This window comes from Schistocerca americana, chromosome 4 (assembly GCF_021461395.2).
Source record: "Schistocerca americana isolate TAMUIC-IGC-003095 chromosome 4, iqSchAmer2.1, whole genome shotgun sequence".
NCBI lineage: Eukaryota > Metazoa > Arthropoda > Insecta > Orthoptera > Acrididae > Schistocerca > Schistocerca americana.
In genome coordinates this window covers 486,465,230-486,674,056 of record NC_060122.1, presented here as the reverse complement: position 1 = coordinate 486,674,056, position 208,827 = coordinate 486,465,230, and the positions used below count along the sequence as shown (strand labels likewise).

Genomic DNA, 208,827 nt, shown 5'->3' with positions numbered 1-208,827 from the left:
GAGTAATATAATGATCCAAATTATGTACAAGCTAACAATTTGTTTGAAGATACTGCAGTTTTGATTTTTGTTGTCCAGATGTTAAACCATGCTTCCTCCTTTTGACTTAACTATACAAAGGAAAAAGTACCGTAGAAAGAAAGAAAGGAAAGCAGTAATATAAGTCCCTTTGGATGGCATTATTTCTCGAGTGCTTACCTATGACACAAGCCAATTTAAGTACCAGGTTTGTGTGAATACTGCACAGAAAACTGTGTGGTTATATTGTAACGAAGGTTGTATGTAGTGAATAATTTAAATCTCGGGTACATACAAAAATTTTCTATTAATTTGTAAGCAAAAGAGGTAATTATTTTTTTTTTTAAAGTCATACACAAATTTTAAATTTGTTAATGTGATGTATGTTATGTTTTATATTGTACTCTATGAACTGAGTGAATGTTGTAGATCTGGAGAAAACTCTGCCCTGCCCTATGGTGCAAGTACAGAATAAAGTTTTTAATGAAAAAGAAAACAATGTGTTAGTTGTAAACTAACAAAAGCCAACCCTTTCAAAGAACTACATCTGATTACTTATTTAATTATGATAATCTACCTCATTTTTGTAAATTATAAACAATTCCAGACCTGCTTTAATAATTCCTGTAATCAGTGCAATGTATTTCTTTTGCAAACAGAATATCAAGAAGATTCATTGCAAGAGTAGAACTATAATGCGGAACTGGCTATTCCAAAAGAGTTTGTGTCAGAAAGTCAACAAGGGGAAAACAACAGCACCATGTAAAATGAAAGTAAACAAGGAGATTCCATTAACTGAGGGGATTCAAAAACTTAATAAAACAAAAGTGCAAAAGGCATATAAGTGTACAAGAAATTATTAAAAGAAATATAGAGACACTCACAAGTTGTAACTCATACACAGATAGCTCGAGTTTGAGTCATCATCAAGGCGTCATAATCTGATATCTAGACTTCACAAAAAACATCGTAGGCAACATGCTGTAAATTACATTATCTTTACTTATAGGTGAATGCCCTGCAAAAACATTGTGTCCAACATTGTCATATTCAACAAACAATCAGCTCCAGAAAAAACTTCGTGTTAGATTTCCATTGTATGACATGAATAAAACAGTGTTCATGTTGGCAACATTTCATTCCACCAAAATCTTTCCAACTTCATTCTGTGTGTATGTAAGTGATTACAAAGGACTGTTTTTAAGGTAAGAGTTCACATAAGAGGTACACAGATTTTATGTGATGTACTGTAGAGGAAATGATGAAAATGAGTGAAGATTAGGAGTGATTTCATTCTCCAAAAATAGTTCTCTTAGTAAGAAAAGGGTAGCTACCGCACTTCCCTGACAGTTTTCAAATTACATAAAACTCAAACACAAGCTCAGTGTATTTTATAATTCCATGTGTTTCGATTTTAGGAATCGCTAACCTTCTCTGTAGTGCAACTGGAAACAGTTTAGTTTGTAAGTGGAAATATGATTTAGACTCCCACTTTTCCATAGAACATATGATCTAAATAGCCACATATTTGGCTTTGCTATGGGACTATATTCGCAATAGTAAGTAAAATCTTTCCTATTTGTAATTATTAAGAGGTTCAAATAAATGAAGTGTCACACAAACAGTAACTTCTTTGAATAAACTTACTGTAATCATAATAGGACTAAAACCAAATTTAATTGACTTCTTATCCGTTGATATCATCTAGAATGTTGAAGGGAATAGTATAGAATCTTTGTCATATAACATGTCTTATACAGTCATTTGATTAAAATATTGATAACTTGTCAATGAATACAGATGTATGCCTACAAAGTTATTTATAAAAATCACACACACATACAGTATGCATCCACAAGCAAGCATGTTACAACATAAAAATCTAAATGGCTAAATGGGTGTTTAATTTCTTCCTTGTTCTTAAATTGTTCCACATTATTATAACAATTTCTTTTAAGTATTTATAGTGTTTGTTTCTACAGTTTATAAATTTGGGCATGTATAAAAAGAACGCATCTCCATTAAAAGAGAACACACACACACACACACACACACACACACACACACACAGATTGTAAGGAAAAAGGGAAAAATATCATATCTGCTACTGGTCTTACTCATTTATAAAATCTTCCATGCTGTGATAACATAGAATTTTTTAACATTTTTCAATGTTTGCTTTGTGCTTTCTAGCTTCTAGTACTTAAACTTGGACCGTATGTTATTGCTAAGCTTCAAAGCCATGCCGCACGGGGTATTTTCAGATAAGCTAAGTCTGAGACGATGTAACATGTAGGCTGATCTGTACCTCATTTCATAAGCACGTGTAAGACAATTTCCTTTGGGAAAAATGTGGGGCCTCTTTTTTTTTTTTTTAAAAAAAGAGAGAGAGAGACAGAGCTCGAAGAAGAGTATTTGGTACATAAACATAGGATGAGCTGTCATTATGTCAGGTCTTACGAATAAAGGTTTGCTTGATTGCCTATCATTTGTTACCAATATAGCTACATTCATCCTCTGTGTGTGTGTGTGTGTGTGTGTGTGTGTGTGTGTGTGTGTGTGTGTGTGTGTGTGTGTGTGTGTTTTAGTTTGTGTTTGTATTCATTCAATGCCCCAAAAAATTATTGTGTATCTTAAAATTGATATAAAATATGGATGATAAACAATTTTCTTAACAGCTGTCAGTTACTTTATTTAAAATGCTAGTTGCATAAACAAAACTGTTCAATCATTTCACTGAGCAGCCCACATTATCAGTACATGACAAGTTTGTTTATAGTAATAGTAACTCCAAGAAATTTAATAGTCTCTGCCCTCATAATTTAACTATAATATGTATTCAGCAGTATGTCTAGACCTGAAGTGTACAATTTGTGTTTGTGTAAGGTTCAGTTTCAAAGTCCGCCTGCTTAACTGGGTGGTAACATGCTTGCCTCCCATGCTCTGGGCCCGATATCGATTCCCGGCTGTGTCTGAGATTTTCTCTGCTGAGGGATTGGGTGTTGCGTTGTTGTCATCATCATCATTTCATCCTCATCATTGGCCACAGGTCACCCAATCTGGCGTCGACTGAAATAAGACTTGTACTTGGCGGCTGAATCCGACTGGGACATCCCAGCCAACAATGCCATATGATCATTTCATTTTTTCAGTTTCAAAGCATCATTATTTATCCAATTTTCAAGTTGTTTGTACAGCAAACTACTACTTTTGAGTCATCTGCATACAGAACTGTTTCTGAAGTTACCTCAAATGACATGTCATTTATTTAATACAGGAACAGTAATGGACCTAGTATGGACTGCTAGAGTATGCCTGCATGTATTTTCTTCCAGCTAGAACAGGCTTTCTCACCCACTGTTTTCCATTTTTGAGACAGGATGATTTAAGCTCAAAGATTTTTCCATGGGAGCCATAAGGAGCCATTTTGTGAAGTAGCAGCTTATGGTTTACTGTATCAACTGGTTTAGTGAGGTCACAAAAGGTATCAGATATGAACTACTTTTTATCAAAGCATTTGCTTATTTTAGTGATTGGTTCATTAATAATGTGCACAATGCTTCACCTCTTCTTAAATGCAAATTGATTATTAAGAATAATGCTTCTTGCTGTACTTTTCTTCTTGATTTCCCACTATTGACTCAAAGACTTTTTTTAATCTCACCCTGTCTGCCCTTTTTTGGATAGGTTGAACTTCTGCATATTTCAGCCTGGAAGGAAAGCAGCCTTCATTAGATGACAGATTTATTATCTGGCAGAGTTGGGGGGATATTATGACATTCTACTTTTATTATTTTTATTAAAATTTCATGTCCGCCAACAGATTTAAGATTTTTGTAAAGGTTTTTATAATGCTAGCCACTTCATGGCAGGATACATGAAACTGATGTGTTGTTGACTTTAATTATCAGCCTATTTCTGTTGGAAAAATATGGGGAAAGGAGGAGTTTAAAAATAAGATAAAGTTCAACTCTGTTCACCCCAGTAATTTCTGCATGTATCTACAACAGAAAGCCTGTGCTTATGAAGTGCTGCTACCAGAAAAGTTATCTATAATTATTTCCTGCTGGGAAACTTTCAAATATTCTTTCAAAAATTTCAGTCATTATTATATCACCTAGCAAACCAAACAAAACAAATAATAGTTACGGAGATTTTAATATTAAATTTTCTGAAAGATTTAGATAAAACATTAGAAAACATTACTTAGCACTCATGAGTTCTGTTGTATATTTTTCCACCAGAGTTACACAGGAAAGCAGTGCACTAACAGACAAAATGTTTGTAGGTGAATGAATTATTAATCAGTGACAAAGGTGTGTCCAGTAATGAATTGCCTCCATGGCCATGACACGTAAAAATCCATACTAAATAACATAACTGACTGCAGTGAAATGTCTTCATGGGAAATGGAGAAATTAGTAACAGACAATAGAAAATTTCAAAGCAGCCTTACAGGAAGTTGACTTGAAGGACGGGGGCATATCAATTCCAACTGTATTTATGAGTGGATTGATATCAATCTGTAACAGGTGCTTACACAAGAAAACAGTAAAGTATGGCATTAAATAAAGGCATAAAAAATCTTTGGCTTATAAAATGAAATTTTATTAATTTTTTTAGGCCAAACAAGGAAGTTGGTCTGATTTCATGTTACAAGAAATACTGTACTGTCTTAAGGACAGTGATTTATTATATCAAAAACCTCTGTATAATGTTTGAAATTAATCATTCAGATAATGAAATTAAATCTGTTTGGCAATTGTTAAAACTAAAACCTATTAAGGAATGTTGGGACTTTCTTATTAAAGAGACCGGACAAATAGAGGTAAGTCAGGTAACCAGCATATTTAATAATAACTCCCTAGAAGTATAGTAGCTCAGAAGATTGACATGGACAGTTCAAGGGATAAAGTAATAGAATACATCAGCAAAGTAATGATACATATGTTCAGCCAAATCACAATAAATTTATTGCTGTATGAAAGAATTTAAGTATGTGAAGGGTCTCTGCATGAGGCTCTTCATGATTGTGCCATACCACACAGCTTCATTTGTTTGCCTTAGGTACCTCAATTGTTGGTGAAAATGGCCTATTACCCTAGATGTAAAGAAGAAAAGGGAAAAGACTGAGCAGCTGAGAGTGTTTGTGGTGACCACAGTACATTATCCATATTTAATTTTAACACTTCATTAGGTTATTGGTACTTGTCGGAGCCCCACATGCATGTTTGATACCTTTAAGTGCCATATTTCAATGTATCTGTTCTTTCCTCTTCTTGTCTGAACAGTTGAATGTATGAATGAGAGTGTGCAAGGATTTCAGTGTGTATATCCATGAGAGTGTAGTAGTCTGCCACTGTATCAGAATAGTCAACTGTAGGAAATACATACCAGGTAGCAAAGAGGTTTCTGTTTGCCTTGGATGAACCTTTTGTATAGGTTGGCACCACAATAGGGGTTCCTCTGGCCACTTCCATAGGTTCAGGGACAGTTTTACTTGGAGAGTGAATGGTTGTGGAGTGTTCCGTGGGGCGCGAGACAGGTGAGACCTTCTGGCGGTAAGTGTGTCTTTTCGAGGAGAAGTTAATGTATTTTATGTAAGTTTTTCAAAGCTAGTCAAAGTAAATGATTCCTTTCTTCATTCATAGTTTATTATCGTGTTGTTGTTGTTGTTGTGGTCTTCAGTCCTGAGACTGGTTTGATGCAGCTTTCCATGCTACTCTATCCTGTGCAAGCTTCTTCATCTCCCAGTACCTACTGCAACCTACATCCTTCTGAATCTGCTTAGTGTATTCATCTCTTGGTCTCCCTCTACGATTTTTACCCTCCAAGCTGCCCTCCAATGCTAAATTTGTGATCCCTTGATGCCTCAAAACATGTCCTACCAACCGATCCCTTCTTCTAGTCAAGTTGTGCCACAAACTTCTCTTCTCCCCAATCCTATTCAATACCTCCTCATTAGTTACGTGATCTACCCAACTTATCTTCAGCATTCTTCTGTAGCACCACATTTCGAAAGCTTCTATTCTCTTCTTGTCCAAACTGGTTATCGTCCATGTTTCACTTCCATACATGGCTACACGCCATACAAATACTTTCAGAAACGACTTCCTGACACTTAAATCTATACTCGATGATAACAAATTTCTCTTCTTCAGATTTCCTTGCCATTGCCAGTCTACATTTTATATCCTCTCTACTTCGACCATCATCAGTTATTTTACTCCCTAAATAGCAAAACTCCTTTACTACTTTAAGTGTCTCATTTCCTAATCTAATCCCCTCAGCATCACCCGATTTAATTATACTACATTCCATTATCCTCGTTTTGCTTTTGTTGATGTTCATCTTATATCCTCATTTCAAGACACTGTCCATTCCGTTCAACTGCTCTTCCAAGTCCTTTGCTGTCTCTGACAAAATTACAATGTCATCGGCGAACCTCAAAGTTTTTGCTTATTCTCCATGAATTTTAATACCTACTCCGAATTTTTCTTTTGTTTCGTTTACTGCTTGCTCAATATACAGATTGAATAACATCGGGAAGAGGCTACAACCCTGTCTCACTCCTCTCCCAACCACTGCTTCCCTTTCATGCCCCTCGACTCTCATAACTGCCATCTGGTTTCTGTACAAATTGTAAATAGCCTTTCGCTCCCTGTATTTTACCCCTGCCACCTTCAGAATTTGAAAGAGAGTATTCCAGTCAACATTGTCAAAAGCTTTCTCTAAGTCTACAAATGCTAGAAACGTAGGTTTGCCTTTTCTTAATCTTTCTTCTAAGATAAGTCGTAAGGTTAGTATTGCCTCACGTGTTCCAACATTTCTACGGAATCCAAACTGATCTTCCCCGAGGTCCGCTTCTACCAGTTTTTCCATTCGTCTGTAAAGAATTCGTGTTAGTAGGCTGCAGCTGTGACTTATTAAACTGATAGTTCGGTAATTTTCACATCTGTCAACACCTGCTTTCTTTGGGATTGGAATTATTATATTCTTCTTGAAGTCTGTGGGTATTTCGCCTGTCTCATACATCTTGCTCACCAGATGGTAGAGTTTTGTCAGGACTGGCTCTCCCAAGGCCATCAGTAGTGACAAATTTTAGTTGCTAATTCACGAGTGTTAAAAGCATTAAAATCCATGGACGGTGTAGGCTATTGTTTGACTGAACTTTTAATCAAACACATGGAGTTGTGCTGAGTTTACTGTGATTCAGTTCATTTTGTTTAGTATCCCTTTTGCGAGAGCAGGTATATTGTGCATGGTTTCTGTGATTTTATGACTGAATTTTGTGCAATTCATCTCACTTGATAACTTTCTTTGTGCACCCTTTTGTTTGTGAGGACCACGTGGTCGTGATCTAATGAGAAAGTTTACAGTGCCAAGGCCACAATGATCTTCTGCTGTAGAGCATCTGAATTAATTGTGAATCTTTATTATGCATCATTTTTATAGCAATTCACTTCAATACAAATTTTATTCATTTATCCTGCATGTTAAAATCTAGGGAACACCAATGTGTGCTGTGGTGGAGGTTTTGATTTCTTTTCCTTCTTCTTAGTCTCTCACGTGCATGTGAATGTAAGTGTTCATGATTAAACCATTCTTTGATCATTCCTCTTCCATAGATCATAGACCTTGCAGCGGACTCCGAAGTAAAGTTCTAGGGTTAATTAATACACGACGTAATAGTTTGCAGGCAACAGCAACCATCATCTTATTCACTATACACTTATAATTAAATTTATGGATCTAATAAAAGTTCTTTTGCCAGAATTTTTGTTTACGCTCTCACTGCTAAAACTCCATTCCATGCTTCATCCAGCTGTGATGTACAGTGCATCCTACATCATTGTATTTGTGCAACAGTTGTATTGAGGCCACAATTTACCCCCATATTGAGATTAATTGTAAAGATACCCCTTAATAGTAAAGATACATTTCATATGGCGACCCTGATCTCTGAGTATGCTCTTCCTAGGAATTTTCTGCGAAAAAGTCAGGTTCCGTAGAATGTATCAATGCACTAACTATTCAAAATTTTATCCCTTTAGCACTTGTAAAATTTCTGCATTGTTTCAAGTATCAGCGTGGAAACAGCGTTTGTGATCTATACAGCATTGTTCTTTCGTTTTATTTCTGCTTTTGTGTGTGTATTTTTGGTGTGTTAATTCATAGCCCGATAGTAGGATCGTGTGACAATATCAATTTCCAGGGACGTATTTTAAGTACGTACAGGCAATTTGTCATTGTTTTGCATGCGAAAGATGTTACTTGTGTTAGGCTGTTGCAATCTCGTTCTCGTCTACGTACAGTAATTTTGGTGCTAGGATCTTATGAGAATTTTTGCGTGCCGAGCAGTATTCTTGTAGTAAGTGACTGGTGCAAAGTTAGTCAGCTATAAATAATAGACACGCGTAGCCACTCTAAGAGCAACTCGAGATGCAACGAAACAGAAAATACCGTGCCTTTCAGAGAAATTTCACATAGGGAACTGGAAAACATCGCAAATGAACTAAACAATATTCCCACTTCCCAAAAGTGTTAGCGAATTAAACGACTCATTCCGTGCACCAGACTTCAGTAGTGCCACTGGAAATATACCCTCACAAAGTGCACAACAATGTGCCACACAGAGTTCCCAGAGTGCAGACAACATATTTGCTGGATCCGCCAACTGTATAGCAACGAACCATGTGCCATGTTTACATGAATGGGCACAGTTCATGGCACGATTTGATGTGCTAATGATCGCGACCAATGCGCACATGGTTGAAAATTTAGGGGCACAGATGACTGCGAATAATAGCCGATTAGAGGTGTGGATCTCCACTATCAAAGAAGACTTTGGAGCGCACATGACGGCGAATTCCAAGCAAGTGGCTAATGTACGAGGCAAATTACGAGATGTAACAACAAACATTAACACGTAGTGTGCGGCCGATGTAATATTATGTCTTCAGAAGGAAACAGAATTGTGTACCCGACATAATATTACATCTCAGCAGTTACAATGTTTCTCTGTGGTGTCAAACATATATTTACGACTCCTATGAAGTCTGAGTGGTCTGCAGGCTTCATAGTTTCAACTGCGAGTGCTAGATGGCAGCATCCCTGAATATGGAAGTTAATAGGAATATAAAAAAAGGGAGGAAGGTTTATCTGTTTAGCAAGAGTAATAGAAGGCAGATTTCAGACTACCTAACAGATCAAAACGAAAATTTCTGTTCCGACACTGACAATGTTGAGTGTTTATGGAAAAAGTTCAAGGCAATCGTAAAATGCGTTTTAGACAGGTACGTGCCGAGTAAAACTGTGAGGGACGGGAAAAACCCACCGTGGTACAACAACAAAGTTAGGAAACTACTGCGAAAGCAAAGAGAGCTCCACTCCAAGTTTAAACGCAGCCAAAACCTCTCAGACAAACAGAAGCTAAACGATGTCAAAGTTAGCGTAAGGAGGGCTATGCGTGAAGCGTTCATTGAATTCGAAAGTAAAATTCTATGTACCGACTTGACAGAAAATCCTAGGAAGTTCTGGTCTTACGTTAAATCAGTAAGTGGCTCGAAACAGCATATCCAGACACTACGGGATGATGATGGCAGTGAAACAGAGGATGACACGCGTAAAGCTGAAATACTAAACACCTTTTTCCAAAGCTGTTTCACAGAGGAAGACCGCACTGCAGTTCCTTCTCTAAATCCTCGCACAAACGAAAAAATGGCTGACATCGAAATAAGTGTCCAAGGAATAGAAAAGCAACTGGAATCACTCAATAGAGGAAAGTCCACTGGACCTGACGGGATACCAATTGGATTCTACACAGAGTACGCGAAAGAACTTGCCCCCCTTCTAACAGCCGTGTACCGCAAGTCTCTAGAGGAACGGAGGGTTCCAAATGATTGGAAAAGAGCACAGATAGTCCCAGTCTTCAAGAAGGGTTGTCGAGCAGATGCGCAAAACTATAGACCTATATCTCTTACGTCGATCTCTTGTAGAATTTTAGAACATGTTTTTTGCTCGCGTATCATGTCATTTCTGGAAACCCAGAATCTACTATGTAGGAATCAACATGGATTCCGGAAACAGCGATCGGGTGAGACCCAACTCGCCTTATTTGTTCATGAGACCCAGAAAATATTAGATACAGGCTCCCAGGTAGATGCTATTTTTCTTGACTTCCGGAAGGCGTTCGATACAGTTCCGCACTGTCGCCTGATAAACAAAGTAAGAGCCTACGGAATATCAGACCAGCTGTGTGGCTGGATTGAAGAGTTTTTAGCAAACAGAACACAGCATGTTGTTATCAATGGAGAGACGTCTACAGACGTTAAAGTAACCTCTGGCGTGCCACAGGGGAGTGTTATGGGACCATTGCTTTTCACAATATATATAAATGACTTAGTAGATAGTGTCGGAAGTTCCATGCGGCATTTCGCTGATGATGCTGTAGTATACAGAGAAGTTGCTGCATTAGAAAATTGTAGCGAAATACAGGAAGATCTGCAGCGGATAGGCACTTGGTGCAGGGAGTGGCAACTGACCCTTAACATAGACAAATGTAATGTATTGCGAATACATAGAAAGAAGGATCCTTTATTGTATGATTATATGATAGCGGAACAAACACTGGTAGCAGTTACTTCTGTAAAATATCTGGGAGTATGCGTACGGAACGATTTGAAGTGGAATGATCATATAAAATTAATTGTTGGTAAGGCGGGTACCAGGTTGAGATTCATTGGGAGAGTGCTTAGAAAATGTAGTCCATCAACAAAGGAGGTGGCTTACAAAACACTCGTTCGACCTATACTAGAGTATTGCTCATCAGTGTGGGATCCGTACCAGGTCGGGTTGACGGAGGAGATAGAAAAGATCCAAAGAAGAGCAGCGCGTTTCGTCACCGGGTTATTTGGTAACCGTGATAGCGTTACGGAGATGTTTAATAAACTCAAGTGGCAGACTCTGCAAGAGAGGCGCTCTGCATCGCGGTGTAGCTTGCTCGCCAGGTTTCGAGAGGAGGTATCGAATATATTGCTTCCCCCAACTTATACCTCCCGAGGAGATCACAAATGTAAAATTAGAGAGATTAGAGCGCGCACGGAGGCTTTCAGACAGTCGTTCTTCCCGCGAACCATACGCGACTGGAACAGGAAAGGGAGGTAATGACAGTGGCACGTAAAGTGCCCTCCGCCACACACCGTTGGGTGGCTTGCGGAGTATCAATGTAGATGTAGATGTACTTTGTAGACATTGTCTGGAGTTGGCATCTTCTCAGTTTCGTTCATTTTGAGTGTTTTCATGTTGATTTTCATTTTGATATGTGCAGTGAACAGGATAAACGTTTGGAGCAAATGATTTATGAAGTCCTTGATGAGTTTTCAGGTGGTGAAATAGGGCTTTCTGATGACGATTCGGATTGTATGTCATCTGAAAATTGTGGTAAGTGTTTCAGATTTAGTCGCTGCAAATGGTTTTTTTTTTTTTGTTAGCTTCCCAGAATTTTATATTATGAATTATGCTCCTGCAGGTACTTCAGGAAATGAATCAGGTCATGTTTTGCCTTCTACATCTATGAATCCTCAAAGTAGAAAAAGAAGTCGAAGTTACTTTAATGGTGACTGGACAGATGATCACGAAATTCCTGACGTAGCTGTATACACAGGACCTCATAGATTGGTACAGAATGTATCTATTGATGAATCAAGTGATACTTTAGATATATTCTACGTTAAAACAGTGGAAAACTGTAACAAATGCAGATATGAAAAAATTCCTTGCTGCATCTGGCAATAAGTGAGAGGCCAAACATGAAGAGCCACTGAAGTACTGATCCTGTCGTAAGCTGTAAATTTTGTCCCAGTGATTTGTCAAGAGATATACAGAGGGGTCCAAAAAAATGTATCCACTGTTTAAAAGTCCATAACTTGCAAACTAAGTGACGGAGTTGTCTCATTTTTGGTGAAAGTGTAGCTTAAAGTCCAACTTAAAGATATCACTGTAGGTGTTTGAAATGGTCACCATTAACATCCACACACAAACGCTGCCGCTGCACTGCAGCACGAACTACTGACTGCAACGTGTTCAGTTGGATATTTGCACATGAATGTACGATGGATTCTCGAAGTTCATCCAATGTGCGTGGTTTTTGTCAATAAACGACATCCTTTAGTGTTCACCACAGGTAAAAGTCCAGAGGAGTTAGGTCTGGGGAATGTGGTGGATACTCCACAGCACCTCTACGGCCTATCCATCTTCCTGGTAGATTTTCGTTGAGATACGTCCTAACATGATTTTGGTAGTGGGCTGGGACACCATCTTGTTGAAAGTAAACTCTTCCATCTCCATACAAGCCTCCGATTGCAGGTAAAATGGATGTCTGAAGCTTCTGAAGGTATACCTCACCAGTAACTGTGTCGTCAAAGAAGAATGGCCCAATCAAGCCCCGGTAAGACAACCGACACCACACATTTACTCCTGACAAAAATCATGGCTTTGTCTACATGGACGTTTGGATTTTCGGTGGCCCAGTAGATGCAATTGTGGCGATTTACTGTACCATTGAGTTTGAACTGTGCCTCATCAGACCACACAATCATCTCTGCAAACTCTTCATCATTGCGCACCATGTTAGTAAACCACTTGCAGTACTCCATTCTACAATCTGTGTCATCCTTGTTCATTGCATGTAGCAATCATGAGATGTAGCACTTCCACTTTGCTGCCTGCAAAATTCGCCAAACACTTGAGCGACTCACTCCAGTTTAATGGGCACACTGTCTCGCAGACTTCTGTGGTGAGCGAGTGAAATTGTTGTAACACACAACGGGAGTTAGCTGGACTTGTTACTGTTACAGGTCGTCCAGATCGTTGTTTGTGTACTTCTGTAACTCAGCCTTCGGCTTCAAATTTGTCTCGAATGGGACGAATCGTTAAACGTGTCGGTGGCTCTGTTTGATACTCATTTCGCCATTGCCGTTGAACCTCATTAATGTTTACGTACTTAAAATACCACTTCCAAACTGACCTCTTTTCATCGAATGTAAGCCTTGCGCCAGCTAAGTTTAGTCGAGCAACTAGGTGCAACTAAGAACAAAACACTGACTATCTGGTGACTGTCATCTGACAAAACAAAACGCAATACAACACTTGTGTGGCGATTGCTGGCACTACAAACTATTACACTACCAAAGATGAGACAACTCCGTCAACTAGTTTGCCAGTTATGGACTTTTAAACAGTGGATAAATTTTTTTGGGCCCCTCTGTATTTATGAACATTTTATCTATATTTCACCTCAATGATAAAAAAGTCAAAAAAGAAAGGTGAACCAGGTTTTGATGCACTTTATAAAATTAGACGTCTCTTCAATTCATTGAGAGAGAATTTCCAAAATACTTATTATCCAGAGGAAACAGTAACAGTCGATGACGGAATTTGTCCCTACAGAAGAAGAGTAGGCTTCAAGGTTTATATGGCCAATAAGCCAAACAATTATGGTTTGAAGCTGCATGTTTTGGCTGAATCCAGAACAGGATACATCTGGAATTTTGAGGAATGCCATGGAAGAGATGAGACTGTAGACAACAGTGCTTCTAGTGTCGTGAAGCGTTTGGCCAATAAACTTCTGGGTAAAGGGTACACTGTATGTTGATTGTTTCTACACAAGTGTTCAGTTAACTGATGATAATACTGGTCTTATTGGGCAGTGATGAAAAACAGGTCCGTCGCAAAGGGAATGTACTCGCCTTGCACTCATCTCGTCTGGATGGTCAGCACAAGGCACACAGCTACAATGCAGAGTATCAGAACAAGAAGAGCAACAGAGAAACTGAAACCTGCAGCAGTTGTTGACTATAATAAAAACAAAGCTGGGGCAGACCTATTTGACCAGTGACTATTGTATGGGGCTCTGGATCACAATACTGTGAAGTGAAGTGGTGGAGGAAACTAGCTGTACACTGCATAATAATGGTAGTATCAAATGCCTGCATACTACATAACATAATCAAAAAGAAAAAACTTGCCACCTCTCAGTTTATTCAAGAAGTATGTGCATGATTGATGTTGTCTGCTGGGGATTCAATAAGAGAGCTTTCCATGTGGATCATCAAAATTAGCATGAGTCTCAGAAAAACACCTAATTGTGTCAACATTCCAGAAGGAAAGAAAAAAGGACAAGGGAGGTGTGTGTGTCCTGTAGCGAAAAGGAGAAATGTTCAACAGGGAAGGCTGGAAGAAAGGACACCTCATATGAGTGCACTGAATGTAATGTCAGGTTGTGTATCTCCCCCTGCTTCAAAGTTTATCACACTGTTGTCCACTATGAACACTAAACTGTGTACTGAACTTACGCTTATTGTTATTTTTATGTATTTCAATTTTTTTTTTCCGGTAATAAAAATCACTGTCTTGAAATTTCATTGGTGCCTTCAAACTTTAAATTATTGACCCCAAAAATTTGAGTACTTAATGTAAAAAGTCCAATAAACATAAAAATGTTTTAGAATTCCAATAACAGTGAGCTGTGCAGTAGTAAGAAATTACAGAAAAACACTTGATTTTACCCAGTCCACAGGTGACGGCAACTACAAACTACATCAGCACTGTAAATGTTAAAGAACTTGGGCCAAGGTTTGAATGCATTGAACAGCATCTCCACACAATAGAGGCGACTCAGGAGTGCCTGACAAAGGTGAGCGAACAATGCAGCAACCGAATAGAGCAGGATTTCCAGGCTCTTAAGGAACAGTCTCAACGTGAACGCAAAGAAGTGTTAGCATTGCTGGAAAGCTCGAGGGTGATAGGTCCGCTAATGCTAGGATAGATAACAACATTGCGGCTATCTCTACGCTCAAAAATCATTGCCTACAACTCAAACTAAATTGCGAGGAGGAAATCTCCAAGATGAAGCACAACCTAGGAAAACTTACAAGTCACATAAGTGCATCTGCAGGTAGAGAACAAACCTTGCCAACACCAGAAAATGAGACAGAGGAAGTGCGGTCCCTGTTAAGATTAGAACTAGGGCAGTGTGAAGTCAACAGGAGACAAAGAGGGGCTACTGAGGATTAAGTGAGCGCATATCTTTACTAGAGAATCAGCTCGAAGGTAATGAAGCAAGGGAAAATAACAATAAAAAAGACAAGCGATACAATGAGGACAGAGACTCGGGCCATGAGGACGACTTTTACCTCGGGAACGAAAGCGAAGTGGAGCGTGGACAAATGCAATATGGTAATTTTTGCTGAGAGAGGAAATGTACGTTTTCAACCATAAACATTTCCCCACTGTCAGGTGATTTGAAGTGTTCAGAGATGATAAGAACGGAATTCGTCTCAAAGCCTGGGCTGATCAATTCTGGTTTTTGTTGCCTACCACAGATCACTCCACGAGCATACTCTCCAGCTGAAACCAACCCCAAACCAACGGAATTGGCCAGAGGAACCCATATTGTGGTAGCAACCTATACAAAAGGTTCATCCAAGGCAAACAGAAACCTCTTTGCTACCTGGTACGTGTTTCCTACAGTTGGCTATTCTGATACAGTGGCAGACTACTACACTCCCATGGATCTACACACTGAAATCCTTGCACACTCTCATTCATACATTCAACTGATCAGACATGAAGAGGAAAGAATAGATACACTGAAATGTGGCAATTAAATGTATCAAACATGCATGTGGGGCTCCGACAAGTACCAATAACCTAATGAATGTTAAAATTAAATATGGATAATGTACTGTGGCCACCACAAACACACTCAGCTGCTCAGTCTTTTCTCTTTTCTTCTTTACATCTACGGTAGTCGGCCATTTTCACCAACAATTGAGGTGCCAGAGGCAAACAAATGAAGCTGTGTGGTATGGCACAATCATGAAGAGCCTCATGCTGAGACCCTTCAAATGTAATTAATTTTCTCAAAACCAAAATGTCTCGCAGGGTTGATAATATCTCAAGTAAAGTTCTAAAATCTTGTTCTTCACTTCTATGCAGTGTACACAGTCACATAAGTAGTACATCACTATCAGAGAGAATATTTTCGTACAAACTGAAATATGCTATTCTCAGACCCATTTACAAATAATTGGCCAGGTGCGAGTAGGACTCGTGCACTGAGTGTTCCATATAAACTTAATCATGCATATAGAATCCATTCCGGGAATTGAGAATCTCAATGATTTTTACCTGTTATTGACATTGGTACTGGCAAGATATCAGTCCCAGGTATTCCAATATTTTTGAGAATGTTTTTATTTTCGATAATATAAATGTGACAAAGTCATGCAGGAGAGAGGCAACAACTATTAAAATAATTTGTAGTTCTTCATTCACACTGACTGGTTCACAATGATAGAAGTCAAACATCCGGCAAGGAATGAGTTTATTACTAATATGATGCGTTTCAGCATTTATCTGTCATCAGATATCCAGCAGCAATTACCACATGTAGATATGACGTTTCATGTTATATATGAAACAAACATTCACAGACTATTCATATAACAAATGACGAAAGCATTTTTTTCTCTGTGATATAGTTACAAATTCATAGTTTTCGGATTTTTCCCTTTGGTTGTTCTGTGTAACCTTCCTTTTTGCCAAACTTCATTATTCTAAGTGAATGGGAAGTACTCTATAGCTTTTGATGAGTGAGTATGTGAATATTGAAATATGCGAAAGGAATGGCTGTATCTTTTAATTGCATTGGGTTAGAAGTTTCTACTTTTTACACCACCAAGAGGCCATAAACTTCAGTATGTGACAAATGTCAGTTTGATACTCCTACTCCTTCCTGAGAAAAAAGGTTTTTAATGGTTGGACAGACAAACAGACGGACAATAGGGTGATCCTATAAGGGTTCTCTTTTTACCAACTGAGGCACAGAACCCTAAAAGAAGGTATATTAATAACTACCAGAGAGCCTCATTAATTACTTCCTCCTTGAAGGAGACTGTGTGCAAGGGTCATAACGCACCTGACATTCTCAGGCATCAGAAGAGTTAGTTGATGCTCATAAGTAAGTGGAAATCACCCATACTACTGTCCTGCAATTGGAAGCTGTTGCAAATGGGTGTATTTGATAGGCCACTAAGAGTTTTGTACCATACAGACCAAAAGTACCTCAAGTACTACCATGACCTGCGGATACTGCCTCCTCTGCTGGAAGCACAGGATCTGTCACTACTCATCAATTTGATTATGAGTGGCTTGTTAATGCAGGTCTAGATGCCTGGTATAGGGGACACAGGGACAGGGAGCACTCAAGAAATTGTACCCAGCCCCCAAACCAACAAGTCTGAGGGGCTTTCTTCCACTGAATCTGAAACTAAGCCAGTGAAATACAATTCACCTGTTGGGAAACCTGCTGTGTCCAGTGTCAAGACAAGAGGCAAGCACAAAAGGATAGTTGTCAATTAATCATCTGCAGTTCCATCATACCCCTTAGGGAAATTACAGCAAGGGATGGAAAGAATACCAAGCGCACTCAGCATATGAGCCTGGGGGCCACATTTCAACATCCTGAAGAGGCTGTTCTGGCAGTCATTGAGGGAACAAATTGTAACCAGGTGCAGACTGTGATGCTTGTTAGAATATCCAATGCCTGTTGTCCGGGCTCTGACAACATATATTTGTATCATTCTAGCAACTGGCAGAGAGGGTTGAGAAGACCAGCCTTGCTCACAGAATTTCTACAAAACTCATTATGGCCCCTAGTTCTGAGTCAAGTGGAAGGTCTGAACCAGAGACTTCAAAGGTTCTGCGTCAAGCTGGGCAGTGACTTCTTAGAGTTGCAGCAGTAAACTGGTGATGAGAAGACTGTACATCACTGGCTGCTGCCCAGATGTGTAGGGTGCTCACAAGGCATTCTTCAGCACAGATGACTCTCCATCCAGTAGGATGTAGATGTAGGAGACCTACTAGTACCAGTGTAAGATTAAAAGAGATAACCCACCACCCACAGGCAAGAGTATTAATATCTCAATGATTAACTGCTGAAGCATTTGTAACAGAGCCACAGAGTTTGAAATGCTCCTAGACAGCAGTAGAGCTCACTTAATACTAGGTACAGGAAACTGGTTAAATTGACAACAGTGAGCGTTTGGGGGAAATTAAAGTATATATCTAAAGCATGGATAATGGGAAATTGAGGTGGTGTCACAGTAGGCAAGAAATTAAAGTCCACTGAGATAGAAATTGAAGCTACATACAAGACTCTTTGGCCAAGGCTTAGTGACAAGTGTGGGCATAAACTTATATATAACTGAATCTATCGATCCCCAGACTCATCCCCAGTTGTAACCAAAAGTTGAAGAGGAAACTGAAGTTTACTAGTACATTAAGTTCCCCAATCATACTGTTACACTGGAGAAGACTTTAATCATCCAACAATCAATTGGGACAATTATAGTTCTGTTAGCAGAGTGTGTGACAACATTCCTGTGAAATATTACTGAATGCCTTCTCTGAAAACTATTTATAACAAATAGATTCAAGTCCACTCATGTTAGAAATGTATTGGATCAAATAGCAAAACATATACCTCACCTCTATGAGAATGTCCACGTTGAAACTCGTATAAGTGATAGTAAGGCTGTTATAACAACAATGATTATCACAGTACAGAGCACAGATAAAGCAAGTAGAAAGATTTATATTTTCTGCAAACCACAGAAAGAGGCAGTAGTGTTGTATCTCAATGAGGAGCATGAAACATTCAGTTCTGGACAGAAGCATGTAGAAGAACTACGGTTCAAGTTTAAAAGAATAGTTGACCAAGCATTTGCTAGATGTGTACCCAGTTTAACAGTTCATGATGGGAGGGACCCTCCATTGTATATAGTCACCATAAACAAACACCGACTACTGTGTAATGGATGTAAAATAAAGCACAAGGTGAAGATAAAGATCTGAATGAAATGCATTTGGCTATCAAGAGGGCAATTTGTAAAGCCTTCAGCCACTACTGTTGAAGAATATTACCAAAAGACGTATCAAAAAAACTAAAGAAATTCCGGTTATTTGTAAAGGCTGCTAGAGGCACATAAGTTGGTGCCAAATACTCCTGGACTAGATAGGATCTCAAACTGAAGGTAGCAAAACTACTGAACCCTGTTTTCAAATTTTCCAAAAATGCAGGAGTATTGCCACAATTTAATTCTTGCACCATTGCAAAGATGAGTGAATTATATATTAGTATCTACATTTATACTCCACAAGCCACCCAACGGTGTGTGGCGGAGGGCACTTTACATGCCACTGTCATTACCTCCCTCTCCTGTTGCAGTCGCGTATGGTTCACGGGAAGAACAACTGCCGGAAAGCCTCTGTGCGTGCTTGAATCTCTCTAATTTTACATTCGTGATCTCCTCGGAAGGTATAAGTAGGGGGAAGCAATGTATTCAATACCTCATCCAGAAACACACCCTCTCGAAACCTGGACAGCAAGCTACACCGCGATGCAGAGCGTCTCTCTTGCCAAGTCTGCCACTTGAGTTTGCTAAACATCTCCATAACGCTTACCAAATAACCCTGTGACGAAATGCGCCGCTCTTCTTTGGATCTTCTCTATCTCCTCTGTCAACCCGACCTGGTACGGATCCCACACTGATGAGTAATACTCAAGTACAGGTCAAACGAGTTTGTAAGCCACCTCCTTTGTTGATGGACTACATTTTCTAAGGACTCTCCCAATGACTCTCAACTTGGCACCTGCCTTACCAACAATTAATTTTATATGATCATTCCACTTCAAATCGTTCCGCACGCATACTCCCAGATATTTTACAGAAGCAACTGCTACCAGTGTTTGTTCTGCTATCATATAATCATACAATAAAGGATCCTTCTTTCTATGTATTCGCAATACATTACATGGATAGCATGTGTGACTGCTGTGTACGGACGCAGGAGGAGCTGGCCACTGTTCGCGAACAGCTGAGCGTGTTGATGGCCACAGTCAGCCGTCTTCAGGCTGCTGCCTCGGAGTGTAGCGGCAGTGGGGAGTCTGGTGCGTCGCATGGTACACCCCAGGTGTTACATGCTTCACCCACTGTCCCTGTTGTCGAGACATATTCGCGGGTACCGGGCGCGGTTGGGCCACCCTCTCCCCAACGGGAGTGGCGGGTTCAGAGGCGTACACGGCGCATGAGACGGAGGGTAAATGTGGAGGCTGGCCGTGTGGCATCGCCCGCTCTGCCTGTGAGTGGACATGTGGCTGCTCCTTCAGCAAGGTCTGAGCAGGCACACGGGGGGAGGGGTTTATTAGTTATTGGGCGCTCCAACGTTAGGCGGGTGATGGAGCCCCTTAGGGAAATAGCGGAAAGGTCGGGGAAGAAGGCCAGTGTTCACTCTGCTTGCCGGGGGGTCTCATCCGAGATGTGGAGGAGGCCCTGCCGGCGGCGATAGAGAGCACTGGGTGCACCCGACTGCAAATTGTTGCTCATGTCGGCACCAATGACTCCTGCCGTCTGGGTTCAGAGGTCATAATCAGTTCGTACAGGCGGTTGGCGGAATTGGTGAAGGCGGAAAGCCTCGCTCGCGGGGTGGAATCAGAGATAACTATTTGTAGTATCGTTCCCAGAACCGATTGCGGTCCTCTGGTTTGGAACCGAGCGGTAGGCTTAAACCAGAGGCTCAGACGATTCTGCGGAGATCTGGGGCGCAAATTTCTCGACCTCCGCTATCAGGTGGAGAAATGTAGGGTCCCCCTGAATAGGTCAGGCGAGCACTACACGCCGGAAGCGGCTACAAGGGTAGCGGAGTACGTGTGGAGTGCACATGGGGGTTTTTTAGGTTAGAGAATTCCCTCCCTAGGCCCGACAAGACACCTCCTGAGGCGCAGCAAGGTAGGAGTAGGCAAAATGCAACAGGGAATAACAATATTAATGTGCTAATAGAAAACTGCAAGAGCGTCTATAGAAAGGTCCCAGAACTGCTCTCATTAATAAACGGTCACAACGCCCATGTTGTACTAGGGACAGAAAGTTGGCTGAAACCAGACGTAAACAGTAATGAAATCCTAAACTCAGATTGGAATGTTTACCGCAGAGACAGGCTGGACAGTGAAGGGGGAGGCATGTTTATAGCGATAAGAAGTGTAATAGTATCGTAGGAAATTGACGGAGATCCGAAATGTGAAATGATTTGGGTGAAGGTCACGGTTAAAGCAGGCTCAGACATGGTAATTGGATGTCTCAATAGGCCCCCTGGCTCAGCAGCTGTTGTGGCTGAGCACCTGAAGGATAAAAACAGACCCGAACTATTTGAAACAGTTAACGCAGAACATGGAATCAGCGATCATAAAGCGGTTACGGCATCGATGATTTCAGCTGTAAATAGAAATACTAAAAAAGGTAGGAAGATTTTTCTGTTTAACAAAAGTGACAAAAAGCAGATTACAGAGTACCTGACGGCTCAACACAAAAAAAGTCTCAAGTACAGATAGTGTTGAGGATCAGTGGACAAAGTTCAAAACCATCATACAATATGTGTTAGATGAGTATGTGCCAAGCAAGATCGTAAGAGATGGAAAAGAGCCACCGTGGTACAACAACCAAGTTAGAAAACTGCTGCGGAAGCAAAGGGAACTTCACAGCAAACATAAACATAGCCAAAGCCTTGCAGACAAACAAAAATTACGCGAAGCAAAATGTAGTGTGAGGAGGGCTATGCAAGAGGCATTCAATGAATTCGAAAGTAAAGTTCTATGTACTGACTTGGCAGAAAATCCTAAGAAATTTTGGTCTTATGTCAAAGCGGTAGGTGGATCAAAACAAAATGTCCAGACACTCTGTGACCAAAATGGTACTGAAGCAGAGGATGACAGACTAAAGGCCGAAATACTAAATGTTTTTTTCCAAAGCTGTTTCACAGAGGAAGACTGCACTGTAGTTCCTTCTCTAGATTGTCGTACAGATGACAAAATGGTAGGTATTGAAATAGACGACAGAGGGATAGAGAAACAATTAAAATCGCTCAAAAGAGGGAAGGCCGCTGGACCTGATGGGATACCAGTTCGATTTTACACAGAGTACGCGAAGGAACTTGCCCCCCTTCTTGCAGCGGTGTACCGTAGGTCTCTAGAAAAGCGTAGCATTCCAAAGGATTGGAAAAGGGCACAGGTCATCCCCGTTTTCGAGAAGGGACGTCGAACAGATGTGCAGAACTATAGACCTATATCTTTAATGTCGATCAGTTGTAGAATTTTGAAACACGTATTATGTTCGAGTATAATGACTTTTCTGGAGACTAGAAATCTACTCTGTAGGAATCAGCATGGGTTTCGAAAAAGACAGTCGTGTGAAACCCAGCTCGCGCTATTCGTCCACGAGACTGAGAGGACCATAGACACGGGTTCACAGGTAGATGTCGTGTTTCTTGACTTCCGCAAGGCATTCAATACAGTTCCCCACAGTCGTTTAATGAACAAGTAAGAGCATATGGATTATCAGACCAATTGTGTGATTGGATTGAAGAATTCCTAGATAACAGAACGCAGCATGTCATTCTCAATGGAGAGAAGTCTTCCGAAGTAAGAGTGATTTCAGGTGTGCCGCAGGGGAGTGTCATAGGACCGTTGCTATTCACAATATACATAAATGACCTTGTGGATGACATTGGAAGTTCACCGAGGCTTTTTGCAGATGATGCTGTGGTGTATCGAGAGGTTGTAACAATGGAAAATTGTACTGAAATGCAGGAGGATCTGCAGCTAATTGACGCATGGTGCAGGGAATGGCAATTGAATCTCAATGTAGACAAGTGTAATGTGCTGCGAATACGTAGAAAGATAGATCCCATATCATTTAGCTAAAAAATAGCAGGTCAGCAACTGGAAGCAGTTAACTCCATAAATTATCTGCGAGTACGCATTAGGAGTGATTTAAAATGGAATGATCATATAAAGTTGATCGTCAGTAAAGCAGATTCCAGACAGATTCATTGGAAGAATCCTAAGGAAATGCAATCCGAAAACAAAGGAAGTAGGTTACAATACGCTTGTTCGCCCACTGCTTGAATACTGCTCAGCAGTGTGGGATCCGTACCAGATAGGGTTGATAGGAGAGATAGAGAAGATCCAACGGAGAGCAGCGCGCTTCGTTACAGGATCATTTAGTAATTGCGAAAGCGTTACGGAGATGATAGATTAACTCCATTGGAAGACTCTGCAGGAGAGACACTCAGTAGCTCGGTACGGGCTTTTGTTAAAGTTTCGAGAACATACTTTCACCGAAGAGTCAAGCAATATATTGCTCCCTCCTACGTATATCTCACGAAGAGACCATGAGGATAAAATCAGAGAGATTAGAGCCCACACAGAAGCATACCGACAATCCTTCTTTCCACGAACAATATGAGACTGGAATAGAAGGGAGAACCGATAGAGGTACTCAGGGTACCCTCCGCCACACACCGTCAGGTGGCTTGCGGAGTATGGATGTGGATGTAGATGTAGATGTTAAGGGTCAGTTGCCACTCGGTGCACCAAGTACCTATCTGCTGCAGGTCTTCCTGCATTTCGCTGCAATTTTCCAATGCTGCAACTTCTCTGTACACTACAGCATCATCCACAAAAAGCCGCATGGAACCTCCGACACTATCTACTAGGTCATTTATATATATTGTGAAAAGCAATGGTCCCATAACGCTCCCCTGTGGCACGCCAGAGGTTACTTTAACGTCTGTAGATGTCTCTCCATTGAGAACAACATGCTGTGTTCTGTTTGCTAAAAACTCTTCAATCCAGCCACACAGCTGGTCTGATATTCCATAGGCTCTTACTTTGTTTATCAGGCGACGGTGCGGAACTGTATGGAACGCCTCCCGGAAGTCAAGGAAAATGGCATCTACCTGGGAGCCTGTATCTAATATTTTCTGGGTCTCATGAACAAATAAAGCGAGTTTTTAGTATCAGTTCCATTGGGTAACCACTGAAACTCCTAAAACTGAACAAAGCCCATGGGCCAGGATCCCTATCAGATTCTATACTGAATTTGCAACTCAGTTAAAAAGAATGAGACACACTGTTTCACAAGGAGGATAGCATACGTGGTCCACAAAACTACTGTCCCATATGCTGAGCTCAAATGCAATGAGGTATCCCAAACAGAATGACCTCCTGCATGCCACCCTACAAAGGTTCTGAAAACATCAGTCTTGTGAAACCGAACTCGCACTTTTCTCACACAACATCCTGAAAGCCATGGATCAAGGCAGCCAGGAAAGTACAGGATTTCTTGACTTCCAAATAGCATTTGACTCATTTCCTCCCCTGTGCTCAGTATCAAAAGTACTATTGTTGGGGTATCAAGTAATTTGTGACTGGATTAAGGATTTCTTAGTAGGTAAGACCAGTATGTCATCTTGGATGGTGAGTCATCAATAGAAGTAGAATAAATTTCAGTTGTGCCTGGAGAAGTGTGAAAGGACACTTGATCTTGTTGTATATTAATTAACTTGCAGACAGTATTAACTTTAGATTTCTCGCAGATGATGCAGTTACCTCTAATGAAGTACTGTCTATAAAAAGGTGCAAAAATATTCAGTCAAATCTTGATAAAATTTCAAAGAGGTGCTAAGACTGAAAACTTGCTTTAGATGTTAAGAAATGTAAAATTGTGCAATACATGCAACAAAGAGAGGTATAATACTATTACTAAAATACCAGTGAGTCACAACTGGAAAGTATCAACTCATACAAACACCTGGATACAACAACTTGTAGCGACATGAAATGGAGTGATCATGTAGGTTCAGCTGTAGGATAATCAAGTTGCAAACTTCAATTCATTGGTAAAATACTAGCGAAATGCAGTCAGTCAACAAAGGAGATTGATTACAAAACACTCGTGACCCATCCTAGAATAATGCTCAAGTGTGTGGGACCTATACTGGGATATTGAATGTATGCAAAGAGTGGCAACCTATGTGGGAATCTCATAGAAATGCTGAAAAAAGTGAACTGTCAGACATTTGAAGATAGGTGCAAACTACCCTGTGAAAAGCTAATTACAAAACTATAAATGAACAGCATAATAATGTGTATGCTCTTCAGAATATACAATATTGTGCTTTTTATAATTATGTAGTTGTTTTACCAAGAAGCAACGTAACAATCAGTTAACCTACTTCCAAAGTTTCAAGAACCATCTTGAATTTGGGAATATACCACAACTCCCCACATATTGTTCTCATAGGGACTGCAAAGATAAGGTTAGATTAATTACAGTATATACAGAGGCATTCAAGCACACATTCCTCCAGTGCTCAGAATGTGAATGAAACAGGAAGCAGCCGTAACAACTGGTAAATGGGAAGTATCCTCTGCCATGCACTTCAGTGTTTTGCAGAGTACAGATATAGATGCAGGTACTGTCCATCACTCAGTCTAAGTGAGGCACAAAAAGTCATAAAAATCTTTTACCACCATTCCAGTGATACAAAGAATTTAATAGATAATAAAATTAAATTTAAATTGTATCTGCTTTAACAACTCCTGGTTGATAGAATAATTTCTGAATGTATAATAGATTGTGTGTGTGTGTTTTTTGTTAATGAAACTAATAAAAAATTATCTGAATGGTCACCATTTTGCCATATTTTTCACCAAGAATTGTAAAAAATGCCGGTACAAAGGGCAAGATGAGTACTTACCACTTCAGTACATTTGTATTAAATTGGGAAAAGCCCATTAATCCGGTTTAATTGCTGTAGCTATGTTTCCTTCACTTTTTGTTGAAGGGGTGGCAGCATCCAAAAACAAAGTTAAAAATAGCTACTGCAACAAGTATGAAAATTCAGATTCAGTATGAGTACCATACTTTACGGACTATAAGCCGCACCTTAATTTTTAAGCAGTTTTTTAAAGAACATCTTTATTATTAGATTGCAAAGCCAGACTGAAAAATTTTCTTAGTTTATAAAACTGAATTGACATTTAAAATCCCTGAGAATCGGCGTCATATAGTTTTGGCCATTTTGCATTCAGTCCTCTATTTGCACATTTACTCTTCCTAATTTTTTTCAGTTCTTCCTTGCTAGCCCACCAATCGTGAATGGTTTTTTTCTGTTAGCGAAAGGCCAGCTACTCTGTTTCATGTTATTCTGCATATGCTGTTACTTCCAATTTATAGCCCACACCTTTTGTTTTTTTCCATTATGAAACTAGCTACTAACAAAAATACCTTGCTGTTTCCAAAAACACAAACAACTTTAAGCTCAAGTTCACTGGCACTGTAGATTGTAATTATGCGTCATAGGCTAGACAGTGCTCGGGTTTGTGTTGGCGGGGCAGGAGTGAGACAGTGTTAGCAAGCTTGTGAATCCTCACAACTCATGTTCATCACATCAGTATACTGCTGTTGCCAATTGAAACCAATGTTGCTAGATAGAGAGAGGTTTCGCACAGCATCAAATATATGGCCATTTTTAAGATTGGCAGGAATTTCAAATCAGACATTGGACATTTTTATATTAATTTTTAGTATAAGATGCACCTGAATTTTGGAGGCAACTTTTCAAAGAAAAAGGTGCATTTCTGAGTTAGTAAAATACAGTAGGAAGAATGTATTATGTACTTTTAAAGCTTTCATGTTTGTAATGGAACTAATTGTTTTGCCCGACCATTGAGCTATGATAAATACAGAAATAAAAGAACATAATTATACTTTTTTAGTTAGTTGTAGAAACTTACAAATTACTTTGCTAAATTTTGTTCAAGTAAAAGTCAGACTATAAAACTGTATACAATAAGGCTCAGTTTAATGGTAAACAATGTCAACTGTGTGTGAAGACTATTGATACCTTTGAAAATTTCCCCAGAATGAACACTTTAGAGTCTGGAGTATTCTGTGTTCAGTTTCACTAAAAACTTGCAAGTCTGTCGGAAGTTCACTTTTTTCCTATGGTCGTATATGACAAAGGCAGCTAACATACGTGCGTTCGACAGACAGCGCTCCTCAGAGCAAGTCTGGATGCTGGTTGGTATACTTACAGGAAGGTAGTGTGCTACTGTCAGATTATAGCAGACATCACTGCTGCTGGAATGTACCAACCCAAAGCAATCTTTTAGAAGAACTGCAGGTAAACTGAAGGTTACTGTGAGTCGATTTCTCTGGATGAGTGACTGTTGCATGGCTGTGTGTGGAATGAGGGAGCCTATACAGTGGAACTCAGAGGTCTAATAAAGCTACACAATAAGCAATATCACCATATGAAAGAAAAAAACCAAGGAAAGGAAGCAAGCGCATTTAAAGACCTACTCTGTAAATTGGAATAGTTAGCCAGTTAGAAGATGTAGGTGTAGGTGTACCTGGTATATTTAAAAATAAATAGCTTCAAAACACTTTAAGTGAGAAAAAGGAACAAAATATCCACTGATAGTGCTTCAACAACACTATCAAAAGTCAGTATTAGATTTTATATGAAAGCGTGTAACTTAAATAATGAGTAGAAATGTTGATTCCAACAATTAAAATTGCATTCAAGTATAAAATAATATGCGAAACAATAACTGTAGTTGCCTTATAAATTAGAGCTGCTATCTCTGTGTGTATAGCTCTTCTTAGGTTTAAATAGTTTGATAGCGAACAGTGGTAATTTTAGCCACTGTATCGAGCGAGGTGCAAGTAACTTGTAAACTAAGTGAAAACTGAAAAAAAGTTGAAATCCTAGTTCTATTTTATGTACAGGGTGATTACAATTTAAGTTAAACTTTCAAAACTCTGTAGAAATAACACCACTGGTCAGAAGGACATCAAATTGCAACGGAATATTATCCAGGAAGGGGGAAAATGTATGGCAGAAGACAAAAAATAGTGTGAAAATTGATTGATAGATGGCGCTGTATGTGTTGAATATGTAAACGAACACACCTGTCATGCACACGACCCATTGAAGTTGGTACAAACGCGTCAGGTACATGGCTTTTCCTCCTTTTGCATCTGCGACGTTCGCCATGACTGTCTCAATGCAGGATTGTGCTCCACTTGTAAAGCCGTATTACAAGAATGACGACTGTGCACATGTTGCTCTGCAGAAGTTCCAGACATTGAAGGATTTGAAAAAAAGACATTGGTCCCATGACTGCCGTGGTCTCAAGAAAATGATTTGAAAATTTGATTTCTTTTGGTGTGCAACCTGGTAGGAGGAGGAAACGAACTGATTCCATGTCAGTGGAAGCAGTGGCCACAGCAATGCAGGAGGAGACGAGTTGTGGTGTGCAAACGTATAGTGCACGGAGAATTGCCCGAACACTGGACATACCCGTGAGTATGGTGCGTAAAATCCTACGAAACATCCTTCTTTGCTTTCTTCTCAAAATTACCTATATGCGCAAGTTGCTTCTATTGACCTGCCAACAAGAGAGACCTTTGCTTTAGAATTTCTTGCTCGCACGGAAGTGGGCAATGATTGACCATGGAAGATTTTGTGGCCAGATGAAGCCTACTTCCATTTGACAGGATACGTCAATACACAGAATTGTCAAATATGGGCAACGGAAAATCCACACGCAAATCAACCAATACCACTTCATTCTGAGGAGGTCACTGTGTGGTGTGGGTTTACAGCATTATTTATCATAGGGCCATATTTTTTCGAAGAGAGACATGCTTCCGATCCTGTTACCTTTACCGGCACCAGTAAGAGCTATAAATGCTTTTGCACAACCATGTCATTCCAGCTCTCCAACAACGTGGATGTGTGAATGGGATGATTCTTATGCAAGACGGCACACCGCCGCACATTGCAAATCCAGTTAAGCAGCTGCTGAAGTGCCATTTCAGAAATGCTAGAATTATCAGCCGCCATTTTCCTACAGCATGGCCGTCCTGATCACCTGATCTTAATCCATGTGACTTCTGGTCTATGGGTCTATCTGAAAGAGGTTGTGTTCAGTGTTCTGATTGCAAACTTAGCTGCATTCTTGGCACACATTGCGCAACACATTCTGAACGTGATCCCAGAAACACTTTGATCAGTTGTGGAATATGCTGTTTCTCGATTTCAACTTGTTGCAGAAAAAGGGTGGACAGCATGTTGAACATATTTTGCGCCAGTCACACGGAAATTAATAATTTGATTTGATTCTGACTGAGGCTTTTCATGTGGTTTTTGCCTCAGGACAATTAAAAACTAATGTGAATGATGCTTTTTATGCAGTTTTTGGCCTCAGGACAATTAAAAACCGATTTTTCCCATCCAATGTGTTATGACCTCGCCATGGTGGATGGGCTTACGTAACTAATGGTATCACACCTGTACACCCATGCACACTGAGTAGTACAGTGTGTTTAACATCAAATGTACACCATAGGCATTGACGTGTGATTCATTTGTCATTTGTAGTGACCACCATTAAATGATGATGCTTACAGTGCCATCTGTTGTTACATTTTGTAACTATTTATTTTCCTTCTGCCATATGTTTTCCCCCTTCTCCGATAATATTACATTCCAATTTGACGTCATTCTAACCAGTGGTGTTATTTCTACACTGGCCACTGTGACCGAGCAGTTCTAGGTGCTTCAGTCTGGAACCGTGCAACCGCTAGGGATGTGTGTGATATCCTTAGGTTAGTTAGGTTTAAGTAGTTCTAAGTTCTAGGGGACTGATGACCTCAGATGTTAAGTCCCATAGGCTCAGAGTCATATGAACCATTTGTTATTTCTACAGCAGTTTGAAAGTTTAACTTTAATTATAATCACCCTGTATAATACTTGTGATAGCGGTAAGGTTAAATTTTTTTATTCATTCAAAAGACAACATGTAAACAATGAGAAAACAGTACACTAGATTTACGTATGAAATACTGTCCAATGTGCATATTTCAACATTATCTGTAGTTTTAGCAGTCAAATGTGTAATAAATGATTTTTGTAAGTTTTGCAACAACAGATATAAGTCAAAGAGCACCATCCATACTGACCACTGTCAGTAGGTTAAACAAGCTTGTCAAGGCAAGACCTATCAGGTTGCCTGAAGTGCCAGTCACACATGAACTTGTAAAACTTCTGAATAGGTTTCTGGCCTTAGAACAGTTCTCCAAAGTACTTTTTTTTGGGCTTCAACTCTGAACAGAAGCGTGTTGCTGAGGAACCAGTGATTTCTTGAGCAAGCTCACAGATCAGAAATTAACCTGTGGATTTCATAGGGGGTAACATTTTGGGTACTGCACAAAATTTAAAATACACTAAACTCTCAGTAATCCGGCTCCCATCCAAAATGGCACTCAACTATGGATTATCATGCACAACAACATTATTAGTGAATTACAATGTTAAATAATGTTATACATATTTGAAATTGTGGCATTCTTTATGGTTCAGTGTCATGTCTTCTAAAGTGAAACACATTACAGTAGGCCTCAAGTAGAAACCCAAAATTTTAGAGAAGTTGAAACAAGCTTCTTCGCAAAAAGCCTATGCTGCTGAGTACGATGTTGGACGAGCACCTATTTATGACATCAACAAGAAAGATGATGTTATTAGGCACAACACAACACAAATGAATTGTGTGTTGGGAAAACAGAAGTTTATGCAAAAGAGTGAGCGTGAAGAACTGGATGTAGCTGTTTATAGGTGGTTCAGACAAAAACACAATAAAGGAATACCATGGCCCAATGGTAAAGGAAAAGGCAATTGCACTTGAAAAACTTTGTGGTAGTTAACTTGCAACGACTGTCAGTGAGGGAAGTCGTTCAGCTAAAAGAAAAGATGCAGATTACTTTATAAGCAAAATACAGAAGATAATAGAGAAAGCAGAAGTACCTCCTGATGCCTTGTATAATGCTGATGAAACAGGACTCTTTTTACATCAGGTTTTCTTCCAAAATTTTAGCAACTATGAACAAGAAGGAAGCTCATAGGCAAAAGTGGCAGACAGAGTGCGTAACATTAATGGTGTGTTGTAACGCAAATGGGTGTCATGAACTACCACTTATGGTGATTGGGAAATCCCAACATCCACAAATTTTTCTACACAGGGACACAATACCAGTGCAATATTGAACTTGGAAGGAAGCTTGGATGTACAGAGAAATATTCTCTCGGTGGTTCCACTCATTATCAACAATGCTCCAAGTCATCCTTCGAATGAGACTCTAATTCTGATTGTGTGCGACCCCTCTCTCTTCCACTCAATGCGACAGCCCTGCTTCAGCCCATGGAGCACAGAATTTTGAAATCAATTAAATGTCATCATCAATGTGCACTTCTCGCCTGCTTGTTGAATGAATGTGAAGACGACTGTGCTATAGGTATGGAAAGCAATCAACTTATGTGATGTTATTTTCCTAGCAGCCAGAGCACAGGATAAGATGTAGTGTGCTACCATAATGAAGAGTTGGAAAAAAGTGTGGCCATCCATTGATTCAGAGATGGATCCAGTACTGAGTGACAGTGATGAGCCAGTCAATTCGGAATCATCAGTTGTTGAAACTTTGTACACTGATGTGTTCTACAAGAAATTGATGAAGATGATGTTGCTAAGTGGCTGGATGCGGAAAACTGTGAGACAGACCAAACTTTAACTAACGAAGAAATAATCAAAATCTTGCAGGAAAGTATTGACGGAAGTGATGAAGAGGATATATGCAGAGGGAGCATGATGATTTCTCATATTGCTGGTGCTGAATCTGCAGACCTCTTTGTGGAGCACATTATGCAACAACTGGATACATGCAGTACTAATGTAATGCTTGTAAAGCTGTTTCATGATGAATTAAACTGCCATCGCATATCATCGTTGCTACAGTCAAAAATTGGGACATGTTTCAAAGTGAGTGATACTATCTTCATCTTCTCCTCAGGTTGGTTGGTTGGTTGTTTGGGGAAGGAGACCAGACAGCGTGGTCATCGGTCTCATCGGATTAGGGAAGGATGGGGAAGGACATCGACTGTGCCCTTTCAGAGGAACCATCCCGGCATTTGCCTGGAGTGATTTAGGGAAATCATGGAAAACCCAAATCAGGATGGCCGGACGCAGGATGGAACCGCCGTCCTCCCGAATGCGAGTCCAGTGTCTAACCACTGCGCCACCTCGCTCGGTTTCTCCTCAGGTATTATGCAGGAATTGCCTGTTACCTTACTCATCTCTGTCACGGTCTTTCTCTGTCTCTTCTCCCCTTGCACTTATAATTTCTTGGCCTTTAAGGGACGTCTCTCACTCTCCATTCTTTGTAAATGTTCATTCCATTTTCTTCTGTAATTTCAAATTTTATTATTGAGGCTAAAGGTTTGCAGTTCTTCTCTAATATCTTGATTTCTTATCCTGTCTTCTCTTGTGCAACCTTTAACACTTCCAAGGAATTTCATTCCTTTGCCTGAATCCGGCCAGCTTTCTTGCTTCTTGGTAATCACCCATGTCTTACTTCCATAGAGCAGTGTGGGAACTGCAACAGTTTTGTAAAATTTAATTTGAGTGTTTTTCCTGGTTTTGTGTTTTAGGTTCCTGTTGATTGTTCCACATACCTGACTGAATTTACTAAACTTAATTTCAATATCTCTGCTGTAGCCGTATGTCATTTCACATCCGAGGTAACTGAAATGGTTTACTTGCTCTAAAATCTTCTGATCTATCTCTATTTTGGTTCTTTCCCCATGAAGGCCATTGTCTTAGTTTTTTCTTTCGAAGTTTCCATGTTAAATTTTGCTCTTATTTGTTTTATGAAGTAGATTCCTTTTTGAAGGTCATCCTCCTTATCTGCTAGGATCACTCCTAGGTAGATGCCTTTCTGAAATTCTGATTTCCATATATCTATTATTTCATTAATGTAGATGTTAAAGTTGGAGAGATGCAGCAGCCTTGTCATACCCCCTTTGTTAGTTGGTACCTGAGTGATACTACTGCATAATTATATACGCACTCAAGGACAAAGTATTCTTTGAAAATGAATGCATCATTGGATTTAGTGAAGTATATCCACTACGTTTTTAAAATTGAATCTTTGGATTTAATAAAGAATATCCTTTGAGCTTTTAAAATAAATTTTAGATAATCTCAATTATCTGGCACTTCTGTCAGTCCAGCACCTGTATGTGCAAGGAATGACCAGATTGGCGGGAGTCTAGTGTAAATTAATAACTGTGGCAACTAGTGTTTATGGTGCAAGGTTCTCTTTTTTATATTGAACTGTAGTCCACAAGGTTATTGTTGAAGGTATAGCTGGTGAAATGCACATCTCCATCATTAACATAACAATTTATGATGTTTGTTGTAATTCATAACAATGCATTCAGCAAATTAGCTAACTCATTCTTCACCTTGGCTCTCTATTGTTTACAGACACTCTACTGACACATTGTGTGATGCTGCTCAAACTCTATTATATCCCCAGTTTGAAACTGCACAGCAGGTTTAAAACTTGAATGATATAGTGCATGCACAGCTAATGCAATATGTCTCTTGACAAAATTCAAAAGCCTCCATTTCCAAACAAACTTAAATGCAAAAACTGAAACATTTGCTGGTAAATACAAAAAGAGAGAAAGTGAGAGAAAGAGATGACAAAGTTTGTAAATGGTGAAAGCAGGGTTTCATTTTGCAAAGCATCTAAAAGGTTCTTTGGACATTGTAATGCCAGTTTACATGCAGTGGTTGGATGAAAGTGTGTTAAGTTGCTAAAGTACTTATTGCATGAAGTTCACTTCATACAGTGCACTTTCTGTAGATTTAGGCTGAGGTGTCAAACCTTTTTGCAGTTTGAAAATTTTGTTGGCAGCACTGAAATAAATTGTTCTTTCTGCTGTGTCTTTTTATTGCACTTGAATTTATGACTGGAAGTTTGTGATTTTTACATGTGTGGGATTTGGTTTAAAATGTATTTACAACATGCAGTACTCTAATATCTTGTTAGTGGAAATGAAAAAAGGTCTTTGAAGTATGATGAGAAAGGTAATAAACGAAGGTGAGAAGGAAAGCTTTACTTAGATTTTATTATGGTCTTCACTCTGAAGACTGGTTCAAAGTGGCTCCCCACACTAGTCTCATGGGCAAGCCTCTTCATTTCTGCATAATTACTGCAATGTGAATCCATTTGTACTTGGGTACTGTATTTGAGTACTGGGTTCCTTCTACATTTTTATCCTCAACATTCCCTCCATTACCATATTGACGACTCCCTGGTGCCTCAGGAAATGTCCTATCAGTTTAACCCTTATTTTGGTTGAACTTATGCTATAAATTTCTTTTCTCCCCCGATTGATTTGGTACCTCCTCATTAATTATTTAGTCTAGACCTTTCATCTGCAATACTCTTCTGCATACCAAGTTTCAAACTTGCTATTCTTTCCATATCTGGCCCAATTATTGTCAGCATTTCATTTCCAGACAAAGTTACGCTCTAGACAATTCTATTTAGCAAATATTTTACAACACACAATATTGCCCATCACCAAACTTCTCTTTTTAAAAAAATTCTTTTGTCATTGCCAGTCCTCTATTCTGATAATTGTCTTTTATTTTGCTGTGTAAATAACAAATCTCATCTACTGCTTTTAGTGTCTCATTTCCTGATAAACTTCGTCAGCATCTAACTAGACTACATTGCATTACCCTTGTTTTAGTTTTGATAATGTTCATCATATAACCTCTTTTTAAGACACAATCTATTCAATTCAACTGCTCTTCCAAATCCTTTGCCATTTCTGACAGAATTACAGTGTCATCAGCAAACACCAGAACTTCTATTTCTTCTCCTTGGTTCCCTTCACAGCTTGCTCTATGTACAAGCTGAATAATATCAGGGATAGGCTTGAATCCTGTTTCACACCCTTCTGAATGACTGCTTCCCTTTCAAATTCTTCTACCCTTGTAACTGCAGTCTGGTTTCTGTGTACACTGTATGTGATCTCTCGCTCCCTGAATTTTATCCCTGCTACCTTCAGAATTTCACTGTGTAGTCCAGTCAACATTGTCAATAGCATTCTCTAAACCTACAAATTTTATAATGTTGCCTTTCTTCAACCCACCTACTATTGCGTCTCACTGTTTAGAGGCACAAAACATAGGTGTTTTCAGCTCGTTACTAAATGTAAATAAGTAGGAGGCCGAGTTGATAGGAGCTGAAGGAGTCCAGGTTGCAATAATATGCGGTACGGCACACTGTTAGAGAGAAGGATTATTATTCAAGAAACACATAGTACAATGAAATTACTTATCTTCAGTAGTTTGTAGGACTGCAGCTGCGGCTATGAACTGACAATCTCATAACATGGAAAACCATGAACTAATGCTACATATTCTCAGGGACTAAGCCTGATGGGCCCTCCTCAGAGAATCAATGCAAACATTACAGAACTGGCTGAGGGCCGATTATGAAAGTGCATCTGCCTAGATTGAAATCTAGCTAAGAAGTGAACGAGGCACACTCCAGTTGCGTCGAGCTGCACAGCCCGCTAGAGTGCGCTGTGCTCGGCAGACGATGGGCTGCCAACCTTGTGTTGGCGTGGCGTTGTAGTAGTATCTGTGGCAATGATACTACACCTACTACTAAAAGTCGCAAGGTCAGCATGGCCTAGCATATTCCTAGATTTCTCCTTGGAACCCAAACTAACCTCCCCCAGGTCAGCTTCTATCAGTTTTTCCATTCTTCTGCAAATAATTAATAACAATATTTTGCAAGCATGACTTAGGAAAGTGATGGTTATGTAATATTCACATCTGTCTTCTGTGCTGTTGGAATTATTACACACCTCTTAACATTATAACACAGGACCACGCAGATATTAAAATTAACAATCAGCAAACTGAATTAGTTACAAACTTCGTCTTCTTTAGCTCTGATATGTCTAAAGAGAAATGCAGACTTTAAATCAAGCAACAATTCTCCCTTGGAAGGAATGTGACCATCATTTTGAAAAAAAGATAGTCCCTGCTGAATGCCAATATGAACTATATTGCTACATGCTGATGATGGATGCTGAAAACATTACAGACAGCTAGAAGCAGCAACAAGCTTGCATTAGAGCAGATCAGAGAAAAAGTATTCTTTGAAGATAAATTAATGAGACTTGGGTTAGCCCAATGGCAATTTAGTAAACATGTAATACAAGGAATGATGAGCAGTGAAAAAATAGGCAGTATGTGCATATCATGTTACGCTTGACACCAAAACAGAAATTGGTGAACTGAAGGAAGCTGTCTGAAACAATGACAGAGATGCATAATCTGTAAATAACATAGCTATTACCTATATCTATCCACATTTACACTCTGGATGTCACAGTAAGATGAGTGACTTGAGATACATGATGCACCAGAATCACTTTCCGCCACGTCTTGTTCCATTTGTGGATTGTGAGTGTGGAATAAATATTGTTACCATCTCTCAGTAATAATCTGGTACGAGAACGAGCACTGAGAAAATTAATGAGCCTAGATAGAAGGATCAAGACCCTGGCCCAAGCGAATGATGTACTTTTAATGGTACAGAATGAGCAAGGTCTGCTTCGGTTAGAGTGTTAATGGAAGAGGCAATGAGGGCAGGCTGAATATGAATACACAGCATAGTAAGCAGCAAGAATGGTGACACCTTTAGAGTTAGTTACATATTCGATAGATCATATGGATGATTCTTTTATCAAAATGATGTGGAACAAGTCAGTTTACAAGGTATGTGTATATGCTTAGTGTTCACATTAATGAACACATTTTTTAGTCCTGTTCATGCAACTAAACTTAAAAGCATTTTTTTTTCAGTTACACTTAAAAACAACAGTTGTCCAGGAGAAATGATTTTAGATTAGATTTAAAACTGCTTTGCAACCCATTAGACATTTTGTCTTATTGGGAAAATGACCAAAGATTTTTGTTGCTGCATGTTGAACTCCTTTTTGAGCCACGGTTAGGTTTAATAATGGGTAATATAGGTCTTTCTCCATCTACTGTTGTAGGTGTAGACCACACTGTTCTACTCAAATTGAGATGGATTATTTAAAATGTATAGCTCCTTGAAGAGGTACCTACTTGATGTGTGTGGGTGTACACCACATATTATTATTATTATTATTATTATTACTGATTGCTTTTAGCATTGAGTATACAAGGCCGTCAATTACCCCAGCAAATTATTTCCTTAGACATTATTGAGTGGAAATATGCAAAATATGTTGGGAGGTTAATTCATTTGTGTGCTAGATTAGAAATTATGCGAAGAGCAAAAGTAGCTGAACTTAACTGTTTTGAGTAGCTCAGTAATATGCTTCATCCAGGTGCAGTTTTCATCAATATGTACACCCAAAAATTTAAGACCATTGTATCCTATTTCCTGACTCATGTGCTACATCAGTTGTTGGTATGACTATCTGTTGTAAGGGACTGAATATACTTTTTTTAGGGTGGATCTATTTTCTGAGAACTACTTAAATACTAGTATTACTGCGTGAGAGACCCGTGTGACCAGAGCTCTCAACTTATTGAAAATCCTGAAGAGTGTGAGTGGTTCTGAAGGTATAATTGTGATACTGCTGGCACAGAACTCAGTAGGAAACTAGGGGTTATATTGAACAGAGCTTGCACTGGGCATGGATGCTGCACTGACTCCCTTTACAAATGGGGAGCTATGGAGTCTCAGGTTTGTGACTGTGGGGCTCCAATCAGGCACATTAGAGAAGACTGTCTCTTGTGTTCCTACCAGAGGAGTTGGAGCACCCTCATGGAAGCTGCTGATATGGCATTTATGTGGATTAGAAACCTAAGTTCTGTTTGTTTAGTGTAAGGTGCAATTTCACTCACATATATAAGGAACAGAGTGGGCCAAAAATTAAATTCTGTGGTACTTCCTTTATGATTTTTTTCCCAGTCATTAAAATTATCTATCCTTCCAACATTGTTTGAATTGAAACTTCCTGGCAGATTAAAACTGTGTGTCGGACCGAGACTCGAACTTGGGACCTTTGCCTTTCGCAGGCAAGTGCAGGAGAGCTTCTGTGAAGTTCGGAAAGTAGGAGATGAGGTACTGGCGGAAGTAAAGCTGTGAGGATGGGGCGTGATTTGTGCTTGAGTAGCTCAGTCGGTAGAGCACTTGCCCGCGAAAGGCAAAGGTCCCGAGTTCAAGTCTTGTTCCGGCACACAATTTTAATCTGGCTGGAAGTTTCATATCGGCGCACACTTCGATGCAGAGTGAAAATCTCATTCTGGAAACATCCCTAAGGCTGTGGAAAAGCCATGTCTTTGCAATATCCTTTCTTCCAGGAGTGCTAGTTCTGCAAGGTTAGTAGGAGATGTACTGGCAGAAGTAAAGCTGTGAGGACGGGGCGTGGGTTGTGCTTGGGTAGCTCAGTTGGTAGAGCACTTGCCCGCGAAAGGCAAAAGTCCTGAGTTCGAGTCTCGGTCCGGCACAAAGTTTTAATCTGCCAGGAAGTTTCATACCAGCGCACATTCCGCTGCAGAGTGAAAATCTCATTGTTTGAATTATTCAGCATTTTTTTTTTTTTGCATTCTATTTATTAAGTATGATTCAAACCAACTGTGTATAAGGCCATGAATTCAAAAAAAACTTGAGTTTTTCTAAAAGTGTAACAGGGTCAACACAATCAAATGCCTTGTAAAAAAAAAAAAAAAAAAAAAAAAAACACAAACACTGGCAATATTTTATTATTGAAGGCTTGTACCATTTGATGAGTGAATGTATAAATAGCATTCTCAGTCGACCAACCCTTCTCGAATTCAAACTGTGATGTGCTAAGTACATTGTTTCTACTTAAGTGCAAGTCTACTACTGAGTGCATTACTTTTTCGAATATTTTGGAAAAAGATGTCAGTGCTATGCTTGGCAATAGGTAACACAATGCTTGTGACCTGGTATTCTGCACTTCATGTTTCCTGCAGTATTTGCCCTACACCTCTCCCATGGCTGCTACCGAGCAGCAGGACTCCTCTCTACGTGACTTTTCTACAGACAGCCTTACGGTCACTCGTATGAGTCTGCTGCAATGTGCTCAAAAACTGGTTGAGGCTCTTCTCCTGTTTCAGGTAACAATTCAAACTGATTGCTAACTGGAATTTGAAATGTGTTTTCTCCTTTTGCCTATTACTTGTCACCGTTTCCCAGCTTCCATTGTCTTGTTGGGTCCTATAACAAGATTTTTTATACTTCCAACATTCAAAGAACACAGCATACAGAAAAATGTGAGAGAGTGATGTCTTTGGAAACACATAGCAACAAGGAAAAGCAAAGAATAAACAACAGTAGCTGCCATGCAAACAACAAATATCATGCATTACTCATCTCCGACTTAGAACATTTCGCATTTTCACCACTGGCAATTGACACTACAGTACACTGTAGTGGACCAGTTCTGTCATGCCAGAGAAAGCGTCTCACTAAAGAACGTTAATGGCTCCCAGCTGATTCTTCTGCTGTTGTAGCATTCCAACCACTGCTGCCGTGGAAGTGTTGACAATGAGGGCAAGAGGTGTTTGCAGACCTGGATGTGCCAGAAATGTGGCGTCTGTTATAGTGCTTCTTCATTCCACTCTACGTCATTACTGGATTTATGCTTCTCTCATAGGAACTCATTTAGTGGTGCCACTAAGAGGCCATGGTTCCGAATGAAGCAACAATAATAATTAGTGACTCCCAAAAGCCAATGTAACTCGCATATTATTGTCAGCTTTGGCTAATTGACTATTGCATTGATCCACTCCTGTGGAGGCTGTATTCCATGGCCATTAATGGTGTGAGCCAGAAACTGCACTTCTGTTGTTCTGAAAACACACTTTGCCATATAAATGAGCAAACTGTGTGCACAAAGGTGATTTAAAAGCTGTTCTAGATGTTCTCCATCTGAAATGGGTGTTATTAACACATCATCAATGTAAATGAAGCAGAATTTAAAATTAAGAGCCACTTTGTCCATAAATCTTTAAAAAGTCTGTGCAGCATTACACACATCAAACCGCATATATCGCCGCAGGGGTGACATCCATTAGTTTTCTCTGGCACCACATGGAGCGGCAAAGCCCAGCTGCTACTAGATGATTGGTGGAGTCCCTGCGCCAGAAAGAAGGCAACTCCTTGCTTCGCTGCTTTGAACTTTTTGGGTGTCAAATGTCATGGTAATGCATGAATCAGCAGGCCTGGCACTGTCAGTATGTGGTGCACTGTCAGTATGTGGTGCACTGTATTATGTTACACTGGTTCAAGTGAGAGTGATTGTCGCATAATGTCTGGAAACTGCCTACGATGTGTAATATATGGTGAATCTCCTGTTATCATTCATGCTCCAGTGCAGTCACTTAAACAAAATTGACCCTGGCTGCTTAGGCTGATTGTCGTGTCCGGATGGTGGTGGTGTCGAAGATTTGGGAGCAGTCTGAAAAATGACAGTAAGTCTGCTCCTAGTGTCACATGCACCACTTCAGTGACTATGAACTGCTATTCAAATCTATGCTAGAGACCAGGTTGATGGCTGCATCACCTATCCACACATCTGAATGATGGAGCCATTGACAGCAGGCCAATGGTAATCATCATGACTATGGCAAACAGATGGGTGGCCAGGTAAACTGACAAGCCCATTACTGTGCCCACCAAGAACGGTTGTTTCATGTACTACCACTAACAGAAGGTCATTACTGACTTACCATTACTTTCCTATTTCCCACGGTGGGCTGCACTTCCTTGCATCGGTACTGAACCATCTATGATACCAGCATAATTTTGTAGCTGATAGCAAGCAATTGCGACTCCTTGCTGAGTGATAGCACCATTGTTGGCTGGTACTCAACTGCAAAGTTGCAACTTGTGCAGTAAGTTCCACCAGATATGCTCGAAGCAATGCAAATATCAGCACAATGGTATTATCTGGTTGCAGGCCGACAGCTGCCACATTCGCACATGGATACATTTCAACAATGTGGTCAGCTGTCTGTGCAAGTGTGTCCAATCTCCCTCACACACTTGGTATCTTTTGTGCATATGATGGCAAGTGCAACAACCAAATATTTTGCATAATGTCAATGCTGACTGCTTTGTTGGCCAGTGTTCACGATCAGCGTAGCAATTGCAATGGTGTGCGATCACCTAGTCCTTCCATCCCTAACGACGTCTCTAATCTCTTAGTTTCTGTGAAATGCACTCAATCAGCACATTTTTAAGCACTATATACCACTCTGTAGCTGTAGGTAGGATGTCCTACACTTCAGTGGCCACCTCTCCATTTAGTGCTGTGATGACATAATTGTACTCTTGGTCTCGTCGACAGTACCTGGCTCCCCAGCTGAGCAAACCAAAGCACTGGACTGTGTTGCCAGAATGGAGGTGCCTTCACTGCAATGCAGCTGACTACCGTGCTCGCTGGCACCTCATCTGAGGTTATTGGTGCTGCCACTAGTAAAGTCCAGTATTTTATGTACATCAAGCAGAAAATAAATAGCACAGTTGAGCCATAGGAACAAGTAAAAAAAGAATAAACAACACTAGCAGACACACACACACACACACACACACACACACACACACACACACACACACACACACACCAAATAACATGCATTACACATCTCTGACTTGGAACACTTTGCTTCACAATAATTATTTTCACTTGGTCCACTTGTTACTACAATCTCTCTCCTCCTCAAATCTGTGTCATTCAAAATAAGTCATTTCTAATTCTGCCACAACAGCACAAATCTTTCTTCCTGTTCTACAATTTTCTTGTCTTGACTATATAATCTAGAACTCCATGTTAGAGCCTCATCTGACACTATTTCCTTCCCTACTACAATCACCCAAGTGAAACACCAACCCACAGTCCTGAAATTACTTTTACAGTAAACTAAAAAGTTCTACAACACACTTAAACTGCAATAAAGTAATAATTAGTAAAAACTTATCTTTTAGCGAGTTGTGCAGCTAACTTCTAAGCAATAAGAAGTTGTAGTAGGAGTAGACACGAAGTGAATGAAAATTAAAAATCACGATATTTTCTAGCAACAGTCTTAAACTTAGACTATCAGGAAGTTGTGAAAAGCACTAGGTGATGGACCACACCACTGATAACATAATATTTAAATCACAGATGACATGAAACAAATGAATACTCACCGACACTATCTGGAAATTAGGGAAAACACTGGAGTGTATCCAAAACAACATGGAAAGTTCCGCTACTGCTGGTGTTTATGCCAGAGCTCTTTGAGTGCGACCTTCCAATCACTGGCAACTAAATGGTTTTGGATGTGCATGGTAAAATCTTTGAAAGGGTAAAGAGAGTTCAAATATCTTGGGGCAGTGCTCAGTGAAAGAAATGACACAGACTAGGAAGTAATGCCAAGAACTAAAGCAGGGAAAAGGTCAAGGTTTCCACTTGGAAAACTGTTCAAGTCCTGGCTTCTATCTAGATCTAGAGGAGTGTAGTGCAATCCATGGTCCTATACAGAGCAGGGACATGTACTCTAACCCAAAAATAGGAAGAAAGCTCCTGACAATTGAAGGTGCTTTTCTGATATGGATTTCTGGACCAGTGAAAGATAGAGATGACTGGAGAAAAAGGAGAACTACATGAACAGCAGGAGCTGTACAAATTGCTGGACACTGCAGCAGTAGTTAAAATGTATCATTAAGGCCAGATCACTAGACAGGTGGTGGAAGAAGACAATAGAGGTAACTGACCAAAGGGAAAATCACAGCTGAGATGGACTGACAGAAACAGAAGAGAAGTACAGTGGGACTAGCTGAAGCGTACATGGATCGAAAAATGTGGAGCAGGCTGATTTGTGAGGCTAAAGACTGACTGCAGTTTGCCTGGCCAACTTAGTAAGTAATATTTTCATTGACCCAATATTGGAATACTGAAAATATTGACTGCAAGGCTCTCCACAATGCACCGAGCCTCTCTTGTAACACAGACCATGTTAGTTTGTTGAGTATATATCTGACACTATTGTGTTAACTTAGGAAACATGACAAAGAATGTAATGCTTCTTATGTTAATCCTAGTTGATAAACATTGAGGACTGATGAATATTGTTCAAGAATGGGTCAAAGTAAGGTTTTGTAAACATTTCATCTACATGGATGGATTACACCTCTTATGGTTCTACTTGTAAGTCATAGTCTGGAATCTGTCTTCCACATGGCTCAATTTACGTGGTTGCTCCACCTTAAATCACACTGGGCAGATATTCTGCGATACTTGATATTTGTCACTGATTGCTGATCATGTAGTCAGCAGTGTCTCATCTCCTAATCTATTCATGCACATCATATTAGAGTTATTTATGCCGAGTATCAGCTGTATGTCTTTGTTCAAACACCAATGAACCTCTAGTCTTCCTTCATTTTGTAAAAGTATCCTTATGACATGACCTCCCTGTATGCAATTGCAATATCTGAATACATCATGATCACTACCTGTCCTGTCACATCGGTGACTTCTGTGGATGTATCCAACAAGAATGGCATGCTCAGTTCTGCTAGCTAATAAGTCTTAAATCTAATCACTTGACTGTTCCAGCAAATAATTCACTAGGCAACAGAGTGGAGCACTATTGAAAGCCTTTTTGGAAGTCAAGAAACAACACATGAACTTGTGGCTCTGTTGTCATCAGCCTTTTGGATCTTGTGACCAGACAGACAAGCCTGAGGTTCACATTACTGGTGCAGAATTCACATTGATTCCTATAGAATAATTTTTCAGTCTCCACAAAACACTTCGTTTGCTACAAAATTCTACAGCAAATTCATGACCGCAAGATAGATCTGTATTTCTGTGTACCTATCATCCTATGAGCTTTCTTAAAGACTGGAACAACTTGCACTTTTTATCCAACCATGTCAGGTGGTCCTATACCAATAGCATAGACTGTTGTAAGAAGAGGAACCAGTTCCTCCACATAATCAATATATACTCTAATGCATCAAGCAACCATTCAATTTTGTACTCAATTTTTTCTGTATTTGCCATTGTGTTTACACAGTCAAACATCTAATTTTTGTTGTGATGTCTTCAATAAAATAATTTTGAGAGATATAATTCAGAATTTGAGCGATAGTTTAAGCATCCTCTGCTTTGGTGGCATCATAATGAAACTTCAGTAGGCGAAGACCTCATCTTCATACTTACTGAATACCTCTTGCGTATCTGTCCTACACACACACACACACACACACACACACACACACACACATCTGAACAAATACTAGGGTCTGCTAAACACAAATGTTTTATCATAAATGCCTTTTATAACAAAGAGTGAAAGTGCTAGAGAGAAAAAAATTACTAGACACCAAGACACTACATAGCTTTATAATTAAAGCCAAATTTTATTCATAAGTTTTAAATACATAACACTGAAATGCCACGGCAGCAAACATACACAGTGGCAAGTTTTTCATATGAAGTATTACATAAAACATGATAAAAATTATAAAAATAAATATAACTTATTTAAATACATTTAACAGTTACACTCTTCTTCTTTTGTCAGGATTGCGGAAGTCCTTACATCTCCACAGCTGGTAGTTATTTGCTATGTTTCCATTATTGACAATAATAATTTTTATATTGTCATGGTACTCCAAGTCTGGCAGCAACTAAATACAAAGAAACAAAAGCCATTAACTATCTCAATCACATTACAACATTAAAATGCTACTGTGGAGAGAGAGAGAGAAAGAGAGAGAGAGAACAGATGAAGAATTTAGATTTCCTGGGACACCTTATGGGATAAAAACTGACAAGTACAAATCAGTTGGGGTCTTCAAAAGCCCCAGTCATGGAGGGTGAGTAGAACGTGATGACACCAGGTAGTGTCATATGCCTTAGGCACGTACAAAAAGAATGCAACACGGTGTTGCTGTTTACAAAAAGCTTGTCAGACTGCTGTTTCCAACCTAAGCAAGTGGTCACTTCTGCACTAGGTTTACACTTCACACAAATACCTTCAAGGCTTCCTCACTCTCTACTTCAGCCATCATCCGTAATTTTACTGTGCAAACGGCAAACCTCATCTACTACTTCTGCGTTTCATTTTCTAATCTAATTTCCTCAGTATTGCCCGATTTAATTCGGCTACATTCAATTACCTTTTTCTTTCCATCTTACATCCTCATTTCAACACACTGTCCATTCTATTCTACAACTCTACCAAGTAATTTGCTGTATAACAGATTATAACTTCATCAGCAAACATCAAGCTTTTCATTTCTCCCCCTAAACTTTAATTCGTTCTCCAAACTCTTCTTTTGTTCTCTTTACAGCTTGCTCCATGTACAGATTGAGTAACATTGGGGATAGGCTACAACCATATCACTTCCTTCTCAATCACTACTTCCCTTTCATGCTCTATGGTTTCTGGACAAGGTGTACATAACATTTTGCTCCCTGTATGTTACCCTGCTCACTTCAGAATTTTGAAGAGTGTATTCGAATCAACATTGTCAACAAATGTCTAGTTTCCAAATGCTGTAAACATAGGTTTGCCTTTCTTTAACCTATTTTCTAAGTCGTAGGACCAGTACTGCCTCACGTGTACTTGTATCACTCTGCAACCCAAACTGATCTTCCCTCATGTCAGCTTCTATCACGTTTTCCATTCTTCTGCATATAATTCATGTTGGTATTTTGCACCAGGAATTATTGAACTTATAGTTTGGTAATATTCACATCTGTCAGCATCTGGTTTATTTGAAGTTGGAACAGTTATTTTTTGAAGTCTGACGGTATTCCCATTTCATATCTTGTGCAGCATGTGGAATAGTTCTGTCATGGTTGCCTCTTCCAAATATAGCAGTAGTTCTGAGGGAGTGTCATCTACTCAAAGAGGCTTGTTCTCACTTACATCTTTCAGTGCTCTGTCAGATTCTTGTTACTGTGTCATATCTCTCATGTCATTTTCATCTGCTTCCTCTTCCCTTTCTAAAATAGCACCTTCCAGTTCATTTCCCTTGTGTAGACTCTTTATATGCAGGGCGAGTCAAAAAGGACTTAACAACTTTGGAATGATGCAGAAATTTATTGAGATAACTAACAGAATTAGTAGATGTATCATTTTGTAGCAAATAACCTCACGTTTTAATCACATAGTGCATCAGTACCCCATTCCGCCACCACGAGTGCCAGGGTAACACAGTTAAAATGTCTACTTTCACTGAAGCATTTTGGTTTCATGAAAAACTCTGCCAGAACTGTTCGGCATAAATTTTCACCAAATATGCAAAAGAACCTCCAAGCAGGCCTAGAATTTAGCATAAGAACATATTTGAGACAGGTCATTTTCTGCAATATGATACATCACCATGTTGCCTGTGTGTTGTTGATTATGCCCCCCTCACTTCTCAGACTTGACACCACTGGATTTCTTTCTCGAGGGTTTTGTTGAAGACCATGTGTATGTTCCTCCCCTATCAAACAATTTAGCCAACCTGAAAAATTAAATCTATGCTGCCACTGTACAAGTTATGCCTGATTTGCTTCAACAAGTGTGGGAAGAAATTGATTACCAGTGTGGTGTTTGCCACATCACAAACGGCAGTCACATCAAAAGAAAACGACACTTGACACTTTTATATGAAACTTGAGACTGTTTACTACAAAATGACTTATCTAACAATTCTGTAGTTATCCAAATCAATTTCTATATCATTCCAAAGTTGTAAAGTACTTTTTGATTCACCTTGTATTTCCTTCACCTTTCCTCTCTTTACTTGGTGCTAGTTTTCAACCTGAGCTCTTGGTGTTCATACAGCTGCAAATATTTTCCCCAAAAGTCTCTTTAGTTTTGCTACAGGCCCATGAGCCATGGAATTTGCCTTCAGTGGGGAGGCTTGGGTGCCTCAGCAATACAGATACCCGAACCGTAGGTGCAACCACAATGGAGGGTTATCTGTTGAGAGGCCGGACAAATGTGTGGTTCCTGAAGGGGGGGCAGCAGCCTTTTCAGTAGTTGCAGGGTCAACAGTCTGGACGATTGACTGATCTGGCCTTGTAACATCGACCAAAACGGCCTTGCTGTGCTGGTACTGTGAACAGCTGAAAGCAAGGGGAAATTACAGCCATAATTTTTCCCGAGGGCATGCAGCTTTATTGTATGGTTAAATGATGATGGCGTCCTCTTGGATAAAATATACCAGAGTTAAAGTAGTCCCCCATTCGGATCACTCGGTGCAGACTACTCAGGAGGATGTTGTTATCAGGAGAAACAAAACTGGTGTTCTACGGATCAGAGTGTGGAATGACAGACCCCTTAATTGGGCAGGTAGGTTAGAAAATTTGAAAAGAGAAATGGAAAGGTTAAAGTTAGATATAGTGAGAATTAGTGAAGTTTGGTAGCAGGAGGAACAAGACTTCTGGTCAGGTGAGTACAGGGTTTTACAAATACAAAGTCAAATAACAGTAATGCACAAGTAGGTTTAGTAATGAAGAAAAAAAGCAGATAAGCTACTACGAACAGCATAGTGAACGCATTATTGTAGCCAAGATAAACACAAAGCCCACACCTACCACATTAGCGCAAGTTTATGTGCCAACTAGCCCCACAGATGATGAAAAAATTGAAGAAATGTATGATGTGATAAAAGAATTTATTCAGATAGTTAAAAGAGACGAAAAGTTAATAGCCTTGGGGGACTGGAATTCGATAGTAGGAAAAGGAAGAGAAGGAAAAGTAGTAGGTGAATATGGACTGGGAGTAAGGAATGAATAAGGAAGCCAACGGGTAGAATTTTGCACAAACCATAACTTAATCATAGCTAACACTTGGTTTAAGATTCATAGAAGGTTGTATATGTGAAAGAGGCCTGGAGATACTGGAAGGTTTCAGGTAGATTATATAATAAGACAATGATTTAGGAACAAAGTTTTAAATTGAAAGACATTTCCAGGGGCAGATGTGGACTCTGACCACAATTTATTGGTTATGGACTGTAGATTAAAACTGGAGAAACTGTACAAAGGTAGGAATTTAACGAGATTGGACATGGATAAACTGAAAGAACCAGAGGTTGTAGCGAGTTTCAGAGAGAGCATTAGGGAATGACTGACAAGAACAGGGGGAAGAAATATAGTAGAAGAAGAATGTGTAGCTTTGAGAGATGAAATAACGACAAGGGCTAGTAGAAATCCTTGGGTAACAGAAGAGAGATTGAATTTAATTAACAAAGGGAGAAAATATTAAAAATGCAGTAAATGAAGAAGGCAAAAAGTAATACAAACGTCTCAAAAATGTGATCGACAGGAAGTGCAAAATGGCTAAGCAGGGATGGCTTGAGGTCAGACGTAAGGATGTAGAAGCAAGTAGGGGTAAGATAGATAACTGCCTACAGGGAAGTTAATGAGACCTTTGGAGGAAAGAGAACCACTTGTATGAATATCAAGAGCTCATATGGAAAAACAATCCTAAGCAAAGAATGGAAAGCAGAAAGGTGGAAGTAGTATACAGAGGGTTTATACAAGGGCGATGGACTTGAGGGCAATATTATGGAAATGGAAGAGGATGTAGATGAAGATGAAATGGGAGCTATGATACGGCATGAAGAATTTGACAGAGTACTGAAAGACCTAAGTCAAAACAAGGCCCCAGGACTAGACAACTGATAGCCTTGGGAGAACCAGCCACAACAAGGCTCTTCCATCTAGGGAGCAAGATGTGTGAGACAAGCAAAATACCTTCAGACTTCAAGAAGAATATGGTAATTCCAATCCCAAAGAACGCAGGTGTTGACAGGTGTGAAAATTACCAAACTATCAGTTTAAAAAGTCATGGTTGCAAATACTAACACGAATTCTTTACAAACGAATGGAGAAACTGGAAGAAGCAGACCTCGGGGAAGATCAGTTTGGATTTTTACCTATTTGATCCTCTGCTGCCTTCACTATATCATCTCTAAAGCTACCAATTTGTCTTCTACAGTATTCCTTTCTGCTATTTCACTCAATTCTTGCCCAATGCTCCTTTTGTAACTCTTAGCAACCTCTTGTTCTTTCAACTTACCCATGTCCCAACTACTTAATTTCCTATCCTTTTGCAATTTATTCAGTTTTAATCTACAGTTCATAACCAATAAATTACAGTTAAAGAACCATGTCTGCCCCCACAAATATTTTTCAGTTTAAAATGCGGTTTTGAAATCTCTGTCTTGTTAATGTGTAATGTATTTGAAACCTGGTGCCTCCATGCCTCATCTTTCTTTCACAGTTCTTAAACCAAGTACAGTATTAGCAATGATTAATTGTGCTCAGTGCAAAATTCTACCAGGCAGCATTCATTCCTCTTACAATACATATTTTCTTACTATTTTTCTGTCTCTTCCTACTATCAAATTCCAGTCTCCAATCACATTAAAATTTTACTCTCCCTTAGCTATCTGAATAACTTCTCTTATCTGATCATACATTCTTTCAATCTCTTCATCATCTGCAGAGCTAGTTAGCATATAAACTTGTGCTACTGTGGCGAGTGTTGATTTCAGACCTATGTTGGCTACAATAATGTGTTCACTGAGCTATTCACAGTAGGTTGCCTGCATTCCAATTTTGTTATTCATTATGAGACCTCCGCTCCTGCATTTCCCCTATTTGATTTTGTATTTATAAGCTCATACTCACCTGACCAAAAGTCCTGCTCATCCTGCCTTCAAACTTCACAATTCGCAGTATATCTGACATCAACCTGCCCATTTCCCTTTCTAAATACTTATCCAATTAAGAGTTCTAATATTCCAATGACAAAAATTCCCCTGAGTAGTTCCAGTCCAGAGATCTGGAGGGGGGACTATTTTACCTACAGAATACTTTACCCATGAGGGCCAGCCATCATTTAACCAAACAGCTCTCAGGGCACCCATGGAAAAAATGACTGTAGTTTCCCATTGCTTTCAGCCATTCTCAGTACCAGCACAACTATGCCATTTTGGCTGATGTAACAAGGCCATAACTCAATCATCCATACAGTTACCCCTGCAACTACTGAAAAGGCTTTTGCCCCTCTTCAGGAGCAACATCCTTCTCTGCCCTATCCAAAGAAACTACTCCACTTTGGTTGCAACTACAGTACAGCTATCTGTATCGTTGAGTCTACCTCAGCAAGGTCTGTGGTTCGTGAGGGGTATTATTATTGGGGGTATATACACAAACCTTCTTTGTGTTTCAGCCTATCTATCAGTGAAGATCATATAAAATCCCAACACTAGTTCACATACAGACAGAAAAATGTGGCAGGAGACTTTAATTTATCATATTTACCCAAATTTACAAAGATTTTATCATAACAGAAAAAAGGTGAATACATTCTAGGCAGGCAGGGATGCAAAAGAAGGGAACTATCCCTTCAACTTATGTGATGGCTTCAAAGACATTTAAATCAAAACGTTCTGATATATTCACGCTTTTTTACTTGTTAGTATTAGTACCTATGTAACGTGATACTTGACGTCATGATTTTTAACATGACAGATTCCATCATGTCACCCAACTTGGCATTTGTCATGTCATCCAATGTGACACAAGGTGTCATTAAAGTTTGGGAGGTAAGCACCCTCACTCTGGGATACTTCCTATTCTACATGCTTCCCACTCTATAGAAGCACATACATGTGTCTATTTGTTCTTACACCCCTCAAGATTTGTATAACATATCTTGTGGTTGGGGGAGAAATTGCGCCCCCCCCCCCCTATTCCAGTCCTGTCACAGGTTCATCCTACCCCCTATCAGAGGGTAGTACAGCTGCGAAAGCAGCCATGTCCTATACCAGCTCTGCTCCAGCTGTCCACCAGGATGAATGGCCACTGCCAAACTGGGGCCAAGAGCAAAGTAGACCACCCTGTGGCACAACATGAAGCTAAACACAACATGCTTGATTTCAATAGCTTCTCTGCTACCTGAGACATCTGGATCCAGCTTTCTGAATTGCACACATTGAAGTTATCCTTACAACACATTCTCCGCTCCCATAACTGTCTGGCCTCAAACTACAGTAACATACTGTCCCCACACCTTCCAGCCAACAGTTTCCACCCCTTCTGTCATAACACGTCCTCCCCATTCTCATCTCCCATCCTCTGCCATTGCACCCGCCCACCTTTCCCCGCACCTCACCTTTTTCACTCTGTTTTCCCTACCTTCCTGCCCCATAATCTCCTGACACTGCACCTGTTGGCACTCAAGTCCTTGCACACTCCATCAGATAATGATCCCCTCTTCCCTTCCACCCATACACTGCTATCCCTTCCCTCTCCCTGATTGCTGCTTCCATTCCATGTGAAGTTGCTTTCTGGTCCGAGCTGCCGAAGTTTGCAGTCATGCGCGTGTGGCATGTGCTTGCTTTTGTGAATGAACTGTATGTGTTTCCCTTTATTTTTCTGATGAAGGCTGTGGCCAAAAGGCTATGTGTAAGTGTCTTTTAATTTATGCCTGTCAATAACTTATTGTGTCACCTTTACAGTAAGTAGGAATCTGTCTTTTCCTACATAGTTAAGTTTGATTAAAGGTGAGAGGAGGATTTCCTCTGTCTCACTATTAAGCTGTCACAACATCTTATATTACATCTGGTCAGAACCAGAAGCAGAGTGCAGAGCTTTGGATAATGCATGCACCACCTCCCACTGTAGTGATTCGAGAATTTCTGTGTAAACTCTAGAACCACTCAGACTTCTACCGTCTCAAACACACGATATTCTAGATACGGGTGTGGGATGGTAAAATCCTACCTACTGCACGTCACGTTTGTGTGTGCAGGTTTAAAATCAGTCACGAGAAGAAAGAAGACGCAGTGGTCAAACGGCATCGACAAATACCTGTCGGGCAATCCATGGAGTTTTCATACTGCTCTGTGCTTATTGTGTCATTGACTATTGTTATGTGAAACAAGAACAGTTGAAAAAGTACTCTTGTAGACTCTTGACTCAACTTTGGTAGAGGCAAGATGTATTTTCGGATTCATTTCAAGAAAGTCATGGCAGTCAAGCCAACTTTCTTTTAACTGTAACTCATTTTGTTTCTAATGTTCGGCGGTACAAGGTACATACAGAAAGTTGCGTATGTATGTTGAAAGTGTGAATTATGTTGCACATGAAAGTCAAATATACTGTTAACTGATGAAAAGTAAAGTTTGTATGTCTGCTTTCACACTTTAAGACATCACAGAACATTATAACTTGGCAACCTGTGTGAAAGGACTGAGAAAACAGGAATTTTAAGTCAAAAATGAGGAAAGAAGCTGTTGTGTGTTGCCATAGCAACCAAACATAATAAGACAAGGAAATTACTCAGAGACATTGGGATATGTTTAAGTAATCAAATGGCGAAAAATTTGAAGTGAAAGACTGAAGAAATGAAAAACTCACAACAATAAAAATAGTAAAAAAGATTTCGACGTATTTGTCCAAGAAGAAGTACACAAAGAACACTTCAACCAAGAAGATCCAGTGTGGGGAGTTATACAGCTCTCACAAACATCGTGGGGTCGCAGACACAGAAACCAACCTACATCCTCCACCACCGGCACCAGCTGCTGTTCACCGGTGCTGACCTGCCTCCACATCCGCTTACCTATGCTGCGAGAATTCTACGCCAGGTGAGCGTGAAACAAAACTTCATTACTTTAGTACAAAGTGGTACAAGGTACTGTTGAGTGAGCTTTTATTGCATCATTACCATATTTAAAGTTAGTTTTAAATGCTTCCTAGGGCTAAAGCATATAAAAGTATGGAGAATATACAACAAGTTGGGGACATTCAAGAACTGGCTATGGCCATGAAAGGTAGTGAAGTGCCTGACTGGGCTGCGTTGATAAAATTAATCACAGCTCAGAGTGCGACTCTAGGGTTGGTAAATTCTCAATTAAATACTCAAAGTCTTAAGTTAAACTCATTGGATTCACAATTAAATTCTCAGAGGGAAACTAAATATTCAAACAACAAATTTAAGTTTGTTAAGTGCCAAGGTCAACTCTCAAAGCAAAGAATTTAGTAATCTGCGTGAAGGCATGGGTGCGTTGAAGACTGAGTTTGATGCTATAAGTATCAAAGTAGAGAATTTAAAAATAGATCTAAAATGAGTTGACAATTTAAAAATAGATCTAAAAAATGAGTTGACAAACTCTGACTGCTCATATAAATTGTGTGTTTACTGACCTTAGTCAGAAACAGAACGATACCTTTCAGGATTTGTCAAAAAGGTTAGAATTTAACATTGAGTACAAATGAGATAATGTAGAATCCAAACTTACTGAAAAGTTAGGCTCTTTTGAAAATGTGTACAATATTAAGTATAATGATGTAAGATGTGCTGTACACTTTGCAAGAGAGTGTAGATAAGCACAATGAGTTAATGCTAATCATTCAATCACAAATTACAGGTGTCAGTACATGGGTAGACAATGTAGAAAGGAATTTCCAAGAGAAAATAGCCAACTCTAATATTATAAATGCAATTAGTTTGCAGGAACAATTTGGGGAAATTATAGATCAAAAAGGTTATCGAGAGAATAACATCTGGGAATGTATCACCTATTCCTTCTTCCGAACTCTTTGATGCCAGGAAGGGTACAGAAGACCCGTGGAGAGAATTTAAGATTATTCAAGACAAAGTAGAAAAAAGGGTAACTCTAACTAATGTGGTATTAACTAGTGAAACGGTTAATGACTTACAATGGGGAGCTAATTCAGGGTTATCTAGACAATTCCCTAAATTTAAGCCGGACGGAGATGTACTTCCAACCCATTTCTTAAAAAGGTTTAACCAAGCATTACCAAAAAATTTAGAAGAGTTGTTGGCTTTTGTTGATGCACCTAATGCAATAAATAAGGACTGCAACAAAACTTTACACCAAAGTGAAAGTTCGAACTATAAAAAGAATAGCAGAAATAATTTTAAAAGGCATGAGGCAAACTTTGCACAAGTACACCAGTGCAATAAGAAAGGTTGTAATGGTAATTATGAAATGAAGCATCCACATTCAAATTTAGATCCAGTAAATTCTCAAGAATTTGTACCGAATAACCAAAAAACACAAAACGGGAATGTAGTACCTCGTTACAGTAACCAACCTGTAATTAGTAGTAACATTGTTCAACCTGGATCCAGGGCCAGGGCCCAGGTCGTGGAAACACATTAGAAGGCCGTTTTCCATATAAGTATCTTAACTTTACGCACAAAATACCCACAATGGAATGGTTGTTGCTTGAAGAGACAACCTCAGCTACTAATAACTCACAGGGACATTAACATTCTGAGTTAACGGGCGGAGTGATGACCATCGGATCCCGAGTTGTTTTTGGTTTTTCTTCCGAATAGTTTCCTGCACCGAATTCCTTTAGAATCTAGAACTATACTGCAATCTTATTGCTTAAAAAACTGGACATGACCATAAAATGGAGACAAACTGAAGAGAATCACAAAAAAAGAGAGATGTCTAGACGAAATAAATTGAATGGAGCATTATATTTGTGGAAAATGTAATATGATATGACTAACGGAACAACTGTTATACCGAAGTGTATGGCCTTTCTACTTTGTATAGAGTATTTTATACCTTTTGTGAGATATGATATAGATGGGAGGGTTTGTATAAATTTTGAAATGGGTGGGTATTATAGCTAAAAGCTTGATTTACAAGAACAGATAAATCATGACTAACACAAAACACACATCACATCTTTCAAACAACACTCACAAACAAGTGTGCCCGATTCTTCTTCATCTGCCGTTTCCATAGGGTTGCTTGGATTTCCTTCGGGGGACCTCAAATGGAAAAAGTTGGACAAGTCCGTTCTGTAGGAGACGATTTAACACCAAACCTGGCATCTCGCTGAATTACCTGAGAGGTAGGGATCCTGGGGAAGTGGGGTGGGAAGGGTTTCCAGTCTTTGGGGATGTCTTCTTTCTCTTATTCGATCCTAGCAACCACACCTATATTTTTTCTTTCTTACTTCTCATCTTGAGGACCTATCTATCTTTTCCCTCTTTCCATATTCATAAACTTCTATCGCTGAAGTCCTTCCTTATTTCCGAGGTTACTAATAACCTACACCTTATCTTTAGATAAGGCGGCCGAAGAATTAGACTACACGAACACACATCCACATATACACAAATATACATTTCTATGCAAACATTAAATTATATAAGACAAAGCCTATCATGATGTGAGATCTGCCAGGTGTTGTAGGGAAAAAGGTGTATACACAGGGAATTATGTGAACATACATGGGGAGTTATGACGGTTCTACATCGCATGTACATAAGAAGAGGTGCACATACATAACGAACAACCATAAAGTAGTAATGAGTAATGGATAAATAAGAGAGAGCCATGAGCAAAGAAATAAAACGAAAGTAGGAGAAGAATACGTCAGGTTGATCACTAAGTAATGTCAGTGCAATAAAAACTCTGATGAATGAAGGATAATGGGATGTAAGTACTATATATAGACATAATATCTATTGAAAGTGTAGAAATTGATAAGTAGGGAAGGATTCTAGGGAGTGAATGATATATTAAAGAATGAATGCGAAGTTTAAAATAGATTTATATCTTTACCAGGAGATACTTAATTATGGTATACACAGAAATTTATATTAGGGTAATGAACTGTGAGGCCTACTCAGACAGGATAAGAGGGGCGTATCTGGCAATCACTAAGTATAAAGAGCAGGCGTACCTAGATAGGACAATCCGTGGCCTAGAAAATAGTGATGTTTGTAAGGGGTGTACCTATGAGAATGGAAAGAGGAAGTGCTCTCATAAGGTCAACCCACAAGCAAGGAATAGGTGCTGATCCTAGGAGAAGGGGACTGTATCGTGACAAAAGTCACAAATTTTATAGGAATTATTCTGGAAAGTGTAAATTCTATAAACGACTAGCACAAGGCTTAACAACTGGCCGGTTTTGAGCGCGAGTACTCGCGTCTGCTCAGGCATGTGCTCGCGAGCAGGTGCAAGGTCGCAGAGTAGGGAGGGAGGGGAAATGCGCGCGCACGTTTGGATAGGGCCGCAGCGTGCCTATTGGATTCGCGCCGACTGTGTAACGTTTAAAGTACTACGATCAGCTCTAACAGTCACTTCGCTGGTTAAGAATCATGTCAAGTCGCCGTTGTGTAACCCCAACCATGCTTTTGCAGTTCAACCCCCATTGGGAGGAATTGTATCTGTTTACAGAAAAAGATGGTGTTGCAAAATGTTTAGTATGTCACAAAACGCTGAATTCTTTTAGGAAATTTAATTTGCAGCGACATTATATGTCGTACCATGCGAAAGACTAGGGAAGTGGAAAATGTAATGGACTAGATCGTGCACAAAGTTATTAAACTTAAAAGGAAGCTATCCGAAGAAGATCTGGACGACGAAGAAAAATCAACTGAGTCAGCTCTCGGAGTGAGTTACAAAATTGCTTTGCTTTTAGCAAAATCCCTGCTCCCCATCACTGATGGCGATTTAATAAAAGAATGTTTGGTAGTTGCCGCGGAACATTTGTGTCCATCTCAAGTTGAACAGTTTCGGATTGTGCCATTATCTAACATGACCATTATGCGTCGCATATAGGACATGGCAGACGTCCAGAGCCAGCTTGCAAATATCCTTAAAGATTTTATGGCGTATTCTCTATCTCTGGACGAAAGTGTTGATATCACAGGAACAGCGCAGAGGTGTTAATAGAGATCTTCAGGTGAGGGAGGAGCTCCTTGATGTAGTAGCCATGAAGAACACTACAACCAGAGGTGATATTTTAAGTAGTGTTGAAGAAAGTATTGAAAATATAGGATTGTCGTGGAATTCTTTAGTTTCAGTGTCTACAGACGGTGCACCAGCGATGACAGGGAAAAAAAATCAGGTTTCGTCGCGCTGTTGAAGGAGAAAATGCAAAAACTGACCGTGCCGAATGAAACAAGGGACGTTCACTGGCTGATCCACCAGGAAAACTTATGTGCAAAGAGTATCACTCTAAAAAATGTGATGAGTGTTGTTTTTTGTACAACCAATTATATAAGGAAGCATGGGCTACAACACAGGCAATTTAAAAGCTTTCTTGAGTATGTAGAAAGCCAGTATGGTAGCCTGCCTTATTACAGCGAGGTCCGCTGGCTTAGTCGTGGCGAATTATTAAATCGATTTTTTTGCCTATTAGATGAGATAAATATGTTCATGGAAATAAATAATATGCGTGTTCCTGAATTGAAAGAGCCTTCATGGAAATGTGATCTCGCGTTCTTAGCAGATTTAATTAGCCATCTGAATGCTTTGAACATTTCACTACAAGGTAAAGATCTGCTAATTATCCATTTCATAGATTGAATACGAGCTTTTAAAATGAAATTGACACTTTGGCTGAGTCAGCTGGAAACAGGAAATCTAGCTCATTTTCCTACATTATCATCCATGCAAGATGTTCACAAAGACTGAACATTATTCACATGCCCTTAAGGAAGAATTTGATCAACACTTTAAAGATCTGACAGCATTAGACAGTGATTTTGATCTGTTCTCCTCTCCATATTCAGTGAATATTGAAGAGATTCGTCCTGAGCTGCAACTAGAAATTATTGACCTGCAGTGTGACAGAATACAGAGACAAATTTCAGAACAAGAAAAACATTTTGGAATTCTACAGAGGCTTCCCTCAGGATAGATTTCCTCGTTTGCACAAACTGGCGGCTACAATAATATCAATGATCGGTTCCACGTATGTTTGTGAACAACTGTTCTCTGCAATGAAATGTAACAAGACGCGCCTGAGAAACGCATTGTCTGATCGAAATTTAAACGGCACGCTGCGCCTACAATGCACAAGAACAATTACTCCGAACATAGACGCAATTGTAAAGGACAAAAAATACAAGATAACCGAGAACCCCACACTTCAGTGACACCTTTTATTGTGCAACAGTTCACAAATTAATACGAATGTAGAGGCATACAATAAGCTAATAAAATTATGTGGCATGTGTACATTCTCCTTTATTTGTTTCATTTGTCGCAGTAATAATTCGTGACTGATATCCCTGCAGGTGGCCGCGGATTTACATTGACTGGTGGAGCTGTTGTGTGCCCCACGTGACTCTCCCCACTCTCCGCTCTGGTCCGGTAGTGGGGGGTAGCGTGCTCGCGCTGCTCCGTGCTCGGGCCTTGCTGCTCACAGCTTGCTCCGCGAGCACGTATGTTGTGAAGCCCTGGACTAGCATTATTATGTTTTGTGGAATTAAATGAGTCTCAAACCAAAACTTTCATTTTGCCCAGAGTTCCTCCATGCTACAACTAATGATAATAGTACATACTAGGAAAAATGTAATACAGAAAGATAAGAATAGAAAATAGATTACTCATGTGTCGAACACCTTATGTTTTCGATTGCAAAAGGAAATAAAGAAAAGAGAGTGTCCTCACAATTCCTAAATATTGGTAAAGCTGACTAAAACCACAAGTAAATGCTCATGTCTTACTAACAAAGTACAATAAGAAAAGAATAGAAAGACAATAAGCGAAAGATTGTTCCAGAGAGGACAGAACTGTTATGGAAAGGAGAGAGATGTATATTAACATATGAAAAAATTGTATACTGTTAAGATATGAAATGTTATTATGAGTTATATTACTTGCATAATCATTACGTATAAATTATCACGTGTTCGATCTGGAGGGGGATATGTAGTGATCCGAGAATTTCTGTGTAAATTCTAGAACCACTCAGCCTTCTACCATCTTAAACACAAGGTATTCTAGGTATGAGTGTGGGATGGTAAAATCCTACCTACTGCGCGCGTGTGTGTGTGTGTGTGTGTGTGTGTGTGTGTGTGTGTGTGTGTGTGTGTGTGTGTGTGTGCGCGCTCAGGTTTAAAATCGGTCATGGGAAGAAAGTAGACCTGTCGGGCAATCCATATAGGTTTCAGTGCGTGTGTAAGCAAGAACCATGGAGTTTTTATCCCGCTCTGTGCTTATTGTGTCATTGACTATTGTTATGTGGAAAAAGAACAGTTGAATAAGTACTCTTGTGGACTCTTGACTCAGCTCTGATAGAGGCAAAACGTATTTTCGGATTCATTTTATGAAAGTCATGGTAGTCAAACCAACTTTCTTTTAACTGTAACTCATTTTGATTCTAATGTTCGATGGTATGAGGTACTTACAGAAAGTTGCATATGTATGTTGAACGTGTGAATTATGTTGTGCATGAAAGTCAAATACATCATTAACTGACGAAAAGGAAAGTTTGTATGTCTACTCACTTTATAAGTAGAAAAAGGCTTAAAAGTTCCTGAACCTAGCTCTATTCGACGAAGAAGAAGTAAAGAGATTTTCCAGCAGCCGACTATCCTGCAAAGAAGAGGGGGCTGCAAAATTCCAAGTAAGTCTCCTTGTAAATGTGGTTTGGGGAAATAAATCAATATAACCCACACCCACATTCACACTAAGTCATCAGAACATTAGACCACATGGAGAAACGGTAGCTGTGCTCTTTTCCTGGTTGAAAATTAAAAAACTCCACTCCCCCCCCATAATGCTAACTATGACTGTCATGCTAGCATAATGCAATGTGACTGCCTAGGGAATGTCTGCAACAATACTGCGCAGTCTCCATTGTGTCAAACAGCAAATATTGCTGACCTGTATTGTATGTTAGAATTTCCCCAAGAACTTCCCATACTTCAGTGGAACTTCTCATTAGCTTAAGTGACTACAAAAACATTGCAATGCCTCTTCTTTCTCTTCTTCATCATTCACCTTGCTTTTGTCCTGCAACTGCAGTTGTGAGGAACTCTGTGGCAGGTCTAAAACTGAACTTTCACAGTGGTGCCCACTGGTTACTGATTTCTGATGGGCAATCACCATATTCCATGAAAGAATATGGTTGATTGAGTTCTAAAGATAGATGACGGTTCAGAGTGTCAGGTGAAAACATTCTATTAACAAAAAATTCAATACACAAATTCATGAATATAGAAATACCTACCTTAGGTGTCAATAAAAAATACTGTGATGTATCTGGGCGCGTTGCAGCCTTAACCAGAAAGTTGAACACTGCACGTTCATTTCGAGGATCCATGCCCTGAAATCAGATAAAATCAAGTATAACGTATTTCAGATCTTTAGCTCATCAACACTATTAAACCAGGTAACTGCAACGAAGTCCAGATATAACTGTGAAAAATACGGTGAAAAATAATTCAGACTAACTCACTTGGTTTATTTCATCTACACAACGAAATGGCACGAATGTCAATTCTTGCAGCGCTATCATGTAAATTGCTGTTGCAACTGATCGTTCACCTCCACTTTGCAAGTTTTGGCTTAACTCGCGTAGCTGCTCTCCATCTCTGTATTTTACTCTTATATGAAGACCATACTGATCGTAATCATTCTGAAACAATAACACAAAAAATTGCAACTACTAAAATATTTCATACATCCAGGAATCAACATTACATGTCAATATGCTAACCTGGTCTTCTCCCATACTCAAAAGCACTTCACCAGCACATCCCATTTCTTCAAAGCACCTTCCAAAATTATTATTTATTTTTGCAACTAATTCTTGCAGTGGTGTCAGCCAGTCGTTTCTACACCGCTCGAGGCCAGCTTGAAGCCTTTGAAGATTATCACGCATAGTACTGACTTTTGATTTACCTTCTATAATCTTTTTTCCTCTTGCTTCAAATTCTGCAATAACCTGAAATAATTCATAAATTCTACATATACAACCTAAAACACAGAAGTATCTTGTAGGCAACTTTTCACATTTTTCTTTACATACTGTGTAAATGTTTAATTCAAGTTTGCTTTCATCTTATTCGGATACATTTAATATTGTAATTTCTCATTTGTGAAGTCACTATTTCTGTCAAGTTAAGTATGGAAAATTTCTCACCCCAGTGTCAACATCACCGATGAAATCTGCCTTTGCTTGTTCTGTTTGTATCTTCTTATCCAAATCTTGAACTGTTTGTTGCACATTTCTGAATGTATCTTTATTACCTTTCACATCTGCAATTGCCTTTTCTGCATCTCTGAGTAACTGTTTCTGCTGTGTTTGCAGTTCTGACAACTCTCCTTTCAACTTTCGAACTGTGTTCTAGAATGAGGGGAAAAAAAAAAAGGATTTTTTTCCAATCAAATTACACACAACTGCTAGCTTAGCAATATTTGGAAGGCAAACGCCACTTTTTAAGCACGTGATACGAGCTGAAACAGTGACGAAGAACAAGAAGGAGGAGAAGGAGAAGAAATACAACACTGCTAATAGTAATTAATAATGAGTGTCGTGTTGTGTCATTTCATGCACAATGACAACACACACACACACACACACACACACACACACACACACAACTGCAGTCTCTGGCAACTGAAACCCACTGCACTATGGTTTCAGTTGCTTGAGACTGTAGTCGTGTGTGGGAGTTGCGTTTGCATTTGTGTGTGTGTGTGTGTGTGTGTGTGTGTGTGTGTGTGTGTGTGTGTCTTGACGAAGGCCTTACTGGCCAAAAGCTTTGTTTGTGACAGTCTTTTTGTTGCGCCTATGTGTTACTCTCCATCTCTGTTGTATGGCGAGTAGCAACTCTTACTATATGGTGAGTAGTAACTTTTCTTTTCATAATATTGTTACATTCCATCTTGGATTTTCCATTGTTTGATTTTTACAACAATTTCAAGTACGACAAAATGATTGCACAAGAGAAAAACTAATTGAGCTTGTGAACCCGGAAATAAGCAATGTTTACAAAAATTGCAATATCTGGAAGGAATCGATACACTGTTTTAATAAACTAAAAGAAAAGGAGATGAAAGTTGAGTTTTCCTTCAACACACAAAAAAAAATGTGTTTTATCTCTGATCAGTTCTATAAATAATAACCAAGTTGGGGAAACCATCAAAAACCTAAATATGTATGATCAATAGGAGATTTCAATCACTATCCTAACAGGAGCCCCGAGTCTTAACTGTGTCACCCTAGCTGTATTTTCTCCAAATAATATTTATGAAAATAAGATTTTCTGGACAATATAATATTAGCCATACAAAACATTACAACCCACCCTCTTCCGTATGAATGAGTGCACCAGTGTTATCACACAGAGTATGTGATGCAGTGGAGGGCGGCTATTCAAACTTGAAAGAGACACTTCCAGATAAGATACGGTTGATACTGTCAAAAGAAGCTCCTGATAAATTAATGGGGTGAGAGGGGGGGGGTCAAATTACAATAATGCCTTTTCTTTCCTAACCAGAAGTTTAACCATGGTTTTTAAAAACTGATAATTTATATAGAATAATATTCATGTAATTTACAGAATTTGAAATATTAAGCATTTTAAAACTTGTGATTTATAAAGCTCAACAAAAATGCAGAATTTTCAGAGATTTAATGAAATTGCCTGAGATTTCCTTCATTTTTCCAGGTAAAATGTAATTCCCTTAGATCTCCAGGTTTTCCAGCAAGGGTGTATGACCCCCTAACACACAGTATTGAGAAAGCTGTTAATTTCGCCAACTTTGAGCATGGCTAAATTCTGATGGACCGGTAGATTTGAAAGTGAGTTCCACTATCATTAATCTCTATTTAAAACAGTCAATTCATAGTGAATCAGCACTGGATAACAAACCTTCAGATGTTCGTGGTACTTCAGCCTTCTCTTGAGCAGACCAACTCCTGATTACAGGCAAGGCAAGTGCCAGGTTAACAGTGTCTTGTAGTTTTTATATTAACCTCTACAAGTGAGGTAATAGGAACAGCATGTAGTTAATAATAAAAAGAATGACCACTCCTCACCAAACAATAAAGTACTGAATGCTGTTGTGGAGCAAACTGCAAGTCTCAGTACAATTCTTGTGCAAAATTTGCCACGCATTCACAAGAACAAAGAAGAAAAGTAAACAAAGTAACTTGTAAATATGTAATAGAAGTACAGCAAACTTAGTATAGCTTAACAAGTACCTCAAGTTCTAAACATTTCTGCTTTATTTCCTGAGCATCATGCTGATACCTTTCCACTTCAGCTGCAGTGTCTTCTGTCTCATACTGAAGCAGCCTTAAGTTGTTCATCAATTCCACATATTCTTTTAGAGTTTCGTGGGATTTACTTTCACTGTCGAAAGCATCTAAAATTATTTTCTGAAAAAAGAATTCAACTTTTATTCCGGTGCCACAAATGAATACTAATAGAAATACAATTTTATTTGCTAGAAAAGTTAACCTCCTTGTGAAATAATGAGTATTACCAACCAAATGTTCCAAGAAGGTTGAGGAGATTAAGCTATAAAGAAAAACCAAAAGAAAAAAATAGAGTTCATAAATTAGAAGCTTTAATTTTTGCTCCCATTAGTTTAAACATCCCTGATAATTGCCAAGAGTGGGTGACAATTGCAAGAAAGATTAATAATGCTAATAATAACATGACAGAATAGTTAGGAAGAATAATAATCTTAATAATTATTATTATTATTACATAATTTTTTATTTTCTGTTACCCACTGCAGTATTCCTGGGTGGAATAACATGGTACTGCTGTTACTGGTTCTCATCCGGATAAATGGGGAGGACTGGTATCAAGAAGTCATTAATACAGATGGCAAAATCAGAGTCCTACACGAGTGATAATCCTGGTTTTATTACGAAATAGTAATTACTCCAAAGCAAACTTACACTGTACAGCGTGGTGGCGCAAAGAAAACAAATAAGTAACACATGAGGTAACTCTTTAAAGGAATCCACCCTCACCAAAATACAATGCAAGCAGCCAATTGGATTCTAAGGGGGCAGGGAGTCTCATGCAAAAGGTGAGTTAGTGTGTCTTGGAAATCTTGAAGTGTACAACAATCTTACAGTTATACTTATAACTTTCTTGGCAACCATTTTTTATGAAGCAGCTGACTAAAGAGCTCTTAATAGAACTGCAACAAAACTGCTTTATGAATGAAGAAATTTCCTTAAAAGCAGAGAAGAGTGATAATGAACATCCATAGGCCTGTCTCAAACTTTGAACCTAGAAGTGATGGATACTGTTTGCTAAGAATGTGCAGTGAAAACAAAACATACATTTATTAATTCCCATGCCCAAACAAATAATAAAAATTAGAAGCATTTCTAAGAATAAGGCATATGCTGGAAAATGGTTGAGAATGGAAAAAATTCCGGGACACCAAGTAAAGAACTTATAAGGTGATTTCAATGTACAAGTTGGATGGGAAACGAAGTATAGGAATATTGTTAGGTACATAAAAAAGACCAAAAATTATGACAACTATAATTTTAAACTAACGCATTTTAAACAGCTGCTTAGAAACCAAACAATGGCAATGACTCATGACAGCAATAGGAGAGTTCCAAATAAACCTTGTAGTTGTATCTTTAAGGTATAGTTGAGAAATAATGAATGTCTAAACCAAATGGTGATAAATATAAACTCACATCATTATTTTCAATAATAAAGTTCAGATTCATTTTTCTTAACTAAAAGAGCAACACAACAGCTGTATCCTGATTCAACAGCAAGAAACTAAAAGAAAATGCACATGAATTTAAAAAGCCAGCTTGACTAGTACATAAAGACTGAAAATACGAGAGTTCAGTTGGCACAGACAACAAAAGATATGGAAGGCCTCAAGAAGAAAACACACAAAGTAATTTGATAACAGCACACAGGCACTGAAGGGTCATTTCTTTTCTTGGAGAAAATACCACACATGCAAAAAAAATTGAGCCTAGGTCATTTTTCAAATCCAACAAAAAAGCAAATATGAAACGAGAAGATAAGGATGAAAGGGGGAATTACCCAACACAATAGAACAAAACTTAACAAAATGAGTCATGAATTTTATAAAAAATTTAAAAAGATAATACAATCCCCATCTCCTCTCTGTAATCAAAGGAAAGGTGAAACTTTAGTAAAATCAAATGACAAAAACTATTAAATACTTGCTAAATAGTTTAAGAAATTTCTAAGCTATAAAAACTAATTAAACCAAGAGATAAGAATGGACTCTCCCCTCTCCTCGACTGCAATGAGATAAAATACAATACTAAGAGGCTAAAAAACAACAAAGCTATTGATGGAAATTACATTACAGCAGAAGTACGGATGCTCGCACCTAAAAAAGGAATACATGTATCGTACAAAACAACAGTAAACATATGAAAGAAAGAAGAACTAAAGGATGGCTGGAAGTTAGACTTGATTCTTCATCTTCGTAAAAGAAGAAACACTAAAGAGGTGACAAATTATTGTGGCATTTCGTTACTCCCACTAACATACAAATCCTGTCACCATCCACTTAAAGCAACTGTAACAACAAAGTAAGCATAAACTCAGATAATATCAAGATGGATTGCAAAAAAGGTTTATTGACAGCAGAAATAATACTGATCTGAAAACATTAATAAGATACTATATGCTGACAGGAAGACAATATGCTTCTGCCCTCATACATTTTAAAAAGCCGTATAGCCGTATGACTATCTACCCCCCCCCCTCCCCCCATGAACCATGACCTTGCTGTTGGTGGGGAGGCTTGCGTGCTTCAGCAATACAGATAGCCGTACCGTAGGTGCAACCACAATGGAGGGGTATCTGTTGAGAGGCCAGACAAACGCGTGGTTCCTGAAGAGGGGCAGCAGCCTTTTCAGTAGTTGCAGGGTCAACAGTCTGGATGATTGCCTGATCTGGCCTTGTAACACTAACCAAAACACGGCCTTGCTGTGCTGGTACTGCGAAAGGCTGAAAGCAAGGGGAAACTACAGCCGTAATTTTTCCCGAGGGAATGCAGCTTTACTGTATGGTTAAATGATGATGGCGTCCTCTTGGGTAAAATATTCCGGAAGTAAAATAGTCGCCCATTCGGATCTCTGAGCGGGGACTACTCAGGAGGACGTTGTTATCAGGAGAAAAAAAATTTGCGTTCTACGGCTCGGAGCGTGAATGTCAGATCACTTAAGCCGCAGGTAGGTTAGAAAATTTGAAAAGAAAAATGAATAGGTTGAAGTTAGATATAGTGGGAATTAGCGAAGATCGGTGGCAGGAGGAACAAGACTTCTGGTCACGTGAATACAGGGTTATAAATACAAAATCAAATAGGGGTAATGCAGGAGTAGGTTTAATAATGAATAGGAATGCAGGTAAACTACTACAAACAGCATAGTGAATGCATTATAGTGGCCAAGATAGATACGAAGCCCACGCCTACCACAGTAGTACAAGTTTATATGCCAACTAGCTCTGCAGATGATGAAGAAATTGAAGAAATGTATGATGAGATAAAATAAATTATTCAGGTAGTGAAGGGAGACGAAAATTTAATAGTCATGGTGACTGGAATTCGAGAGTAGGAAAAGGGAGAGAAGGAAACATAGTAGGTGAATATGGATTGGGGCTAAGAATGAAAGAGGAAGTCGCCTGGTAGAGTTTTGCACAGAGCTTAACTTAATCATAGCTAACACTTGGTTCAAGAATCATGAAAGAAGGTTGTATACATGGAAGAATCCTGGAAGTACTAGAAGGTATCAGATAGATTATATAATGGTAAGACAGAGATTTAGGAACCAGGTTTTAAATTGTAAGACATTTCCAGGGGCAGATGTGGACTGTGACCACAATCTATTGGTTATGAACTGTAGATTAAAACTGAAGAAACTGCAAAAAGGTGGGAATTTAAGGAGATGGGACCTGGATAAACTGAAAGAACCACAGGTTGTACAGAGTTTCAGGGAGAGCATAAGGGAACAATTGACAGGAATGGGGGAAGGAAGTACAGTAGAAGAAGAATGGGTAGCTCTCAGGGATGAAGTAGTGAAGGCAGCAGAGGATCAAGTAGGTAAAAAGACGAGGGCTAGTAGAACTCCTTGGGTAACAGAAGAAATATTGAATTTAATTGATGAAAGGAGAAAATATAAAAATGCAGTAAATGAAGCAGGTAAAAAGAAATTCAAACTTCTCAAAAATGAGATCGACAGGAAGTGCAAAATGGCTAAGCAGGCATGGCTAGAGGACAAATGAAAGGATGTAGAGGTGCATATCACTATGGGTAAGATAGATACCACCTACAGGAAAATTAAAGAGACCGTTGCAGAAAAGAGAACCACTTGCATGAATATCAAGAGCTCAGATGGAAACCCAGTTCAAAACAAAGAAAGGAAAGCAGAAAGGTGGAAGGAGTATATAGAGGGTCTATACAAGGGTGATGTTCTTGAGAACAATATTATAGAAATGGAAGAAAATGTACATCAAGATGAAATAGGAGATAATAATAGGAGATAAGATACTGAAACCTAAGTCGAAACAAGGCCCCGGGAGTAGACAACATTCCATTAGAAACACAGACATCCTGTGGAGAGCCAGGCCTAACAAAACTCTACCCTCTAGGGAGTAGGATGTATGAGATAGGCGAAATACCCTCAGACGTCAAGAAGAATACAGGGTGATTCAAAAAGAATACCACAACTTTAAAAATGTGTATTTAATGAAAGAAACATAATATAACCTTCTGTTATACATCATTACAAAGAGTATTTAAAAAGGTTTTTTTTCACTCAAAAACAAGTTCAGAGATGTTCAATATGGCCCCCTCCAGACACTCAAGCAATACCCGATACTCCAACTCGTTCCACACTCTCTGTAGCATATCAGGCGTAACAGTTTGGATAGCTGCTGTTATTTCTCGTTTCAAATCATCAATGGTGGCTGGGAGAGGTGGCCGAAACACCATATCCTTAACATACCCCCATAAGAAAAAATCGCAGGGGGTAAGATCAGGGCTTCTTGGAGCCCAGTGATGATGTGCTCTGTCACGGGCTGCCTGGCGGCCGATCCATCGCCTCGGGTAGTTGACGTTCAATTCAAACGATAAGGTTTCATAACTAACCTTTTTCGTAGGACTCTCCACACAGTTGATTGTGGAATTTGCAGCTCTCTGCTAGCTCTGCGAGTCCATTTTCCTGGGCTGCGAACAAATGCTTGCTGGATGCGTGCTACATTTTCATCACTCGTTCTCGGCCGTCCAGAACTTTTCCCTTTGCACAAACACCCATTCTCAGTAAACTGTTTACACCAACGTTTAATACACCACCTATCAGGAGGTTTAACACCATACTTCGTTCAAAATGCACGCTGAACAACTGTCGTCGATTCACTTCTGCCGTACTCAATAACACAAAAAGCTCTCTGTTGAGCGGTCGCTATCTTAGCATCAACTGACGCTGACGCCTAGTCAACAGCGCCTCAAGCGAACAAATGTACAACTAAATGAAACTTTATAGCTCCCTTAATTCGCCGACAGATAGTGCTTAGCTCTGCCTTTTGTCGTTGCAGAGTTTTAAATTCTTAAAGTTGTGGTATTCTTTTTGAATCACCCTGTATAATAATTCCAATCCCAAAGAAAGCAAGAGTTGACAGATGTGAAAATTACTGAACTATCAGTTTAATACGCCACAGCTGCAAAATACTAACACGAATTCTTTACAGACGAATGGAAAAACTGGTAGAAGCTGACCTCGGGGAAGATCAGTTTGGATTCTGTAGAAATGTTGGAACACTTGAGGCAATACTGACCCTACTACTTATCTCAGAAAATAGATTAAGGAAAGACAAACCTTCATTTCTAGCATTTGTAGACCTACAGAAAGGTTTTGACAAGGTTGACTGAAATTCTGAAGGTGGCAGGGGTCAAATACAAGGAGCGAAAGGCTATTTACAATTTGTACAGAAACCAGATGGCAGTTATAAGAGTTGAGGGGCATGAATGGGAAGCAGTGGTTGGGAAGGGAGTGACACAGGGTTGTAGCCTATCCCCAATGTTATTCAATCTGTATATTGAGCAAGCAGTAAAGGAAACAAAATAAAAATTGGAAGTAGGAATTAAAATCCATGGAGCAGAAATAAAAACTTTGAGGTTCGCCGATGACATTGTAATTCTGTCAGAGACAGCAAAGGACCTGGAAGAGCAGCTGAATAGCATGGACAGTGTCTTGAAAGTAGGAGATAAGATGAACATCAACAAAAGCAAAACGAGTATAATGGAATGCAGCCGAATTAAATCGGGTGATACTGCGGGAATTAGATTAGGAAATGAATTGCTTAAAGTAGTAAAGGAGTTTTGCTATTTGCGGAGCAAAATAACTGATGATGGTCGAAGTAGTGAGGATATAAAATGTAGACTGGCAATGGCAAGGAAAGTGTTTCTGAAGAAGAGAAATTTGTTAACATCGAGTATAGATTTAAGTGTCACGAAGTCATTTCTGAAAGTATTTGTATGCTGTGTAGACTTGTATGGAAGTGAAACGTGGACGATAAATAGTTTAGACAAGAAGAGAATAGAAGCTTTCAAAATTGGTGCTACAGAAGAATGCTGAAGATTAGATGGGTAGATCACATAACTAATGAGGAGGTATTGAATAGAATTGGAGAGAGGAGAAATTTGTGGCACAACTTGACTAGAAGAAGGGATCGGTTGGTAGGACATATTTTGAGGCATCAAAGGATCACCAATTTAGTATTGGATGGCAGTGTGGAGGGTAAAAATCGTAGAGGGAGACCAAGAGATGAATACACTGAACAGATTCAGCAGGATGTAGGTTGCAGTAGGTACTGGGAGATGAAGAAGCTGGAACAGGACAGAGTAGCATGGAGAGCTGCATCAAACCTGTCTCTGGACTGAAGACCTCAACAACGAATATCGACCATTATGCACTACTTAACATAATGGCTGAAATGGGACTTAACGAAAAACTACTATGAAGTAACATTAGCACAGAGACCAAAATAAAATTTCTACAAAGTTTCTCAAAACCCTTTGTAATCGGAACAAGGGTTCAACAGGAAGATGGATTACCACTACTTATCTTCATTACATGATAAAATAGTACAAGAATGGTGAGAGGAATCTGTTTAAACCTTTAAGGATTGGGGCTAAGAAGAATGGCCTGGAAGAAGACTATACAACTTTTGCAGACGATATACGTATAATGACAATATTTAGAAATGGCAGCAAAACAAATTAATATTCTGAAGTAAGAGGCAGAACAAATCGCCTGCAAGTATCTTTTGAAAGAACAGAAATAAAGTCACATATCAAAGTCAATGAAACTTAGTTTAACACCATATACGGAACAACAGAACTTATCGATGGCTTTAAATACTTGTGTAAATGGGTTACAGCAAATGGGGTACATAAAGAAGCCTTGGAAGTATGAGCGGGAGAAATGGAAACAACATTTCAAATCATGAAAAAACATTTACAGCAAAAAGTGCTTACCTGTAATTACCTAAATTTACCATTACAACTCTGTCATTGAACTAGTGTGTTTATATGAGAATTTCGGCTCAAAAATTAATGTATCATATCAAAATGTCAAAATTATTCTGAAAACTATACAAGGCTACATATGTCTCTCAATACATCTCAAAATCATCATAACCTGAAATAGAAAATCAAACCAGAAAGATCATAGAAATCCATTATCACAAAGGTCTGAATAACACTCACCTTAACAGTCTTTTTGAACTTTTCTTCTTCCTCTTTAATATTAATCTTATTCTTTTCAAGTGAATTTATGTGATTTTGCTTAATCTTAATGCGTGCACCGAGTGCCTGCCGATTCTGCACAATTTCTTGTATTTGTTTTCTCTTATTAACAAGCTCTTTCAATTTGCTCTCTTGATGCATTAATTGCTGTACCACTGTGTGATGATCATGTGAAATTTGCTGCTTCTCCTGTAATAATTTTTCTTTCCTATGAAGAAATAAACAGCCAAATACTGAATTAGGTCTTCTTTCATGTAATGGGAACTTATTGGTAGTGAAAACTTTGGCATGATCCATATACAGGGTGTACATTAAGTCCAGGAACAATTTCAATTATTTATTGCACAAGAACCAAATATTGTACAGATATCATACGTATGTCATTTTAAAGAGAAACCCTGAAAGTTTTTTTTCATGTACACCACCACAGCGTAGTTTGGCGAGCGTTGTGTGTGTTGGAGTTGGACAAAAACAAGTGTGCTACAGCTGTTCAACATATGTTTAGAACCCAGTACGGTAAGAACCCGCCAACAAGGAAGGTCACTTACCACTGGCACAACAAATTTGTTACGACAGGTTGCTTGTACCCGGCAAAGAGAAGCGGACATCCCAGTGTGAGTGAAGTGAATGTGGAGCATGTACGAGAGACACTCATTAGGAGTCCAAAGAAATCAGTGCGTTGTGCATCCCATGAACTCGAAATGGCTCCAATAAAAGTGCGGAAAGTCCTGCGGCAGAAGCTCAATGACTATGAAAAAGGCAAGCGTTTTCAGTTTTGTTCGCAGTCACAAAAACTGAATGAGAATGGGACGGCATTGTTGATTGCTTAATTTTTAGTGATGAAGCCACTTTTCACACCAATAGGAAAGTGAACAGGCGTAATTGTTGAATCTGGGGTACAAAGCATCCACACGAATGCATTGAACTTGAGCTAAATGTTTTTTGTGCCTTGTCAAGTTGAAAACTGAACGGGCCATTCTTCTTCACAGAGAGCCTACTTGGACATGATGCAGCAATGGCTGATGCCTCAAATGCAATCAGAATTTCCGTTCATCTTTCAGCAGGATGGGGCTCCACCCCATTTTCATCATGAAATTCGTGGGCACCTGAACACAGAGCTGCCGCATTGAAGGATCACCCGTGTCACAGAAGGGGACAGCTGTTTCATGAAATGGCCTCCCTGACCACCAGATCTCATTTCATTTGACTTTTTTCCATGGGGACACATTAAAGATATGGTGAATGTACCACCTCTAACATGTGATGTAGCAGAGCTCCGGGAGGGAACACGGGAAGCGACTGCCATAGTTGATGATGTCATGCTGGGACGGGTATGGCAAGAATTCGATTACCGTATTGATATCTGCCAGGTCAATCATGGTTGGTTGGTTGGCTTAAAAGAGGGGGGAAGTGACCAAACAGCTAGGTCGTCGGTGCCTTGTTCCGAATAAAACAATGCCACAAGGTTGAGAATAAAACAAGCAAGACTGACAACACAAAATGGAGAGAAAGGAAAAACCACAATAACGACAAAAGGGCAACACACACTTAAATGGAAAAAAGGGGAGATGAAAAGCACAGAAATGCAAGAAATAGGTAAAAGAGATTAAAACAACAAAACAGATTACCATTGCTGACTGACAATGAGAATAAATAGGAGACGCCAGCCCACTATGCAGCTGGCATACCAAAACAGCTGGCAGCTGGCAAAACAGCTGGAAATTGTGCAGCATGTGCTGGACAATGCAAAATGTAACTCCAATTTTCTGAACATCATTATTATAGTGGAAACATTCGACATCATTGAGACAAAAGCAGCACAGCAGGACCACAGCAATGTCAAGGTTACATTGACCATCTTCTTCAACTTTCATGGGGTGTTGCGTCATCAACCACAAGACCAAACCACTGCAAAGGAGAATGACCAGGAGGACTTTTGGCCACCTCGTGATGTGATGTGATGTTGCATAAATGATCAGATCTGTGGGCACCAAAACTTGGCAGCCCCATCATAATAGTGCACACTCACAAATTCTGTTCATCTGATTTGGACTCTCCTCATCAAACACAACATTCCTACGGTAGTTAGGCTTCTGGCTCCCCCAACACGACTCTGTGTAACAATGTTTAACTGTTTCCAAAGCTGAAAATGACCCTGAAAGGAACCCAGTTTGATTCAAGACATCTCACAGAATGCAACAGCCCAGCTGATCACCATTTGTAAAAGCACAACAATCACAGAAGTGCTGGGAGAAGTGTTTGCATTACCAAGGAGACTACTTTGTAGAGGACTGATGATGATCTTTATCTTGTGCCTCTGTGTCACATCAGCGCAGGATTACTGTAAATTTATTTTAATAATTAATTACCATTTATAGGATCCTTGTATTCTGTTTTCTTATACTGTCACCACAGACTTGCTAAAATGTCAAAATTGTGCATATGTCAACATAATTATTAGATATTCTTGGAACAGATATCAAATATCAAAATAACTTTATAGCAGTCTTGGAAATAGTTTTATACGTGTACATACATACTGTCACTAACCCCCCCCCCCACACACACACACACACACACACAGATGCACACTCAGATGGTAGAGCACTTGCCCGCAAAAGGCAAAGGTCCCAATTTCGAGTCTCAGTCTGGCACACAGTTTTAATCTGCCAGGAAGTTTCATATCTCCCTACATTGTGCTCAGTCAGCTGCCAGCTATTTCCTGGCCCATGGTGAGTGTACTGGGCTGAGATGGAGTGTGGGGTGGGGGTGAGGGATGAAGAGAGGTGGGAGGAAGTGTCTAGCAGCTTATAGGAGGGTGGGGAGTCGTCTGTGGGCTAGCTAAAGGTGCAGGTAGGGGGTATGTGGCAGACAGCTGGGCATGCAATTTCACACCTACTAAAGATGGCTCCCCACTCTCCTACTAGCCACTAGATACTTCCCACAACCCCCTGCCTGCCTCCCACCTCTCTCCATCCCTCACCTCACCCCACCCCACCCCACCCCAGGTGGTTGGGCAAAGTGTATGAAGAGATTTCTAACATACCACTTGTAAGATCTCGCAAATTCTTTTAGAACATGAAGGTGAACATTTTAACTTTGAATCCATGTCTGAAACTGAGGTCAGAGATGGAAACAATGATATTGTTTCATTGTTCAAAAATGTGCCACACTATGAGGATGTCGATGCAGAGGACATCACAGAATGGACTGCAATTGATGAAGTTGATGAACTAAGTGACTACAATACCGTAAAAAGGGTGACACAGGGGGAAGTAACACAGGGGAAGGAATGCAAGAAGAGGAGGCAAACTTACATGACAGGAAAAACCTCGTGGCGCATTTGGAAGGGTTCAAGATGATTGAGGCAGCACTGCAGTACATTAGTGAGCAGGATGAAGTGATGCCAGCTGATATTATCTGTTTGCGTAAGTGGAGGGATATTGCAGCATGGAAACAAACCCGTTAAGTTTCATCTTTTTTGTTAGGCCTGATTTTTTCACAAGTGTGTAAAGATACATTCATACTTCACAACACAGATCATTTTATGTTTTCTGTAATAATTTATGATGGGTGCAGTTAGTACATACCAGACACTTATAACCAGTGTACATTACATAAGGAATCAGAAAATGTTTTTAAAATTGTGTTTTGATATAAAAAAAGGGCATTCTGAAATGTACAGCTGATGATGGAAAGGAGAATTTATTCAAAACATGTCTACAAATCGCCTTGCACAACTGGAAAAATAAATTCAGTAGAATGGGAATTCAGTTAGAAGACTACAGTGTGCATACACTTCCCTTCACAGGTGGCAGCTGTGACCAATGAAGAGGAAATTAATAGAACTCCTCAGTAATGGTGACTGAAGTTAACCATCAAAAAGACAGAATACTTCAACATGGGAATGGAATCAGTACATCAGATAATGTAACCATCAAAAATTGTGAATGTTATAAATAATTTGGGGGGAGAAATATGTAACAGAGGTGGAGCATGTGAAGATGACCTGAGAAAGAGATTGAGCCCAGGAATAAGAGTGATATCGAAATTGGACTCCCTTTTGCGGCCCACTAAAATCAGTTTAAAAATGAAACTTCTGTTGTTATATTCGTAGATAATTTATGTGATAAATAACAGCACAGTATTGTAACATTCCACAATACCAATCAAGCATAAGCACAAATGTTAACATCTACATGTCTTACCTCTCTTCTATTACTTGTATTTCTTTAATACTAATGGATCGTGTGAAATAATTTGCTTCTGTCACACGACTATTCTCCGTAAGCTTTTCTCCGGAATATATTGAGTGAGAGGCAGAATATCTGCTGCTTTCTGAGGAAAGTAAAATTAATATTTAAGGACAAGTTTTAATGTAGTTGTGACAACACCAAAAAATACTGTACAGAATGCTATATTTAGGTTTATTATTATTACATTATTTAAATGTATCAATGTGGGGGGGGGGGGGGGCAAAACACTGTATCACTGCTCAAAACTGTGTGACTTGGAATGTGTGTAGTTTAAAGCAACACAATGGTCATTTGTGATTACAATACAAACAAGAGGAAAGATAAATTTATGCATACATCCTGGAAAGAGAGCGGAAAAATTTCTTAAGAATTTACTCATGTAGTACTGCATAACAAACCATTGTTACAGGTATTAATGAGGACTAACGAAAAGCAACAGGAAAACGATTTTACACAGGACTGTGCATGCTAATATGGTAGCTGAAAAAATAAATTTGACAACAGAGGAGGTTGAAAACTAAAAATTTACAAGATCAACTCTCATACAAAATAATGATAAACAGATTCTCAGAGTTGTCTGAAGGCTTCTCTAAACTTCAAATTGCCAGAAGCATATACTGAATACTACACTTCGAAAAATGAAAACTTCATTATGGGGATAAAGAGAGCTGAGAGACAGAACGAATTTCATACAGGGTGTTCCAGGATCATACCAATAAATTTTGGAGGAATGAATGCTCACAATGTTTTACCATCAAGCAACATATTCTTTTTAGTGTGTCATTCATAAGATATGTGCAGTTGTAGTAATATGTGCATGAATAAACTACTACTACTACTACTACTACTACTACTACTATTACTACTAGCATCATTACTGTACAGATATCACAACTCCTCCCATCCCTGGGGATTAGTCAGTAATCAATTTATTTATTTGTTTTGATATTTATTTATGCAATCTCTTAAGCATGAGTGGGATGAAAGTTACTAAGTATCAATACTCAAGTGCAGCAGATTAAAATATTTAAATTTGTGATGTCAAGGGGACATGTAGTTGATTTAAATCTAAAAGTTGCATTTTGTCTTGGTGAACCTCTTTGGAGAGCTAACTACAGCGGAGACATTTTGAACCAGGGGAGCATTGAAAAAGCAAGATCATTGGGTAGTCATAGGGACAATGAAATAAATGATCAGACATTGGGGTTGCTTGTTTGAAAATTTGACAAGATATGGTTTGTCTGGGGCCCTATTCTGTATCTTTCCCCAATTTTGCCGATCAGTTCGGCACGCTAGTGCACCATACGGTCTTGTTTTCGAAGGAGAACCCCAACATTATTCTGCAAGCATTTCAGAAGTGATGCCAAAAGGTCCTAGAAAACCGAAATGCAGTTGTCAGTTCTCCTCGCACCAACCAATCAAAAACAATCTGCCTCAGATCCGCAGATGCGCATACAGCGCCACGAACCCGAAGCGGCTAGCAGCCAACACAGGCACACTACTCTTTACAGTACCGAAAAGTGTGGTTAGAGTACGTAATACTGTTCAAATTTCGCTGACCATGTGCTTCCGTGAATGCATGACAACAATAGAATATTGACTGTGTTCTGGAAACAGTCATAAATGTGATGTTATGTCATTTTATTCTCATTCAAATCAACGCCTTGTTTTAGAATAGGATTTAGGAATGGAGTGTAGTACCACAGTGTACAAATACATGTATAGAAACACCAGAAAAATTTATCATTTTTTTATGTTTTCCATCATTCCTTATTTGATTTGCTTCAAAACTTATGGAGGTACGTTCAGTCTATAAAACTAATTTGAAGCAACTAATTTGTGAAGCATCTTCACAAATAAGAGATGTGAAACGCATATGGCAATAAATAAACTGCCTTCAGTTAGTTGCATAGACAGAACACATCTCCACGAACCCAAAAAATTGTTTAAGAGTGTGTCAAAGAATAAGAACACGCATAGAATATGGTTGTAACTCACTCCTAGAGAAACAAATGATGAAATAGCCTACTTCCCTATATGATGCATCAACAATTTGGTTCATAAAAACAAAATTAAAAAAGTCTTTTCGAGAGTGCATGGTGAGAGCAACTACAGAGGTTTGTTGTTGTCTATAACATGCATCCGATGAATCAACATGCTTCATATATGAAGGTATAGCCTAAAAACATTGTGGCGAGAATCTTTGATCTCTGTCTACTTTTGTTAACGATTTCATCGCAGATAAATACTTGTGACAAGCTAAAGTATTAATACAATTGCTGCTAGTTTCATTCGCAGTAATTTAAGTTGTGCTGTTAGATTCCTGTCTGACCACACACTCGGAAATCACTACGTATTCAGAAAAAAATGTTGAATTATTTGTGACAAGAAAAAGTATAAATTTCACTGTCAGTTGTTTCACGCAGAGCAATTTCATCTTTCATTTCTTAAACATATTGAAGTCACCAAATCGAAGATACTCAGTAATGAGAAAGTGCGCTCTTACGTGTAAACAACCACGAATACTTCAAAAATATGCTTACCAATGACGATTAACAAAGTCTCAGAATGTGTTACAAACGGAAAGGGGAGAAAAATAATGTTGATACCCAGTGGTATGCAAACCTATGACCTTTGACACGGCACTTCGTTGCCTTATCCACTGTGCTATTACAACATGCTTGACTGCAGCACTTTATTCCACATAATTCCAGGTGGGAAAACGCAGGCTGAATTCGTTGCCGAATGATGTGGGCATAAGCCATAAATGCATGACATTTTGGAAGGTTTCCTCTATCAGGCTTCACAAAATTCCTTTGCATTGTTAATTAAAAGTTTTAAACACATTTTGACAATTAATAAGTAAACCATTTGCAGAAAAAAGTAAGCAAAGTCACTAGTAATTTAAGCTAGCACTCATGTGATATACATAAGCAGAGCTGACCTTTGGAAATTTAATGATTTTTTAAACTCTTAATTACGTAAAAATAACAGGTATTTTGTGAGAATATTGACCGAAACTGGTTTTTTTTCTTTTCTTTTATGGTATAATCATTCACAGTAACAACAATACAAACCACATTTCTAACAAAGGAAAGTAGTCTATGAACTCACTTTCCACCTGGATGGGTTCTGGTGATTCTTCAGTAACACAATCACTAAATCCGAAGCTAAAACCACTCAATACGTTTAAAATAACAAATTCTAGGTGCAAATAAACCACACTGAAACGAATGAGAGTGCCATACCAAAATCCAAAACTTCTCGGTACAGCTGTAGAAAAATAGGCAGGAGGACCGATCGGTAACAGGTCCCAGCAGCTTACTAAATAGGAACTTCCGATAAAGAACCGAAAATGATGTCACTACTGAGGCTAACCTACTGTACCGATCTACATGAACGATACAGGATTTGACCCCTGGCAAGAGATTGCATAGAGCACTGCTGGCTATACACACAGGTGAGTGGAGGAAGAGTAACAGCCACATTGATGAAATGTAGGCACAAAAGACTGGTCACAATCACATGGTGTCATCACAGGAGAACACCTGCAATCAAAATCAGCACATATTTACAATAATGGTGTTTATGAGATCGCAAACAGCAGGTTAAAAATCTAAGTGACAGTGACATGTCATCAGTCAAAAAATATTCCATAGGTGAATGTAAAATTCATTACTTATAAAGTTGTTAATCTTAATAAGCACATAAATGGACCTTAATTTTGGCGCAAGTACAGATCTGTGATAAAAATTGAATTATAACAACAAAATCTGGAGTTACTTCATACTGCAATTAACCAGTTAAGTGTAACACGAAGTGAAGGTGTATGACATTACGAGAGGCCAGCTCACAGAGTGGGAAGCAGTGGTGAGTGTTTTGACAGATCACGGTGGCTAGCCGATCGACTGAGGTACACAGGTAAGCAGATGGCTGACCACTGATGCGGAGTTTTTCCCATAGGCCAGGGCATGTGCGCTTGGTTGAACCACCAAAGCAATATGATCAACACACACACACACACACACACACACACACGAGTGTCTCCCCACATTGTGCTCATTCGTCTGCCCTAGAATGAGCACAATGTAGGAAGACAGGTGTGTGTGTGTGTGTGTGTGTGTGTTTTTCTCCTACAGCTTCAGAAAGGAATTCCATTCCGAAGCAAAGTAAAGCTCTGTACCTTTTGTGTGTGCATCTGTCGACGACTCTTTAGGTGAGTCATCTCCTTTATAACAAGGTATGACACATTGTTACTTTAATGTTAAGGACTTTTCATATTAATAATTATTTAGGGTAAAATGACCAAGTGTTGTTTTTTTTTTTTTTTTTTTTTTTTTTTTTTTTTTTTTTTTTTTTGCAAGACCATCACCGTAAGCATGCAAGAAATGATGGCTGTTCTTCGAGCGGCACAAAAAATTCAAGTCACCACATTCAAATTTACCTGTTCATCGGTTGGCCACTGCAAGAAGCAGCCCAAGGCTGCACAAAATCTCCTGCAGCAATTATTAATAAATGAATTATGTACAAATGTTTGTATGACGATGTTGTAATCAGTGTTTGTTCTGGCTATGATCAAGTCACTACTATGTATGTTATGGTTGAAAAGTCTTAATATGTGGTACTGGATGGCATTCTTCAGTGTTTAATAAACCAAGCTGAAGTGATTTTTGGAGGCGAAAATTAACAAATGTGTTTTGCATATTTCCTGAAATATTTATGAAAAAATTCATCCTCAGGTGTGTCTTGATGGAAGTTTAAATCAATTGTTCACATAAACTGAAAAAAGTATTCACACTAAAACTGCGGAGTTTCTGGTATTCCTGAAACTGTGGAAAGGGGTCATTTTGAGCCCGCATAAATTTTTTTCATATATGACTGAAAGAAGTATTTATTTTAGTGTAAGTTAATCACTAACATTTAGCAAGTAATAACCATAATGATTTAAAACAATCATTAATACAGTACTCACTCACTTTTTTTTTATTAAAGTCTTACCAATTTATAGTTGCTCATGGTAACAAGTTTCCTAAATTGTAAACTTACTGTTATCAATTATTTTTAGAACCTTCTAAACACATTTAACACATACTGTATGATCCATGTTATATTCATATGTGTTCTACACATGGTTTTGTCGTAGTTTTTACTCAGATCAATGGAATCTGCACTTAGCATGGGAGATTTCTGATTTACAAGTACATTTTCCACACATGACTTCGTGACACTTTACACTGTTGTTGCCGGTCTTGTTGCTTATGCTGGATTTGGTACTACTTCTGCTTACTACATTATTTTGGTCCCATGCCTTCTTATTTTGTCTGTCCCCACTCTTTCGTTCCCTTGACTTTGTTCACCAGCTGAAGTATGAACTACTTCCTCCCCATTTTCTTGCTCTTTACTACTTTGTAGGCGACTCATGGATTTATTCCCACCATGTTCAAGTTGTAGTTGAAGACATTCACCAAGCATCTCCCACACACAACCTTAGTGGTTTTTAGAGGTCATTTGATCCACTAAATTCACCTCAAAATTTGTTGCAATCTAGAATGTTATGGTTCCAGGTTTCTTTTTCATTCTACCCTTCTTTACTTATTGCTACTTCAGCTTGTAGTGTACTCAAAGGAAAGTCATTTTTATTCTTTTTCCCTTTGTATACAGTGAGGGTTCAGTCTGTGTCGTCAGTCTGACGCTGAATGGTGATGGAGAGTATTTCAGCATCTGGCTCCTCTAATTAATTAGGAAGTTCACAACGGAACATGTTCACTGTACCAACTATTGAAGTTTTTTTGAGGGTCTTAGCAAGTTAAGGAGACATGAAGACGTTATCTGTCATCATATTTCTTCCTTGATTAGAAAATGCTCCGTGAGGTGAAAAACAATGTATTCTCTGTGTTGTTGCTTCTCTCTATGCATGCTTTTTTCTGAGGTATGGGAAAGCATTATATATTTTGTCATTACATTGGCAACAATCTAGAATTTGAGACCACATTTGTCAGGTTTGTTGGGCATGAGCTGACTGAACATGCATATTGTTTTGCTTGGTAGTAGTTGCTCATTTTTGGTTATATTTTCTCAAGGGTGTGTGAATGAATACTGTTTTCCCAAATTTCACATATAAGAGTAAATTACAAAATTTGTTGGCTGGCAGGCATTCACTTAGCATTGATTTTTCAACAAAACTACTGAAATCCCTTGGAAAACATCGTTGACGAATGTAACATTTCTGTTGCATGTTTCTATGTGTCACATATCTGTCAATAAAAGGTGAGTTGTTGTCTTCCCTTATTTTATGAAAATTAAGAAGTTTTTAGCACTGGTTTCGAAATAGTTCACTGTGATATATATGTGTAACAGGTGTTTAAACAGATCGAACCATTAACCAAATATGCATGAGAAAATGTAAGGGGCAATCAAAAAGTTTCCATCTGAAGGCTGTACAGTTGAGAATTATTACGCCAATCAGGCAGAACTGCCATGAGGACTGAGGCAATCATCTCACCAACACACCAAGTTGAAGATACCCTGTTTGGTAAAACACACTGCATGAAGAAGTCCGTAACTATATGCCACACATCCTGCTCCGACTGGTATCATCGACCCTTCAAAGCCTTTTTTAAGAGATCGAAGGTGCAATTAATGGCATGAAGGGAGATCAGGACTGTAGGGTGGGTGCTGAAGTGCTTTCCACATGAGTTGGCATAACTTCTGTGTTATGACTTATGCGATGCGGGGACATGTTATCATAAAGCAGCACAAAACGGTGTGCCCACTCGAGAGTTAATAAGAATTCACCACTGTAATTTTATGTTTTCTAGTATCTTATACATACATACATACATACATACATACATACAATTAGCTTTAAATTTGAATGGTGGTCAGTACTTAAGTTCCAAACTTGGATTCAGCAGTATGTGTCGGTACAGAAATTCTTTAGTGGCAAGTGGCAATGCATTCGATGTCTTCAGTTGGTTGGTTATCTTTGTTCTTTCCTTCGTGGGGGACCACAGTCGTATAGATTTTTTGGAAGCAATTTCCACCATGTGACTGTTAGTTGTCCATTTATTGCACACAATCGTGATTTCAGCTCTGTAGCCATTCTCAAGTGCATGTTGAAATGTTAAAAAGCATCTGACCTATCTGAGACAGGTCATCATCGAAAATACATATTTCTGGTCTTATAGACCAGTTGTCATATCACAAGATATGAGTACATATCCAAAATACAAAATATAGCTGACATTGTGCACCATGCGAAACCATTAACATGCAGTGTGGGGTACTTAACAGCTAACATATTTCTGCGACATGCATTCATCACTTCTTTTCATCAACTGTTGATGAACAGAAGTGATGAATTCAAAAATGGTTTGAGGATCAATTCTGTATTAAATGTATGGGCTTCAAAGTGATAGTGCAGGACTGATCCCTCTAACAATCATGAGTCAAGACGACAAATTAGGTAGTGCATTCTCTGCACCAATAGTAGCCAATAAAATTGCCAGTATGCTTGTACTACCTTGAGTAGTGCTCGCTCACTGAATCATTGATCTAATTCACTGGAGAAAATAACCTAAAACCCACATACAAGGCAGCCAGTATGGCAAATCTGCATTTGTTACCTACTTCCATGCTTTATGATTCACTAGTCAGTGCCAAGTTGAATGCCACAGACAACTCATTTATTGCTTTATACTAAGCCAGACTTTAATTCCTATGATTAAGTTGTACGTTTTCCATATGTGATGTCTCCAATGGGTCACACACATTCTAACATGACATGTGTTACCTCCTAGTAGGTATATTCTTCTTTATATCCCACAATGCGAAGTTCATGATGGACTTAGTGCCCAGTGACAATAATGACGTGTGCGTGAGTTATTGTTGTGTGAATGTGTGCGAGTTTTCTATTTCTGAAGAAGTACTTCGTCGGAAAGCTCACTGTTTTTCAATGTGCCTGTATGCAACTTTGTGTCACTCCTATGCCGTGAGTGGTTTTTTTACATTCTTCTCTTGTATTTCTAAGGCAGGTAGCTTTAACTCTAAATGTCAACCACAGACACATTTCAGTTTTTTATTCTGTAACACAGGTCTTTACTTGAAACTGCAGTAATCTCAGTAAATTGAAAGTAGTTTTCATTTGATGAAAATCATCTCATCACAAAAGGTATTACGTGTAAGACTTAACTTCAGTGGTATGCGACAGCCTACAAACTATGGCAGCTGAAGTATGGTAAAGATCTTACACTTAAGATGTCACTTGGTATCATATAGCTACATCACAACATAAGAAGAAAGGCAGTGAATGAGATATAATTCGAGGTCGACAAAATCTAACAGAACGAGAGATCCAGATGATGTGCATATTGATAATCTACTGTTACCTTGAAATACACTATTTATATGGCCACTGTCATATGAACATTGTATGGTATCTATCAAATTCTATAATTTGTAACCAAACAAGTGCATAAAACAAATGCTGGCAGAAGATACCAACAGTCAATTATGTGATCTTCCAATTGCAGTATGCCACACTCACCTGAGAAAAACAATCTTATACTTGCAGGCACCTTCTCAAATGTTGCATCAGTTTGTTTCGTTCCAACTGGGATATTATGTAGGCCATATGTTCTTAGAAGGTATTTAAGGATGGCTTCTGGTGCTTCAATTACATCAGAAATGTAAGTTTTGAAGCCAAACTCCCTAAAGCATATATAAGGAAATGGCTTTCACTGAATGTAGTTAGATAAACAAAAAATTAGTGAAAGTGTAAAATTAACACACATCAATAAATACAAGAAAATAAATTTCATGTTTTAAAACATGAAAACCAAAAGCAAAAGAAACTTAACTGTCATACTGAAGACAAGCAATGATTACCTACCACAAACATGAATGTCTAAAAACAATGTCATAATAGAGGGAAACATTCCACGTAGGAAATATATATCTAAAAACAAAGATGATTTGACTTACCAAATGAAAGTGCTGGCAGGTCGACAGACACACAAACAACCACAAACATACACACAAAATTCAAGCTTTCGCAACAAACTGTTGCCTCATCAGGAAAGAGGGAAGGAGAGGGAAAGACGAAAGGAAGTGGGTTTTAAGGGAGAGGGGAGTCTTTCCGCTCCCGGGATTGGAATGACTCCTTACCCTCTCCCTTAAAACCCACTTCCTTTCGTCTTTCCCTCTCCTTCCCTCTTTCCTGATGAGACAACAGTTTGTTGCGAAAGCTTGAATTTTGTGTGTATGTTTGTGGTTGTTTGTGTGTCTGTCGACCTGCCAGCACTTTCATTTGGTAAGTCAAATCATCTTTGTTTTTAGATATAAATACAATGTCATATTTGCATGCTTTTCGATTCCATAGTTTTGTTTTAAAATGCAAACTGGAATTAATAACACATTCATACAGTTTACATCTACGTACATACTCCACAAGCCACCATACTGCATAAGAAATCATGCATCACTAGTAGTCATTTCCTTTCCTACTCTACCTGCAAATGGAACAAGGAAAAAATAACTGTCTATATGCCCCCGTAAGAGCCCAAATTTTTCCTATCTTCTCTTTGTGGTCATTAAGCAAACGTATTTTGGTGGCAGCAGAATCATTCTGCAGTCTAATGCAAATGCCTATTCTCCAAACTTTCTCCACAGTGTTTTGTGGAAAGATCATCATCATACTTCCAGGGATTCTCATCTGAGTTCACAAGGCAACTTTTAACACTCACTTGCTGATCACATTTACTGATAACGAATCTAGCAGCATATTTCTGATCTGCTTTGATGCTTTACTTTACTCTGACCTTGAACAGTACCCAGGGAAGGGACACACATGTGTTCTATAAGCAGTCTCCTTTGCAGGTGAGTTGCAATTTCCTAAAACTTTTCCAGTAAACCAAAGTCAACCAAACAGCTTCCCTACTACAGTTCTTGCCTCCTCGTTCCATTTTATATCGATTTGCAACATAGGCCCAGACATTTAGTCAATGTGTCTTTGTCGAGTAGCCAAAATACTAATACTGTATTCATACATTTCCTACTTAATTCCGTTAACTTACATTTAGAGTGAGCTGCCATTCATCACACCAAATAGAAATTCTGTCTAAGTCAACCTGTATGCTTCTACAGTCACTCAACAATGATATTTTCCACCATATTGCAGTGTCATCAGCAAACAGTCAGAGATTGCTGCTCACACTATCCGTCAGATCATGTCTGTACACAGAGAACAAGATCAGTTCTCTGCGGAACTGATGATACCTGCTGTTTCTGATGAACAATCACCATCAACAACAATGTACTGGGTTCTATTACTTGAAAGTCTTTGAGCCACTTGCATGTCTGGGAACCTATGCTGAGACCTCTGTTAACAGTGTGCACTATGTCTAACACTTTCGAAAAATGTAGGTTGGTTTGTCGGATTAAAGGGACCAGACTGCTATGGTCATCGGTCCCTTTTTCCAAGTACTAAAAACACCCACAGAGAATAAAAACGATTAACAGAATAAAGCACAGACGACACAGAACAAGAAAAACTGAGACAAAGACCAGGCAAAACGAACTAAAATCACACAGAGTGTGACGGTGGTTGGCCGACCATAGAAATAAAAAAAGGAAAAGCCAACCACTTAAAACACATTACAAAAATCAGTTTAAAACCGGAGGCCAGAGGCCAGAATCAACACAAAACAATAAAAGAACACAGAAACACTCAGATTAAAGAATAAAACCCCCCTGCCCTAATAAAACGTAAAACTAAGGCAGCCATAACAGGGTCATCAGATAAAATGGCAGGGAGCGTATCAGGCAGCGCAAATGTCTGCCTGACCACAGCTAAAAGGGGGCAGGCCAACAAAATGTGGGCCACTGTCAAAGCCGCCCCGCAGCGACATACAGGAGGGTCCTCCCGGTGCAGTAAGTAACCGTGTGTCAGCCGGGAGTGGCCAATGCGGAGCCGACAAAGGACGACTGAGTCCCTGCGGTTGGCTCGCATGGATGACCGCCACACAGTCGTCGTCTCCTTAATGGCACGGAGTTTATTGGGCGTGATCCGATCGCGCCATTCAGCGTCCCAAAGCGCCAAAACATTTCGGCGGAGGACTGCCCGCAATTCAGCCCCTGGGAGGCCAACATCCAGAGATGGTTGTCTCGTGGCCTCTTTCGCCAGGCGGTCAACATGTTCATTGCCCGGGATACCGACATGACCAGGGGTCCACACAAAGACCACAGAGCGGCCGCAGCGCGCAAGAGTATGCAGGGACTCGTGGATAGCCATCACCAGACGAGAACGAGGAAAACACTGGTCGAGAGCTCGTAAATCGCTCAGGGAATCGCTACAGATAACGAAGGACTCACCTGAGCAGGAGCGGATATACTCTAGTGCTCGAAAGATGGCGACCAGCTCAGCAGTGTAAACGCTGCAGCCAGCCACCAAGGACCGTTGTTCGAAATGGTCCCCTAGAGTTAGCGCATACCCGACACAACCAGCAACCATCGAACTGTCGGTGTAAACAATTCCAGAGCCCTGATACGTGGCCAGGATGGAATAAACGCGGCGGCGGAAGGCCTCTGGAGGGACCGAGTCCTTCGAGCCCTGTGCCAAGTCGAGCCGAAGGCAAGGGCGAGGAACACACCACGCGGGTGTACGCAGAGGCGCCTGGAAAGGAGGTGGAACAGGGAAAAACCCAAGCCCGCAGAGAAGCTCCTTGATGCGTACGGCGATCGGACAACCCGACCGGGGCCGACGGTCCGGCAGATGGACGACCGACTGCGGGAACAGGACACGGTAATTTGGATGCCCGGGCAAGCTAAAAACATGGGCAGCATAAGCAGCCAGTAATTGTTGGCGTCGTAACCGCAGTGGAGGGACACCTGCCTCAACAAGGATGCTGTCCACAGGGCTGGTGCGGAAGGCACCAGTGGCAAGTCGGATCCCGCTGTGTAGTATTGGGTCCAGCACCCGCAACGCAGAGGGGGATGCTGAGCCATAAGCCAGGCTCCCATAATCCAGACGGGATTGGATTAACGCCTGGTAGAGCCGCAACAGGGTAAATCGGTCGGCGCCCCAGCGGGTGTGGCTCAAGCATCTCAGAGCGTTTACATGCTGCCAACACGCCTATTTAAGCTGCCGGATATGAGGCAGCCAAGTCAACCGGGCATCGAAAACCACCCCCAAAAACCTGTGTGATTCCACCACTGAAAGAAGTTCGCCGGCAAGATAAAGCCGCGGCTCCGAGTGGACAGTGCGTCGCAGGCAGAAATGCATTACGCAGGTCTTGGCTGCCGAAAACTGGAACCCATGAGCTACAGCCCAAGACTGCGCCTTGCGGATAGCACCCTGTAGCTGACGTTCAACAGCTGCAATGCCAGTAGAGCTGTAATAAAGGCAGAAGTCGTCAGCATACAGGGAAGCAGAGACAGAATTTCCCACGGCCGCAGCGAGCCCGTTAATGGCTGTTAAAAACAGGCAGACACTTAAAACAGAACCCTGTGGCACACCGTTCTCCTGGACGTGGGTGGAACTATATGAGGCTGCGACTTGCACGCGGAAGGTACGATACGACAGAAAATTTCTGATAAAGAGCGGCAGAGGGCCCCGAAGACCCCATCCATGAAGCGTAGAAAGGATGTGATCACGCCATGTCTTATCGTACGCCTTCCGCATGTCGAAAAAGACAGCGACCAGGCGCTGACGGCGGGCAAAGGCAGTACGGATGGCCGACTCCAGGCTCACCAGACTGTCGGCGGCGGAGCGGCCTTTACGGAACCCACCCTGAGATGGAGCCAGAAGGCCCCGAGACTCCAGTACCCAAGTCAAGCGCCGGCTCACCATCCGTTCGAGAAGCTTGCAAAGAACGTTGGTGAGGCTAATGGGGCGGTAGCTGTCCACCTCCAAAGGGTTCTTGCCTGCTTTCAGAATGGGGATAGCGATACTTGCCTGCCACTGCGACGGAAACTCACCCTCGACCCAAATACGGTTGTAAAGGTCGAGGAGCTGTCGCTGGCAGTCTACTGAGAGGTGTTTCAGCATCTGGCAGTGGATGCTATCTGGTCCAGGAGCGGTATCAGGACAAGCGGCAAGGGCACTGCGGAATTCCCACTCACTGAATGGAACATTGTACGATTCTGGATGGTGGGTGCGAAACGAAAGGCTCCGACGTTCCATCCACTCCTTAATGGAGCGGAAGGCCTTAGGGTAATTCGCAGAAGCGGAACTCATAGCAAAATGCTCTGCTAAGTGGTTTGCAATGATGTCGGAGTCAGTACAAACTGCTCCATTCAGTGAGAGCGCAGGGACGCTGACAGGTGGCCGATAGCCGTAGACGCGTCGAATCTTGGCCCAGACCTGCGATGGAGTGACATGGAGGCCAATGGTGGACACGTACCGCTCCCAGCACTCCTGCTTGCTTTGGCGGATAAGGCGGCGGGCCCGCGCACGCAGCCGTTTGAAGGTGATCAGGTGTTCAATGCAGGGATATCACTTGTTACGCTGTAGCGCCCGCCGGCGATCTGTAATCGCTGCAGCGATCTCAGGCGACCACCATGGCACAGTCCGCCGCCGAGGGGACCCAGAGGAGCGGGGAATGGCAGATTCGGCGGCAGTAACGATGCCGGTGGTGACCGACTGAACCCCCGCATCAATGACGTCATTAGAGAGAGGCTCAAGAGCGGCAGTGGAGGAGAACAAGTCCCAGTCAGCCTCATTCATAGCCCATCTGCTAGGGTGCCCAGAAGAGTGACACTGTGGTAGTGACAGAAAGATCGGAAAGTGGTCACTACCACACAGGTCGTCATGCACACTCCATTGGACAGACGGTAAGAGGCTAGGGCTACAGATTGAAAGGTCAATGGCGGAGTATGTGCCATGCGTCACACTGAAGTGTGTGAAGGCACCATCATTTAAAATTGAGAGATCGAGCTGCGACAATAAATGCTCAACGATGGCGCCTCGACCTGTTGCCACTGACCCACCCCACAGAGGGTTATGGGCATTGAAGTCGCCCAATAGCAAGAAAGGTGGCGGCAATTGGGCTATCAGCGCAGCCAGGACATGCTGCGAGACATCACCATCTGGTGGAAGGTAAAGACTGCAGACGGTAACAGCCTGTGGCGTCCACACCCGAACAGCGACAGCCTCTAAAGGTGTTTGGAGAGGGACAGACTCGCTGTGCAGAGTGTGAAGGACATAGAGGCAGACGCCACCAGACACCCTTTCATAAGCAGCCCGGTTCTTATAATAACCCCGATAGCCACGGAGGGCGGGGGTTCGCATTGCTGGAAACCAAGTTTCCTGAAGAGCAATGCAGAAGAAAGGGTGAAGGCTGATAAGTTGTTGGAGCTCAGCTAGATGGTGGAAAAAACCGCCGCAGTTCCACTGGAGGATGATATTGTCCATGGCTGAGAAAGGCGTGAAAGGACTGGGAAGGCAATTTACGCCGCTTGTTCACTCACTGCCACCGATTCAGTACCCGTACGAGAGGCATCCATGGCGTCTGAGGGACCAGCGAGATCAAGGTCCTCAGCGGACGCTAGAATCTCGACTTCATCCTCAGACGCAGAGCGCGAAAGGTGCGGTGGGGTTGGTGCCACCGCAAGTTCTTTGGCCTTAGAGGTCTTTCTCTTGGACTTCTCTCGCTGAACCTTGGGTTTCACCGGCTGGGAAGGCTTCACCGGTTCAGTCTCTGGGACAGAGGAGGATCGTGAAGCCCTACGCCGGCTGCTGGTGAGGACTTATGCCACTGGCGGCCGTCATCCTTCCCGCTGGTGGAACCCTGGGAAGGGAGGGACCCAAGGGAACTCTTACGGGCGAGAGTAGCCAAAGAAGTTAGACGCTTCTCCGGCTGAGAAGCGGGGACGGACGTCCCCGACGGGTGGGAGGAGGTTGCTCCTGAGGTAGGTGGTGCAGGAGCAACCGGTTGGGTAGAGCCCCCCACGGGCAAGGGGGCAGGAGGAGTCTTACTGCTTATCAAGCTGGCTGGAAGTCTCGAAACTGATGGGGCTAGCACAGTTGTTGTAGCAGCTGCATAAGAAGATGTCATTCTCACAGGATGGAGTCTATCATATTTCCTTTTGGCCTCAGTATAGGTCAGCCGGTCCAGGGTCTTATATTCCATGATTTTGCGCTCTTTCTGAAAGACTTTGCAGTCAGGCGAGCAAGGTGAATGGTGCTCCCCGCAGTTGACGCAGATGGGAGGCGGGGCACATGGAGTATCGGGATGAGATGGGCGTTGCCAATCTCGACATGTGAGGCTGGAAGTGCAGCGGGAAGACATATGGCCGAACTTCCAGCACTTTAAGCACCGCATCGGGGGAGGGATATAGGGCTTGACGTCACATCGGTAGACCATCACCTTGACCTTTTCCGGTAACGTATCACCCTCGAAGGCCAAGATGAAGGCACCGGTAGCAACCTGATTGTCCCTCGGACCCCGATGAACGCGCCGGACGAAATGAACACCTCTACGTTCTAAGTTGGCGCTCAGCTCGTCATCAGACTGCAAAAGGAGGTCACTATGGAAAATAACACCCTGGACCATATTTAAACTCTTATGTGGTGTAATAGTAACGTTAACATCCCCCAACTTGTCACAAGCAAGTAACCTGCGTGACTGGGCGGAGGATGCCGTTTGTATCAGTACTGACCCAGAGCGCATTTTAGACAAGCCCTCCACCTCCCCAAACTTGTCCTCTAAATGCTCGACGAAGAACTGAGGCTTTGTGGAGAGAAAAGACTCCCCATCAGCTCTCGTGCAAACTAAGAATCGGGGCGAATAACTGTTACCTCCATCCTGAGACTTATGCTCTTCCCACGGCGTGGGAAGGGAGGGGAACGTTTTCGGATCTTACTTCTGAGCATTAAATTGAGCCCGAGAACGCTTAGAGACTGCTGGCGGCTGGCCGCCAGCGAGTGATGATGTACCACGCTTCATTGCGGGTCATCCGCCCTGATGCCACCTACTCCGACCAAGGGCCCTCCCCACGGGCGCCACCCAGCCACAGCAAAGGCCACCTGGCAGGATGGCCGTTGCCGGGAGTCCCGATACCCCAGGAGGATAGGCATCTACTCCTTGGCATACGTGGGGAGTTAACGGCGCAGGCATCAGTAGAGCAATCCCTGTGTTGTCAGGGGGCTACAACCAAGAGGGTACATGACGGCCCCACCACAACGGACTGGCAACCGTGCTGGATCTTAGGTGCAAAAATGTCCAAGGTCATCGTCGCAGTTAAAAGAAACACTGCAGAGTGCAGCGTGGTAATCGCACCCAGGGATGTATCCTCGCCCAAGAGATCGAAAACGAGCGGGACACCATTGCAACGACGAGAAATCCGGCTAAAGGTCTAATTGCACGACGGATACAATGAACCATGTAAGGCGCCCTTCCCCAATTGGCTCGCTCTTCGGATAAATTTAGAAAGATGGAGGTCAAACCCGAGAGGGGACCATCACATAAGGCCGAAACATGTGAGACTCCTTTTAGTCGCCTCTTACGACAGGCAGGAATACCGCGGGCCTATTCTAACCCCCGAACCCGCAGGGGGGGCGAAAAATGTGGGGATATGGAATCTACTTGTTGCCCTTCATCCACAGTTGAACAGATATCATGTGAAAGAAGGGCAGCTGAGTTTCGGACAGGTAATGCTTTCTAATCCATGTTGATTTGTCAACAGAATCTCTTCTGTCACAAGGAAATTTATAATATTCAAACTTAAGACATGTTCAAGAATTCTGCTGCATGCCAATGTCAAGGATGTGGGTCTATAATTTTCAGGTCTGTTCTCTTACCCTTCTGCACTTTTTCCCAGTCACTTGGGATTTTGCACTGGGCTACAGATTTGTGGTAAATCCAAGCTAAGTAAGGGACCAATGCCCTATTAGAGTATACTCAAATCAGGATTCCACTTGGACGTAGCAATTTATTTGATTTCAACTCTCAATTGTTTCACAATGCCTCGGATGCCTATTTCTATGTCCTCTATATGGGAGTCTGTGCAACGCTGAAACAATAGTATCTCTGTACAGTCCTCCCGCATGAACAATTTTTTAAATGTGAAATTTCTATTGCTACACCAGACTGGTTGATGAGTGACTGGGTAGAAGCATTTGACCCATTTAGTGATTTTACACTGGACCAGACTCTATACACGACCATCAATCTTTCTATGGATGTGCAAATTTCTACTAACTTTTGCTTCTTCACATTTTTACAGGCTCTTTTGATCCAAGGGTGCAACAATCTCTGCTTCTTCAGCAATTTCTAAATTTTGTTATCAAACCACAGTAAGCTTTTTTCCACTCTTAGTCTAGTTGCTCAGAACATATTTATTCAAAACGCGATTTACAATCAGTTTAAAGTTTGTCCACAATTCCTCTATGTCCAGTCAGTGTCTACATAGGATGCTAACATCTGCTTGTCCATTCTTGTCTACTTAGGATTCTAACAACTGCTTATCAGTCCTTTCCAGCAAAAATACTCTTCTAAACTTCTTGATAGATTCATTAACTTTTGTAACCATCATCACAATGATAATTAATCCCTGTCCCTACAATGGCATTGTCATAAAGTCACACTTGTTCATAGCAACAAAGTCTAAAATATTTTCACACTCTTTTGGTTGTCAATCTTGCTGCTCAAGACAGTGTTCAGAAGTACTTCACAAGACTGTTTGTCTGTATCACTTGCAATAACTTCATAATCACAGTTTATACTTAGTAGGTTCAAGTTGTCTCCAATTAATACTGCATGATTAGGGTATTTCCACACTACTGAGCACAGACCTCCTCCGAACAATTCTGCAACTTTTATGGTGGAATAGGGTGACTGGTGAAAACATCTGATGACTGATTTGAGTTAATTCCAGCCGGTTATGAAGGTCCAGTTTACTTCACAGCTGGGCTCAATTTCAACCTCAACGGCGATAATGTTTTTGTCATCTGCAATGAACACTCCATCTCCTAGGGCACCCAACCTGTCTTTCTGATATATATTCCATGCCGGATTAAATATTTGAGAACTTTTGACTTCGAGTTACATCCAGTTCTCGGTTCCCAGAGAATAATTTGAGCTCAACAGTTTTCCTGCAGGGCAGTAAATTCATGATTTTATAACGAATGCTTCAGTAACTTACTGTTAAAATTTTTATAACTGGAGTGCCTCTACTTTGTTTCCAATTTGATTTTGTTCTCTGTGTACTGACACAAGCATTCATCAAAAGATCTAACCTATCACCTATCCTAAAAAAAAAAAAAAAACATGCACTCCACAAGTACTCTGCTACCCCAGTAGTTGCTTCCTGCATGTAGGCGTGTAGTGAACTTCTGATCTATCATGGAGAATTCTACAATTATGCATCCCATAACGCAGGTCCAGAATTCTGCAATGAAGACCGTCAGACCGTCACAAAATTGACAAGCATCTGGTTGAGACCCTCCACTTGGCTGCAAATCAAAGGACCTCAATCAATTTTGGGTATGATACTGCTGCTTGTGAGCTCAACTTGCACCCCACGCGTCCACGCTTGAGGCTAGCAGGCTTCACCACTTTTCACCAGCTGCCCATACAAACTGAGGATGGCCTCAGAACCCAAGTGACAGTTGTCATTGTTGGCAAGATGAGTCACAAGCTGCAAATGACTGCACACAGCATATTCAACAGCTGCCTGCAGGGCCTCCCCCACATCTCAGATGATACTCCCAGACAGACATATCAAGTACACACTGGATTTCTTTCAAGCCCTGGACACTATTTTCCCAGAGCGTTCCATACCTCTCCTAATAGTGGAGCTCCTGATGACTAGCAAACTCCTATACCTGTGTGCTTGCTCAGACTCTGCTGAAGAACCTGCCAGCTGTCCACTTACAGAGAGCACAGAAGAGATCAGATTGTCAGTTCCCAGAACTGACACTCTGCTTAGAGCAAAACAAATGCGTTACAAACTGCCACTCGTCCTACAGTGAGGGCAGATCCTCTGCATCAAGTAAACTGTATAAGCTGCATGGTGCCCCTGCAGCAGAACCTCTGGACCTTATTTTAACAACTGACACCTAAGATTTCCCATACTGTGAGCCTGAGTTACTGTTTCCACTACACCATGAGGCAGCAGCTTGCATAAAACTGCCCACAGCCAACACCATCTGTATATGAACTGCAACCAGCTCTTGTGTCCACACACGGCATGCACACAACCTGTCCATGCTACTATTACCAATTTGAGAATTAGACTGCAAACGTACAAAGAAAAAGTTAAATAGTTAAGTTGCTACTTTCCTGATATGTCACAAGCAGCAATTAGAGCCCGGCTCAATACACTGAAACATTCATTAGTAATTTAGCAGATTAAACTGTCCAAAACAGACAACAAACACTGCGATCAAAAGCATCCAGACATCTGGCTGAAAATGACTTACAAGTTCGTGGCACCCTCCATCAGTAATGCTGAAATTCAATATGGTGTTGGCCCACCCTTAGCCTTTATGACAGCTTCCACTCTCACAGGCATATGTTCAATCAGTTGCTGGAAGGTTTCTTGGGGAATGGTAGCCCATTCTTTACAGAGTGCTGCACTGAGGAGAGTTATCGATGTTGGTCGGTGAGGCCAGGCACAAAGTCGGCGTTCTGAAACATCCCAGAGGTGTTCTATATAACTCAGGTCAGGACTCTGTGCAGACCAGTCCATTACAGGGAATTTACTATCTTGTAACCACTAATCCACAGGCCGTGCATTATGAACAGGTGCTCGATCATGTTGTAAGACGCAATCGCCATCCCCGAATTGCTCCTCAACAGCGAGAAGAACGAAGGTGCTTAAAACATCAGTGTAGGCCTGTGCTGGGATAGTGCCACACACAACAACAAGGGGTGCAAGCCCCCTCCATGAGAAAGACGACCACACCGTAATAAAACCACCTCCAAATTTTATAGTTGGCACTACACATGCTGGTAGATGACGTTCACCGGGCATTCACTATACCCACACCCTGCCATCGGATCGCCACGATGTGTACCGTGATTCGTCACTGCATACAATGTTATTACGTCACTGCATACAATGTTATTACGTCACTGCATACAATGTTATTACGTCACTGCATACAATGTTATTACACTGTCCAATCGTCCAATGTTTACACTCCAATCGTCCAATGTTTACACTCCAATCGTCCAATGTTTACACTCCAATCGTCCAATGTTTACACTCCAATCGTCCAATGTTTACACTCCAATCGTCCAATGTTTACACTCCTTACACCAAGTGAAGCGTTGTTTGGCATTTACCAGCGTGATGTGTGGCTTATGTGCAACTGCCTGACGATGAAATCCAAGTTTTCTCACCTCCCGCCTAACTGCCATTGTACTTGCAGTTTACTCCTGATGCAGTTTGGAATTTTTGTCTGATGGTCTGGACAGATGTCTGCCTATTACTCATTACAATCCTCTTCAACTGTCGGCGGTCTGTCAGTCAACAGACAAGGTTGGCCTGTACGCTTTTGTGCTGTACGTGTCCCTTCATGTTTCCTTTTCACTATCAGGTTGGAACCAGCAGACCTAGGGATGTTCATGAGTGTGAAATCTCACACACAGATGTAGAATGCAAGTGACATCCAATCACCTGACCACGTTCGAAGTCCGTGAGTTCCACGGAGCGCCCCATTCTGCTCTCTCACGATGTCTAATGACTACTGAGGTCACTGATATGGAGTACCTGGCAGTATATAGCAGCACAATGCACCTATGGAGTACCTGGCAGTAGGTGGCAGCACAATGCACTTAATATGAAAAACGTATGTTTTGGGGGTGTCCAGATACTTTTGATCACATAGTGTAGTTTGATGGCAAAAGCTTCATTATTATATAAGCCAGACTACCTGTACACATACTGGTTATTATGGGATAATAGTGTGAATTAAGTTGATATCAAGTGACTAACACATAGAAGGATCAGCCAAAACATTATGACCACCTGACTAACAGCCGGTAAATCCACCTTTGCCAGTGGCAACAGCGTCGTCGTATGGAAGCAATGAGGGCTTGGTAGATTATTAGAGTAAGTTGGCACCACATCTGCAAATGTAAGTCACCTAGTTCCCGTAAATTCTGGAGAGGGGGGACAACTAGCTCTGATTTCATGTTCTATCACATCCCAGATGGATTCAATCACGTTCAGATCTGCTGAATGGAGGGCTAGCACATCAATTGGAACTCGCCACTGTGTTTCTCGAACCACTCCACGACACTCCTGGCACTGGTCCTGGCCCTGGCCCTGTGACACGGCACATTATCTTGTCGAAAAATGCCACTGCCATCAGGAAACATGATCGTCTTGAAGAGGTCACGTGGTCTGCAACCAGTGTAAATTACTCCTTGGCCATCATGGTGCCTTATATGAGCAACACTGGACTGCATTGCCAGCTTGTCTCCGACCCACAGTACACATGTCAAGGTGGTGTTCCCCTGGAAGACATCAGATTCACACCTTCCCATCAGTATGATGAAGAAGGTATCTGAATTCATCAAAACATGCTACACTCTACCACTGCACCTACATCCAGTGTCGATGTTCACGTGCCAATTTCAGTCATAGGTGCCAATGTCATGGTGTTAACATTGGCACATGCATGTGTCGTCAGCTGTGGAGGTCCATCATTAGGTGTGTTCAGTGCACTGTGTGATCACGCACGCACACGCACACGCGCGCGCACGCGCACGCGCACACACACACACACTTGTAGTCTGCCCTGCATTGAAGTCTGATGTTAGCTCTGCCACAGTCCACCACCTGTAATGTTTTAGTACTCTGCCCAACATACAACATCCAGTAATCTGTAATCCAACCCCATGGCATACGAACATGGTTTCACCTTGGTTTTGCCATATGTTGAAGACACTCGTCACAGCACTCCTCAAACACTCGACGAGTCATGCAGTTTTCGAAAATGTTGTGCCCAGGTTCCAGGCCATCACAATCTGCCCTCAGTAGACTCATATAGATTCTGCGCATCCGCCATTCTACAGACAGACAGACAGCATGCTCACTAATACTACATGCCCCATGCGCATGTCTGACTAGCAGTCATTCCTCGCCAACTGATGCCACTATCACCTGGGCAGGTTTATGTCGACAGTAGGTCAGTGGTGATAATGTTCTGGCTTATCAGCATCTTAGACAGTGTATGAACTTGTCATTATGTACATACGAGTAACATGCTCCAACAACAACTGTCGACTTACTTCTTGCCCTGTCCTATTGAACTGCTATTTCCTCAGAAAGACTTTCCTGCTTGTTTCCTCAGTAGCCAATTTCCTTCAGATCTTAATTCTTTTACTGAATAAAGGAATTCTTATTTATGAATGCTAGCATTAATAGCCTTTTTGCATGTGCTTCTATCTGTTGCTGCCAATGTTACTGGTGTTGACAATGCTGATGCTAATGCTTATTGATAAGTGGAAGTCTTTGTTTAACTGATTGTGAAAAAGCTTTTGGTTTTTCCCACAGCGAAGTGCCCAATGAGAACAGATGATCATAGTGTAACAGGAGTTGACAACTTCGTCTAAAACAATGCTAGGTTTCTTATAGGTGCTGTACTAATTTGGTTTAATAGACGTTAACATAAATAATATCATCAATTAATAACTGGTGTGGTTTTTAATGACTATCCTCAATTCTGAAAAAAAAAAAGCTACACCATTTACTGTACTGCAGTAACAATCAATATGACCATCCTGTGTTCCGCACTGAAAATTCACCTGATGATGTATTATACCAATTCTTAAATGTGTCTTAATGCTTTTAACAGAAAATACAAAGTGAAAATATTAATTTCCTATGACCTGTGTCTTTAGGTTCCTTGTAATTTACTAGACAGCCATTGTCATATCTCTACATGCCAGCTATGGATTAATGGCTGAAGTAAAATTGAATTATTCCTAGGTTCAACAAGCCTATGGTCTCTTTTAGAAGGGTGATAGTATAGTATTGCATCATGGGTGCCATGTGAGTTGTTCAATAGTGTCATCAAGTGAATAGAAAAAAAAATCAACAATAATCCATAAAAATCCCAAAGTAAATAAAGTGTAATGATACTATTCCATGGTCTACAAGCAGTGTTATTTCCAACTGCTTTCTAGCACCTCCAAACTCTTCTCCTTTCCTATTTCCCTCAGCTTCTTGTCTCCACATACATGGTTATTACAAATGATTGAAGCGATTTCACAGCTCTACAATAACTTTATTATTTGAGATATTTTCACAATGCTTTGCACACACATACAAAAACTCAAAAAGTTTTTTTAGGCATTCACAAATGTTCGATATGTGCCCCTTTAGTGATTCAGCAGACATCAAGCCGATAATCAAGTTCCTCCCACACTCGGCGCAGCATGTCCCCATCAATGAGTTCGAAAGCATCGTTGATGCGATCTCGCAGTTCTGGTACGTTTCTTGGTAGAGGAGGTTTAAACACTGAATCTTTCACATAACCCCACAGAAATAAATCGCATGGGGTTAAGTCGGGAGAGCATGGGGGCCATGACATGAATTGCTGATCATGATCTCCACCATGACCGATCCATCGGTTTTCCAATCTCCTGTTTAAGAAATGCCGAACATCATGATGGAAGTGCGGTGGAGCACCATCCTGTTGAAAGATGATGTTGGCGCTGTCGGTCTCCAGCTGTGGCATGAGCCAATTTTCCAGCATGTCCACATACACGTGTCCTGTAACGTTTCTTTCGCAGAAGAAAAAGGGGCCGTAAACTTTAAACCGTGAGATTGCACAAAACACGTTAACTTTTGGTGAATTGCGAATTTGCTACACGAATGCGTGAGGATTCTCTACCATCCAGATTCGCACATTGTGTCTGTTCACTTCATCATTACGAAAAAATGTTGCTTCATCACTTAAAACAAGTTTCGCACTGAACGCATCCTCTTCCATGAGGTGTTGCAACTGCGCCGAAAATTCAAAGCGTTTTACTTTGTCATCAGGTGTCAGGGCCTGTAGCAATTGTAAATGGTAAGGCTTCTGCTTTAGCCTTTTCCGTAAGATTTTCCAAACCGTCGGCTGTGGTACGTTTAGCTCCCTGCTTGCTTTATTCGTCGACTTCCGTGGGCTACGCGTGAAACTTGCCCGCACGCGTTCAACCGTTTCTTCGCTCACTGCAGGCCGACCCGTTGATTTCCCCTTACAGAGGCATCCAGAAGCTTTAAACTGCGCATACCATCGCCGAATGGAGTTAGCAGATCTGAACTTCGTCCTGAAGTGTTGTTGCACTGTTATGACTGATGTGAGTGCATTTCAAGCACGACATACGCTTTCTCGGCTCCTGTCGCCATTTTGTCTCACTGCGCTCTCGAGCGCTCTGGCGGCAGAAACCTGAAGTGCGGCTTCAGCCGAACAAAACTTTATGAGTTTTTCTACGTATCTGTAGTGTGTCGTGACCATATGTCAATGAATGGAGCTACAGTGAATTTATGAAATCGCTTCAATCATTTGTAATAGTCCTGTACTTAATTTTGTTGCCTCCTTTGTGCGCTACATTATGCTTGTGTATACTTAAGTTACATAACCCAAATTCATGTCATTCTCAGTCTACATGTGCCACTTCCATAATAATTAGGTCTCACATTATTCTATGTAAAGAGAGCACTTATACACTGAGGTGGCAATTCATGGGATAGTGAAATGCACATATACAGATGGCAGTACTAACGCATATATGAAGTATAAAAGGTCAGTGCATTGCTGGATCTGTCATTGGTACTCAAGTGATTCATGCGAAGAGATTTCCAATGAGTGGAATTAATAGACTTTGAATGCGAAGTGATAGTTGGAGTTAGTTATTGCATTTCAGGTGTCATTAAGGAATTCAATGTTCCGAGATCTGTAGTGTCAAGAGCGTGCTGAGAATACCATTGCATGCATTACCTCTAATCACAGAAAATGAAGGGTCAGCCTTCACTTAGTGACAGAATAACAGTGTTTGCATAGAGTTTTCAGAGCTAACAGCCAAGCAACACTGCACGAAATAACCACAGAAATCAATGTGGGACATATGTCAATCATATCTGTTAGTACAGAGCAGCAAAATTTGGCGTTAATGGACTATGGCAGCAGATGACCAATGTGAGTGACTCTGCTAACAGCACATTCTCTGCAGTGCATCATCTGGCCTCATGACCATACCAGTTGGACCCCTGATGACTGAAAAACTGTGGGCTGGTCATGTGAATCTTCAATTTCAGTTGGTAAAAGCTGATGGTAGGATTCAAGTGTGGCACAGACCCCATGAAGCCACGGACCCTAATTGTCAACAAAGCACTGTGCAAGCTTTCGGTGGCTCCATAATGGTGTGGGCTGCGTTTACATGGAATGGACTGTGTCCTCTGATCCAACCGAATTGATCATTGGTTGGAAATGACTTTGTTCAGCTACTTGGAGACCATTTGTAGCCATTCATTCATGGACTTCACAATCCCTAACAAAAATGGAATTTTTATGGATGACAAAGTGCCATGCCAGAACAATGTGGACAATATGAGCAAATTATTTGGTAACCCATGTTGCCAGACATGAAACCCATCCAACATTTATAGGACATAATCGAGAGATCAATGCATGCACAAAATGCTGCACCAGCAATACTTTCGCAATTACAGATGGCTATAGAAGCAGCATGGCACAATATTTCTGAAGGGGACTTCCAATGACTAGTTGAGTTGCTGTGCATTTGTCATTTCTAAATGTACTTTTATAACATTTGGTGACCTTAAACCACATTTTTGAAACACTTGCGATAACTTCTGTACTTCATTTGTATTCAATGAGCAAATGTGTGATAGTAAAATGAACTAAGGAAACCTACACTTTTATTCTACCAATATTAGTAAAAATTTCGAACAGCATCATGATTAATCTGTGGGAATGTGAACATACATTCCTTGTTGAAACTTTGGCCTTTAAAAATTTGAGTATTTCTGTATAAACAGATATTGCAGATCACTTGACATTCTACACTGTAAGGGGAAAAAATGCAAAGCCCTCAACCCTGCGTTCAGTGGCAGCAGGTTATAATATGAGCGTACTGACAGGTTGTAGTGTAGTGATTCATTTCTAACAGTCATCAGTGATCACGTGGTGCTCAGGAGGCCTGTCTGTGCACCCTCTGTTCTGACTCTGCAGGCACTACCTTACTGAGTTTAGAAGCCAACAGATTTTGCAACATTCATTTTAGGATACAACCGTGCCCCACTGACGAGTACATATTCTTGTTGAACAGCTTCAGTAACTAGAAGGGGGTCACAATGTGGGCCTGTGGGAATCAGGATGGATGTAATGACGAATTGCTGCACATGTTGGCTGCAAGGTATTATTGGTGTGTTGCTGTTTTCCAACAGTGGTCTGTGGAACATTCCCAGAACTGTAGAATAGGTTGTGGACATCTACATAGTACAGACGCATGTCAAGATCAATGCATTGTGCAAGCAGGGATGAAATCCAGCCACATGCTGAACCTCCTGTGTCATCAGGGACCATTGGGAACAGTCTGCTTGGAGCAGGGTTAAAGATACGGATGCCTCTGGATAGGGTACCACTGACACCATGATACCGCCAAGTATGGCTAACCCGCTGTTGTGAAAGAGTTGCCTGGAGCGTGGAATGGCGCTCTCTTGTTTTCAGTGATGAGAGTAGGTTCTGTGTGTATGCCAGTGATGGATGTACACGTGTATGGTGTAGACCTTGTGGGCTGCCTATTCCAGGGTACACTCAGCCACAATACACATCCCACTCCAGGATTAATGGTGTGGGGAGCCCTCAGTTACAACTATAAATCACATTTGGTGCTTCTGCAGGCTAAAGTAGCCAGTGCCCACTACACTGCACTGACTTTAAACCTGTGCTACTGCATTTCTTCAACAGAAACGGTGATGTGATTTTTCAGCAGACAATGCACATTCACATACAACTGCTGCAAAGCAACATGCTCTTCATGGTGTACAACTGTTCTGGCCAGGAAAATCACCAGACCTCTCACCAATTTAACAAATGAATACATTTGGGACATGATAAAGCGTAAAATTATTTGTTTTCTAGAACCTGCATGAACCAATGCCAAACTGCAACAAACGGCACAAGATGGTTGGGACAATCTATTACAGGTAACCATTCAGCATCTTTATGATCATTTGCATTCGAGAAGAACACCTGTTTTGACACTATACGTATACTTAGGCGACTGTTTATGCACCATTTACCGACATGTTTCATTTGGTCTGAATGTATTATCATATACTCCTATGACGATTGACTTTGTGTCACCTCACATGCCAATAAAATGACCTTGTCTTTGGAGGACTTTGCCAATCCCTTCCATTGACAGCAACAACAGACTTCTGCCAGTTGATGAAAAACATACATGCTTTATGTTTATCTCTATCATCATCACAGAGTCCCCCTTGTTCCCTTTCTGTTAATAAATTCCAACAGATCTCCTACCATCATGTCATCTAGAAGTCCTATACCACATCTTCTAGATCTCATATAATCACATTTTCTATCTTATTTTTGTAACTTTCAGAAATTATATGTGCCATAATCTTTCTGGGATGTGAAATAATTCTGATGGTCCTGTAATCACCACACTTCTTCATCCGGGAAGTGTAGACAAAGCATTAAATCCACTGGCTATTAATTCTTTCAACAGTACCAGCAGCCTCTTCTCAATTTTTTTAATGGCTTTTATCACTTCCTTCCATTACATTTCATGTCGTTTACTGTCAGCATTTATTGACTCTCTTACTTCTATTAACTTCCCATGTAGCTTATTCTTCTCGTTATGAAGATCAATGATGTATTTTACCCAGATTTTTAGAGCCATTTGCCTATCAGTAACTAACTGGCCTTGTAAATTTATGACACTATAACTACATGTTATTTTCTCTGGTACATCAGGTCATAAAAGCACTCCGTCTTCAGGCCACAAGTGGCCTACCGGGACCATCCGACCGCCATGTCATCCTCGGTGGAGGATGCGGATAGGAGGGTCTTACTTTTCGTATTTCTGAAGTTTTATTATTTCTTCTGATACTTAATGTACGTACTGTCTCCTCACTCTGTCAGTTTTCCTTTTCAGTTCATTATTTGACCTCCTGTATTCCTTATATCCCTGTTCTTTAACTTCTTGCCACCTTCTGAAGCATTACTTGTATTACCTATGGTTGCTTGCTATCACATTTAACCTTTCCAGTATCATTGGCAAGTGTATCTAATAGAACTTTCTCCATTCTTCTACAAAAGATTTCTTCAGTACCCTCTAGTCTGCTTATTTCCTTAAACCTGGTTTCTAGCCTTTCCTACACTTCCTTGTATTTCTTGGTTTCCTTAAATGTTGTTGTGGCTTCTTTCCACCCAGTTTGTGGCTGCATTAATTCCTTATGCTGATATGATATTGTGGTTTGATATATCTATTCCTGCTTCACATACTGTATGCTATTCCTGATATTGTTGAATCACTATTTAATCAATCAGGTAGCTCCTACAAACACCAGGCATTTTTCCATGCATAGTTTGGTTTCTCTCTTTCTGAACCAAGTACTCATCATCACAGATCATTTTTTCTACATATACAGGGTGGTCCATTGATAGTGACCAGGCCAAATATTTCACAAAATAGGCATCAAACTAAAAAACTACAAAGAACGAAACTCGTCTAGCTTGATGCGGGAAACCAGATGGCGCTATGGTTGGCCCGCTAGATGGCGATGCCATAGGTCAAACGGATATCAACTGCGTTTTATTAAACAGGAACCCCCATTTTTTATTACATATTCATGTAGTACGTAAAGAAATGTAAATGTTTTAGTTGGACCACTTTTTTCGCTTTGTGATAGATGGCACTGTTATAGCCACAAACGTGTAAGTACATGGTATCACGTAACATTCCGCCAGTGCGCACGGTATTTGTTTCATGATACATTACCCGTGATAAAATGGACCGTTTACCAATTGCAGAAAAGGTCGATATCATGTTGATGTATGGCTATTGTGATCAAAATGCCCAACGGGCGTGTGCTATGTATGCTGCTCGGTGTCCTGGACGACATCATCCAAGTGTCCAGACCATTCACCGGATAGTTACGTTATTTAAGGAAACAGGAAATGTTCAGTCATATGTGAAACGTCAACCACGACATGCAACAAATGATGATGCCCAAGTAGGTGTTTTAGCTGCTGTCGCGGCTAATCCGCACATCAGTAGCAGACAAATTGCGCAAGAATCAGGAATCTCAAAAACATCAGTGTTGAGAATGCTGCATCAACATCGATTGCATCCGTACCATATTTCTATGCACCAGAAATTGCATGGTGACAACTTTGAACGTCGTGTACAGTTCTGCCACTGGGCACGAGAAATTACGGGACAACGACAGATTTTTTGCACGCGTTCTATTTAGCGACGAAACGTCATTCACCAACAGCGGTAACATAAACCAGCATAATATGCGCTATTGGGCAACGGAAAACCCACGATGGCTGCGACAAGCGGTACATCAGTGACCTTCGGGATTAATGTATGGTGCAGGGTTAATGGGAGGAAGGATAATTGGTCCCCTTTTTATCGATGGCAATCTAAATGGTGCAATGTATGCTGATTTCCCACGTAATGTTCTAACGATGTTATTACAAGACATTTCCTGCATGACAGAATGGTGATGTACTTCCAACATGATGGATGTCCGGCACATAGCTCGTGTGCGGTTGAAGCGGTACTGAATAGCATATTTACATGGCCCGCACATTCACCGGATCTGACGTCCCTGGATTTCTTTCTGTGGGGAAAGTTGAAGCATATTTGCTATCATGATCCACCGACAATGCCTGAATACATGCGTCAGCTCATCGTCAACGCATGTGCGAACATTATGGAAGGCGAACTACTCGCTGTTGAGAGGAATGTCATTACACGTATTGCCAAATGCATTGAGGTTGGCAGACATCATTTTGAGCATTTATTGCATTAATTTGTTTTTACAGGTAATCACGCTGTAACATTCTCAGAAATGATAAGTTTACAAAGGTACATGTATGACATTGGAACAACCAAAATAAAATGTTCAAACGTACCTACGTTCTGTATTTTAATTTAGAAAACGTACCTGTTACCAACTGTTCGTCTAAAACTGTGAGCCATATGTTTGTGACTATTACTGCGCCACCTATCACAAAGCAAAAAAAGTGGGTCAACTAAAATAATTCATAATTTTTTTACGCACTACGCGAATATGTAATAAAAAATGGGGGTTCCTATTTCAAAAAACGCAGTTGATATCCATTTAACCTACAGCAGCACCATCTAGCGGGCCAAGCATAGCGCCCTCTGGTTTCCCCCTTCAAGTTAGACAAGTTTCGTTCTTTGTAGTGTTTTCGTTTGACGCTTATTTCTTGGGATATTTGGCCCGGTCACAAACAATGGACTACCCTGTATCTATGAGAATTCTACCTTTTCAACTTCTTTTGCATAATCCAAGTGTACCATAATTTTCTTTACCATTCCTTCCCCTGCCCCATAGTTGAAATGTCCCATCACTGTAGCGCTGACGGCACCTTCTTCTTGTTGGAAATGAATGTCACTTGTTTCTCCTTATATTGCCTCCATTACATGCTGTTTTTGATTTTCCTCACCATCATGACAACTACTCTTTCAGCTGTCGGATATCCTGAGTAGTAAAACACTGAGTACTTTCCTGCTGTCATTTCTCCCTGTTCTTATCTAATATATTTCACTCAGACTAATTACAATTGGATCATATTTTCACATAACCACTTTTAACATTTCTAATTATCCTGCTTGTTACAAATAGCCTTACATTCACGTCCATGTGTTAAAATTACATTTTTATTCTTTCTGGTGAACCTGTCAGAACTTTGGAGATGGGAACTTGCCCTTCAGTATATCCTCTCTTCTTGTTACCCACCAGGCCTCAACCTCCGCTAATTTCAAGTTGCCGCCACTCATACCTCACCTGTCACTCAACAACATCTTTGCCTCTGTACTTCCGCCTCGACTGACATCTCTGCCCAAACTCTTTGCCTTCACAAATGTCTGCCTGCTTGTGTCTGTGTATGTGCGGATGGATGTGTGTGTGTGTGTGTGTGTGTGTGTGTGTGTGTGTGTGTGTGTGGGCGCGCGTGCGCGAGTGTATACCCGTCCTCTTTTCCCCCCTAAGGTAAGTCTTTCTGCTCCCAGGATTGGAATGACTCCTTACCCTCTCCCTTAAAACCCACATCATTTCGTCTTTCCCTCTTTCCTGATGAAGCAACCGTTGGTTGCGAAAGCTTGATTTTTTGTGTGTATGTTTGTGTGTCTATCGACGTGCCAGCGCTTTCGTTTGGTAAGTCACATCTTTGTGCATAATAGAGGGAAACATTCCACGTGGGAAAAATTTATCAAAAAACAAAGATGATGTGACTTACCAAACGAAAGCGCTGGCAGGTCGAAAGACACACAAACAAACACAAACATACACACAAAATTCAAGCTGTCGCAACAAACTGTTGCCTCATCAGGAAAGAGGGAAGGAGGGAAGGAGAGGGAAAGACGAAAGGAAGTGGGTTTTAAGGGAGAGGGGAGTCTTTCCGCTCCCGGGATTGGAATGACTCCTTACCCTCTCCCTTAAAACCCACATCCTTTCGTCTTTCCCTCTCCTTCCCTCTTTCCTGATGAGGCAACAGTTTGTTGCGAAAGCAAAATTCTAACTTTCGCAACCAATGGTTGCTTCGTCAGGAAAGAGGGAAGGAGATGGAAAGACGAAAGGATGTGGGTTTTAAGGGAGAGGGTAAGGAGTCATTCCAGTCCCGGGAGCGGAAAGACTTACCTTAGGGGGGAAAAAAGGACAGGTATACACTCGCACACACACACACATATCCATTCGCACATACACAGGCACAAGCAGACATTTGTAAAGGCCTTTACAAATGTCTGCTTGTGTGTGTGTGTGTGTGTGTGTGTGTGTGTGTGTGTGTGTGTGTGTGTGTGTGTGTGTGCGTGTGCGCGAGTGTATACCTGTCCTTTTTTCCCCCTAAGGTAAGTCTTTCCGCTCCCGGGAATGGAATGATGAGATATATATATATATATCTTTTTTTTTAAGCGAGAAAGTGCTGGTACGTAGACACAATAAAAAACACACAAACACACACACATATTTCAAGCTATCGCAACCCATGGTTGCTTCATCAGGTAAGAGAGGGAAAGACAAAAGGATGTGGGTTTTAAGGGAGAGGGTAAGGAGTCATTCCAAGGTAAGTCTTTCCGCTCCCAGGATTAACTGACTGATTCAATTTATGTGAATTTTATCTCATCGGGATACATATTATTTCTCCTGCATCTCATCTCTAAAGACACCTATCTTATCCTGGTAACACCACTGACATAACATGTTAGTCTCCATTATTTCTTGCACTTTCCAGTCACTTGAAATGTATGCCTTCTTGTCTCCTCATGCATATTAACTTCTAGAGTTTGAAACAAACATTAATTTCACTTTATACATAACAAGTTCCTCTATTTCCCTGTTTCCTTATAATGTCTTCCAGTTGTGTGGGAAAATAAACGATGTCAAATGCTCAGAAAATTCTGAAAGACAGAAGGGCACAAAAAAGGTATAAGTTATTCAGGAACTTACCTCAAGTGCTTGATTGGTATGGTTGATTTATAGTGTGAAGATGGTTGATGCATTTCACCAGAATGTAAAAAATTTAGCCTTAAGTTCATTTCATCTCTTAGTATCCTCATTGCATTGTTCATATCATCTTTGTCCTCAAATGTAAAGGCTAGTAAGTCCCTGTTTGAAATGACAGCTTCCACATACTTCGCATAACTTGGATCTTTCAAATTGGTCTGGAAAAAAAAGGGATTATATGATTAACAAAGAGGTAAAATAGCATACAAGAACACCCTGAAAAATTCAAAAAATAAACCCTATTGTGTAACTTATCACTCCAGTTGAGTGACGCGTTACCCAACATCCACCTAGCCAATGAATGATGTTCACAATAGTTGGATCTGTTTATTAGTTAAGCAGTTTGGAATCAAAAGCTGTTTGGAGGTCTTTATCACCGATTTTCCATGTGAATGGATATGGATGTACACCTCATCTCTTCAACGTGAGACAGCAATTACAGTGTTACCACAAGCTGCAGTACCCGCTGGGCATGGCACTTGTTCTGTGCTTTGAAGTGCCAGGTAGAAGAAGCAGGGTACACCACACGGGAAAGAGCATGTGTGCTTTGCCCATGTTGATGGCTTCACAGCAAACAAGAGATGCATAAAGGAATGTGTGGAAAACTGATTATTCTGTTGTATTTCAATCTGTCACCTTTGCATTTACGTTAAGACTGAGATTAAAGTAATTATTTTAATGTTCCTAGAGTAAGTACTGTTCATCACAAAGAAAGCTGTATACATATTACAAGACTGTATGTCACAGTGACTGGACAAGTATCGTATTTATTTATGCAATGCATATTATGATAATTTCTATACTTCCAGGACGTATTGCATAATCTGAAGAATTAGTCCCAAGCATTTTAGTATCTACAGTCATGGAGAAATAAAAATATGAACTGAATAATATCAAATAATTAAAGCTCAACAAACAAAATACTTATCAACATCAGTGAATGTTACATTCTTGTGCCCTAATGAAAGCATACCAAATAATTATTGCTGGAAGTTAATTAAATTGATTAATAAAAGTAATAATAAACAGAAAACAGAATTATTAAAGATGATTTGCATTTTTTAACTGAAGATTTACTGAAAAGTATCACAGTTCTCATTGACAACTGAGTCCAAAGCTGAATATTATGATGAAGTGCACAATTACAAGCACAACAGCTATAGAAATCTGAGAAGAAATAGTTTGTCAATGAACACTAATTAAATTAGTCAACAATATATACAATGCATGAGAATTTCATTAAGTCCACGAGTGGAAGATCGATGGCTGAGGCTAAGGAGGGCTACTACGTCTGGTTAACAATTACAATCCAGCAACTAGTAAAATCAATGTCAGCTAATTACCTGCCAACGGCAGCGCAATTCACTAAGTACAGTGACATGGTTCATCATCATTGTCACAACACTGCAGGCCACACACACACACACACACACACACACACACACACACACACACAAAGAAAACCACTGTCTCTGGGGGTTTGCAAGTATAAGAGGGATAATTATTGGTGGTATATGATATCCTCCATCACACAACATACAGTGACTTGAGCAGTACATACGTAGATGTAGATATCTTCTCATACAGGCATACTCAGAATTTTCTACACAAATAATCGAGTAAGTGCTTTCATGATGTATGAAAACGTTATGAGTAATTATAGCATTAGAGCTGTGACAAAGAGAAAAATTTTATTTCAACTAAATTTAGCCCAAAATTTGTGGAAGTAAGAAGAAAATTAAACCACACTTAACGTCACTGTGAGATTTTCAGTTGCCCCAATGAGCTTCTTGAACTGATTATTTGAGATTTTATATATCAGGTTCCATAACTCACAAAACAAGCAAACTGCCAGCCATTTAAGGTGAAAGAAAGTAGTAATTCTGCATTGTCATTTAGAAGCTGCCAGACAATCAAAGACCTTCACCATCATGTACCAAAAAAATACTAGCAATCTTTTTCACACACACACACACACACACACACACACACACACACACACACACACACACACACGTGAACAGCAGGAGCCATTCAATAGTTACCATATGATAGCTTGTGCAATAAGAATATAGAAGAAGAAAGCAAAAGAACAGAACATAAAAACAGCAATGATGGTGATAACGTAGTAGTAGTAGTAGTAGTAGTAGTAGTAGTAGTCGTAGTAGTATTAGTAGTGGTAGTAGTACTGTAATAATATAAATGGTACTCAGTAGAAAAACTGCATAAATGTTCTGTCAAAACGAAGTAACACTATGATTATTGCATTTGGTGTGACTATATATATATATTGAAACTGGTACCTCTAAGACAATAGGGTCATAAACATTTCCAGAGAAACGATGTTTATTTTCACGTAGCCACATAGTTCCTCTGTAGACATCAGGATGCCTGTGCTGCAGCAGCGAGAGTCGTTGATTTGCTACATTTCTGAGTCTTTGCAACTCAGAGTCCTGTGCTGAAAAAGCAGTTTAACTTCAGTGGACACCTTAATGTTCCAAAAGTAGCATACTCCTTAACCCTTTGACTACTCCAGGTGTGTTAACATGTGCCGATGTGCCGCTGCTACAGTCCCCTGGTGCTCTGAATGAGTTTATGCACACCTTTAATCCTTCAGTCAGGTGCTACAAACACACACAAGTGCACTCCCTTGCTGCCACCTTTGTGCTCCCAATGTGTTAACACAGCTAGCCACTCAGGTCTCTGTGTGCTTCAGACTCACTGACACGCAGAGCACTTAGTGGTCAGGTAGAACAGCCAAATAGCTGCATTTCTGCACTTAGCGCTCAGCAGCTTTCCATTTTCAGCCCATACTTGTTTGCTGCTGTGCTCCTATTGGTGTTGCTGTTTTCATCTCATTTTTGACCGAGAAAATGGTAGCCCATTATGGTTGTACAGAGGAAGATATCATGAAGGTGGTGACAATCAGCTACACCTAGTACTTGGTATCACAGGATAAAATAAACTGGGAGTAGAGTATCAAACACCTCTCTATAAAGACCACTGCAATAGTGTTGCTGGAGGAACTAGTTGGCAACTCAATATCATTACATGTAGCTAAAGTGCATTCTGTAAGTTGTAAATAAACAAAAGATTTCATGGAATACAAAATAACTGAACATTTAGTTACTAAGCAATTATATCTTATGGCATAACAACAAACAGGTTTCAATTAATGCTGAGTATCCCACACAGAATATCACGAATATCATTGCTGCAATATTGCAATATTTATTTTTGATGAGATATTCAATGATATTGAAAGAAGTATATCTTTCCAGAATGTTACGTCTGTATCTCAACAGATAAAGTTCTTAGTATTAATCAAAAGGCAATATACACACCTCTTTGCATGCTATCATTTGCAATAAACCTCATTTCAATATCTTGAGCAGTTTATGAAATATGACGTGTTATGACCACATAATTCACACTGCGCATCGCCAGAATATTGGGCACAAGACACCAACCCTCCCATAGATATAAAACCCCAATATCTTGAGAATACTGATACAAATCACTCTGCTCTCACTTTTAAATGCAATTTTGAAATATTAGCTTAATTTCTTACACAGCAATCACTGTCCTAAAATGAACCATACACAAAGTATATGCAATGTGTTTTTACCTCTGCAAAAATCTAAAAATTTTGATCGGTGTTTTATTTAACTGGATGCAGCACAGCAGCTATCACAAATAATACAAGAAATTCAGTTCTTTATTGAACATAGATACCATACTGTAAGGTGTGAAACAATCAAATTTTTTTGCCAAACAGTGTTCTTAAAATCAGATACAAGTAGCAGCAGCCCACATGGCCACTCAACTATGTCACTGACAATTCGGTAACAGAATAAACAAATGTTGAGTGAAAAAGTTATTACTGTGGTTCTCAATGACGTCCATGTGTTAAAGCAACGATCCTGATAGATTCATATTTTACTTGAGTTATTACATTTATGAATGTATGTAGGACAGCAGGTTTAAGAAAGAGCGACAACTCACTTAAACGAATCAAAAGCAATACTCTGCTTCTGCCGCAGGCTTCTAACATGCTACTAAAAATGCCAGGAAAGATTTAAATCAACTCCAGGAAAGATGTAAATCTTAAGTGTGAAACTATACTGACTTTACTGTGTGTTTGTCTATGCAGTGATCATTTGTAGCAGAGTTTTACAGTGATAAAACTTAAGTTGTTACAGTAACTGTACTTATTTTCCATCGGGAGCGGCAACACCCAGAGTGGCAGATGAAATTGTCACCTCCAGCATTCCAAGAATATTCAGCACAGGGGATCTGGTCCATGCAGGAAAACCAGTATACAGGTAGCAGCCAGGAGGAGGTCTCCCAATGTGGGCAGCGATACAGGGCGACAACAAAGCTGCACTCTCCACTGAGTGCAGCGAGCACGTTTGTAGCAGTCAAAGGGTTAATATTTACATATTGAAATTCTACATCAGCAGCTGATTTATAATTTTTTCATTCATTTACCAGAATATATCTCAATTTAACTATTATTCTTTAATCTGTTTATTTTCCTCATTTGGTAAAACTACAAAAAATTTAAATTTCTGACTTATGGTGTATCAACAAGTTTAATTACAATGTGTCATCTGGCTTGCAGAAAATGCACTAGATGTGTAAATATATGAAAATTGAGAATCAGAATACAGTATGGGTTAGAATTTACTGTGCGTCTGTAAAATACAAGAATAGTAGAGAGTTATCTGGACTTTCTGCAATTTACATTCTCAAAATTAAGCACAAGAAATGTAGTATGGTATTAAGTGCCAGCTGTTGGTTGGTTGGTTTTGGGGAAGGAGACCAGACAGCGTGGTCATCGGTCTCATCGGATTAGGGAAGGATGGGGAAGGAAGTCGGCCGTGCCCTTTCAGAGGAACCATCCCGGCATTTGCCTGGAGTGGTTTAGGGAAATCACGGAAAACCTAAATCAGGATGGCCGGACGCGGGATTGAACCGTCGTCCTTCCGAATGTGAGTCCAGTGTCTAACCACTGCGCCACCTCGCTCGGTAAGTGCCAGCTGTAGTATATTTTTAAAATATCATGAACAATCTCAAAAATGTAACTCAATTATCATTGTTTTGTTACATGATTTCATAAATATAATTCCTTTCCAAATTATATGTACCAATGTTAGGCCATCATTGATTTTAAAATAGAATTACAGTTCATGAGTATATAATGTATTCAAACACAAAAACGAGTGGTGTCACATTTACATTGGTATCAAAAAGTTTTATCCACTGCTATTTGCTATAGTAGTGGAATGTTGCAAAGATCATCTTCAAACACAGTTTTTTATCATCAGCTGATGGTTCCAAAAAAATAGGTTGCAGTGATCTACCAGAATAATGCAATCATAACATAACGTGGAGAAAGAAGGCAATGCACTCAGATCTTGCAAAATGTTGATTCATAGCATTATTATTCTTTAGTTACTGTACTTTTAAAAATGAAAGGATTCCTCTGTTATGATTTCCTGTTTGAATGCTCACATACATACCTCTTATTTCATGGTCTATATACGACACCTTGCTTTTATAGTCTTCACACTTGTGACGAAAGATGTTGCAGGAATCACTGACTTTTGAGACCTGTTCTTGAACTTCCTTCAGCTGAGTGTGTGTAGAGTCATCTGTGTAAAAGGTTTTATACCGTAAACTATTTAGTGAACACAAATAAAGGTAAAAACTTATTCATTATCAATTTCATTGCATATCTTACCAGACTGTTTACTTAGCTCACGCAAATCATTCTGCATTTTGTTCAACTGTAACTGCAATGCAGCCAATTCTGACTCTCGAGATTTCTCTGCTTCAATTTTCTTTTTATATTCCTGATTAACATATTCTATTCTCTCAGATACAGGTTCTCTAGAAACAGATTCATTTTTCAGGGTGTTTATTTTGTCCCTTGTTCTTATTTTCTGTAAAATAAAAAATCCAATTACTTACAATCATACAAAATATTTAAAAAATTCAACTACCACTGGACATGACCAATAATATATAAATACTGATAGCTCTTTTTGTAATTTTGCAGCAGTGACACACCATGTTGGCACCGTAATCAAAACAATTCAAATTTCAAACATATAATGTAGTGAACAAGCACAGTACAAAACGTTTACTACCTATGCCAAATAGGATAGGAAAACGATGCTATGTCAAAGTAAGTATACCTCAGTATTATACTCAAACAGCATACTATCATAAGGACATATGTGAAAGTAATCTCATTACTGAAAAGGAGAGATCAAATGGCTGGTTTACTAGTTTATCATAACATGTTCTTGATAACAGAAATTCAAGAATGGAAATTACTCAGAAAAAAGAAAAAGAGAAGCCTACAGACAAAACCATATGTTTCTCTCTGTGGCTATAATAACAAAAACTGCTGATGAGTGGTTGTCAATTGACATGCATAGAGGAGAAAAATGAAATGCACACAAAGAAGGGAGAGTAAAGCCAAAATAATGGGGAGGGGAGAGGGAGGGGGGAGAGGGAGGGGGGAGAGGGAGGGGGGAGAGGGAGGGGGAGAGGGAGGGGGGAGAGGGAGGGGGGAGAGGGAGGGGGGAGAGGGAGGGGGGAGAGGGAGGGGGGAGAGGGAGGGGGGAGAGGGAGGGGGAGAGGGAGGGGGGAGAGGGAGGGGGGAGAGGGAGGGGGGAGAGGGAGGGGAGGGGGGAGAGGGAGGGGGGAGAGGGAGGGGAGGGGGGATCAGCTCTCTGCAGTAGTAGCAAAATTTTGGATTAATAGAGGTATTCATACCAAGGAGTGGTATCCTATTACCCACCCAATCTACGTAATAACCCAATATGTCACTGTGTCAATTCTGCTTCTAACTCCATGGGTAATACCTGTGAACTACTCAGATGCATCACCTGTCATTTAACAAACCAATCACCTGCAAATGAAATCCTGTCAAAGGGTGAAAGCATCCACTTCATCTACTGGCTGTGCTACTACTTGTGCAAAATTTATGTGACTGACAGAACAGCTAAATATCTTTTAACCTGTTAACCCACTGTGGTCAACTGCAAGCTCAAGCAACCTGAACATGATCACAACACTTCCTCGTCAGATTCCCTTCCTGCACACAATGACCTCTGATACTATGACTGTACTCCCCTTTACCCTTTCACACATCCTGGTTCCACACTTCAATTTTTGTTACTACTATGAATCTACAGGTTTGTTACAGACATTGAGAGCCACACCTGGTCTCTCAACACATACCTATTCCTCCCACGCTATTTATGTCTTACAGTGTCACTGCTACTACTACACATCTTCAGCACCATGATTTCCCTCCCCCCCCCCTCCCAAACTGCTTATCCTAATGACCATTCATCAATGGTTAAAGTTGCCATGGCCAAGGAAATGATCTGACTGTCTTTGTGTGTGTAATATGTTAAAGATGGAACAAGAATAGAAGTTTGAAAGCTACAAGCAATTATATCTTTTTTGTGTGACTATGCATAAAATTTTCAAATCATATGGTTTGATGTATAGGAGAAATGTAAAGATTTACAACAACAACACTCTTAAGAGAAATTCAAAGATTACATTATTTTATAAACATTTCTGATTTACTTACCAGACTGCAAGGTTTCTTCCCAAATTTGTCATTCAAAAAATGCAGGGTAATCTTATGTATGAACTATTGTTGGTGAGGTGAACATTTTTACTTTTGTGATAGATTAATATAGGGATTGTCTTACATTTACAGATGAAGCTTTGTCAAAAATTCAGAAGGGTTGGAAGGGGAACAATGACAAACATCTTGTCTGAGAACTAGGGCAAATGTTGGGAGGGGAATGTGGAGCAGGCATCAAATTTTGTCGTGCTGCCAACTGAGGGACTGTATACCATGAACCTTACCTTTCAATGAACATTTACTGTGTTTAAACTGCAATTTTTATGAATCCATTTGTAGTCAGAACTGAAATGACTTTCACGTTGAACAACTACTTAAGAACAGTAAACCTTTCTGTAGAATACAGAAAAGTCTTGATAGGAGTCAGAGGCACACTTGTGTGTTTCATGCAGCAATGTTGTCAATGCTCACTGTGAGGTATCTTGAGAATGAAAGAAGGTTTGTCAGCTGCTGTTTTCATCAATGGACAGATGACATGTTTGGAAGCAAGAGACGATGGAATATTGTTATATTCTCACGTTATTATACATGCAAAATCTGTAACGTATTTGGAAAAGAACAGGTGTTTTCTCAGGTTCCACCATAACCACATGTTCAGAAACAACATACTCAAACGAAAAAAATTAAATATTTGTGAGAAGTGAGATCAAAATTTTCAATGACCATTTCCTTTGCAGCAATTAAAGATGTGCTATTAGGTTCCACACTAACCTTCAACTAGGAAAGCATAACACATTGGGAAGTGAGAAATATTTGTGACAAGCAAGATTACAAATTTTATTGCTGCTTATATGTAGGATGTAGTGAAGGGAGACGAAAATTTAATAGTCATGGGTGACTAGAATTCAAGAGTAGGAAAAGGGAGAGAAGGATACATAGTAGGTGAATATGGATTGGGGCTAAGAAATGAAAGAGGAAGCCGTCTGGTAGAATTTTGCACAGAGCATAACTTAATCATAGCTAACACTTGGTTTAAGAATCATGAAAGAAAGTTGTATACATGGAAGAACCCCGGAGATACTGACAGGTTTCAGATAGATTATCTAATGGTAAGACAGAGATTTAGGAAACAGGTTTTAAATTTTAAGACATTTCCAGGGGCAGATGTGGACTCTGACCACAATCTATTGGTTATGAACTGTAGATTAAAACTGAAGAAACTGCAAAAAGGTGGGAATTTAGGGAGATTGGACCTGGATAAACTGAAAGAACCAGAGGCAGTACAGAGTTTCAGGGAGAGCATAAGGGAACAATTGACAAGAATGGGGGAAAGAAATACAGCAGAAGAAGAATGGGTAGCTCTGAGGGATGAAGTAGTGAAGGCAGCAGAGGATCAAGTAGGTAAAAAGACGAGGGCTAGTAGAAATCCTTGGCTGACAGAAGAAATATTGAATTTAATTGATGAAAGGAGAAAATATAAAAATGCAGTAAATGAAGCAGGCAAAAAGAAATACAAACTTCTCAAAAATGAGATCGACGGGAAGTGCAAAATGGCTAAGCAGGCATGGCTAGAGGACAAATGTAAAGATGTAGAGGTGCATATCACTAGGGGTAAGATAGATACCACCTACAGGAAAATTAAAGAGACCGTTGGAGAAAAGAGAACCACTTGCATGAATATCAAGAGCTCAAATGGAAACCCAGTTCTAAGCAAAGAAGGGAAAGCAGAAAGGTGGAAGGAGTATATAGAGGGTCTATACAAGGGCGATTTACTTGAAGGCAATGTTATAAAAATGGAAGAGGACGTAGATGAAGATGAAATGGGAGATATGATACTGCGTGAAGAGTTTGATAAAGCACTGAAAGACCTAAGTCGAAACAAGGCCCCGGGAGTAGACAACATTCCATTGAAACTACTGACAGCCTTGGATGAGCCAGTTCTGACAAAACTCTATCATCTGGTGAGCAAGATGTATGAGACAGGCGAAATACCCGCAGACTTCAAGAAGAATATAGTAATTCCAATCCCAAAGAAAGCAGGCGTTGGCAGATGTGAAAATTACCGAACTATCAGCGTAATAAGTCACGGCTCCAAAATACTAACACGAATTCTTTACAGACGAATGGAAAAACTGGTAGAAGCTGACCTCGGGGAAGATCAGTTTGGATTCCGTAGAAATATGGGAACACGTGAGGCAATACTGACCCTACGACTTATTTTAGAAGCTAGATTAAGAAAAGGCAAACCTACATTTCTAGCATTTGTAGACTTAGAGAAAGCTATTGAAAATGTTGACTGGAATACTCTCTTTCACATTCCGAAAGTGGCAGGGGTAAAATACAGGGAGCGAAAGGCTATTTACAATTTGTACAGAAAGCAGATGGCAGTTATAAGAGTCGAGGGGCATGAAAGGGAAGTAGTGGTTGGGAAGGGAGTGAGACAGGGTTGTAGCCTATCCCCGATGTTGTTCAATCTGTATATTGAGCAAGCAGTAAAGGAAACAAAAGAAAAATTTGGAGTAGGTATTAAAATCCACGGAGAAGAAATAAAAACTTTAAGGTTCGCCGATGACATTGTAATTCTGTCGGAGACAGCAAAGGACTTGGAAGAGCAGTTGAACGGAATGGACAGTGACTTGAAAGGAGGAGATAAGATGAACATCAACAAAAGCAAAACGAGGATAATGGAATGTAGTCAAATTAAATCATGTGATGATGAGGGAATTAGATTAGGAAATGAGACACTTAAAGTAGTAAAGGAGTTTTCCTATTTGGGGAGCAAAATAACTGATGATGGTTGAAGTAGAGAGGATATAAAATGTAGACTGGCAATGGCAAGGAAAGCGTTTCTGAAGAAGAGAAATTTGTTAACATCGAGCATAGATTTAAGTGTCAGGAAGTCGTTTCTGAAAGTTTTTGTATGGAATGTGGTCTTGTATGGAAGTGAAACATGGATGATAAATAGTTTGGACAAGAAGAGAATAGAAGCTTTTGAAATGTGGTGCTACAGAAGAATGCTGAAGATTACATGGGTAGAACACATAACTAATGAGGTGGTACTGAATAGGATTGGGGAGAAGAGGAGTTTGTGGCACAACTTGACTAGAAGAAGGGATCGGTTGGTAGGACATGTTCTGAGGCATCAAGGGATCACCAATTTAGTATTGGAGGGCAGCGTGGAGGGCAAAAATCGTAGAGGGAGACCAAGAGATGATGTAGGATGTAGGCTGCAGTAGGTACTGGGAGATGAAGAACCTTGCAGAGGATAGAGTAGCATGGAGAGCTGCATCAAACCAGTCTCAGGACTGAAGACCACAACAACAACAACAACAACAACAACAACATGTAGCAATAGATTGACTCTATTCTCGTGTCTCATTGGTTAGGTGAAATTATCATCCCAGACAATGATAACAGTGATGATGGTGCAAAATAATGATATCACAGACTGGTTTAGACAGTAGCAAAAAAGGAAGTTAGAATAAACATTAATGTAAACCATTTACTTTTGTTTATTTTAATTCTCCTTCTACCATCAAAATGTAGGCAATCTGAAAATAGTGTACATTTAAACTTTTTTAGGCAGATAATATATCAATAACACAGTTTTAATTTTGAAACTATAATGAAAAGGACAGATTGCTACTCACTATATAGAGGTGATGTTCAGTCGCACACAGGCACAACAAAAAGACAGCTACACATGTGGTCGTGCAGCCAAAAGGGCTGCTTCTGACATAGAAAGCACGTACACATTCATGCAAGCACAACTGCACACATGTGACAACTGCCTCTGGCCACTAAGGCCAACTTCGGTGGCCACAGACAGTGGTTGTGTGCATGTGCAAGTTGTGCTTGCATGAATGTGTGTGTATTTTCTACGTTAGGAGAAGGCATTTTGGCCAAAAGCTTACGCGTGAAGCAGTCTTTTTGTTGCGCCTGTCTGCAACTCAACATCTCCTCCATACAGATATTAGTGATCTAACGCTTCTCCACCAAAAGAGTACAGGACAATCTTTCCAGTGAAACAAGCTCGAAGTTAAATATACATGGTGTCCCAGGCGGAATGTTCAATTTTCAGGAATATGACAGGAATGACCATTCAGAACAAACATAATCTACAAAATGTGGACTCAAAGATGCATATCTTAAGAGTTATGAGTACTACTTCATCTTTGATATAGCAAAAGAAATACGTTGTATTGGAAACTCTTTGCTTTCCATATTTCTGAGAGTTTGGTATGGGTCAAAACAAGGAAAAAAGTCTAGCAAAAATGTCCTTCAAAATGCACACCTTAAAAATTATCCGCACCTATTCAGTAGTGAAGATGAGCAAGTGCTCATAGCTCTTGCGGAATGCATTTTCTACTAGATTTTTTTGCTTCGAATGACTGTTCCTGTCATATCAATGAGTACTGACCATCCCACCTGCAACACCCCTTTTATTTTTCGACCACTGATTAATGTATTACCATTCACAGAAGTCCATCTGACCATTCTAATCTGCGTATTAAGCTCCTCAAACTAATATATGGAAAGATAAGTTCTGCAGGGTTAGATTCATTCTTCCTCCGAGTGTTCAATGCTATGATCCAAGATGTCATCCCTTGAACTCTGAGCAATCATGGCCCCCTGAGAATCATGGTCCTGGGCAATGGTACACAAACAAGTGTCTGAACTGTATTATCTTTCGTGATATGGAATACTTGGTTAAGGAGATCTTTCTTATCTCCAGATCAGTGAATATTATCACTATCACTGCTATAGACATGCTTTATACATTTCACGCTGACTGTGGCGTTGCTGTGGCAGTACTGCTCACCAAATGTTGAAACTTGTGCTTGGAGACAGAGTTCTGGCCACTATGGAATACGTATCACTCAATTTGATTTTTGCACATCTTACAGTATGATATCTTTGCTTGATAAAGGGCTGATTTTCTTTTCATTATTGATCATAGTAACTGTGGTACATGAAATAAAGTAATACAGTTCAAGTATTTTAAAGAGTTTGCAGAGGCAAACACACTGCATAAACTTTCATTAGGTCTGATTTTAGCTCCGTATTGTGGTATATGAAATGTATTTGGTTGGTGCACAAGTTGTAGTGTTTTTGTTTTGCATGTTGGTATTCCAGTTGCTATGGGTTTATTTACTGATTGTCATTTTTCATTTGTGTTTCACTGTTGTTATTTGAGTTTACATATTGTCATTGGAACATTTCTGACATTTTCTTCTGTTTGAGTTCAACAGACAGGTGACAGCAGTGGAGGAAACTAAAAACATTTGCACTGTGTATGGGAATAATGCCATTGGACAGAGCATGCCACGAAAATGTTCTCATTTTTAAGGAGGATCATTCTGACGTTAGTGACTCTCCACATACAGAAAGACTTTCAGGGTTTGATGAAGATCGTTTAAACACATTAATCCACAATGATCCACATGAATGTACTCAAGAACTGGGAAATGTGATGAGCTGTGATCATTCCACCACCATATGACATTTGTATGTAATGGGGAAGGCTTTAAAAAAAAATAAATAAATAAATAAAATAAAATAAAAATCAGGCTTATGGGTAATGAGTGCTCTAAGCCAAAATCACAAAAATCAGCCAGGAGGTCATATGTGTGTGTCTGCTTGCTCATCACCAACTGGCTCGAGAACACCACCAACCGTTCCTATTCTGTGTCGTTACTAACCGTGAGAAATGGTGTCTTTGTGCTAACATAAGGAAAAGATAGGAACCGTTGAGCCCAAACAGAGCAAGAACTCCCCATACACAGACCTGTGTGCATCCACAAAAGATAAAGTTGTGCATCTGGTGGAACAGCAACAGTGTGGCGTGCTACGAGTTGCTTCCCAGAGGTGTAACCATTACTGCTAACCCATAACATCAACATGTGAGACATCTTGCAGAGACAAACAAAGAACAACATCAGGAAGTCTGTGGGAAGTGATGCTACTTCACGACAGCACCCACCCGTATTCTGACTTAACTGACGAAAAACACTAGCCAGTAGTTTGGTTAGGAAGTCATTCCATATCCACGTTATTTACCTGATCTTTGGCCTTCAGATTTCAACTTTTCTAATCTCTATCAAACAACCTTCAAGGAACTTCCTTTCTGATGAAAATGCATGCTGATCATGGCTCAACATGTTCTTTGCATCAAAACCACGTAATTTCTACAGTCTCGGAATCCGAGAGTTACTCCAGTGCTGGCAGACTACTGTAAACAGTGAAGGAGAATATCTCACTAAAGTCTCTGTTGTGTGTGTCTGTTGTGTTTATTAAACTTACAGAAAACTGTTACGAACTTAAGCACCACCCCAATAGATAAGATATCAAAGTTCTATTTAAAATTTGAAGTAGAAGGATACCTCATATCGTTCTCGAGTTACTGTTTTTATATCCTACAGATGGTCACGCGCAGTGTGCCCCATTGTGTCCATGAAGATCTGCAGGCTGCTATGAAATAACTTATTACTTAATTTCAACAAAATTCATGAAGTGTTTATTAGCAAATCTGTCACAGATGCAGTACGCATGTTTAGCAACTAGTTTCTAATCAACAGTGCTTGCTTAGCATAGTTTGATTCTGGTTTGTTAAGTAGGCATATGCTGATTGTGACAGTCATTTGAGGTCACTTTTACAGCATGTATTGCCATTTTGAAGTTTGTTATTAAGATCAGGGACCTCCAGTGCAGTCTCAATAAGTCAGGCTTGAGAATGGACCAGCTGATTCGAAATCAATCGCCAAACATATGTACTAGAACTCTGACAGATTTGTTAATAACTGTTTCGTGAAACATTAAAAAGGTTGCTGGCCCTCTATCAATAAAATTTTGAAACTAATTTTTTTCCCCACATCTTACAGTCTGATACCTTAGCTCAAGAAAGGACTGAATTTCTTTTCATTATATGTCACAGTTACCTCACTGCATCAAATGAAGTAAAACATTGCATGAAATTTTAAAGAGTTTGCAGAGGTAAAAACATAGTGCATAAACTTTGTGTATGGTTGATTTTAGCTCACACATTGCAGTATATGAAATGTAGATATGATATTGAAATTTTATTTTGAATTCAGAGCAGAATGATATCTCCTTTTGTTCTCAAGTTATTGATTTTTATATCCAACGGGTGGTCTCGTGCCATGTACCCATTTCGATCCCTGCGAATCGGGAATTATGTGGTCACAACCATTGTCATATTTCATACACAGTTCAAGATATTGAAATAAGGATTTTTGCAAATGATATCCCGCAAAGAGGCACATACGTTGTATGACAAATACTTGAAACGTTTTTATTCACCGACATATGGAAGTAACCCATCTATGGCAATGAGAGATTAGCAGCTCAGTACACGTACAGAGGTCAAGAGCACTGTAGGAAAACCCAAGCAGCACGCGTATACACACCTAAAGCACTATAGCACGTGGGGCATTGCGGAGCAGGAGAGGTATACACGTCTGCAGCAGTAAAGGGGTTAAGAAACATTTCCTGAGGAATACTACTAACAACGTACGAGTGGTACTTATATTGTATCTTACTGTAACTGCTCTTTTCCAACAATCAATATAAATGTATTACATGAGACATCAATACCCAATATTAAAGAAGTACCCTTAAAAATAGTTCTGTGAACCATTCTGCAATCAACAAATATGCTTCTACAGCCTACAGATTACCAAATGATCAACAATGAGTCACTTTACACCATCAGTTTTTTTTTATAGCTGCCCCTAAAACAGATTCTGCAGCTGCATCCTTTCAATAAAATCTTCAGCCAAACATTACCTACTAAGCTCATAACACATTACCACATACAAATACACTAAAATGTGTGATTTTACATCGACATGTGCACTAATACAATGATTCAGTAAAACTAATATTCTGAGATGTGCAGTTGAGAAATGCCATCTACAATGACTACCTCAGCAGCTCTCAAAATGTGTTAATTATATCAGTAATTAATCTGCTATTTTTCATGGTTCTTCAGTTCTGGCAAACTTACTGATTTTTTGGTTTTGCTTCACAAACTGCAATTAACATTTACAACAATATTATGAGAAGGATAGATGCCTGCAGTCGCCAGAGACAGTGGTTTTTGTGTGTGTGTGTGTGTGTGTGTGTGTGTGTGTGTGTGTGTGGGTGGGTGGGTGGGTGGGTGGGTGGGTGCGCGCGCGTTTTGTTGTGCCTGCCTGTGAATCAATGTCTCCCCCCTACAGTGAGTAGCAATCTATTCTTCTCATAAAATAGTACTGTTGTTACATCATCATAGACTTCCCATTATTTGCAATTAAAATTTATTAAGAAATAAATAACATCTTCAAATTACTTCCAAGAAAACATTTACAAAATGATAGCCCATAAAAAAAAACTTTAATGAGAAAAGACATACCTGAATAATGAGTACCACACATGGCAACCAGGATATGCAATTAGGGAATGAAGAAAACATTGTTTGTGTGGCCCATCAAGGGGAAGTAATTGGGAAATAGAAAACATCTTTAACATTTATTCACCTAATTCAAAAAATTTGCAAAAATACTTCTTAGAAGGACAATCAGTTCTTCGTTGGCATATCATCATCATCATCATCATCATCAAAGTTACTCTTTCTCCAGGTTATAATATTCAGGAGGTAAAATAGCCCCCATTCAGCTCCCCAGGCAGAGACTATTACAGATGTTGTCATCAGAAGGAACAAAACTGCAATCGTATGGGTTAGGGTGTGGAACGTTAGATCCTCAATTGGGTGGACAAGGTTGAGAATTTAAAAATGGAAATGGATAGGCAGAAGATATAAAGTGAGAATTGGTGAAATGTGGTGACAGAAAGAATAGAATTTTTTGTTAGGTGAGTACAAGTTTATCAACACAAAATCGAATAGGAGTAAAGTAGAAATAGGTTTAATAATGAAAGTTCCTAGCAGACAAAAACTGTGTGCTGGATCAAGACTCAAACTTGGGACTTATGCCTTTCACAGGCAAGTGTCCTACTGACTGAGCTACCCAAGCACAACTAAGGCCCTGTATTCACCACTTTACTTCCATCAGTACCTCATCTCCGACCTTCCAAACCTCATAGAAGCTCTGCTGTGGAACTTGCAAGACTTCCTTTCTACCACGAGTGCTAGTTATGCAAGTTTCACAGGAGAGCTTCTGTGAAGTTTGGGAAGTAGCAGATGAAGTACTGGCTGAAGTAAAGCTGTGATGACAGGATGTGAGTTGTAATCACGTAGCTCAGTCTGTAGAGTACTTGCCTGCAAAAGGCGAAGGTCCCAAGTTCGAATCTCGATCCAGCAAACAGTTTTAATCTGCCAGGAAGTTTCATATCAGCGCATGCTTTGATTTTTGCTGCTGAGTTTAAATCTCATTCAGGTTTAATAATGACTCTGAAAATATGAAAAGAGGTATGTTACTATGAACAGCATAGCCAAAGCATTATAGAAGGCAAGATAAAAAAGTACCTAACATCCATCACAGCAGTACATGTTTATATATAGGCTTACTAACTCCATAGACGATGAAGAGATTGAAAAAACATAAGATAAGCCAAAATAAATTATTCAGACAGCTAACAAAGGTGAAAAATTTAATTTTGATGAGGTCTGGAATTCAATAGCAGGAAAAGAGAAGGAAAAATAGTAGAACAAGGACTGGGAGAGAGGAATTAAATGGGAAGCTGCCTGGTAGAACTTTGCATTGAGCACAATTCAACGCTGAGGTCTATGGGGAAGGTAACATTCATTGCAGCATACCAGCCGTCAAGAGGGACACAACCTGCAAACTTCGAGACACTGCTCGCAATACACGGCAACGTCTACATGCGGCAACTTTAACGCAAAACATACGGAGTGGAAATCCAACGTAACAAACAACAGCAGACGGCAGCTACTCCGAGAGGCCACAAACCACAATGCGATCGTAGTAGGGCCCTACAACCCTACTGTATACTGTCAACATGGCCTCCCTGGTGTCCTCGCTATCACCATCATCAACGGGGCTACCCATAACGCAGTTGCATCTACCCACTGTGTCCTGTCGTCACACCAATTGCCAGTGATATTCGACCTGGACACAGACAAGGTAGCACCACCGGAGAGCCGCAAGACACTGCAATGTTAACTGAAAGCACTTCCGGGTGCACCTGGCACAGACAGTTGCCACCATACCCAACCCGGACGTCATGGAGCAGACACAGCCATTGTGGCCCTAACATATTACACACTGGATGCAGCATACATAGCCACACCACAAGGACCAAGGAAACCATGGGACCATTCCTGCCAGCTGCCTATTAACATCATAAGATGCCATCCAGGAGAAGAACTGGCTCTTTCGTGACTGGTAGGTCATGAGAGGCCCCTCCACAAAATGAGCTCAACTGATGTCGGCACCATATCACGGCCACAGTAGTCGACCACCAGAACCAAGACTGAGCTGGCCTGATCGCAGCACTCAGGACTGACAAAGGCAGCGCATGGAAGACCGTCAAGAAATTCCCGAGATGTTGCCAACGCATTCTGCCGTTGTAGGTGGGGTGTGACATCTTCACAGAGCCTGACACCAAAGTCAGCGTGTTAGCAGACGTGTTCATGACTAAATTCACGCCAGTAGACGATGTCCCTGATGAAGGCCCCATCTGCCTGATTGGGGAGCGGCTGCCTGCCTTCCTGGCCATCAGAGCTGAAGACGATGTGACTGAAAAAAATCACAAGAAGTAGTTCAACAACAGCTCATCCTCCTGCCAGCCAGGAAGACAGGTGGTTGCAACAACGTCAACAACGCGCTGTTGAAACAACTGCTGCCTGAAGCAGTGTGCATCCTGATGACAATTTTCAATGTCATTCTGAAGAGCTGCAGCTACCCCTCAGTGTGGAAGCATACTGAGGTGGTGGCCATTCCAAAGGCAGGGAAGGATACCAGGCTGGCCCAGAACTACAGATCAATCAGCCTACTGCCATCCACATCACAGATCTTCAAGCATCTCTGTGAGAGAAGATTGCGCCGCCACATCAGGGAAAACGGCCTGCTTCCTGACAAGCAGTTCAGGTTCCGCAGAAGGCACTTGATGCAACAGCAACTAATGCAACTCATGGAGCAGGCAATAGGGGTGCTGGAGAGTCTTAAGTACCTATAGGGGCGGTGCTTCTGGACGTCACCAGTGCCTTTGACTGTGTGTGGCACAACAGCCTTCTGTACAAGGTGCTTGTGCATGGGGTGCCAGTCTCATGTTCACCTGCTCCATTCGTATCAACAAGAACGCACCTTCCACAAGCAAACCGACGATGGTACATCAACAGCATGTTCAATCTGACTGACTACCACAGGAGTGTGTCCTCAGCCCCCTACTGTACTGCCTCTCCACAGCCGACATCCCAAAAACACCGTGGGTACAACAGGTGCTTTACGCAGATGACACCATGCTGTTCACAAAAAGAGTATGAATGCACAACTGCGGTGTCGCCACCTGCAGCTCACCTGCAACGAGCTTGGAGCTTAGGCCAGCAAAAGGCAGCTCAAATTCAATGTAGGCAAGAGCCAGGTGGCGATATTCACATGAAAGAAGGTGTCAGCAGACATCCGGCCATTGCAGATCATGGGTGGCCCCATCCCGTGGTCACACACTGATCGGTACCTCAGCAGGACACTAGACAGGTGCCTGACATGGAAAGTACAAGGGCAGTTCAATAAGTAATGCAACACTTTTTTTTCTGAAACAGGGGTTGTTTTATTCAGCATTGAAATACACCAGGTTATTCCCCAATCTTTTAGCTACACAACACTATTTTTCAACGTAATCTCCATTCAATGCTACAGCCTTACGCCACCTTGAAATGAGGGCCTGTATGCCTGCACGGTACCATTCCACTGGTCGATGTCGGAGCCAACGTCGTACTGCATCAATAACTTCTTCATCATCCGCGTAGTGCCTCCCACGGATTGCGTCCTTCATTGGGCCAAACGTATGGAAATCCGACGGTGCGAGATCGGGGCTGTAGGGTGCATGAGGAAGAACAGTCCACTGAAGTTTTGTGAGCTCCTCTCTGGTGCGAAGACTTGTGTGAGGTCTTGCGTTGTCATGAAGAAGGAGAAGTTCCTTCAGATTTTTGTGCCTACGAACACGCTGAAGTCGTTTCTTCAATTTCTGAAGAGTAGCACAACACACTTCAGAGTCGATCGTTTGACCATGGGGAAGGACATCGAACAGAATAACCCCTTCAGCGTCCCAGAAGACTGTAACCATGACTTTACCGGCTGAGGGTATGGCTTTAAACTTTTTCTTGGTAGGGGAGTGGGTGTGGCGCCACTCCATTGATTGCCGTTTTGTTTCATGTTCGAAGTGATGAACCCATGTTTCATCGCTTGTAACAATCTTTGACAAGAAATTGTCACCCTCAGCCACATGACGAGCAAGCAATTCCGCACAGATGGTTCTCCTTTGCTCTTTATGGTGTTCGGTTAGACAACGAGGGACCCAGCGGGAACAAACCTTTGAATATCCCAACTGGTGAACAATTGTGACAGCACTACCAACAGAGATGTCAAGTTGAGCACTGAGTTGTTTGATGGTGATTCGTCGATCATCTCGAACGAGTGTGTTCGCACACTCCGCCATTGCAGGAGTCACAGCTGTGCACAGCCGGCCCGCACGCGGAAGATCAGACAGTCTTGCTTGACCTTGCGGCGATGATGACACACGCTTTGTCCAACGACTCACCGTGCTTTTGTCCACTGCCAGATCACCGTAGACATTCTGCAAGCGCCTATGAATATCTGAGATGGCCTGGTTTTCCGCCAAAAGAAACTCGATCACTGCCCGTTGTTTGCAACGCACATCCGTTACAGACGCCATTTTAACAGCTCTGTACAGCGCTGCCACTTGTCGGAAGTCAATGAAACTATACGAGACGAAGCGGGAATGTTTGAAAATATTCCACAAGAAATTTCCGGTTTTTTCAACCAAAATTGGCCGAGAAAAAAAATGTGTTGCATTACTTATTGAACTGCCCTCGTACACAAGGATGTGTCTTCGCTACCCACTGCTCAATTCAGAGATGACTACTCCCACTCTGTAGCAGGACGCTGTACCTAACACTTATCAGACCAGTGTTGAAATACACCGGCGTGGGGTAACGCAGTTGACACATCGCTGAAGCTACTCCAAACTGCGCGGAACAAAGCCCTCAGGCTTGCACTGCATCTGCCACGAGACTTCCCCACAAGGGAACTGCACCAAATTGCCGGAATATTTCTATTCCGTTCCGAGAACTTTTCAAACAACCCTCATAATACTTGGCTTAAGAACCATGAAAGAAGGTTGTACAGATGAAAGAGACATGGAGACACCAGGAAAGTTTCAAAGAAATTATGTAATAATAAGACAATGGAAAATCCAGCAATATTTTCAAAAAGAATGTAATAATTCCACAGAAGACAGATGCTGACAGGTGTGTGAATACTGCCGATCTGTTAGCCTAATAAGTGACACAAGCAAATATTTATAGACAAATGTAAAAACTGATACAAGCTGACTCCAGGAAAGATCAGTATGGGTTGTGGAGAAATGTAGGAACACATGAGGCCACAATGACCCTACAACTTACTCATATCTTAGAAGATGGACTAAAGGAAGGTAAACACACATCCACAGCATTTGTAGAGCTAGAAAAGCTTTCAACAACATTGACTGGAATCCACTCACTGAAATTCTGAAAGTGGTGGGGGTTAAGTAGAGAGAATGAACAGTAATCTACAACATCTAAGGAAACCAGGCAGCAGTTGTAAGACCTGAAGGACATGAATGGCAAGCAGTTGTGAAAAGAGGACGACGACACTGTAACCTCTACCCACTGTTGTTCAATCTGTACATTAAGCAGGCAGTTAAGGAAATGGAGAAATTCACAAAGAGAGAAGAAATTAAAACTTTTGGGTTAGCTGATAACATTGCAGTTCTATCAAAGACAGCAAATGACTTGCAAGAGCAGATGAACGGAATGGATAATGTCTTGAAAAGGAGGTTATAAGATGAATATGAACAACAGTAAAATATGGGTCACAGAAAGTAGTCAAATTAAATTAGATGATGCTGATAGAATTAAATTAAGAAATGAGACACTAAAATTACAAGATGAGTTTTGTTATTGGGGCAGCAAGATAACTGATGATGGAAAAAAGAGAGAGGATATAAAATGCAGACTGGTAATAGCAAGAAAATAATTTCTGGAAGCTGTTCCTTTCTATGAGCTACAGTACAAACAAATAAGCCTCAATGTCTGTCTTAAGGACAATCAAATTTGGTTCATGGCAACAAAAATGTGTAACCTATAGGTAAAATGATTCTCTTCCTCCTCCTTTTCCATCAACATTTGTCCCACCTGTGGCTTGCTTTGCTAATGACTGTTAGTGCCAACCACTGTTTATCAATTATTTCCATTTTATTTTTGCAGTCCATGCCTTCCTGCCAGCGCCATTTTTGTCGTCACAGTTTAACAAAACGACATACAGGCGTTGGACAAAAATATGCAAACACTACAACAAATGTATGCTAGAACATAAATGCTGATGCTAACCAAGCCTGGAGGTGGCGGTGTTGTATTTGACCATAATCGGCACCTGTGCAATGCCTTCAATACACTGCAACTGTCAGTCATGTTTGGAACAGTGTTCTGTGTAGTTATGATTGCATTGTCACAGCTAAGCAAATTCAAATGTGGACCAATTGTTGGTGTTCTTACGGTTGCTGCTTCCATAACCAAGGTAGCAAAAGTGTGTGTTATTTCAAGAGGCACCATATTAAATATTTATACTGCATATGGGAAAAAGAAAAATGTCGCAACACGTACAAAAGTGTGTGTTGAGTATTCGTGAAAGACATTCACTGAAGAGGATTGTGATGAAAAATTAGAGAATGATAGCTGCAAAAGTCACTGCAGGAGAGAATGTTGCACTTATGAACCCTGTCAGCATCAAAATAACATGAATGGAGCTTCATAAGCTGGAAGCTGCACGGCGAGCTGAAATTTCCAATGCAAAAGCCCATAACTGGTAAACATGGTCCCAAAACCATAAAACTTGCTCTATAGAGCAATGGAAGAAAGTCATTTAGTCAGATGAATAATTTCACACTGTTTCCAACCCCCGTCTACATTAAGATCTGGTGTCCACTGTCACAAGCCTACGATTCAGACTGCTTGCAGCCATGTCTGAAATATAGTGGGAGTTCCGTGTTGATTTGGGCACCCATATTGTGATATTCCATGGGCCCATGATTACTCAGTGAGGTCAATTCACTGCCACAGATTATGTGATCATTTTGGTTGATCAGGTCCATCATATGGTGCAATGTGTGTTCCCCAATAGTGATTCTGTGTCCCAAAATGACAGGGCCCCTGAGCTTACATCATCCCAGACAGGTTTTGTGCGCACAATGATGAATTGTTGCATCTGCCCTGGCCACCAGTCACCAGGTCTCAATATTATTGAGCCTGTGTGTTCTACTTTGGAGGAAAGGGTGTGTAATTGCTATCTGCCAACATCATAGTTATCTGAACTTGCCACTATTTTGCAGGAAGAATGTTATAAGATTTGTTTGAAAACCATACAGGACCTGTGTTTATCCATTCCAAGATGAGCGGAAGCTGTTTTGAATGTCAATGAGTTTCCTCATTTCACGTGATTTGTTCGTTATTGGAACACTGAACATTGCAGTTACTAACACCCACACATAATTGTTATTCATCAAATGATTTAAAATTTGTATTAAAAAACCTTTGAAATAACAACAAGTAATGAGAGAAATATGCTATCAGACTAGTATCCAATAGTACCATAAAAACATTTAAAATTGAGACCATTAGCACAAAAATATGCTAGAGATCTAGTCATTTTGATGCATGTTACAATCTGCCTGGCATGTTTATTTTACTCACATGAACACACAAAATTACTTCGTTAGCCAGTAGTAGTCATGATATAAAACAACAAATTGAAGTGTGGCAGTTTTTGTGTCAAAATTTACACTCACCACTCATCACCTAATATGTACGGCATTCCTCAAGGCAAGTCATTCAATGGCCTATTCTTCAGTGCACATACAACATTCAGTTAAAATAAGGCACCCTACCACAGCAACACCTCATGTATCACATTCTAAAGGTTCTTTATGACTCGGTAGAAAGCCACATAGTAAAGGGCTATATCCATTATGTTTAACATTTCACTCAGAACTCACTGAAGCTAGAAAGTTTGTACACGGCCTCATAATTACTGTATTTATTTATTTACTCAGTTATTTCACTTGTCCCTCATTCTATTTTTCCCATTTTTGTCCTCCACTCCTCACTCCTTGGTTTTCCCCTCTCATTTTTGTCGTAGTTCTTGATAGCACTATTTACTTCAGTTTTCTTTTAACCATCTTTACTTCTCACCTGTCTTCCTATCATCTCTGGGCTGAAACTAGCACACTCCTTATGAATGTAATGTCTTTGACTTGCTACTCTTTGACACCATCCCCTTCATCTTAGTTTCCCCTTGTCCTTACACCACAGGAGACCCTCTCATCCTGGGTATCCGAGTGATCTGTTCCTCCTCTTTCTAAACTTCCCTAACCCATCCATCTTTCCTCCCTGAGGAGGGAACTAATAGTTTCGAAAGCAAGGATAGTTTCTTGTACTTTTGTTTATGTCTATTGGCTGTACTATGAATTTTGCGTCTTGAAAGTAAGTACTGGTTAGCCATTTATGTCTCATGATGTTATAGGTTTCTCAAGTGAATTTTCTTTTTAATAGAATTACTAAACTTCTTCCTTTAGAATAAATCCACGTGGTAAACAAAGTTATTGTTTTAACTTGTCACAGACGTTTGAAGTAGTATATAAACCACTACAGATTAAGAATGCATTACGCATTTTAGAAGTGTTGTAGAGACCTGTTCAAAGCAAACAAATTCTGCAAACAATAATGTTCATTTGCATCAAATTTTATGTAACAGAGGACTCTGTTGCTCATCAGCCTGGCAGTGTTTGAACTACAGGCAAATAAAGATAATTTGTCGCAACAAAATAGAAACGAGTTCTTTCAATTACACTGGTTTCCAGTTTTTTACAGTAACCTAATACGGTGAACGTAGTGCCAGCAAAACTACTACTCTTCAGCACAGTATTGTGGTGTCACATATCAACACAATCCCAAAGGCAACACAAAGCTGACAACGGACTGGGATGTTTCTGTCTGACACTGAGATGGCTGAACTTTGTTTGTAGCTGAATTATTTGTAATGAGTCGTCTTATGCTTGGAGAAACACAGTTCACTAATCATTTCTGCTCCTGTCCCACTTTCCTACGAGAGTCACCACACCACTCCATAGCCCAACTCTGGTTACCGTTGGATACAAAGTTGTGCACAATAATTGTATGTCTAAAAGCAAATCACAATGAAAGGCAAACTTACACATGTATTTAATTTACTCTGGGCTGTCTGCAATCTCTTGTTCGCACCATCCAGTAGAGACTCAAATGGTTCAAATTCCTTTTTACATCTCTGCAAGTCAGCAACAGCTTCTGCCATTTCCTTTTGTTTCTGTAAACACAAATGTAACGGTTTTTAAAAATGTATAAAGAAGTAAAACCCGTGTCATTTTAACCTCTGAGAGGACAACAAGGCAAACATGAATTTTACACAAAATTAATAGAATGCACATTTTTAAATAGCTACAAATTCAAAGGAATTAAAAAATCATTGTAATCAGTGCAAATGAAAACAAGTTACTAGCTTTTAGTTGCATCAAAATGAAGAGGTAAAGTATCAGGCATCTGTTTACAAAAGTATCACTTCTTACTCGTCTATTTGCACATACTGACAATGCTTATGACTGCTCAACATTGCTTGAAGTATAACACCTTCTGTGATGTTCTATGTTTATTCATGGCAAAGTAATTTCTGCTTCAAAAACTGTCATGGACAACAACATTTTGATATATGTATACAACCCTAAGGAGATGCAATATGTGAAGTGGAATAAAGTGTTATGACAAGAAAAAAAAAAATGCCAGAATAAAAACAATCAAAGACTTATTTTTCTTCTCATGGAATCATACATCAATAACAGGTTCCCAACATGCAGATGGTCAAATTCTGTTTACCAGCTACAGGTAACGAAACGTTTTTGTAAACAACTTTGTTAAAAGATGTCTGATTTCTGGTAAGACAAGTCATGGGTGATTTGCCACAATAATGCACCCATTCACATGTCCAACATTGTCAAAAAAGGTTAAGAGTAAACTGGAACTACAGTTCTCAAACACTGCCCTTCTCCCCAGATTTCATCCTCAAAAACATTTCTTTTAATACAAGAACTTAGGGGAAACATGGAAGGGCACATTTGAGGTACCTTGAGGCCATTTAGAAGACAAGGATGTTGCGAAAAGAACAATTTTGCTTTTGCTTTGAAGTCTGGAATGAGGAAATAGAGTGATGCTCTAGTTTTCAGTAAAGTGTTATACCTTGTTCACATGACTCAATCATAATGAAACATCTGTTCTAATCAGAGTTTCTTGTGCAATAGATTCTTACATATGTTACTGACCCTGTTATAAAACCTGCCCATTACCACAGACTCATACCTCACATTGTCATTTCTCTTAAGAATAGCTCTCATGCTTGACCCTAATGATTTCCCTCTCTGAAACCAAGCAAGCAGTAATTATTCTCGACTGTTTACCCATCACTTTTATTAAATAATTCCTCTGCCAGGAGAAGAGGTTCCAGAAGCTACAGATTCAATCAGGCTTTTTAAATTGTTTACCTGTCAACTGTTATTGTTTTAGCTGCTGGCATACTAGTGAAAACCTTGCATGGACATGGTAAGACGGACAGGAGAGGAGTGGTATCTGTCATCAATGAAAACAGCCACTCCACCTTCAGCCCTGTTCCCAATAGTATCGTCCTTCCTGTAGGGTTGGTAACCCGGTAATGCACATGTGTCAGTGACTTTAAGATGTGTTTCTTGTAAGCAGATGCAGACTGGTTTCTCCTGGACCAGAGGCTGTAATTCTTCCAAATGTGAACAATGCCCATTTAAATTCCACAGCAACACAGAAATCCCTGTGGAAGCCATTAGCAATGGTAGTTCTTGTGTTTCTCCCTCAGAGATGATGATTTACTGGGGAGATCAGGGTTCCTGACTCTCTGGATCCTGAAATTAGAAGACCAAATACTAAAGATCATAGCACCCTCAGAGAGGGAGAGAATTCGCAGATCCGAAGATTTAACTACTGCTTTCTTGGACTTAGAACTGCTTTTCGAAGGACGTTTTTCTTAACTGTTGGGAAGATGGCTCAGTTGGCTTCTGATGGTGGGTAGTGGTACATGGCTTAGGTGCCAAGTCCATTGCTTATGGCTTTCAAATGACTTAAGTTTCAAGTGGAGCATTGCCCCCCTAACGTACACCGACAAGTGCATGTGCTTGTACTTGAATCTGTGGTCTGAGTTTGTATGGAGGCATCACATTTAGTGATTGGTGTCATCAGGGCCAATGCAAAAGAAGTAGCAAAAACCGGAGGCTGCATAGCTTCTCGTTATCAACCTAACTCTTTCTGGTCCACAATGGGTGATCCCTGGAGCAGTTTACACATTTCGGAGGAAATGTACACGAACTGCCTGATTTGTGAGCTAAGCCTCCACAATTGCCACATGTAGCCCTCCCATTACATCCCTTAGTGGTATGGCCAAGTCTTTGACATTTGTATTATCGCACTGGGTTTAGAACAAACAGGTGAACCTAAGACAGGTATAGCCTGCAAGGATATGTTCAGGTAATTCCGGAGTACTAAACGTTAGGATAAATGTAGCCGATTTTTCCAATTTGCCACTGACTCTCCTCATATAGAACTGCACTTCCACGACAGCTATATTTTTCCATTCTTCACGTAACTCCGCAGGGTCCGCCTCAATTATGTCAGAGCAGGTAACCACACCCTTACTAAAGTTAAGGGTGTTACGCAACTCTATCTCGACTGCGTATTCAGCTAAGGCCTGACATCCCATGAGCTTGGTTATTTGGACTGAATTAGCAGTTTCAACTAGGAGAGTTCCATTATGAAATCGTTTGACACTTTGTAGAGGCCCAGCTAAACCTTTCCAATGCCTTGCAAATACAGAAAGGTGAGATCTTCTCAAAGGTTCCTCCTATTCACTTGATTACAATGAAAGTGTTATGGCACAGTAACGCCCTTTTTTCTATGATTCTGAGACTTCTTTTCGGGAGGACTGACCAACTGAGCTCTCTTTGAAGAGTGGATGCAGGTACTACCTGACGGAACACCTGTTCCGTCAGGAACAGTAGTTTGATGAGACTGTTCCATAGCGATCCCTCGAAACACTAGGGAAACAACTGTCGACCCTGGCAGAGCTCTGCATGAATGAGCAAGCCTTATACAACTGGCGGCAGCAGGTGCCCCAGCAAGTAGATAGAGGAGTTTGATATGGAGGTATGTACCTACCTCAGGGTCCAAGTAATGAAGCCAAGACCCCCATTCTCCAAAACATATAACATTCCACTGCTGTGCTGCACAGTGGTCATAGAGCTTACAGTGACCAGTCCCCAGCTCAGGAATCCTGGGGTCACCAAGCCCGTACTCAGTAAATGAATGCTGAGCCCCTGAGGGGAAGGAAAAGGACTAGAGAGATCTAGGAGGAGGGGTAAATTTCGGAAAATTCACCCAGAACCGCAGGTAGGGGAGATTTATTGGGCACAATAAGAAGAGTCTTTTCTTCTCATCCTGTCTGGTAAGCCTCCCCTGACCCATGGTTCTTGATGAATTTTCCAAAATCAACCCCCTTTCCTAGACCTCTCCAGTTCTTTTCCTTCCCCCTCTTCCTACCCCTTCAACCCTTCTACCTGAAGGAGAAGCCACTGGCTCCGAAAGCTTGCCTAATTACTACCTTCTTTTGTGTGTGTTCTGATGCCACTTGGTGAGCACATTTTTTTATCTATCCAGTCACATTATATTGTCTGAAATTGATAGTTTTCATTGTGAAACAAATCATAAAGTATAAACTCTATACTTTTCTGCTGTTCATTGCTCCTAAAGATGTTCTTAATTTGTTACAACAATGATATAATCTGAATCCCAATGCCCTGCCTATTATCAGCAATGGTAACTTTTGTTTTTCAAGAATAAAAATTTAGCAGAAGTGTTAACAGATCATGACATCCTGATTGAATTCTCAGGGTGCTGCAGGAAGTGGAGGAAGCAAGGTCCATCAACTGAAACCCAACACAAATGATAATTGCAGGGAGACTAGAGCAAGAGGGGAACATGCTGCTCTCTCCTTATACAATGCTGGCACTGTACACATGCTAACTGCTTCAGCACAGAACAGCACAACAATCATTTTGTAATGTCCACTATACATAAAGGTATTGCATTTTTAGATATCCAATGTTAGAAGTGGCAAAAAACTAGTCACTTCTGGCTCAAACTAAACTGACTTGTGCAGCCATCAGCTGATCCAGAAGAAGGGAACCCTCATTCACAATACTGTGAGCAAATCATACTTTTACTGTGCTTAAAATACCAATATTGTATACCTACAGTATCACATTTCAAGTTTGTTTTCAAATTCAAGCTGCATTTGTTTAATTTAAATAGAACTTACTGAATTCTTCAATGACTTTCATCCAAAAGAAAATTAGAGACCATAATGCATTACATAGGTCCCTTACTAAGAAGAAGAAACACATTGCACTGATAAAGTGAGAACCATATAAGTAAAGTGTGTGAGTGAAACAACAATAAATCTTAACTCTGCACTAAGTAAAAATTTATCCTTTTCAGAATGAAATTTTCACTCTGCAGCAGAGTGTGCACTCGCAGGAGAGCTTCTGTGAAGTTTGGAAGGTAGGAGATGAGAAACTGGTAGAAGTAGAGCTGTGAGGACGGGTCCTGAGTCATGCTTGGACAGATCAGTGGTTGAGCACATGCCCGTGAAAGGCAAAGGTCCCGTTCGAGCCTCGGTTCCGGCACACAATTTTAATTTGCCAGGAAGTTTCACTTATCCTTTTGGCTGCATAATGACATTAAGTAGAAAAAAAACTTTTCACTGTCAATTTATTTTTCTGTAAGTCGTTCATGTATCCTTTCAATTAACTTTGATTCCACTGTTGTGTACAGCGACCAAAGACTATAAGGAAGAAGAGGCACACAGCAATCAGTGGCAATCTCATTAATTTTTATTACTCTTGCATATCCCGATTTAGGCTATAAATAGCCATCTCCAGTGCATTTGAGTTACAATCCAACAAACTCGTGGCAGTAAATGTAACCGTATGATCTTATTGGTGTATAGGCAGAAGGAAACTCCTGACTATACACCATTAAGATCGTATAGTGACATGTACTGCTATAAATTGGTTGAATTGTAACTCAAATACACAGAGGATGGCTAGTCACAGCAGAAATCTAGATATGCAAGAGTAATAAAAACTAATCGAATTACCACTGATTGTTATGTGGCTTTCCTTCCTTTCAGTTATTCAATATCACAAAGTAAAAGGAATAACATCACACTGAGACTTGCTTCCCATAATATGTGTGATTTTCCTTAACTACCTCTATTCAACCTACACTGCCTTAAGTTTCTTAGCTAACACTGTTTTAATGCCTCTCTCATTTTACTCCCAACCACAGAATTTTTCATCACAACAACCACAGGAGTATGAGTGCATCACATCATTTCTATTATTCTATTCTGTTTCTCCTCAGTTTTCATCCTCTGAATTTCACCTTGCTTATTTAACTTCTTCATTTTACTACAAACAATCCTGTCGGAAGAACATCCACAACTGAGCATTATACTCCAGGTTGAAAATACCGCTTCAGCTGTAAATTTCTTATCATTCCGGTTTCGGGCTCTCATAAGCCCATCCTCAGGTGTCACACTGGAAATAGCAGGAGGCGGGAAATAATTTTCACATGCCACAACACATATAAAAAATATAAAAAAAATTATAAAAAAGTTTAAAAAAGTATTTCGAAACTGCTGGTCAGGCTAGGTGCTGTGAAACCTATGTCACTGCAAAAGTGACACCAGACAGTACTACGGACGACTGCCTGGGTAGGGAAATATACAAATAATACCAAGACACTTACACTGTGCTGTGGCCCCTAACTGCTATGGTGGACGTGCACTAGGCGCGGTGTGATACCTATGAGCGAACAGGGAGTAGTGGATACGAGCAAGGAAGCAAATTGGTAAACCATAGTGGCGAAGTGCTACCATCTATTGACAGAGAGAAGAATGCAGGGCCACCAGCCCGGTCGTTCACAATTTGAATTAGTGGTTTTCATTTTAAATTTAAACCATTAATTCTTTAAAACAGGCATCCATGACACAAACAAACTCGAAGTATTAGGACTGTACATGAACAATAACAGACATTAGAAAAATCAAAAATTTTGAAAAAATAAATGTAAATTGGGGGGGGGGGGGGGGGGGATGGAACTACAGACAGAAAACATGCTCTCATTTCAAAGCGACCATGTTTAGTGGATGATCAGCCATCAAAAACATTATATCATCTTTTTGTAAATATTTTAGTCATACTTTTGGTCTTTTTTTTTTTAAACATAGCTGCGCAACAGCAACGGTTCCACGTAAAGAGATTAAAAAACAGCCGACCAGTTGCAAAGGATAAAGTAATCTTTACCTAGGTTTCGATAGATTTAAATCTATCTTCTTCAGAAGGCGGCAGTATTACATTAACATGGAGTAATATGTCATTGTCGTTTTTACAAACATCTGCATAGCTCCATTAGTCCAAATAAAATATAGCCCTGAGAATAGGGTTTGTCAGACAAATAAAAATAAGTACATGGAAGTTAGAGAGCGCATAAGCGACTTCTGAAGAAGATAGATTTAAATCTATCGAAACCTAGGTAAAGATTACTTTATCCTTTGCAACTGGTCGGCTGTTTTTTAATCTCTATACTTTTGGTCCCTAATTTAATTAAGATTAGTGTCTTTGTACCTAAGGGCCAGACATTAGAAACTAAAAACTTGACAGCTGTTACAAAGACCACCTTACCAAAAACTTGACAGCTGTTACAGAAACTATCACCAGAGACACGACAGTTAATACCAAAATGCTTTCCATTCTGACTCACCAAAGAGATAACGTCTAATCCCAGGCAATGTATATTCACAGTACACTCAATCTTTCCTACCTGTTCAGTGTGCACTTTGTGTGCTTTGTATACAGCCCATACTCTCTTCTTCTTTAATAATTTCACAGCTTCTATGCAGGCCATCCTCTCCTTAATGTTGTTTACTGTCACTGCCAACCTGAAATGATTAAAAATGTAATGTGAGCTACAAATCACCAACACTGTAATTACTATTAAAGTTTTGCTAATTATTTCAATTTAAAGTAGCTACAGCAACAATTGAATTTCTCCTCAGCAGGTGGTTTCTGGTGTAGAAGAATATTTCCTGAAAAGTATGGAAGAAAGATTAGAGAATAGCATCGTGTCGATAAGATCATCAGAAATTGGGCATCTGCTCAGATGAAAGATATCAGCTATGTCCTTTTAAAAGGAACCATCCAAGAACTTGCCTTAAGCAATTTGGGGAAACCATAGAAGACCTAAATCTGTATGGCGACACAGGAATCTTCGCACAACTGCATCTCCTCATTCTGCATTGTTCCCTGATGGTACTTTCATCACTCCTTCAATATCATACTGGCTCCTCTTGCTTGCTTCATACATACAGCTTGTTCAAACACAATACAGTCATTTAACAGAACACACTAATTCAATGCAGTCTCTGGATGCTTCTATATCAATGGAAGTGAAGATAATAGTACCATGAGTGTGACAAAATTCTAGAAACAGATGTTGCTCCCTTTACCAACGACTTGTGTAGAACTGTTACCAACGATTTGTGTAGAACTACTGTTAATGTGAGCTATTCTCCATCATCTCAATTAAAAATGAGAGCATCAAGCTTCATAAATTTATTTTTTAGTTAATTTATGCAAATATGTCATTTATTACTTAAAATGTTTATCCTTTCTTTACCAAAGTCTTCTGGCTTTGTGATGCACCAATGTTTCAAAGAATAAATCAGGCTGTCATTCAGCGCAGACCAAACTTTTTCAAGTTTTCTTCCTGACCTGCAAGAAAGCACAACACAAAACAAAATGTGCCTGGATACTGAACAGTGATGAGAGATCTATGTTTGTCATGTTGCGACACAGTAAGGTGCATGAACCACGTTTCATCCACAATCACTACATCGTCCTGATACATACACACTTCGTGGTCCTCCAGTTAGTCAGGGATTATTTTGTATGCAGCTCTGAGTATGAAAATCTTCTGGGCCACATCAACTGCACACAACTGACTTGCAGCATGTTCTTCCCTGGTGACCATGTGGGACTTCAGGATGCAGCTCGATTGCAGGGAGGGGGGGAACATGGGGAAGTTTTTGGGGTCAGTAAATAATATTCTGATTAACTTCTGGACTCCAAATCAATCTATAAATGCCAACAGATAAAGCAAAACCCTCAAGGGACTTTGCTGAGCCATTCAGAACAGCTGCTGAAGGAAGTGTGTGTATCTTGCACAGTAATGCTTGGTTGCATACTGTAAGCACAGTCAAGTTTGTCATCAGTTTTTGCTTATTATGTTTAGTTTGCCCATAATCCTGACCTGAACTTCAATTGAGCACACACCTAGCCAATGTTTTTTATCAGACCACGAAGTGAATGACAATGTATGAGCGGACCAGAGTTGGCAGCAGAGGCATCTGCCGCCACCGTCATTTTCCTCATTAAATTCTTGGCCTATAGTGGCAGTTACGTATAAAAGTAATGGTACAACTGTGTAATATACGTGAAGTATCACAAACACATGAGCATCTACTTAGACATGAATTATTAACATCACTTTCCATTTCAGTATTTTATATACATACAGACACACAGAGGCGCGCACGTGCGGTACACACACACACACACACACACACACACACACACTCTCTCTCTCTCTCTCTCTCTCTCTCTCTCTCTCTCTCTCTCTCTCTCTCTTGTCTACAGGAGGATTCGAAAAAAGGACAGATATTACATTTACCCCCTTGTGAGACGAGATGGTCAATGTCTTCACGAAAAAATGTTTTCAGTTGCCTATGGTATCATGATTGTCCCCAGCCAATATCTAAGCCATTTATGTCTAAGCTAACTAAAACAAAGACACGAATAAACCCACTGACAGGTGATGAATGTATCACTAATAAACACTTAATGACGACCCAGTGACAGGTGGTAAAAGTCACCAATTGTACTGATATAAACAAAAGATTTGAAATGTGGTCATATTAGCTTGAATTCAACTGCAAAAATATTATCTCCATACACACTGACAACTACCTCACACAACATTTACCCTAGTGCAATACTTGCTATCAACAATTAGTCACAATACAGTAACTGTAACGTTCATAACATGAAACTAGAAGGAGAGGTGACACATATCCATCACTCTGCCTTTGTGCAGCACAAGACGAAGTAAGGTAGTTAACCATTAATAAGGTTGCTTACCAGTAACGTAAAAGATAATAATCATAAAGATCAATATGTCATAATTTGTAACAGGAAGGTGTATTACACAGTAAACTAACTGAAATATTTCACATTATAATAAGAAATTGCAATTATGGTTCTCACAATGTGCAGGTAATTAATGTAATTCATAAATTAGACACACCTACACCAAAATATACGGAATGTATACTGACGAGCCAAAACATTATGACCACCTGCTTAATAACTTGCTGGTTCATCTTTGGAATGCAGTATGTCGCCGACTTTGCGTATCATGGATTTGACAGTTTGTTGGTAGGTTCATGGAGGTATGTCACATCAGATTTCCATGTACAAGTAATGTAATTTGCTTACACAGTGGGCTACTGATTTGTGTATGCGGTGATGGAGCATATAGCAACCCAAATGGATTCCACGGGATTCACATCAATTGAATTTCGTGGCCAAGTCATCAACGTGAGTACACTATCCTGCTCCTCAAACCACTGCAGAACGGTTCTGGCTTTGAGACACAGACAATTATTCTGCTGGAAAATACCATCACTAGGGGGGAAGACATACATCATGGAGGGATGCAGGCGGCTCACAGCTGTCAGCATGTCTTCGATTACTGCCAGGTTCCATGCAAGTGTGGCAAAATGTCTACCATAGCATAATACTACTCCCATTCGCCTTCATCCTTGGCGTTGTGCACATTTCGAACCACCGTTCACATGGATGACAAAGTTTGAGGAGCTGACCCATCAACCTGGCATAGCAAAAATGTGATTCATCTGATGAGCCACAGTCCAATCTTGATGATCCTGTTACCACTGCAATCATAATTTACAATGTTTTTGGGCCAACATGTGAACACTTAGGGATCGTCTGCTGCAGAACCCCATGTACAATGTATGATGAGTAGTGTGTTCTGAAATACTTGTGTGTGCACCAGCATTGAGCTCTTGTGGCAGAGATGCCACAGATCGGCACCTATCCTGCTTTACAGAGCAAGCAAGCCTCCAAACCCCAAGTTCTGAGAAGAGCCGTGGACATCCAACCAATTATCGCACAATGGTAGTTTCACTGTCGTTCTACCTCTTTCCATAGATGCTCAATAGAGTAGCACATGAATATTCAAACAGCTATGCTATTTTTGAGATATCATTCCCAGGCTCTGGGTAATAATAACACCATCTTCATCAAAGTCCCTTATATCCCTGGATTTTCCCATTTGTGGCCCATGTCATCGCTAGAATGATTCCCAATCTGTCTTCCATCCACATATATGCTTTCCTTACAGGACCACATTCCTGCAACAGCACCAGGCCACATCCAACCTCATGGCATAATGTTCTGGTTTATCAGCGTACGGCATAATGTTCTGGTTTATCAGCGTAGAAGCATCAGATTCACTTTGTGCTAGATGAGTGCCTGAAGCTCAAAGAAATACTTATGTACTCCGCAAACAACTGTAAAGTGAATGGCAGAGGGCATTTCCCATTGTATCTAATATCCAGGTTTCTTCTCAGAACCATTCGCGTATGGAGAGAGCGAGAAAGAATAAAAAATTCATATGCCTCTTGAGCACTACAATTAATTTACTTTTTCTTTGCAGTCTGTATGTGAGTGACACATCGAGGGTGTAGTATTTTCCTAGATTCCTTATTTAATGCTGGCTCTTGAACTTTGTACTTGGGCTTCTTTTGGCATTTAGCAACGATGTTCAAAATCCAGCCTTTTTTTTTTTTACCTTCATGAGAAATGTCAGCACTGTTGATAAAGCAGATATAAACGTACATACGCTATTTTAACTTTCGCATCCAACAACTCTTAATTCAGGGAGTCTTGGGGCCTGAGTGACTTGCCCTTTGTTCGTAACTTCCCTCATTCTATTCTCTCTTCTCCCCAAAGAAGGAAATGTTAGTCCCAAACACTAGGATAGTACACATACAGAGGGTGGACAAAAATATGGAAACACGAAAAACGCAACATATTACCATGCTTAATACGGCGTAGGAAAACCATCGGCTTTCGAAACAGCTTCTAGTCATCTCAGAATAGATAAAAACAGCTCTTGTGTAGTTTTCAATGGAATCTTATAGCATTCTTCCTACAAAATATTGTCAAGTTCATGGAACAATGATGGAGGTGGAAACTGCATACATACCCTCCTCTCCAAAGTAGACTGAAAGGTTGATTAATACTGAGATGTGGTGACTGTGGTGGGCAATCCATCCTTGTGCTTACAAAACCAGTCCTGGATGATGAGAGTTGTGTGAAAAAGGCGGAACACAGCATCACCATTGGAGAATAAACTCTGTGCCAAGAGATTAACCTGATTTGCCAAAATGCTCACATAACCCTTGGCAGTAATGTGACCTTCCAGAGCAATCATGGGGCCCATGGCATACAACAATATGGCTGCCAAAATCATCACTGAACCCACACCATGTATCTCCCTTGGGATGTAAACTCGCCCAGAAGTTAGAAACAGTGTGAAACAAGGCACATCTGAACAAATAAGTTTCTTCCATTGCTCCATAGTGCATGTTTTATGGCTTCGGCACCACGTTCTCGTGTTGCAGGCATTTGCATCACTGACAAGTGGTTTTGCAGTTTTCAGCTCGCCTTGCAATTCCCTGCTTATGGAGCTTCAAAAATAGGGGCCAATACTGCAGGAAATTCTGTACATTAGCTCAAAGGTATTTCATTGGGGCATGGAGCACCGTTTAATTTCAGCGGTTTCAGCTATTTTTCAATGTCAATGGCAATAACAACAACAGCACATGTAATGACAAGTGCAATGGTTTCAGTTTACAATGCATGCAACACAGTCTCAAACTTAATAAAGAAGAATTAAAAAATATAAGAGCTCTGAATATCAAGGGGAATGGAGCACAAGAACTTTATCCTAAAGTGTTCATATTTCAACAGAAAACAAATAGTAATAGCAAACTGCAGCACATAAACACAAAGAATGCAGTTTTATGTTGCAGCAGTGAAATGTGTTGTTAAAGAAGAGAGTATATCCTTTTTTTCTTTCTTCTTTGAGGTTATACATCCAACAGAGTAGTGTTTGATAAACAGCTTTATGTACATTTTATTTTCAGGAAAACTTCTTAAAATTTTATCTATAGTAGGAAGCTGTACAGCCTGTTTGAATCCTGTTGCTATAAGAAATTTTCATAGATATTATTTGGCCAGCAAGGTGAGAAGATGTGCTGTCATTAAGTTTCTGAAAATCAGAGTTTGTGCCAATATTCTGGGTTAAATTCCACCTCTCTCCACAGTGTCACATTGAGTGAGGGTCTGTCCATCGGATGGGTGCATTACTACTCAAGAGGAGGAGTAGGATGTATGCCAACAGCTGTGTTTTGCCAGTCCCTCCCCTTTATCCACAACACAACATTGTGCAAGCACAATCAGCAGTAAGTCACAGATACACACTTGATACTTTATAATTGGTCAGAGGAACATAATGGCAAACCACCAGGATCTTGCCCAGGAGGGCAATGCAGGATTTCGGCATCTGCTCCATATGCTCATTTCCAGAATATGGGGCCAACTTTTTGATTTACTAAGTTATGTCCAATATTACTTGCCCAAATTCATTTTTTCTTCAAGTGTGTGATGTCCTTCAATTGCCCATTTAACTTCCTTCAAGATGTCCATATGTATTCCAAAAGTCATCACAAGACTTTTGGAAGAGGATATATAGTGTAACAGTATTATTTTGCCTCCTCGTATAGCTCACATGGCTGGTGCATTGGAAGATCAACTGTTGCCAGGTCTTCATTAAGGACTGAATTTATTTCTTGTTATTGTCATGGTGCATGATAGAAAGTAATATTTTCTTTATTCTTCTTGGAACAGTGCCTGTCAGAGTTTTGAGCGTAAGTCTTTATACGATATATAACTTTACTGTAGCATCTTCCAGAACATATTGAGTATTTCTGATGGCTAACGAAGCCCGTGATAAATCATGCAGTTCTATGTATATTCTCCTCATATTCTATCATTCTGCGTCTCTTAAATTAATCTATACTTGTAAGGGTGCCAGGCCAACATGCAGCACTCATGAATTAGTTACATAGGAGTTTTGTAACAGAGCTCAAACTGTTCTTCTACCCACCAATACCAGTTATTCTGGATTGCCCAGGTGGCAACTGTCTTTACAACATATGCTTTGTTCTCATAACAATCTGGCTGCAGCCTTCACTAGTCTCTGGCCCCACCTGTCTCTATATGCCTTTATCCACTTCCATCCCAACCCTACACACGCCCACTATCGTTCCTGTGCACCTGTGTAATTCTTGCCCCTTCTCTGCTACTCTCTTCTCCTCTTCCCCCCCCTCCCCCCCCTCCTCCCCCCATCACAGCATGCCAACGTTGCACGGTTGCAGCCCACCATCCCGCCCTAGTCACATCCCTGCACACTCCCACAGGAAACACTACAGTACATTTCCTGACTACTACTCTGCTATTCCCCAACTCTTCCCACCACACATCTCTTCTGTATCTCACTACCTATACCAGTTGAGATCACTGCTCACTGCATTCGTGCCTCAGCACCCTTACATAACAGTGACTTCTGATGCTTCTTTTCATGCTTTTGCATTATTTTAGGTAAGTAGTCTGCAGCCCAATAAAATACTTTGTTGTCTAATCTCTCTGGCATATGTAGCAGCTTTGTTTCGGAATTGCCTTACTGTTATCTATTCCTTGACAAACTGAACCAAAGACTGACCCACAGCAAGAACTAGGTTGGTCGCATGACCACTCTGAAGTAACGCATGCACAAGTACAGAGAGTAATTGCAGAAAAAGCCTTTGCAGGTATCTGCAGCAACTTGCTGTTAAGGACATTAAATTTACTGTAGATGACATTAAATTTACTGCTGAATGAAGTAGGATACAAGTATATACCCCCAAATAAGCAGAAAGAAATTTCACAGAATAAAAATACTACTGACAATATGGATAAATGTGTTATTTGGCAGCTATTTTTGCAATACTACAAACTACATAAAGCTTCTCTTTGTTAAAGCTTCACAGGTTTTGTCACAAGAAACTGGCCTTCAATGCCAGCAAGGAAATATTGAAAACATTTTTGTCTGTAAGACTTGGTTTTAAAAGATGTGAGAATAAATGAGTCACCACGGGTGAACTAGGTGACATAGTTTCAACAAAAGCCACATCAAATTAAATTTTATATAAAAAAAAAGGAAGTTTCAGAATAAAAGCAGCCAGTGATTTAATCAGATAAAACTTTGATTCAGACACATTAAACCGTGAATGAAGGTGGTGTGCAGCACAGGGTATCCAGATAAGAGTATGTGACAGCCCATAATAAGTTATAACACCAGCGTGTACTCTATTCCTATCCCCCTTTCTTGTGTGTTGAGTGTAAACTTAACTGTATTGCCATCCTTCTAAGGTCTTGAGTTTGCTTTGCCAGGTAATATAATGGTCATCCAGAAAGTAAAGAACAATTGTGCATGGAGCCTCACACTGATCCCCACCCTCCTTCCTCTGTCTCAGTGAGAGTCAAGGTTTGCTGAGTGGGGATGCCTCTTTGTTCTATAATCTTTTGTAATGGCGGCATTCCTCAAAAATCCCACAAAATGTAAAGCTTGTTGTGTCATTCATTTTCATACTGCACAAAATATTTGGCCTATCAAAATATACTGGCAAATGAAGAATTTTTATGGTGGCAATGCAATGAACTAGTCTTCAGTGAGGGAATGGTGCATTATGATTAATGAAGGAAAAACCAATGTGCACACTTAAGATTGCATTAGGAGGCCATCAGTCATTACAGATGACTTGAAGGCAAAATTCATGAAAACCAGCATTTCACTTCAAGCACATTATACGACTCTCCACAAATTTCATGATTGCTCATACATGAAATAGTGACATAGCATCTTGGATAGAAAAAAATGTGTGTTCAGTTGGGGGCAGACACTGAATTTCCTTCCAAATAAGACAATTCTGGTGACAAATTTCTCTACCGCATTATAACAGGAGATGAAACTTGGGTTTCGTACTATACTCCATAGTAAGCATCAATCTATGGAGTCACATCACTCAAATTCCGCCACAAAATCCAGGAAAGAAAACTCAAATCTAAAACCCAGTAAATTGAGAGCACCAGATCCAAGTGGAGTACATATCAATAGGAGAAACAATGAATTCTGAGTCCTATTGTGGAACTCTTCAACGAGTTTTGTACACCACCCAAAATGAGAACTAGAATGTTGTTGGCAGTGTGTGTTTCTGATTCATGACAATGCATGATGTCATGCAACAACATGAACACAGCAAGAACGTCAACATCTTAAGTGGGGAAGTTTTGGACATTCTCCTTACTGCACTGACTTGGCACCAAGTGATTTTCACTTATTCCCAAAACTAAAGGAATTTTTCGGTGGAAAACAGTTTGCAAACATTGAAGACTTCAAAAAAGCAGTGACAGAAGCCTCAAATCTTTGGGAGTAGACGAGTACAACATGGGAATTTAAATAAAATGTTCCACATTACAATAACTGCCTCAACAGCTATGCCAACTACACTGAAAAACAGAGTAAGGTGCTTTAACTTCATAAATAAATTTTTATATTGTCATCTTTCATTATTATCTAATTTTACCAAAATGTTCTATACTTTCCGAATGACCCTCCCACATCCACTATAGAAATGAATTTTAAGGGCAAAGTGCTGGGATCATCATGCAAAGCCCTCTTCATCCAGCTGTTATCAACTTGTATATGGAAATTATTTAGCTCTGGGGCCTCAGACAATCTATAGGTATGTGGTACTGCCATGAGAGTGACAGTTTTGCTGTATGGATTTAAGGGGAAGAGCAATTGGAATTTGTACCATTCTGCCAAAACTGAATAAAATGAAAAAAAAAAAAAAAATGATATTTGAACTGTCACACACGATATCATATGTATTTGCTCAATTGTTAGGTTGGTGGGCAGCATGTTTCATCCTCTGTTTATCGCAGGCATTATTTTCAGAGCCAGCTCTTTAACTTACGCGTACATGAATTCCTGTTTTAGGTGGTAACAAAAGTTGTTCATGGTCATCCTTTCCTTCTCTTTGCCTCTATTTTCCTTTCAACAGGTAAGTGAAGCATGCTGCATGCCTTTCACATGTCATTCGTCTACTACTTCTGTGCTCTAACATTTCATTGAATTACTTCATTTCTTTTGCTCTTCTTGAGGCATCTTCATGCATTACTTTTTCAAACAACAATTCATTTTATTAGAAAAGGTTTTAACAGAATCCATATTTCAGACACATACATTGTGTTAATGGAATCTTTTGTCACTCCTTAGTAGAACAACTTCATAATTGTAAACACACAGCACAATGTTGTGAATGTTCTACAGTAATTATTTATTTTGTTAATTCGCTTTGGCTTACAAAGCCATCATAAGACTGACTGACTACTGTCATCAAAGAGGGTAAATATTCGTGAATAACACTAAAGAAGACTTTACACAGAGTACTTTACTCAGCACAGAGTAAATGTCACCTTTGGGAGTGTGTAACAAAGCCGGTAGATCATATGTATCTGTTATGTTTTTCTTCCTCCCAAAATTAGTACTAATTTTTTCCAGATTTGGTAATGTCTTCAATATGATCATTTATATGGAATGCAAACAATACATAAAAATCTTGAATATTGAATCATGGCTTATCCAAAATAACTATTATCTATTACATCCTTTTGGTTACTCAAAATGCATTAGTGCAGTTAACTTACCTGAAAACTGAGTTAATTATAAAATACCAGCAATACAAAACTTCATCATCACTGTTCATACGAAAACACACTCTAAATTACTAACTTTCAGACAAAGTAGATGAAAAAGACATGTAAATAACTATAGCACTTACCTACAGCTAATGTTGGAAACATGTTAGCAAGATTTGACCTTTGAGTTTCAGAGTAATAGAGCAGAAATTATTGTTGTATCTAGAAGTCCCCAGTCAGAAAAATCTCCTTCTACTATTCAGTTAGTCAGAAATGTAAATCTTTAATTTGAATTTGTAAAAAGCCAGTAAATCAACAATAGTTAAATTTAGTCAAATTATTGTCAACTTACAAGAGAGTAGTAATGGAAGCCATTTGAGACCAGTCTGCGGAAGGTTATGATATGAGCAAGATGTGAGCCTAAAATTTTGGCACAAATATCACAGATGATTTAGTACAGATCACAAGTCAGGAAACGTACTGCAATTTTCAATTTTTTGGTCCTGTCCTCCTCAGTTGCGCGTAATACTACGGTATGTTGATGATTTTCACTTATGGACCGTCTGACAGCAACTGAATGAAACACAATGTTAGTGCCATACGCGTTTCGCCTTTATTTTCTGCAAGGCATCACCAGTGGCAGGTTGCGTAGACAGTTTCTTACATATTACGCTCCTGTTGCATTTTTGGTCTTGTTCTTCTTCCTATGAGCGCCAATTTGCTGTTTTTTCTGCATTCCACAGCACTATGCACTGAACGCTTTTTTTAATGCAATGTTTTGGTTTCTGTTTTGAACAGAAACCAAAACATTGCATTAAAAAAAAGCATATACATATTACGCTCCTGTTGCATTTTTGGTCTTGTTCTTCTTCCTATGAGCGCCAATTTGCTGTTTTTTCTGCATTCCACAGCACTATGCACTGAACGCTTTTTTTAATGCAATGTTTTGGTTTCTGTTTTGAACAGAAACCAAAACATTGCATTAAAAAAAGCGTTCAGTGCATAGTGCTGTGGAATGCAGAAAAAACAGCAAATTGGCGCTCATAGGAAGAAGAACAAGACCAAAAATGCAACAGGAGCGTAATATGTAAGAAACTGTCTACGCAACCTGCCACTGATGATGCCTTGCAGAAAATAAAGGCGAAACGCGTATGGCACTAACATTGTGTTTCATTCAGTTGCTGTCAGACGGTCCATAAGTGAAAATCATCAACATACCGTAGTACTGCAATTTATCTAGATTTCAAGTCTGGGCCTTCACTCCTTGGTCCAGTGACCTTTTTTAAAAATTTACTGTTACCTGGTAATTATTCCCAACAACAGTATTATTCTTTAGTAATGATTATCATCTACTGTGACAATTTTATCAAACTGTGAACTATGTTGCTACCTATAATAGTTAATGCGCACATCATTTCGTGTTGACATGACCATTCAACTTCAACACTAGAGATTCAAAACAACTGTGTTAGTTATTCGTTTGTCGCACACAAACTTTTGTCTCACTTCAGTGTAAGATTACAGCATTCAAACAAACACTTTATAGATCAAGTGTAGTATGTGGCTAGCCAATTTACTGAGCATAATTTTAGTGAGACAGAATCTGGCCATAAACCGTAGGTTATTCACCATCTAAGTGCCAGTAAAGTTTTTGAACTGCAAACCAGGTGTAGACTGCATCATTTAAAGTAGCCTACTTTCAACAACACTTTTCAGCCAGATTTGACAAAGGCATAGCTACTGAGGACGTATACATACATACAGATAAATATGGTTACGCTACAAGTGCAGTGGCAACATAATGAAATGTGTTAAAGTTACAGAGAAAAAAATTAAGAAAGAAAGAAAAGGAAAGAAAAGAAAAGAAAAGAAAAAACACCCCTAAGTGAACACACCATAAAGAAAAACAGTGTAGGGAAAGATCGATTGCTACTCACCATAAAGAAGACATGTCAAATTGCAGACAGGCGTGATTAAAAGACACTCACATGACGTTTTTGGCCACAGTCCTTGTAAGTAAGGACACACACACACACACACACACACACACACACACACAAGATGACCAACTCCAGCATCTTCGGCCGGACTGCAACATCACATGGAATGCAAGCAGCAATTTGTAGGAGACAGGGAAGGGGAAGGAATAGTAGTGTACTGGTGGGGGGAATTGCTGATGGTGGAGTGCACAGGGATTACACCTCAAAAGGCGCAGCATGGAGATTGTGGGGCAGGGAAGTGGGGGAAAAAGGAGAAGAGAAGGGAAAGACAGGCAGATTCATTGGCAGAGGGCTGCAAATAAACAGGGTGGGAGACGAGAATGGGGAAGAGATGACAGGACATAGGGGGTGGAAACTGTTGGGTGGAGGGTGAGGGGAAAGTAGGTTACCATAGGTTGAGGCCAGGATAATTATGGGATCGGAGAATGTGTTGTAAGGATAACTCCAATCTGCACAGTTCAGAAAAGCTGGTAGTGGAGGGAAGGGTCCAGATGGTTCTGGTAGTGAAGCAGCCATTGAAATCAAGTGTGTTATGTTCAGCAGCATGTTGTGCCACAGGATGGACTACTTTGCCCATGGCCACAGTTTGGTAGTGGCCGTTCATCCTAGTGGGCAGCTGTTTGGTGGTCATACCAATATAAAAAGCTGTGCAATGGTTGCAGCAGAGCTGGTAAATGACATGGCTGCTTTCACAGGTGACCCGACGCCTGATGGGGTAGGATAAACCTGTGACAAGAGTGGAATAGGAGCAGCAGTGTGGGTGGATGAGGCAGGTTTTGGGTCTTCCTGGGGTTGGGACTGGGAGTGTGTGACGAAGCAAGCCGGGATATTTTTACTTCCACGCTTGTTTTGCCATCTGCCTCCCTAATATTCATTTGTTCATTTTAGAATTAATTACCATTAACATACATGAGTATAATCTGCATTTTCATAAAAGAGAAAGGTTGGCCCTCACTTTTAAAGAATGTGACACCAGATCTAGTTTCGTGCTTACTTTTAGGTATGCAATTTATTTTCTAATTTATTTAGACTATTCCTAGTTAGTATCTTTCATTATAGGGCAAAAACAGTAAACGTTTCATAACTTAAATTCTATGGTTGCCATATAAACAAATATAAATTCTGTACTAATTATAAACATTAGGAGGAACAACTAATAGTATTCTTAAAGGATCTATTTGGATCTATTCAAAAACACGTTAGCAAAGCTGGCCCTTAATTATTCCAAAGTAATTAACAGTTTTGTCAAAAGTATTGTTTGTGAAATGATATCTGTTAATTTCATCATTTAAGCAAATAATTCGGCCCAACTCTGGTAGCAGAAGAAACTGTTAAAAAGGTCCAATTTTTTGATGTATTCAGTTAATTTAATGAGTTAAGTTTTCATTGTAATTTCTGTAAATTTAACTTCGAACAATGTTTAGTTTCGGCTCCTATTATTGTGACAATATAAAAGGGCCCGATTTTTGGTCACGAAACAGTCAGTCCATGGCTGAGTTTCACATGAGAAACAAACCTGTTTTGGTTAGATCAACAACAATGCACCCGTGAAAGAAGTATAGCACAATTAGGCCGTGTGTTAAAAAATTACAGTGTCCATTTCCATAAGTACCTTTCTATTCTTCAAGAACTGTGTGAATAGGCTTTTACTGCTCAAAGGTATTGAACAGTAAACTATTGTAGCAGTATCTGGATGTGTGCCTGAAAACTATTAATGAGGTTTATCATAAGTTAAACAATAGTACACTGGCCATATTAAATGTGTATATGGGGGGTTGTGAAAAGTGAAAGTAAACAACTGTGAAGTGCAAATGTGTACCTATCATCTACATTATTTGCAGTAGACAGTACTGCACTTTGACCCCCTAAGTTTTCATCCAGTATGTCGACACCGAGGACAACAAACAAAGAAATAAAGCAGGGAGCTTTGCCACAAATGCCACTCCCAATTTTACCACATCAGGGGCTGGACCACCTGTGAAAGCAGCCATGTCATTTACCAGCTTTGCTGCAATCATTGCACAGCTTTTTATATTGGTATAACTACCAACCAGCTGTCCACCAAAATGAATGGCCACTGTGTAACTGTGACCAAGAGCAAAGTAGACCACCCTGTGGCACAACATACAGCTGACCACAACACTTTATTTCAATGGTTGCTTCACTACCCCAGCCATGTGGATCCTTCCCTCTACCACCAGTTTTTCTGAACTGTGCAGATTGGAGTTATCCTTACAACACGTTCTCCACTCCCTTAATTATCCTTGCCTCAACCTATAGTAAAATACTGTCCCCACATCCTCCACCCAACAGTTTCCACCTCCTACGTTCTATCATCTCCTTTCCATTCTCACCTCCCACCCTGTTTATTTGCAGCCCTCGGCCAATACAACTGCTCATCTTTCCTTACTCCTCTCCTTTTTTGTTCCTTTTTTTCTCCAACTCCCTGCCCCACAATCTCCTGATGCTGCACCTGTTAAAGTCTAATCCCTGCACACTCCACCAGATGACATTCGTCTCTCTTCCCACCCACACACTACTATCCCTTCCTCTTCCCCTTTCCTTCCCCACCCCCTCCAAACTGATGATGTTGCACCCCTCCAGACTGATGATGTTGCATTCTGGCCTGAGATGTTGGAGTTGGCAGTCATGTGTGGGTGAGGTGCTCTCTCTCTCTCTCTCTCTCTCTCTCTCTCTCTCTCTCTCTCTCTCCCGATGAAGACTGTGATTGAAAGATTCATGTGAGTGTTTTTCAATCATGTCTGTCTGCAACTTGACATGTCTTCTTTATGGTAAGTAGCAATCTATCTTCTTTCCCTACTTGTTGACATTCCTATCTGGAGTTTCCATTGTTTGAATGAAAGCAGAAAAAAAATTAACATTAAACTTTGCCCGGTGTGTATATAACAATTTAAATTTACATAATGAAATTTTCACTCAGCAGTGCAGTGTGCATGGACATGAAACTTCCGGGCAGATTAAAACTGTGTGCTGGACCAAGACTTGAACTCGCTGCACGAAAATTTCATTCTGGAAACATCCCCCAGGCCATGGCTATGCCATGTCTCCAGAATATCATTTCTTCCAGCGGTGCTATTCCTGCAAGATTTGCGGGAGAACTTCTGTGAAGTTTGCAAGGTAGGAGACGAGGTACTGGTGGAAGTAAAATTGTGAGGACAGGTCATGAGTCGTGCTTGGGTAGCTCAGTTGGTAGAGTACTTGCCAGCAAAAGGCAAAGTTCCAGAGTTCGAGTCTCGGTCTGGCACACAGTTTTAAACTGCCAGAAAGTTCAATTTAAATTTAATTGATGATAACAATGCAGTGAAATTAATATGAGATAAAGAGTATTGAATACCTGGTTGAAGAGGTATTACATATGGAAAATGAAACAAACAGAATAAAAGATAGAACTGACAATTGTAAAACAAAATACTGAACCTAAATTATAAATCAGTCCTATGAAAAAATTTTCTTACAGTGGGGAAGATGTTCATATTACAAAACAACTGAATGTATTAGTACATAGACAATCCAAGTACAGGAAAAATAGAGGTATAGAGTGGAACTGTGTGGGAAGTATTGGACAACTGTGAGGATTAATCTTTCCCATTCTAATGTTGGATCCCATATAACAAAGATTTTCTGCTTCACTCCAGTGCCAAACATTCAATTTCTGTATGTTTATTTTTTTACTCTGGCCATCAGAATAGTGGAAGCTGACCACTGTATTTCACCGCAGAACACAAGCTTCGACATGTGCAAATGACTGTGCGCTTTCATACAATATATGCTCGTACAAAGATGGGAGGCAGAAGCTATGCAAGTGACGACGGCATCTTGAGGTGACTTTTGCAAGATACTAAAGACGAAGCACAGTTCTGTGATGAGAGTGAACTAGAAGAATCTTTTTCTTTGTATAGAGATGTAAGTGACAGTGAATCTGAAGGTAACAATGAAAAAGAAAGTGGTAAGTGACAAAATGTGCAATCCATCACAAGTGACTGGCATGTGTATCATTATAGTGATATTGGCAAGTCCCTGGACTATCTTAGGCCATGTCCTACGTAAGTGTCAGAAGAGACTGACAGCGAGCAATGCCTGGAGATACAACACTCCAGCAACAAGAGAGTGTGCGACTATTGAAAAACTTGCTCAATGTGCATGCGCTGTAGCTTACGTAGCTTTTGTAGACCAATTTCAGGTAGTTTCCCGACTTTTCAGACCACAAATGTCCCATATCAAACTGTTCGTCTCAACTTGCTCTACACTACTGTGGTTGGTTGGTTGGTTGGTATGTGGGATTGAAGGGACCAGACTACAAGGGCCATCTGTCCCTCTTTCCACGAACTGTAAACACCCACAAAGAATAAAAACAAACAACGCAGATGACAAGGGATGACACAAGAAAAGAAAGATACAGACACAGACTAAACAAAAGGAATTAAAATCACAGAGAGTGTGACAGTGGTTGGCTGACCATGAAAACAAAAAAGAAAAAGCCAACCACCAAGAAACACACTAAAAACCACAATCTAAAACCATAGGCCAAAGGCCAGACTCAACACAAACCATTAGATTTAACGATAAAAGCCCCCTGCATGAATAAAACTCAAAACGAGATCTGCCATTGCAGCGTCATCTGATAAAAGTGCAGGGCGCGTATCAGGCAGCACAAACGTCTGCCTGAGTGGAGTTAAAAACGGACAGGCCAACAAGATGTGGACCATTGTCAACACTGATCCACAGCGACAGAGAGGTGGATCCTCACAGTGAAAGAGATGACCATGCGTCAGCCATGTGTGGCCAATGCGGAGCCGGCAGAGAACAACTGAGTCCTTGTAGAAGGTGCGCAAGGAGGAGCGCCACACACCAGTAGTCTCCTTGACGGCCCGAAGTTTGTTGGGTGAAGGCAGGGTGCGCGATTCTTCACCCCAGGCGCCAAGTACCTTCTGCTGCAAAACCGACCTGAGGTCACTCTCCGAACAGCCAATCTCCAAGGCTTGTGCACCGACAGCCTGTTTGGCCAGCGTGTCAACACGTTCATTTCCCGGGATGCCTACAAGACCCGGGGTCCACACAAAGACCATTGTGGCCGCAATGGGCAAGAGTATGGAGGGACTCCTGGATAGCCATCACCAGATGAGAGCGAGGGAAACACTGGTAGATAGCTCGTAAACTGCTCAGGGGTTCACTACAGATAACAAAGGACTCACCTGAGCAGGAGCAGATATACTCTAGGGCGCGAGAGATGGCATCCAGCTCAGCAATGAAAACACTGCAGCCAGCCGGCAATGAGTGTTGTTCATAATGATCCCCTAGAGTAAGAGCATAACCAACATGACCAACAACCATCGAACCGTCAGTATAGACAATGTCAGAGCCTTGAAATGCGGCAACGACTGAAAGAAAGCGGCAGCGGAGGGCCTCAGGAGGGACTGAGTCCTTCGAGCCCTGAGCCAAATCCACCCGAAGGCATGCGCAGGGCACACATTACGGGGGTATACGCAGAGGGGCCCGGAAAAAAGGTGGAAGAGGGAAAACCTCAAGCCCAGAGAGAAGAGCTCTGTCACAAACTGCGATCGTTCACCCTGACAGGGCCACCATTCCGGAAGATGGACTGATTGAGGGAAAAGGAGACGATAATTGGGATGCCCGGGCAAGCTACAAATGTGTGTAGCATAAGCGGCCAGTAATCACTGGCCCTGGTACCACAATGGAGGGATACGTGCCTCCACGAGTATGCTGTTGACAGGGTGTAGAAAGGTCCAGTGGCGAGTCAGATCCCGCTGTGAAGTATGGGGTCCAGCAACCCCAATGAGGACGGGGATGCCGAACCATAAGCCAGGCTCTGTAATCTAGACGGGACTGAATTAACGCCTGGTACAGCCGTAGAAGGGTAGACTGATCGGCACCCCAGCTGGTGTGACTCAAGCAGCGAAGAGCAATAAGATGCCGCCAGCACATCTGTTTAAGGTGCGTCTCCACCACAGCAAGAGGTTCACTGTCACAATTAAGCCATGGGTCTGAGTGATAAGACCATGGCTCAGAGTGAACAGTGCATCGCCGGCAGAAATGCATAACCCAAGTCTTGGCAGCCGAAAACTGAAAGCCATGCACTACTGCCCAAGACTGCGCCTTGTGGATGGCACCCTGCAACTGCCGTTCAGCAGCTGCAATGCCAGTGGAGCTAAAGTATAGGCAGAAGTCATCAGCATACAAGGAAGCCGAGACAGACGTTCCCACTGCCGCAGTGAGCCCATTAATTTCAATTAAAAAGAAGAAGACACTTAAGACAGATCCTTGTGGTACCCCATTCTCCTGAACTCTGAAGGAACTATGGGAGGCCGCAACTTGCACGCGGAGGGATCGAAGTGAAAGAAAATTTTGTATGAAAATCGGGAGCGGACCGCGAAGACCCCAATCATGAAGCATAGAGAGGATGTGATTTCGCCATGTTGTATCGTATGTCAAAAAAAGACAGCGACCAGATGCTGAAGGCGGGCAAAGGCCGTATGGATGGCAGATTCCAGGCACACCAGATTATTGGCAGCAGAGTGACCCTTACAGAACCCACCCTGAGATGGAGCCGGAAGGCCCCGAGACTCAAGTAACCAAATCAACCTCCGGCTCACCATGCGTTCAAGAAACTTGCAAAGAACATTGGTGAAGCTAATGGGGTAGTAGCTGTCCACCTCCAGTGGATTCTTGCCAGGTTTCAACAGGGGGATTATGATGCTTTCCCACCATTGGGACGGGAACTCATCCTCAACCCAGATACGGTTGAAAAGGTCTAGGAGGCGTCGCTGGCAGTCCACCGAGAGGTGTTTGAGCTTCTGACAGTGGATGTGATTTGGTCCGGGAGCCATAACAGGGCAAGTGGCTAGGGCACTTTGGAATTCCCACTCACTGAACGGAGCATTGTACGATTCAGGGTGGCGCATGTGAAATGAAAGGCTCCGACGTTCCAACCGTTTTTTCAGGGAGCAGAAGGCCAGTGGGTAATTTGCAGAAGCGGAACTCTGAGCAAAATGCTCCACTAGGCGGTTTGCAATTGTGTCGGAGTCAGTACAGACTGATCCATTCAGTGAAAGCGTCGGTATACTGACGGCGGTCCGATAGCCAAAGAGTCGCCTAATCTTGGCCCAAACCCGCGTTGGGGAGGTTCGGAGGCCAATGGTGGAGACGTATCTTTCCCAGCACTCCCACTTGCATTGGCGAATGAGGCAGCGGGCTTGGGCACAGAGCCGTTTAAAGGCAATGAGGTGTTCCAATGAGGGATGTTGCTTGTAACATTGGAGTGCTTGCCTGCAATCTTTAATCACCTCAGCGATCTTGGGCGACCACCAAGGCACAGTCCTCCACCGAGGGGACCCAGAAGAAGAGGAATGGCAGATTCTGCGGCAGTAACGATGCCAGTGGTGACCGAGTGAATCACCACATCAATGGCATCATTGAAAAGAGGCTCAATAGCAGCAATGTAGGTGAACAAGTCCCAGTCAGCCTTATTCATAGCCCATCTGCGAGGGCGCCCAGAAGAGTGACGCTGTGGCAGAGACAGAAAGATCGTAAAGTGATCACTACCACAAAAGTCGCCATGCGCACTCCATTGGACAGATGGTAACAGGCTAGGGCTGCAGATCGAAAGGTCGATGACGGAGTACATACAATGCACCATACTGAAATGTGCGAAGGCACCATTATTTGAAAGAGAAAGGTCGAGCTGTGCCAACACTTGCTCAACGATGCTGCCTCAGCCTGTTGCCACTGATCCACCCCACAGAGGGTTATGGGTGTTGAAGTCGCCCAGTAACAGAAAAGGTAGTGGCAATTGGGCTATCAGTGCAGCCAGGACATGCTGCATTACATCACCATCCAGTGGAAGATAGGGATTGCAGACAGTTACAGCCTGAGGCATCCACACCCGAACGGCCTCTAAAGGTGTTTGTACAGGGACAGACTCACTGTAAAGAGAGTGAAAGACGTAGATGCAGACACCATCAGATACCCTCTCATAAGCTGCCCAGTTCTTATAATAACCCTGATAATCACAGAGGGCGGGGGTTCGCATAGCTGGAAACCAAGTTTCCTAAAGAGCAATGCAGAGGAAGGGGTGAAGGCTGAGGCTGAAGGCTGAGAAGTTGTCACAGCTCAGCTTGATGGTGGAAAAACCATTGCAGTTCCACTGGAGGATGACATTGTCCATGGCCGAGAAAGGCGTGAAGGGACCGAGGATCACCTGCTGCCACCGATTGAGTACCTGTGCGACTGACATCCATTGTGTCTGAGAGTCCAGAGAGATCTAGGTCCTCAGCGGACACCAGAATCTCTACCTCGCCCTCAGACGCAGAGCTTGTAGGTTGCGGTGGGGTGCGTGCCACCACAAGTTCCTTCGTCTTAGAGGTCTTCTTCTTGGACTTTTCTCGCTGCTGCTTGGGTCTCACTGGTTGGGAGGGCTTTACTGATTCAGTCTCCAGGACGGAGGAGGATTGCGAAGCCCTACGACCAGCTGCTTGTGGGCACTTATGCCAATGCCAGATGTCATCCTTCCCACTTGTGGAAACCTGGGAAGGGAGGGACCCAAGGAACCCCTTGCGAGCGAGAGGAGCCGAAAAAGTTGGACGCTTCTCTGACTTAGAAGCAGGGTCAGACGGCCCCGATGGGTGGGGGTTTTGCACCCGAGGTAGGTGGCGCAGAAGCAACAGGGTGGGTAGTGCCCCCCATGGGCAAGGGGGCATGTGGAGTTGTACGGCTCGGTGAGCTGACTGGAATTCACTGAACTGATGGGGCTATCACAGTTGTCGTAGCGGCAGCATATGAGGAAGTCATACACACAGGATGGAGTCATTCATATTTCCTCTTAGCCTCAGTATAGTTCAGTCAGTCCAGGGTCTTATATTCCATGATTTTCCGCTCTTTCTGTAAGATCCTGCAGTCTGGCGAGCAAGGTGAATGATGCTCTCCGCAGTTGACATAGATGGGGGCCAGGGCACATGGAGTGTTGGGATGTGATGCGCATCCACAATCTCGACATGTGAGACCAGAAGTACAGTGGGAAGACATATGGCCAAACTTCCAGCACTTAAAGCACTGCATCGGGGGAGGGATATAGGGCTTGACATCACAGCGGTAGACCATTACCTTGACCTTCTCCAGTAATGTATCACCCGTGAAGGCCAAGATGAAGGCATTAGTAGCAATCTGATTATCCTTCGGACCCCGATGAACGCGCCGGATGAAATGAACACCTCGACACACTAAATTGGCATGCAGCTCGTCGTCAGACTGCAAAAGAAGATCCCTATGGAAAATAATACCCTGGAGCATGTTTAAACTCTTATGGGGTGTGATGGTAACTGAAACATCCCCCAACTTGTCACAAACAAGTAACCTTCGTGACTGGGCAGAGGATGCCGTTTTCATCAATACTGACCCAGAGCATATTTTGGACAAGCCCTCCACCTCCCCAAACTTGTCCTCTAAATGCTCTACAAAGAACTGAGGCTTCGTTGACATTAAAGACTTGCCATCAGCTCTCGTACAAACTATGAACCAGGGTAAATAAGTGTCACTGCCATCCTGAGCCTTATGCTCCTCCAACGATGTGGTCAGGGAGGGGATCGATTTGGGATCGTATTTCTGATCGTTGAATTGAGCTCGAGAACGCTTTGAGACTGCCAGCGGCTGGCCACCAACAAGAGATGATGTACCACGCTTCATTGCGAGACATCCGCCCTGATGCCACCCACTCTGACCAAGGGCCCTCCGCACGGGCACTGCCCAGCCTCAGCAAGGGCCACCTGGCAGGGTGGCCATTGCCGGGAGTCCCAATGCCCCAGGGAGATAGGCATCTACACATTGGCATACGAGGGGAGTTAATGGCGCAGGCATCAGCAGAGCGATCCCTGTGTTGTCAGGGGGCTACAACCAACAGGGTACATGGCAGGCCTACCACAACGGACTGGCTACCGTGCTGGATATTAGGTGCAAGGAGTCCATGGTTGTCGTATCCGCAAAAAGCAACACTGCACAGTGCATGGCGGAAATCGCACCCAGGAATGTATCCTCCCCCAGGAGATGGAGAACGAGCGGGATGGCAATGCGACGACGCGAAAGATGGCTAAAGGTCTCAATGCACGATGGACACAATGCACCTTGTAAGGTGCTCTTCCCCAATTGGCTCGCTCTTCGGAAGAATAAAGAAATATGGAGGTCAAACCCAAGAGGGGATCATCACATACAGGCCGAAACGATTGAGACTACTTTTAGTTGCCTCTTATAACAGGCAGGAATACCGCTGGCCTATTCTAACCCCCGAACTTGCAGAGGGACTGCTGTGGTACATTGTAAACAGTGACAATGTTTGATAGTACTATTTTCTGTACTATCACACATTGTCACTGTTTACAGTGTACCACAGTCATGTAGAGCAAGTTCAGGCGAACAGTTTAATACAGGACACTTGTGGTTTATCAAGTCAGGAAACTACCTCAAATTGGCCTACAAAAACTACGTACGCTACAGCGCATGCACGTCAAGTGAGTTTTTCAACAACCTCGCGCTCTCTTCGCACAAACCATTAGCTCTAGAGAAAAAAACGAATAGGACCTTTTTTGTAGGAAATTTAATATTGTTTAATTTTGTACTGCGACAACACATTTTGACTGGAGGATGCAGTTTTCGAGTTATTCAAGAAAAAATGTACAAAAGTTATTTTAAATGTGTTCTATCTCGGAAACCATTTGGAATAGGGCATACGTCCATATGAAGTTTTTTGTTCAGAATTACTAATACTATCACCCCTCAAAGCATGTACCTTTCCTCCTGACTCACCCTGTATATACTGTCTACACTGCATCTCAAAGTATAATTTTAAGATCGTGTTACAGTGCATGATCTTTACATGTATACACACCTATCCCAGAATATCGCACACATTAAATTTGTAATGAAACACAATTAACAACCATGAAATTTTACTGATATTTGATTGATTGGAATGTAATTCATCAGCAATCAATGTAAAGGCCCAGCATTTTAGTTCATCTAAATAGTCTGTGAACAAAAGTTTTGTGAAATGATTTGTCTAAAAGTATGAAATAAAACATATTGGAGAAACATTTGATGCACCTCATTTACTGTCAATAATTTCTAACATCATTCAGATGCATGTCGAATGTTTCTCTGACCTATTTTATTTCCTTTAGACAGATCCGTTTCACAAAATATTTGACTACTTTCTTTTTTTATTTTCAAGTTTTATACAGATAGCATTATCTTATTGATACCTCATTTGCCTCCCTAGTGTCTACTGTTCTCAAAATTCCTAAACTGAATACTTGATTCAAAGGAAGCCTTTTTGGCAGTTTAAATATCACATCAACATATTTTTTTATGCGCAAGACATCTAGGCTTCAAAGAGATGAACTTTTCGGTACTTCACGTACACAGCTATATAGCAACAAGTGTTCATGAAATATTTCAATTTTTCTTATCAGTAATTAAGTTTTCCTTAATTACCCTGATTACTTTCAAGCAATTAAATATTTTCTTGCAATACTAGATCTCATGCTGGCCACTTTGATGCCCCATTTGCCAGTTTCTTACTATTTGTTTGGCTATGAAAATTTGTACAAAGCTCTTAATTTATAGGGAATCTTGTTTTAGCTCTGTTCAAACATTTGACCAAAACACTTCAAGTGTTAATCATATGATAAAATACATCATTTCTGCACACTGTCATTTCCAAAAAACCTCATTTTGACATCCTCAACCGTTTATGATATAAGATGATTTGTATGACTACCTGATTCCCAATGCATGGGAAACAATTTGGACATGACGCAAGCAAACTATCCGCAGATAGAATAAGCAATATTTGGGAGTGAAAAAGAATATCATTCCACTCTCAACTTTAAATACAACTTCAGTATGTTGGCTACATTTCATATGCAATAATGTATGGCTTAAAATCAACTATACGCAGAGTCTACACAATGCGATTTTACTTCTACAAACTCTTAAAAATTTCATGCAGTTGTTTACTTGTTCCATGCAGCACAGTAACTATGATGAATAACGAACATAAACTCAGTTCTTTATCAAGTGAAGATATCAAGCTGTAAAATGAGAAAGAATCAAATCTTTTAGCTGATAGTTTTCTTAAAATCGGATGATCGGCACGTCTGCTCCAGTGCTTTGCTGAGAAGACTTGTAGCTGTTGCTCTCATTGTCATGTGTGCTGCAGCGACAAGATTCAAACAGGTTTGAATTCAAAGACTGCATGTTATAGCAGATGGACATTGCTGACTTAGGACACTTCTGTAACTACATTTGCAGTTCTGTTTTGTCGTCTGTAGCTGATGCACGCTGTTGGTCGCTTCTGTCACTTGCACAAAACATGGCCTTAGACAACAGGGATTGACTTTTCCTCTAAATGTGCACCCAAGAATAGAACTTACCAAATACCACTCTTCAAAAATGTTTTCCCTCACCTCTGATTGTTCCAGATATTTTGGACACCGCATTTAGTTTTTCCTGTCGCAGCTCAAATGACTGTGAATACTAGAAAGGGCAAAAATGAAGTTCGTGAGCAAATATATTGCTAATAAATGTAAGGAACTTTATGTAACAGAAAGAAATGTATCTACAGATGAGCATACAGTTGGCTTCAAAGGCAGGGTTCAGTTCAAGTACTATAATCCAAAGCAACCTACAAAGTGGGGCATTCAAATTTTTTGTCTTTGTGACTCGAAATGTAGTTAAGTGTTTTCTCACATTCCATATTATGGCAAGGCAATGACTGACGAGTCTTATTCACCCTGATTTGCCATTTACCTCTTGAATAGGATTCATTTGGCAGAAGATTTGTATGTATGAGAGCACAAAGGACTAATATATAATAGAAAGCATCATGTAAGGTGTTGATACCTACACATACCATATGAAACTATGACACACACAATATGTAATATTATGTAATTGGATAGACAAAAAAAAATCTACTTACCAAGCAGCGGCAGAACACACACATAAAAGACTGTTGTAAACAAATGGATTAGCACATAAGCTAGAAAACAGACGACAGTTTCAACAAGTCAGATGATAACAGTGACTGACAAGAGAGGTAAATAAGGAGGAATGATGGCCACATGGGCTAATATGAGAATGAAAACAATCAATTATTGATAAAATTATTTAACTGAATATAATAGAAGGAAACATTTCACTTGGGAAAAAATATATCTAAAAACAAAGATGATGTGACTTACCAAATGAAAGCGCTGGCACGTCGATAGACACACAAACAAACACAAGCATACACACAAAATTCTAGCTTTCGCAACCAACGGTTGCCTCGTCAGGAAAGAGGGAAGGAGAGGGAAAGACGAAAGGATTTGGGTTTTAAGGGAGAGGGTAAGGAGTCATTCCAATCCCGGGAGCAGAAAGACTTACCTTAGGGGGAAAAAAGGACGGGTATACACTCGCGCGTGCGCGCGCGCACACACGCGCACACGCACACACACACACACACACACACACATACACACACACACACATATCCCAGTTTTGTGGTGCCAGATTATGAAAATGAGGCTAACAATTGTCTGGCGAAGAAATAATGACGTTAAAACCCGTGGGAAGCGGCTAAAAATTATCAGTGATGTGCGAAAAACGGAAATGGAAATAAAGCGAAAGTTATCAGAACTAGACGAAATGGTTGTTTAATAGGTGAAAGGAACTGTTTGTGGACTAGAAACGGTGGATTTTATAGCAGCGGTGGTACTGAAAGCGGAAAAAAATTTTTTGGTTATGGTTTGGAAGTGGGTGACGTATTGTTGAGTATATATAGGCGGGATAAAATTGTATAGTAGATTACGGTAAAAAGGAGAAGGTGAATACAAAGTGAAACTACTGGCAAAAACAAAAAGAGAAAATAAGACGACAGAAAAGATTTCGAAATGCAACAGTGACAATAACAAACGTAATTGTTGGGTTCAAATTAATGATATGAATATAATAGAAGGAAACATTCCACGTGGGAAAAAATATATCTAAAAACAAAGATGATGGGACTTATCAAACGAAAGCGCTGGCACGTCGTTAGACACACAAACAAACACAAACATACACACAAAATTCTAGCTTTCGCAACCAATGGTTGCCTCGTCAGGAAAGAGGGAAGGAGAGGGAAAGACGAAAGGATTTGGGTTTTAAGGGAGAGGGTAAGGAGTCATTCCAATCCCGGGAGCGGAAAGACTTACCTTAGGGGGAAAAAAGGACGGGTATACACTCGCGCGCACACACACACACACACACACACACACACACACACACACACACACACACACACACACACACACACACATATTAACTGGGATGTGTGTGTGTGTGTGTGTGTGTGTGTGTGTGTGTGTGGGCGCGCGCGCGCGAGCGAGTGTATACCCGTCCTTTCTTCCCCCTAACGTAAGTCTTTCCGCTCCTGGGATTGAAATGACTCCTTACCCTCTCCCTTAAAACCCAAATCCTTTCGTCTTTCCCTCTCCTCCCCTTTTCCTGACTAGGCAACCGTTGGTTGCGAAAGCTAGAATTTTGTGTGTATGTTTGTGTTTGTTTGTGTGTCTATCGACGCACCAGCGCTTTCGTTTGGTAAGTCACATCATCTTTGTTTTTAGATATAAATTATTTAATTGGTTACATAAAAAATCTACTCACCAAGCGGCAGCACAACACACACATAAAAGACTGTTGTAAATGAATGGATTAGCACATAAGGTGGAAAACATATGCCAGTTTGAACAAGACAGATGACAAGAAAGACTAAGACTGACAAGAGAGTTCAATAAGAAGGAATGATGACCATGTGGGCTAATATAACAACAAAAACAATCAATTATTGATAAAATTATCTGTCTTGTTCAAACTGTCATCTGTTTTATACCTTATGTGCTAATACATTTGCTTACAAGTCTTATGCGTGTGTTCTGCCACCACTTTGTGAGTAGATTTTTTGATCTATCCAATTAAATAATTTTACCATGATTGATTTTTTTTGTTACAATATGTAGTATTACCAGCATAAATGTTGAATAAATAAGAAACTTGAGTGAGCAGTTAAATTTGTAACATAGGAATGTATTAAGTGAATACAATGCCGAGGAAAAAAATTAGTACAGCCTTTTAGAGATCTCCAATTAACTCAAGAGTTATTGTTGCAACAATGCATATGGAGTACATGAAATGATTACATTTAAAGATCAATAGCACTTGCAGTTCTGAGGTACCATGTATGGACCCATGCTGAAACACCCACATTAGTACATGGTGTAGCCTCCACGGGCAGCAATGCAGGTGCTGACTCTGGCATCCAGTCGATCATGCAGATGGTGAATACTGTCCTGGAATATGCAATTCCATACCTGCTCAACCTGTTCATGTAGTTCCGTAATAGTTGTTGGCTGATGAGTCGCACGGGACACTTCTCATCCCTTCATATCCCAAACGTTCTTGATTTGAGGCGAGACCAAAGATTGTGTTGGCCAGGGAAGTTGCTACTTCTGTTGGAAGAACACATCCCCTTCCTGCTGCAATAACAGCGAAAGAACAAGTCTTAACAACATTCTGCATATACCAAGTACTGGTTAGCGTCCCCTCCAGAAACACCGAAGGTGTAAGAGTTGTAGCTTATCGTATCCCAGACCATATGGCCTGGCGTGGAGCCAGTGTGTCTTGGACGAATGCATTCTTTGAGACAGTGATTATCATCTCTACACTGTAACTGCGAACGACCATCATTTGTGTGCCGGCAGAATCCACTTTCATCGCTGAAGACCACAGCACACCATTCCATCTTCCAGAGTGATCCTCTGATGTTAGTCAACCAGGCAAGTCGTGCTTTGGTGCGAGTGGAAGATGGGCTATAGGTGTACGTGCCAATAGCCCCACAGCTATTAACCAGTTCGCAACAATTCATGTTGACATGTCTGGTCTCACAAGCCCTCTTACTTGCGCTGTGATAGCTGTACGATCTGCCACCACTGCCTTTACAATACAATAACCCTGGCAGGCATCTGGGTCTGTGTGGATGTCCAGAACCTCATCTACACGTGTAAGGATGTTCACGTGACCACTGATACAAGCACATTGCACAGCTGAAGCAGCACATCCAACTTTTGCGGCAGTTCTTCAAAGGGACATTCCACCACTTGGAAATTCACAATTTGAACCCTTTCAAACTCGCTCAGTTGGCTCTAGGACACAAATGCATCTCCATGGTATGGTTGCCTGCTTGCTTCTTACGTTTGCAACACATTGAACCTTCTAGCTGTGAGCATTCCCTATTAAAGGAGAGACACAGATGGCACTCTGGTAACTATGGCACAATGCTATGCTATCAATTGAAAGACAACAATGAAATCATCAGTACATCTACCATCCCTCAGGTGGCATATGCCATCATAGCATCAAAATCTACGTCATCTTTCCCGTTGTATTAATTTTTTCTTCATTTTTCCGGCAGTGTGTATAAAATATTTAAGAGTAAAAAGGGCACCAAAAATCCTTTATAATGAAACACAATGTACAACTGACTTAAAAATCTTTGTAATAAATAACATGCTGTCTGTGTATAATGAAAGAGAAAGAAAATTAGATTGTTGGGAGCAAGAACAACCATTCCACCTTATTCTTTCTAAAAAATTTCATAATGTTATGTAAATGGAAAAGTTTATAGCAGAGCAGGTGTTTTTTTCCGTTATGGAACAGTCAACTATTTGACACACATTTGCTACAAGGAGTAGGCTAATACAACATAAAGTTAAAAAAAAGTTAAAGCTTGGGGGTTTGTATGTGTAAGTGGGGAGTGACATCTTACCTTATTAAACTGAATTAAGAGGCAAGGTTGCTAACAGTGTTACTCCGAATAAAATCTGATACATTAATGTGAAATAGAAAAATTACTTTCCAGGATTCTACTATTAAGTTCCCTGACATGAAAATAGTGATGCAAATGTTACACGATTAGTACATTGCATTTCCTTATGTATACTTTTCACTGAGGAAGTGGTTTGTCTTGTGTTCTGATACATGATTTGAGAGAAGTTACAGTAAATGTACTGGAAAAAACAATATCTAGGTATCTACACAGACTTCGCTTTAAATGGGAATGTAGGTTTTGAACAGTTTTCCATTTTTGAGGCAAATGCTAGATGCTTACTATGGTGTCACTGTCCTAGACTGATGTCATTTCTTAATCATCATAATTACAGAATATTTTCACAGTACCGAAGTTCCATTCAAATGTGCCACCCCGGTTGAATATTTCGTGAGACATTTAGTTACATGATATAACTGCAACACTGAGACACCATTTAGGTCTCCTATATACGTACATAAGTTGAATGCAAACATACTGTCATTATGCTCTCATATTACTTACCTGATGCAAATATTTTTGTTCTGCAAAGTAAGTACTGAAATAATCTTTGGTAAGAAAACTGAGTATTATCTACTACGCGATTATGATGAAGAAAGATTATGGTGAAAGGTCAACTATTTTCTGTAAGGTATTAGCCAATCAAATCATTAAAAAATATGAGAGAGGTAACGGATTGCTATTAACTCCCTGTTGACACAATCATTGGGTTTAGTTCTGAAAAAGTAATGGGTATCGCTAACTGCAAGCTTTCACACCAATATCAGCAGATTCCACACCATCTCTAAACTTGCTTAGGAACTACATAAAATGAAAATGTATATGACAGGAATAATTATGCCATCTAGGAAAAATGTTTCACCTATTGTCAAAAAGAAGCAGCTTCAGAAATGTGATCTGTGTGCCGATCAATATGTAAATAACACATATGTGTCTCTTTCCACAACAGAAAGTTAGCAACAATGTTGAATGCATTCTCTAGTCCTGAAACAGAGTTGATAACTGGTTACAGAAAGAAACAGCCTGCCTAGTTTGAGAAACTTACAGTTATTTTAGAACACACAAAGTTTATGGGAGGGGTGGACAGCACTTATCAGTACTGTGGGTGTTATGGATTTATAAGGATATTGTACAAATGATGGAAAAATTTTTCTTCTTGTTTGTAGAAGTTGCAACTGTAAACATCAACACCCTTTACTTAACAAATGATGAGGAGAGAGGAAAGAGGAGTAAGGAGAGAAGGGGTAGACAGATCTTTCCTATATCAGAAATCTCATCACACAGCTTGTGGGCACTCTTAGGAATAGAATTTCAAAGACGAGAAGAAACCGTGGGTCAGGTGTTAGTTGATTACCAGGGCTCCCAAAAGTTTTAATTGTTTTACACTGTTTGTCAAGTGAGGAGATGTAGGACTATGCTTGGTAATTGTTACCCTCACTCAGTACATGCTCAGCAAATGCAGAGTCATAATGCTGCAACCTCCAGCTGTGTTCAGGTTCTGCCAACCTAATTGCTATGTGTCTCCTAACAGACAAACATACAACTTATCACAATCAAGACACGTAATTTTGCATAACTACTATAGGCTAGTAGTTGGGTCTTATCTTTGTTATTGAAAACACACTGGGCTGTGGTGTTCCTCGCATAGTAGGAAATCCTATAGTTGCAATATTTCAGCATTTTGGTTACACTCTGCAATACCTGTCCTAGGTATAGGATAGTACAGCAGAGAGAGTATAGAGCATAGTTTTCAATTTTTGTGTTCTGTGCAATATGTAGTCAATCAGGTCAGGATTGTAGCCATCGGTTGAGGCAATACATTTTACTGTGACTAACTCTGTTTTGAAATCTCCTTTAAATGTGAGAACAGGTGAAAAGCTGCATGTTTTTTGTGCTAGTGGGTGTTGTGAGCAAGGGTCTACTGCTGTGTCTGTAGTTGCAGTTTTTCTATAAACCTTGAAACAGCGTGTGTTTGTGTATTGATATCAATGGTTAGTATTAAGAATTTTATATTTACATTTGTTGCCAAACTTCATTGTGAACTGAATGTTTTTATGTTGGCTGTTAAAGCAATGAAGGAAAGAAAAAAAGAAAAAACACGCGTTCAGTTGTCTTGTACTGTCTATGTGGACAGACACTACATCATCTACATATCTGAACCAGTACTTAAATTATGCACCCAAAGGTTCTTTATTGAAGAAATAGTGATCAAAATGGTCTATGAATATTTCTGCCAGAAGTGGGCTAAGAGGTGACTACATACCAAAGCCAACCTACTGTTTGTACAAAGTACCTTGGAACTGGAATTGTGCTAAGCATGCTTGAGTGGCCAGACGCAAGTCATCCACTTCCACAGGGTTGAGACTAGATCTGTACATTAGCTCTGTCAGTATATTAACATATTAATCTACTTTTGTGTTGGAAAAAAACTGCAGCACCAAACGATGCTACTTTAATACTGAGTGAGGTGGATAAGTCTTATTTTATTTACAAGGTTAACAGAGTTTGAAATACCATTTGAATTTTTTTCTTACTTTTAATTTATGTGGCCAATTTGCTCACAAGTTTAGCTGACAGATCTGTGAATGAAGAGACAACTGGACATATCATTACATCATATATGCACAGTTTTGGAAGCCTTTACGATACAGGAGAAACTGGGTTCATGTTAACTGGTAGCTTTGCTTCAACATCATAAAATATACTTTTGCAATAATTAGTTATACATTTAACCTCATCTTTGAATAACTTAGTATGGGCTTTGGGAGGGACTAGGAAGCATGCAGCAGTCAGGAAATCAATGACTTTTCTCAAATGATCACACTTCTTCAGGAGCACAATAGTGTTGCTTTAATCTAAATTATGGTTGTGATGTCTTGCTGACGTAATGTCCATTTAAAGATCCTAAGGGTGTGAAAATCTACAACCTGTGGGGCATTATACCCAAATATTGTACCTTTCTTTAGTGCAACTTCTGTTTTGCAGTAGTGTCTCTAAATAAAGCATAATCAATATCTACCTCCAACACTACTGATTGTTTTTCTGATAGAAGATGGGAAAGAACATATTTGAAACATTTCTCAATTTTATTTTGTCCATTTGTAGGAAAGACTCAGACTAACAGGTTAATGACACATGTGAAAAAAATACATTAACACTGTAGAACATACACAACATTGTGCTTTCCATTTATGTTAACACATGTTACTATTGTAATCCTGCTGAATATTCCAACTGATCAACCAATATAAACATGCTTATATCTGGTGAGGTCAATAGGTGTAGTGTGGAAAGATACAACTGGTGGTGCCAGATCATGTGACGAAATACCTGTGACAGATTATAAAGGGCATCCATGGGCCGCCATGGTCTCACTAATCTACTGACAAATGACCCTGCGCAACATGGTTTCTCCCGGACTGTGATTTGGATTGTTACCTACTGTCAGTGTTTGACTATCAAACAGACTTGCCTGCACGCCTAATGCCGTAGTGTCTTCGCTCATTATTCAACGTGAACACAACGATGGCAATTGGGTGCACAGGGAGTGCAGATTGTATTCGAGTGCTTCCCATTTGCACCTAAAAACAGTGTTCTCCTGCACTAAGATGTGGGTTTTTTTTAACAAATTTCCAGAGTGCTGTATTGGCCAAGAGGTATCCACCTTTAGAAGTTTTCTTGTTTGTGTATATCAGAAGATCTGGAAACTCTTACTTTCTGTGATTTATTTGTACACAATTTGTGCTTAATAAAATCTGTTTGGTTGAAGCAGCAGACATACAACAATCTCTGTAGTCCAAATAGAGAATTGGTTAAGTACTTTTTTGTCTCCATTAAAATACTTTTTGATGTTAATACAGGGTGTACATAAAGTCCGGGAACACTTTCAATTATTTATTGCACAAGAACGAAACATCGTACAGATATCATACATATGTCATTTTGAAGAAAAACCCTGAAAGTTCCCCCCCCCCCCCCCCCCATTTGTGTATCGCCACAGCACAGTTTGGTAATTTGCCAATAGTCAGCGCTAGTCGCAAACATAATGAGTTCAGGTGCGAAGCGAGCTTTCTGCTACAGAAGGGGACAGCTGTTTCATGAAATGGCCTCCCCAATCACCAGATCTCACTCCGTGTGACTTTTTTCTGTAGGTACACACCACATGATGTAACAGAGCTCCGGGTGAGAATATGGGAAGTGACTGCCACAGTCAACGGTGCCATGCTGAGATGGGTATGGCAAGAATTCGATTACCATATTGACGTCTGCCGGGTCACATATTGAATGTTTGTAAAAAAAAAATGAGTCTCTCTTCAAAATTCAATATGTATGACATCTGTGCAATGTTTAGTTATTGTGCAATAAATAATTTAAAGTGTTCCCGGACTTTATGTACATCCTACATATGTATCTTCTTAGCAAAAACAACTCATTGGCTTGTGCTAACCTTGTTCTATTATCATTCACTCTCTTCTCATTTGACACAATGAAACTTCTTAAGATGACAGAATTCTTTTACAATGGTCAGCTTTCCTCCTCCCAACCGAGCATACACATCTTTTTCATCTGCAAAGCATTTTATGATTTAAGTTTACTATTTTTATTTTCATTTTACATCTCTCAAAATTACATGTGGTTCAAAAGTTCTAACACCTACTCCATAACTTTTAATTTTTTGTCACCAGGGCAATGTTATCTGGAAACTGTATTCCATTAACTTTGACCCCCTTTACAATCTTCACTTTAAATACTTTAACAGTTTTCTCAATGGATATACCAGAAAAAGTGATGATAATACACAGCTTTGTCCCAGTTCTGTGGAAAGTTTTGTTTCTAGTCTTCATTATCCTAATTTTGTTCCTTCTTTAATAAAGCATGGAAATTATTCTATGGTCTCAATAATCTACTCTGAGATTTCTGAGAGTTTTGAACAGTACTTCCGAACATTCCTCCATAATAGCCCCAATGTTCCTCCATAAAAGCTCCAATGTTCCTCCATAAAAGATTTCTCAGTGTCTATGAATGAATGATGAGTGAATCACTCATTGCTAAAACTTTCTCCATTGTTAGTCTATGGCTTAATATGACTTCCTAGGTGCCCAAAACATCAAACCCAGCACCAGCATTTTGTCTACTGCATTAGATCCCTTTAAAGAAGTCCCATGTACGGAGTACTCCATCTATTTTCAGCTTGAAGTTATTTTTTAGCTGGGGCTCTTCTGTTTACCTCAAATCCAATTCATAAAAGTCAAGTGGGAAGCAGTTAAGTTAATGTGGAGATTAGCAGCACATGGCTCTAACTAGATATCAAAAAAGGTATAAAAGTATAAGCAGCTTACTAAAAGTGCCTTTAACTAACTCAAAATGGGGGACGAGCGAGCACAAATTTGTATTTGCTGGCATGCCCACATAAGCCTACATAAATGACACCCAAAGAACTCCTCAAAGTTTTGTTAACCTCCCACAATGCTCCTAAGACAAACTACTTAGAAAAAAAACATACGCGCGCACGCACACACCATCATTGTCAACAACTGTATAAACTGTTCTGTGCAAGACTGCAATTCAGGGAGCTGTGTAAGTGTTCCTACAATGTGTAAATCCAATTCACACCACAAGGTGGTGAGCAGATGAATGAAGATACAGTAAATGGAACTAATGTAAATCAATATCCTGACAAAAAATTATACATGCTGAAGCTTGGAATTGGACTTCATAAAACATATTCTTACATACCTGGAATTTGTTTGTTCATCATTCTCCACTGCTGCTTGATATTCATTTATTTTCTTTTCATATTCCTTTATTTCTTTAGTCAAACATTTCAGCTGTTCATGCATTTGGGCCAATTTCTTTTCACCTCCTTGAACAATAAAACATGTCACCTATCAGTAAAAAAAAATAACCATTTGAAAGTTCCTGGCAGATTAAAGCTGTGTGCCACACCAGGACCTGAAACTGGGACCTAGGTCTTCCACAGACTAATTACCTATCAACTGAGCTATCCAAGCACAGCCCATGACCTGCCTGCACATCTCCACTTCTGCCAGTATCTCCTCTACTGTCTTCCAAACTTTACAGATGCTTTCGTATACATTGTCGGTATGTCGAAGAACTTCTGTGATGTATAAAACATAATAGAAGCATAATGGTGGAAGTACAGCTGTGAGAGCATGTCGCAAGTTGTGCTTAGATTTCTCAGTCAGTAAAGTGTTTGTCCATGAAAGGCAAAGGTCTCATGTTCAAGTCTTGATCAGGCCCAGAAAAGCTTGAATATTCCTTGTATTTTCCTTAACCAAAGCATTAAAACTACTAATTTGAAAACACACAAAAAAAATTAGAAAGACTTTAAGTCCATCAATGAATTATTGTGAGAGGATTTGCTTCTCTTCAATATAAAGAAAATGAACATTGTGCATGCATGTATATGAACCTGAACACAGACACAATCATGATGGTGAACTTGGAAAATATTCACTACCTGAAATACAAGAGGAAATTCCTACAGAGACATCTGTTCAGCTGCAGATACCACCTCATTTTAAAGATTTCCTTAGTGAGGTACTCCAAAGTTCTTTGTGCTAAATTACGGGAAAAAAAAACAAAAATACATTTTTTCCGCTTCCATTTGATCAGTGCTTTGATCAGTGTTACTGCTCAACGGACTTCCTGTAATTATTGCATGATAACTTTCCACTCTGTGCATCAGGGGAGCCATCATAAGAAGTTCTGAAAGGCCAGTGCAAACTGAATTTTTTTATGGAACTTACAATTTCAAATTCCATTGAATACTGAATACCTTGCTTAGGTGAAAATCAACAACAGGTAAAAACTTCAAAAAATGCATTCACTGTGCAGTCTGTAATAATGTTTATTTGGAATCATTTTTAGTTTTAAACCATGATTTAATACTGAAACTGAGTTAAAATAAATATTATTATAGGCAGTAGTGTGTCACGCATTTTTTGAAGACCATTGCATACCACACACACATATGAATCTTGCATGGATGTACTATAAAGCAACACTGGGGTGTCAGATACTTGCACCAAAATTCCTGTCTCATTTATTGCCAACATGAAAAGAGGAAGTCTCTGCTGTTATCACAAAGTGAAATGAAATGTCGTGTGGCTAGGGCCTCCCGTCGGGTAGACCGTTCGCCTGGTGCAGGTCTTTCGATTTGACGCCACTTCGGCGACCTGCGCGTCGATGGGGATGAAATGATGGTGATTAGGACAACGCAACACCCAGTGATCAGTGGCTTCATTTGCAATCTTGGCAATAAGGAAATAACATGTGGCCCTACTCTGCACGACAGAGCTTTTTACACTGCTCCTATGCTGTGTTTTCACTGTACACTCATCTCACTTCCTTAAATCCCCATGCACAAAACAGCAAGCAAGCACTTACACGTATACTTGACAAGCCTTCTGCCAAAAAGAGCTCTTGTACAAAACTAGCTAACTCATAAAGTACTTTAACTCTAAAAGAGAAATATATTTTTGGCATTAGAATATCTTATTGTGGTCTGCAAACAAGAATATCCTTAATGTGAATAAAAATGAATTCTCATACAGAGACCAAATTGTCATCATGCATTACAGTACTGTATGTTCTTGTACAAAAAAAAATTAAAAAAAACTACAATTTTTTGGCATATATTTTCATAACGTCAAGAGGGAGGGAGGGAGGGAGGGAGGGAAGGAATACCAGGGTTTAAGTCTCATTGACAATCAGGTTGTTAAGTGACAGACATGCTCAGTTCATTTTTATTTTTAAGGATGGGAAGGAAACTGCCCACACCCTTTCAAAGGAACCACCCAAGCATTTGTCTGGAACCATTTAAGGAAATCATGGAAAACGTAACTCAGGATGCCAAATGGAGATTTGAACCATCGTCGTCCTGAATGTGCATCCAGAGTGCTAACAACTGCATCACTTCGCTTAGTCATAATGTCAAGAATTCATCACACTGCAGCAGAATGACAACAATGGATTTTACAGAATGATAACTGCTGCACAGAGACAATAATGGGATTACATTTCTGTTTCAGTATGCATATCAGTAAAGAAAGAAAGGAGGTAGTAGGACTCTCATGTCCACGGCACATTTCTGGCAGAGGGGTGGGGAGGATGGTTGGGGGGGGGGGGGGGGGGGGGAGCGGAGGGTAGACGAGGAGTGGGAGGGAAGGAGAAGACATGGAGAAATGAGAGGGTGAAGACAAAATAGGTGCAAGAAAATTATGTAGCAAATCAAGCTTCTTGCCATACAAAAAAAAGCTAAAATGACTGGCAGCTCTTTCCTGGCCCACAGTGAGTGTAATGGGGTGAGTTGGAGTGCAGAATGAGGTGGGTTGAGGGATGGAGAGAGGTAGGGGGCAAGGAGGGGGTTGGGGGGAAGCTTGTGGAAGAGTGTGCAGCCATCTGTGGGCTAGCTAGAGGTGCAGGTAGAGTGGGCTGGTGGCAGACAGCAGGGCATGCAATTTCACGGACTAGGATGAGAGATAGCAGCACACGACTAGCTGACACAAATTGGGCGGTGGTATCTGGGACAGGGGATGGTGTGTGTACACACACACACACACACACACACACACACACACTAAGAAATTGGTGAGGGGACAAGTTACCTTTGGTTTATGCCAGAGAGGTTATGGGAGCGAAGGATGTGCTGTAAGGATAGTTCCAATCTGCTAAGCTCAGAAAATCTGTTGGTGGTGGGGAGGATCCAGATGGCACTGGTTGTGAAGCAGACACTGAAATCTCACGTATTGTTCTCTGCTGTGGTCCACCTCCGAAGGCTCCATCAATACTCACCACCCCCCCCCCCCCCCCAATAATAGTTGTGTACTGCTATCTCATTGCCTAGTCTATGAAATCACGTGCGCAGCCATCTGCCACCTGCCCCTCTACCTGCACCCCTAGCTAGCTTACAGATGGCTCCCCACTCTCCCACCTGCACCCCTAGCTAGCTTACAGATGGCTCCCCACTCTCCCACAAGCCACTGGACACTTCCCCCCAAACCCTCTCCCTGCCCCTCGCCTCTCTCCATCCCTCGCCCCACACGTCCTGGACCCCCTCCTAACCCCAGTACACTCACCACAGACCAGGAAAGAGCTGGCAGTCAACTGAGCACAATGTAGGGAGACAGGAACATTGTCTGCACAATTTTCATACAAGCTTGAAAAAAGAAGTTCATGCCAAAATCTGCCTTTCAGTGAGTCGCCTGCTTTATTCCTAAATATTTCATAATTCTCAACGAGAACTTTCGATACATTAAAAAAATGCTGTCAACTGGATATAAAAGAAACTCACCCACAGACTTTTCTGTGTTCTCCAGTAACACCTGGGGGTTCATCTTTGCAAAATCAGTAACCTTTTCTTGTGGAAGAAACTGGCACAAATTACCAATTTGTATGTTATACTCTGCAACCTTATCATCAACCTGCATAAGAAATAACACTTTATGGTAAAAGTCCCCTTCTTCTCATTATATCTATTAGTGCAACACGCAAAGTATCACACTCATGCTGGATGTTATTCTCAAATGACAGTGATGGTCTCACCAAACAAACAAAATTACTGGATATGAAAGTATACCTGTTTAGAGCTCACAACTTTGCCATCAATTCTCCACACACATTTGTTATCTAGGTTAAACATACGGGAGATCACTGTTGTTGAGGTTGTACCAGTTCTTAACTCTATTTCAATTTTTGCTTCTTTACAGCCAATTTTAATATATGACGCAAGCTGTAAAAATAAAGAATGCAAATACAAACATGCAACAGAATACCAAAACACATCAAGGTACTAAAAGCTTACATTAAGGGGCAGAAGGTCAATCATTCTGAACTATTCTAAAGCTGTACACCAACAGCAGTAGATAAGAGTACATACAACAAATTATTTACTAATGAAGGACATCCCATGTTCTCAAAAAGAATAGGGAGGAAACAAATTTTAATGCAACAAATCTGTTTCACAGACACCTTTGTTCAACAGTAGACCATGACACCTATCTTGAGTGACAAAATTTGCGATTCCATGCTTTCTTCTGAAATGTTTTACCTAAAATTGCAAATCTGATACTCTAAAAGGGAGCCTATGGGGTTGATGTACTGCGTGGGAAAATGTATTTAAATTTATTTATTTCCCATATTTTCTGTAATATTTTGGAGCACCATTTTTATCACTGAATTTAAAAAATTAATTACCCTATAAATTCAATTTTTTTCATTTAGACATGAGTCACATATATTTTGCATTCTGCAACATTTGGTAACAAAAATTCCTTTTCAAAATTATACCCGATAATATGAAGTAATTTTATTTCTATAAATCTTGTTTATATCCAGAATCACTTTTTTTTAATTAATGTTAACTCAAGCATGCAGAAAAAAATGAACAAAATTTTGCTTATTTGCTGGCTTTGGAAAGATCAAGATTTTCATGCAGTAAAATATATTGTTGGTGCTTCCCACCAAAGCATTAAACAGTTTTCGATTCCCTTTCACATTAGGCATGTTGGTTTAGAAATAGAGTGAGCAAGTGTTGATTTGGAACTAGGGTAAGCAAATCTTTATTTGAAACAGACAGATGAGGCTATGTTTTAGTCATGTAGAGTACTGTGAATAAAATGCACCCCATGAATGTCTTTCCAATTTAAAATAGTGACATTTAAGTGAATACACGTATGAAACAATTTATAATCTTGTCATGTGAAAGACTCTCTTTAGCAAAGTGCAAAGAGTAAAAATTTGGAAGTTAATTGTTTGCAGTGCACCACTTAATACACCATGATGCCTTATAATTGTGTATAAGTGTTTTCAGTAACATTCCAAATCCGGGACCTGAAAATTATACCCTAGAGGCCTGCAGATATTACAAGGAAAGATGAGGATGAGTATTAAACCATTTTTCTACTCAATTGTAAGAACAATTCTTGAACTGGTATTCTTTACTGCTGTTTCCTGATTGATTCATCAACATATTTGCATGTCAGTTTGATGCGATGAAGAAACAGTAATACATCATCAGTAATATCGTACCAATGATTTTTTAATTGGACTTAGGAATAAACAGTGTTCGAAATGAGATATACACCATAAAAATGTAGAGGTCAAATGAAGACTATCATACATAACTTCTTGTGGTCTTTGATTATGCAGTTAGTGTGTACTCCTTCCTTTATAGTGTATTCTACTAGGACATGCTCCATCAGATTCTTCCCATTCACCCAACAGATACAATGAAGGACAAGTAATTTATGAGTGTGGACACTTCACTCAACTCATGAATCTTGTGGCATGCACTTACCATGGTTTGCAAAGCATGAAAGCACCAAGTCACTAACAAAACAATACTGTGTAACTGACTGTGTTGATTCTCAACATGTAAATGCAAAGGCACACACAACCACAACACATTGTTATCGCCTATTACTTAACACTTCACATTAGAAAGCGGTTCTTGTGTAAAGGCCCTACTTAATGGTAATGGACAGCATTTCACATGATGATCTTTTTGACTGGACACAAACTGTTGCTCACAAGAAAGAAGCAAATGAAATTGGAAACTGCTGTCAGCCACCGCACCAACTGTCAAGACTGTGCACGCCTTCCTGCATTTTGCTACAGTTCTGTGGAATTGCTATCTCCCTACAGACAACAGCACTTTTGGAACACAGTGACATGGTATTTGAAAAGGTTAGTGGTAGAAAGCAATAACCCTTAATTTAGTGAAAATTAATCCGATCACTTTATCTGTAGTGTTTCTGAATGCACTACATGTTGGTAACAAGCAGCTCCAAATGTACCACTAGAAATTGCCATCTACAATATAAATCTCTTTGTATTTATGTTTTTTTTTTTTTTTTTTTGAAGTTAACCAAATGTCTTATTACATTTATGTTCTCTTCTTTGAAGCTAACCAGACATACAACATTCAGCAAGCTCTTGTGGGTTAGCACTTTCTTCTGCAGACCCTTTCATTTCATTTCATTCTTTTGCAGCTGTGCAGAATTTACACTTTTTTTAGCTTTGTTTAACTTAAACAGTATTCTTCTGGCCTCATTTTCATTTTCACTGTAAAGAGTGGATAATTTGTCACTCCTACAGTAACAGCATCTACGCAGACAGTTGTGCCAATGAAACCAGTAAAATCATAAAAGCCAGTTGTTTCTTGAACAACAGGAAGCAGATTCAGCAATTCTTTAACAACAGGAAGCAGATTCAGCAATGTAAAATGCACTATCTTTTAATTACACTGAAAAACATATGAAGCCATCAATTAATAGTTTCCAACATATGAGAAGGTGGATGGTCAGTAAAGGAAACAAAAAATTAGGTTGATTGACTGAGAAAGTATGGGACCAAATGGCGAGGTCATCAGTCCCGCAATTCCAAAGTGGATTACATAAGAAAGAGGGTCTGCTAAAAGCGGACAGAGTCAGTCAGAGGAGTCAAATTATAAAAGAAAGAACATTAAACACACATAGGAAAAGCATAAAAGGTGAGACCAAATTTAGAAACTAGAAGAAAGGGAGTTGGTCATGGGGTCACAGACCGTGAAGACTGCAAATGGAGTCCCAACCAACCAGCCCCTGCTCCAAGACTGAAGAAGAACCTTATATCTGGAAATAAAAACCACTTTCATGGAGGAAACTGAGGACCAGGTCACCCATCCGTGGATTGTCTGCTAACATTAAATTTCAGTGAGCAGGAAGACTATACTTAGCACAAAGGGTTGAAAGAAGGGGACATGCTACCAATATGTGAGATATCGTCAGTCTGGCGCCACAACCATATTGTGGGGATGGGTCATTACGTAGGAGGAAACAATGGGTGATCCAGGTATGGCCAATGCATAAACTGCATAAAGCAGTGGACTCCTTCCAAGAGGGGTGGAAAGAAGTGCCCAAAACTGCAGTAGACTCCTTGATTGTGCGGAGTTTATTACTATGAGCAGTAGCACTCCAGATAGCATTCCACTGTTGGGCAAAGAGAGATTTGACGTAGATCCGCATATCCGCAGCTGGAATCGTGAAAGGAAATGGGGGATAAGTGTCTGCTTCTCTAGCCAAACGGTCAGCCAATTCATTCCCTGGGATTCCCACATGAGTTGGGACCCAAAGGAAAATGACTGAACAGGTAGCATGCTCAAGGGCAGAGAGAAGGTCATGGAGGGCAGAGACCAAGGGGTGATGAGAGTAGCATTGATCGATAGCCTGCAGGCTGCTCATGGAGCCGGAACAAATTAAAACACTATAGAGGGAGGCCTGAGAAACATAAAGGAGGGCCCTGTGAATGGCTAGAAACTCTGCCATAAATACACTACATGAACCTGGTAACAAATGGTGCTTGAAGCCGGTAGGAGACGTGAAAGCGTATCCCACCTTATCAGTAGTGTTGGAACCATCAGTGTAAAAGATGGTGGCACCCTGGAACTCTGCAAGGATGACACATACAAGACACTGGTAAACCATTGCAGCAACAGAGACCTTAGGACCCCAAAAGATATCGATCCTAATCCATCCTCTAGGCACCATCCAAGGGGGGATATGGGAGGAAAGACACGGGGTGCAGTCCAGTGAGTGCAGATGGAGATCCTGGCAGAGGGTAGTGGGACGCATGCCAGCCGGCAATCCTACCTGTGGGCGGGTGTTAGGAGGGAGACATTTCTCATTGGTGAAGAGCACAGGGTACACAGGATGATCAGGGAATTGGTGAATGGCGACTGCATAAGAAACAAGGAGTTGGCTCCGTTGAATGTGTACAGGGGGAGTCTCTGCTTCTGTGAGGAGACTATCAACAGAACTAGTGCGAAAGGCACCAATAGCCAGATGCACCCCACTATGATGGACAGGGTCAAGGAATTTCCAAGTGGAAGGAGCTGCTGAGCCATCCTGACTAACATAATTGAGTCTGGACAAGACCAGAGCATGGTAAAGATGGAGGAGAGTGGAATTGTCTGCACCCCGAGATGTGTGGGCCAGGAGGCAGAGAGCATTAAGCTTCCGCATGCATGTAGTCTTTAGGTGGCGTATGTGGGGCAGCCAAGTCAGCTTGTTATCAAAAATAAGGCCCAAGAAATGGGACTGCACTACAACATCGAGGAGCTGGTTGCCCAAATAAATTTCTGGATCAGGGTGTACTGAGGATCGGTAACAAAAATGCATAGCCCCCATTTTGGAGGGGTAAAACATGAAGCTGTGGGCAGTGGCCCACGCAGAGGCCCATTGGATGGCACCTTGGAACTGGCACTCAGCAGATGCCACCGAGTGGGAGCTGCACCAGATGCAAAAATCGTCAACATACAATGGCGGGGTAACCAGAGGCCCAACAGAGGTCACAAGCCCATTTATGGCAATGAGGAAGAGTGTGACACTTAGCACATAACCCTGTGGGATACCATTCTCCTGAATCTGAGAGGAGCTGAGTGAAGTGCCAACTCGAACCTGGAAGAGCCAGTAAGATAGAACCTCACGGATAAAAATGGGAAGGGGACCACAGAAGCGCCACTCATAGAGGGTAACTAAAATGTGATGGTGCCACGCCATGTCATACGCCTTATGTATTTCAAAGAAACCGGCAACAAGGTGCCGGTGGTGAGTAAAAGTCTGTCGGATGGCGGATTCCAATCTGAGTAAATGGTCAGTTGGAAATCGCCCTGCCCAGAAGCCACATGATATGGTGACAAAAGGCCTCAAGATTCGACTACCCAACATAACCTGGAGTTCACCATCCTTTTGAGCAGTTTACAAAGCACATTCATAAGGCTAATGGGGTGGTAGCTGTCGAGAGATGTTGGGTTTTTCCCAACAGAGGTCACAAGCCCATTTATGGCAATGAGGAAGAGTGTGACACTTAGCACATAACCCTGTGGGATACCATTCTCCTGAATCTGAGAGGAGCTGAGTGAAGTGCCAACTCGAACCTGGAAGAGCCAGTAAGATAGAACCTCACGGATAAAAATGGGAAGGGGACCACAGAAGCGCCACTCATAGAGGGTAACTAAAATGTGATGGTGCCACGCCATGTCATACGCCATATGTACTTCAAAGAAACCGGCAACAAGGTGCCGGTGGTGAGTAAAAGCCTGTCGGATGGCGGATTCCAATCTGAGTAAATGGTCAGTTGGAAATCGCCCTGCCCAGAAGCCACATGATATGGTGACAAAAGGCCTCAAGATTCGACTACCCAACATAACCTGGAGTTCACCATCCTTTTGAGCAGTTTACAAAGCACATTCATAAGGCTAATGGGGTGGTAGCTGTCGAGAGATGTTGGGTTTTTCCCAACAGAGGTCACAAGCCCATTTATGGCAATGAGGAAGAGTGTGACACTTAGCACATAACCCTGTGGGATACCATTCTCCTGAATCTGAGAGGAGCTGAGTGAAGTGCCAACTCGAACCTGGAAGAGCCAGTAAGATAGAACCTCACGGATAAAAATGGGAAGGGGACCACAGAAGCGCCACTCATAGAGGGTAACTAAAATGTGATGGTGCCACGCCATGTCATACGCCTTATGTATTTCAAAGAAACCGGCAACAAGGTGCCGGTGGTGAGTAAAAGCCTGTCGGATGGCGGATTCCAATCTGAGTAAATGGTCAGTTGGAAATCGCCCTGCCCAGAAGCCACATGATATGGTGACAAAAGGCCTCAAGATTCGACTACCCAACATAACCTGGAGTTCACCATCCTTTTGAGCAGTTTACAAAGCACATTCATAAGGCTAATGGGGTGGTAGCTGTCGAGAGATGTTGGGTTTTTCCCAACAGAGGTCACAAGCCCATTTATGGCAATGAGGAAGAGTGTGACACTTAGCACATAACCCTGTGGGATACCATTCTCCTGAATCTGAGAGGAGCTGAGTGAAGTGCCAACTCGAACCTGGAAGAGCCAGTAAGATGGGTCATTACGTAGGAGGAAACAATGGGTGAGCCAGGTATGGCCAATGCATAAACTGCATAAAGCAGTGGACTCCTTCCAAGAGGGGTGGAAAGAAGTGCCCAAAACTACAGTAGACTCCTTGATTGTGCGGATAACTATACTGTCTCGCCATTGTGATGAAAAAGCACCCGTGAGCCAGGTGTGATTGAAGACCCTGAGGAGCCATTGCCTCTAGGGAACATCCAAGTGTTGAATCTTCTGATTACGTATGTTATCCGGCCCTGTGGCTGTGTTTCGTGAAGAGCTAAGAGCCTGCACCAATTCCCATTCAGCGAAAGGTGTATTATAGGGCTCAACGTGGTGCAGGATGAAATGGAGGGGGTTTGTTCAACTCTGTGCTTGTGCTGGAGAAAAGTAGGCGGGTAGGACGCGGACGACGATGCCACCACAGTGTGTCGCTAGGACCAATGGACCAGTGCCTAGAGCTCCTTGGAGGTTCAGATCCTCGACCCAACATGGGGGCCTTTCTGCCTGGTGGCAGCAGGTGAACAACAGTGTCACTGGAAAGTGGTCACTGTCACAAAGGTCATCATGGGACGACAATGTAGGGAAGCCATGATGGTAGGGGAGAAGATCGTGAGACTGATAGCAGAGAAGGTGCCACGAGCGGCACTGAAGTGGGTAGGGGAACCATTGTTGAGGATACACTAATCGAAGTATGTGAGAAGTTGGTCGATTAGGATACCCCGACCCGTTGAAGTGATACTACCCCACAGTGGATGGTGGACACTGAAATCCCCAAGGTGGAGAAACGGGGGCAGGAGTTTCTGGATTAAGGGCAATAGCGCAACACAGGTAAGTGGCTGACCTGGAGGGAGGTAGACATTGCAAAGGGTGAGTGCCGGAGTCATTTGCACCCTAACTGCTATCACTTCCAAGGTGGTACATAGGGGGATCCAGTCACTAAAGACATCGGAGCGAACCAGAGTGCAGACCCCACCAGATGCTACCCCAGGGCCAGCACGGTTCCGACAGAATGCCCAATAACCAGGAAAAGTTGGCGTGGTCATCACGAAAATGAGTTGCAAGGAGAACAAGACAGAATGCAGAATAAGAGGAGACAAGACGTTGCATTTCCAGTAGTTGACGATAGTAACCATTGCAGTTCCACTGGATGATCGTGTGGCATGAGTCCAAGGTAGGCACGAAGGAGCCGAGGAGGAGGTCAGGTCACTTTATCAGTAGTTGTCACCGACAAGGATGGCGTGACATCCATAAATAAGACATCAGACTGAGGTTGCGTGTGAGGAGTTGGCACCTCCGGGAGCACCGGGTGCACCTTGTCGTGAAATTTATGTTTTTTCCTTTTCTTCTTCTTCTTCTCTTTCTCAGGTGGAGGAGGGCAGGACACAGGGGGAGTACAGGTGTCTGTAAGATCGGGGACCGAAAGAGAGTAGGCGACCCTGGGGCACGCAGATGGTGCGCCTCGTGGCCGAGTGGTGGTAGCAGTCTTCTGGCCTGAGAGACGCCGAGGAGCGGGTTCCTGGGAGGGAGCCCGATCACCAGTAGATGCTGAAGAAGTGGGGCACTTCTTTGGCCAGCGAGGGGGAGCGACTCCCTGATGGGAGGTCGTGGGAACCGCAGGGGAGATGGAGGGGAGAGTGGAACGGGGCTGGGGTAAGGACAAGGGAGGAAAAGGAAAGGAAGTAACAGAGGCAAAAGTTGAAGATATTGACACTGGGTGGAGTCTCTCATGCTTTTGGCAAGCCTCAGTGTAAGACAGGTGATCCAGGGACTTATCTTCTTGTATGTTCTTTCCTCTCTTGGAAGCCAGGCAATCCGGTGAGTGATGGGAGTGGCAGTCAGCACCGTTGACACACACAGGCGACGGAGCATAAGGGCTTCCCTCATGGACTGGGTGGCCAGTCAACACACAAAGGATCCGCCGTACAGCGGGAAGACATGTGTCCAAAATGCAAGAAACGAAAGCACCGCATAGGTGGAGGGATGTACGGCATCACGTCACATCTGTAGCACATAACCTTGGCCTTCTCTGGGAGGGTATCTCCCTCAAAAGCTAGAATGAAGGCACCAGTATTGGTGCAGTTGTCTTTGGGACCCTTCTGCACACGGTGAACAAAATGAAAGCCACACTGTCCCAAATTAGCCCGGAGTTCCTCAGCAGTTTGCAGGATGAGGTCCCTATGAAAAATGACGCATTGGACCATATTCAGAGATTGGTGAGGAGTGATAGACACTGGGATGTTGCCAACACGGAGAGAGGGAAGAAAAGCTGCGGACTGGGTGGCAGAAGAACCTTTGATCAACAGGGAGCCCAACCGCATCTTACTAATAGACTCCACTTCACCAAACTTGTCCTCGATATTTTCCGCAAAAAACAATGGCTTTGTGGCAGTGAAAGTGTCCCCATCCGTGCTAGTACAGACGAGGTAACGGGGAAAGCCTGGCCCTCCTCCCATGGGGTAGCCAGGTATGGGGAGGCTACCAGATCATACGAGGCAGCAGTTAAGGATCCTTCACCATTCCAAGAGACGATTGTGTGAGAATGGCCAGATTTTTGCAACTTTATACGCTTCACGCGTCAAGCGTCCACTCTGATACCACCCACTCCAACCAGGGGTCCTCCCCATGGGCGCCATCCAGCCACAGCAAGGGCTGTCTGGCACTGTGGCCATTGCCTGGAGTTCCGATGCTCCAAGAAGACAAGCAAGCACTCCTTGGCATACACAGGGAGGGGACAGCTTAAGTATCAGTAGTATGATCCCTGTGTTGTCAGGACGCTCAACCATATGGGTACATAACAGCCTCACCACACAGACTGGATACACGTGCTGGTGACCTAGTAGGGTGGAAGGGGGCTATAGTGGGGAAGGAGAGGGGAAGGGAGGGGGGAGAGGAATCCACACCATAGATGCTAGGGAGGGAGTTCTTCCCAATATGGCTCACACTAAAAACAGGAAATTTTGGGGCTGAAATGCCAAAAATTGGGGGGGGAGGAACAATCAAAAGGAACAAAATTATGACCAATACAGGAAACCAGGGGAATAGCCAGGTTGACATAAATCAGATCACCAACAGAGGGGAAGCATGTGGCAATGGGGAAGGAGTGGGGATAGGGATGGAGGGGGCAGGGAGAAGGAAATGCAGCTAAGGAATGAAGAATGAGCTACAATAGCTCGGGGCCCTGTGTGCGCCATGCACAAACTCATGAAAGAACTGTGAGCTCCCAGGAGGGCAAAAAATTAGATTTGGAACGGTGCCCTCAAATTTTTCTTATCCTGTGTAAATCTCTACCCTCACCTCCACCTGTCCCTCATAATACATTTATTATGACAGTCTTGATAAAGCTAATAAGTATTACAACGTATCTGTCCCTTTAACTTCCACACACAGTTGTTATGCTATCCACCAACACATTCCTCTTACTGGTCAGTGTTTTTCACAGCCTTCATATCTTTTCCCATTCTTTTAACATTTATTAATTCCATGCTGTAACAGGATACTTAATTTACAACATTATTCTGTAACATTTTTCAAATACTTGCAGTTTCTTCATTTTCCACATCAACAGTTCACATCCATAACACAGTTGTGCTTCGTACACACAGTTTCAAGCATTTCATCCAAAAGTCTGGGCCTTTGTTTGACACCAAGTCTTTTAATATAGTGTTTCACACCTTAACATTTTTCCATTTTAGCTACTTTTCATCCCCTTGCGTTTTCACAGTCACTTCTGTCATTGTTTACCTTTAACACACATATCATGCTGAATTCTATTTCATTCAACAATTTTAAGTCATCCTTACATTCACCAGACAGGACTACATCATCTGCAAATTTGTAGACACTGCCTTGTTTCAGTAAGTCCATCTTCTTATTTTTCAACACAATTCAACACGTAAAAGAACACATCACCAATCTGAGGAAATTGACGGAACGAAAAACAGAAGAAAACTATTCGCAGATAAAACAAGAGAAGGTAAAGATGGTAGCTATTCATGCCGTAGCTCACTTGCACACAAAGCATTTAACAAGTTGCATGTTATATTTCATGAGCTATATCGAAATATTTTAAATCTGTGAATTCAAAATATTTAAACAAATGGCTCACATTATCTTTTATTTTTAGTTCACTTTTGTACATACTTTTTAAAAAATGCACAGCTTTATAAAAGGAAATGCTCAGTCTGGGTTATACTCACAGAGGATCCACGGTCTGCAAGTTTTAGTTTCCCACCAAGTCCCAAAATTATAGCTGATACAATGGTTGATTTACCACTTCCATTTGGGCCAATAATTACATTCAGATTCTTGTGTGGCTTTACTTCAACATCTTCAAAAGTCCTATTAATAAGAGCATAAGAATTATTGAGTTGCTCTTCTATCATTTAATTTAGACAAACATAAAGCAACACTAGTCATAAATGCATTATAATACACTCTAAAACTAAACACTGTGTGGTAGGAGAGAACTGATTCTAAGGAGAAGTAGTCATATACAGTAAACTCGACATAAAATGCAACGTAATTCCACTCTAATGATGCCTGCAGCATACTTATGAAAGCTAAATCAGTTTCTAACTTTAGCCCTGTGAACAGCTGTTAATGGTCGCCTCTTTGCCGTTTTCAGTCACTCTTGAGGCTGCAAATGCACATAGTCCACTGCAGTAGGCACTCTGTACTGATGATGTGCCATTCATGTATTTGTAGCCTCATAACTGACTGAAAATGCCAGAGAAGTGGCCATTAGAAGCTGTCCACTGCAGTGAAAATCATGTACCACAGGGGTAAGTTTGAAGGGTTCCAAACAAAACCTACTACCTAATATAGGAGTGCATAGTTTCATGGCAATATGTAGTAATAAAAGTTTCTCGGGCTTCCAGCCACGTCAAGTGGTTTAAAATCCAGGAGCTTTCAGCCGAGTACTCCTCGGCCATTGTCAAGAAACCTACTACAAATTGCAGAGGTAAATGAAAACTGCTGAAAATTATACCTTGCATCAAATTACTAACAGTTCTTGGCAGAGTTAATGTAAAAGTGTGTTAAAGCAGTCACTGAAAAATATAAACTAATAACTGAATAATCCTCTTCTGAAGAACACATTTAGTAACATATGGCCATAGGCTTCCACAGCCAGTGCAAATTTGGTGAATAGCTTTGAAGTGTATTGCTTCAAAAAGAAATAGATATTTACTGGTAGTCCACCTGATTAGCATTAATCTTCTTCATGTCATTTAAATTTTTGGTACCCCCAAGGAAAGACATTATATTTATCATGCCTCACTTTAGTTTTCATGTAGCAACTAATGCTCCAAGACATTAAACATAGGTGATAAAATTTGTTCAACAACTTCAGAGAGGACGCAAACCAGTACACTCAAAGACTGAAGAAAGTTGAACACCAAGGCTGCTGTTTATTTGCTGAATGACTTGTTTCAGGCTTTGCCCATTTTCACAAGCCGTGTATTTTATCTCAGATATGTCTCGTGCGGACAGTTCTGTTAATGTCTTCACACTTCAATGTATCTCATATCTTCATTATCCAGCATGGAGTGATCCAGGTGACAACAACATTTTATATACAATGGAGAATTCGGTCGTACTGGATTACACTGGGTGTCATGCTGGCTTACTCAAGATAAATGTTTTTGTAATTTTGACAGCCGTTTGGTGTTAAAAATATCTTTTTTTCAGTATCTGAGAGTTGGAAATGCTTACTGATGGATAAACAATACAGGGAAAATTTAGTGGAACGGAAATATCTCAAACATCTCTTTCTAAGATATGGAAAATCACACTGATTCTGACAAGTAAAAGTTTGTATAGAGTTGGAGATATAACTAACCAGGCACTAAAAAGGTGAAGCCCTATAATATGTAATGTTCTTAATCACATGTACACTCCTGGAAATTGAAATAAGAACACCGTGAATTCATTGTCCCAGGAAGGGGAAACTTTATTGACACATTCCTGGGGTCAGATACATCATATGATCACACTGACAGAACCACAGGCACATAGACACAGGCAACAGAGCATGCACAATGTCGGCACTAGTACAGTGTATATCCACCTTTCGCAGCAATGCAGGCTGCTATTCTCCCATGGAGACGATCGTAGAGATGCTGGATGTAGTCCTGTGGAACGGCTTGCCATGCCATTTCCACCTGGCGCCTCAGTTGGACCAGCGTTCGTGCTGGACGTGCAGACCGCGTGAGACGACGCTTCATCCAGTCCCAAACATGCTCAATGGGGGACAGATCCGGAGATCTTGCTGGCCAGGGTAGTTGACTTACACCTTCTAGAGCACGTTGGGTGGCACGGGATACATGCGGACATGCATTGTCCTGTTGGAACAGCATGTTCCCTTGCCGGTCTAGGAATGGTAGAACGATGGGTTCGATGACGGTTTGGATGTACCGTGCACTATTCAGTGTCCCCTCGACGATCACCAGTGGTGTACGGCCAGTGTAGGAGATCGCTCCCCGCACCATGATGCCGGGTGTTGGCCCTGTGTGCCTCGGTCGTATGCAGTCCTGATTGTGGCGCTCACCTGCACGGTGCCAAACACGCATACGACCATCATTGGCACCAAGGCAGAAGCGACTCTCATCGTTGAAGACGACACGTCTCCATTCGTCCCTCCATTCACGCCTGTCGCGACACCACTGGAGGCGGGCTGCACGACGTTGGGGCGTGAGCGGAAGACGGTCTAACGGTGTGCGGGACCGTAGCCCAGCGTCATGGAGACGGTTGCGAATGGTCCTCGCCGATACCCCAGGAGCAACAGTGTCCCTAATTTGCTGGGAAGTGGCGGTGCGGTCCCCTACGGCACTGCGTAGGATCCTACGGTCTTGGCGTGCATCCGTGCGTCGCTGCGGTCCGGTCCCAGGTCGATGGGCACGTGCACCTTCCGCCGACCACTGGCGACAACATCGATGTACTGTGGAGACCTCACGCCCCACGTGTTGAGCAATTCGGCGGTACGTCCACCCGGCCTCCCGCATGCCCACTATACGCCCTCGCTCAAAGTCCGTCAACTGCACATACGGTTCACGTCCACGCTGTCGCGGCATGCTACCAGTGTTAAAGACTGCGATGGAGCTCCGTATGCCACGGCAAACTGGCTGGCACTGACGGCGGCGGTGCACAAATGCTGCGCAGCTAGCGCCATTCGACGGCCCACACCGCGGTTCCTGGTGTGTCCGCTGTGCCGTGCGTGTGATCATTGCTTGTACAGCCCTTTCACAGTGTCCGGAGCAAGTATGGTGGGTCTGACACACCGGTGTCAATGTGTTCTTTTTTCCATTTCCAGGAGTGTATAATACATCAATAGTTCAAGATGTTTTCCCTAGCAAGATTCAAATATGCAACTGCTACTCCCCTTTACAGGAAACATGATTTCACAAATGTCACTAACTACTGGCCAGTCTCACTCCTAAATCATTTTTCAAAGTTATGAGAATGTAATGTTTTAGTGGAGAGTCAAGGAAGTGTATGAGTCAAGTGACAGAGAATCCCTGTTATCAGTCATAGATGAACTAGGTTTGGATAGAATGAAAACTAAAATAATAAGTGCTGATAGTACAAGTATGTTCTCAAAAGTTAAATTCGTGGTTGAAGTATCATATCGATTTGAAGCAAAAATACAACTAAGCCAACAGGATGAGCTTTCCTTCTTGTTGAATTTTGCACAACAGAAAATAATCACAGAATGCAACAAAAATATAAAGAATGGAGAAAAAAAAAAAAAAGAAAAAAAAAAAAACATTGCCTTTGCAGATGATCTGTCTGTTTGCCGAAACAATGGAGGAGGCAAAGGAACAAACACTTGAACCAGCAAAATAAGCAGCTAAAATAGATCTTAACATTTCCTTTGGAAAAACTAAAATCATGGCAAACAACAAGCACCCAAATAAATACCTAAAAGTCCGAGAACAGAAAATGAAAACAGTGAAACATTTTAAATATCTGGGCAAATGGATTAGTTGGAACACATCAGAAAGTAAGGCAATAGAATCCAGGAAAAACGAAATTGAAGTGCCCTTCCAATTGAAACACCAGACAAATAACAAGAAATCCCTTTCATCGGAGCCCAAAATTAAGCAGTACAAAACAGTGACCACACCAGAAGCATTGTATGCAGCAGAAACCCTAACCATGAATCACGTAAGGCAGATAGAACAATTTGAACTAAAAGAAAGGAAAATAGTAGGGAAAAATTTCAGGATAATTTTGACAGCCGCTTGGTGTTAAAAATATCTTTTCTTCAGTAGACCTTCTAACACTTTAGACGATAGAATCGACGTGGAGCTGATTTGACAACTTCACACCTCTCTCACAACAGTTGACTTACTTGGCACGCACAGCCGATCTTCCTCTCTGGATAGTCGGCCACATCGATCTCCAAAAACTACTATTCCGAAGAATAAAGCTGGTTAAGGGAATTTACCAGACACTCCCTCACACACTCACACACTCACTCACACACTCTCTCTCTCTCTCTCTCTCTCTCTCTCTCTCTCTCTCTCTCTCTACTCATGAAATAATGATCTAACACTTTTCGACGATAGAATGTGTGGAGTAAATATACAAACTTTGTTTTCACCAATTAACGACGTATTGGATAATGCAGAATAACATTCTTGCATTTCACATGTAAATATCTCCGTCTTCTCATATTTCACTCATATTTTGAGCTTTCAAACACACTAAATTAACATTCATAAGCGAGTTGGTTTAAGAACCACTCGTAATTTATTAACATGTCAAGTCCAACACATGAATTACTTGAAAGTCGAATTTCTTTTTTTCATTTGTCATTAACAGTCATTAAAGCACAGAATAATACATAAACACTCCTTGTTCTTCTTTACACATACATTGAAACTCTATGGATCGTACAGCAGGTACTTGTAGGCCACCATTCAGCCGCCACGTCCACAATTTGCTCGTGACTGTTTTTAGACCTCCACACACAAACCTGCAATGCGCAGTAGGTCGGATTTGCCTCTCTCGTACTTCTATTTAAAATACTGTATTCTTGAGATGGAGGAAGGCCAAATGGTTCTATAATTGACGCCAAAATTCTCAAAGCACTACATATTTCCCCCCCCCCCCCCCCCCAGATCGAACATGAGATATTTTATATACAATTATTATGCACATTTATATCACATATAATAACAATTCATATTTCAACATTATACCTTGTTCATTTCATAAGCGTGAATACCCCTTTTCTTATTATTTAGCTATTCCTTCTTTTTTTTTTTTTTTAGGGAACATTTCAATCAATGCTGGAGTTCGATTTCTTATATCTACGAATTGTGAGGACTAAACCTTTACTTTTTAATTTTCAGCTCCAGGTGTTCGTGACACTTGAATACTTTATTCTTAATTCTAATCCCTTGTATTATTTTTTACTTAGTATGTACTAGTATTATCATTTGCAGTAGTTTGTAGTCTGGAGGAGCTCTGGGCAACTGAAAGTGTTCTTTTCGTGACTTGTAAATACACATAAAACATAATAAAGCTAGTGATATATAGAATTCAAACTTACCAGAATAATCCCTATTAAACGTGTGGCTTCTGTCACGATACTGTCCTTTTCCCCTAGGATCAGTACCTATACCTTACATGTGGGTTGACCCTATGAGTGCACTTTCTCCTTCCAATCTGGTATGTACACCGCTTAATACAACATCCCTAATCATCAGGCCACAGGTCTTCCTATATCTATGTAGGTATGCCTGCCCTATATCCTCAGCAAATGGCGGGCATGGCCGCCCTTATCCTTTATGAGTAGGCCTCATGGTCCATTGCCCTAGTATACATCTATATGTACACTATAATTAATATTTCCTGGTAAAATAAAAATTATTCTACACTTCACTCTAACTTCTTGGTACCACATTTAATACCCGAGAGTCCTCCTCTACTTTTCAACTTCTATAATCTTAGTAGATACTATGTCTACACATATTATTCAACTCGTGGTAGATACTATGTCTACCTATTTTGTTCAAGCCCCACTACCCTACTATTCATCAATTGATCCGAGTATTCGCTACACTGACTTTTCTTAAATAAGCATCAAAATTTACTCCAATCTAGCTTGCATTCTCCTTCATTACTCATGCTTCCTACTTATGTATACTCGTTGTAAGATCATAGTTTTTCTATACTGGTAAGGACTTCTGCGATAGAAGTATATGAATATGGAAAGAGGGAAAAAAGGGTTAAGTTCTCAAAAGAAAAGTAAGAAAGGAAAAATAGAAATGGTTGCTAAGATTGAAGAAGAGAAAGAAGACAGCCCCAAAGATAGGAAACCTTTCCCACCCCCCTACCCTAGGATCTCTACCTCACTGGTAGTTGAGTGAGAAGCCAGAGGAGGTGTGGTGTTAAATCATCTCCTACAGAACGGACATTCCCACCTTCACCCTTGGGGTCCCCAAAGGGAATCTTAGCAACCCTATGGAAACGGCAAACGGTGAAGAACCAGTCACACCTGTTTGCGACGGTTTTTTGAAAGGTGTGATGTGTGTTCTGTGTTAGCCATGATTTATTTGTTGGTGTAGATCATGCTCTTATTTACACTACCCACCCCTTTCAAAATCAATACAAACCCTCCTGTCTACATCACGTCTCATAAAAGGTATCAAATACTCTATACAAAATATAAAATCCCTACACTACAGTATAAAGGTTGTTCAATTAGTTACATGATACTACCTTTTTCCACAAATATAGTATTCTATTCTCTTCATTTCTTCTAGAGATCACCCAGTTTTCTCAGTACTAAAATTATAGGATAGTTTAAGAATTCAAGAATAGATTACAAAATAGTTTAAGATTTGAAGGGAATTCGGTACATGAAACACTTTTGGAAGAACAGAAAACAACTCGAGGTCCGGCGGTCGTCACTCCGCCTGTTAACACAAAACGTTAATGTCCCTAGGAGATACATGAGTCCGCCTGGGTCCCATGGATCTGATATTAACTTCACTTGAGCAAGTGAGGACCTGTACTTATTAAATTTTGTTTGAAAGTCTCCTCATTGCAAAACAATCACCACTGCCCTAGGTAACACAACATTAGGTGACAATACATTTTTTTCTACTTTGTTTTGGATAAGCTTGAATTCTTTCCACATGGCATCTATAACCTTGCTAGTATCATTAAGTTTGGAAGAAGCAATAGTTGAAACGTTTCTCAGTAACATTTCGATCTATAATTCCTTCAAATTGTTCCTCCAGACTACTTATATTTACTATATCAGAGTTAGCTATTCTCTCTATGAAACTTCTTTCTACACTTTCTACTCATTTATTAACACCCGTAATTCGCGATTGGATTATTGGTATTAATTTATCCTGCTTTTCAACAGTTCCTTTCAAAGTATGCAATCTCTGCTTTACAGCATCAAATGCAACATTACATACATTTTGAAATGATCCTAACTTCTCACTAAGTTCAGATTCTACAGTATTACATTTACCTTCAATACCAAATTCTAACTTCTTTGTCAAATCCTGAAGTTGATCATTTTGTCTCTGATTAAAGTCAGCGAAAAGTTGATTTACGTGACTTCTAAAGGACTAGTTAGTTCACCTTTCAAATCCGTCTTCAGATCTTCTACTTTAGCAGTTAAAGCATCGAATTCAGTCTTCAAATTTCCCATTGCTTCACATAAATTACTAAAGTCTTTACTTTGTGAATCTACCTTAGCCTAAAGTTTCATCATGAACATCGAATTTATGATTTAATTGAGTAGTCACTGAATCTAACTTAAGACTTTGAGCATTTAAAGCTGCATTTACTTCCTTTCTTAAAGCCGCTGAATCTGCACTTTGGGCTTTGAATAAATTTACTAATTCAGACCAGTCTGGCACATCTTTACTCACTTTCATAGACATGGCCGGTTCTGAAGTTTCCCCAATTCTCTGTGTATTATCCACATTCTTATTAGTCTTAGATCTAGTAGTCATTTAATGCATTAACTCTAAGTATGACAACTACACCAATAAAAGTCACTCTACTGTTTGTATCCTTTCTTGCTAAGGTACGAAAGTTCTATTTTGCGCTCACCCGGCGTAGAATTCTCGCAATGCAGGTGAGTGGGTGTGACGGCAAGTCGGCACCGGTGAACAGCAAGCCGGCGGCATCAGACGTTGGTGTCGATGTTGGCGTTGGTAGGCAGCTGTGGAAGCAGATCAGCACCAGTGAACCGCAACTAGCGCCAGTGGCGTTGGATGTTGTTTTCGCGTTTGCGTCGCCACGATGTGTGTGAGAGTTGTATACTCCCCCCACTTGATCTTCTTGAATTATTCTCGTCGTATGTCTTCTTAGTCTAATACGTCGAGGTCTTCTTTCCGTTCTTTTAATGTTATTACTTCCTTACGTCTTCCCTTTTGTTGCACCCACAAAATTTTCCACTTCAATTTTGGACTTAATCCAATTACATGAAACAGTTCTCTTGTCTTGTTATATCTGGTTGTTATGACAACATATCATATCTTCTTCGATTTCTTTTCAAATTCCCCATTTTTTTCGAGTCCTTTTCACTGGTCCCCACGCTCTAATGCTTTAGACGATTGAATCGATGTGGAGCTGATCTGCCAACTTCACACCTCTCTAACATCGGTTGAATTACTTGGTACGCACAGCCGATCTTCCTCTCTGCATAGTCCGCCAGGTCGATCTCCAAAAACTACTACTCCGAAGAATAAAGCTGGTTAAGGGAATTTACTGTCAGTCAGTCAGTCAGTCAGTCAGTCTCTCTCTCTCTCTCTCTCTCTCTCTCTCTCTCTCTCTCTCTCTCTCTCTCCCCCCATGAAATAATGCTCTAATGCTTTCTGACGATAGAACGTGTGTAGTAAATATACAAACTTTATGTTTTCACCAATTAACGATGTATTGGATAATGCAGAATAACATTCTTGCATTTCACATGTAAATATCTCCGTCTTCTCATATTCCACTCATATTTTGAGCTATACAAACACATTAAATTAACGTTTATAATTTATTAACATGTCTTGCTTCTAGAAAGTCCAACACATGAATTACTTGAAAGTCTAATTTCATTTTTTCATTTGTCTTGAACAATCATCATAGTCCCTAAAAGCACTGAATAATACATAAACACTCCTTGTTCTTCTCTACACATACACTAAGACTCTATGGATTGTACAGCAGGTACTTGTAGGCCGCCGTTCAGCTGCCACGACCCCAATTTGCTCGTGACTGTTTTCAGACCTGCATACACCTGCAAACATGCAATACGCAGTACGTCGGATTCGTCTCTCTCACACTTCTATTGAAAATATTGCATGTTTGAGATGGAGGAAGGCTAAGTGGTTCTAGAATTTATGCAGAAATTCTCAAAGCACTACAACCTCTCAGAGAAAATGTGAAAAAAAGACTAAATTTTTACGGATATCTTCTCAGAATGAACTCTAATAGATTAACTAAACAAATTTTGGATAGCATCCATAACCGCATAATGAAATTTAATTGGTTTGTGAAAACTGAAAGAAACCTAAGAGAACTAAAAATGAAAGAGAAGTCATTACTTGACAGAACAGCTCAGATAAGAAATAAAGACAAAAAATAAGGTTCCACAACAAATTTAAAATAAAGTCAAAATTTATTATCTTGAAAGAGGACAGGAAATCAGTGAGAATGAACAAATACTGACCACAAAAGACGGAACACCACACAAAGAAATGACTGATTCATCATACTCCATAGAGGCTGAAATGAAAGAATGAGAGGGGAGTCATCCACCTTCGCAATAATGTCAAAACCATGTTTTGGATTTTAAAATATCAACTCTGCTGAGGCAGCTATGTATACTTAAGCCTTAATCTGCCTAACAGAATGAGCCCTCTTACACAGTGGGTTGGCTTCATCCTGTACTAACATGATGATGATGTGGCACCATTAATGTGCAAACTGAAAGAGAACAGAACACCAATAATACTTCTTTTGTAGAGCTGCTACCCAGCCATTAGACAAGAAATTATAAGTGTTCAGCAAAAGTAAGGAAAAGTAGTATGGAAGCTGCCATAGAGCACTGTGATAATAGTCGCAGGTCAGTCACCGACAGTGCAGTGGCATGTGAATCACAATAACGAGACACACCAATGCATTGCAAAGTGAGTACGGCCGAGCTCAGCAGTAAATGGCACCACACAGCGGTAATCAGGTGCCACACGGGGCAGTGTGACCACACCAGGATAGTCTCTTGTTGTGGCAATGTGACTAGGCCCCAGCGTTTAGTGAAATAAATGGGCACTAGAGGCATATGAATAAGTCTGGATTTTAAGGCAGGGATCACTTATCATTGGAAACCAGCAGCAGCACCACCACCACCACCACCACCACCACCACAATATCAGAGCTATGCCATAGAGTGAGACGAATGGCCACTGCCAATAGCAGCCCATGAGTTCAGGACCACACTGCACCTGCCACCAGCACTGAGTCCTTCACGAAACTAGGTACCACAGCTACATTGACCTACCAAAGGAGACTGCTGCCTCCAACACCAAGCTGCTAGTGGGACTTGGTACCATGGTGCCATCCATTTCCAAGGACAACAGGTTGAAACCCATACACAGCAGATTCCACATGCAGCCATCACTGCCTCACACGGAGTGAAGAGGCCATTTTCCAAGGGGAATGCAAGTTGCAGCACAATGCATAGAGCCACTGATGCCAATGGCTGTAGCATCCGAAGGCCAACAGCCAGCTAGGGGGTGTTCCACCAGCAATGCAGATCACTGGCTCAGCAGCTAAAGGTGGAAGCCGCCATCCATTCATCGACACCAGCCAGAGGCAATGAGGAGAAGTGTGCCTGCCTCACGTCATGTACTGAAGTCAATAAAAGTTTTTTGTAACTGTTGACAATGTTGGCTCTGGCTGTCACCACCACTAGCTTGCCGCCCCCCCCCCCAACATGCTACACTTTTGTATAGCTACTCAATACAAGAATAGAAAAGCTTTAAAAATATGTGAGAGCACAAAAACAATTTTTCTGTTGATGCTGAGCATTCCTTTTTTGCTACTAGCCAGGTTTGGGAGGAACTACAAAACGTATAATGAGGAGAGCTGGTCTTCAACTAGTGGATGATGCACAAATAACAACTGCATCTGGTGTTTACGATTTCTGCAAAGCTAATATTGACAATTCCCCCCCCCCCCCCCTCCCCTGTGCAAGAACCTGAAGAGGAGATTTTCGAAAACCGATACAATACCTGGTACCAGGAATTTTCCCCATTGCAAACCACTTTCTGTGATTCTTTAGACATTAGAACAATAGCATCTTCTGAAAAGTCTTCCTTTATTTGCATCACAATGGACGTGCACTCATCCTCAACAAAATTCTTTTGTAGCATTTGGTACTTTGCCTTCGTCAGAAATGTCTGTGATGAAGAAGATGTTGAACTACTATTTCTCCACCCACCGGGACCAGCAGTGTCATTCTTTTGGACTGAGAAGGAATACTTGTTTTGTGCCTTTGGAAAACATTTTAGGTGCTGTTGGCGTACCTAAATCAACATCATTAGGCAGAATGTATTACTTTAATGAAAAAGGTATGAAGTTAACAGAATATAATTTGTCACAGTGGATTAAAAACAGAGATGCTCTTAAGAAGTTTTATTGATAGTTTCAGGGATCACCAGTGCTGAACATGTACATTTTAAATAAACATTAGTGTGGCTGGAATAATTGTTGTTTAAAGATGCTAATTTGACACCATAAATAATGTTAACCCATGTAATGAAAATGTTTCAATTAAATTCATAACTTTTGGTTCTTTATTTTCATGAGGCAGCGTTACTATAGGTTGTCAGTTTACATAATCTGATATGAATGATCTTCTGAACAATGATGTGATATACGTTAAACGAATATCCAATATCTATCAAAACTCAGGGTGCTGCTTCTTTTTCTTTTTTTTATAAATAGTATCACAGAGTTTCACTAAAAATAAATCTTGTATCAGCTGTCGGAAAGTGGTTCACATATTTAAAAACCATTATTTGAAGCACAACAGCTTACGCTGATTTTCTACATTCCCATAAGTCAAGAATAGTTACTATCCTTTTTTCCAATAAAAATACATCCATTCAGTGACATCTGGGGAAATATGACAGTGATGTGTTGAAACTAAGATACTTTCTGTTATTATTATAATTGTTATTTCTGTCTGAAGTAATGCAATCGAAATGCCAAACTTCAGTTGCGGCATTTACGTTTATAAAAAATTTCCATTTTCCCCTCTTACTAAATGAAGCATGTTGAGAAATTTTTCATTGACTATTGTCACACAGAGAGTAACAAGTAGAAAACGTTTCATGAAAATTTGAAGCCGTTGGTGTCAGATATGGATGATCTTACGTATAATTATTTTTTTCCCACCAGAACACAGAGTATTGTGATTTCAGATTTATTTGTGTATCTATTCATAGAAAACCCATTAATAATTTTATTTTATTACAATTTGTACTGTCTTGGGAATTATTTAAGACTAATCATTAAGTTCCCACCACCTTGGAGAAATGTGATATGCGCAATTTTCAATGTGTGTGTACTTTTTCTGGAAATTGGAAAGTGACACCTATTAATTTTTTTTGTATTCTTCTTTGTAACCTTACAGCTTAAATAATTACATGCCCATTAAGTATGTGCTTCTCTTAACTTATATAAAAAAAAAAATTCCAAATCAAAAGCTTCATAAGCACCTGAGTTACAGGCATTATGCAGATAAGTACCATCTTGCATTGACATTCTTGCAGGGCCCAGTTTCAGAATATCACTACATTTAAAATTCGATATAAAAAAAAAGTTTTAGTCAGAGAGCAAAAAGAGTTTGCCCAAGTTCTTATGTTATAAGTATATGCAAATTTGCGAAGTTTCAAGAAAATCTGACTTGATGTGCGACAACCTGCATGATTTGATGTGGAATGACCCCATACAAAATCACTAGGAATCATGAACTTCACTGAAATTTCTCCAGTGCTCCCATTACCATATTTACTCGAATCCAAGCCACACTCAATTATAAGCCGCACCTGAAAAATGAGACTCGAAATCAAGGAAAAAAATTTTTCCCGAATCTAAGCCGCACCTGAAATTTGAGACTCAAAATTCCAGGGAGAGAAAAGTTTTAGGCTGCACCTCCAAATCAAAACAAAGTTGGTCCATTGTAATATGAGACACAATTTAGGTCGAATGAATGACGATACAGCTACAGTAGTTTGGTTCGAGTCGTAAGCTTAGCAGTTAAGCTTTACCAGGTACCCGTTGCCATGCGTCAGGCGCTCCGTCCGTATTTATACGGGTACCCTTCCTTTTTCATGTGCTTCGTCTGGTTTGAATCGATTGCTTATTTTTCTTTGATCTGATAAGTGCCGTTCTCTTTGATATAGGTGTTTATGTCACTCTAAGCTGAAAATGCATTATTGTACTGTGTCATGCATTCACATTCTGATAATGTGTGTTTACGACCTGTCACCACTCGCGGCATGGCTTGCTTTTGTGCGCGCTACCGCCGCTTACGAAAAAAAAGAAAAAAAAAAAGAGAGAGAGAGAGAGAGAGAGAAATTGTCTCATTAGTGAAACAATGGCAAGAGACTGCTATTTGTTGTTACTTACACTACTGGATTCTTTGATAATGATCAACAAGTACCAAATAATAGACTGTGTATGATAGAAGATGTTCTGAACGAGAGTTTAGCTAAAATTTTTCGTCGTTTGAAAATCTTTGCAGACGCCTCTTTTGTACATTACATTCTGCACAGAAATTAGAGTCATCTTGATTTAAAAATCTAGTCAATTGCCGTGCTTCATTTCTGACTGTATCACTATTATGCATAAGAATAATACGAATACAAACATGACATGATATGTATATTCTTCCGCGTTTGTTGTTGTCTCACACTAGTTTCCTACTTTATTAGGCAGACAGGATTTAAATGAGATAGCAACAAACACGAAAGAATACATGGCAAAATGTTTATATTCGTATTATTCTTATGGTGAAGAGAATACTGCATGTGATTCACAATTCATTAAAGTCCTATTAGCAACCATCTCTTCTCACAGGTAGGAAGAAATTCAAAACGTAGAGTTGGCCATATTGACAAACATCCCAAACAGTCTTGCCGGTCGGATTTTCATAGTACATTGAAATGCTGCTACATTTGAAGATGAACAATACGGAATTTGTATTTACTTCGTTGGATAATGTATGAAAATGCAGTGGTCGAAACTCGGGGCGGATAAAAAAGCTGGTCTTCCACCTTTTTTTAAATTTATTTACTGACTCAGAGGTTTCGGCAAGTATTTATCTTTGTGCCTGCAAAGCATGCCTGTGTAGGGCTGCTTTCATAATTAATTCATAAATGAGTCAGGCCTCAGTGCCTGGAGACAACAGTGGCTTACATGTCTAAGTTTTGCTCATGTGAATTTGTGATAGTTTTCTACATCTGAGGAAAGACTCAGTCTGAAAGCTGGATACTTCTAGCATTCATTTACATTGCACCTGTCTGCGAACCAATGCCTGTTCTATGTGGTGAGTACCAATGTATCCCTCCCATACTGTCGTTTCGCATAATTAACTTTTTTCTGTAATTGTTCCTCCTTAACTGAATTGCTCCAGATGGATATGTCTACAGTAGAGACAGCTCACGGCACTGTTGCCAGCTTTGAACTGCGAAGGGCTAATGGCTGCAGGCAGAAACAGTAGCTACCTACAGAACTGACAACACTGAGGCATTGCCATAGAGGCAATTACAAAAGTGCATTATGTTACTGGTTTAGGCAGGTGAACAACTGCAACTGTCAGGTAGAAACTTATGCTGACTCAATTATAGTTCTTAGGCTATGGGCTATGCCACAGACCAGCATGTCACCACAACTTATATTCTAAAAATAATATGCATACAAAGAAAAATTCAGTTTTCATCACCACAGCCTAAATTCTAACAAATAATCTGGACAAAAGGAAAAATTATCAATTTTCTGCCCATGTATGACATCACACATTACATCACCATTAAATCACAATGTGAAGCCAACATCCAGTATCAGTAGATTTATTTGATTCATGTGTTCTGCCTATTCTATTTTGGTCTGAATTCCAAATTCAACTTTAGATCCCTGTATGGCAGTTTGGGGAAAATACTGAAACTGGTAATATCACCCACCTGCTTAGGCAAATTGTCATCAAAATGGAGGAAATAACTTGTCAAATGCCAATACGAGTATAATATGCATCAATAACAGTTAATCTCATAACATCTTCATTGGCTTCACCACTGAGGATCAAAATGTGTTACATTGCAACTTATCCAAGATCTTTGATATCCTCAACTAGGGACGATCTCCTTAACTCACCTTTCAATTGGATGATGCTCCTAGAACTAGACCTACCCACAAAAATTTTGTACTAACACCCAAATGCCACCAAAATAGTGCTTCTGGTGGAAAGGACGGAAATTACATAGATGTTATAGTGAAAGACAACACACATACTAAAGTCATCCAGAACTTTATATCACGGTAGATTATGCATGTCATTACAACAGAGCCAAGCTAACATTCACTTCTGAACCATTCTTTCTGAATAATCCCATACTACTATAGAACTATTGTTTGGTCACCAAATTTCCTAAAGATTCTCAACTCCCAGACTGAACATCAGTTCTAGACTGTAACAATTGCAAAAATAGTACAAAAGTCGTAGGACCATTCCCCAATTTTGTCTTCAGAGATCTGGGAAAAGCTATCAATAATCACAGGTCACTTTATGTGCATTCCATCCCTATCAGTAATATCTCAATCTTAGACTAGCAGCAATGCTTCAGAAAATAGCAATAAATAGGTTTGATCGTCTTTACATCCGAGATAAATTGAATCCTTAGAATGTTTATTATCAGCCATTCAATATTTCTTGTTACAACTGGCACTGATACCCACTACACTGAATCTGTATATTACCTTCTTATAACAGGCAGTGAACCAATTGGTTTACCATTATCACATTTTTCCCAACATTTAATGTAATACACTGACGATGACATAAATTATTTTTGTGGGAATTAACTATCTAGAATTAATTTGGTCATATTGAACTCATAAATGAGATATATAATATAATGTGTATCTATACTAAACGGGCTGTGTTACCTTCCTAACTTATATTTTCGTAGAAACTTCTACAATAATGTTAGTGTCCCTTTTTATTGAAGAATATGTAGGGCAGCGTCAATTTCACATGAGGCAGATAAGGTTTACTATACTAACATTGGTTTCACCTAAATAATTTTCAGGTGACACGCAAATGCTACTTTCTGAAGCGTTAGCAAAACTTCAAATCTAAAATATAACGAAGTTCTACATATGAATACAATACAAAGTTCCTGTGACGAGAAACAGATCTTTCTAGTGGCTTTGTTTATTTTATGATATCACGATAACTTTGTCACTGCCGTAGTCAGTTTTAGCCATTCTTATTGTGAACCAATATTATTGCACAATAAACACATTAATGATGCTTGTTTTTGTAGAATAAGGCATAATCAACCACGACATATATGTTGAATAAATTACGTTTACGGCGACTGACACACAGTAATATGTATAATACTTACATAAAATTTTTCAATGTGATTCTTTCAATAATGCCCTTCATCATTGGTAAATGAATTACTTCAACAGGCGTACACAAACCTTAGGAGGTTCGAAACACCCTCCCATTCAAAACACATAACCTACAACAGAGTAACAACTTTGACAAGACCCGCCAATACGAGAAGCACCTTTGCCGCGCATCCTGTTCTGCGATTTGCATTGAAGGTAATTTCATTTTTATTAACTTTGGCATTTCGTAAATAGTACCATAGAGGCACTCATATTACATATATGATACATCGTAAATAGTAATGACAAAATAATATGTTTTTTAATATTCCTTTCCTGAACATCCAAGCAGGTCAGATTTAATCTATACTGTCATTGGAGCTGATGTCACAAATTTAAACAGAATTCCCACGAAGGATACAAGGACAGCCACAAAGTAGCTAGACGTCTGCTTTCTTTAAGTCTTCCACAAAGACTTGTCTATGTATACTGTGTTTCGGACAAGCGAAAAAAATATGGTTTTCATCTGCATAGAAGACATTGTCACTGTCAAAATGAAGAGAACTGGAGATTCCTATTCGGTGAAGATGGACTGTAAAACACTCATAATTTAAATGCATACGAATTATACTAGTTATTAATTTCCCTGAAAACTTTTTGTCTTGGAACCAAGGTTTATATGGGACAGATTCTTGAATCGATGCATAGGCCCTACCATCTGCACAGGTAGCTTCCTATATTCATGCTAATTAATATTAATTTTCTCCTTGATCCTTGAATTGATTTGATTTGGGAACTCTTGAGTAATATATTCCTGCTGTAACTGGTGACTTCAAATCCTGATCTGACTGTTCATTCTAAATGATGCCTGAATGAGCAGCAATCCAAAGGAAAGAAGATTCCTTTGTCGGTGCTTTCCATCATCACGTGAATAATGTCCGCTACGTACACATATTTGCATCACAATTCCATTTTCGATTTTTGATATACTGAATAGCACTTTTCGGATCTGAATTAATTTCAATGTTGCGAAATGCTGCAGTGCCTTAACTATGGCTATTGTTTCCGCTGAGTAGATGGAAACGTGTGATAGAAGGATAAACTATTCGCACTGCCCTAGCCGTGGGCATAAAAAAGCACAGCCAGTCGAACCATTGGATCCCTTTTTGACCAAGCTGTAGATATCAAGAGTGCCTTAGAAGAAACTTCAAAAATCCAATCCATAACATTCTTATGCAAACTATAGAAAGATTGCCTTGTCAGGTTATAATAATGAGTCATGGCATTCCTTAAGTGGCAACCAAATGGAAATTTAAATGGAATACCCACATCATTTATAGTGGTATGACATTAAACCACTTGAATGGTGTCTGCTGCTAATAACAGGAGAGACCGTGAGCGAGACTGTTTCGAATTTAAACTACTAACAAGATCCATTGATTGTAATTGATGCAGGAGACCACGTAAAGTATGACTTGAGTCTTTTATCAACCATAATAGGAACTTCTTTGTTAAGCGACCTCTTCTCACTGAAGGAGTCTTTTCCACTACTTCGACCATCAATGCTTTTAAAGGTGTGGATCGCATTCCTCCCATATGTACCCTGAGGCAACGATACTGAAGACAATCAAGTTTAGGTGCAGCTTCTTCTGAACCATTACCAAGAAGAAATCTTCCATACTCTAGTACTTAACTTATTAGTGCCAGCAGAACAGAGAAATGTGTGTCAACTATGGACCTTACAACGTTAATAGATTTTCCAGTTTTATTCATAATACAGTCTATATGGTTAATCCATGTGAAATGCATGTCTAAAATCATGTCCATATATTTCACAGATGATTTTACTGGAAATTTTCTTTCATTGAACTGAAAGCTATCTTCACTGTATTGAATTCGTTGCTTTCTAGAATATACAACAGAAAATTTGTTTTCAGGTATTGAAAGACCATGTTCATCAAGCCAACGAATTAATGCTGTGACTGTCTGATCTAATAAATATTCCAGTTTTCGTAGCCCTTTGTCTACAGCATATATGCATGTATCATCAGTATATTGCAGAATTTTGATTGATGGAACAAAAATAGTTTATAGATCTGAGGTGTAGATTAAATAAAGCAAAGGACTTAATACAGCCCCTTGGGATAAACCTTTATATCTAGTTCTTGACCATGTAGTTCGTTACGGTGCCAAATGAATATTGTATGTTCAAGCAAGAAGATTTGATGCCTGACACAAAGTTAGAAAGTGTCTATGACTTTTACAGTAGAACTACCATTGCACCACTCTACAGCCAGAACGGAATTCAACTGCAGTTATTCATATAAACGCCAAATATTCCAGAAAGCTAGTAATTATTCACCCATCGAATATTCCTGTTATACATTACGAACATGAGCTGTTTCAAGAAGCTTCCAGAATTGATAAATACGAAATAACAAATAATATCTTATGATCAGGTTAGAACTGGTGACCCACAGCACACCACCCAGCGATGCTAACCACTACAACACAGTGAAGGCACCACAGCTTCCACTAATAGTTTAAGAAATTGCGTGTTTGAAAAATGTATATAAATGTTGAAACTTCCTGGCGGATTAAAACTCAATGCCTGACCACGACTCGAACTCAGGAACTTTGCATTTCATGGGCAAGCGCTCTACAAACTGAACTACCAAAGGACAACTCGTGATGCCTCTTCGCAGCCTAACTTCCGCCAGTACCTCGTCTCTTATTTTTCAAACCAAATAGAAGCTCTCCTGTTGCACTTGCAAAACTATCACTCCTAGAAGAATGGATGGCTCACTCTATAGACTGTGCAAAGGTTCCTAGTTCGAGTCTTGGTCTGGCACACAGTTTTAATCTGGAAAGAAGTTTTATACCAGCACCCACTCCACTGCAAAATGAAAATTTCATACTGCTATGTAATACTTACTTAGATCTAGCAATCTCTACCCATGTTGTTTTGTGTACCGAACTGAGAAAAATAAAATGTAATACCTCAGTTTTAAAACTGTACTTGAAAAACAACTTTAACGAACAAAATTTAATCGTATTGAATGATCTTTATAAGGGGATAAAAGAGTCAGAATGGCAACAGTATTTCATATAGTGCTAATTTTGATAAGTTAGTAAGTAATTTTCCAGATGTGTTCAACAAAAATGTTTCACATACACCTTGTTCTAGGAAAGTAAATTGAAGTGGATAACTCAGGGTATAATAATCTCTGTTGCTGGAAAATACTTATTCTGTCTAATATGTTAAGAGCTATAAAGTTATGTTTAGGAATCGACATTTAGATCCATATTTTGCAAACCACTGTGAAGTGCGTGGCAGAGGGTACTTTCCAACCTACCAGTTATTAGGACATCTTTCTGTTCCATTCAAATATGAAGTGTGGGTAAAATGATTGCTTAAACGCCTCTGTGCATTCTGTAACTAGCCTAATCTTGTTTTTGTCACCCCTATGGTAGTGTAGCGTATCAACTGTATTCGCTCAAAAAAAATGTCAGAGCGGAATTGAGTTGCAACAGAGCCTGCCACAAGCAGACGAGAGCTGTGCACTGCAAAGCAAAACACGGCAAAATGCCATTGCAAAGCAGAGCCAGCTGGGTGTGGCAATACTCTAGTGGAAGGATGAAAGCCTTTCCTCACTTGCCGCCACAGAAGTGTTTAATAATCTGCACCGTCATGCTGTCATCATGGACACAGCCAGAGATGTCGCTGCCAGCAGCATTCTAGTGGTGCCATGCTCAGCCCCAGTCTTTGCATCATAAGCAAATGCTGGATGTCTGTTGTTTCACATGAGAGGCAACTGAACCCCTCCACCAACCTGTTCCTGATATACTATGGCTGAGGTCTG

The 208,827-nt window shown here is 40.5% G+C and overlaps 1 protein-coding gene across 3 annotated transcripts; it reads right to left on the bottom strand.

Moving 5' to 3' along the window:
* Positions 1-44,271: 44,271 nt before the first annotated feature.
* LOC124612658 (structural maintenance of chromosomes protein 5) lies at positions 44,272-205,121 on the bottom strand. Of its 3 annotated transcripts, XM_047140977.1 has the most exons (20): positions 204,976-205,121; positions 188,512-188,653; positions 177,994-178,146; positions 177,709-177,838; positions 174,129-174,255; positions 139,336-139,453; positions 132,560-132,688; positions 113,220-113,421; positions 112,999-113,130; positions 109,777-109,931; positions 107,417-107,631; positions 83,271-83,434; positions 74,678-74,807; positions 70,431-70,677; positions 62,893-63,069; positions 60,826-61,029; positions 60,400-60,627; positions 60,139-60,318; positions 59,911-60,006; positions 44,272-44,561 (listed from the first exon to the last, which is right to left on the bottom strand). In XM_047140977.1, the coding sequence occupies exons 1-20, from the start codon at positions 205,017-205,019 to the stop codon at positions 44,433-44,435; spliced, it is 3,102 nt and encodes a 1,033-aa protein (XP_046996933.1). In that variant the 5' UTR covers positions 205,020-205,121; the 3' UTR covers positions 44,272-44,432. The 3 variants fall into 3 exon arrangements, with proteins under 3 accessions (XP_046996933.1, XP_046996934.1, XP_046996935.1); XM_047140978.1 differs by lacking the exon at positions 188,512-188,653 and having other exon boundaries at positions 204,976-205,092; XM_047140979.1 differs by lacking the exons at positions 177,709-177,838; positions 177,994-178,146; positions 188,512-188,653; positions 204,976-205,121 and adding an exon at positions 174,874-174,952.
* Positions 205,122-208,827: the final 3,706 nt, after the last annotated feature.

Bases quoted from the DNA above. Each gene is read 5' to 3' on its own strand.
- LOC124612658 (XM_047140977.1), bottom strand. From the start codon at position 205,019: ATGATGAAGGGCATTATTGAAAGAATCACATTGAAAAATTTTAT. The intron at 132,689-139,335 runs GTAGGAAAGATT...TTGTGTTTACAG, and splicing joins ACAAAGTGCACACTGAACAG to AAACAAAAGGAAATGGCAGA. The intron at 60,007-60,138 runs GTGAGTTAGTCT...ATCTGATTTCAG, and splicing joins GTGTAGATGAAATAAACCAA to GGCATGGATCCTCGAAATGA.